The 283,294-nt window shown below is 60.7% G+C and overlaps 2 protein-coding genes across 2 annotated transcripts in view; both read right to left on the bottom strand.

The window, feature by feature from the left end:
• Positions 1-62,806: 62,806 nt before the first annotated feature.
• On the bottom strand, positions 62,807-185,995 carry NFATC1 (nuclear factor of activated T cells 1). Its single transcript, XM_062201825.1, is given in 16 exon segments — positions 62,807-64,545; positions 102,739-103,392; positions 114,518-114,650; positions 118,073-118,128; positions 131,052-131,192; positions 132,275-132,447; positions 134,252-134,454; positions 154,041-154,200; positions 170,941-171,263; positions 171,265-171,306; positions 171,308-171,648; positions 171,651-171,684; positions 171,686-171,924; positions 171,927-171,972; positions 171,974-172,041; positions 185,869-185,995. Coding segments are annotated over 16 exon segments (2,790 nt in total). The 3' UTR covers positions 62,807-64,495.
• A 16,602-nt stretch (positions 185,996-202,597) lies between these two features.
• ATP9B (ATPase phospholipid transporting 9B (putative)) overlaps positions 202,598-283,294 on the bottom strand; it is a 259,712-nt gene continuing 179,015 nt past the window's right edge. Inside the window, 18 exon segments of the mRNA XM_062201824.1 lie at positions 202,598-202,993; positions 205,544-205,591; positions 205,594-205,746; positions 206,593-206,650; positions 217,748-217,856; positions 223,684-223,748; positions 223,933-224,088; positions 225,465-225,529; positions 226,033-226,177; positions 227,153-227,242; positions 229,494-229,592; positions 230,894-231,064; positions 231,207-231,290; positions 236,283-236,375; positions 237,549-237,710; positions 254,016-254,264; positions 257,762-257,874; positions 277,993-278,135. Coding sequence (XP_062057808.1) covers positions 202,857-202,993; positions 205,544-205,591; positions 205,594-205,746; positions 206,593-206,650; positions 217,748-217,856; positions 223,684-223,748; positions 223,933-224,088; positions 225,465-225,529; positions 226,033-226,177; positions 227,153-227,242; positions 229,494-229,592; positions 230,894-231,064; positions 231,207-231,290; positions 236,283-236,375; positions 237,549-237,710; positions 254,016-254,264; positions 257,762-257,874; positions 277,993-278,135 — 2,140 coding nt within the window. The 3' untranslated portion in view covers positions 202,598-202,856.

Raw genomic sequence — 283,294 nt, 5'->3', positions numbered from 1 at the left:
CGGCATCCCATATGGGTGCCGGTTCGAGTCCCGCCTGCTCCTCTTCCCATCCAGCTCTCTGCAGTGGCCTGGGAAAGCAGTGCAAGATGGCCCAAGTCCTTGGGCCCCTGCATCCACGTGGGAGACCTGGAAGAAGCTCCTGGCTCCTGGCTTTGGATCAGCCCAGTTCCGGCCGTTGTAGCCATTTGGGGAGTCAACCAGTGGATGGAAGACCCCCCCCCCCCCCGGTAACTCTGTCTCTGAAATAAATAAATAAAATATTTTTTAAAAATCCAAGTTCTCAAACTTTGTTCTTTTCTTTTCTTTCTTTCTTTCTTTTTTTACAGGCAGACTGAACAGTGAGAGAGAGAGACAGAAAGAAAGCTCTTCCTTTGCCATTGGTTCACCCTCCAATGGCCGCTGTGGCCGGCGGGCTGTGGCCAGTGCACCACGCTGATCCAAAGGCAGGAGCCAGGTGCTTCTCCTGCTCTCCCATGGGGTGCAGGGCCCAAGCACTTGGGCCATCCTCCACTGCCTTCCCGGGCCATAGCAGAGAGCTGGCCTGGAAGAGGAGCAACCGGGACAGAATCCGGCGCCCCGACCGGGACTAGAACCCGGTGTGCCGGCGCCGCTAGGCGGAGGATTAGCCTGTTGAACCACGGCGCCGGCAAACTTTGTTCTTTTCAAAATTATTTTGGCTGTATGTTTCCCACGTGCATGTAAGTAATGCAACAGAGGTTTTGTGAATCTGTAGCAGTCTGTAAACAACATTGCGTGTTTCCATGGAAGCAGATGGTCTCCGTCTGTTGAGACCTTCCACGGTTCTCAGTGGTGAGAATCCTGTGCTGTGGCTTTTAGTGAGCAAAGGTGTCTGCTCGGTACAGAGCGCTGAGGGTTCTTGGTGCAGCTGGACATCAGGGCACGCTTTCCTAGCTCAGTCCAGGGTGTAAAGTGCGGCTGTTCTGCGCCATCTCGTGCCCTGCAGTCTGGATAACTCATTTACCCGTCTTCAGGTTTTTTTTTTGTAGGTTTCTTAGGCTTTCCTATGTAGGGATCAGGTCACCTGAATACTTTGTACTTTTTTTTTTTTTTTTGAACGGGTAGAGAAGATGTAGACAGTGAGAGAGAGAGAGAGAAAGGTCTTCCTTCCGTTGGTTCACTCCCTAATTGGCCGCCACGGCCGGCGCTGCACTGATCTGAAGCCAGGAGCCAGGTGCTTCTCCTGGTCTCCCATGCAGGTGCAGGGCCCAAGCACTTGGGCCATCCTCCACTGCACTCCCGGGCCACAGCAGAGCTGGATTGGAAGAGGAGCAGCTGGGACAGAACCCGGCGCCCGTATGGGATGCCAGTGCTGCAGGCGGAGGATTAACCTAGTGAGCCACGGTGCCGGCCAACTTTGTACTTTCTTAATTCTGTGCACCTCCCCCTGTCCCCCCCTCCCTCCTTGTGGAGAGAGGGAGCCCCATCCCCCCACACTGCTGCCCTAGCAGGGGGCGTGGCCGACCTTTCTCCAGCGGGGCTGGCGGCTCAGGGCTGTGTGCGGCCGTGAGGGAGTGCAGGTCACTTGGTACCACCAACAGCTGTGCATTTGTCTAGTTTTTTTTTTTAAGATTTATTTATTTGAAAGGCAGAGTGACAGAGAGAGGAGGGCGAGAGACCTTCCATCCTCTGGTTCACTCCCCAGATGGCTACAACAGCCAGAGCTGGGCCAGGCTAGGGCTGGGAGCCCGGAGCTCTGTCCGGGTCACCCACGGGGTGATGGGACACAAGCACCTGGGCAGCCCTCCGCTGCTCTCCCAGGCCATCAGCAGGGAGCTGGATCTGCAGTGGAGCAGCCAGGACTCGAATGGGTGCCTGGGTACCAGATGCCGGCACTGCAGGCGGCGCTTAACCCCCTGCCCCACAGCGCGGGCCCCTTTCCTTGACTGCTCTCTGCGTCTGTGACTGTTTTCAGACGCCAAACCCTAGCTGGCCCTGCTTCGTAACCTTGTTATTTGCTGTTGGATTTGGTTCCCTGTGTTTCCTGAGGGTGTTTGTGGGAGGTTATCTGTGGTCTTGTCCACCTGCACACCAGGGGGATGGGGCTCAAGGACTGAGTGGCGTCTTCTGGCGTAGCTGTGTATGGCTGCCATCCTGCTGCTTCTTCTTTTCCATCTGGTAGAACTCACCCTGCGGCCATGTGGGATTGGCTGTCTCTTTGCGGAAAGATTTGTAAGTCTCTGTTCAGACACCGTTTCTCCCGGCGTGGGTCTTGGTCATTGTCGTCTCGGGCCTCGCCGGTTCCCGGGTCCGGCTGGCTGCAGGCTCAGCTCCTCTCGCTCTCTGCCCTGCACTCCTGCCATTTGCGCTGGGTTCGTTTTGGTCCCGGGCCGGCCGGTACGTTCAGCTGTGCCTATGTGCTGGGTGAATTTCCAGGAGGGAGGTGTCTCGGGGACAGAGGTGAGAGGGAAGAGGGCCTCCTGCCCGGGGCCCAGCTCCAGGGCGGCCTTCTTCCTCGGAGGGGCTCCGCCCTCGGCCACTTACCCCGCCTGGGCGCACCAGGTCGCTCCTCTGCCTGCAGCCTCCAGGCCGGCTGGATGTGTGTAGGGCTGGGGAACAGCTGTGGTCTCAGGAGCCCACCTCAGCCTCAGGACCCTCGGAGCCACAGTTGTGTGCCCTCGCAGGCAGAGGGCCTGTGGTTGTGTTCCGCTCTGTCCACACCTGTAGCCGCGTCTACACAGCCTGTGGTTGTGTTCCGCTCTGTCCACACCTGTAGCCATGTCTACACAGCCTGGGGCTGCTTCTCAGCTGGAAAAGTTACCACTTAGATCCTAAATGATCATGATTATGGCTTCTGGTTATTTTGAATCCACTGGCAAAGACCTTTCAAGATAATTGCACTGATCAGCCCCACAGGAGCCACGCAGCCATGCAGGGCTGGGCCGTGAGAACAGGGGGTTCCTGCCAGCCCCTCCCCACCCCAGCTCTCACAGGCCCCTCCTGCCGCACCCTGCAGACAGATTACAGCGCCTTCCAGGGAGATGTGGCCTTCACGAGAAGCCAGTGGGATGGGCCGTCAGCCACGGAGACGCTGGCTAAGGCGCCCGTGTCCCACACCGGGGGCCGGGTTGGTGCCGGCTTTAGGCTCCTGACTCCAGCTTCCTGCTAATGCACCAAGGAGCTGGGCTCCTGCCAGCGCGTGGGGACGGGGTGGGGCTCCTGGCTCCAGTCCAGCCCAGCCCCCCATCTGGGGAGCGAAATGCAGGACTCCTTCTCTGTCTTGCTCTGTGTTGGCCTCTTTAATGAACAAATAAAAATTGAAAAGAAAAAACAACCTATTAGGGCATCACATAGAGGAGTCCTGGAAGAAGTCTTTAATAGGGACAATTCACAGACACAGAATGGAACACCTGGGGTCTAGTTTTAAAGACTTTATTTATTTATATTTGAAAGGGAGAGTGAGGGGGGAGGGAGAGGGACCGGAAGAGGGAGGGGGGAGGGAGAAGGAGAGGGAGGGAACAGGGAGAGGGAGAGACAGAGGCCTGTCTGCTGGTTCACTCCCCAAGTGTTTGCAACAACCAGGGCCAGGCTAGGCTAGGCCAGGCCAAAGCCAGGATCCTGGAGCTCCATCTGGGTCTCCTGGTGTGACCCAGCCATGTGAGCCATCACTGTTGCCTCCCGGTGTGCGCATCAGCAGAAACTGAAGCCTGGAGCTCCATCCAGGTCTCCCCTGTGGGGCAGCAGGTGCACGGGGAGGCTGAGCTCCATCCAGGTCTCCCCTGTGGACAGCAGGTGCACGGGGAGGCTGGAGCTCCATCCAGGTCTCCCCTGTGGGCAGCAGGTGCACGGGGAGGCTGAGCTCCATCCAGGTCTCCCCTGTGGGCAGCAGGTGCACGGGGAGGCTGGAGCTCCATCCAGGTCTCCCCTGTGGGCAGCAGGTGCACGGGGAGGCTGAGCTCCATCCAGGTCTCCCCTGTGGGGTAGCAGGTGCACGGGGAGGCTGGAGCTCCATCCAGGTCTCCCCTGTGGGGTAGCAGGTGCACGGGGAGGCTGAGCTCCATCCAGGTCTCCCCTGTGGGCAGCAGGTGCACGGGGAGGCTGGAGCTCCATCCAGGTCTCCCCTGTGGACTGCAGGTGCACGGGGAGGCTGGAGCTCCATCCAGGTCTCCCCTGTGGACAGCAGGTGCACGGGGAGGCTGGAGCTCCATCCAGGTCTCCCCTGTGGGCAGCAGGTGCACGGGGAGGCTGGAGCTCCATGCAGGTCTCCCCTGTGGGGTAGCAGGTACATGGGGAGGCTGGAGCTCCATGCAGGTCTCCCCTGTGGACAGCAGGTGCACGGGGAGGCTGGAGCTCCATCCAGGTCTCCCCTGTGGGGTAGCAGGTGCACGGGGAGGCTGGAGCTCCATCCAGGTCTCCCCTGTGGGCAGCAGGTGCACGGGGAGGCTGGAGCTCCATCCAGGTCTCCCCTGTGGGGCAGCAGGTGCACGGGGAGGCTGGAGCTCCATCCAGGTCTCCCCTGCAGGGCAGCAGGTGCACAGGGACGGGAGCCATCGCTGCTGCCTCCCAGGTGTGCACTAGCAGGAGGCTGGAGCTGGAGCTGGAGCCAGGCCGGAAGCCCAGGCAGTGCGGTGGTTGCAGGGCCTTCACCGCGAGGCTGCACACCTGTGCAGCTCTCCGCTTGTCAGGTCTTTGGTGCCTGGATGCTTTGAACTTCGAAGTCAAGGACCAACCCCCTTGTGGAACTTCAGATAACTTGACTTTGCCACAGGAAGGCAGGGGCGGGCTTTGCCGTGTCTGGTCACACTGAAGCCTTTGCCACGTCTCTTTTAGGACACGGGGACACACCTGTGTCCTCCAGCCCTTTCGGATTCCAGTTCCATGTTCCAGCACATTCCCTGCCCGTGACACCGCCCACTCTCTCATTCTCAGAAAACCAGCGACCTGCTTCTGGGTGCGATGGCGGCAGGCGGCCACTAGGTGGGGACGCGGCTCCAGGGCCATGCCGGCGGGCCCTCCGTGGGGACTCCCTTCTCTGAGACTGGACAGCAGGAGCAGGAGAGGCGCTCCAGGAATCCAGTGTGGGCGTCTCCATGTTCCTAATAACTGGCTTTCGTGTTGTATGATTGTTGGATGTTGCAAGCGCTAAGTCCGCGTTGCCACCGTTTTACTTACGCGGAGGCTAAGCCGCAAAGTAGCTGAGGCTCCCGGCTGAGGTTTTGGGGGCAGGACTGGCTGCACGACCCGGAGGGTCAGTGGAGACCCGTTCCCGCGGGGAGCACACTGTCGGGGCGCCCTGCTGGCCCGGGAGAGTCCGGCAGGAGAAGAGTCATTTGGAACTTTGCAGATGACGTAACCAGGAAGCTGTTTCCTTGTGGACTTCTGTAAAGAGTGGGCGCTCCCGTGAGCACAGAGGACAGGGGCCCGGGCCAGGGCAGGAGCTTGGGCACACACGGCGCTCAGTGGGGCTGGTGGGGTGAACCAGGAGATCGGGTTTGGGAGGAAACGTGTCACCCGGGAGCCAGAGCCCATTTCCCCAATCTCTTTCTGCAGCCAACTCCTCCCCCGCGTCTTCCCTGAGGGGTCCCCGTTCTCCTGCAAGGCCCGTGTGTGTACACGCATGCACGTGTGTGTAGTGTGTGCGCGTATGGGCGTCATGCACACGTGTGTGTGGTGTGTGTGCATGTGGGCATCGTGCACACGTGTGTGGTGTGTGTGCGTGTGGGCGTCATGCACATGTGTGAGGTGTGTGTGCATGCGGGCGTCATGCACACGTGTGTAGTGTGTGCATGTGGGCGTCATGCTCACATGTGTGAGGTGTGTGTGCATGCGGGCGTCATGCACACGTGTGTAGTGTGTGCATGTGGGCGTCATGCACGTGTGTGTAGTGTGTGTGCATGTGGGCGTCATGCACACGTGTGTGGTGTGTGTGCGTGTGGGCGTCATGCACACGTGTGTAGTGTGTGTGCATGTGGGCATCATGCACACATGTGTGTAGTGTGTGTGCGTGTGAGCATCATGCACACGTGTGTGTGTATGTGGGCATCATGCACACGTGTGTGTGGTGTGTGTGCATGTGGCCGTGTGCGGAGTGCGGGGGCTCACCTGTGTGTGTGCAGTCGGCGCTGTGCAGCCTCAGTGGCTTCCCGGGCTCACACGTGGCTCGTGTTTATGGCCACGCCGTGAGGTCAGATGTCTTCTTGCCCTGCTTCCCGGTGGAAACTGGACCTGGGAGATCGGAGCTTCTCCCAGTGCAGTCTCAGAGCTGACACGCCACCCTCCCACGCGCTGACTGCCAGCTCCACTGTGGGGAGCGGCAGCAGGAGGACGGCAGAGACCGACACACGGCCTCTCCACGGCAGCAGTGCAGTCCCAGGGCTGCGGCCACACTGCCCGTGGGGACGGATTGGCTGCGCACGGCGCCCTGTGAAGCACCTGCTGGAAGTGCTCGGGTTCCAGAAACCCTAGTGGAGGGAGTAAATGAACCGCGGCTTAGGCAAGCACAGCTCCTGGTCTTCAAGAATTGTGGTGCTGGTGAGTCCTCCGCCAGGCACGGTGAGAGCCAAACCCGTGCAGAGAAGCCAGTGGGCACCGGGCAGTCAGTGTGGGAGCCCTGGCAGGACACCACCCGGCACCCCCGGTGTCACCATGCCTGGCACTGGTGTCACCACTCCCAGCACTGCTGGTGTCACTGCACCCGGCACCCCAGTGTCACTGTGCCCGGCACCCCCAGTGTCACTTCGCCCAGCATCCCCAGTGTCACTGCGCCCAGCACCCCCAGTGTCACCACACCTGGCACCCCCAGTGTCACTGCGCCCAGCATCCCCAGTGTCACTGCGCCCGACACCCCCAGTGTCACTGCACCCGGCACCCCCAGTGTCACTGCGCCCGACACCCCCAGTGTCACTGCACCCGGCACCCCCAGTGTCACTTCGCCCAGCATCCCCAGTGTCACTGTACCCAGCACCCCCAGTGTCACCACACCTGGCACCCCAGTGTCACTGCGCCCAGCATCCCCAGTGTCACTGTACCCAGCACCCCCAGTGTCACCACACCTGGCACCCCAGTGTCACTGCGCCCAGCATCCCCAGTGTCACTGTACCCAGCACCCCCAGTGTCACCACACCTGGCACCCCAGTGTCACTGCGCCCAGCATCCCCAGTGTCACTGTACCCAGCACCCCCAGTGTCACCACACCTGGCACCCCCAGTGTCACTGCGCCCAGCATCCCCAGTGTCACTGTACCCAGCACCCCCAGTGTCACTGCACCCGGCACCCCCAGTGTCACTGCGCCCAGCATCCCCAGTGTCACTGCGCCCGACACCCCCAGTGTCACCACACCCGGCACCCCCAGTGTCACTGCACCCAGCACCCCCAGTGTCACCACATCTGGCACCCCCAGTGTCACTGCGCCCAGCATCCCCAGTGTCATTGCGCCCGACACCCCCAGTGTCACTGCACCTGGCACCCCAGTGTCACTGCGCCCAGCATCCCCAGTGTCACTGTACCCAGCACCCCCAGTGTCACCACACCTGGCACCCCAGTGTCACTGCGCCCAGCATCCCCAGTGTCACTGTACCCAGCACCCCCAGTGTCACCACACCTGGCACCCCAGTGTCACTGCGCCCAGCATCCCCAGTGTCACTGTACCCAGCACCCCCAGTGTCACTGCACCCGGCACCCCCAGTGTCACTGCGCCCAGCATCCCCAGTGTCACTGCGCCCGACACCCCCAGTGTCACCACACCCGGCACCCCCAGTGTCACTGCGCCCAGCATCCCCCAGTGTCACTGTACCCAGCACCCCCAGTGTCACCACATCTGGCACCCCCAGTGTCACTGCGCCCAGCATCCCCAGTGTCACTGCGCCCGACACCCCCAGTGTCACTGCACCCGGCACCCCCAGTGTCACTGCGCCCAGCATCCCCAGTGTCACTGCGCCCGGCACCCCCAGTGTCACCACACCCGGCACCCCCAGTGTCACTGTGCTGATTGTCAGGGTGTCGTGGTCTCTCTGCTCCATGGAAAGCTGGGGCTCACCTGTGGAGACAGAAAAGATAGGAAACAGAGCAGACGGTTTGAGGAGGAGCGGAATTCGTGGAGGGCTGGGGGAGGCCCTCAGGCAGCAACGCCAGGCCTGCTGTCCCCAGAGGTGGCCTCGCTGTGGCCCCACTTGCAGGAGGTGGCAGGAGGAGACCGGAAGCGCAGGCGCAGGCCCAGGCTGAGGCCCACAGCTCTGCCCCTGGACCGGACCTCATCCCCCGACCTCCGAGCAGACACTGCAGGTGCAGCTCCGCCGCTCACAGCACAGCCCCGCCCCCCAGAAGTATTTTTAGTGGAAAAGCTGCCGGGAGAGGGCGTTGGCTGTCAATGTAAACACAGTGATTGCAGGCGTCAGTCGACCGAGTGGAATTCTACAAACGTGGGTGACGCATGGCTTCCAGAATGAAGGCACGCGCAGAAAGGGACGCTGGCTACAGACCCGGAAGAATCGCAGTCTGCACCCTGTTCACGGTGCCGGTGGTTCCACGTGGCCACGGGCAGGCGGCCTGGTCCCTGCGTTGGGAGGGGGTGGAGTCCGACCCAGCTGGAGGGTGGGCTGGTGAGGAGGGCTTCACCTGCGGGAAATCCGGTTTCAAAGTCGGGGCAGGTGGGGAGCGCGGGCCATGCTCGCCCTGCACAGCCTTTGCTGGGAGCTCCAGCTGCTTTCCAGTGGGGGGCCCGTGGGCGGGCACAGGCTATGTGGGGCCCCACAATCACACAGTCACACACATATGCTCACACAACCACAGTCACACACATGCACAGTCATAGTCACGCACGATCCCACACAAAGTCACACATACACTCAGTCACAGTCTCACACACAGTTACACACTCACAACCACACACACATAGTCACAAACACACAGCCACACACAGTTGCACATATACTCAGTCACAGTCACACAGTTATATACCCACAATCATAGTCACATACACACAGCCACACACACATTCACAGCCACAGCCGCAGCCACACACAGTCACACTCACAGTCACAGAGACACACAGTCACACTGACACACACAGCCACACACAGCCACACTCACAGTCACAGAGACACACACAGTCACACTGACACACACAGCTGCAGCCACACACAGTCACAACTCACAGCCACACAGAGATACACAGTCACAGCCACACACCGTCACACTCACAGAGACACACAATCACATTTACACATACATGCTCACACTCACACAGCCATACACTCACAGCCACACAGTCACACGTAGCCACATGCATAGTCATGCACAATCCCACACAAAGTCACACATACACTCACAGTCACAGTCTCACACACAGTTATACACTCACAGTCATACAGAGACACACAGTCACAGCCACACACAGTCACACTCACAGTCACGCAAAGACACATAATCACATTCACACTCACACAGCCATACACTCACAGCCACACAGTCACACATAGCGACATGCTCACACACATGCACACACACTGACATGCACAGTCACACACAATCACACACAAAGTCACACATATATTCACAGTCACAGTCATACACACAGACACACACATGCTCACACAGTCACACATACAGCCACGGTCTCGCTCACACACTCGCACGCACAGTCACAGTCAGCCACACTTACAGCTGGAAGCAGCACGCATAAATCCTGACCTGTGACAGCTCGGGGCAGCACTGCTGTGGGTGACCCTGGTGTCTCCTGTCCCCCTGCTCCCCGGGTCTCCAGAGCGAGCGGGTGCCCCTCCCCCAGGAAAGCACAGCACTCAGATGTGAGTGGGTCAGCACTGGAGCTGGGACCAGAGAGCGGCCTTACTGCCCAGCACCCACCCTGTCCAGCCTGTGGCTTCCAGACCTGTGGCCACAGCCTGGCCATAGGGCAGTAGGGAGCCGGTGCCGTGGGGTTGGAGCTGACTTGTGTCCGGCCTGTGGCAAGGCCCTGGCTCTTCCGTCTCGAGCCTGTGTCCGCTTGTGGGCTCGGACACTCGGAGAAGCTCTTTTCCTAAAACGACTCTCGAGCATTCCCAGCTGGGGGAGGCCGAGGGCGTCCTCGCAGGGAGAGCTGGGCACTGGCTTGGCCACCACTCCAACAGCAGGTGCAAGCAAAGACACATGCCTCCCGTGCACACACATACACACATGCACGCACACATGCATGCTCCTCGCTCACGTAGGAGACACGTACTCAGTCACACGTGTGCACACACCTGCTCACGAAATGCTCACATGCTCACACATGTGCACTCACACAAGTGCACTTGTGCTTATACAGTCATGTGTGCACACATTTGCTCACAACACTCACACACTAACATGCACACCACACAAGTGTGTGCAGTGCTCATATGGTCACACAGGTGCACACATGTACAAGGTGTACATGCACCATGCATGCCCACAACATAGTCACACTCACACAGTGCACATGTGTGCTCAGTCATATGTGTGCACACAGAGCTCACGGGATGCTCATACATTAACACATGTGCACACTTACATAATGCACACAGTCACACAAAGCTTGCCCACAAAATGTTCAGACTCACACATGTGCACACATATACAATGTCCCAAACACATGCTCATACAGTCACAGATGTGCGCTCATGTACACAGGTGCACATACACACGTGCACACACACATGCTCACCCTCACAGATGTGCCCACACTGCCACACACATGTACACAGGTGCACATACACATGTGTGCACACACGCTCACCCTCACAGATGTGCCCACACTGCCACACACATGTACACAGGTGCACATACACATGTGTGCACACACGCTCACCCTCACAGATGTGCCCACACTGCAACACACACGTACACAGGTGCACACATACACACGTGTGCACACACGCTCACCCTCACAGATGTGCCCACACTGCAACACACACGTACACAGGTGCACATACACACGTGTGCACACACGCTCACCCTCACAGATGTGCCCACACTGCAACACACATGTACACAGGTGCACACATACACACGTGCGCACACACGCTCACCCTCACAGATGTGCCCACACTGCAACACACACGTACACAGGTGCACACATACACACGTGTGCACACACGCTCACCCTCACTGATGTGCCCACACTGCAACACACACGTACACAGGTGCACACATACACACATGTGCACACACATGCTCACCCTCACTGATGTGCCTACACCACAACACTGTCACCATCCTTGTCCCCAGTGAGCTTTGCGGATACAAATCTTTGAAAACCCAGACAAGAAATACAGCCACCTGTGTGTGGAGGCCCAGGCTGCAGGGCCAAGGGTGAGTGCAGCAAAGGGCGGGCTCAGGGCCTTGTGGGGACCCATCCCCTCCTTCCCCCCCGCACAGCCCCCTGTTCTCTGCCGGTGCCCGGCCGGGTGGGGTTCTCCATCCTTGGCACACTGGGACGGACGCCTCAGGAGGCGGTGGCACGGACCCTGGCGGTCTGGCTGCCTCCTGCTGCCGACGCCTCCCGCAGCGCCCTCTCCCTGCTCCCTGGTGCTCCCCACGCCTGACGGCTCCCCGAGAGGTGCCTCCCACGACACGCCAGGGTCCCGGGAGGTGTCTTCCACGACATGTGGGGGTCCCAGGAGGTGCCTCCCCCAACACGCAGGGTCCTGGGAGGCGCCTCCCCCAACACGCCGGGGTCCTGTCCGGCCGGTCTTGCTGCACGGACCCAGGGGAACCCCTCAGGCTCAGGCCTGTCAGAGAAGCCACCTGGAAGAGCTCCGGTGGCACCGAGGCCATCCAAGAGCAGCCCACGTGCACCCGGTTCAGGAGGAAGGAGCCTCGGCCTGGGACCCCCGTGCCGGGCCCAGGTGGGACCCTTTTGGCCAGGCGTCCACGTGGCCCGAGAGGGGAGCTCCTGGCAGGAGAGGCCGGGGCTCTGCAGGGTGAGGGCTCTACCAATGCCCCAGCCTTCAGATCTGCCCTGCAACAACAAACAGGGTCCCAGGGAGGCAGAGGTGGGGGGCTCCAGGGAGGTGGGAGTAGGGGGTCTCCAGGGAAGCGGGGCACAGAGAGACGGGGTCCCGGGGAGGCGGGGTCCCAGGGAGGGGAGGGTCTTGCTCCAGAGCCTGGCCAGACTCAGACTTTCCTCCCCCACGGCAGAGGTGGGGGCTGCGCAGGCCTCCCCCAGTGTTCCCGGCCGCAGCTTGCCGGGGTGTGGGGGGGAAGTGCGTGGAGGGCTCTCATGTCAGCATGGACGTCCTGTGGGAGGCCGGGTGCTCCCCTTGCTGTGGTCACCCCAGCTTCTCCCGACAAGCTGCTGGCCACTCTGCGTCCCTGGCCGGTGTCCCTGTGGCAACCTCACAGCCCCGGTGGCTCCCGTCAAGCAGAAGGGAGAAGGCGGAGGCGCTGATGTGGGGGTTCCCGCGGCATGACTGACACCTGCTTGTTTGGATGTGACGGAGCAGGGTCTGCGCTGGGCCGGACCCTGCAGTTCCTGGACATAGCCAGCTGGGCATCGGCCAGGCCAGTGGCAGGCCAGGCGGGCTTCCGGGGTAGCGGCAGGTTCCAGGTGCTGCGTGGACGCCCGGAGCCCATCTGCCTAATACGGCCCTTTAAACACGGTGCTTCTCCCAACTCAGGTTCCGGAAGTGGGCGGAAAACCCAGAGTGCCTGGCGGCCGTGGCCATGGCGGATCCATGGCTATTCTTAGCCGTGAGATGGCAGCTCCCGCCCGAGGGGAGGGCAGCGTGGACAGTGACGAGGCAGCTGTGACCGGGCCTGGACTGGCTTCCCCTGATCCGTGGTGGACTCTGCATGACGGCAGCTGCACACGCCCCCAGCCCCCAGATAGTGTCCTCCGTGACATGGGGGGGGGCAGGAGCCAGAGGCCGTTGGTCTGTCTGTTCACCTGTGGTCCAACCCCGGGTAGATGGGGGACAGAGCGCGGCGGCCATGGCCAGGGACACAGCGTGCCCCGTGTACAGCCAGGGGACAGGTGTGGGGGACTCTGCCCCACTGCTCAGAGGCTGAGCTCACACAGGGCACTGTCCCCCCACTCCTGCCCACAAGGCTTTCCCTGGGATCACAGGGCAGGCGGGGTGGGGAGCAGGACCCTGGGGGGGGGTCACAGGGCAGCCGGGGTGGGGAGCAGGACCCTGGGGTCACAGGGCAGGCAGGGGGGAGCGGGACCCTGGGGGAGGTCACAGGGCAGGAGGGGTGGGGAGCAGGACCCTGGGGGGTCATGGGGAAGGCAGTGGGGGGAAGCAGGACCCTGGGGTGGAGGTGTCACAGGGCAGGCAGGGTGGGGAGTAGGACCTGGGGGGGTGTCACAGGGCAGGTACAGTGGGGAGCAGGACCCTGGAGGGGTCATAGGGCAGGCGGGGTGGGGAACAGGACCCTGGGGGGTCACAGGGAAGGCGGGGGGGAAGCAGGACCCTGGGGTGGGGGTCACAGGGCAGGCAGGGGGGGAGCAGGACCCTGGGGTGGGGGTGTCACAGGGCAGGCGGGGTGGGGAGCAGGACCCTGGGGGGTCACAGGGAAGGTGGGGGGGAAGCAGGACCCTGGGGTGGGGGGGTCACAGGGCAGGCAGGGGGGAGCAGGACCCTGGGCAGGTGGGGTGGGGAAGAGGACACTGGGGGGTTCACAGGGCAGGCAGTGGGGGAGCAGGACCCTGGGGTGGGGAGCAGGACCCTGGGGGGTCACGGGGAAGGCGGGGGGGAAGCAGGACCCTGGGGTGGGGGGGTCACAGGGCAGGCGGTGGGGGAGCAGGACCCTGGGCAGGTGGGGTGGGGAAGAGGACTCTGGGGGGTCACAGGGCAGGCAGTGGGGGAGCAGGACCCTGGGGTGGGGAGCAGGACCCTGGGGGGTTACGGGGAAGGCGGTGGGGGAGCAGGACCCTGGGGTGGGGGGGTCACAGGGCAGGCGGTGGGGGAGCAGGACCCTGGGCAGGTGGGGTGGGGAAGAGGACACTGGGGGGGTCACAGGGCAGGCGGGGGGAGCAGGACCCTGGGGTGGGGGGGTCACAGGACAGGTAGGGTGGGGAAGAGGACACTGTGGGGGTCACAGGGCAGACGGGGGGGAGCAGGACCCTGGGGTGGGGGGTCACAGGGCAGGTGGGGGGAGCAGGACCCTGGGGTGGGGGGTCACAGGGCACATGGCAGGAGCAGGACCCTGGGGTGGGGAGTCACAGGGCACATGGCAGGAGCAGGACCCTGGGGTGGGGGGTCACAGGGCACATGGCAGGAGCAGGACCCTGGGGTGGGGGGTCACAGGGCAGGCGGGGGGGGAAGCAGGACCCTGGGGTGGGGGGTCACAGGGCAGACAGGGGGGAGCAGGACCCTGGGGTGGGGGGTCACAGGGCACATGGCAGGAGCAGGACCCTGGGGTGGGGGGTCACAGGGCAGGCGGGGGGAGCAGGACCCTGGGATGGGGGGTCACAGGGCAGGCGGGGGGAGCAGGACCCTGGGGTGGGGGGTCACAGGGCACATGGCAGGAGCAGGACCCTGGGGTTGGGGGTCACAGGGCAGGCGGGGGGAGCAGGACCCTGGGGTGGGGGGTCACAGGGCACATGGCAGGAGCAGGACCCTGGGGTTGGGGGTCACAGGGCAGGCGGGGGGAGCAGGACCCTGGGGTGGGGGGGTCACAGGGCACATGGCAGGAGCAGGACCCTGGGGTTGGGGGTCACAGGGCAGGCGGGGGGAGCAGGACCCTGGGGTGGGGGGTCACAGGGCACATGGCAGGAGCAGGACCCTGGGGTTGGGGGTCACAGGGCAGGCGGGGGGAGCAGGACCCTGGGATGGGGGGTCACAGGGCAGGCGGGGGGAGCAGGACCCTGGGGTGGGGGGTCACAGGGCACATGGCAGGAGCAGGACCCTGGGGTTGGGGGTCACAGGGCAGGCGGGGGGAGCAGGACCCTGGGGTGGGGGGTCACAGGGCACATGGCAGGAGCAGGACCCTGGGGTTGGGGGTCACAGGGCAGGCGGGGGAGCAGGACCCTGGGGTGGGGGGGTCACAGGGCACATGGCAGGAGCAGGACCCTGGGATGGGGGGTCACAGGGCAGGCGGGGGGAGCAGGACCCTGGGGTGGGGGGTCACAGGGCAGGCGGGGGGGGGAAGCAGGACCCTGGGGTGGGGGGTCACAGGGCACATGGCGGGAGCAGGACCCTGGGGTGGGGGGTCACAGGACAGGTGGGGTGGGGAAGAGGACACTGGGGAGGTCACAGGGCAGATGGGGGGGAGCAGGACCCTGGGGTGGGGGGTCACAGGGCACATGGCGGGAGCAGGACCCTGGGGTGGGGGGTCACAGGGCACACGGCAGGAGCAGGCGGCCCCTCCTGAGCTGGGCCTGCACCGTGGCTTCGGTGGCTGTGGTGTGTACCTGGCTGGACGCACAAACCCTTTCTCCTAAATGGATTTTCCTGTTTGGAGCTTTGTTTCATTTTTCTTCTTATTTATCCAAGGGAAAATTACAAGTAAGCTTTGAGGTTCGGGGCACAGGGGCCGACTGGTGACTCCCCGCTCCCCGGGGTCACACGGCGCCCTTGGCCCCGCAGGAACAGGACTGGGGATGACTCAGCCGCCAGCCGGCGGTCAGCGACCTCGTGTCGGCACCTGCGAGGGTCTCCGCAGGAAAACGGAAGGGGCCACTTCTGGTTTTTCTCCGAAAGGGGAAGCTGGGATGGTCACGGGTGCTCTCAGCGCGGCTGCTTCGCCGTGCACCGCGGGTGAGACACCGTCCGCTCCCCTGGGGGTTCCCTCTGAGCCGGATTCTGGGCCGCGGCTGCTCCGTGGGTTCAGGCCGCGTGTGTGCAGGGCCGGCGGTTTGCTCCCGAGGCTGCCTGTTGTGGTCTCCCAGGTGCCCTCTCTCCCAGGCCAGCGTCCTGCGCGGCACGGGGATGAGGTCATGGCACCGGCAGATCCCGGATGGACTCCTGGGGACACCTGTCAGGCGTCCCTCAGCCTGGCAGGACTGGCAGGGCTATGGGACATTAAGCCGCGACTCAGGTACACAAGCTCTCGGATCGAGGTGTCCTGAGGGCCAGATTTGATCCAGGGCTTGGGGATGCCACCCCCAGGTGACCTGGTGTTTAGTCTTCTGCCCGTGTCACCCTGAGATTGTCACAGACCTGCAGGGGTGGGAGAGATGCTCTCCCCGCCTGGTGCCAGTAGCCGCTCCGAGTGGACTGGCTGGAGGCCCGATGTCCAGCCCCAGGTGATCACTGAGGGTCTGGGGGGAGGCTGGGGTCTGCTCCCCCAAAATGCAAAGGCCACGGGGAGGGGTCCGAGCAGCAGGGCAGACCGGATGTTTGTTGGGAGCAGTGCAGGGGACATCCGGGGACACGGCTCCTCGCGTCTTCACAGAATGGATAGACATGCTCCAAGCCTCCAGAGAAGCTGAGCAGTCCCGCCCTGGTAATGAGCCCAGCTCTCTCGCTGCCTGGGTTCTGTAATTAGCATTTCTGCTCTGTCCGCCCATCGCCCGTCACTCAGCTGTCCGCCGCCTTATTTGCAGCAGTGGGACTGACAAGGCAGGGGCCGTGTGCCTCTAAGGTGCTTCTCACAGAAAATGTATTCACAGGAAACGCGGTTACCTTTACAACGTATTTATTTATTTATGAGAGAGAGTGCGCGCGCTCTTCCATCCGCTGGTTCATTCCCGAAGTGGCTGCGACAGCTGGGCCTGGGCCAGGATGAAGCCAGGAGCCAGCAGCTCCGTCAGTCTCCCTCGTGGGTGGCAGGGACCCAGAACCTTGGCCATGACCTCTGCCTCAGCAGGAGGCTGCGCTGGGCGTGGAGCTGGGACGGAGCACAGGCTCTGACGTGGGAGGGGCGTCCCGTGCGGTGTCTTCGCAGCCACCCACAGTCTGAGCAGCAGCACCGTCCACTGCTGTGTGTGCTGCAGCCGGGTCCAGCGCCACGGTCAGGTTTCTCATGGTGGAGACGCCTCAGGTGCCTGAGGCAGGGATTCCCCAGCCAGGAGCCCTGGGGACCGCCCAGGAGGCCCCGGGGTCAGCCCTTCCTGCCTCTCTGGCTCCAGGTCCGCCCTGACCTCCTTCCCCTGCCGCTGGGGCCTGCACGCAGCCTGGCCCTGGCCCTGGAGTGCCTCACTGCCGGAACCCCTGAGTCACAGCTGCTCACGACCTCCTGCAGGCCAGGCACCCCGCCAACGGGTGTGGGGCCTGGGGCACCCTCTGTGGTCCTGCCTGCACCCCTGGACACGCCCTCACCTCCCTGACCACACACAGCGGTGCTGCGAAGCCGCTGAGATGCCCACAGGGACGTGGGAACCCCACAGGGACATGGGAACCCCACAGGGGCGCGGGAACCTCAGAGGGGCGTGGGAACCCCACAGGGGTGCAAGAACCTCCAGGGGTACAGGGACTTTACAGGGGCGCAGGACTTCATAGGGATGTGGGAACCCTGCTGCACACAGCCACCACCTTTGCATGAAGTCCTCACTCCCTGGGTGCTGGTTCTGTCCTTGTCACCTGCACACATCAGGAAACTGAGGCGTGAGAGCAGAGCGCTCAGCCCAAGGTGCCATGCAGACCGGGGGACACGCCTGGATGGACCCAGGCCACCCCTGGTGGCCCCAGTGCCTGGCCCTGGGCTCAGGGGGCATTGCTGTTTGGTGACAGCCGATTCCACGACACCCACGGCTCTCAAGAGATGCAGCCCTCACCCCTACACACCCAGGACCAGGACAGACCCCCCATACCCCGAGAGGGGCCCCCGGGTCTGAAGTCCGTGTCGTGGGAACAGACCAGCGTGGCTCTGTTAGCAGAAAGCCCCCGGGGAGCTCTGGAAGCGTCAACTCTCCTGCTCTTGAGAGCTCACAGCTTTGGGATGTTCCGTATCGACACCGAGAGCTGAGACATTCTCAAAATATTTATTGATCACTCACTCCAAGATAACGATAAACCTGGGGCCGGCGCTGTGGCGTAGTAGGCTAAGCCTCCTCCTGGGGCCTTGGCATCCCATATGGGCGCTGGTTCCAGTCCTGGCTGCTCCTCTTCCTATCCAGCTCCCTGCTAATGGCCCCGGAAAGCAGCAGAAGATGGTCCAAGTGCTTGGGCCCCTGCACCCACGTGGGAAACCAGGATGGAGCTCCTGGCTCCTGGCTTTGGCCTGGCCCAGCCCTGGCTGTTAGAGGCATTTGGGGAGTGAACCAGCGGATGGACCATCTCTCTCTGTCTGTTTCTGTCCTCTTATCGCTGTAATTCTCCCTTTCAAATAAATTTTTAAAAATCTTTTAAAAAAAGATAACAATCAGCTTATTAAGTGTTGACATAAATGACATTTGTGTGAGGCATAGCAAACCTCTTAGCGAGAGGAGTGGCCTTGTGACCTGGCCGAGTCCGGCCTGAGTGGCCGCTGGGCTCTGCCCGCAGCCGGGGGTCTGGCTGGGAGGCGCCTTCGCATGTGCATCCTGCAAAGCTGCCCGTGGAGTCTGAAGCTGGGGGCCTGCAGGCCTCCAGCACACCTGGGCGTCCCCCCCCGTCCGTGGCTTTGTCACGGTCATTTGGAACATGAGTCACGGAGGTCCTCCACGTGTCGACACATTTCCTCATAGAAATCAGAAAGTCACGCTTGTCAATGTCACACCAACTTCCCTGGAAAAGCCCGCGCCCTCGGAGGCAGCCGTGGGGACGCAAGTTTTCCAGAATTCTGAGCTGTGCCTGACAGCTGGCCAGCAATGCTGTCAGTCAGCCTCGGCACACAGAGCCTGGAGTTTCAGGGACTTGCCTGGGGCTCAGGTCTGGACCAGCCCTGCCTGCCCGCTGCCCCTTTGGGAGGGGTGCTGGCCACGCGGCCCGACACCAGCCTGGGCAGCGACATGAGGTGCCCCCTGCACCCCCACTTGCCCAGCCGGGTGTTAGCAAGGTCCATGTTCAAGGGCTGAAACCTCAAGATTAATCTCACAGAGGGCAGCTTTCAAAGATTTATTTCATTTATTTGAATGATAGAGTGACACAGGCAGAGCGAGATCTTCCATCCGCTGGTTCGCTCAGGTGGGGCTGGGCCAGGCCAGCGCTGGGAGCCAGGAATCCCGTCCAGGTCTCCCATGCGGGTGCAGGTGCCCAAGCACTCGGGCCGTCCTCCGCCGCTGTTCCAGGTGCATTAGCAGGGAGCTGATCGGACATGGAGCGGCCGGGACTCAGCGCTCCCAGATGGACGCTGGCCCAGCAGGTGGTTGGCGCCTCCATGCCGCCAAGGACCCTGAGTGGAATGCACTGTGTCTGTCACTCAGGGTCTCGTGGGAGACTGACCACTGCTGTCACCACAGGAGCCCCAGCACCCAAGAGAGACAAATAAATGACACCTGGTGCTGCCGCAGACAGCCCCGCCTCCTCTGCACGGCTGGCGGCTCCCCACCTGTGAAGCTGGGCCTACAGGGGACAGGGGGCGTGTTCAGGCCCCAGGGGCGTGGGTGCTGGCAGAGCAGCGGGCGGCTGCTCGTGTGGGAGCAGAGCAGATGGGTGGGGTGGGGGCACTGCCACCCTCGGGGCTCCTCTCTGAACTGGGCTGGCGTGGCTCGTGGCCAGGGCTCGCTGGACACTAAATTGTCAGTGGGGAGGCTGGGCAGGGGCCGGCTCTTGCTCAGCAGGACCATGCTACTCTCATGCTACCATCACACCATGGTCACGCCAGCAGCACACTACAGGCATGCCAACATCATGTTAACGTCATGCCACCATCATGGCACACACAGCTGTTGTGGTCATACTACCACCACACTAACATCATGCTATGGTCATGGGACTGTCATACCCAGGCACATGGGCTCTCCTTCCCAGGAAGAAATAGCTGTGTTTTACCAAAGGCTAGGTTACTCCGTACCCTCCTCCGGGGCCCAGGACCTGCCGGCTGCTCCCACCCCAGGCCGAGAGGCCCCCAGGAAGGGGGGACGAGCGCCAGGGAAGTGAGCTCCAGCCTGCAGCCCTCGACACCGAGTGACTTCCGTGGGGTTCAGTGCTTGCCTTGCCTGTTTCCAGGCTCAGTGGCTCTGCTCTAGGGCCAATAGCTGTGTACTGCTCTGCCTGAGACCTGCGTGGTCCCCTGTGACCCCGTGTGGCCCTATATGAACCCCATGTGGCACTGTGTCTTGTGTGATGCTGTTGTCCCATGCAGCCCCATGTGGCCCTGTGAGACCCTGAGTGACCCTGTGTTGTCCCATGTGGTCCTGTGTTGTCATGTGTGGCTCCGTGTGGCCCCGTGTGACCCTGTGTGGTCCTATGTGACCCTGTGTGACCCCGTGTGGCCCCATGTTGCCCTGTGTGGTCCTGTGTGACCCCGTGTGGCCCCGTGTTGCCCTGTGTGACCCTGTGTGACCCTGTGTGGCCCCATGTTGCCCTGTGTGGTCCTCTGTGACCCTGTGTGACCCCGTGTGACCCTGTGTGACCCCGTGTGGCCCCATCTTGCCCTGTGTGGTCCTGTGTGACCCCATGTTGCCCTGTGTGACCCTGTGTGACCCTGTGTGGCCCCATGTTGCCCTGTGTGATCCTGTGTGACCCCGTGTGACCCCACGTTGCCCCATGTGGTCCTGTGTGGCCCCGTGTGGTCCTGTGTGGCCCCGTGTGGCCCCATGTTGCCCTGTGTGGCCCTGTGTTGCCCCGTGTGGCCCTGTGTGGCCCCGGGTGACCTCATGTGGCCCTGTGTGGTCCTGTGTTGCCCTGTGTGGTCCTGTGTGGCTCCGTGTGGCCCCATGTTGCCCTGTGTGGCCCTGTGTGACCCTGTGTGGCCCTGTGTGACCTCATGTGGCCCTGTGTGGCCCCGTGTGGCCCCATGTGGTCCTGTGTGGCCCCGTGTGACCTCATGTGGCCCTGTGTGGCCCTGTGTGACCCTGTGTGGCCCTGTGTGGCCCCGTGTGACCTCATGTGGCCCTGTGTGGCCCTGTGTGACCCTGTGTGGCCCTGTGTGGCCCCGTGTGGCCCTGTGTGGCCCCGTGTGACCTCATGTGGCCCTGTGTGGCCCTGTGTGGCCCTGTGTGGCCCTGTGTGACCCTGTGTGGCCCTGTGTGGCCCCGTGTGGCCCTGTGTGGCCCCGTGTGACCTCATGTGGCCCTGTGTGGCCCTGTGTGACCCTGTGTGGCCCTGTGTGGCCCCGTGTGGCCCTGTGTGGCCCCGTGTGACCTCATGTGGCCCTGTGTGGAACGGGCACAGCTGCAATCATGCCTGGGAGGACAGTGGGAGTGGCAGGCGAGCAGGAAACCTGCTGTCTAACTCCTCCTCTGAGATTTCACTCAGGTTACAGTTTTTTCATTTGTAAACTTTCTGTTATTTTTTTAAATACGCCTGCTCATTTATAATCTCTTTTTGCACGCTCATTTAAAAAATGTATGTTCTTGTTTAAGAGTTGAGATCTGACTTTTACAGTTCCGTGTCCTTTGCTTCGCTCAGGTAGAGAGGGGCGTGGCTGCCTGGCCGGCGGTCACCCGGTGAGTTCTTGGCCACTTTGAGTGGTCCACATCTCTGGACCCCTCAGCCACGTCCAGTGTCCTGCAGATGTGGCCTTGTCCTTGGCCACCTGTTGGCCGCTCTTCTGGGGAGAGTGGCTGTCTCAGGGCCATGGCTGCTGGCATCCCACAACTAAGCGCCACCGTCTCCCGGCGTGGGGTGGGGGCCGCACAGGGCTCCTCCCCACAGCTGGGTCTCTGGCCTCGGGTCCTGGCGTGAAGGTGGCCGGAGCCTCGACTGCTGCGCCTGTCAGTGCACAGCGAGGACTGACAGCGAGGACTGACAGGTAGAGGCTGTCGGCAACGGACCAGTGGTCCCCGCTCTCCCTGCCGCTGAGGGTCCTGGCGAGATCAGGGGCAGCTCCGGCCCCTCCTGGTGTGCAGCTGCCGCCCTTGACAGAGGCAGGGAGCCACAGCCACCAGTGCCAGCCCCAGGTACCCGCCACACTGCCGTAGTGTGCACACCTGCTCCTGGGCGCTGTTCTGTTCTCTGCAGGGACAAATGCCCAGTCGTCCACACAACTAGCAAGCCTCTCCTCTCAGGGCAGACGGCCGCTCTGGGGACGGCCTGCCATGAGTGCAAGGGGTGTCCGTGGGCCACTCTGTGGGGCTCTGCCCTGAGTGGTAGGGGTGTCCATGGGCCATTCTGGGGGGGCACCCTACCCTGAGTGTGAGGGGTGTCCATGGGCCATTCTGGGGGGGCAGCCTACCCTGAGTGTGAGGGGTGTCCATGGGCCATTCTGGGGGGGCAGCCTACCCTGAGTGTGAGGGGTGTCCATGGGCCATTCTGGGGGGGCACCCTACCCTGAGTGTGAGGGGTGTCCATGGGCCATTCTGGGGGGGCAGCCTACCCTGAGTGTGAGGGGTGTCCATGGGCCATTCTGGGGGGGCACCCTACCCTGAGTGTGAGGGGTGTCCATGGGCCATTCTGGGGGGGCAGCCTACCCTGAGTGTGAGGGGTGTCCATGGGCCATTCTGGGGGGGCACCCTACCCTGAGTGTGAGGGGTGTCCATGGGCCATTCTGGGGGGGGCACCCTACCCTGAGTGTGAGGGGTGTCCATGGGCCATTCTGGGGGGGGTGCCATGCCTTGAGTGTGAGGGGGGTCCGTGGGCCAGTCCGAGGAGACCCACGGGTGGCTCTGGGGCGTGGCTGGCACCCCGAGGGCACGATGGGTGCTTGGACTTCCTGGGCCCTCACTGGCCAGGCCGGGCTGCGCTGGCCACCCCTGGCCTGGGCCTCCTCCACCCTGCGGCTCCCGAGAGCCCCTTGGAGGAGTGGGTCAGGGTGAGGGCCAGATGGAAGGGACACGGCTGGCCGCTGCTTCCACACAGGGAAGGACCTCGGGGCACGCGGGCCCAGGCTGAACCCAGCCTCCAGCGGAGCTGCCCAGCATCCCGGGCACCTGCCCCTGGCCCAGACCCCCTCAGGGTGCTTGCGTGCCCCATCAGACAGCCTGGGGTTCAGAGCTCCTGACCCCAATTGCCAGCCAGTGGGCACCCTGGGAGGCAGCGGTACCCTGCCACTCACGTGGGAGACCTGCACTGAGCACCAGCTCCCTGGGTCCCCTGGCCGCCGGGGCATCTGGTGAGTGGTCAAGGGGAGAGCGCTCTGTCGGACACAGGCTTAGAAGCGTCCGGAAGCACGCACACTCAGAGTGCGCCAGGCAGGCTGACAGCCCCTCCCCCGCCAGCACTCCCCACACTGCAGGGGGACGGCCCTGGGGCTCAGCGGGCTGTCTGCAGGACAGGGGTGCCTGTGAGCCAGGTTGTGTGGGAGCCCTGTACCCCGTGACCCGATGTACCCCCATGACCCCAGGTCATGTGGACAGCCGCCCTGTTATGTGGGCCTCTCCTTTTGGGGGCTCTGGGGGCCACGACCAGGACTTTTCCTGAGTGAGTGAGCCCCACGGGCAGTGCTCTGTGCCCTTCACTGAAGGAGAATCCGAGCCGCGCTCGCTCAAACACCGGGAACCCCCGTGGGGCCTGGCCTGGCCTGCGCGGTGCTGGGTGCCGGGTGCCAGGGCTGGCCGCTCGCCTCCCCCAGGCCGCCGCGGTGCCCCTGGCTTTCCCTCCGTGCCCGTCTCCCTCTTGGGCTCTTTGCCTGCCTGTTCCTGCTTGGGCTCCTGAGCCAGCACCATGGCCGCTGTCCTCTGCGGGCCTCCCTGCCCCGTGGGCATCTGCACATCCCGTGTCTCAGGGTGGACAGAGTGGGGCCTCCGACACACAGCGTGGCCCCGTGCCCGAGGGGCAGCTCCCGGCATGGAAGCACAGCAGAAGGAAGTTCCCAGACCACGCTCAGAGGTTTCTGAAGGAGTCTGCAGGGGGCCCCAACACCCCGCGCCTCTGAACCTGGTGCTGGCCCAGGAGCCCGCTGTGGCCAGGCTGGGGGCCAGGTGGGCGGGCTCGAGGCCCCGCACGTCGCAGGCATGGTTGTCAGCGCCCGTGCCGTCTCTGAAAAGCCTCCTGGTTCTTCGGAACAGGAGCAGGTGTAGCAGGTGCTGAGTGGCCTGCGTGTTACTGTAGCAGGTACTGCGGGCGGTCCGCGTGTTACTGTAGCAGGTGCTGAGTGGAGCCTCCTGTGGTGCTGGAGGGGCAGGAGGGGCATCCCTGTTTCCCGTCTCTGACCTCAGAGGCTGTGAGACCGTGCGGGCAGCAGGATGTGCCCCTGAGGCCCGGAACGTCCTCCACGCTTAATGAGTGCTGGCTCGCGGGAAGCAAATGCGAGCCTGGCGCTGGCTTCGCGGCTGGGGTAAGTAAATTAGCACAACTCTCGCTGTCTCGCTCTCCTCGGCTCAAGGCTAATTTGGAAAGATGTGCGCATCTCCGAGAGGTGCGTGGTGGAGAGGACTTGGAGGCTGAGCGTGATTAAGGGAGAGTAGCTCTTAGCGTGCGATCGGCGGACTCAGGGAAGGGAAATGTCATTAGATCCCAGCCTTCGCTCCCTCCCGCCCTGGCCGCGCCTGCACCCACGGCCCCTGGAATGCAAGCAGACGGTGGCCTGACCCCCATGAACTCCGCCCGGCCCCCTGGGGGGCCCGAGTCCTGTGATAAGCCTGACTGGGCACTGAGGGGGTCCGGCCCCAGGGGCCCCTGGATGGTTGGTGGAATCACCTGGGGGGCGTTTTCCCAGAGGGAGGGGTCTTAGGAAATGGCACTTGAGCCCCTTTCAGGGAGGGGTGCTTGGCTGCTGGATGCACAGCCCGGGGCGTGCTGCCCACAAGCTAGGGGTCCGAGGGCATGCTGACCAGGCACCTCTGGCGTGGAAAGCACGCCCCTCCCCATCGCATTTCCCCCAGAACCAGGGGCCAGAGAGCCAGGGAGAGCCAAGGGAGGGTCGCTGGCTCTGACCGGGAGCATGGGTGGGCGTCTCCTGCCCTGGAGCTGACCTGACGGGGGCGGGAGGGGGCACCTCTGTGTGATGCCTCTCGGTGAGCGCCTGCGCCTGTGGCTCCAGACAGGCAGAGCCAGGACCTCGCCTGGCTTCTCTGTTTGCTGTCTACTGCCTGCTGGGTCACCCCACCACACGGTCAGCTCCCCTGAAGGCACTGGGACGGCCCAGGGGTCTGACAAGAGGGCTTCCTGGGATGTGGGACGCTCAGGGCTGAGAGCAGTATGTCCAGGGGAAGTGGGCAGACAGGCCACGCCCTGGCCACTGGTCTCTGCTTCAACAAGAGAGAGCCCTGGGGTGGGGCCTGGGTCTGAGGCTCATGGCCTCCTCCTGGGTGCACACTGCCTTGGGGGCCTGGAGTGAGTGTGTGGGAGGGGTCAGGCCCATCAACAGTCGAGGCTGCCCCTCAGGAGGCAAGCCCTGGGCCTGCCAGAGCCTCCTTGGGGAGGGCATCCTGGGGGGCGTCCTGGGGGGGCGTCCTGGGGGGGCATCCTGGGGGGGCATCCTGGGGGGGCTGGGGCCTGAGCAGCAGAGCTCGGCCCAGGGGCTGCCGGGGGTCCCTTCCTGAGCCGTCTGGGGCCTGAGTCCCCCTGCCGAGGGCTGCCGGGCCTCGGCTCAGGGCAGGGGCAGGGCCTTTGAGGAAGCCTGGCGTTTCTGTGGGCGGCGGAGTGAATCTCGTGTCCCCAGAAGTCGTGGTTCTGTGTCACACTGCAGATGCTACGAAGGTGTGAAGATCCAGCGTCCGCGGAGCCGCTGCTGCGGCCGAGGGCACGGCGGGAGCGGACACGCGGCGGCCTCCCGGTTACAATGTTTGAGTGTCTTCGTGCCCGCGCACGCCTCTGCGCTCTGTTTTATGCCACTTCTCTGAGGCCGTGTGGGAGGGCACGGGTGGGGGGCCCAGCTGGCTGGGTCACTTCTGCTCATCGGCTCCAAAAGGGATTTCGGGTTCACGCTTGTGCGGAAGAAGGGTCGGTGGAGAGCCAGTGCCACAGCTCTGAGGCCGCTTGGCCACCGAGCGCCGAGCTCCCTAGCAGGCCACATGGCCTCTGGCTGTGGGAGGCGCTGGCTTCTCACCTCAGGTCTGACCCGACGCCCCTGCCTGTGGCTTGGCCGGGTCCCCCCCACCCCCCATGCCTGCCCCACTCTCCACGGCCGGGTCCCCCTCACCCACACACCTGCCCCGCTCTCCACGGCCGGGTCCTCCCCACCCCCCACGCCTGCCCCGCTCTCCACGGCCGGGTCCTCCCCACCCCCCACGCCTGCCCCGCTCTCCACGGCCGGGTCCCCCCCACCCCCCACGCCTGCCCCGCTCTCCACGGCCGGGTCCCCCCCACCCCCCACGCCTGCCCCGCTCTCCACGGCCGGGTCCCCCCCACCCCCCACGCCTGCCCCGCTCTCCACGGCCGGGTCCCCCCCACCCCCCACGCCTGCCCCGCTCTCCACGGCCGGGTCCCCCCCACCCCCCACGCCTGCCCCGCTCTCCACGGCCGGGTCCCCCCCACCCCCCACGCCTGCCCCGCTCCCCACGGCCTGGTCCTCCCCACCCCCCATGCCTGCCCCGCTCCCCACGGCTGGGTCCTCCCCACCCCCCACCCCCCCATGCCTGCCCCGCTCTCCACGGCCGGGTCCTCCTCACCCCCCACGCCTGCCTGCCCCGCTCTCCACGGCCAGGTCCTCCCCACCCCCACGCCTGCCCCGCTCTCCACGCCGGGTCCAAGGGTCAGGGTCTCTCCCTTGGAGAAGTCCTCTAGGGGGGCCCAGGACTGAGGCCAGCACAGGACACCTGCACCCCTCAGCCTTGGCTCCGCCCCAGCCGGCTGTGCAACCTTTGCTTTGAGAAAATCCACTCTGAGTGGGCAAACCTCACAGTAACTGTGCCGGGCATTCTGGCCAGGGCTTGCCAGGTCCCGAGAACACGCGTGGAAGACGGGGATGTCCGAGCAAGCACGCACAGCCTCCCCCGGGTTGGCAGGCAGCCGTACGGGGGCCGTGCTGTGTGGAGCCGTGTGGGGCTGTGTGGGCCATGTGGGGGCCGTGCTGTGTGGAGCCGTGTGGGGCCATGTGGGACCGTGTGGAGGCTGTGTGGGCCATGTGGGGGCCGTGCTGTGTGGAGCCGTGTGGGGCTGTGTGGGGCCATGTGGGAGCTGTGTGGGGCCATATGGGGACCATGTCAGAGCCATGTGGAGCTGTGCAGGGCCTGCTGCCATTTGTGGCCTGTGGTCGGGTGGCAGGCGGACGGGCCCTTGGACAGACCAGCTGCCCGGGATGGACGGACCGCCGTGGATGGACAGGTGTCTCGGACAGCGCGGGCCGAGCTCTGTTTGAGGCCAGGGTCCTGAGGGTTAATCACGCCTTTCCCTCACTGGGCTCTTCTGTCCACACTCCTGCCCAGGCCTGCCTGAGGCGCGTGCATGGTGCTGTGGGTGAGAAACCGCGGGGCGGGGAGCCTTCCGGCTGCTCTCGGCCCGGGATGGAGCGCCTCCCGGAGGTCAGCTCGCCCATGAGGGCGAACGGCACCGATCGGAGTCTGAGAGTCCAGAGGGCCGACTTTCCCGGCCAGTTACAGACCCTCCGGCTGGAAACCTGCGGGTTTACCTCGCTGTGGGAATCCTTCCAGTTTGACCTCTGAACTCTCCAAAGGCTTAAAAAGAGCCACAGGGAGGTGGGAGGGGGCGCCTGGTAGGGAGGGGCCGAGCAGCCCCAGGGAGGCTGGCAGTGTGTGCTTGGCCACGGTACAAGGTGGCCTTGCACCCCGGGGGAGAGCCCCTCCTCCTGGCCTGCTCTCCCCACCTGTACAGAGGGTGCCGCTGGCCGCCGCCCAAGGTGCTCTGGGTGTCGCCGCCCATTGCCCTCTGCCCTCCCTTCCTCTCCTAAGGGAGTCTCCCTCTGTAAAGACTGGTGAAATGCGGACCCCGCTCTGCGGTGCCTCGGCCCCGGGCCAGATCTGCAGACACGGGACGCGTCCTCTGCACCAGGGCCCTGGCTCTCAGCCGACAGATGCACGGGGGTGTCACGGGGGAAGTGGTCAGCGGCGGTGGGAGGCTGCCGCGGGCCAGCAGGGAAGTGGTCAGCAGTGCCCTGGGTCTGACAGCCCTGGGCCGCCAGGGTCCTGCACAGGGCGCTGCGCCTGGGCCGGGAAGCGCAGGAGTCAGTTCTCAGTCTTGTGTGTCACACGGGGAGACCTGGGCTGCCTCCCTGCCCAAAGCCTGGGGCCTGGGCCTGCTGGACGCTGCGTTAACCTCGGCTAATCTGAGCCCGGGGAGGGGTGGGGGAGACCCCTGCCCACCCTTCACGGTCAACCCTCACTGTTGTGGGCATTTGGGGAGGGAATCGGAGGGTGGGGGGTGTCTCTCCCTTTCTCTCTACCCCAACTCTCTTCTCAAATAAATGAGTAAAAAACGCCTGCACCTGCTGAGCTCCAGGTCGGATCCCCTGCCCCAGCGCCTGGCTCCTCTGCCCCCGGGGTCCCTCAGGCTGCACGGTTGTCAGCTGCCAGGTGTGACTGCTCCAGGAGGGGACACAGCCCCGGCAGGTGCCCAGGGCAGGCTTCCAATTTTAGAACCTGGATTTCCTACACAGACAATGCTGTCAGCAGACACAGAGCTGTAGTCCTTCCTTCCGACTCCGGGTGCTGTTTCTTTCCTTCCTGGGGCTTGCTGCGAGGGTTGACGCGGGAAAGACCGACAAGAGCCTGTACCCTTGGCTCGTCCTGAGCTTTGGGGGGGGTGCGTCAAGGTGCTCTGGGTAAAGCGTGAGGTCGGCTGTTTGCCGGTGTTCTCCGTCAGGCTGAGGAGCTGCTGTAGCCCTCGTTCACTGAGTGTTTTCATTAACCACGAACGGGCGATGGATTTTGTCGAGCAGTTTTTGTGCACCCATTGATTTAGTAATGTCATTTTCCTTCCTTAGTTTGTTGGTGTGATGGATTGCGCTCATTAGCTTTTGAATATTGAGCCAGCCTTGCATGCCTGGGGTAGATCTCAGCTAATTGTAGTGCGAAATGATCTTTATGCACGTGGGGGCTGGTCTGCTCATGTTTTGTTGAGGCTTTTTTGCCGCAGGCGATGAAGATCCGGCTCTGCAGTTTCCTGGTGATGTCACTGGCATGAAGGTGACGCTGGACTCACCGGAGGAGGAGTCGGGAAGCAGTCCTTCTCTTTCCAGCTTTTGAAAGAAAGGATGCAGAATTGATAGAATTCCTCCCTCACTGTTGGGCAGAATTTACCGCAGTCACCGTGGGCCTGGTGTTTTCTGATTTGGAAAGTTCTTAGTTTTCATTTGTCGGCTTCCTTTGGCAGATACTGACTGACGGGCTCGTCCTCTCCAGTGAGGTTTGCAGGTTGCGTCTTCCAGGGAACTGGTCCATTGCGTCCAGGAACACAGTGGGCATGGGATTGTCACAGGAACCCTGTTATCCCCTGATGTCCACACAGTCTGCAGGGACGCCCCTTCCGTGTCTGACTGCAGGGACACCCCCTCTGTGTCCGCTTTTTTTTTTTTTTTTTGGACAGGCAGAGTGGACAGTGAGAGAGAGAGACAGAGATAAAGGTCTTCCTTTGCCGTTGGTTCACCCTCCAATGGCTGCTGCGGCGTTGCGGCCGGTGCACCGCGCTGATCCAATGGCAGGAGCCAGGTGCTTCTCCTGGTCTCCCATGGGGTGCAGGACCCAAGGACTTGGGCCATCCTCCACTGCCCTCCCGGGCCACAGCAGAGAGCTGGACTGGAAGAGGGGCAACCAGGACAGAATCTGGCGCCCCAACTGGGACTAGAACCTGGTGTGCCGGCGCCGCAAGGCGGAGGATCAGCCTAGTGAGCCGCGGCGCGGGCCTTGTGTCTGCTTTTTTGATTAGTTGCCTGGCTACTTCAGTAATTTTATTTATCTTTTCCAAGAACCAGCTGTGGGGCCGGTGCTGTGGCATTGTGGGTAAAGCTGCTACCTGTAGCGCCGGCATCCCATATGGGTGCTGGTTTGAGTCCCGGCTGCTCCACTGCTGATCCAACTCTCTGCTGTGGCCTGGGAAAGCAGCAGAAGATGGCTCAAGTGCTTGGGCCCCTGAACCCACGTGGGAGACCCGGAAGAAACTCCTGGCTCCTGGCTTCAGACCGGCTCGGCTCCGGCTGTTGGAGCCATTCGGGGAGTGAACCAGCGGACGGAGGCCCTCTCTGTCTGCCTCTGCCTCTCTGACTCTGCCTTTCAAATAAATAATTATTTTTTAAAAAAGAAACAGCCTTTAGTTTCACGAATTTTCTCTGTTGATTTATTTATTGCTCTACATTTCACTGATATGCGCTCTAATTTTTATTCTTTGTTTTATTTCGGTTGATTTGGATTTAATTTATTCTGACTCTCGTCTCCTGAGGTGGAAGCTGTGGTTGGTGATTTTAGACCGTTCTTCTCTAAGATGCACGAATTTCCTTCTCGGCACTGCCTCGTTGTAGCCTCTAAATTTTGATAAGTTGTGTTTTCAGTTCAAAATATTTAAAAATTTATCTTGCTATTTCTTCTTTGGCCAATGTAATATTAGAAGGTTTTCTTGACCTCCATGTACTTGGTGATTTCTTGGAGCTCTGTCTGCCGTAGGTTTCCAGCTAACTCCACCGTGGTCTGAGAGCAGACACTGATCTCTGCTCCGTCGTATGTGTGGCTGTGCGGCACCTGCGCTGTGAACCAGAGAACGTGTTCTGCTGTCGTTGGACCACGTGACGCCAGCTGCCAGTCACACCCAGCTGAGTGACGGTGCTGAGTCCCGCCCTGCCCTTCTGAGAGGGTGTCCCTCTCTCTCTCTCTCTCCCTGTCTACCCCGGCTGAGGCCTGGCGTCCCTGGCTCCTCCAGGAGGGGCCAGCTGTCCCCTCTGTGCCTCCCATCCTGGGAGCTGTGGATTCGTGTCATCGTCGATACCGAGATGGCGCGAGAGGCTGCCCACGGCGGCCTCCCAGCCAGGACTTTAGACACAGCCGCGGGCCCTCTGTTCGGACACCCGCGCTCCACGGGGCTTCCGCCGAGGCCTCGGCCGGGAGCTCAAACAGGCAGTTCAACAGTTCCTCCCAGAGGAACACCTGGGGCTGCGGCTCGGGGCGGGGCCCGGACGGGGCAAGCTGGGGAGGGGCTGGGTGGGGGACCCTGTCCTGGCCCCGCAAAGACTCATGCGGGCCCTGTCCCTCCCGTGCCCTGTGCGCCTGTTTAGTTTCGGGTGTTTCTCTTCGCCTTTCTGGGCAGGAGTGAAACGCTTCTCAACAGCAAACAGGAGCAGCTGTGGTCCAGAGGCCGCAACCATTGTCTGCTGCCCAACGCGTGGTTGGGCGAACCCTGGAAACAGTGAGGGGAGGCTCCGGAGGGTGGCAGGCACGTGCCGGCCAGGTCCAGCACTTCCGGGGATGCAGGCTGGGGCCTGGCCTGTCCCCCCACCAGGCTTGTCCCCTGTGATGGAGCTGGGCCCAGTGGCACCAGGGGTGGGTCAGAAGCTGGACCAGCAGAAGTGGCTGGGAGGCACCCTCCTGCCTACAGTCCTGAGACCCCCACACCCACCAACTGATACCATGAGGCCCGGCCACCAGCCCAGCCCCTGGACGTCGTCTCTGTCCCTTGGGCCAGCTGTCCTGATCCCCAGAGCTCCACATAGTACAAGTCTGGCTAGGAAGCTGTGCGAGCTGGCATCCACGGGGACACCCCTGGGGTAGGGGTTCTCCCTGAATCTGGGTGCGAGAGCCAGCGCCCACGGGGACACCCCTGGGGTAGGGGGTTCTCTCCTGAATCTGGGTGTGAGAGCCAGCGCCCATGAGGACACCCCTGGGGAGTTCTCCCTGAATCTGGGTGTGAGAGCCAGCACCTACAGGGACACCCCTGGGGGTGGGGGTTCTCTCCTGAATCTGGGGAGCGAGAGCCAGCACCCACGGGGACACCCTTGGGGAGTTCTCCCTGAATCTGGGTGTGAGAGCCAGCACCTACAGGGACACCCCTGGGGTGGGGGGTTCTCTCCTGAATCTGGGTGCAAGAGCCAGCGCCCACGGGGACACCCTTGGGGAGTTCTTCCTGAATCTGGGGTGCGAGAGCCAGCGCCCACGGGGACACCCCTGGGGAGTTCTCCCCTGAATCTGGGGTGCGAGAGCCAGCGCCCACGGGGACACCCCTGGGGAGTTCTCCCTGAATCTGGGTGTGAGAGCCAGCACCTACAGGGACACCCCTGGGGGTGGGGGTTCTCTCCTGAATCTGGGTGCGAGAGCCAGCGCCCACGGGGACACCCTTGGGGAGTTCTTCCTGAATCTGGGGTGCGAGAGCCAGCACCCACGGGGACACCCCTGGGGAGTTCTCCCTGAATCTGGGTGTGAGAGCCAGCACCTACAGGGACACCCCTGGGGAGTTCTCCCTGAATCTGGGGTGCGAGAGCCAGCGCCTGGGAGGTTCTCCCTGAATCTGGGGTGCGAGAGCCAGTGCCCATGAGGACACCCCTGGGGTGGGGGTTCTCCCTGAATCTGGGTGCGAGAGCCAGCGCCCACGGGGACACCCCTGGGGTGGGGGTTCTCCCTGAATCTGGGGCCAGAGGAGGGGCACAGCACTGTCAGCACCCAGCGAGACGCCTGTGGGCCAGGTCTGTGTTTAGAGAGGAAACATAGCATGGTTTGCTTGTTTCTCGCAGACAGGAAGTGGGCAGCTCGGAGGTCAGGCGGCGCCAAGACACAGGTGTGGGCGCCCTCCCCCCGCCTCCCTGTGGGGGCTGGGGACACACACAGCAGTGCCCTCCTGGGAAAGTCCGGGCCCAGCAGCAGGAACTGGACACAGCCGGACAGCACTGAGTGGCGCTGTGTGCGGCCCTGGGTCTCCCCGGGGTTCCTTGCTCTGGGCGCCCTGACCATGGGTGCTTCCCCTCTGGTTCTCCTGGGTCCCGGCTGCTGCCTGTAGCCTCGGTGCCCACTCCTGACTGCGACCTTTGACCTCTGCAGACCTTCCTGCAGGTGGAGCCGGGCCGCCCTGGAACTACAGGGCGTGTGTGTGCTCAGGGCGGCTGCTGGCTCCGGCAGGCCTGGGGTCCTCCTCCGGCACAGGGCGGCCTGCTGGGCTGCTCCGGTGGGGCCTCCTCCCGGCCCCGTAACTGGTGCCAGGGGTTCCTGAGTCGCGTGCCTGATCTCGGCTTTCCCACAAGGAGTGTGGCCCACTCTGGAGTCTTGTGCACGTGCCCCGCCCCTGCCCCCACCCTGGAGTCTTGTGCACATGCCCCGCCCCTGCCCCCACCCTGGAGTCTTGTGCACGTGCCCTGCCCCTGCCCCCACCCTGGAGTCTTGTGCACGTGCCCCCCCCCGCCCCCCCCCCCCGGAGTCTTGTGCACGTGCCCCGCCCCTGCCCCCAGGAGGCCCCTCCGCCTGCTGCCCCACTGGGCGCCATGAGCCTTCTGCTCGTGGGCCCTCTGTGGCCCGTGCCCCTCGTGGCTCAGAAGTGCTGTGTTTGGCCCCATCCCTGCGGTTTCCGCACGACATCAGGACAGAGGATTTGCTGGACACCCGTGCGAGTCACGCATTTTCCTGACACCCGTGACAGGTGGCCCTGACAGAAGGTGTGAGTGACGCCCTCAGAGAGCGTGGCCACCGCCGGCGCGGTCTCGTGTGGGCTGTGTGGGTGCCGTGGCCTGGTCCGGCCCGGAGCGGCTGCCGGGGCTGTGTCCAGCCGATGCTGCCGTGGGTCTGAGCCAGCCCCGTGCTGGGGTGCAGACTCGGGGGGCCCTGGCGTTCGGGCTGGGGGGCGTGGATCGGGTCCTGGCTGGCGGGGTGGGGGTGCAACAGGGCGGCGGCCGTCTAGACAGACTCCTGCCGTCTGGCCTGCAGGCCGCGCTGCGCCAGCAGTGACTCAGCGGGCGCCGTCCCAGCCCCGAGGAGGCCCCGGCCGCAGCGATAAATTCCGGCCTGGCTGCTCGGCGACGTGGCTCCCGTGTGGTTTCCGAGCTGTGATGTGCGTCTGGACCGCTGTGAGCTAATTTTGAGTCTGTGCAGTCCAAGCGCCACCGGCTGAAACAGAACTCGCTTTCAGAGCGTGGCCCCGGGTTCACAGCAGCCGGGGGAGGGAGGCTGCGCCGGGACGGCTGCCCAGGGCTCCCTGTGCGAGGGGCCAGGGCCGGGGCTTGGCGGCCCTGCTGACGGGAGCCTGGGCAGCCACAGCAGGGCCGGGAGCCCCAGGCCGGCGGCTGCCAGCGCCTTCGGGAGCAGCCCTGTGGGAGTCGGGGCCTCCAGGCCGCCCTCTGCCCTGTCAGCTCGGCGGGCAAGCGCCTGGCCTGGGGCCTCACTCCGCCGGGCGCAGCTTCGAGTTCCCGGAGCTCGGGCTGCCGGGTTGCAGGTTAGGGGCGGCCGAGGTGACTGGAGGGCGGGGGCCGTGTGCTGACCACACTGCGGGGCCAGCAGTTTGCTTTTGAGAGCAGTGCGACCTGGGAGGACTGTGGGGTTCCCAGAAGGGACCAGAGGACATGGGAGGTGGGCACCCCTGGGGCCGCCTGGTGCGCCTGACTGCCCGGGAAGCCAGCACCCTGTCTTTTCCACAGGTGTGTGGACTCACAGACACTGGAGATGCTCCCACGGTGACAAGCCTCACATGTCCCAGGTGAGACGGCCGGGGCCGGGCGGAGGAGCTCCGTTAAGGGGGGTGTGCATGCTGGGGGGAGCTCCACCTGCTCTTGGCCCACGGCGTGAGGGGCCAGCCCTGGGCTCAGGCTCCGTGCCGAGGAGGGTCCTGGAGGGCTGGGGCAGACCCACCTGTGTCAGGGCCGGACCTGGTGCCTGGTGTTGCGTCTGTTTCCTCAACTACAACTTGGGAAGAAGACTCCCTCTCCCATGGGCTGGGGCAGCCGGGCAGTCAGTGCTGGCTACCTCCTGAGGACCTGTGGCTGGAGAAGCCCCTGTAGCGACTGCGCCTGCAGCCAGGGGCCAGCACGAGGGACTGTCCACCTTGGCTCGTGAGCCACCTGGAAAGGCTCTGCTGCCCCCGAGGCACCTCAGCGGGGCCGCGGTACGTCTGCCTTAGCTCGGCGCTTCGTGTGTGCGTTTCTGGTGTCGGGACAACGTGGACGCGCCAGGCCGCAGGCGGCAGAGTGACAGAACCAGAGCGATCTTCCACCTGCGGCCTCACTCCCCAGATGCCCATAACGGTCAGGGCTGGGCTGGGCAAAGCTAGGGCCCAGGAGCTCCACCTGGGCCTCCCGCATGGCTGGCAGGGGCCCAGGTCCCTGTGCCTGCACCTGCTGCCACACCGGGTGCACTGATGGAGTCGGATAGGAAGTGGAGCAGCCAGGACTCCAGCCGGCACTCCAGCGTAACATGCCGGCATTGTAGGTCGGGACTTGAACTGCTGCCCAGCACGGTCCCTGTGGTCCTCACCACCCAAATGCACAGCTGCTTTGGGAGCTTTGAGAATCTCGACTGGAAGGTTCATCTTCCGAGTCTGCCCCTTCCCTGACCCCTCCAAGGTCCTGGACCACAGACCTGGGAGGAGGGTGTAGGGCTGGGTCCAGGAGCATCTGCTGCTCTATAACTAGGAGCCTGCTCTGTACTTGTCCAGGAGCCCTCAGTGCACTTGGCCAGGAGCCCTCAGTATACTTGATCCAGGAGCCCTCAGTGCATGTGGCCAGGAGCCCTCAGTGCACTTGTCCAGGAGCCCTCAGTGTACTTGGCCAGGAGCCCTCAGTATACTTGTCCAGGAGCCCTCAGCATACTTGTCCAGGAGCCCTCAGTATACTTGTCCAGGAGCCCTCAGTATACTTGATCCAGGAGCCCTCACTGCATTTGGCCAGGAGAGCTGAAGCTGTGCTGGGGACGCTGGAATCCATCCAGACTGCCCGGATCAGAGAGGGGCTAGGGGACTTGTGCGTGTGAGGATGCCTGCACTGGGCTCCACCTGCTCTTGCCACAGCCTCTGAACTGGGCAGGTTCCTGGGAGTCTCTGCCCTCCGTGACCTCATTGTGAGAACTCTGTGCTCGCCCGACTGGTCTGTCCTTGATTCACAAGTTTTATCCGGGTCTTCACGGAGTGCTCCGGGGATCTGCACCGGCTGTGTGTGTGGTGGGGGGAGGGGCTCCATGGGGCAAAGTCACAAGCCCTAGGAGCTTCCCTAAGTGTCCTGGCCACCTGCCGTGCTGGGCTCTTAGGATCCTGAGGACTGGGAGTTAGCCCTGGGAGCCGAGCTCCTCTTCCCAGGAAGGGTGTGGGCCCACTCTGGGGGCGTCCTAGACCTGGCCAGCAGCAGTCTCCACTCACGGGGGCCGGGCTGTTCCTCTCGTACAGCGCTGCCTGCTCAGGCCCAGGGCCGTCTGCGTTGGGCTGCCTGGAGTCTGCGTGGGGTGGGGGTGTCCGTCAGTGGACAGAGAGGCCTGTCTCCGCCTGGCTCCCAGCCCTGCTGCTGGACGTGGGTGCTGAGCGTCTCCTGAGCTCCATGCACAGAAAACCCCTTGTCATTCCTGGTGGCAGGTGGCTGCCCCTGAGGCAGCGCCGGCTCAGGCTCCCTGCCTGCCTCCTCCCACCCCCCGGGGCACATGTGGACCACAAGCACGGAGGGGCCAGTGGCACTGAGCGGGCGCCAGGTGAGTGGCCGGGCCCTGCTCTCGGGAACAGTGGCTCTGACTGCCAGCCCACTCAGTGTCCACCCCCTGCCTGTGAAACAGGGAGACAGCAAGTTGTGTTCAGTCGTTTTGTGAAACGTTGTCACCAGCCCTGGGAACTGAAACACTGGGCTGTGATTCCAGGGTTAGCCAGGCTTGTCCTCAGGGCCCCCCCAGGTCCCCAACACACCCTGGGCAGGGCCCGTGGCCCTCTGTGTCCCCAGCTCCTAGCAGGGCCTGGCTTGTGGCCCCATCTGGTCCCTTCTCCAGGCGGCTGCTTCGGCTCCAGGTCCTTGAGAGGTGGCGAAGGGCCACAGACCGTGCTCGATGCAGGGCAGCACCGAGCCACGCCAGGCAGCTCCTGCACCCAGTGGGCGGAGCGGGAGACTTGGGTCGCCCTCGCCCAGCAGTGCTGGGGCCACCCTCCCGGCAGATTGGCAGCTACAGCTGCCGTCGGCTGCTCCCGGTCACGGTTCTTTTAAGGAAGGGCATTTGCTGAGGGAGAGGCCCGGGGCTGAGATAGGGTCCACCTGAGCACTGCCCGCTGTGCTCCCTGGGGCCCAGACACTGCAGGCCGGAGCCAGGAGGAGCCTGTGTGTGTCAGTGCACACGTGTGAGCAGTGTCCTGGGTATGTGTGTGCATGTGTGTGTATGACGTGCACGTGTGTGAGCAGTGTCCTGTGTATGTGTGTGTATGATGTGCATGTGTGTGAGTAGTGTCCTGTGTATGTGTGTGTGCATGCATGTGTATGATGTGCACGTGTGTGAGCAGTGTCCTGTGTATGTGTGTGTGCATGTGTGTGTATGATGTGCATGTGTGTGAGCAGTGTCCTGTGTATGTGTGTGTGCATGTGTGTGTATGATGGGCATGTGTGTGAGCAGTGTCCTGGGTATGTGTGTGCATGTGTGTGTATGATGTGCATGTGTGTGAGCAGTGTCCTGGGTATGTGTGTGCATGTGTGTGTATGATGTGCACGTGTGTGAGCAGTGTCCTGTGTATGTGTGTGTGCATGTGTGTGTATGACGTGCACATGTGTGAGCAGTGTCCTGTGTATGTGTGTGTATGATGTGCATGTGTGTGAGTAGTGTCCTGTGTATGTGTGCATGTGTGTGTATGACATGCACATGTGTGAGCAGTGTCCTGTGTATGTGTGTGTGCATGTGTGTGTATGACGTGCACATGTGTGAGCAGTGTCCTGTGTATGTGTGTGTATGATGTGCATGTGTGTGAGTAGTGTCCTGTGTATGTGTGTATGTGTGCGTATGATGTGCATGTGTGTGAGTAGTGTCCTGTGTATGTGCATGTGTGTGTATGACGTGCACGTGTGTGAGCAGTGTCCTGTGTATGTGTGTGTGCATGTATGCATGACGCGCACGTGTGTGAGCAGTGTCCTGTGTATGTGTGTGTATGTGTGCGTATGATGTACATGTGTGTGAGTAGTGTCCTGTGTATGTGCATGTGTGTGTATGACGTGCACATGTGTGAGCAGTGTCCTGTGTATGTGTGTGTGCATGTATGTATGACATGCACATGTGTGAGCAGTGTCCTGTGTATGTGTGTGTGTGTATGATGTGCATGTGTGTGAGTAGTGTCCTGTGTATGTGCATGTGTGTGTATGACGTGCACGTGTGTGAGCAGTGCCCTGTGTATGTGTGTGTGCATGTGTGTATGACATGCACATGTGTGAGTGTGCGTGTGCATGTGTGTATGATGTGCACATGTGAGCAGTCTCTTGTGTGTGTGTACACGTATGAGCAGTGTCTGTGCACATGTGAGCAGTGTCTTGTGTGTGTACAAGTATGAGCAGTGTCTGTCCGTGCACATATGAGCAGTGTCTTGTCTGTGTGTGCACGTGTGTGAGCAGTGTTGTGTGTGCATGTATATGTGTGGTTGTGCACTGTGTGAAGTGTCTTGTGCATGCACGTTTGTGTGGGCAGTGTCTTCTGTGCGTGTGTGTGTGTGACAAGTACACTGAGAAAACGTACGTGTGTACGCACGTGATATGTGCACTGTGTGAGCAGTGTCTTGTCTGCATGTGTATGTGTGTGGTGTGCGCACATGTGAGCAGCATCCTGTCTGTGTGTGTGTTCAATGTGAGAAGTGTCCTGTGTGCACGTGTGTGCACATACATGAGCAGTGTCTTAACTTCACTGGGTTTTCCCCACTGACCCGCCCCTCCAGCTGAGGGGGACTCTGTCGATTCTTCTGCCTTCAGGGGGCCGCTGGGGTCAGGGTCCCTGCACACGTGACCCGGGCGACCTCGGGGCCTGACACAGCTGTGGGCCCCACAGAGCTCAGCTCGGGCTGCTGCCCTCGCCCACTGCAGGGGACAGGGCTGCCGTGGGGAAGGCTCCTGGTCCAGGCACATCCCGGAGGTGCAGGGGGAGAAGTTTCTGGAAGGTTCCAGATGCCCGTGCATCAGGGAAGGCCACCCCCCAGCACCTTGAGGGTCAGTGGAGATCTCTGTGGCCACTCCATGTTGTGGACAGGTGGCCCCATGGAGAATCCGTGTCCTGCTCTGCTCATCCCCACGGGGCCAGGTGGCCGTGCTGCCCAGGGCAGGACTGTGATGTGCTCACTGCAGTCATGCCCAGCCCCTGGGGCCCCCCACGGTCCTCCTGGAAGTCGGGCTGGACAGGGCCAGGGCAGGCTGGACACGGCTGGGGTGACATAGGCTGAGAGTCCACTGCCACTCGCACCCCACACCCCCACGTGGAGGGGCTTGACCTGGGCTCCCGCCCTCGACGGCCACTGTGCCCACTCTCTGGGCACCTTGGGGGCCATTTTGGGTGGGTGGGAAGGGGTGAGGGTGCCACTCCTGCCCCACCCTGCTGGGCTCCTCCCCCACCCCAGCCCCCCCAGTCTGCTAAGCTTGTGGCCAGCTGGAGGTGTCTCTGGGGCCCACGTGCCCCTGGCCAGCTTCCATAAGACCTGGGCCCTCAGTGACCCCGTTTCCTGGTCCACTGTCGAGGCCTGGGGGCGTCCCGTGCTCAGAGAGCTGCAGACCACGGCAGGGGGCGGGGGCGGTTGCACACGGGGGTTGCACACAGGCACACGGCCCGCGCAGAGAGCTCTGTGCACACGCAGGCAGCACAGGAAGGCTCAGCCGCACGCAAGGCCTGCGAAGCTCTCGCTCGAACCCTGGCCGTTCCCTGTCTCCACAGGAGCCGCCCCAAGGGCAGGGGAGCCCTGCATCCCCGAAACGCTCCCGGGGAGAGCCTGGCTGTGCCCCAGCCCCTGGGGCCAGGCTCGGCCGGCGGGAGAGGCCGTTTGGATGAGGGCCATGGCGAGCTGCCGTTCACCGGGATTTTACTCTTGGACAAAAAGGATTTTCTTTCGTTTGAAGCTTTTCTGTGCGTGCCACGATCTCCCTGCCTCACGGCGACGCATGGAATACATTAAGGAAAAGTTTTTCCAAACGGAAAACCTGGGAGGGAAGCCCCGAAGCCAGCGCCGGACTTCGGTCTGCAGTTTTCACCTGTCTGCCTCCAGTCAGCACAGGGCTACCCAACCAGGAGGGCTCAGCAGCCACGCGGGGTCCGGGCCACGGGACCCTCCCCTCCTCCGGCAGCCTGGGGGTGCTGCCGCGGCTCCGTGGGCGGCCGGGAGCGGCCGGGGCCCCAGGGGCTCATCTGTGGTGTGAACAGCTGTCTTGGCGACTGTGAGTAAGGGCGTGAACAAAGTCGCAGTTCGTGGAGACGTCACTCGGGTCGCTCACCTGTCCATCATGTTTTTGGTACTTCCCCTCTCCGCAGCACGCCTGGCCGGTGGCCTTCCCTGATGCACAGGCATCTGGAACCTTCCAGAAACTTCTCCCCCTGCACCTCCGGGATGTGCCTGGACCAGGAGCCTTCCCCATGGCAGCCCTGTCCCCTGCAGTGGGCGAGGGCAGCAGCCCGTGCTGAGCTCTGTGGGGCCCATGGCCGTGTCAGGCCCCGAGGTCGCCCGGATCACGTGTGCAGGGACCCTGACCCCAGCGGCCCCCAGCATCTGGCCCCTGCGTTAACCGTAGGGGCTCCAAGACCCTGCCCCTGGGGCTGACGGTAGAACAAGGGTGAGGACCGCTGCTCCATTTCAGATGCGTCTTGACCTTGGCCGTCACCCGGCCTGCTCTCGGCCACGTTGCTGCCTGGGCCTCCGTGCCCAGCCCAGCTCACGTCGGCCTTCAGAGCTCTCAAGCCTGCAGTCTGATCATCGCCAGATTTCTTCCACATCCCAGCCATGTAGGGGTTAAGCCTGCCGTGCGTGCATCCACTGGAACAGCGCCCAGACTCCAGGGCGCGCCTGCCGCCCGCCGCCCACCTCGCGAGTCCGGCTGAGCCCACGCTGGGACTCGGGGCCCTTCCAGCCCTGCAGCTGACGAGTGTACAACTGCCCGCGGGCAGCAAGGCCCCGCTCTGGGCTCTGAGGCTGTGGTGCCAGGACGTGGGCTGGGCCAGCGCGTCCTTGCCGGGGGTTCCCAGCCCTCCTCGGCGCACCCTTGTCCGGCTCCTCCGCCTCTTTGTCTAATCTTACTTTGTTAAAGTAACAGGGTTTATTATTATTGTTATTATTGGAGACATACAAATATTGGGAACTCCATCCAAGTCTCCCACCTGGGTGGCAGGGGCCCCGGAACCTGAGCCGTCACCGCTGCCTCCCAGGTGCGCAGGGGGCTGGCGTAAGAGCGGAGCCGGCACTGAACCAGGCGCCCAACAGCGTCTCCACTGCGGGGCCACAGCCCCGCCCGGGGCGACAGCTTTGAGGGTGCATTCTGACGGCCTCGATGGCCACAGCGCTGGGGATGGCCTGGGTGGGCCCTCCACGCCTGGAGGCTCCCGCTGTCACGCGTGGAGGATGGGCTGGGGTGTTGGAGGTGTCGGCCCCCACTTCCCCACAGCCCTCGAGTCACAGAGCTACATTCAGCGGGGAGTGAGCAGCGGGCGGACAACCTCTCTGTCATCGTCTCTACTTCTAGAACGAAGCCTTCCAGTGGTAGACAGGAAGAAGCAGAAAGTAGAGAGTGTGCAGTAGGGACTGAAACGGGAGTGAGGAGGGCACAGGCAGAGCTGCGGACACGTCCTCGACACCAACCACAGTGAGCATACAGCCCGAGGGTGTACACCCACAGAGACCAGGTCACCCCAGGGTCCACACCCACAGAGACCAGGTCATACCCAGGGTGCACACTCACACAGGCCATGTCACCCCCAGGGTGCACACCCACACATACCAGGTCATACCCAGAGTGCACACCCACAGAGACCAGGTCATACCCAGGGTGCACACTCACACAGACCAGGTCACACCCAGGGTCCACACCCACACAGACCAGGTCACCCCCAGGGTGCACACCCACACAGGCCAGGTCACCCCCAGGGTCCACACCCACACAGACCAGGTCACCCCCAGGGTGCACACCCACAGAGACCAGGTCATACCCAGGGTGCAGACTCACACAGACCAGGTCACCCCCAGGGTGCACACCCACACAGACCAGGTCACCCCAGGAACAACACCCACACAGACCAGGTCACCCCCAGGGTGCACACTCACACAGACCAGGTCATACCCAGGGTGCACACCCACACAGACCAGGTCACCCCCAGGGTGCACACTCACACAGACCAGGTCACCCCCAGGGTGCACACCCACACAGACCAGGTCACCCCCAGGGTGCACACTCACACAGACCAGGTCACCCCCAGGGTGCACACCCACAGAGACGAGGTCATACCCAGGGTGCACACCCACACAGACCAGGTCACCCCAGGGTGCACACTCACACAGACCAGGTCACCCCAGGGTGCACACTCACACAGACCAGGTCACCCCCAGGGTCCACACTCACACAGACCAGGTCAGCCCCCAGGGTGCACACCCACACAGACCAGGTCAGCCCCAGGATCCACACCCACACAGACCAGGTCACCCCCAGGGTCCACACTCACACAGACCAGGTCACCCCCAGGGTGCACACCCACACAGACCAGGTCACCCCAGGGTCCACACCCACATAGACCAGGTCACCCCAAGGGTGCACACCCACACAGACCAGGTCAGCCCCCCAGGGTCCACACTCACACAGACCAGGTCACCCCAGGGTGCACACTCACAGAGACCAGGTCACCCCCAGGGTGCACACTCACACAGACCAGGTCACCCCCAGGGTGCACACTCACACAGACCAGGTCACCCCCAGGGTGCACACTCACACAGACCAGGTCACACCCAGGGTCCACACTCACACAGACCAGGTCACCCCCAGGGTGCACACTCACACAGACCAGGTCACCCCCAGGGTCCACACCCACACAGACCAGGTCAGCCCCCCAGGGTCCACACTCACACAGACCAGGTCACCCCAGGGTGCACACTCACACAGACCAGGTCAGCCCCCAGGGTGCACACCCACACACACCAGGTCAGCCCCCAGGTCCACACCCACACAGACCAGGTCACCCCCAGGGTCCACACTCATGCAGACCAGGTCAGCCCCCAGGGTACACACCCACACAGACCAGGTCACCCCCAGGGTCCACACCCACACACACCAGGTCAGCCCCCAGGGTGCACACCCACACACACCAGGTCAGCCCCCAGGTCCACACCCACACAGACCAGGTCACCCCCAGGGTCCACACTCATATAGACCAGGTCAGCCCCCGGGGTACACACCCACACAGACCAGGTCACCCCCAGGGTCCACACCCACACACACCAGGTCAGCCCCCAGGGTGCACACCCACACACACCAGGTCAGCCCCCAGGTCCACACCCACACAGACCAGGTCACCCCCAGGGTCCACACTCATGCAGACCAGGTCAGCCCCCAGGGTACACACCCACACAGACCAGGTCACCCCAGGGTCCACACCCACACAGACCAGGTCAGCCTCCAGGGTGCACACCCACACACACCAGGTCAGCCCCCAGGTCCACACCCACACAGACCAGGTCACCCCCAGGGTGCACACTCACACAGACCAGGTCACCCCCAGGGTCCACACTCATGCAGACCAGGTCAGCCCCCAGGGTACACACCCACACAGACCAGGTCACCCCCAGGGTCCACACTCACACAGACCAGGTCAGCCCCAGGATCCACACTCACACAGACCAGGTCACCCCAGGGTCCACACTCACACAGACCAGGTCAGCACCCAGGGTGCACACCCACACAGACCCAGTCAGCCCCCAGGGTCCACACTCACACAGACCAGGTCCCAGGTGAGGGCGGCAGTCACCCCCGCCTCCTCCACCCCCAGGAGCTGCTGGCCATACCCAGCCACGTGACCAGCTCTGCCCCGGGGTGCAGCTGCCTCAGCCTGGCTCCTGAGTGGGGTGCAGCGCTCACAGAGCTGTGAGGGTCCCCGCACAGGGAGTGGCTCTGTACCCCCAGCCTTGGGAGGAGCGGGGGCACTGCCAGTCCCTCTGGGGCAGTAGTGTCTGTAAATAGATGTCAATTTCACGGACGGTTAGGAGCTCAGCGGCCGCCTGTGCCAAGGCCTCCTGGGCATGAGCACACAGGTGCCCGGCCCAGCAGGGCGCAGGGGCTCTGTGGGGAGGGACCCGGCCCCTGCTCGCCTCAGCCCATCCGCACTGAGGCTGCAGGCTGCGGGCGCTGCGCACAGGCCTTGAGCCATGGCCAGCCCTGCCTGGGGTCCCTCCCTGGGAGGTCAGAGTCCGGCAGGGGCAGCACCATGAGACTGGGGTCGAGGAACGGGGCCCAGACCCTAGGACAAGGCCATCTCAAACTGTGGACACTGCCCTGTGGGGAGGAGGGTGCCCAAGATGGAACAAGAGAGACTGGGGGGACCAGTCCAGTGTCCCTGTCCCCATTGTCCTCTGTCCCAGTGTCCCGTCTCAGCATCCTGTCCCGAGTGTCCTCTGTCCCAGCACCCTTTGTCCCAGCGTCCCCTGTCCCAGTGTCCTCTGTCTTAGCATCCCCTGTCCCAGCATCCTCTGTCCCAGTGTCCCCTGTCCCCAGTGTCCTCTGTCTTAGCATCCCCTGTCCCAGCATCCTCTGTCCCAGTGTCCCCTGTCCCCAGTGTCCTGTCTTAGCATCCCCTGTCCCAGCGTCCTCTGTCCCAATGTCCTCTGTCCCCAGTGTCCTGTCTCCAGCATCCCCTGTCCCCAGCGTCCTCTGTCCCAGTGTCCCCTGTGTCCTCTGTCTTAGCATCCCCTGTCCCAGTGTCCTCTGTCCCAATGTCCTCTGTCCCCAGCGTCCTCTGTCCCAGTGTCCTCTGTCCCCAGGGTCCCTGTCCCTGCTTCTCCTGTCCCCAGTGTCCTCTGTCCCCAGCTTCCCTGTCCCCAGCGTCCTCTGTCCCCAGTGTCCTCTGTCCCCAGCTTCCCCTGTCCCAGTGTCCTCTGTCCCCAGCGTCCTCTGTTCCAGCATCCTCTGTCCCCAGTGTCCTCTGTCCCGAGCGTCCTCTGTCCCAGTGTCCTGTCCCCAGTGTCCTCTGTCCCAGCGTCCTCTGTCCCCAGTGTCCTCTGTCCCCAGCGTCCTCTGTCCCAGTGTCCTGTCCCCAGCGTCCTCTGTCCCCAGCGTCCCCTGTCCCAGCGTCCTCTGTCTCAGCGTCCTCTGTCCCCAGTGTCCTCTGTCCCAGCATCCTCTGTCCCCAGCGTCCTCTGTTCCAGCGTCCTCTGTCCCCAGTGTCCTCTGTCCCGAGTGTCCTCTGTCCCAGCGTCCTCTGTCCCCAGTGCCCTGGGTTGATGCTGAGGGATGCAGGGTGGGGGCTTGGAGGTGGCTGAGTAGAGGCCTCGGGTGGCCAGGGCTGCCCTGCCCAGGGTCAGCCGTCTGTAGAGGGTGGGGTTGGTCAGCCCAGCGCGCACCCTGCCGCCTCCCTGCCTAGGGCCGTTCTCTTCCCCGCGTCAGCCACCAGACCACGCCCGACCGTGGGCCGTGAGCTCCAAACCCTGAGCCGGGGCGCGCTGTCCTCCCCCAGGTGACTTGCGGTGTTTCAGCTAACGTGGACTTGGACACGGGGACTCTGGGACACCCCGACCTCACCTGCGGCGCCCACAGCCTCTGGGGAGGGCCCACCTCAGGCCGCCCACACTGGTGCCCTCCTGGGAGCTTCCTCCAGGGGAGGCTCCGCCAGCGGCCAGCAGTGGGCAGTCTGGACTCCAGCCCCACTTGAGCAAGCCAGGAGGGAGGCGCGGTGCTATGTCTGCCGATGTCACAGCTAAGACGTGTCTGCCATTCTGAACTGAGCCATTGGCGGAACCTGTGTCCCAGCAACCACACGGACCAGGGAGACATCACAGACTCTCCTCCCTTCCCTGTCCCGCCTCCTCCAGAAACTTGCACCTGTCAGTGTCCACCTGCCCTCTGCACGCTGTGTCCCCAGTGTCCTCTGTCCTGCAGACGCACCTGAGTCCACCTGTCCTGTGTGTCCACCTGTCCTGTGTGTCCTCTGTCCTCAGTGTCCACCTATCCTGTGTCCACCTGTCCTGTGTGTCCACCTGTCCTGTGTGTCCACCTGTCCTCTGTGTACACCTGTCCTGTGTGCCCACCTGTCCACCTGTCCTCTGTGTCCATCTGTCCTGTGTCCACCTGTCCTCAGTGTCCACCTGTCCTCAGTATCCACCTGTCCTCTGTGCCCACCTGTCCTGTGTGCCCACCTGTCCACCTGTCCTCAGTGTCCACCTGTCCTCTGTGTCCACCTGTCCTGTGTCCACCTGTCCTCAGTGTCCACCTGTCCTCTGTGTCCACCTGTCCTCTGTGTCCACCTGTCCTCTGTCCACCTGTCCTCAGTGTCCACCTGTCCTGTGTGTCCACCTGTCCTCTGTCCACCTTTCCTGTCCTCTGTGTCCACCTGTGCTGTGTGTCCACCTGTCCTGTGTCCACCTGTCCTCTGTCCACCTTTCCTGTGTCAACCTGTCCTCTGTGTCCACCTGTGCTGTGTGTCCACCTGTCCTCTGTGTCCACCTGTCCTCAGTATCCACCTGTCCTGTGTCCACCTGTCCTCTGTGTCCACCTGTCCTGAGTCCACCTGTCCTCTGTGTCCTCTGTCCTCAGTATCTACCTGTCCTGTGTCCACCTGTCCTCTGTGTCCACCTGTCCTGAGTCCACCTGTCCTCTGTGTCCACCTGCCCTCTGCACGCTGTGTCCCCAGTGTGCTCTGTCCTCTGTGTCCACCTGTCCTGTGTCCACCTGTCCTGAGTCCACCTGTCCTCTGTGTCCACCTGTCCTGTGTCCACCTGTCCTGAGTCCACCTGTCCTCTGTGTCCACCTGTCCTCTGTGTCCACCTGCCCTCTGCACGCTGTGTCCCCAGTGTGCTCTGTCCTCTGTGTCCACCTGTCCTGTGTCCACCTGTCCTGAGTCCACCTGTCCTCTGTGTCCACCTGTCCTGTGTCCACCTGTCCTCAGTGTCCACCTGTCCTCAGTGTCCACCTGTCCTGTGTGTCCACCTGTCCTCTGTCCACCTTTCCTGTGTCAACCTGTCCTCTGTGTCCACCTGTGCTGTGTGTCCACCTGTCCTCTGTGTCCACCTGTGCTGTGTGTCCACCTGTCCTCTGTGTCCACCTGTCCTGAGTCCACCTGTCCTCTGTGTCCTCTGTCCTCAGTATCTACCTGTCCTGTGTCCACCTGTCCTCTGTGTCCACCTGTCCTGAGTCCACCTGTCCTCTGTGTCCACCTGCCCTCTGCACGCTGTGTCCCCAGTGTGCTCTGTCCTCAGTATCCACCTGTCCTGTGTCCACCTGTCCTGTGTCCACCTGTCCTGTGTGTCCACCTGTCCTGTGCCCACCTGTCCTCTGTGTCCACCTGTCCTCTGTGTCCACCTGTCCTGTGTCCACCTGTCCTGTGTCCACCTGTCCTGTGTGTCCTCTGTCCTCAGTATCCACCTGTCCTGTGTCCACCTGTCCTCAGTGTCCACCTGTCCTGTGTGTCCACCTGTCCTGTGTGTCCACCTGTCCTCAGTATCCACCTGTCCTGTGTCCACCTGTCCTCTGTGTCCACCTGTCCTGAGTGTCCACCTGTCCTGAGTGTCCACCTGTCCTCTGTGTCCACCTGTCTGTGCCCCTCTGTCACCCGTGCTCACCTCCCAGCTCAGCACCTGCTCCAGGCTCCGGCCACGCGCTGGCCCTGTGGGTGACAGCACAGACGTCCGGGAGTCGGGGTGGGGGGCCCTTCGTTTCTGTTTTGTGCGCTCACCAGCGAGGGCAGCAGCCACGTGGGAGACGCCATTCAATGCTGGCCCAGGCTCCGTGTCTGCCGGTCGTTGCTGGCTGCACTTCTGCAGGCCCGGGATGGGCGCCGTCCACTTCCGAGGCGCCTGGGTGCTTTCCCGTGATGCTCTTGGCCTCTGTGCATGGGGAGAGCTGGACTGTCCAAGCACAGCGGCCCGGGCAGGAACCTGCGCGACCGTGGGTGTGGGAGGAGCGCCGGGGCCCGAGGTCCTTCCGGGCACAGGGACTTGGTCAGGCTCCCCACGGTCCCCAGGCTGGAGTCCTGGGCCGGGTTCCGGAAGGCACGTGGCTCCACGCCCGGCGCTCACACCTGCCTGTCCCTTTTCAGCGGGTTTGGGCAGCACACTGGGGGACAGCCCACCTCCCACCCCACGCCTGCCTCCAGGCCATCCTCTCCAGCCACAGCCATGAGCCCAGCACTGCTCCTCGGAGAGGCTGGGGCTCTGTCAGCCTGGCTGCCGGCACCTCTGGCCCCCTCTCCATCTGGGCTCGACTCCCGAGGTGGCCTTAAGTGCGCGGGCAGGCCCCTGCCGGCGGGACCAGAAGCACGGAACACCGAGCGTCTCCCAAAGTTCACACCCTGCTCTGCAGGCAGGCGGCCTCACGGCAGGTGCAGGGCTGTGCTGGGGCGGCTGGCCTACGCGCCCTCGGTTCTGCCTGCACAGACCCCTGCGGCAGCTCTCCAGTAAGGAGATGGCACCCCCGAGGGGCGGGCCACACTCCACCAAGTGGGCTGGGGTCTTTGTGGCCTTTGGTCTGCTCCAGCCCCTCCCTGGGCCACGAGGCCTCTCCCAAATTGTGGACCAAACAGAGACAATGAGGAGGAGGAGGGAGGGGTGAGGCGGAGCCACAGCCTCCGGGTGGCAGGGCTCCTCCGGGTGTGACCCCCCCCCCCCCCCCCGAAGCAGTCCTGTCCCAGCATCTGAGCAGGAGCTGCTGGTTCAAGAGCTGGGGCTGTCCGCGGCTCGGCCACGTGCTGCGCACACCGTCACTTGGCACTGGGACGCTGAAGCAGGTGCGGAGTGAGGAGCGTCTGAACCTCCCCCCCCAGGTCTCTCCAGGAATCGGTACGGCGCTGGACACCTGCAGCCAGTTCCGTTACAGGCGGGTGTGGGCTGACCTGCTCAGGCCAGCCCAATCACCTTCAAGGTAGAGTCCCGAGGGCTCCCGCCCACCTGGCCGGCCGGCGATTCCAAAGTTAAACTGCATCTGGGCGGGCGCCTCCATTTTCCAAGCCAAACAGCTCAGACAGGAAACTCGCAGCCGCTGGCAGCCAGGGCCTCCCTGGGCTCCAGCTCCTCCCACGCCCTGAGGCCCCTGCGAGAGCAGATCCAGCTCCTCCGTTAACCCAGGAGTGCTTCCCCGTGTGGCCGACTGGACATCAGGCCCCAGTCACCCACTGGAGTCCGCCGGCGGTGTCGGCATCCCCAGGGCCCACCTAGCACAGTGCGAGCTCAGAGCAAGGCGCCATGGCTCCCAGCGCCGCTTCTCGCCAGCCGAGCTGTGAAATGCATCACCCACGTCTCCAAACCCCAGCTCGAGGCAGAGCAGAGGGGTCTCACGTCGTCACAGCCCACTGGGTGAGGTGTGCGACACAACCGCCAGTCGTGAGGCCCTCAGCGTGGGCCTGGAACTGGGGTGGCACTCGAATACACGTGGTCTCCAGAGTGAGCCACCCGCCCAAGTCGTCGGCCACGGTGCGTAGTGTGCCGTGGGAGGGTTCTGCGGTTAGTGGAAGAGATCGCGAGGCCACGGCCACCTGGGGTGACTGGCCAGGTGCCCATGTGGAGTGCTGAGCCCAGTCCCAGTTCTGGCTCGCGACGTCGGCTGCCATGGCTCAGGTACTTGGGTCCGACACTCGTGTGGGAGACCTGGATGAAGTTCCACGTGCTGGCTTGGACCAGCCTAGGCCCGGTCACGCAGGCATTTGGCCAGTGAACTCTGTCCGCCTCTGTGTCCCTAACTCTGGCTCTCCTCCTGTCTGCCTGTCTCTGCCTGCCCCTCTGTTGGTCTGCCTGTCCCTCTCTCTCTGGTCTGTGTGTCTGTCCTGCTGCCTGCCTGCCTGTCCCGCTGTCTGTCCTGCTGTCTGCCTGTCTCTGCCTGCCCCTCTGTTGGTCTGCCTGTCCCTCTCTCTCTGGTCTGTGTGTCTGTCCCGCTGTCTGTCCTGCTGTCTGCCTGTCTCTGCCTGCCCCTCTGTTGGTCTGCCTGTCCCTCTGTCTGTCCCGCTGTCTGCCTGTCTCTGCCTGCCCCTCTGTTGGTCTGCCTGTCGCTCTCTCTGGTCTGTGTGTCTGTCCCGCTGCCTGCCTGTCTGTCCCGCTGTCTGTCCTGCTGTCTGCCTGTCTCTGCCTGCCCCTCTGTTGGTCTGCCTGTCGCTCTCTCTCTGGTCTGTGTGTCTGTCCCTCTGTCTGTCCTGCTGTCTGCCTGTCTCTGTCTGCCCCTCTGTTGGTCTGCCTGTCGCTCTCTCTCTGGTCTGTGTGTCTGTCCCGCTGCCTGCCTGCCTGTCCCGCTGTCTGTCCTGCTGTCTGCCTGTCTCTGCCTGCCCCTCTGTTGGTCTGCCTGTCGCTCTCTCTCTGGTCTGTGTGTCTGTCCCTCTGTCTGTCCTGCTGTCTGCCTGTCTCTGCCTGCCCCTCTGTTGGTCTGCCTGTCGCTCTCTCTCTGGTCTGTGTGTCTGTCCCGCTGCCTGTCCCGCTGCCTGCCTGCCCCTCTGTCCACTGCCTCTGTCCTCTGTCTGCCACTTTTCCTCTGCCTTCACGCTGCTGCATGAAGGACAGGGTGGGTGTGGGATGCGAGTCCTGGCGTCGTGTCCTTCAGGCTGGACCTGTGGGACCTTCCAGGACAACCTCAGGGAACGGAGCCTTGGGAGCCCCGGGCCTGCTGGCCGCCGCTGCTCCCCCACGCTGCCCGAGGCCGGCCTCTGCCCACCTCCTTGTTGCCAGCTGGGTTCTTACCGTCACTGCCACCTTGCCGGTGCCTGGTGACCCCTGGTGCTTAATTAGACATCGGCCTCATCGTGAAGAGTCAGTGCAGTCCCGGGGAGCCCCACGCCCGGGCAGGTGCAGACTGGTGACTCCGTGGGCGGAGCCCTCCTGACTCCTGGGGTGCGTTCCCCAGGAGGCCCTGCTTGCAGCTGGGCCGGGGGCGCCCCAGGGGTGGCTGTGCACGCTGGGAACCGACACCGCCGGCAGACTTGGCTCAGTTCGCCTCATTTCAGTCCATAAGGCAGACCCTGAACGGTTCTGGCAGACTACGGAGAACCTCCTGTGTCTCGCCCCATCCGCTGTTCTGTTCCCGCTACAACAGCAACTCCACTCACCCGAGCTTCGGAAACGGGCCCGAGGGCCCACGGCCGGCCCACGCCTGACCCGCGACCCCTTCCCGCGCCCACTTCCCACAGGAGAGCAGAGGGGGTGGTGACCCCGGTGGGCCCTGAGGCACAGGAGTCTAACGCCCAACACGGATGACGACCGAGACTCGAGGACCGCGCTCCCAAGGCTGCCGCGGCCGCCTCTCGCGGAACCGACCAGGAACCACCGCAGCAACACGGAGACTCCGGCCGACGGGCCGCCCCGGAAAGGGCGGGCTTTTGCTCGGTGGGGACTTCTGATTGGACGCGGCCCCGCACTGGGGGCGGGACCCACGCACTGCGGCCCGGCCCAGCCCAGGTGCTCGCGTCACCCGGGACGCCGCGGACGCTGTCCATCCATTTGAGTGACAGCACAGCGGAGCTCCGCGCCTGCAGTTTCCAGAAGCTTCCGGAAGCACGCCTCAGTCAAGCTCGCTGGGTTTGGAGTCAGGGCGCCACCTCGGGGGCCGGTGTCCGCTCGGGGCCCAATCGGCCAGTTCCCGTGCGCGGCGCCGAGGAGCAGGCGGCCGCAGCGCCACGGCTCGGTCCGCGCCCACGGGCTCGGCGCGGGGACCCCAGGGGCAGCGGACATCGGCCGGCTCAGCCTGCCGGGGCCTCGGGCGGGGGACGCCCGTCGCGGGTGTCACCGCGGCTGGACCCGGGCAGCTCCTGGAAGCTTCCACTCGGGGTTCCCAGTTTCCGCGCTGGTGCGGCGTCAGGAGGCGCGAGCAGGGTTTGCGTCGCAAACCGCACTTACAGAGAGCCGGCTCACCCACCGAGAAGAAGGGCGGACACAAGGCGCCCTTGTCTCGGGCACAAGGCTCGGCGAGGCGAGCTGTCGGGGCAGGCAGCGCCGGGAGCGGGGCGCCGTCTGGGCTGCGCCCAGGGCCCCCAGCCACGTGCGGGGGCGGGGCCTCGCGCAGCCGGGGTGGGCAGCACCCCCAGGGACAGCCCACCGTGCCGGAGCCGAAGAGCCAGTGGGTTTGGCAGCCTCTTCTGGGCCTTGTCGCGGAGCAGGCGGGGCGGGGGCGAGTCGGGGTTCCTGGGCACGGGCTCTGTGCCCCCCCTTTGCTAGGAGGTCGCGGGGGGCGCCGCCGCCTGCCTCAGACGCGCGTGTCTGCAGGGGGTGGTTGAGGAGCACACAGGTGAGAGGCCGATGTGGGGAGGGGGACACCGGGAGAGCAGGCGGGCCCACGGGCGTGGCCCGGAGCCCTGGACAATGGCGGAGGCAGCAGAGGGGCCGCGAAGTCTGCGGCAATGTAGGCAGCGTGGTGTCCAGTGAGAATACAGGGCGGCCATCTGCTCGGGCTCACAGGGGACCCTGGGCAGGCGGCAGGGGCTGCGGCGGTCACCGGGTGTGGGGCTGAAGTGCTGTGGAAAGCCGGCCATGTGGAGGCTGAGGTCTCCCAGGGCCTGGAGGAGGAGGCGGGCGCTGTCCACGAATGCAGCTCCCTCTCGGGGCCCAGGCCTCCCCCATACCCACCAACAGTGGCAGGGAGCTCTGCCTGCCCCAAGCCCAGCCCAGGGGCCCCTGGTCACTGGAGCTGCATTCTCTGTGGTGGACAAAGCTGCTGCCTGCAGCGCCGGCATCCCACATGGGCGCTGGTTCAAGTCCCGGCTACTCCTCTTCTGATCCAGCTCCCTGCTATGGCCTGGGAAGGCCGTGGAAGATGGCCAGGTCCTTGGGCCCCTGCACCCACGTGGGAGACTGGAAGAAGCTCCTGGCTCCTGGCTTCAGCCTGGCCTAGATCCGGCTGTTGCGGCCATTTGGAGAGTGAACCCGCTGACGGAAGACCCCCCTCTCTCTGTCTCTAACCCTATCTTTCAAATAAATAAAAGGATGAAGGATCTCGAGCAAGAATAAGTCGTGCTCACAGGGCTGGGGCAGACCCGGCAGGGCCCCTGGGCGACCAGGGCGCTCGGGGCTCAGCCCTCTGGCCACACCTCAGGGAGCACGAAGGGCCGGTGGCTGCGCAGTGGCCTTGGGCGGCGGGAGCTCCTGTTGCTCTGCAGGGTGCAGAGCTGCACGAGGCTCTGGGTTCAAACTGAGGCTGAGCTGACAAGAAGTGGACCCAGCACCAACAGCTCAACCACTGGAACTGCACAGAGCTTGCTGGGCCAGACGCCACACAGCCCTGGCGCCTGACTCCGTGACCTGGCGGGCGGCCCCCAGAACCGGGGACCCGGAAGCTGAGCCGAGTCAGGGAACAGCAGTGCAGGTTGGGGGCACGGCAGAGGAAGTCTAAATCCCCGCTAGAAATGTTTGGAAAGGCCGGCTCGCAGGCAAGGGCAGCCATGACACCGGCTGTCTCGCATGCACGTGACCGAGGGAGGTCAGCGGCCTCCTGCTGGGGAAGCCTCCCTGTGCCGCTGGACCCAGGAGCCTGTGGCGGCTCCCAGCGTCCCCTGCACTCGTGGCCACCACGTCCAGCACCTCCGGCTGGAGCGAGAGCACTGGAGAAGCAGTCCCACGCACACCAAGACCAGAGCCTGTCCTGGAGCCCAGGGCACAGGGGAGGTCCCCGTGCAGACTGGGCACCCGGTTGCCCTCTGAACTGTGCCCCAGACCATGGCCGCTGCTCGGGGTCCCAAACCCGCTTTCCCAGCTCGCAGACGGCAGCTCCCTGGGCCAGCCCAGCAGCCCCTCCTGTGAGTGGCTGCTCCGTCAGGACAGGCCCCATCTCATCATTTCGCCCCTAATTAGCGCCTGTTCCGCTCTTTGTCTTCCCACTGCTGGGGCGGGTGGTGGTGCAGATCCCCCCAGAGGAGGCTCCCTCCCCCGCTCCTCATTAGAAGCGACACCACCTGGGATTTCATCACTCAGGAATCTCTGGTTAATGGGATGATTGGGATGTCGATGACCTGGGGGATGGGGCGAGAGTTCTCAGGTGGGCTGGAGACCACCACCTCCAGCTCTGCCGCCCCTGGACACACTGAGACCTTGGGGAGGGCTCCACGGCTCACCGACAACACTGCAGCCATCTTTACTCACACAGCCGCCCGGGACTGCAGGTGCTGAGTGAGCGGAGGGACCCAGCCCTCCTGGTTCCCCCAGCCCTCCCTGCATGCCCCCAGGACCGCCGTTGACACCCAGCAGGGTAGGGAGAGCAGCCAGGCGGTGGGCATTGTTCATGCACAGCGGGGGCTCCCCTTGGAGAGGATTTCACAGCCTGACCTGGGGCCTGGGAGAGAAGGGGGTGCCGTGTGAGCACCAAAGGGCACAGGCTTTGGGGCGACAATGAGCAGCCAAAGGGAGAGGCAGAGCCTGGCCACACGGGAGTGCCCCACGCCCCACCCTGCCTGAGGAGGGGTCTCCCAGAACCCAGTGGGTGCGGGTGCTGGGGTGCCCCTCTCAAGTGTCCAGCACCCAACCCCAGCCCTGGGGAAATGGGCAGCTTTGACGTGGGGAGGTCAGTAGGGGGCCTGAGGGTGTGAAGCACTGGGGTACAGAGCTCCAGAGGCCATTCGGGGGCCCCGTCCCCACCACTGGCCGCATGACCGCAGGCCTGAGGCCCATGCACAGGATACCAAACACAGGGCACAGGCGAGGCGGCGCCAGGCAGCAGCCCGGGACCTTGGTCCACGTATTCGCCCCCCAGCCCAGTCCCTGGGTCCCACACGTGGTGCACAGGCCTGCTCCTGGTGCCTCTCCCAACCTGGGCACCGTGGCCCTGGCCTGACCCGAGAAGCCCCCGGCACGGCAGGCTCATCAGTGGGACGGGGCTCTGCACTGGCTCCAGAGAAACAGGACGTGAGTTCCTGAGGGCGCTCCCAGCCCACCCACCACACAGGCAGGATGCGAGGCGCAGGGCCCCGGGGGCCTCCTCAGAGGCCTATGGCCCAAGGACGGGGTGCAGAAATGACCTGGACTCGGTCCCTAAGAGAATCTGCCCCCACACCCTGGGCTGAGCCGCCCCAGCGGGATTCACGTCGGCCAGGAGACAGAGTCTGCAGGACAGGAGGGGCGGCAGGGACCCCCAGGATGTCTGCAGCAAGGGCAGCCCGCAGGGCGGGGGGGGGGGGCGCGGCCTGCAGAGCCACCCCTGGACTTCACCCCAGCCCTCCCCAGGCTTTCCCCTTCCATGGTTCCAGCTGGCACTGCTCACGAAGCCAGACGTTCGTCACTGCTCAGTGTCCTGGACGCGCCTCGCGCAGAAGCTGGGCTAACCAAACTGGCAAAGGTGTCGGAGCCTGCGCCAGGCAGGCTGCTCTCTGCACCCTGCTCTCGCTGGGCCTCAGTGAACTCTTCTGAAAAGTGGGCTGCTCTCACAAGATGTGGGTGACAAAAGTGTCATGTCAGCCTGTGGGAGTGGCTGGCTGGCGAGGTGGATAACGGTGGGTAGTGGATGGGTGCAGGCGCGGTGAACGGATGCAGCATCATGGGTGGCTGGAGAATGGCTGGTGGATGGATGGGTGGATGGACGGACAGGTGGATGGGTGGATGGATGGATGGAGAATTGGTAGGTAGAAGGGTGGATGGATGGAGAATTGGTAGGTAGAAGGGTGGATGGGTGGATAATGGATGGCTGGGAACGGACAGATGGTGGACAGATGGGTGGAGTAGGCAGGTATGTAGGTTGCTAATGGACAGATGCATGGTGGACAGATGGGTGGGTGGATGGATGGGTAGGCAGGGAGGTGGGTGGGTAACTGGCCAACGGGCAGTGGACAGAGGGAAGAAGGACTAACGGATGGATGGGTAATACTTAGACGGGTGTCAGGAAGCGCCTCTCCCCCCACAGCGTCAGCACTTTAGAAGATTCGCCTGCCAGCCCCCTCACGGGGCAGCTTGGAGGGCCACGTGAGGTGCAGCACATCTGAAAAACCCCTTGGAAGCCATGGCTGAGCGACTCGGGCATGGTTACAAGCCAGGCTAAGTACAGTCCAGATGAGGGACGGGTCTGAATTACAGGGCCTTTGAAAAGCTGCTTCGTTTCTTCCAAGTGTGTGTCATTAAGGTACTAATTGCTAATAGCATATTTTCAAGTCAAGGTCCGGCTGGGCCTGCTCCAAAGAATAGGAAAATAAATCTCATAATTAGCAGCCTCATTTGCATGCAAACAATGAGTGTTCCCAAAGTCTTTAAAACAGTTCCCACAAGGGTTGTGCTTGCACTCTTGTTTTAAGTGATTAAATCGCTTGGCAAACCTCTGTCTCACCAGAAAGTTGAAAGGTAAACTTACACCCAGCCAAATCATCATTAATCTCCAATTATTCCAAATTCCAGATTAAGGTCGTCCCTGTGAACAGGCTTCCAGGTGCAGTGTGTGGAAACAGAATCGAGGAGCAGCCCAGGGGCCGCCTGCTGCGCTCTCTGGGTGAAACACACACACAGATGAGCCGCGGGTGATGGCCTGGCGCCGCGCCAGCCGGGGTGCGCGCTGGGAGGAGCCCCGCAGACGTCCGGCCCCGGCCGCGGCCCCCACGCCCGGGGGACGCAGACACGGCTTGGCCTCTCTGTTGCTTTTGTGAAAGCTGTGAAACCTCTTGGCTCTGCCCCAGGATTTTTGGTTCTTCCTCCAGGTAGAAAGCACATTTGGCAGCGAGAGCTGTTTTTCAGCCTCTGTTTGATGCTTCCCTTCCGATTAAAATTATACGAGGCCCCAAGGCAGAGCTGGTGATCAGGAGCCGCGCTCCTGGCCAGACACGCAGTTTCCATTTGAATAGCATTATTGTTACAGGACATAAAATGCAGGGAGAGGGAGGTGGACTACTGCTCCGACTGAAATTGGCCTTCCCAGGAAGCTCTGAAATACCGGGATCAGAGCCTAACAGGGACCAGATTTGCTCTCTCACCAAAATAGCTTTTAACAGCGGACGAAATATATGAAACATGTGTTAGACGGTCGACATCAGGCTGTGGCAGGCAGCCGGCCCCGGGGGACAGGCGAGCAGGGCGAGGCCTGGGCTGCCGGCCTGGCGAAGCTTCCAGGCCCCCGTGCAGGGAGAGGCCCCGGCAGGGCCCTGCAGGGCTCCGGAGGTGAGGAGTCTGCGAGTCTCAGGGTGAATTCCCAGACAGGAGGGAGCTGCCCAGAGGGAGGGCACGGCAGCTCCGCAAGGGTCTCCGACCACCGTGTGTCTGCCGGGAAGCCCCTCGGTGCTGGGGAAGAACCCAGGCCGGGCGGGGGGCAGCGGGGGGACCTGACCCAGCGTGGACAGACTCACAGCACCGAACACTGTGCTCACGAGGGACTGGCTTCAAAAGGGAAAATGGGCCAAGCCTGACACCGCTTGGTCCTACTCACCGAGGCTTGAGAGCCGGAGAGCGGGAGGGCGGGAGGGCGGGAGGGCGGGCTGCCTCCTGGAAGGAAGTCCAGCATGCTCACAAGGACACAGGCACGTGCGGGAGGTCAGAGTCACAGCACCTGACACCCGCCGAAAAGCAGCAGGCGCTGGAAGCAGCAGGAGGCTCTGCCCCACGACGAGAAGGAAGTTCAAGCGATCAAGCAGGCCAACATGAATCAGACGGCAGAGTCGTCGAGCGAAGATACCACCACCGTTACAACGACTTCCGCGTCGGGGGAAGATTGAACACGCAGGCTATAAAGACAGACCCAAACCAAAATCCTAGAGTCGAAAACGACAGTGTTGGAGTAGAGTTTGGCGGACGGGATTGGACGTGCAGAAACGGCGTCAGAAACCAAGTCTGCGGAACACAGAACAGGGAGACACGGAGGGCGCTCCCGAGGGTCCCGGCGTCAGCGCCCAGCACGAGGCGCACGGCTCTCAGAGCGGCGCAGAAGGGAAGCTCCCTGGGGCCCGGGCTGGCGTAGCCCGCGACACACGGGCACCACTGACTGAGTTCTGTTGTCCCCGGGTCCCGCGGGGGCTGGCAGACTCCTGGGAGAAAACGTCTGTCAGCCGCAGACGTGCTGTGTGGAGCGCACGGGGGCCTCGGCTCTGAGCGAGAACCCCACAGACAGACCACGGAAATGTGCTCTCAAGCCACATCAGGCCACCACATGCCCCTCGGGGCCGGGAACAAGACGCCACAGGCGACAGGCGTGCTGCTGGGGGCGTGTGCGCGTTGTGCCGGTCTGGGCGGTGCCCGGTGGCACCGAGAGCCCACAGGTGCTCGCTTCAGCCCAGGGGGCAAGCCCCAAACCCTCCTGTCCTCAAGGAGGGCAGGGCCAGACCAAGGGTCCACGTGGAGTGCTCGGTAGGAGGGGGCAGCCCACCGGGCAGGGGAGGCACAGAGGCCAGCGGGGGCCCTGCGAGGGACGCCTTGATCTTGGTGCTGGCTTCATCAACCCAGGCGTGAGGGAATCCAAGAATCGCACACGTGTGCGTGTGAATCTGGTGGGCTCGTACCCGCGCCGTCCCACGTTGGGGGAGTGTGGGGGAGGGGCCGGTGCTGCCCGCACCCATTCTTCTCTGCAGCTTCTTGTGCTTCCACAGCTCTCCGGAAGCGCCCGGCACCCAGGAGCAAGGCTGCCCCACGGCTCGGACGCTGGAGGCAGACACGGGAATCTCTGAAGTGACAACGTTCTGGGTGCGGTGTGGGGAGGCCAGTGGGCAGGCACCGTCTGCGGCTCCTGGGCCTGTGAGGCGGGGCATGGGCAAGGGTGTTCCCCGCCTGCCCAGGGTGCCCCGACACAGCCGAGGGCTGCAGCCGCAGGCACCCCAAAGCCCTGCTTATCCAATAAGAAAAAGAGAAAAGGGGAGACATAGGCCAAATAACAAACAGTGCATGAGGGGCTGGCGTTGTGGCGTAGCGGGTAAAGCTGCCACCTGCAGTGCTGGCATCCCACATGGGCGCCAGTTCGAGTCCTGGCTGCTGCTCTTCCTATCCAGCTCTCTGCTGTGGCCTGGGAAAGCAGTGGAAGATGGCCCAGGTCCTCAGGCCCCTACACCCACATGGGAGATTTGGAAGAAGCTCCTGGTTCCAGCCTCCTGGCTCCTGGCTTCGGATGGGCCCAGCTCTGGCTGTTGCAGCCATTTTGGGAGTGAACCAGCAGGTCCCAGCTCACCCTGGGGCCAGTGTCACTCTGGTCCTAAGACCAGGCCAGAGCCTGAAGAGCAAAGTGATGGCCTCGTACAGCCCGGCAAAGCACAGTCGGCTCTGGGAGGGCAGGGGTGGGTTTTGTGTCCACACCTGACTGCCCGCCTGGCCCTGCTCATTGTCCTGAGCTTCTTGCCGGCCTGATCCCTAAGGGAGCGGAGGAAGAGAAGGGGGGAGGGGTGATCAGGCTCTCCAGTGGGGAAGAAGTCTCTGGCAGCAGGTCCCGGCAGGCGCCAGGCTCGCTCAGACACCTGCGATGCCGGGGCACTCCCCTGCCCACAGCGTGGCCCGGGCTCCCAGAAGGAACCACGGAGGCATCACTCGGGCAGCCCACCAGTGAGAGCGCCTCCATTCCAGACTTGAGCACCCTCCCCCTGACATTCAGAACTCAGTCCTCCCTCGGCTTAGAACGGAGCACGGCGTTCTAGCTCGCTCACTCCAGCACGCCTTCCTTCCTGTCTCTGTTACTGCGTGTCTCTCTCTCTCCCTCTCCCTCTCCATCTCCCCCATCACTCCTTCCTTCCTGTCTCTGTTACTGCGTGTCTCTCTCTCTCTCCTTCTCCCTCTCCCCTATCACTCCTTCCTTCCTGTCTCTCTCAGTCTCTGTCTTGCTCACATGTCTGGTGCTTGCCGTCACCTGGGGCCTCCGTGGCCTCCCCACGTGGCCAGCTCCAGTGGGGAGGAGAAGCAGTAAGGAGCTGCTCTTCATCTCTTACCCATCCCTGGGGCCACGGAGTTACCGAAGCAACCGAGTCCCCCGGGGCCGGGAGTGGCGGGGTTTGCAGGGCAAGGTGGCCCAGGGTTTGCCTGGGAGGTAAGCCTGCCCACCCTGCTGCCTCCCAGCCCTGCCAGGGCCTCCTCGGACCCCAGGGTCCTGGTGACTGCTGTGTGGAGGACCCGAGATGGCTCCAGTCTTTCTATACGAGGAAGCGGAGGCTCGGCGCTCCCCCAGGGTCACAGCTCCCGGGCGTGGGGCAGGTGAGCAGGGAGCCCAGCCGGGAGTTCTTGGAAGGGTAGGGGATGTGGCTGTGCACACCCCAGCTATCCGCGCCCTGGACACGCTGGGGGCCGCATGAGCCTGGGTCTCAGCCGGCGTCTCGAGCATCCACCCTGCGAACCAGCACCCGGGAAATGCAGGAGCCCTTCCGGCAGGGGCCGACAGCTGCGGGGCACTGAGGGGCCTCGAGTGTCCTCCCTCCAGCCGAGGGAGCCGCTCTGAAGTTGAGACCTGGGGCCGGCCTCCTGGAGAGGGGGTGCATCTGGGGAGCCATGGTGTGTGTAAAGCCACCCTGCACTGTGGCTCCACATCTCCAGGGCCCCGAGCCGGCCGAAGAGCAGCGCAGGTGGAGAGGGCAGGGGGAGTGAGGCACGGGCCCCAGGGCCAAGCCGGGCCAGGCGGCGGCCACTGGGGAGACGGACAGTGTGGGCTTGAGTCACTCAAACTCCTTCCCTTCCAGAGGTGAGTCAAACCGCCCCAAAATAGCCTCATCGGTGCTCTTCCTCCTTTTCTTTGAAATTAAACTTGGAAATGGCTGGGAGGGGGCTTTGAGGAATGTGGGAACCCAGGCCCGCACACGTGAAATGCTGTGGGCTGCAGACCCACGCGGCAGGACAGGCGAGCGGGGCCGAGCTGGGTGCTGGGCCCTGAGCCAGAAGTTACCACCTAAGGGTCGACTGCTTCAGGAAGCCTCAGCCGGTGCAGACCCCTCCCGGCGACCAGCAACTGCTCTCGTGTGCGTGGAGTGAAGCAGTGCCCACGGCCGGCCCCAGGGAGCGGCTCACGCACGCGGGGTCCCAGGGCCCCGTCTCCTGCAGTTCTGTACACTCAGTCATCGCCCGCCTAACTCGATTCTCCTGGCATAAAGAATTATAAATATGATGTGCTTCACATATGTGGTTCCAAATTAGGTTAGTGAGCCAACGCCTGTCCTAGGGATGGGTGATTTAAACACGGAGCAGGGGAAAATCATTCTTCGAAACGCTACACAGTTACCGTATTACCCAGGAATGCCACTCCTAGGTGCGTGCCCCCGAGGCCTGAACAGACTTGCGTGAAAAGCTGCACCCATGCACACGGCAGCCCGGAGGGGCGACAACCCAGTGCCCGCCAGCTGGAACCAGACGAACCGGGGAGACCGACTGTGCAGTGGGACAGGGACGAAGCCTGGACACGGGGGGTGGTGCGGACAGACCCCCGAAGCACGATGCTGTGTGGCTCCCCTGCTACAGAACCGCCAGAGTCGGAAAGGGGAGCTGAGGTGGCCAGGAACGCGCAGAGGGCAGGGTCGGGTGGCAAAGCCACCGTGGCAGCGACAGAGGCAGTGCTGCAAAACGCCCCTGTGTGCCCGGCAAGGGTGAAGTGCACCTCGTGGGAACTTCACCCCCACTCAGAGCAAACAATGGCTCTTAACCAAGGGTCCACTCCCTCAGCTCAGCCCCTCTCGTCCTCCCAAACAACGCAGGCGAGGGTCTTGCTCTCCACACAGAATGTGCTCAGTGTTCGATAGGCACGGAGGAGACAGCCAGCTCGTGGCCCCATGGCCGGCACGCATCAGCGCCAGCGTCAGTGTCAGCGTCAGCGTCAGCAGGGGGAGCTGTTCCCGTGGAGCTGTGGTGGGGAGGGGACAGCTCGTGAGACAAGGGAGGGCCCCGAGAATTCTCATCTCACACAGCCTCAGACACAGGGTCCCAGCAGACAGGGTCTGGCACTGAGCGTGACTGCCCCGGCCGTCTCCAAGTGCAGCACCCACGGCACGAGCCACGAGAGGCAGTGAGCCCTGGGAAGGCGCCTGCCCCGGCAGCAACGCCTCTCTCGGCTTCCCAGGACGGTGCAGCCCTGGCTCTGGACGCCGCACACTATGGCCACACAGCACACGGCGCCCAGCAGCTCTCCGGCCGGCCGAGCCCCGCGGCTCACTCAGCGCGCTGCTGTGACTGAGTCGTCACCAAGGCCACAGCGCTCACACAGAGACCACCTGTCTAGTTATGGGTTACATTTTGATTTCTGGAATATAAGGATTGTATGGGGGGGGTGCGGAGAAAGGGTTAAAAAGTGGACTTTGAAACCAACAGCTTCTGGCGTCTCCTTCGTGGTACAAACCACAGCCCAGGACACCCAGGCCAGGCAGCTCTCAGCAGGGCTGGGCAGGGGGTGCAGGACCCTCCTCTCATTCCACGTGGGGTCGACGTCCCCGACGGGGTGCGGCCCGGCCCAGACCTGGGGCTGCACCAGTCTTCATTACACTCCAGCAGCACAGACATTCTGAAAACATGGATGCCCCTGCCCCAAACCTCCACGCGCAATCCCTTCCCAGCCCCTTGCCAGGCCCTGGCCGAGCCGCGCGGGCAGAGCTGCGCTGTTCTCTGCTGCTCTCGCCCCGCCAGCCTCTCAGCCAAGGAAACAGGGCCCGGTGCACGCTATGGCCGGAGAGCAAAATGCGTCTCCGAGAGTCGACACCACCAGGTCTTGTACTTGACGCACTGGCTAGCAGCGTTTTCCCAGGAGACAGGGGTGTGGGCAGAAGGGCGGCGCAGGGAAGCGAGGGGGTCGCGGGGGCCGGGGCGGGCCACGCCACGCCAGCGTCTCCCACTGAAGCGATGAGCAAAGGGCAAGTGAGTATGTGTGTGGCCCAAGCCCCACCCCGGACATTTCTCGGAGTGAAAATATTTGGCAGGAGCCGAAGTTCACCCCCAGCTCGCCTGAAGCTCTGCTTAGAGCGCCCGAGAATCGGGCCACGGCTCCAGCGAGGCTGCAGGGGTTCCCCCAGCTGAGCAGGGAGAAGGAGCTCGGCCAGAACCACTTCCACGTCCACGGGTCGTGGGCAGCGCGGCTTTGCAGCCCTCACACACGCGGCAGAAACATCGATGACAACGTGGAACCTCCCACACCCAGAACGAACCACTCGCAGGCTGTCCAGCAAGAATACTGTTTTATTGGGTCTGTTCTAACTACAAAGACAGCTGAAACGCAAACCACACGTCTCCTTCCCATGTGACAGTCTACTGAGAAACGCTCATGCAAGTCTTAGGACACCAGGAACGGGGCAGGGCGGGTGGCCGCGGCGCACACGCGTGGCCCACGTCAGCTCTCCAGGATCCTGCGTGAACGCTACACTACAGCTTCAGCTTTCGTTTCTTTCTGTGAGCCAGAAACTGTAAGACAGAGCCGCCCGAAAGACGTTTCGGAGGTCACTGGTCCTGGGGAGAGCTCTCGGCCCGCCCACCTGCAGGGACAGGGACTCCACCGCGGGTGCAGTTCAGGCATGTTCCATAAGGGGGCATTAATTCCTAAGGCACAAGTATTAGTTAAACATGTTTTAATGAAACCATGCTTTTTGGTTATATGAAACAACAGGTCACTGCTAGTATTAGCGCGTAGTAAGCAGTTAATTGTACAAAACACAGTAGTAAAACCTACACTAACCTACTCATGACAGTAGCTAGTCTGAACTCACCATGCATCGCTACAGACTGGAACTCGTTTTTGGTTACTGTTTTCTTAGGGGAAGCAGAGGGCTCTAAGGCTCCGGTGAAACAACAATGTCACACTTGAACAAATATATTACACCCCTTGTGTCGTGCTATTTACAGTCACTTTCCAATTTTGCCATTTGGTAACCTAGGGGCACTGGCTGTCTGAAGGGCTCCTGAACGTGCAGGAGCCCAGGACATGCGCCGTCAGAGGGGTGGCAGTGGGGACAGACCCCCACTTTGGGTCTTAGCTCGTTTTCCAAGACGAATGCTGGTTATTGCTAACGCGGGAGCCCCAGCTGGGCAAAGGTGGGCTCCCCACCTCGGCTACTTATTACTCATACATAAATACAAGCCTATCTATGTACACACATGCAAATGCAAGGTCACCCTGGAGCAGAGGGATTCCTTGTTTTGTCCAGTAACCTATCTGTGCTATTCAACTTCCTTGTGCTATGTTCGAAGCCAGATTAGAACAGAAGTCCTAGCATGCTGCTTGTAACCCCCTGTGGCTTTGGGGACACGGGGGAGGGAAGTACCTGTGACAGAGCAGAGGGGACAGCTTGGACGATCTCTACAGCACACGGGGTAAGGCAACCAGTTCATGTTACAGCCCAGGAGACACTGAGTCACGGGAGGGAGCTCCTGTCAGGGCTCGCTCACAACCTCGAGCCCACCAGTGTTCTCTGAACTGAAGCAGAGATCGAGCCTCACAACGCCATGTTTGATAACCGTTGCTCCTACAAACACTCTCACGGTAGAATTCAGCGCTCAGTTCTGCGGCTGGAACGCGGCGGTCGGGTAAATAAGGCACTTCCAGTGCTGAATCCAGGGGCGCGGTGGGGCCAGGCGCCGCGGCCCCCTCAGGGCGCCTGCACAGTCCTCCCTGGCTTGCCCCGCCTGGCCCCATGAGATGACTTCCGCTGCAGGAGAGGCAGCAGCCACCGCCCGCCCGCCACGGCCAGCAAGCGACTTCATCGTCCATACAGCAACCGCTTCAGCTCCTAGCATTCGTAGGTTGGAAGTTCTGAGTGACACCAGCTGTGTTCAGTTCACTCAGGCAAAGACGTGGGAGCTGGCGCCCAGCTGTCCCCACGAACCGGCACACAGCTGCTGCGTGACCTCCAACGTGCGAGCTACGAGTGGCTGTTGGCGCTGGACAGGTCGTTCCGTATGATTTCATTTACTGCGAGAACAGAAACAGAGAAAGTGTCAGGGCAGCCGTCCCCACGCGGAGCTACGAGCAGACAAAAGGCACAAGGAGACGCTGGCGGCCAAGCTCGCCATCGGCTGTGCTCGGCTCGGCACGGGCCGGCGTTCGCTTCTTGACCCCACCACCGCCGTGAGTGACCGGAGCTGGCCCAGGAGCCAGCAGCCTCAGAGCTCCTGCTCTGGCGGGGAGCAGGGTAGGACCGGCTCTGCCGGGACGGGGGCCCCCGCCCAGGACAGGCGCCAGGTGTGGATCTCGGTGCTCTGGTGCTGGGTGAGGGTGTCCCTGCCCGATGTGTTCACGGACTTGCAAAACAGGTGAGTCACCACGGGGGCCTCTGGGGCCTGCTCGGGGCTGGGAGCAGGGTCCCCAGTTGTGTCAGAGCCGGGGACAAACACAGGGGCCCAGGCTTCCTTTTTCACTTCCCTCTAGGGGGTCAATCGCAGAGTCCCCGCACGCCCGCCACGCCCACTGCCGGCGTGTGATTTTGGCAGATGGAGAGGAAATGACAGAAGTTGGCAAGAGCCTTAGTGAGCGAGCGCACAACGTCCCCTCTGTCCACCGCGGCCACCTGATGGGCGCTGAGATAGGAAGTGTCACAGGCAGGCTGTCACCGGTCCCCTGTTCCCAGCAGCTCACGGGGCGGGGGGGGGGGGGGTTGCTGGCGTCACGGAACTGCCCGGGCTTCCCTTGGCTGGGGCCCGGAGGCTGCGCCCAGATAAACCCCGTGTGCCTCTCGAGGGCCCAGGGCGGCTTCCTGGAGCCACCGGCAGGCGTGTGTTTCATCACCTCCCCTCCCCCAGCAGGCTTCTAACAATCACAACACTGATGCGCCCTTGGGGGAGCCAGGAGTCCTGTCAGGGCTGACGGCACAGCTTGCTGCTGGCACCCTGGGGCGGAGCCCTGGCTGCAAACACCCGGAGGGGAGTGTGTCCGCCCAGAGGGGCCCCCGCTGCAGCCCGGGCCTGCTGTCCCTGGGAGCGAGGGGCCTCTTGGACCCTGCCTGCCAACCACACCAGCCCGAAGACGTACACCGGGCCCTGGACCACTGCACGCAAAGCCAAGAGGGGCTCGGCCGTCAGCCGGCAAACACGGACTCCTTCCATCCTGCGACTCCTCGGAGCTGCTAATGAGAAACCAGGCCCAGGTGTGCCCGGGTGTTCCCAGGAGCCAGCTTCAGGATGCAACTTGTCCCCGAGTGCGCGGGCAGCTCCTGGCTCCAGGCGCTTTCCATGACACAGAGTGCGCGGGGCCCACGGAGGCCCTGGCGAGCGTGCAGCGGGCACAGGGGCAGGAGGCAGGCTCTTTCCTGCGCACACCCTGGCCTGGCCACTTCCTGTGTTTGTCCCTCTCGCCCTCCTCGCTGGAGCCCTGACACCAGGGCTGGGGGCTCATGATTCTCCCCCAGAGCTGGCTGGGCCTTTATGGAAGAGGCGCACATCTGATCTAACGTGGCCACAGCACAGCCCCATCAAAGAACATGTCAACAAAGAAAACTCACAAGTCTCAAGTTTGTTAGGGCACTTCCTTAGGAAAAACGCCCGACAGGCAGCAGGGCTTCTCTGACAACCGCAGGAGGGCACAGAGCCCGGCGGGGTGGGAGGCACCACACCCACACCCGTTGTGTGGCGTGGCACCCTGCTCTTGGTGGACGGCCGACAAGCTGATGCCCCAGGAAATGTCCCATTATCCAACCAGGCGCAAAGACAGGGGTCCTGAGGCCCCCTCCCAGGGCTAGCTTGCCGTGGCAGGGTAGACAAGACAAGAAGCCCACGTTGAGTCCCGACCAGTGATCTTACACGGGCAGCAGGCAGGGAACCAGAAAATAAACGCCTGCAGCGAAGAGCAATTGCTATGTGGGGCGAAGTCCATCCCAAGGGCTACAATTAGCTCTGAACTAGATCTCAATGAAAGGGGAGAGGCGGTCCAACGTTACCCTGACAGTCACCAAGATTTCTCAAACCCAAGAACAATGGAGCGCCAGGCCCAAACCACTCTAGTGTAAACAGTGAGGAGTGGGCGCGGAGACTCAGAAACAACGATATGATGTGAGGAAGGTCAGAGCATCAACACCTACGGGACGCAGGAAGGCCTGAGCGTGAAAATGAGGGAGGGAGGGAGGACCGAGGGAGCCATGAGGGAGGCAGGGCTGAGGGAGGGAGGGGGGAGGGAGGGAGGAGGGAGGGGGAGGGAGGGAGCCATGAAGGAGGGAGGATTGAGGGAGCCACGAGGGAGGGAGGAGTGAGGGAGCCATGAGGGAGGGGGGAGGGAGGGAGGAGGGAGGGGGAGGGAGGGAGCCATGAAGGAGGGAGGACCGAGGGAGCCATGAGGGAGGGAGGAGGGAGGGGGGGAGTCATGAGGGAGGGAGGACTGGGGGAGCCATGAGGGAGGGAGGAGTGGGGGTACCACAAGGGAGGGAGGACTGAGGGAGCCACGAGGGAGGGAGGGAGGAGGGAGGGAGTCATGAGGGAGGGAGGAGGGAGGGAGGGAGGAGGGAGGGGGAGAGTCATGAGGGAGGGAGGACTGGGGGAGCCATGAGGGAGGGAGGACTGAGGTCATGAGGGAGGGAGGGAGGGAGGACTGGGGGAGCCACGAGGGAGGGAGGGAGGACTGAGGGAGTCATGAGGGAGGGAGGAGGGAGGGAAGAGGGAGGGAGGACCGAGGGAGCCATGAGGGAGGGGGGAGGGAGGGAGCCATGAAGGAGGGAGGACTGGGGGAGCCATGAGGGAGGGAGGACTGAGGTCATGAGGGAGGGAGGGAGGGAGGACTGAGGGAGTCATGAGGGAGGGAGGAGGGAGGGAAGAGGGAGGGAGGACCGAGGGAGCCATGAGGAAGGGAGGAGGGAGGGAGGAGGGAGGGAGGGAGCCATGCGGGAGGGAGGACTGGGGGAGCCATGAGGGAGGGAGGACTGGGGGAGCCACGAGGGAGGGAGGACTGAGGGTAGTACTGAGGTAGTGAGGGAGGACTGAGGGTAGCACCGATCGAGCTGAGAAGACATGAGGGTCGTCAGTGTGCAGGTAGGGAGCCCTGAGGGCTGGTAATGGCATCGTTTGGGGGCTTTTGAGGTGCAGTTCTGAGGAGATTGGAGGCAGTCTGGACTGGGTGTGGCTTAGAGTGTGGTATGAGGGAGACTGGGCGGGAAGGCTGATAGGGACAGAAGCTCTGAGGGTGACAGCTACAGGCATGTGGGCAGTCTGACAGATGGAAATGATGGGAAAATGGGTGCATGTGTGTGTGTGTGTGTGTGTGAGAGAGAGAGAGAGAGAGAGAGAGAGATCTCAGGCATCCCTCTAATGAGTTGACATGTGTCTGAAGGGTAATGTGTTGGGTGCAGGATGGGGCTAGGGTACTGGTGGCACAGGAGGGTCTCTGGGTGACAGTGGTGGCACAGGAGGAGGGTCTCAGGGTGACAGTGGTGACACAGGAGGGTCTCAGGGTGACAGTGGTGACACAGGAGAGTCTCAGGGAGACAGTGGTGGCACAGGAGGAGGATCTCAGGGTGTCAGTGGTGGCACAGGAGGGTCTCAGGGAGACAGTGGTGGCACAGGAGGAGGGTCTCAGGGTGACAGTGGTGGCACAGGAGGGTCTCAGGATGTCAGTGGTGACACAGGAGGAGGGTCTCAGGGTGACAGTGGTGGCACAGGAGGGTCTCAGGGTGACAGTGGTGACACAGGAGGGTCTCAGGGTGACAGTGTTGGAACAGGAGGAGGGTCTCAGGGTGACAGTGTTGGAACAGGAGGAAGGTCTCAGGGTGTCAGTGGTGGCACAGGAGGGTCTCAGGGTGACAGTGGTGACACAGGAGGAGGGTCTCAGGGTGACAGTGTTGGAACAGGAGGAGGGTCTCAGGGTGTCAGTGGTGACACAGGAGGGTCTCAGGGTGACAGTGGTGGCACAGGAGGAGGGTCTCAGGGTGACAGTGGTGGCACAGGAGGGTCTCAGGATGTCAGTGGTGACACAGGAGGAGGGTCTCAGGGTGTCAGTGGTGGCACAGGAGGAGGGTCTCAGGGTGACGGTGGTGGCACAGGAGGAGGCTCTCAGGGTGACAGTGGTGGCATAGGAGGGTCTCAGGGTGACAGTGGTGGCACAGGAGGAGGGTCTCAGGATGTCAGTGGTGACACAGGAGGAGGGTCTCAGGGTGTCAGTGGTGGCACAGGAGGGTCTCAGGGTGACAGTGGTGACACAGGAGGGTCTCAGGGTGACAGTGCTGGAACAGGAGGAGGATCTCAGGGTGACAGTGGTGGCACAGGAGGGTCTCAGGGTGTCAGTGGTGGCACAGGAGGGTCTCAGGGTGACAGTGGTGGCACAGGAGGAGGGTCTCAGGGTGACAGTGTTGGAACAGGAGGAAGGTCTCAGGGTGACAGTGGTGGCACAGGAGGAAGATCTCAGGGTGACAGTGGTGGCACAGGAGGGTCTCAGGGTGTCAGTGGTGACACAGGAGGGTCTCAGGGTGACAGTGGTGGCACAGGAGGGTCTCAGGGTGACAGTGGTGGCATGGGAGGAGGGTCTCAGGGTGACAGTGGTGGCACAGGAGGGTCTCAGGGTGACAGTGGTGACACAGGAGGAGGGTCTCAGGGTGACAGTGGTGACACAGGAGGAGGGTCTCAGGGTGACAGTGCTGGCACAGGAGGAGGGTCTCAGGGTGACGGTGGTGGCACAGGAGGGTCTCAGGGTGACAGTGCTGGCACAGGAGGAGGGTCTCAGGGTGACAGTGGTGGCACAGGAGGAGGGTCTCAGGGTGACAGTGCTGGCACAGGAGGAGGGTCTCAGGGTGACGGTGGTGGCACAGGAGGGTCTCAGGGTGACGGTGGCACAGGAGGAGGGTCTCAGGGTGACAGTGGTGGAACAGGAGGAGGGTCTCTGGGTGACAGTGGTGGCACAGGAGGGTCTCAGGGTGATGGTGACACAGGAGGAGGGTCTCTGGGTGACAGTGGTGGCACAGGAGGAGGGTCTCAGGGTGACAGTGGTGGCACAGGAGGAGGGTCTCAGGGTGACAGTGGTGGCACAGGAGGAGGCTCTCAGGGTGACAGTGGTGGCACAGGAGGAGGGTCTCAGGGTGACAGTGGTGGCACAGGAGGGTCTCAGGGTGATGGTGGCACAGGAGGGTCTCTGGGTGACAGTGGTGGCACAGGAGGGTCTCAGGGTGACAGTGGTGGCACAGGAGGAGGGTCTCAGGGTGACGGTGGTGGCACAGGAGGAGGCTCTCAGGGTGACAGTGGTGGCATAGGAGGGTCTCAGGGTGACAGTGGTGGCACAGGAGGAGGGTCTCAGGGTGACAGTGGTGACACAGGAGGAGGGTCTCAGGGTGACAGTGGTGGCACAGGAGGAGGGTCTCAGGGTGACAGTGGTGGCACAGGAGGAGGGTCTCAGGGTGACAGTGGTGGCACAGGAGGAGGGTCTCAGGGTGACAGTGGTGGCACAGGAGGAGGCTCTCAGGGTGTCAGTAGTGGCACAGGAGGGGCTCGGGGTGTCAGTGGTGACACAGGAGGAGGGTCTCAGGGTGACAGTGGTGGCACAGGAGGAGGCTCTCAGGGTGACAGTGGTGGCACAGGAGGAGGGTCTCAGGGTGACAGTGGTGACACAGGAGGGTCTCAGGGTGACAGTGGTGGAACAGGAGGAGGGTCTCAGGGTGACAGTGGTGGCACAGGAGGAGGCTCTCAGGGTGACAGTGGTGGCACAGGAGGGTCTCAGGGTGACGGTGGCACAGGAGGAGGGTCTCAGGGTGACAGTGGTGGAACAGGAGGAGGGTCTCTGGGTGACAGTGGTGGCACAGGAGGGTCTCAGGGTGATGGTGGCACAGGAGGGTCTCTGGGTACAGTGGTGACACAGGAGGGTCTCAGGGTGACAGTGGTGGCACAGGAGGAGGGTCTCAGGGTGACAGTGGTGGCACAGGAGGAGGCTCTCAGGGTGACAGTGGTGGCACAGGAGGAGGGTCTCAGGGTGACAGTGGTGGCACAGGAGGGTCTCAGGGTGATGGTGGCACAGGAGGGTCTCTGGGTGACAGTGGTGGCACAGGAGGGTCTCAGGGTGACAGTGGTGGCACAGGAGGAGGGTCTCAGGGTGACAGTGGTGGCACAGGAGGAGGGTCTCAGGGTGACAGTGGTGGCACAGGAGGAGGGTCTCAGGGTGTCAGTAGTGGCACAGGAGGGGCTCGGGGCATCAGCAATTTCAGCTTGGTGTCCTGATTGGTGACTTCCATGGAGCAGGAGGGAAGCACCAAGCAACGTAGCTCAGCAGCTGAGAATCTTCTAGCTCCTCAAGGTCATGCAGACCACAGGAAAAATAACATCTGCTTGCAAAGGTAAAAGAGGAAGAGACCTGAGCAGTGGGCTTCCCCGTCTGCCCACTGGTGCACCTGATCGCCGAGGGAGAGCCTGGGGGGCGGGGTGGATGGGAAATCACTCAACGTGGCCCCCAGCTGTCCTGTCGCTGACAGGGGCCGTGAGCACTCTCACTCACTCTGCTTTCTCTGTCTGTGTGGGGTGAACCTGCCAAGCGAGCACCTGTGTTCAGGTGGTTTCAGAAGAGCCAGCAGCCCCACGCAGCCCCCACCACGCTGCAGGCTGCACACGAGGTGCCAGGAAGGAGGTGGATGGGGGATGGCACTCTTGCCCGGGCTCAGGGTCAGGCTGGGCTCACGACGCTTCAGCATCAGCTGCCCCCCAGGACGGAAGCTGTGGGCCCCACAACCGTGGACAGCACGACTCAGCCCGACTGAGCGCAACCCTGTGAGAAAAAGAGGGACCAAGACCCTCACTGAGCAGCAGGTGGACTTGGGGCCGGCCCCCCCTTGTCTCCCATGAGGTCATGGGTCAAAGTCCCCTGCGGGCTATTTCGGGGAGGCTTCTCCCTCTGCTGCGGTTGTGTCAGTGACGCCCACGGGTTCCCACAGTGTCTTCTCCCCGCTGCTAATTTCCACCTCCTTATTCAGCTTTTCCACTGGTGCGCAGGGTTTTTTTCTTTATGGAAGGACTCTGAACTGCAGGTAACATGTGACCCACACAACCTGTCAGAAACCTGAAAGAGGAAGTACCGCGGGGCTGTAGCTTGGGCCCTGCAACAGGATGTGGGGAGCTGTTACACCACAGCCGAATTTAATGGAGGGGCTTTCCCTTGCAGTCGACTTTTCTCTGAAACGCTCCCAGGGTGGAAACTGTTAATTTTTCTAAAACTGGTGTGTGACCATTTGGAGCCCTGCTGCTTGGGGACACAAGAAGGACAAGGGCATGCCTGCCCTGTCCCTGCGCCCCTCACCCACACCGCCTGCACATGCATCTTGAGGTATTTCAAATGCCTGGCAGAAAAATAGAGTGGAAGGATGAGTTTATTTTGGTACAAAAATCTTTGAAGCCCATGCATTTTTTTAAAAATACACATTTTTCATGAACTTCCTTAAGACCCCTTTTGTACATGGATCTCAGATAATTTTGGAACCAAAATAAACCTATCTTTAAATTCCATTTTCCATGGACTATGTGAAGTATCTGGAATTGAATGGAACACTAAGCTAGTATTTAAAAAAAATGTTTCCATTTTCTGTGAGAGACAGAGACAGAGATAGACAGCGAGACCTTCCATCTGCTAGTTCGCTTCCCAAATGTCCACACAGTTGGGGCTGGGTCAGCCAAAGACAGGAGCCAGGAGCTCAATTCAGGCCCCCTCCAGAAGAGGCAGGGCAGGGGCCCGGCTACTTGAGCCATCACCGGCTGCTTCCCAGGGCTCGCGTCAGCAGGTAGCAGGACTGGAGCCGGGACAGGCGCCCAGGCACGACGACAGGGCCTGTGGGTGTCCCCACTGCTGCTCCAGACACCCACCGCGTTCAGTATTTGTAAGAATACGAAAACTAAACCTACAGGCACAGCTCTCACCCACGCTGCGCCTGGCTACCTGTCAGTATTGGATGTGTTCCTCCTCATGACACAAGAACCCCTCGCTGCTCGCACGAGAGCTGCGCAAAGCCACCAGCAAGGGCAGCTCCAAGGGAAACGCTCGGACGTTCGTGCCGTCAGCCTCTCAGAAACAGGCTCACCGGGCTGGCACTGAGGCACAGCAGCCAAGCTACTGCCTGTGCTGCCAGCATCCCACAGGGGCACCAGCTTCCTGCTATGGCCTGGGAAAGAAGAGGAAGATGGCCCAGGTCCTTGGGCCCCTGCCCCCATGTGGGAGACCTGGAGGAAGCTCTTGGCTTCTGCCTGGCCCAGCCCTGGCCGTTGCTGCCATCTGGGGAGTGAACCAGCAGATGGAAGACCTCTCTCTCTCTGTCTCCCCCTCTTTCTCAGTAACTCTGACTCAAATCTTAAAATAAAAGCTCACACTGCAGTGGAGCGTCCACAGTTCCCCTCTGGCTTCATCCGGGCTTTTGTGTGACTCCAGGACAGCGCAAGCTCAGTGGGACGGCAGGGGATGCTGCCCCCGAATCTGCCTGTCTCCATGCCTCGCTTTTCCACCCTTCAGAGTTCCTGGGTTCTGGAAGCAACCGAGTTGCATCTTCAGGGACAAGTGGCAGTATCCATGCGCCCTTCGCCCTGCCGCCTGACAGCACTGCCACACATGTCACTTCCCATCCTGCAACAGTCCTGAGAGGACATACAGGTGGACGCCGTCACTACCGCTTTGTCAACGGAGACCACCAAGAGCTCGGGACGTGGGAACGGCAGCCCATGGCCCTGGAGCCGAGACCCTGGGTAGTGACTGAGCCAGGGCAGCCCTCCCTGCCTTCACACACCACCAGCCTCTGTCCTTGCAGGCTGTTGCCTCGTAGGTCAATGTCCAACCCACAGGCTTTGATGCAAATTTTTATAAAACACTGACAAGGAAAGTTGTGGAAGCATGGGGAGACTGGGAGCCCTGGTGGGTGTCTGGGACCCGGAGGGCAGCTGGCACTCACAGGCACCTGGGAGTCCTGGTGGGTGCCTGGGAGATGACCATGGACACAGGTATGGAGGACCCCAGTGGCTGGGGTAGGCCCCTCCTCCAAATCTGCCTGCACTCTAGGCCTCCGTGCTCACAAGCCAGTGTCTCCGGACATGACGCGGGCTTGCGTCCCGCACTTCTCTTCTGTGGCAGCAGACACGTGCATCCCCACTGCCACTGCGCACGCACATCTGGGCTAAAAAGCCAGGTCTCTCAGTCTGTCTCCCCTAGCTGGGGGGGGGGGGCAGTACCACGGGAGCCCCACTGCTCACCCACCACATCTGGGCTAAAAAGCCAGGTCTCTCAGTCTGTCTCCCCTAGCTGGGGGGGGGGGGCAGTACCACGGGAGCCCCACTGCTCACCCACATCTGGGCTAAAAAGCCAGGTCTCTCAGTCTGTCTCCCACCCTAGCTGGGGGGGGGGGGCAGTACCACGGGAGCCCCACTGCTCACCTACATCTGGGCTAAAAAGCCAGGTCTCTCAGTCTGTCTCCCCTAGCTGGGGGGGGGGGGCAGTACCACGGGAGCCCCACACAGCCTGAACTGCTGTGGGGTTCGTGGGCTGAGCACAGAGGCCTTTGCTGAGTGCACTGGGGAGGTTGGCGCCCCACCGTCTGCCCTGGGACTCGGCCTCGCTCTGGTCTGAGGAGAGCTGGGGGGCGGGGCAGGGAGGCAGCGTGGCTCGGCACCCCCACTGCGCCAGCCTGACTCGGCTTTCCCATGTGGCCTCACAGCACCACCTCCCCAGCATCACCCTCCTCCCTCTCGGTTGGAGACCACACTCCATCCTCTCTCTGAGAGGCCCCAGTGCCACTTATCGGCACGAAGGCATCATCACCGACCATCCAGCTTCTACTGGACACCCCGAAGTGACGGCGTGGCTCCTGCAGGACTCTGGGTAACGGGCTCCAAACCCAGGGGTGCATCCCGTTAAACGGCACCAGCAGTGACCACGCGTGGGAAACCAGGCCCCTCGGAGAGCACGCCCGAGGCCCGAGCACATCTAGAATCATAACACAAGGAGGCCGAGAGGAAAAGCAGCTCCTAGAACACAGCACACTCATGCACGCTCACACACAGCTCCACACACGCCCACACACAGCTCCACACACGCCCACACAGCTCCACACACGCCCACACACAGCTCCACACACGCCCACACACAGCTCCACACATGCCCACACAGCTCCACACACGCCCACACACAGCTCCACACACAGCTCCACACCCGCTCACACACAGCTCCACACAGCTCCACACACAGCTCCACACACGCTCACACACAGCTCCACACACAGCTCCACACACAGCTCCACACACGCTCACACACAGCTCCACACACAGCTCCACACACGCCCACACACGCCCACACACGCTCACACACAGCTCCACACACAGCTCCACACACGCTCATACATGACCCACACAGCTCCACACACGCCCACACACAGCTCCACACACGCTCACACACAGCTCCACACACGCCCACACAGCTCCACACACGCACACACACGCCCACACACAGCTCCACACAGCTCCACACACAGCTCCACACACGCTCACACACAGCTCCACACACGCCCACACACAGCTCCACACCCGCTCACACACAGCTCCACACAGCTCCACACACAGCTCCACACACGCCCACACACAGCTCCACACACGCCCACACAGCTCCACACACGCCCACACACAGCTCCACACACAGCTCCACACCCGCTCACACACAGCTCCACACAGCTCCACACACAGCTCCACACACGCCCACACACAGCTCCACACACGCCCACACACGCCCACACACAGCTCCACACACGCCCACACACGCCCACACACAGCTCCACACACGCTCACACACAGCTCCACACACAGCTCCACACACGCTCACACACAGCTCCACACACGCCCACACAGCTCCACACCTGCTCACACACAACCCAACACACGCTCACACACAGCTCCACACACGCTCACACACAACCCAACACACGCTCACACACAGCTCCACACACAGCTCCACACACGCTCACACACAGCTCCACACCCGCCCACACACAGCTCCACACACGCCCACACACAGCTCCACACCCGCTCACACACAGCTCCACACCCGCTCACACACAACCCAACACACGCTCACACACAGCTCCACACACGCTCACACACAACCCAACACACGCTCACACACAGCTCCACACACAGCTCCACACACGCTCACACACAGCTCCACACCCGCCCACACACAGCTCCACACACGCCCACACACAGCTCCACACCCGCTCACACACAACCCAACACACGCTCACACACAGCTCCACACACGCTCACACACAGCTCCACACAGCTACACACACAGCTCCACACCCGCCCACACACAGCTCCACACACGCCCACACACAGCTCCACACACGCTCACACACATGCCCACACAGCTCCACACACGCCCACACACAGCTCCACACCTGCTCACACACAACCCAACACACGCTCACACACAGCTCCACACACACGCCCACACGCTCACACAGCTCCACACACGCCCACACACAGCTCCACACACGCTCACACACAGCTCCACACACACGCCCACACACGCTCACACAGCTCCACACACGCCCACACACAGCTCCACACACGCTCACACAGCTCCACACACGCCCACACACAGCTCCACACCCGCTCACACACAGCTCCACACACAGCTCCACACACAGCTCCACACACGCTCATACATGACCCACACAGCTCCACACCCGCTCACACACAGCTCCACACACGCCCACACAGCTCCACACACGCCCACACACAGCTCCACACACGCCCACACAGCTCCACACACGCTCACACACAGCTCCACACACGCCCACACAGCTCCACACACGCTCATACACAGCTCCACACACGCTCACACACATGCCCACACAGCTGCACACACGCTCACACAGCTCCACACACGCCCACACACAGCTCCACACACGCTCACACACATGCCCACACAGCTGCACACACGCTCATACGCAACCCAACACACGCTCACACACAACCCAACACACGCCCACACACTGCTCCACACACTCACACACATGCCCACACAGCTCCACACACGCCCACACACAGCTCCACACCCGCTCACACACAACCCAACACACGCTCACACACAGCCCCACACACGCTCACACAGCTCCACACACGCTCACACACAACCCAACATACGCTCACAGCTCCACACACGCTCATACACAACCAACACACGCCCACACACAGCTCCACACACGCCCACACAGCTCCACACACACCCACACACAGCTCCACACACGCTCACACACAGCTCCACACACGCCCACACACAGCTCCACACGCTCACACACAGCTCCACACACGCCCACACAGCTCCACACACGCCCACACACAGCTCCACATGCTCACACACAGCTCCACACACGCCCACACACAGCTCCACACGCTCACACACAGCTCCACACACGCCCACACAGCTCCACACACGCCCCAACACGCACTCACATGACCCAACACGGCTCACACTGCCCGTGTGCTCACATGGGACTATACGCACTCACATGACCCAACACGGCTCACACTGCCCGTGTGCTCACATGGGACTACACGCACGCACTCACATGACCCAACACGGCTCACACAGCCCGTGTGCTCACATGGGACTACACGCACTCACATGACCCAACAAGGCTCACACTGCCCGTGTGCTCACATGGGACTACACGCACTCACATGACCCAACAAGGCTCACACTGCCCGTGTGCTCACATGGGACTACACGCACGCACTCACATGACCCAACACGGCTCACACAGCCCGTGTGCTCACATGGGACTACACGCACTCACATGACCCAACAAGGCTCACACTGCCCGTGTGCTCACATGGGACTACTCGCACTCACACGACCCAACACGGCTCACACTGCCCGTGTGCTCACATGGGACTACTCGCACTCACATGACCCAACACGGCTCACACTGCCCGTGTGCTCACATGGGACTACTCGCACTCACACGACCCAACACGGCTCACACTGCCCGTGTGCTCACATGGGACTACACGCACTCACATGACCCAACAAGGCTCACACAGCCCGTGTGCTCACATGGGACTACACGCACTCACACGACCCAACACGGCTCACACTGCCCGTGTGCTCACATGGGACTACACGCACTCACATGACCCAACAAGGCTCACACAGCCCGTGTGCTCACATGGGACTACACGCACGCACTCACATGACCCAACACGGCTCACACAGCCCGTGTGCTCACATGGGACTACACGCACTCACATGACCCAACAAGGCTCACACTGCCCGTGTGCTCACATGGGACTACTCGCACTCACACGACCCAACACGGCTCACACTGCCCGTGTGCTCACATGGGACTACTCGCACTCACACGACCCAACACGGCTCACACTGCCCGTGTGCTCACATGGGACTACTCGCACTCACACGACCCAACACGGCTCACACTGCCCGTGTGCTCACATGGGACTACACGCACTCACATGACCCAACACGGCTCACACTGCCCGTGTGCTCACATGGGACTACACGCACTCACACGACCCAACACGGCTCACACTGCCCGTGTGCTCACATGGGACTACCACAAGCTCCTCCGTGGTACCACAGTCCACACGGCACTAAGTGGCGACCCAGGCAGGGCCGCTCCAGCGCTTTCCGCTGCCTGCCTTGCTGTGGCTCCCCGCAGCGTGCGTGCACCTTTGTCTCGCAGCAAACACCTGCCAACACCGGCTTGGTCTCTGTCTCCCGGGACGTGGCCCGGCGTCACCAACAGAAACGACCGGCCGGCGGGCGGGCGGGCGGCCCCGGGGCCTGCGGGGGCTGTGGGCCGTGGAATGGGAAGCGGGCTGGGCCCGCCTTCGTGGTTCCACAGGAGCCGAGTTTGGGCCCACAGGGCGAGACATCGGCTGCGCAGCGCTCGTCCGGCCTCGGCCCACGCAGCGCGGGGCCCGGTGATGAGGGCCGCGCTTCCTGCCCGCGTCTGTGCACACGAGCGCCCGCTTGTCACACGAGGCGCCGGGAAGCACCTTCCTCGTGGCCCATCGATTTCCAAGCCTGACGACGCAGACCGCGGCCGCCCCTTTCCGGGGCTGGAACCCGCGGCCGCTCCCGACCGCCCCGGCCCCAGGGCTGCCGTCGTCCCGCCAGCGCAGGCAACATGGACCGAGGGCCGGGCCGGGCTGCCGGCCGGCGGGGAGCGGCTGCCCGCTGACGGACACGGGCCTGCGGCTGCAGTGGTAACGCGGGCGCCCGGGCCCGCACCCCGCGCCCCTGCGGCGGCGGCCGACGCGGGAGACCTCGGCCCCCGTGGGAGCCGGACGCCGGGCCTCACGCACTCGGAGGCCTGGCTGGTTCCCGTCGGCGGTGCTGGGGTGGGGATGAGCTCGTGCGTGACAACGCCGCGGGTGACGTCACAGACCCGGCGCGCCGGCCCCGCAGACGGCGTGGGAGTGGGCGCGGGGCGAGCCTCCTTCCCCCCACTCCATGGTTGGACCCCCAGGCAGCCCCACGCGGTCACAGGCGCGGGAGTGGGCGCGGGGAGAGCCTCCTTCCCCCACTCCACGGCTCCACGGTCGGACCCCCAGGCAGCCCCACGCGGTCACAGGCGCGGGAGTGGGCACGGGGCGAGCCTCTTCCCCCACTCCACGGCTCCACGGTCGGACCCCCAGGCAGCCCCACGCGGTCACAGGCGCGGGAGTGGGCGCGGGGCGAGCCTCCTTCCCCCACTCCATGGCTCCACGGCCGGACCCCCAGGCAGCCCCACGCGGTCACAGGCGCGGGAGTGGGCGCGGGGCGAGCCTCTTCCCCCACTCCACGGCTCCACGGCCGGACCCCCAGGCAGCCCCACGCGGTCACAGGCGCGGGAGTGGGTGCGGGGCGAGCCTCCTTCCCCCACTCCACGGCTCCACGGTCGGACCCCCAGGCAGCCCAGCGCGGTCACAGGCGCGGGAGTGGGCGTGGGGCGAGCCTCCTTCCCCCACTCCACGGCTCCACGGCCGGACCCCCAGGCAGCCCCACGCGGTCACAGGCGCGGGAGTGGGCGCGGGGCGAGCCTCTTCCCCCACTCCACGGCTCCACGGTCGGACCCCCAGGCAGCCCCACGCGGTCACAGGCGCGGGAGTGGGCGCGGGGCGAGCCTCTTCCCCCACTCCACGGCTCCACGGTCGGACCCCCAGGCAGCCCCACGCGGTCACAGGCGCGGGAGTGGGCGCGGGGCGAGCCTCTTCCCCCACTCCACGGTTCCACGGTCGGACCCCCAGGCAGCCCCACGTGGTCGCGGGAGTGGGCGCGGGGCGAGCCTCTTCCCCCACTCCACGGCTCCACGGCCGGACCCCCAGGCAGCCCCGCGCGGTCGCAGCGCGGTCGCGGGAGTGGGCATGGCCGGGGCGTGCGGACCCTGCCCACGTGGGAGCAGGGTCTGCCCAGTGCGGCCGGATCGTGGCCTGCCTCAGCCCGCCTATTTGTGTCCCTCTCATCGGAATAAGCCAGCGCCACGGGGCCTGCTATTTTTAGAAGCAGAGAATGGGCCAGTGGAGGGGCCGAGTGACAACAGTCACAGTTTAATAAAACATGACCCTGCTGTCACGCGGGGCCGTCAGCCACTAAAACAGAATAATTTCCCTGCCGTAGCGCCTGCTTCCTTATTTAGCCCGAATGCTCCGAATGATGCCAGCGCGCTGTGGGGACTCCCGCGGCCACAGTGGCCTGGGCTGGCCGGCCGCGAGTCCAGCAGGTTTGTCCCTCCGGCCGCCAGCCACACGTGCCTGGCAGGCGTGAGCTTTCAGGGCTACTGGGTCCAGTTCAGCAGTCAGCATGGCATCATTACAACCCTGGCTCGCACAGGAAGATGCCCCCCGAGTCATAAAATTGCCATTCCAAGAGTCACCCACTGAGAAACCGAAAACAGAGGAAGTGGACCCGAGTGTGGGTCCTGTGGCTGGGAGCAGAGAGGCCGAGCTCTTCCCGTGGCTGCCTGCGTGGGAGCCCGGCGTCCCTGACAGAGGACAGCCGGCGGCCAGTGCTGCTGTCAGGGCTGAGACAATGGGGTCACTGACGCCCCACAGGACACGGAGGCCCAGCTCCGACCAGGCTGCAGCCCAGGTCCCACTGCTGGGTGCCTGTTCCATTCACAGGTGTGGACGGCACTGGACACTGGGTTTCAGGCAAGATGCTGGCCATCAAGGAGGCCACAGCACTGTGTGCTGTGTGCACGGGACATGAAGCTGCTTTTGCTTAGGGGTTCCTGTGGCTGGGACCTAGGGGCTCCTGTGGCTGGGACCGAGGGCTCCTGTGGCTGGGACTGACCAGCACTGCCTCAGGTGTGTCCACCCTGAAGTGTGAGAGTGAGAAAATGCCGGGGTGAGAGGGCGTGGGGTCACACAGCTCAGCAGCAGCCACGCAGGGAGAGACCAGTGAGGCTGGGAAGGCAGAGTGCCCGGGCCCCTGCACCCATGTGGGCCAGAGGAAGCTCCTGGCTTTAGTCTGGCCAGCCCCAGCCACTGCAGACATTTGGGGAGTGAACCAGTGAGTTGTTGATACTCTTCCTCTCTGCTTTTCAAATGTAAATAAATCGTTAATAAACACCTGCAGAGGTATTTATTGTCAGCAAGTGACAGGTTTTCTTTTTTTGGACAGGCAGAGTTAGCGAGAGAGTGAGAGAGACAGAGTTATAGACAGTGAGAGAGAGACAGAGAGAAAGGTCTTCCTTCCATTGGTTCACCCCACAAATGGCCACTATGGCTGGTGCCACGCCGATCTGAAGCCAGGAGCCAGGTGCTTCCTCCCGGTCTCCTGTGCAGGTGCAGGGCCCAAGCACTCAGGCCATCCTCCACTGCCTTCCCGGGCCATAGCAGAGAAGTGGACTGGAAGAGGAGCAACTGGGACAGAATCCGGCGCCCCAACTGGGACTAGAACCCGGGAGTGACACAGTTTTTTAAGTACTCCTTCAAAAACAGTACAAAGAGCTCCAAAAAATTAGTGTAAAATGGAATTGGGCGCAGTGCCGGCTTCCCATATGGGTGCAGGTTCTTGCCCTGGCTGCTCCACTTCCAATCCAGCTCTGTGCTATGGCCTGAGAAAGCAGAAGATGGCCCTGCAGCTGCATGGGAGACGCTCCCCAACACTCTCAGGAGGCCCCGTCCCCCTCCTTGTCCCTGTGCTGCTCCCCTCAAGCCCCTCCCCTGCCCCCGGCCTGAGCCTGCTCGCTCGGCGAGGCCGCCTCTGCCGGCTCTTGTGCCGCTGGCACCTGGCGCAGTCTCACTTCTCACTGCAGCTCAAGTGATCCTGTCTGTGCCCCAGCCCTGGGCTGAGGCCACCCCGGGGGTGCTCACACTGACGGGCAGCCTGTCTGTGCCCCCAGCCCTGGGCTGAGGCCACCCCGGGGGTGCTCACACTGACGGGCAGCCGGTCTGTGCCCCCAGCCCTGGGCTGAGGCCACCCCGGGGGTGCACACACTGACGGGCAGCCTGTCTGTGCCCCAGCCCTGGGCTGAGGCCACCCCGGGGGTGCACACACTGACGGGCAGCCTGTCTGTGCCCCAGCCCTGGGCTGAGGCCACCCCGGGGGTGCACACACTGACGGGCAGCCTGTCTGTGCCCCCAGCCCTGGGCTGAGGCCACCCCGGGGGTGCTCACACTGACGGGCAGCATCGCCTGCTGCTTTACCCTGCAGCATCTGAACACAAGTCTCAGGAGACCTGAAGCAAGTACATGCCACAGCCTCTAAGTTACTGTCAGAAATTCCTGACTCGGGAAACAAAAGGACGGAGAGCGAGGCAGGGCTGGAGAAACGCAGGCCCCTGAGACAGGGCCATATTGACCCTGGAGTGGAAAACAAACCCAGATTGAATTTTTTTATTGATTATCCAATTATTAATCTATACGGAGGCTATTCCGACACTGCACATAATGAGCAATTCATCACAGTGTATTAGGGTGCCATGGAGGGTGCACTCGGTGTAAATGGCCATTAAGTTCCTTGTAATTGCACATTACTGGAGCTTTCCTTAGTTCTAAATCAAATCACGAGGCCCAGCATGTGTGCGTGCTAACTGGCTTCACGTAATAACGACGGCCCCTGGTGACTGCCGAGCGAGGCCCGCGGAGCGACCCGGACACACTGGTGCTGCCCCCAGCTGGCCACAGCGTCCCGGGCAGGGGGCACCACACGTGAAGGGGCTTCCAGTCTCACAAGCTCCTCCTGGGGAACATTCTCCCACCCACGGCTGCTCCCAAGCTGCAGATAGGGAGGCCCAGGCAGGGGCACACATAGGTTGCCATGTAGAAACAGACGAGGAGGGAGTGGCCCGGAAGTTGTGTCGGGGACAAGCCGGGCACCCTCGGGAGGACCCCTTCGCCCGGGCGACTGCTCAGTCCTCACCATTCACACTGAGGGGCTGGGGATCGGCTGTGTCTTGGGTTGCACAGGCCCCTTGCCTAGGACAAAGGAATCGTGAGTGTTAGCAGGCTTCTTGAGCCAGCACTAATAAAGACGCATATTTGGGGGGCACAGGATCGGGGTAATCAGGGAGCCATCTTCCCTCCACCTCTCCCATGAGTTTCAACAGGACCTGGAGGCTGGGTACTGTCTGGGGCTCTCGGGACGCCCTCCTGGGGGGCCCTGCGCTCTCCATTTGGAAAACAGGTCGCTAGTTCCTTCTCTGAAGAAGGCGTCAGGAAAGGCCCAGGTGCAGGGAACGCGGTGCTTGGTGACCGGTGTCCAGGGGAGAAGGCGGTGCTTAGTGACCGGTGTCCAGGGGAGAAGGCGGTGCTTAGTGACCGGTGTCCAGGGGAGAAGGCGGTGCTTAGTGACCGGTGTCCAGGGGAGAACACAGAGCTTAGTGACCGGTGTCCAGGGGAGAACACAGAGCTTAGTGACCGGTGTCCAGGGGAGAAGGCGGTGCTTAGTGACCGGTGTCCAGCGCAGGGGCCACTACAGATTGAGGGCCGAGGCTGACCTCGGAGGGAAGCAGCGCAGGTCAGTGTCGTGGGGAGTGCAACGGGCTTCCTTCCCCCGCCCAGCACACACGGAAGAAAAGCGCTCTGGGCCGGTGTTCTGGTGCCGTGGGCTAAGCCACCACCTGCAGCACCCAGCAGCCCATCTGGACACTGGATGGGTCCCGGCTGCTCTACTTCCCATCGGCTCCCTGCTGATGGCTGGGAAAGCAGTGGAAGATGGCACAAGTGCTTGGGCCCCCGCACCCGTGTGGGAGACCCGGATGAAGCTCAGGCTCTTGGCTTTGGCCTGGCCCAGCCCCAGCCATTGCACCATGGGGAGTGAAGCAGCAGGTGGAAGACCTCTCTCTCTCTCTCTCTGTCTGTCTCTGCCATTCAAATAAATAAATATTTTATAAAATCAAGGGAAAGTGCTTGCATGTGTGATGAAGACTGGACGTTGACGAGATTGTTCTGCGAACGCAGCGCTGGGCCTCCGGCACTGAGACCCCAGGATCTGCTGAGGGCGGTGTCTGGGCCACAGAGGGAGCCAGAAGCCCCTGTCCCTGCACCCTGGCAGGGAGGAGCCAGGTGCACCATGGGTCTCTGTGAACCGCGTCACCTCCGAGGGTGTGCGGGCAGCAACGCCCAGTCCCAAAGGTCGCAGAGAGAACGTGGGAGCTGGGGTCAAGTTACGATGCGTGGTGGACACTGGCATATTCAGGAGCGGAAGGCCATGACCCCGCTGCCAGCCTGGCCTGGTGGAGAACGAGGAAACAGGAAGTGGCCTGTCCAGGCATCGAGCCCCGCCCACCCGTGGAATCAGTGAACCACGGTTTCCACGCACGCCCCTGCTGTCCTCGGATCCTGCTGCTCACGACAGGAAGCTGCGCCAGGACGGAGCTGGCCGAACACAGGGGACACGCCCCGTGCATCCCAGTGAGAAGCCTCGGAGCTAACACGCTGATGGCAGACAGTAAGGAGAGGGGAGAGAAACAGCGAGACAGAGCGAGCAGCTCAGTGCCACACCGGCGTCTGCACGCTGCCCAGGATGGGCAGGGTTGTGCTGTTAGCCTGGACCGGCTGGCCGGCATTTTGGAGCCCCCACACCCCCCACTGGCCACCCTGTTCTTCCAGCGGGGCCTGTAGACGGCGGAACCCCAGGGACCCTGCTGCTTCCTCGCCGGCCGTGCCCGGGTCTGCCTCTCGCTCCCTCCTACCACCAGCACCTCCTCTGCCAGGACGGAGTGACTGCCCGCCGGGCGTCTGGGAATCCCCGGAGACAACCCGAAACCCACCAGAACCACGGACGCTCGCACGGAGCCGCTTACGACAGTGTCCACAGAGTGCCATCTTGTACAGCTGAGCTTCTGAACCCGAGCGGCACACGGCCGCTTACGTGCTGGCAGTGGCTGCCGTGGACACAGAACCGCGGGGCTGAGCCTGCCGCCGAGAAAGTGAGGAGGCAGCCAAGAGCAGCAGACACGCACAGCCGCCTCGCCAGCTCAGCCGGGCCGGTACGGTACCGCGGGCCTGCGCCAGAGTGTGTCTTCCCGCCCTGACGCTCACCAGCTGGCTAGGCTGTGGGGAAGGAGAGTGCCCCGAGACGTCCTGTCCCTTGTCACTGGGGGAGCAGGCACCCCTCAGTGGGGCGGCGGCTGCAGAGCCAAGCGGCTTCCCCGCCAGCACCTGGCACAGGATGCCTGCAGGCCCTAGGCTGCCACGAGCCTCCAACATGGCCGCGCTGGGGCAGCTCCCAGCCCTGTGAGCCTCGCCTGACGTCACCCAGGCTAAGCTGAAACCAATCCTCTTAACCGGTGGGCATGGGGAGCAAGAGCCTCCGGCACACACCGGCCGTGCCTGTGGGACGTCCGCCCGGCCCCTCCAGGGCTGTGAGCCTTGCTGTTCTCCAGGCCCTGCGAATCTGGGAGGGCTGATAGGCCCGGCTGGGCGTGGGGATGGGCAGGGTCCCTGGGCACAGCCACCAGTGACGCATCCTGCTCTGCGGCCCCGGTTCCGGCAGATAACCCCGGGAGGGGACCTGGCAGCCCGGCCCATTGTCCTGCAAATCGGGCTGTGATTAGTTAGGGCCCCCAGGGCCTGATAAGGCTGAGTTCAAGGGAGCAATACAGCCCTTGGTCCCTCAATTCCTGTGAACCTCGAGGCTTTGATCTGGACGGAAGAGCCCTGCTGCAGAATCAGAGCCGCAGAGGGAAGGGGGCGGCGCTGCTCCCAGGGACCGCGTCGGCGCGTCCCAGCTAAACAGGAACAGCCAGGGGTGTACAGATGTTACTCCCTTGGTTCTGCGCACAAATGCAATCAGAATTTTCTCCCGATGCCCACGAAGCAGCTGGCCCAAGGTGGGTGGACCATGCCCTGGCCTTGGAAGCCGCCTCTCTGCTGACGTCCGTCCCCAGAGTGCCGCTGTGCAACCGCCAGCCGCCCTGCACAGAGGCAAGATGGACGGTCACGGAGTGGTTCCTTCCGGCTGGGTGGGACCAGACCAGCGCCGTGTCCCTGGGGACCAGGGAGAGGTCTGCGCAGGGGACCTCGTGGACTCAGGTCTCTGCCGAGGGTCATGGCCGGTGTGGCTTCAAGCCTGGCTATGCTTACAGAAAGGGCCCAAAGCGTCCCACTGCTGACACAGGTGCCCCAAAGCCGCCACTCCTCCTGTAACTCAGCCCCCTGGGGGCGCGGCCCACGACACAGGACCCACCTCGCCCAGGCACAATCCAGGGACTCGCTGGTAAGTTCCCCACCTGTGCAGCCACCACATTCTGGCACCTGGAAGAGCCCTGGTGCCCACTCGCAGCCGACCTCTCCCTCCACCCCTGCGTTCCACGGAAATGAGACACAGCGTCTGCGGCCCGTCTGCCCACACCGTGGGGGCCCCAGTGCCCAGCCGTCGTGAGGCACGCACTCGCTGCTCCTGGGGCGGTGGCTGGGAGGGGAACTGACCGCTCGGACAGCAAATCGGCGCGAGCTCTTGAGAGGCTGCGGAGGTGGTGGTGCCGGTGCCCGGCCCTGCCGGCCGCGGCCAGGGTCTCCAGGGCCTCGGGGGTCTCCAGGGCCTCTCAGCGGCTGCCCCATGGACGCACCGTGATTTCTTCTGTGCAGTGCTGAGCGCCTCTTCACCGACTTTACTCCCATTCAGGTTTTCTTTGGAGAGTTTTCTATTCAATCTTTTGCCCGATTTTTACACAGAAGTCAGGTTTTGAGTATGCTTCTTTATCTACTACTGAATTGCAAATGTTCTTTTTAAGAGCACATTCTGGGGGCCAGCGCTGTGGCGTAGCGGGTAAAGCCGCTGCTAGGGCACCAGTTCGAGTCCCGGCCGCTCCACTTCCCATCCAGCTCTCTGCTGTGGCCTGGGAAAGCAGTGGAAGATGGCCCAAGTCCTTGGGCCCCTGCACCCACGTGGGAGATCCGGAAGAAGCTCCTGGCTCCTGGCTTTGGATAGGTGCAGCTCTGGCCGTTGTAGCCATTTGAAGAGTGAACCAGAGGATGGAAGAAGTTTCTCTCTCTGCCTCTCTATAACTCTGCCTTTCAAATAAATAAATAAATCTTAAAAAAACATTATTTTCCGGATACGAGCCTGTCATCAGATAGCTGTTCTACAAATATATCCCTCCAGTGTACTGTTTGCTGTTTCATTTTCTTAAAGGTATCTTGTGAAGCACAAAAAACTGAATTTTGATGATATTCAGTTTATCAAATTTTTATTTCATGGACTGTTTTCTTGGTGTCATATCTAAGAAATCTTTGTCTAGCCCAAGGTTTGATGATTTTCTCATTTACTGTAAAAAGTTTTATTAACTTTTAAATTTAAGCCCGTGCTCAGTTTTGTGTGTCTGTACTGTGTTTCTGCTCGTGGACACACCCGTCGTCTGAGCATCAGCTGTTAAATGGGCTATTCTGTACTTTGCTCAGGGGTTTTTTACCTTTGTCAAAAATCAATTCACCGGGGCAGGCGCTGTGGCGTAGCGGGTAAAGCCGCCACCTGCAGTGCTGGCATCCAATATGGGCGATGGTTCGAGACCCGGCTGCTCCAGTTCCAATCCAGCTTCCTGCTGTGGCCTGGGAAAGCAGTGGAAGATGGCCCAAGTCCTTGCTCCCTGCACCCGTGTGGGAGACCAGGAAGAAGCTCCTGGCTCCTGGCTTTGGATCAGCGCAGCTCCGGCTGTTGCAGCCATTTGGGGAATGAACCAGCAGATGGAAGACCTCTCTCTCTCTGCCTCTCCCTCTCTCTGTAGCTCTCTCAAACAAATAAATATTTTTAAAAAATCAATTCACCATAAGCCTGGGGGTTTTCCTGGACTCTCCAGTGAGCTGCGTGTGCTATGCTAACTCCATACGGTGCTCCACGTAGCTTTCCCGTGGGGAAGTGCGAGTCCTCCAACTCTGTTCTCTGGTGGTAGGAACGCTGTGGCTACTCTGGTCTTTGAATCTCCACGACAAAGCCTGCTGGGATTGCACGGGGGCCGCAGTGACGGTAGACGAGGTTGGTGAAAATGAGCCACGTGGCCCGGCTGACGCCTCTGCTCCAATTCTGCCACTCCCACGGTGCTGAGTCCCGTACTTCTCAGTGACGTCCATTCATAAGTATTTTACTCCTTTTAATGCTATGGAAATAGGATTTTTTTCTTGACTTCATTTTGGGATTATCTGTTGTACACAGAAAGACAGTTGGCTTCTATACTGAGCTCCGATCTCACAGCCTTGCTATACTCGTTGGTCTGTTTTAATAGTTTTTTTTTTTTTAAACGTTTCCTGGGAGGGACAGATTTTTAGGATTTTTGAGACAAGCTCATGCCGTCTGCAAACGAAGACAACGTTGCTCCTTCCTTTCCAATCTGGACACCTCTTTCTTGTGCCTGGCTGCACTGGCCAGGGTGGAAGTGGACACCCCGCCCCGTGTCTGACCTGGGGAGGCCACAGTGCGATGCTCACGCAGTTCTGGCCACTGAGACAGACGGCCTCCTCTCCGACAGAGCCCCTTCTCTCCCGGGTCTGCTGGGCGAGTTCACCACACGGGCTGTTGTCCGACGCCTGCCGAGATGCCCGCCAGAGGTGAGCCCGGCCCTGCAGGGCTGGGCTAAACCCAACGGCTCTACATCGGCTCGGCGCTGCCGTTCCTTACTGGGCTTCACCTGCAGTTTCCTGTTTTGCACGTTTCCTGACTTTGCTGCCAGGGTCATGTGACCTCATGGGATTAGGCAGGAGGGCTCCTCTTCCTCGACGCCCTCGGAGGGTTTGCGCAGTGTTCGGCATGGCTTTCCTCCTCGCACTGGGTCACAGAACCCAGAAGAGCAGCTCTGGACCTGGGCTTTTCTCTTTGGGGAGACTTTGAATTACCAATCCACGGCATTGGCCTTGTGGCACAGCTGTAGCGCCAGCACCCCATATGGGTGCTGGTTCGAGTCCTGGCTGCTCCACTCCCCATCCGGCTTCCTGCTAATGCTCCAGGAAGGCAGTAGAAGATGGTCCAAGTGCTTGGGCCCTGCCACCCATATGAGAGACCCGGAAGAAGCTCCTGGCTCCGGGCTCCTGGCTGCGCCTGGCCCAGCCCTAGCTGCTATGGCCATTTGGGGAGTGAAGCAGATGGAAGATCTCTCTCTCTCTGTCTCTCCCTGTCTCTAACTCTGCCTTTCAAATAAATAAACGAATCTTTTAAAAAATTATAAATTCGTTCTCTCTGCTTGCTATGGGCTAGCGATCCTTGTCATTCTCAGGTCAGTTTCAGTAACTGGTTCCTTCTAAGAACTTCCCCCTCTACTCTGCGTTGTCAGATCTGCCGGCAGCAGCTTTCCAACGTTCTTTTCTTTTTTTATTTATTTTTTATTATTTTTGATAGGCAGAGTGGACAGTGAGAGAGACAGAGAGAAAGGTCTTCCTTTGCTGTTGGTTCACCCTCTAATGGCCGCCGCGCTGATCCGAAGCCAGGAGCCAGGTGCTTCTCCTGGTCTCCCATGGGGTGCAGGACCCAAGCACTTGGGCCATCCTCCACTGCACTCCCGGGCCATAGCAGAGAGCTGGCCTGGAAGAGGGGCAACCGGGACAGAATCCAGAGCCCCGACCGGGACTAGAACCCGGTGTGCCAGCGCCACTAGGCGGAGGATTAGCCTGTTGAGCCACGGTGCTGGCCCCAATGTTCCTTTCTAATCTCTTATGTTTTCTAGGAGTCCCTGTAATTCTTTTTCATTCCTTCTGTTGGTGAAACTAATGAGAATTTTTAAAAGATTATTTGAAAGGCAGAACAGAAGAAAAAGGAGACAGAGAGAGACAGAGGTCTCCTAGCTGCTGGTTCACTCCCCAGATGGCTGCCACGGTCCAACCTGAGCCTCAGGAAGCCAGGAGCTCCATGCTGGTCTCCCAGGTGGGTGCAGGGGCCCAAAGATTCCGGCTGTCTCCTGCCGCTCTCCCAGGTGCATTGGCAGGGAGCTGGGTTGGAAGTGGAGCAGCTGGGACTGTACCAGGCACCAGAGGTTGGCGGAACCTGCCGCACCACACCACAGCCGGCGTCAGCTCTGCTGTTCCTTTCCAATAACGCATTTTCTGTTCACTGATTTCTTGTTGTTCAACTGCGTTGACTTCTGCTCTCGCCTCCTGCTGGCCGTGGGTCTAGTTTCCTCCTCTTTTTCTTCGTTTTTGGGGAAAACGTTGAGACGACTGATTCGAGTTCGTGCTCGTTTCCCGACAGAGAACTACAAATGCCCTGACGCACCGTCCTGCCCGCGGCCGGGCGCTGACCGGCTGCCGGCCTCACGTGCACTGGGCTGAAATCTCTCACCTCCCTCGCACGTTAAGCCCTGGGTTATGTAAGAACTCCAATGACTTATTTAACTTCCCAATGTTTGTGAAGTACCCCAGCTTCTGTTGTTGACTCCAGTGTGATTCCATGGAACCAGAGTTAAAGTTTGCAAGGATGAAGGCCAGCTCTAGGGCAAAGCCGGAAGCGGGCCCCGCCCGTGCTGCCCCTGTCTGCGCCCTGCTCTGCGGGTCCCCTCCAGCCTCCACCCGCACGGCCCCGCCCGCGCCTGCCCTGCGCCCCACGGGATCCTCGGGGGGAGTGAGTGCCCCTCGCCCTTGTGGACTCCGCAGCTGCGTCTCCTCCAGTTCTGCCCGCGCCGCGTGGTGCCCCGGGCATCCGTTGTCTGCCGATCATTGGCCTTGGCGTCCCTGTCTCGCCTGAGCCTGCCGCCGGGGGCCAGCACACTCTCCTCCGCACCCCCGGCCCCGCCGGGCTCGTCCTCTGCCAGCGACAGCCCCTGCCTTTTGCTGCGGTCTTTGGTCCGCTTACACTTGGTGGATGACTGTGGCTGACCCGGGCTCCCGCCGGGCACTTGGCTGTCTCCCATGTCCTGAGATTTTGTGCTGTTGTCACGTTCCTTCCTGCTGCACTCCTTGGGTTTCACATGCATATTTTCCTTGTAGTGTCTATACACAGTTCAACTACACAGTATAAGTGCATACACGTGTGTATATTCATTTGAAAGAGAAAGAAAAATCGTGCATCTCCTGACTCACTGCCCAGATGCCCCAGTACCAGGGTTAGGTCTGGGTTGAAGCGTGGAGCCAGGAACTCCATCCAGGTTTCCCGCGTGGGTGACAGGAAGCCGAGCCGTAGCCTGCTGTTCCCCGGTCTGCATTGGCAGGAAGTGGGGTGAGGAGCGAGAGCTGGGCTCAGCCCAGGCACTCTGCTATGAACACAGGCAGCCCGAGGAGCACTGTGGCGGTCATGCCAGACGCCTGCTCCGCACACGCACACGCACACGCACACAGATATGCTGTTTACGTTCACACATGCATCTTCCTCCAAACGATCTGTCTCGTGTTGACCTTTCCCCTAATGGTCCATGGGAGCGCTGCCCTCTTCATGGGCAGTGAAGCCGGCAGCAGAGTTCTGTGGTCCTGTGCAGGTCTGGACCGCCCAGGAGGACGGCACCAGAGACGGCCTCCCTGCTGCGCTGCCTGGCCCCGCGGGGCTCCCGGGGCCTCTGGCGGCCGGCCCAGCAGCCCGCTGTGCACCTGCCCGTCACACACGGGCTTTGTTTCTCCATCTCTGAAGGCCACCTCTGTTGGAGCCAGAACTCCGGTGGGCAGTCACCTCCTGCCGCCCCCAGCCCCTGGCATCAGCTTCCGACAAGAACTCGGCCACTGCGCTTATCCAGCCGTCGGGGGCCGGGGGAGGGGGGGGGCTGCTTCTGCTGCTGCTTCAACACGTGTCTGTCTGCGACTTCAGACAGTTTGGGTTTGACAGACATCTCTTCAAACTCATGCTACCTGGAACTGGCTGACCTTTGTGGATGCACAGAATAATGTTTTCCATCAAATCGGTGAAGTTTTCCGACCACTATTTCTTCAAATATTATCCTCCCTTTCTCCCCTCTTTCTAGGACTCTCCTTAAGTAATATTTTTTAAAAAGATTTATTTACTTGAAAGGCAGAGTTGGGGGGGGGGGACAGGCAGAGAGGAGGGGGGAGAGAGAGAGAGGGAATCTTCCATCTGCTGGTTCACTCCCCAGATGCCTGCAATGGCAGGGGCTGAGCCCCAGGCCAAAGCCAGGAGCTTGGAGCTTCCTCCGGGTCTCCCACGCGCGTGCAGGGGCCCAAGCACTTGAGCCATCCTCTTCTTTTCCCAGGAGCCTCAGCAGGGAGCTGGACTGGAAGAGGGGCAGCTGGGGTCCCATCTGGCGCCCACATGGATGCCGGCTCTGCAGGCGGCGCCAGCCTCCCTAAGCACTCACTCTTGTGCTAATGATGGTGTCCCTGCTGTCCCACGGACTGTGTGACCCACTGAACGTCCACTCCCCGCTCTCCCTGTCCCCCGGACCGCGTGACCCACTGAACATCCACTCCCCGTTCTCCCTGTCCCCTGGACTGGATGACCCACTGAATGTCCACTCCCTGCTCTCCCTGTCCCCCAGACCGCGTGACCCACTGAATGTCCACTCCCCGCTCTCCCTGTCCCCCGGACCGCGTGACCCACTGAACGTCCACTCCCCGTTCTCCCTGTCCCCTGGACTGGATGACCCACTGAACGTCCACTCCCTGCTCTCCCTGTCCCCCGGACCGCGTGACCCACTGAACATCCACTCCCCGTTCTCCCTGTCCCCTGGACTGGATGACCCACTGAACGTCCACTCCCTGCTCTCCCTGTCCCCCAGACCGCGTGACCCACTGAATGTCCACTCCCCGCTCTCCCTGTCCCCCGGACCGCGTGACCCACTGAACGTCCACTCCCCGTTCTCCCTGTCCCCTGGACTGGATGACCCACTGAAGGTCCACTCTCCGTCCTCCCTGTCCCCCGGACCGCGTGACCCACTGAATGTCCACTCCCCGCTCTCCCTGTCCCCCGGACCACGTGACCCGCTGAACGTCCACTCCCCGTCCTCCCTGTCCCCTGGACTGGATGACCCACTGAACGTCCACTCCCCGCTCTCCCTGTCCCCCAGACCGCGTGACCCACTGAAGGTCCACTCCCCGTCCTCCCTGTCCCCCGGACCGCGTGACCCACTGAACGTCCACTCCCCGCTCTCTCTGTCCCCCGGACCGCATGACCCACTGAACGTCCACTCCCCGCTCTCCCTGTCCCCCGGACCGCGTGACCCACTGAATGTCCACTGCCCGTCCTCCCTGTCCCCCGGACCGCGTGACCCGCTGAACGTCCACTCCCCGCTCTCCCTGTCCCCCGGACCGCATGACCCGCTGAACGTCCACTCCCCGTCCTCCCTGTCCCCCGGACCGCGTGACCCACTGAACGTCCACTCCCCGCTCTCCCTGTCCCCCGGACCGCGTGACCCACTGAACGTCCACTCCCCGTCCTCCCTGTCCCCCGGACCGCGTGACCCACTGAACGTCCACTCCCCGCTCTCCCTGTCCCCCGGACCGCGTGACCCACTGAACGTCCACTCCCCGCTCTCCCTGTCCCCCGGACCGCGTGACCCACTGAACGTCCACTCCCCGCTCTCCCTGTCCCCCGGACCGCGTGACCCACTGAACGTCCACTGCCCGTCCTCCCTGTCCCCCGGACCGCGTGACCCGCTGAACGTCCACTCCCCGCTCTCCCTGTCCCCCGGACCGCATGACCCGCTGAACGTCCACTCCCCGTCCTCCCTGTCCCCCGGACCGCGTGACCCACTGAACGTCCACTCCCCGCTCTCCCTGTCCCCCGGACCGCGTGACCCACTGAAGGTCCACTCCCCGTCCTCCCTGTCCCCTGGACCGCGTGACCCACTGAAGGTCCACTCCCCGTCCTCCCTGTCCCCCGGACCGCGTGACCCACTGAACGTCCACTCCCCGCTCTCCCTGTCCCCCGGACCGCGTGACCCCCTGAGCGTCCTCCAAGGCGTCTGGTTGTCCTTTGCCAACTCTATTGCTCAGCACACTTTCTGATTGCAGAACTTCTACCTGGCTCTTCAAAAACACAGATTTCTGCTTCTTTTTGCCGTTCTCCCTGGTGAGGGGCACGAGCTCTTTGGACGTGTCATGGCCGCTCTCAGGGACGCCTGTGTGGGGGCCTCCTCACAGCTGGTTTAGAACGGGACAGCACACGCGGCGTCTGCACTGGGACCGACCCCTCCTCGCCAGATAGCCGCCGCTGCTGCTGGTCTCCCGGCTCCCCACAGGGTGTGACCACCATGCTCCTCTTCCCCGGGGCTCACCTTGGCTGGTCGGGGCTTAATGGCCCCTAATTACCAGCCAGGAGGCTGCCTTACCTGCTGGAGCTAGTAGGGGAGCCTCCACAATCCTTCAGGGAAACTCCTGTGTCCCGGCCTGCCTTCCCTCGGCTTGTGTCCTAGGGTCTCAAGGTCAGCCAGGGGTGACTGACAGGGCCTCCTGTCCCGTCCTCAGCGGGAGCACTGCGCGTGGCCCAATCCCAGCTGCACTGAGGGTGGGGTCTTGGCCGAGCAGCTGCGTGGCGGGCGGGGGGCTGGGTCCACTGTGCGTACAGAGCAGCTCCCCGCCACCTGAGGTCTGTCTGGTCACTCTCCACATTCCAACTGGGCTGGTTCAGTGATTTCCCTGTGTTTCTGCTGCTTTCTGGGGTGGTCCTCCCCTACAGTGGCCCCGGACTGCCCCCGGGGATGCTGGGGGAGGACTGTTCACCAGCGGAGCCGCGACGCAGCAGCCACAGCACTGTGGAATGGAGCCGCAGGCCCAGGCGGGGGTCCTGGCTGACCTTGGCATCAGTGTCCTTCTGTGGAAGCCGATGCTGTGCAGGCAGATCGGCCTGGCTGCGGGATTTTCCAGGGGTTGAATGTGGAAACGAGACATCGCACGTCAAAGCCACTTTGGGAAGCGGCCGCGTCAGCTGCTAACTGCTGCTCCACTGGGTTCTTGGCTGGCGGCACGGATGTGTCAGGCTGCACTGGGCACGGCTTTCCCAGCACTTCCAGCTGCCCCTGTCCTCGCTTGGGTACCACGCGTATCCACGAGTCCGGCACTCTGCTCCTCGGGACCCAGTGTCCCTGGAAGGGTCCATGCTTGGCGCCGGGGCCGGCCGGCCGAGTGCTGGGTGGTGCCCCAGGCCCTGGCTGCCCTCGCCATGTGGCCCCTCTCGCTGCAGGCGCCAGACATGGATGGCGGCCAGCAGTGGACCTGGTTCCCACTTTCTGTGCAGGACACAGCTCAGGGAGGCGCTCCCATGAGCGCGCATTCTCCAAGAGCGGAAGTGGAGGCAGAGGGCACAGAGCAGGCCTGCTCGCCGAGCTCCGGGAGGGAGCGACGCCAGCCTCCATGCAGCAGGGCGAGCGGTGCTCACGGCACCAGGAGACGCCGGGCGCCGCGTGCCGCCACTTTCCACGCCTGCTCACAAGCAGCGGCAGACATGCCGCAGACCTCAACAGCAGCGCCTCTGCTCCGACAGTGAAATGGAAGCAACTCTGCCAGGCCACGGCGCCCCACGAGGGAGGGGACAGCTGAGGGTGGCAGGCAGGTCAGCAGGAGCTGAAGGCGACGCCACTGAATCCCCTTCTATTTTTTTTAAAGATTTATTTATGTATTTATTTGAAAGACAGTTACAGAGAGGCAGAGGCAGAGAGAGAGAGAGAGAGAGAGAGAGGTCTTCCATCTGTGGTTCACTTCCCACATGGCCACATTGGCTGGAGCTGCGCTAATCCACAGCCAGGAGCCAGGAGCCTCCACCGGGTCTCACACATGAGTGCAGGGGCCCAAGAACCCGGGCCATCCTCCACAGCTTTCCCAGGCCACAGCAGAGAGCTGGATCGGAAGTGGAGCAGCCGGGACTCAAACTGGCGCCCACATGGGCTACTGGTGCTGGAATGCTCCTTCCGAATGCACAAGGTCCTTGCACTCAGGGTGAGATCTGGATTAGAAATACGAGGGCAGTTCAAGTTCATGGGGACACAGCACTAAACAGGTGAATCCAGGGCCAGCACTGTAGCCGCTGACTCAGCTGCCATCCTGTGGTCGCTGGTCCACGTTCCAGCTGCTCCACGTCCCATCCCAGCCCCTGCTAACGCGCCTGGGAAAGCAGCAGCAGAAGGCCTGAGTGCCTGGGCCCAGCACCCACACTGGGATGGATCCCAGGATCCTAGTCTTGGCCTGGCCCAGCCTTGGCCGCTGCAGCCATCTGGGGAGTGAACCAGCAGATGGAAAATCTGTGTCTCTCTCAATCTGTCTTTCCCTCTTTCTCTGTAATTCTTTCAAATAAAAATAAATAAGTCTTTTTTAAAAAAGCAAGATAAGTTCATGTTGGTGCCCCTAAAAAAAACAAATTCTGTGCAGTTTCTTTCCTGACAGTTTCCCTTCCTCTTTGGAGGCCGCTCGTGTGCATGGGCGTGGAAACCTTCTGCCCCAAAGCCATCTTCTTCTCTCCTTTCCCACGAGCTCTGTCAAGTGCCCAAAGCTGGTGCAGCTCCAATCACTGCTGCCGGTACTGTGACGAAGACCACCTGCGTGGCAGGGGCTCCGCGCAGGAGGGTGCTCCTGGCACGGTGGCAGCCCGCACACGCCGGCTTAGATAGCCTTGCTCAGTGCTGGCTCCCACCCCGCCCCGTCCACGATGCTCCTCTCGGGGGCAGCCCCGTGACTGCCGCTGCCCCGGAGCCAGAGCCCCGCACGTGCCCTGCGTGAGACCCTCCTGGGACCGCGTGTGGCTTTCCCACCAACACCCTCCCTGCATGGGGCCCACACGACAGACAGCTACACAGGAGCTGGGCTGTGCCGGCCGGCGTGTGCCCGAGTGTCCCAGGGACGGGTCCAGTGCCGGGCGGCGTGCACGGGGGCTCACCCGGGAGGATGACTGGCGGTTCTGCTCCAGGCCGGCCCTGGTGCCCTGTCAGAGCCTCCAGGAGGCGGCCTGCAGCCTGCTGGTCTCCCTCGCCCACAGCCCTCCGTGTCCGGGCGGCACGTGTGGGATCCCAGGCTGATTCCCGCCCAGCCGTGGGAGCGCCGACGCTGAGGAACCACGGCGCGGCTGAGCCGGCTGAGCCGTCTGCTCCCCGTCACTCGCAGCCTGTGTCGGCGGGGAGGCCCCGGCGTGGCGCCCTGCCAGCTCCCTGACTTTCCATGAGGAAACCCTTTTGTTCTCTCCCTGCGCGGCCGGGGCTCAGGAAAGAAGGGGCGGGCGGGAGAGCCGCGCACAGCCCAGACTGGAGCAGACGCTGCCCCCACCGTCTACCTGCTTGTTGTTTTAATGACATCAAAGACTGAGGGGTGCGGGGTGCTGCAGGGCTCTGAAAGGCCCGATTGTTGCAGAGGCTGCGGGCGAGGAGGCGCCGGGCCACGTCAGCAGCTGTGGCCACTCCCAGCACATGCACACGGACGGGAGCCAAGCGCGCACGTGTGTGCGGGCTGCCAGGCCCACTACACCCAAGTCAAGGAGCACAGTGGGCGCCCGGTCTGGTGCCCTCAGTGTGCAGTGCCTGGAAGCACCACGGTTTTGGAAAAGGAGTTCCCGCACAGCTTTAGGGCCCATCTTCTACAAAATCTACATTTCAAACACTGTGAGGTCCATTACACCAATGTGCTAAGAAGGTGCCTTTGTGGCTACGACAGGCTTGACAATTCTACATTCTACTTAGAAAGCAAAGTAGAGAGTTTCATGGTTACATGTATTTATAGACCAAATACTTTGACACAGAGGGGGAGAGAGAGAGGGAGGGAGAGGGAGAGAGGGATGGAGGGAGAGAGGGAAGGAGAGAGAGACAGAGAGAGAGAGAGAGAGGGAGAGAGGGAGAGAGAGGGAGGGAGGGAGGGAGAAGGGAGAGCGAGATGCTAGAGATCCATCCACTGGCTGCCTCTCCAAATGCCCACAACAGCCAGAGCTGGGCCGGGCTGGTACCGGGAGCCGGGGGCTCCGCCCAGGTGACCGACAGGGGCCCAGGCACTGGAGCCCCCTGCGCCTCCCGGGTCTGTGTCCGCAGGAGACTGGAGTCAGGAGGCAGAGAGGAGGATGGCGCCGGGCGCTGGTGCGGGGTGTGGGCACCTTCACCTGGGCAGAGCGCCAGCCTCCAGACCCAGTGCTTCTGACACAAAACCCGAGAGCCTGCATAACTGAGGAAACAGGCCATCTGAGAGCGGCCGGGTTTGGTTTTGAGATAACGGGAGTGTGGCCCAGCGCCCAGCAGCCGGAGGAGCCTGTGGTCAGCCTGAGAGCGCACCCCCCCCCCCCCCGGAGGCGCCCAAGGCCGGCTGGGCGGAGCAGGACTAACCCCTTCATCCTGACTCCCAAAGCAGCACCCATACGAGGGCCCTTCAAACGCTCCTGGAACACGCGTGTGAGCAGACGGCACGGAGCAGCCGAAACCGAACTTTCCATGAGATTTTCTGAAGAACTTTTCAAAGTTCTCCCATGCAAACAAGTTCTTTCTCACTCCTGCTGGGCCTGGCTTTGCCCCCAAGCACACCGCGCCGCCTGGGGTCACAGGGCCCGGCCTGGCTGTCCACCTCAGAAGGCACGGCTGAGGGGCCGGGTAAGCTGCGAGCCGCCACCCTGTGTGCACCAGTCTAGCCCGTTTCCCATCCAGCTCCCTGCTAATGCGCCCGGAACAGCAGTGGAACACGGCCAAGTGCCTGGGCGCCCGCACCCACGTGGGAGACCTGATGGAGCTCCAGGCTCCTGGCTTCAGCCTGGCCCAGCCCCGGGCACTTGGAGAGAGAACCAGCAGATGGTAACTCTTTCAAATAAATAAAGAAAAGCACAGCTGGGAGCCACAGGGAGAGGCCAGCGAGAGCTGTGCCTTCCTCGGCCATCTACAGGGGCCGCCGAGCCACTTCTGGTCCCCGTGCACCCCCGTCTGTGGCTCTGCAAAGCCCCGGGCCCTGGCCAGCACCGCAGTGGAAGCGTGCAGGAGACAGCAGCTCGGCGGCGGGAGCAAGGCCCACGTTGGATCCGAGGCACAGGGCCCGGGCCTGCATGGTCAGCGGTGAACAGAGTCTGCGTCCCCTCCCAACGGGCACCGCGGTCCCCGCAGTGAAAGCCGGTGAGGGCACTGACTCGCCCTGTCCGAGTCCACCTGAAATGAACAGACGCCAGCTTTCCGGCTCAGTCTGCTGCTCCCGTTCTCTCGGGGCTCCCTCCCTGGGAGGCTCTAAACTGGGTTCCCAGAGCTCAGACCTGCCCACCCCACCTCCCCACTGAGCTGCACCTCAGGCTACATCAATAAACACCCAGGGAGCCTGTGCGGTGGGTGGGGGTGCAGGAGGCCCCCACAGCCTCCACCTGCGGCCTGAGCCCTGGCTCACCGGGACCCAGGCTGCCGAGTCACGCGCCACGGGCTTCTCGGCCACTTGTGCTCTGAGGGCGCAGGGGCACGTCCTTACTTATTTGTGAGATGGGGGGGGTGGCTATGGAGAGACAGAGATGGAGACGGAGACGGAGAGCGCTCACTGGCTCACTCCCCAAACTCCTGTCGCAGCTGGGGCCCAGTGCCGGGTCTCCAGTGCCCTGGTGCCACACGGAGTGCCCAGCAGCAGGGGCCAGTCTGGAGCCGGGGACTCTGCTGTGGGCTGCAGGCTTCCACGGGGTCTCACCTGGAGCTCTGTCCGGTGAATCTAAATGAACGGCGGCCACGCACAGTGCTGAAATTGGGCGCCGGCAAAGGACCAGCCACCCTTGGGCTCCTTGCCCGCCCCTCCCCCGTCAGACCTGGGTCCCCTGCCCGCAGCGCAGGTCTGTGTTCCATGCTGCGCCCTCATGGATGGACCTGGGACCCACCTGCCCAGATGTGAGGAGGGGCTCTGAGACCAAGGACCTGGGGGAGTCCAAGGTGGTCTGCAGGTGGAGGCTGCCCCCCACAAGTGCCCCCTGCAGCTCCTGCCCCTGCTCCACCCCACCCAGCCCTGGAGAAGCAGCGGCAAGGTTCACAACCAGGGTCTCCTGCCACACGGCCCGGGTGGAGCGAGAGCCGGCGGGGCTGCTGCTCGGGGGCCGGGAGCCCAGGGCCCCTCCTGGGGGCCTGGGAAGTGACCTCACCCCTGTGGCCCGGACCCCTGCGCTCCCTCAGCCTCAGGTGTGTGCCCAGGAAGAGGTAGCTGCACACGGGGTTCAGCAGGTACCCTTTGTCCCCAGCCCAGCAGCCCCGAGGGAACCGTCTGCTCCCCCCGGCAGGCCCGCGGAGCCCCACATCCAGCTGCCAGCTGCTGCCAAGGGCCTCCACCACGACCCCAACCCTCCGCTCTGAGCGGGTGGCCCAGCATCGCGAAGGAGAGCAGACGGCAGAGGACGGCACAGACTGGCCCTCGGACTGCCTGAGGGTCCCCAGGACCAAGCTGTGGCCTGAGGGGTCAGCAGGGCACGTGGGGCTGAGCCGAGGCTGGCCTCTGACCAGGGGCGCGGTGGAGCCCAGGCAGCGAGGGGTGCCGCCGGCTCAGGAGCGGAAAGGCTACCCAGGAGGGGCCGCCCGGTCAGTAGGGGCTCGGGTGGGGCCAGAGTGGGGTCCTGAAGGCCCCTAGACTTGGGGGAGGAGCTTGCTCGTGGCAGGTGGCTCCAGTCTGGCTGCCCTTGCGGGGTGGGGGCTCCGCTGCAGGGCCCGGGCCTCAGCGTTCCCGTGCACATGGACACTCCCCCACGCACACCCCAGGGCACACATCTGTGCTCTCAGCCCCCGGGGACTGGCAGGCCTCAAGGCCAGCTCTCTCGCCCAGCTCTGACCTGTGGAACAAGGCCAGGGTCCTTCCCCTCCAGCCACGTCCCCACGACACTCCTGCTAGGACCGCGCCAGCGCCGCATTTACCACGTGGAACAGGCCTGCACACACCGCACTGTGACAACGCGGCATCTGGCCTCCGTTGCCCAGGGTGGGAGTCCAGGGCCAGCTGCACGGGGCCTCCGCGAAGCTGTCCTGCCTCAGCACTGCCAAGGCCTGGGCAGGGTGGACAGAGAGGACGTATCCTGTCCTCTGTAGCCCCAGCTGCGGCACGACGACACCAGCACGTCTGGGGACAGCAGAGCCGCGGCCCTGGAGGCACACGCACCAGTATCCTCCCCAAACTGAGAGCGCGCCTGGGCAGAGCGTCCGGCTGGGCAGACACAGGGTCTGTGTGTGCTAAGAAAGCTGCGCGGCGTGACTGACAGGGCGGCTGTGGCCCAGTCACCAGCTGGGTGGACTTGTCCCATGAGAAGGGCACTCGGCACAGCCTGCACACACAGGTTATGCCGCTGGCACTGCCCCGCGGGCACAGTGAGCCTGCCGAATGCTGCCAAGGGCGGCCATCGAGGGAGGCGCAGGCCTGGGAAGGCTGGGGTGGACAGAGGTGTGCTCACTCCAAGGCCGGCGCTGGGCTCAGGGCAGAGAGATTTCTGACACAAGCAATGGCAGGAGCCCTGCTAGAAGCTGACAGCCTCATGTCGGGGTGCAGGCGCGGAGTGAGCGGCGCTGGAGCAGACAGGAGACCGCGGTGCACGGGAGCCCCTGCCCACCCTGGCTCCAGGGCGCGTGCTGCCCCCCTCGCCGTGCAGGCTGGAGACGCTCGCCTGCTCCCGGGGAGGCGCCTGTCAGGGAGGAGGCGGTGCTGAGCTCCCGTGGGGCCAGGGGCTCCTGCACACTCTTCCCTCCACGAGCCCTTGGAACACATTCAGGGCCTGGGGGCACTGGACCTGGGCCCACAGCTCCCACAGACCAGCTGCAGGGAGGGGGCTGGGGCCCCACCTCAGAAGCTGGCAGGCCACGTGTGTGGGCGTCCCTGACACTGTCCCAGGCCCCCCTGCTCCAGGCGTGCACCCTGGTCTGGGGAACAGCTCGGATCTGGGAAAACCGCCGGCGCCCCTGTAGACACCCCCAACGCTCGCACACGCATTCTGAGCAGGCCCCGGAAAACATGGCACTGACTCCTAGGAACAGATGGCCCTGGCTGTGGGTCAGCTGCCAATCACCATGGCACACGGGCCACGTGCACGTCATGGTGCCTGCATCCCTGGACTACAGTGTGCCAGCACACGAGGGGAGTGACTCTAAAGTATATACACACACACACATGCCTACACACATGTACACAGACACACACACATATACACAGGCACACACAGGTACACACAAACATACATACACACAGGCACACACATACACACAGGCACACACATGGAGACACACACGCACACACAGATATAAACACATACACGCACACATATACACAGGCACACACATGGAGACACATAGACACAGACATACACACAGGCACACACACATACACACACAGGCACACACACACAGGCACACATACACACAGGCACACGCATGGAGACACACGCACACATACACATAGATACACACATACACGCAGCACACATACACACACATACACACACATACAGGCACACATACACACACGCATACACAGACACACAGGCACACACACAGACACACACACGCACACACACAACGCAAGGAGCAGGATGAGGCCGTGCTCATCAGCACTGCAGGACGCGGCGCTCACAGATCTCACTCACAGCCTGGCCTGGCTGTGGCAGGGGCTCCAGGCACCGCCCTTCCCAGCAATGTCCCCTGTGCGGTCAGCAGAGCTCTGTCGCTGTCCCACCCACTGAGCTCCAGGCCCCTCGCAGTGAGGCCATCACGTAACGACGGATCACCAGGCTTGGGCGCCCTCATGATGCCAGGACCCGGGGCACCTGGCGGGAGCCACGTCCGGCAGGGGCCCCTCCCTCCAGCTTGAATGTCCTGGGCCAGCACCCATGGCCTCTGCTCTGCCCACCCCACCGCCGGTTCACCAGACGGAGCTGACGCGGCACAGCACCGAGCGCACGCGCTGGGGCCCACGCCTGTGTGGCCACGGCACTTACCATCGTCCAGGTACAACTGGTCCAACTCCTCAGGTTCACGCTTGACCGTTACAGGAATAGGGGCCAAATTACTACTGTCCTCACGCACCTCTGGCAGTGGCCGTGGCCCAGCGGCTGCAAACTCACGTCCTTGAACCTTCGGCAGGTGGTGCTGCGGGTGGCCGGTCGCCGGAGGGAGGGCCTGGCCGTGGGGCTCTTGGGTGGCGGGCGGAGGTTGACAAGAGGGGCTGTTGGGACAGAGTGAGTGTTGGTGACCAAGGGAGCGGCTACTGCTCGGAGGAGGACTCACCTGCGGCTGCAGGACGGGGGCCGGCGGCTCGGGCGGCCCAGGGTGCACGGCCAGCGCTCCCGGCACCTCCTGGACGGGGGGCACCTCTCCGGCCGGCTGCTGCAGTCCCAGCTGGCCGAGGCCCTTAGTGTAGGCCACGGAGGACAGGTCATGGAGCTTTGGGCTGGCGAGGGGCGGCGCTGGCATCAGGGGGCCCCGCGGAGGGCAGGCAGGGAAGCCGGCCAGCAGGCAGGAGCCGGGGTCGGGCGGCGCGGGGAGCTGCTGGCTGTAGCAGGGCCTCGGGAGCGGGCTCAGGCCCTGGCTCGTTGGTCCACAGGTCAGCGCCGGCTCGTAGTCATCGGTGGGCTCCGTCTTTATAATGGGAACTGCTAGGACGAGAAAAAGTCCACTCAGCGCAGGCTGCAGACAGCTCACAGGACAAAGCGAACCCGAAGGTGCCTCCACCCCCAACAGCTCTGAGTCGTGGGCTGTGGAGCCCGCATGGGAGCCGCCCCGCGCCGACTGTGGCCGAAGCCCGCACGGCACACGGCAGCGGACGTGGGGACCCGGAGGCGCTGCTACTGCTGCTGCTGCTGGCAGAGCCCAGTGACCCTGCACACGGCACGGACGGCTGCCGGCCACCAGTGAGGCCCACGGAGCCGTCTGTCATCACTAAGCAGGCCCCTCCCGTGGCGGGAGCACCTCCTAGCCCTGTCTGTGCTCGTGGCAGCTCTGCCCCACAGCACCTGCCCCAGGGCCCTAATGAGCTCCTCCAGGCCGGGGGCTGGCACAGCGGCCCCAGGCTCCTGGCTCAGGGCCGGGGCCCCTGCATCTGGGGGGTGTGACCACACATGGCCCAGGTGCCCCACGTCCAGAGAAGAGAAACCTCCCACGGAGCGCTCCGGCCAGCACGCCCACACATCTGTTCCCCATCAGGCTGGGTGCCTGTGCGTCACCCACAGCTGTGAACAATACACACGGAGTCTTCCAGAAGCTCGGCTGCAGTGGGAGGGCTGGTGCTAACCAGAGAACCCCTCACTGGGAAGTGCCGATGGGTCCCGGCGACAGACGCTGCCAGGCACACCCAGGCAGTAACGGCTGGGGCCCCGCCGTGCTGTCCCCCGCACCCGCCTCCCGGTCCCTGCTCACCGCCCCTGCACTTGGACAGCGGGCAGCAGTGAGGCAGCCAGTGCTGGCCCCGGGCTGGGGAGCTTCCCGTGCCCCCGGGGACACGCGGAGCCACAGCTGGGGTGTGAGGATTGCCCATCAGCCACGTTCACTGCTCAGACGCTGTGGCGCTGTGGCCCACAGCCAGGCTGCCCTGTGCGCCAAGGCCCTGAAGACAGGCAGTGGTGCTGCATCCAACCGGAGAGCCACTGGCCGCTCCCAGCGGGACCCTCAACTGCTGCCGTTCAGTCAGGGGAGCGGGCCGGCCCCCAGAGGCTGAACCTGGTGGATGGGGATGCCCGTGTGTTGGCTCTGACACAGGTGGGAGGGTTTATCCTCAGTGGCCTGCACCTCTGGACGCCTGCAGAGCCAGCTTTGGCTGGCAGAGGAGGGGTGGGGCGGGCTGGCCACACAGGGCAGGCAGGGGCTGCTCATGGCTGGGCCAGGCCGCCGCCCGTCGCGGAGACCCCCGTGGAGCCCTCCGTGGAGGCCTGATCAGCGGGGCCTCCACGGCTTCCCTCAGCCCAGCCTGGCCACGGGGCGGCGGGTGCCCCTCCTGGGCTGGGTCTCTTGCCAGGCAGACGGGGAGGGGCCGGCTCCCCGCGAGGCTCGCCAGACCGCTGTGCGAGGGGAGGGGTGGGGACGGCTGCCAAGAGTGAGATGGACGTCCTCACACTTAACAGGAAACAGCGTCGTAACCCAATTCATCTCCCAGCATGGGCAGGCGGCCGTCGCCCAGCCCTGGCTGGGGCCGCCCCTTCCCCAAGCAGGGCCTGTGAGCACTGGAAGGCCCTCTGTCTGGAACTCAGGGCTGCGTCAGCGGCGAGCCCGCCCCCAGCTCTGCGGCTCTGCAGGGGGCGTCCCAGGAGCCGCCCTGCGTCCAGGATGGTGAGGCCTGCACGTGGTCAGCTAGCTGCTCACTGTGGGCACAGCTGTCGCTGAAAACGGCCCCCGGGATGTGAATACGGCAAAGGCCAGGCTCTAAGTACGGGATCGCCCTCCCGCCGGATTCCCAGCCGGGCCCAGCCTCCGACGCCAGACCACCCCCCATCACAGGCAGTGAGGCCGGGCCAGGCCACCAACGCCAGAAGCCACAGAGGCTGGGCACCGAGCGGACCAGGCGCGTCCGCCTCGGCAGTGAAAGCGGTCGCTCTGCGGCCTGTTCAAGGCCACCTGGTGCCCACGGCACTGGGGACGCAGAGGGTCCAGGGTGCCGGGGCACCAGCGACTCTTTCCACAGGAACAGTGCATCCTGCAGTGCTGCTGGGACCTGGCTTCCTACCTACTGGTGCAGAGCAACCCAGGACCGGCACGCTGGGCTGGGCGCCGCGGTGGGCACAGGCCCTGCGGCACAAGCAGTGCCCCTCCCCGCCCGTGTCCCCTGGGCCTGTGCTGCCGGCCCTGGGGGGCACCGTGTGACAGGAAGCTCCTAGAGCTGAGGCGGGGCAGCAGTGAGCGCCCCAGCCGCACCCCTGCCCTGTCCTCTGGGACAGGCATCAGGTGTGTGGTTACGTACGGAACACGCCCTGAGCCCTGAACGGCCAGTCCAGGGCTGGGCCCCGAGACAGTGCTGGCCCCCTGGGAGACACCTGGGGGCAGCACCCTGGGCTCCCGGGCCAGGTGCACACAGCATGACCCAGAGCCTGCAGCCAGAGAGCTTCCTGAGCACCCGATACCCCAAGCCTGGTCCTGTCCCCCACAGGGCAAGGGTGGGCGTGGTGAGGCGGGCCAGCTGCCTCTCCCAGCCGTCGCCCCAGGCAATGCGCCTCTCCCCGGGGCCTTTGTGGTGCACAGACGCAGGTCATGGCAAGTGCCCCACACGGGTGTCAGCCCCCGCTGTCCACGCCACGCCGGGGCCCTTCTGAAACCTCCTGTGTGGCTGCAGGCAGCTGGGGTTTCACAAGCCGCTGCTGAGGCTGTCAGAGAGCAGGGCCAGCCCCCAGAGCTCCAGGGCCACACCGCTGAGGCTGTCAGAGAGGGCGGGGGGGGGGGGGGCAGCCCCCAGCGCCCCAGGGCCATACCCCCCAGCGCCCCAGGGCCACACCGCTGAGGCTGTCAGAGAGCAGGGCCAGCCCCCAGCGCCCCAGGGCCACACCGCTGGGCTGTCAGAGAGCAGGGCCAGCCCCCAGCGCCCCAGGGCCACACCGCTGAGGCTGTCAGAGAGCGGGCCCAGCCCCCAGCGCCCCACGGCTGCAAGCGGAGCCTTCAGCTTCCAGGCTCGCCCAGCAGATGTCACAGACGGGCCCCTAGCGGAGACCAGGCGCCCGCCCTGTGCGAAAGGACGGCTGTCCCCGCGTCTCCCTCAACCTCCCTGGGCCAGGTGGTGCAGAGGCGGCCAGCGCCTGGGCCCCTCTCGCCTGCCCCCTCCCCAGCCCCAGGCCCTTGTGCCAAGGACCTGCCTCGGCCACAGACCCTGTGGTCTGTGATGGGACGAGGCAATCCTGCATCCGTCTGCGGTGGCCACGCGTGTGCCAGGCTCTGTCCACGGAGGGCGGCACCCTGCTTAGAAAGCAGGAAGGCTGCAGGTCAGCTCCCCCAGCAAACCCTCGCTGGCCTGTGTCCCCGTCTGGGTCTGGCAGAGCCCCCAGGGCCGCCCCCAAAGGACTCAAAGGGACAGAAAAGCCCCAGGCCCCAGGCACACCACAGCAGACGCCTCTCAGGGCAGGGCAGCCACAGGGCGCTGTCTGCCAGGCCATCTCCCTGGACATGAGACAGGCAGCAGGCTCTACCCACCACGGACATAGCAGTGAGGCGTGTGGCACCCAACAGCTCCCTGCTCCCAACCTGCGTGGTGTGGGCGGGGTCAGGCGAGCAGCAGGGGGCTGGGCGCAGGGTTTCGACGTTTGCAGACCCTCCCACAGGCACAGCACCGTGTCCTTCCGGAAGTCGACCCACAGCCTGGAGGCGCGGGGGCCCAGGTCTCAGGGTGCCAAGCGGCGTGGCAGGAGGCTGGGCCGGGTCTGCGACCCCCCCTGCTCACTGCACCACTGAGCGACCCCAAACGCCTGAGCTTGAATTACTTCACCAGGTGCGTCCTGCGCGGGAACAAAAGCCGTCTGTTCCAGGCGGGGCCTGGGAAACAAAGGCGGGATTGTCCCAGCTCCCTGCCCACGCTGCGTCAGCGTCCACAGCCAGAGGCGCGACTGCAGCCGGGGCTGTCCGAGGGCGGAGGGGCTGCAGCCGCAGGCCGGTGGGCAGGGGCACCCCGGCCCAGGGTGGTTAGGCCAGAGGCGGGGCTGTGCACTCCATCCGTCCTCGCGGGCACCTGCTCCAGGGCTCCAGGGCTCAGAGACTCAGGGCGGACTTCCCTAAGGCCCACACGGCCCACCCCGCCCCTCCTAGGAGCCCAACACTGGGCGGGAGCCAGGCCGGTCTTGCTGTCTGTGGGGCACCGGCCCATGGCTCTTCTCCAGGGGACAGCTTCGGAGACTCCGCCGCCGCCCCGGGCAGCTGGTGCAGAGCTGGTCAGCACAGGCCACACGGCCAGAACCACACGACGGGGTCGCTCCCAGCAGCTGCTAGGCCGCCCTGTGCTTCTCTCTGCAGCGTCCTTGCGAGCAGCTGCGTGCCCAGGGCTCACGCCTCTGGTAGCCCCCAAGGTGGGACACAGGGGTCGCCTCTCCCCGGGGTCTTCTGACCGCAGCTGCTTCAGAACTGGGCGGCCCCCGGCCCGCAGGTTCCCAGGCAGAGCTCCCCAGCCCGCGTCCCGCTCGGCTGCAGCGTGCCGCGGCCACTTTCCCGCCCTGGCTGACCACACTTCCACTGTGGCTCCCGGACCCCCTGCAGGACAACACGCCCAGCTCAGGGTCTGTCCTCGGGCCACACGGCGCACACACCAGTGCTTGTCCCCTCGCTGTGCCTGCCCTCATCTCCGAAGTCTGGGGCCATTTCCCCCTCACATCCTGTCCTGTGTCTGCACACGCAGGGCCCAAGGAAGCTCATGGCGAGTGTGCACACGTGTGTCCACATGCATGTGTGTGCATGTGTGCTAGTGTACATGTACACACATGTATGTGCCTTGTGTAGTGTATGCATGTCCATGAGTCCACATGTAAACACGTGTGTGCACGTGTGTCCACGTGCGTTTCCTGTGAGGTGGCTAAGATGCCTGCATTATCACTTAGCATTAGGGGTCCATGCCTCTCTGGTCATCTTAATCTGAGTCCTCCTACCACGGGGAGACCTGCTGGGAGCCGGGCTGCAGGCAGGGACCTGCGGCCTCTACAGTGGGACCCTCACAGGTGAGCGCTGGTTCTCAGCGCCTCTACAGCGTGAGGTTTAATATGTGGGAGTAGAACATGAAACACAGCCCAGCGGGCTGAGCCACTACTCGATACACTGGCACCCCCAGCAGAGCACTGGTTCGAGCCCCAGCTGCTCCACTTCCAATCCAATTCCTGCCAATGCACCTGGGAAAGCAGCCAGTGACGGCTCAAGTGCTTAGGCCCCTGCACCCATGTGGGAGACCCACATGGAGTTCCTGGCTCCTGGCTTCAGTCCGGCCCAGCCCCAGCCGCTGTGGGTATTTGGGGAGTGAATCAGCGGACGGAAGATCTCTCTTCCGTCACTCTGCCTTTCAAATAAATACGTAAAACTAAAAGAAAAGAGACAATGGGATCCTCACTTTTTGGCTGGAACGGCGTGCATCCGGGGACCTGGGAGACCACAGCAGGAGCCTCGCCAGCCCAGCCAGGCCTGCAGGGGACATGGGGCGCCAGGTCCTCTGCACACAGCAACGCGGCTATCCTGTGGTCAGGCTGGCTTGGAAGAACGTCCACACGTCCACAGGGCCAGCCACACTGCTGAGCGCAGGAGACGCCAGCAGCTGGAGTGGCCGGCTCACCTCTGAGCTGACCCGAGGCCACCATGGGCCCACTGCCCATTCTGTTTTCCCACCATCACCACGAGACTCAGCTTCTCATCAGAAGAGACCCTGGGCTGGGAGCAGTGCCAGTTCCCTGCGGCGCCCTGGGCACTGACGGCGGGGCTGGGGGGTGGGGGCTGGAGGTCCCCACAGAAGTGAGGGCTTCTGTCTCCGAGAAGAGGTTAGGGAGGGCGGGACGTGGAGGTGGAGCGCGGCCCCAGCCCCTTGGCCACAGGCCGGCTCCACCACGGACGGGGCTGGTTCACTCTCACTCCAAGCACACACCGTCCCCTGGGAAGGTGGCGGCCGAGGGGCTGTGCCCTGCACACACAGAGATGTGCAAACCAGAAAAAGGGCGCAAGTTCTGGGCTGAGCCAGCAGAAGCTGAGTGTGAGGTCAGTGCTAGGCATCCAGAGGACTGCGGCTGGCCGGGCAGTGCACACACAGGCTGCTGGCCGCAGCGCGTCCACAGGACACTGCTGTTGAGGCCTTGGGCACACACGCCAGCCAGGCCTCCTGAGATCAGAGCCTCAATCGACAAGCTGCTCGTCGGGGCCTCAAGCCTGGGCCTCTGGCCAGGCCGCAGGCCCGCTGTGTCACCAACGCGCCCCTAGCAGCCCTGCGCTCCATCGAGCCCGGGCCCAGCTCCCCTTCTGTGGGCCTCCCCTCTGGCACTATGATTTCTGGACCCAACAGCACAAACAACACTGAAACCCAGGCCCCTGCCTGCCCCTCCAGGTGGAGGTGGATTCCAGGCGCGGGGCTCACCGGCAGCCGCCGGGGGTGGAGTTGGCTCCTCTCCATGAAGTGCAACTCCTGCCTCCCTGCTATTCAACCGAAGGGGACCGCAGGCCAGCACTGGCCTCTCTCCTGGCCCCTCGGGCACAAGTGGGTCTCATCACAGCAGGGCAGTGTGTCCTGTGGACGGTCTGGCCATGCAGGGGACCTCCTAACACTGGCCACGCTCGCTCACACAGGGGCCCAGGAGATACAGCGGCAGCACCAGAGCCCACAGGAGGACGCGGCCCTTGCAGGCGGGCGACTGGCACCGGTCAGACAACAGAGCTGAGCCTGGCGGACCCAAGAGCATGTGGCTCCCACTGCTCCGTCCTGGGGCCCGAGAGCCTGTGGCTCCCACTGCTCCGTCCTGGGGCCCGAGAGCCTGTGGCTCCCACTGCTCCGTCCTGGGGCCCGAGAGCCTGTGGCTCCCACTGCTCCGTCCTGGGGCCCGAGAGCCTGTGGCTCCCACTGCTCCGTCCTGGGGCCCGAGAGCCTGTGGCTCCCACTGCTCCGTCCTGGGGCCCGAGAGCCTGTGGCTCCCACTGCTCCGTCCTGGGGCCCGAGAGCCTGTGGCTCCCACTGCTCCGTCCTGGGAAGCACTGGCTGCACGCCAAGCTCTGATCACAGCTGGGCTTCTTCTGTAAAGAGGCCCCCAGGCCCTGCCCCACTCGAGCCAGGGAGCACGCAGCCTCCAGGGGCCCCAGGCCACGTGGATGCCATCACCCAACCCAATGAGACTGGCGCACCAGAATCCTCACTTCAAGACGGGGCTCCTGGCCCCACACCACGGCCACACAGCTCCTTCTTCCGCCCAAAGACAATGCAGGCACAGGTAGAGGCATCCACCACGAGAAACCTAGACAGCTCTGGGGGGAGGAAGACACCCCTCCACGGCTGTGACCCGGGGCTCTGGGGGGGGGGGAGAGACTCCCCCATGGCTGTGACCCGGGGCTCTGGGGGGGGGAGAGACTCCCCCACGGCTGTGACCGGGGGCTCTGGGAGGGGGGAGGAGGACACCCCCACGGCTGTGACCTGGGGCTCTGGGTGGGGGAAGAGACTCCCCCACGGCTGTGACCTGGGGCTCTGGGAGGGGGGAGGAGGACACCCCCACGGCTGTGACCCGGGGCTCTGGGTGGGGGAAGAGACTCCCCCATGGCTGTGACCTGGGGCTCTGGGAGGGGGGAGGAGGACACCCCCACGGCTGTGACCTGGGGCTCTGGGAGGGGGGAGGAGAACACCCCCACGGCTGTGACCTGGGGCTCTGGGGGGTGAAAGACTCCCCCACGGCTGTGACCTGGGGCTCTGGGGGGTGAAAGACTCCCCCACAGCTGTGACCTGGGGCTCTGGGGGGAGAGAGACTCCCCCATGGCTGTGACCTGGGGCTCCGGGGAGGAAGACACCCCTCCACGGCTGTGACCTGGGGCTCTGGGGGGGGGAGAGACTCCCCCACAGCTGTGCACTGGGGCTTGGGGGGAGAGAGACTCCCCTCCACAGCTGTGCACCTGCGGCTCGGGGGGAGAGACTCCCCCACAGCTGTGCACTAGGGCTCTGGGGAGGGTGGAGAGAGAGAGACCCCCCCACAGCTGTGCACTGGGGCTCGGGAGAGACCCCCCACAGCTGTGCACCTGCGGCTTGGGGGGGGAGAGACCCCACAGCTGTGCACTGGGGCTCGGGGGGGAGAGACCCCCCACAGCTGTGCACCTGCGGCTCGGGGGGGGAGACCCCACAGCTGTGCACTGGGGCTCGGGGGGGAGAGACCCCCCCACAGCTGTGCACTGGGGCTCGGGGTGGGGGGAGACCCCCCACAGCTGTGCACTGGGGCTCGGGGTGGGGGGAGACTCCCACAGTTGTGCACCTGCGGCTCGGGGGGGAGACTCCCCACAGCTGTGCACTGGGGCTCGGGGTGGGGGGAGACTCCCCACAGCTGTGCACCTGAGGCTCGGGGGGGGGAGACTCCCCACAGCTGTGCATGGGGCTCGGGGGGGGGGAGACTCCCCACAGCTGTGCACTGGGGCTCAGGGGGGGAGAGACCCCCCACAGTTGTGCACCTGCGGCTCGGAGGGGGAGACTCCCCACAGCTGTGCATGGGGCTCAGGGGGGAGAGACCCCCCCACAGCTGTGCACCTGCGGCTCGGGGGGGGGACTCCCCACAGCTGTGCACTGGGGCTGGGGGGGGAGACTCCCCACAGCTGTGAACCTGCGGCTCGGAGGGGGGAGATCCCCCACAGCTGTGCACTGGGGCTCTGGGGGGAGAGAGACTCCCCCACAGCTGTGCACTGGGGCTTGGGAAGGGGGAGAGACTCCCCACAGCTGTGCACTGGGGCTCGGGGGGGAGAGACCCCCCACAGCTGTGCACTGGGGCTCGGGGTGGGGAGACTCCCACAGTTGTGCATGGGGCTTGGCGTGGGGGAGACTCCCCACAGCTGTGCACCTGCAGCTCGGAGGGGGGAGATCCCCCACAGCTGTGCACTGGGGCTCGGTGGGGGGAGACTCCCACAGCTGTGCACTGCGGCTCGAGGTGGGGGAGACTCCCCACAGCTGTGCACCTGCAGCTCGGAGGGGGGAGATCCCCCACAGCTGTACATGGGGCTCACCTGCGCAGGGTGCAGGGGCCACACACAAGCGTTTCCCTGGCCGCGCATGCTCCCTGCAGGGGTCCCAGCAGCAGGGGTAGCTGCTCCGCACTGAGCACCGGGGCCCTGGGACAGGCTGAATGGAAGCCCACTGACCTTCCAGGCCCGTCACAGACCCCAGGCCACACAGCCTGCCCTGGGGAGTGTGCTGCCTTCAGAAGAAGGGGCCAGGGAGGGGCCGGGCAGGGGCCCCTGTCCCGGGTGGGCTCCCTGCAGCCTCCGGCCTGGCCTTCAGTGACGCCGATGCCAGAAGCTGCAGGCCCGCGCTGTCCCTGCCCCACGAGCAACCCAAGGCCCGCCTGGTTTATGTGAGATGGGCAGGGAAGCATCCTCACCCGGTTCCAAAGGAAAGCCTGGAGACTTGATTGTGCCCGATGCCGAACCCCACGGGGTTTGAGCGGGTTTGCTCCCCTCCCCTCACTGCTGCCCTGGGCCGCCCGAGCCGTGGGAAGGGGCACAGGGGTGGCGCCTGCAGTGAGCAGACCCTGCAGCTGCCACAGGCTGGCCCCTTACAGAAGAGGGGTGCAGGTGCGTGCAGGAAAACTGCGCTGCCCCACGCCAAGGTTTACAGAGAGAAGAACCACGCAGAACACAGCCAACGCTCTCCCAGCAAGCACTGTCGGCTGTCCCGGCACAGCAGTCAGCTCTCCCAAGGGCAGAGCCAAGGGCCACCTCACAGGGGCTGTGCCAAGCCCAGGCACACAGGCAGGCTGTGGGCGCACAGGTCCACCTTGCCGGCCATCCCTGTATCAACATCACACTCGGACAGCCTGCAGGCAGCACTGGGACGCAGTCCCACGAGGCCTGGGGTCTCTGCCGGAGGAGCCCTCGTGAGGCAGGAAGGGGATCCCGGCTCCCGGGACCAAGCTGAGGCGGGGGACGTGCGCTGTGTGGAGCAGGCTGGGGCCATGGGCAGCCATGTGCTGGGGTACACGGGGCCTCGGGCTCTGGACGTGCAACAGAGGGAGGGCGTGCTGGGGCAGACACAGGGGAGATGAGCTGGCTCTCTGATCTGGGGCACCCCGGCCTCCTGCCTGCAGAGGGCAAGCACGGGACATGCACAGGCCATGCCCGCCTCTGACGCTAAGGCTCAGTGCTGCACAAACCTGCGGCAGGGCCACGGTGTGCGAGCAAACACGGACAACCATCGTCCACGCTGTTCTTGGGGCTGCTTCGGAAAATGGTTTGTCTTTAGAAAGTCTACGTTTTCCTTAAAATATTCAATTCTTGGTCAACCACACTCAAAGTTTAGTTAGGACACAACTATTCTATCTCCAAAGCCTTGTTAGCTATTCTGTTCCTCATTCCAAGAACATCGGGGGTCCTGAGACCACACACTGACCCACCCACCCCAGCAGCAGGTCCTGCCCCGGGCACTCTTGCAACTCTGCAGCAAAACCCAGCACGCGCCAGTTAAACAGCGAGTCCTGAGTCTCAGGCCAGCGTGGATACTCCAGACGTTCGTATTAACTAGTCTACAGCAAATGAAAACTGAAACCTTCAAAATACAATCTTGATTTTATTGAGATAACAATGTAGCTGATTTGGCAGTTAGCTTTGGTATAAAATTTCCCTCTTGACATGACACACGGTTGGGTTCCTAGGACAGAGGCACGAGAACGGAGGAAGCACAGGACAACTAAGGATGGCGACGACGTCTGTGCTCCGCACCTCCCCGGAAGCCAGGACCCGAGGGCCCCCCTTCTGTCTGAGCGAAAAGGACCTGCCCCGAGAGACGTGTGACGGACAGGGTAGGGAGGAGGGTGCTCAGCCCAACAGCACAGGGTCACGCTGACGGCGCCTGCAGAGGCCACGGCTGCCTGCTGTCCCACCTTAACCCCTACAGACTCTACACCTGCACCAGGTCTTGGCCTCTGACAGTGCAACGGACAGGGCCGCACACGGCCCAGCAGGGGAGCGAAGGCCAGGGCAGGCCTCACAAGCTGCCCTCTTCCGAGGGGGGGGTCTTCCTCTCGGGACAACGTGCACCACACCCGTGCTGCCCGCAGCCACACCACCCCGCAGAGCAAGCCCGCGCCTGGCTCACAGCCAGAAAGACGGAGTTACCCGAGGCGGGCAGGTAGGTGAAGTGCTGGAACTGGCTTCGCTTCCGCTTGCCATTGCACACGTAGAAGCTGACCTGCACCGGGCTGGTGATTCTCTGGTTGCGGAAGGGCGGGATCTCCACCACCAAGGAGTGCTGGGGAGACACGGCAGACAGGACGCAGTGAGCCCCCACCGTCCCGGCCACAGCTGAGGCGGCCCCTGAAGGCACTCAGAGCAGCCACCAGGCCACCGAGAAGCGCTGGGCCCCGCTGTCCTGAGCCCCGGAGACTCTGGGACTGAAGGCCAGGCTGCCTGGCGCCCCGGGGCCCAGGGTGGGTTTTCATAGCAGACAGCGGCTGCCCTGGCACGAGGCTGGCTGCGCCGTCTACCGCGGCTCGGTGGCCAGCAGGAAACGGATGGAAAGCACGGCCGTGTGCTGGAGCACCTGTGAGGCCCCAGGGCAGCTGGGTACTGACACTGGCTCTAGCATGGGGGCTGTGACCCTGGCCCAACAGCTGGCTCAGACCCCAGGCCCACCGCAGCACTGGCACCACACTCAGGCTGAGAACACGGGACCGCGGGCGGCGGCTGCTGTGGCCTTATCACATTTTAAAAGTGAAATCCAGCAGTGTTTTTACAGAAACCTTGCTCTTTCAAGTACGGATACTGTGCCGGGGTGGCACAGCACGTGAAGATCACGGCTGGGGGCAGGGGCGGGGGCGCCCAGGCCCCAGCTGCCTGACTGCACGTGGATGCTGGGCTTGCACTAGGCACGAGGGGCAGGGGGCAGGTGTCCTGACACACCTGTTAACCCCATGATTTCAGTCTAACAAGTAGGGAAAACATGTGAAAAAAAATCCCTTGTCTGACTTCTTTTGTTAACGTAATTAGCTGTAGCTTATTTCCCAGTTTCATATTGAAATTGATTGAATGTGTTAATGAAATTTCAGAACATCAGACACAGAGAACTGGAGAGAGCTTTGGGTCCAAGCCGGTTCAGGAGGGGGAGGCCCAGCTGGGCACCCACAGACCCCTGGACCCAGCACAAGCTCCACCCCCAGGGCCGCACCTGCTCCTGGCAAACTATTCTGTCATTACCCTCACTTCCTCTGGTGCCCTCCTGGGCGTCTCTGGAAGATTCAGAGCCAACGCACACGTGGATGTTGGAGGCCACAGTGCAGGATAGCCGGCCCCACGAAGGGGGGGGGGGGTCACTGGAGCTGTGTGTGTCTGACCCAGGGCACTGGCACCCTCTGAGCCACAGTTACACGGAAGGAGACACTGCAGGCGGCGCCGGCCCCTGGCCGCCACTGTGGAGTTGGTCTTTACAGAGGAAATGAAGAGAGCAAGGACCTTGCTCAGGCTGACCGTAAATATGAGTTAGGAAGGACAGCGGTGTGCGGCCGGGACCCTGGGGCCAGGGCCACGCCCCGTGTGGGCACAGGCTGGGGCACATCAGCTTTCTCAGCACCCAATGACACAAGTACTGTCTCCACTGGAGCCTGCTTCCCAGACACGCAGGGCAGGGAGCTCCCGGGGCACTGGCACAGCCCTGCAGCACACCTCAGTGACACTGGGAGAACATCCACTGTCTTCGTTAAGCTCACAGACTTCATTACAGACTGCCTGCACACACAATCCATCCTGTTTAAACAACGGCTCCGGGGGGAGCACTGTGGGCAGCAGGCCGAGCCACTGTTGTGACACCGGCATCCCTCATCAGAGCACTGGTTCGAATCCGACCCAGCTCCCTTCTACTGCTCCTGGGAAGGCATGAAGGTGGCCCACACGGGCCCCTGCACCCCCACGGGAGTCTCACATGGCTTTCCTGGCTCCTGGTTTCAGCCTGGCCCAGCCCTGGCCATTTAGGGAGTGAACCAGTAGATGAAGATCTCTCCCTTCCTTCCCCATCGCTCTTTCAAGTAAATAAGTAAATCCTATTTAAAAAGAAAAAAATGACACCTGCAACATGGTGCATTTGTACCCACATGTCTATCCTGCCCTAGGGCCACTCAGGTGGGGGCAAGAAAGTCAGCTGAGTGGAAGCTGCGGGCTGCAAGGGACCCTGGGGGCAGGCAGGGGCTTGTGCACCTGCTGCTGTGGGGGTGTGCATCGCACAGCAGAGGACTCTCTCAGACAGAGCTGCCGCGAGAACAGGGAGGGTGGGCAGGCCCGAGACCAGCGGGCAGCCGGGGAGGGGGGGCAGGCCCGAGACCAGCAGGCAGCCGGGCAGGGTGGGCAGGCCCGAGACCAGCAGGCAGCTGCTGGAATGCCCGGAGAGCCTCCCCCACCAGGACACACAGACTGAGACGGCTCGGCAAGGCCAGCTCCCTGCCCTGTCCTGATGCCCTCCCGCTGCAGAAGGGTAAGGTAAGAGCCCAGCCCTCTGTCCCTAGGATGTCTCGGAACAACAGCACCTCCACTTACGCTGTGTGGCGGCACGTGCAGACGACATGACAGGCCACCCAGACACCTCCGTGGTGGGCAGAGTGAGTGTGGAGCTTGGGGAATTCTGAATTTCTTAAAACACCACTTGCTAGCCCTGATGTTATATTAACCTAAAGTTCCTACCGCTTTTCTGAGACTAAGCAAAACACTCAAAAAATTAAACAGTGGATGGAAATCCGACTGCGAAGAGCCTTTACCCATCCGTGCTCTGAGCACACCAAACACAGACGGAGACCCAGCTGTCTGCTGACTCCTGGAGACACAGACAGACTCTGAGGATGGACCTCTGCAACGCCAGCTAGGGCGGCGGGGGAGGCGACACGGACTTCAGACAAGCAGTCTGCAGGGGCAGGCCTTCGGCTCGGCGGTTAAGCCACCCGCATCTCATGAGAGTGCCTGGTCAAGCCCCAGCTCTGGCTCCAGACTCCAGCCCTGGGAGGAAACAGGTGATGACCAGGGTGCTTGGGCCTCAGCACCCACATGGGAGACCCAGGCGGAGTTCCTGGCTCCTGGCTTTGGCCTGGCTCAGCCCTCGTTGTGGCGGGCAACTGGGGAATGGACCAGTGGATGAAGAGCTCTGCCTGTATTGCTGTCTCTCCACCTTTCAAATAAAGATCTAAAAATAGTCTGTAAAATTAGCCAATAATAGAAACAATCCTCATTGTCAGGCACTGGGATGCTGTGTGACGTGGCGGATGGAGCACACCTTTGACACACGCCACGTGGCCACACACACGGAGCCGCAGCACTCGGCCTCTGGCATCAGCAGCTTCAGGAGCTCCATGGCCTCCCTGCCCCTCGGCCCCGTGCTCCTGGAGGGGTGATGCTCACTCACTGCCGGCCTCTCCCAGCTGAAGTCTGCTTGTGGGCGGCGTGGCACATCCCGGCCAGGGCTGGGCACCCATGTGGGAGGCTGGGAACACGTGGCCTCTGTGGGCAGCCACCATGTGGGGTCTGCTCTGTGTGGGCTGCGTGGGACCAGGATGGGAGCACAGCCGGCACACGTGCTCCCTGGGAGCAGAGGCTGAGGCTCTGCCCAGCATCCTCTCTGCCCTGAGTGCACAGTGCTCGGCTTCCCTGGCCTCTGACTGGGGCCCGTGCGCAACGGAGGGCAGGCAGGGTACTCACCGGCTGGCACAGGTCTCTGTCGGTTTTGGCTTCCATCTCCCAGACATGGTGGCCATCTGGAAGGCAGGGCAGGGCGAGGCTGTTACTTTGTGAGTGGAGGGCACCCCGACTCCTCCCCCATGACCCAGGCCCAGGGCCCCGGAGAGTGGGGTGGAGATGACCTCTCTCCAGAAAGGTGGCTGGCCCTCCAGGCTGGGACAGCATGCACGGGCCCAGTCTGCAATGCTGGGCACTGCGAACCTGGTAGGGCCCAAAGACCTGTGCCCGGGGCTCCTTCCACCCCAGCCCCACATCCAGCGGGAGGTGTGTGGCCTCGGAGTGCAGCCCTGCCTCTGGGTCCCGTCCCCAGGATATGACAGAAGCAGCCAGAGCGACCCTAATAGGCCTCACTCAAGGCCTGGCCCCATCCCCGCTCAGGAGAACGGCCTGGGGCACGAGGAAAGCCTTTCCTGACCACTCGCTGCCACATCAGGACCCAGAAGTGCGAAACTGGAGGGATTTTTTTTTTTTTTTGACAGGCAGAGTGGACAGTGAGAGAGAGAGAGACAGAGAGAAAGGTCTTCCTTTTTGCCGTTGGTTCACCCTCCAATGGCCGCTGCGGCCGGCGGGCTGCGGCCAGCGCACCGCGCTGATCCAAAGGCAGGAGCCAGGTACTTCTCCTGGTCTCCCATGGGGTGCAGGGCCCAAGCACTTGGGCCATCCTCCACTGCACTCCCTAGCCACAGCAGAGAGCTGGCCTGGAAGAGGGGCAACCAGGACAGAATCCGGTGCCCCAACTGGGACTAGAACCCGGTGTGCCGGCGCCGCAAGGCGGAGGATTAGCCTACTGAGCCGCGGCACCGGCTAAAACTGGAGGGATTTTTAACCCTAGCCCAGTGGGCTCCCAGGTGAAAGGTTGCCGTGGGCTCTGCGCCTTCGAGGCCCTGCCGGGCCAGCCGGCTCCTCGGGGCCTCATCTGGGGACAGCGACAGCCTCCTCTGGGGGCCTCTTCCCTCCCCCAGCGTGCAGGAAGTGCCCAGGCGCAGCTGCAGGCCGCGCACGTGGGTCTGCCATGCTCACACTCGGGCCCGGCTGCTGAGCCCGGCAGGACGCCCTCTTCCTCTCCCTGCGCTGGGCGGGCAGCAGCCGAGGGCGGGATGGGGGTCACGTGGGGGCTCCCAGCCTCAGCTGCACCAGACAAACCCACCTGGGGACAAAGCAGTCTCGACCAGAGGGATGGCCCCGTCCCTCTTCCACGGAAAACAGCCGCTCACTCACGTGGCAGCACGCCCTCGGGCTCTGGGGAGGGAGCACAGGGAGTCCCGGGGCTCCCTGGTGCCTGTGGCCCCACGATGCAATCCAGACAGGCCCACACCACTGCCGGGCCCCTCCCTGCCCGTGTGTACAGACGTCAAACTGCCCTTCACATGACCAAGTCTCTATTTTCTTTCAAAGCAACTTGTGAGTTTTCCTAGGACAAGGCCTGACTCTGCCCCACCCCTGTGCGACCGGCTGTGGTGTTGCCACCTGCCTGGCGGGGCCCCGCCTGGCTGCAGTCACACTGCAGTCTCACTGAGAAAGCGACCGAGAAGGGGGGCCTAGGCCAGCACCCGGAGGCAGCTCACTTGCGAGTCACACGCTCCAGGCAGGGGGCGCTGCTGTGTCCAGGTGCGGACTGGGGCTGGACAACAAGGCAGGGAGCAGAGCGCGGGGCCCGGGTGAGGAGCTGTGAGCGCCGCCAGTCCTGGAGAGCCCACCGCCGCTGCCTGGCATGGCAACCACAAAGCACACGGGGCCTCTCGTGCCTAAGAAGCACAGAGAAGCAACAGAGACAACGTGAGGTAGAGGCAACCACGCAGCTCCCTGGGCCCAGGGCACCTGCCAGCTGGGCGACGGGCGCCCTCAGACACCAGCCCTGTTTCCGTGCACAGCCCAGGACACAGGCCTCTCGCTCGTCCATTTCTGCTCAAGACCACGAACCAGCTGCTGTCCTTTACGTCAGAAACACCTGGGGCAGGCACTGTGGCGTAGCGTGCGAAGCCTCTGCCTGCTGTGTCAGCATCCCGCGCGGGTGCCGGCTTGAGTCCCAGGTGCTCCACCTCCGACCCAGCTCCCTGCCAACACGCCTAGGAAGGCAGCAGATGAAGGCCCGAGTCCTTGGGCTCCTGCACCTGTGAGGGAGACCTGGAAGAAGCTCCTGGCTCCTGGCTTCAGTCTGGCCCAGCCCCGGCCATTGTGGCCATTTGGGGAGTGAGCCAGCGGATGGAAGACCTCGCTGTCTCTCTGTCTCTGTAGATAATAAGAGACGTAAGGCAGGCAGGCAGGCACGCACAGCGGCTGCTCTGAGGGAGCCGGAGCTGCCGAGCGATCGTTGTTTCAGGTCCCCTGCCCACGGGCGACCCTGAGGAGCAGCAACGCGCAGGCCGAGGCCTCTCTCCCCGGCAGAGCCCACGCGCGGGCCGAGGCCTCTCTCCCCGGCAGAGCCCACGCGCGGGCCGAGGCCTCTCTCCCCGGCAGAGCCCACGCGCAGGCCGGCGGCCTCCAGCAGGAGGGAGCGGTCAGCGCTGAAAGGGCCTTTGTGCTTCAGCCTTATCAGCAGCTCCCAGGTTCTCAGTCCAGAGTAAAAATGTTCCAAACCATTGGGGGATTCCCTGTGGCTGAGTCATCGGAAAGGCTTCCCCGCCACGCCCGCTGCCTGGCCCGCAGGCCCCGCAGGCCCCGCTGGGCTGACACATTGTTTCCGAGCAGGAAGCAAGCGCCACCTCGGAGCCGCCAGCTTTCCTGAGACTGCTTCTCATCCTGCTGGGGCCGCAGCCAGGGCTCAGCCCTCCTGGGTGCCTGAGTCCCTGCCGGGCTCTCCCACCGGGGGCGGGACAGCCCAGGCCCGCGAGGTCACTGGGTTAAGGAGCGGGAGCTCAGGGGCGGCACAGTCACACAGAGGGCACAGGGGACTGGGGGCCTGGCCCAGGCCCGAGGCATGGCAGCCTTTGGGGCACGTTGTCCACTGTGACCAGGAGGGCAGCCGCGTAGGCACTGAGGAGGAGCTGCCTGTCTGCGGTGCAGTGACCAGGGAGACCCTCCAGGGCGTCAGCGAGGGAGGCTCCGCAGTGGGTGAGCAGGAGGCGGCAGCCCCTCGTTCGGGACAGCGAGCAGCCCTGTCCTCTCCGACTCCCGCACGGTGCTGCACTGGAAGAGAACCGGCCACTCTGGGATTAGCCCGGCTGGCACTTGGACAGTGACACTGTGCCACCCCCTCCTGAACATGGCCACAAGAGATGGATCGAAGTGGCCGGCGCTGTGGCGGAGCGGGTAACACTGCTGCCTGCAGTGCCCGCATCCCACATGCGGCTGCTCCACTTCCAGTCCAGCTCTCTGCTATGGCCTGGAAAAGCAGTAGAAGATGGCACAGGTGCTTGGACCCCTGTACCCACGTGGGAGAAAGAAGCTCCAGGCTCCCGGCTTCAGACTGGTGCAGATCCATCCACTGCAGCCATTTAGGGAGCAAAACAGCAGATGGGAGACCTCCCCTCACCCCCACCTGTAGGTAACTCTGCCTTTCAAATAAATAAATAAATCTTAAAAAAAAAAAAAAAAAAAAGAGAGAGAGAGAGATAGAATGGCCACCACATTGTTAAGGCAGCTAGGAGGATACGAGACAAAGCGCTCCACCCAGCACTATCCCAAATAAGGGTGTGAGGACAGGAGCGACAGAGGGACATGCGCAAGAGACACCACGACCACCCCGTGGGGCAGCAGCTCCCCTCTCGGCATGTGCCCGCCAGAGGTGGACACTAATCCACCCAGAAACTCATCAGGAGTGCCACGGCAGCTGCACACACGACAACACCAAGGGGGAACCGCCCACGACCAGCAGTTGTCCAGTGGACAAAGGAAATGTGGCCGGCACACAGGGGACATTGCTCAGCTGTGGGAAGGACAGACAACTGCTCCACAGAGGAACCCTGAGAAGGCTGTGTGAGGGAGAGCACGGGACACAGGGGACCAGTGCCCAGACCACAGCACGGTGGCGGGCTGGCGAGGGGCTGCTGGGGGTGCAGGCTTCTGTCCGGAGGGAGCCCATGGTGCAGACACAGGATGGTGGGCCACGTGCCTGCCTGGACTGTGGGTCACCACTCAGTGCAGCTGCTGTGGGGGCAGGGGCGCACGCCCAGCTCCTCCTCTGCGCAGGAAGCCGCTGCTGCTCCACCTTGAAAGGAGGCTGGGTGTGCGCGATGCCTTCAGCATGCCCACTCCTCAGCCCCAGGGCTGAGCCGGGAGGAGCAGGATGAGACCAGCGCAGAGCAGGTCACAGGTGACACCTCTCTGGCCCTGGCCCCCGCTACACGTTGGGCCACTCCCCCTACGCAGGGGAAAGGCAAAGGCAACCCGGCAGGCCTTGCCTTGCTCCCACCCCACAGGTCCCCACGTCAGCGGAGAAGAGCTTCCAAGGGTCACGGGGTCAATGTGCCCCCACCCCCACGCCTGACCAGCAGCTACAAGCTGCGCTCTCTGCTGTGGGCTCTGAGTCCAGAGGTCAGTCCTCAGCCAGTCAGCACTGAGTTCCCCAGCACCTAGCTGTGGCCACGGCCCCCATGGCCCTGGGCACCGGGAGGTGTCAGGGTGGCACCTGCTGGCTCCGAGCCCTGTGCTGGCTGGGCAGCGCCAGGGAAGGTCCCATGGGATGGGCTCCATCACAGCTACAACTCCAAGTTCCTCTCCCCCTGAGACACGTGCAGATTAGAGTTTCAGCTGGGAACTGCGCACCAGTCCTTCACCCGGGGCCATTAAGAACACAGCCCCCTTGCCCATGGCTGTCCCCACCCCAGAGTGAGCGGAGCTCTGTCCAGCCCCACAGCCACGCGCTGCTGGCCCGGCCTGAGCCCCGCCTGACCAGATCAGCACCGTGGTATTTTTATTCCGTGACGAATGCTGCCGTGTGTGAGCGAGGCTCATGGCACTGCAGCCCTGCTGGGCGCCAGGGAAACGGAAGGAGGGAGCTTTCCGACGCACTAAGCCGTAGTTTCAGGCTGAGTGGCCCCACGTCCGCGGCACTGACACCTGGTGAGCGCTCACAGAAGCGTCCAGCAACCCTCGAGGGAGCAGGTGACCCCGTGCTGACAGGACCCCCTAGGCCCACCACGTGAGCGGCAGTCCCCCAAGCAGAGCAGGTGAAACACGGCCCACTCTGGCTGCCTGTCCCCTGCTGGGACCACCATGATCTCAGGGGACGCGAGAGCTCTGGTCACTGCTGGCACAGCACGGAGGGGCAGCAGGTGCCCTCTGCAAGGTCTCCAGAGGGTGCAAGCACACACACGCCTGGGACACGTGTGCAAGCACACAGAAGCACTCGCACCCCCACACTCACATTCCCATGTGTGAACATGTCCGTGCACAGCACACCGACCTCCCCTCCCGGCTGATGCTCTCTGGAGCCTGGGGACAGAGCTGCTCCCCAGGGGCTCTGGAGATCTCCTGTCTGCACAGGGACCCCCACTTGGCGCCTGTCGGGTGCGGGGAGAGGCCCAGCAAGGCGGCATCCTCATCCCTGACAGCTGACACTGGGCACTCTAGCAGCAGTGAGAGCCACTCTGTTGGCCACTGGGAGCCCTGCCCGTGGGCACCCCGTTCTGTCAGACTGAAATGGGGTGAGCGCCTGGTGCCTTGGCTGAAATCCCTTCCAGCTCCTCTGCTTCCGATCCTGCGTCCTGCTAGCGTGCCCCCTGGGAGGCAGCAGGTGCTGGCTCAGGGACTCGGGTCCCTGCCGCCACATGGAGACTCAGACCGTGTGCTCCTGGTCCTGGCTTCTGCCTGGCCCAGTCCTGGCTCCCAAAGGCATTTGGAGACTGAAGCAGCAGATAGAAGATTTGTCTGTCTTTCAGATAAATCAAACTTCAAACTTAACGATTGATTTTCAAAACACAGGCTGAGCTCACAGTGAGCCCTCAGCCTGTCCTCAGGCCACGTGCAGAATTCTCTTCAGTGCGGAAGGCTCTAGAAGCTCCAGGGAAAGCCCTCGGTCAGCCCACGCTTCAAGGAGCACCTGGATCAGTGCCCTTTCCTGCCCAGCCTGGCCCTTCTTCTCTCCAACAGCTTTGTCTCAGCTGTGCCCGTCGTGGCAGGGGCAGAGTGCGGCCTGTGTGCAGGGCTGGGGGCCGCGGTCTGTTGTCTTGGGGTCTTGGGTCGGGCTCTGATCTGGTTTTGCCACTGGCTGTTGGACCCTCACCTGCACACCCAGCCTGCATGGCCTGACCCTGGGCTGGGGCTGGGCCCCTGCTCTGGTGGAGGGAACACTTGCTGAGCCTGCACCTCCTGCTCTGGCTGCCCTGGTGGACATCACAAAGCCTCGAGGAGCTCTTGTGGACAAGGGGACCCCTGAGAGGCAGAAGCCATCCTGGCCCTGTCACACCGATGACCTCGCAGGACCGTCAGGAACCACTGAGTCCCCCAGCCTCTGGCTCGGCAGTGAGTACGGCAGCTGCACCTTGGCGTTTCCTGCCCGGCAGAACCCACAACAGGCCTCCTTCACCTGTCCTGGACACCCCCACAGCCTGGCTCCTCCCTTCGGCCTCGGCTTGGCCTAGTCTCCAAGACAAGAGGGAGTTCACGTCTCACGCGGCACGTTCACGTCTCACGCGGCACGTTCACGTCTCACACAGCACGTTCACACCTCACGCGGCGTCCCCTCCCTGTCCGCACTCACACTGGGCAGCCAAAAGGACACACACACCCCCTCCAGACTCACAGATCCGGGGCGACTCAGCAACCACGTGGAGGGAAGGGAAGGGGGTGCTGCTTGTTGCTTCCTGCAGCTGAACACCCCCCGGCCCCAAGCGGGGGCCCCAGGAGGCCACAGAGTTCACCCGGCCTGGGCCCTCAGGCCTGACTGTCCCCAGGTCTCACACTTCCCTGGGAACCCTCAGAAGCTGCGTCTGACATGGAGATCCCTGGGCCGAGGCTGGCAGAGAAGGGCTTAGCTCAACTGAGTCCTCTGGCATGACACAGCGAGAGAAGCAGGGGACCCAAGAAGAGCCATGGGCTGCCGTGTGCGCTCCATCGTGGTGTGGCCAGAGCCCTGTGCTGCCTGCTGGAGGCTTCCCAGAGGACTGGCCACATGCAGGTGGGGCCAGCATCCAGGGCCCTGAGAGCGATGGGCCCAACTTGCCCAGTGCTGGGACCAAGGGCCAAGCACTCTCCCCAGCAAGGCCAGCATCACCCTGCCCCCGACGCCCACCTGAGTCACTTCAGGGAGAAGATGCCCCGCCAAGGGCACAGCACCCACTCCTGCCAGCCCGCCGGGGCAGAGGAGCTGCTCTGTCAGCAGCTTAAGCCCTGGAGGCCAAGCGCTGGGACCAGGGGCAACTGAGAGAGCCCAGAGCACCCAGCACAGCAGGGCTCACAGCAGGTACAGAGCCAGGAGCCACAGCACAGTCCCTCCGGCCCAGCTCACGGCTGCCTCACCCAGTGCCTCGGCTCCGTCTGCAGGCAGCAGTTTAGAGAACCAGAACTTACAGTGCACCAGGCAGCTGTGTTTTTAATTTAAACCGAAGTTTGGTTTCTCTACACACACACATACACACACGCACACGCACACGAACGGCTAGGAAGGGCTCACCAAGACAAGACGAGGGTGTCCAGGCTACCACATGGAGGGTCACAGCTGACGGCTTTGCCTAAGAAGCCAGATGAGAAGGGAGAAACCACGCAGACACTGGTGCTGCTCTGAAAGCGTGTGCTCTGCATGGACACCCGGGTGTCGACGCCCAAGTTTCACTAAATACAGAAGCACAATGACCAGTGCTGGGCACCGCGCTGTGTGCCCGCCCCAGTGCACTGTCTACACAGCTCTACCCGTGTGCTTGCCCGCCCCCAATGCACTGTCTACACAGCTCTACCCGTGTGCCTGCCCGCCCCCAGTGCACTGTCTACACAGCATCTACTCCTGTGCCTGCCCGCCCAGTGCACTGTCTACACAGCTCTACCCGTGTGCCTGCCCCCAGTGCACTGTCTACACAGCATCTACCCGTGTGCCTGCCCGCCCCCAGTGCACTGTCTATACAGCTCTACCCGTGTGCCTGCCCGCCCAGTGCACTGTCTATACAGCTCTACCCGTGTGCCTGCCCGCCCAGTGAACTGTCTACACAGCATCTACCCGTGTGCCTGCCCGCCCCCAGTGCACTGTCTACACAGCATCTACCCGTGTGCCTGCCCCCAGTGCACTGTCTACACAGCTCTACCCGTGTGCCTGCCCCCAGTGCACTGTCTACACAGCTCTACCCCTGTGCCTGCCCGCCCCAGTGCACTGTCTACACAGCTCTACCCGTGTGCCTGCCCGCCCCAGTGCACTGTCTACACAGCTCTACCCGAGTGCCTGCCCCCAGTGCACTGTCTACACAGCATCTATCCGTGTGCCTGCCCGCCCCAGTGCACTGTCTACACAGCTCTACCCGTGTGCCTGCCCGCCCCAGTGCACTGTCTACACAGCTCTACCCGTGTGCCTGCCCGCCCCAGTGCACTGTCTACACAGCATCTACCCGTGTGCCTGCCCGCCCCAGTGCACTGTCTACACAGCATCTACCCATGTGCCTGCCCGCCCCCAGTGCACTGTCTACACAGCTCTACCCGTGTGCCTGCCCGCCCCCAGTGCACTGTCTACACAGCTCTACCCGAGTGCCTGCCCCCAGTGCACTGTCTACACAGCATCTACCCGTGTGCCTGCCCGCCCCAGTGCACTGTCTACACAGCATCTACTCCTGTGCCTGCCCACCCCAGTGCACTGTCTACACAGCTCTACCCGTGTGCCTGCCCGCCCAGTGCACTGTCTACACAGCTCTACCCGTGTGCCTGCCCGCCCCAGTGCACTGTCTACACAGCATCTACCCGTGTGCCTGCCCCCAGTGCACTGTCTACACAGCTCTACCCGTGTGCCTGCCCGCCCCAGTGCACTGTCTACACAGCTCTACCCGTGTGCCTGCCCGCCCCCAGTGCACTGTCTACACAGCTCTACCCGTGTGCCTGCCCGCCCCAGTGCACTGTCTACACAGCATCTACTCCTGTGCCTGCCCGCCCCAGTGCACTGTCTACACAGCTCTACCCGTGTGCCTGCCCGCCCCAGTGCACTGTCTACACAGCTCTACCCGTGTGCCTGCCCGCCCCCAGTGCACTGTCTACACAGCTCTACCCGTGTGCTTGCCCGCCCCCAATGCACTGTCTACACAGCATCTACTCCTGTGCCTGCCCGCCCCAGTGCACTGTCTACACAGCTCTACCCGTGTGCCTGCCCCCAGTGCACTGTCTACACAGCTCTACCCGTGTGCCCGCCCCCAGTGCACTGTCTACACAGCTCTACCCGTGTGCCTGCCCGCCCCCAATGCACTGTCTACACAGCTCTACCCGTGTGCCTGCCCCCAGTGCACTGTCTACACAGCTCTACCCGTGTGCCTGCCCGCCCAGTGCACTGTCTACACAGCATCTACCCGTGTGCCTGCCCGCCCCCAGTGCACTGTCTACACAGCTCTACCCGTGTGCCTGCCTGCCCAGTGCACTGTCTACACAGCTCTACCCGTGTGCTTGCCCGCCCCCAATGCACTGTCTACACAGCTCTACCCGTGTGCCTGCCCGCCCCAGTGCACTGTCTACACAGCTCTACCCGTGTGCCTGCCCACCCAGTGCACCGTCTACACAGCTCTACCCGTGTGCCTGCCCCCAGTGCACTGTCTACACAGCTCTACCCGTGTGCCCGCCCCCAGTGCACTGTCTACACAGCTCTACCCGTGTGCCTGCCCGCCCCCAATGCACTGTCTACACAGCTCTACCCGTGTGCCTGCCCCCAGTGCACTGTCTACACAGCTCTACCCGTGTGCCTGCCCGCCCAGTGCACTGTCTACACAGCATCTACCCGTGTGCCTGCCCGCCCCCAGTGCACTGTCTACACAGCTCTACCCGTGTGCCTGCCTGCCCAGTGCACTGTCTACACAGCTCTACCCGTGTGCTTGCCCGCCCCCAATGCACTGTCTACACAGCTCTACCCGTGTGCCTGCCCGCCCCAGTGCACTGTCTACACAGCTCTACCCGTGTGCCTGCCCACCCAGTGCACCGTCTACACAGCTCTACCCGTGTGCCTGCCCGCCCTCAGTGCACTGTCTACACAGCATCTACCCGTGTGCCTGCCCGCCCCAGTGCACTGTCTACACAGCTCTACCCGTGTGCCTGCCCGCCCCCAATGCACTGTCTACACAGCTCTACCCGTGTGCCTGCCCCCAGTGCACTGTCTACACAGCTCTACCCGTGTGCCTGCCCGCCCAGTGCACTGTCTACACAGCATCTACCCGTGTGCCTGCCCGCCCCCAGTGCACTGTCTACACAGCTCTACCCGTGTGCCTGCCTGCCCAGTGCACTGTCTACACAGCTCTACCCGTGTGCTTGCCCGCCCCCAATGCACTGTCTACACAGCTCTACCCGTGTGCCTGCCCGCCCCAGTGCACTGTCTACACAGCTCTACCCGTGTGCCTGCCCACCCAGTGCACCGTCTACACAGCTCTACCCGTGTGCCTGCCCGCCCTCAGTGCACTGTCTACACAGCATCTACCCGTGTGCCTGCCCGCCCCCAGTGCACTGTCTACACAGCTCTACCCGTGTGCCTGCCCGCCCCAGTGCACTGTCTACACAGCATCTACCCGTGTGCCTGCCCGCCCCCAGTGCACTGTCTACACAGCATCTACCCGTGTGCCTGCCCCCAATGCACTGTCTACACAGCTCTACCCGTGTGCCTGCCCCCAGTGCACTGTCTACACAGCATCTACCCGTGTGCCTGCCCGCCCCCAGTGCACTGTCTATACAGCTCTACCCGTGTGCCTGCCCGCCCCCAGTGCACTGTCTACACAGCTCTACCCGTGTGCCTGCCCGCCCCAGTGCACTGTCTACACAGCATCTACTCCTGTGCCTGGCCACACCAGTGCACTGTCTACACAGCTCTACCCGTGTGCCTGCCCGCCCCCAGTGCACTGTCTACACAGCTCTACCCGTGTGCCTGCCCGCCCCAGTGCACTGTCTACACAGCATCTACCTGTGTGCCTGCCCGCTCCCAGTGCACTGTCTATACAGCTCTACCCGTGTGCCTGCCCCCAGTGCACTGTCTACACAGCTCTACCCGTGTGCCTGCCCGCCCAGTGCACTGTCTACACAGCTCTACCCGTGTGCCTGCTCGCCCCCAGTGCACTGTCTACACAGCATCTACTCCTGTGCCTGCCCGCCCAGTGCACTGTCTACACAGCTCTACCCGTGTGCCTGCCCCCAGTGCACTGTCTACACAGCTCTACCCGTGTGCCTGCCCGCCCAGTGCACTGTCTACACAGCTCTACCCCTGTGCCTGCCCGCCCCCAGTGCACTGTCTACACAGCATCTACCCGTGTGCCTGCCCCCAGTGCACTGTCTACACAGCTCTACCCGTGTGCCTGCTCGCCCCCAGTGCACTGTCTACACAGCTCTACCCGTGTGCCTGCTCGCCCCCAGTGCACTGTCTACACAGCTCTACCCGTGTGCCTGCCCGCCCCCAGTGCACTGTCTACACAGCATCTACCCGTGTGCCTGCCCCCAGTGCACTGTCTACACAGCATCTACTCAGCACTTGCCCTTGGGGCAGTTACAGCCCTGACCTTAGGGCAGGCGGGAAGAGGCTCGTGGCCTGTGGGGGTGTGTGGCTCTGGCGGGTCTGATCACAGAGACCAGCTGGGAGCAGAGCACGTGCACACGGGGAACGCGCCTCCCGTCGGGGAGCAGTGGGGCTGTCTCTGCCCACAAGGCCGGACACGCGTCCCAGTTCCGCACATGATTACACAGGCAGGCCCAGCTCTACGTGAGCCTGAGCCACTCTGATTGAAGCACTTGAGTTTCCTGCAAGCCGCACAGAACCAAGTCCCGTCGTGAAGGCAGCGGCTTCTGCGGCCTCGCTGATTAGAGGGGGCACGACACCGGCTGCCCAACTGGGAAATGTGCAAAGGGAAAATTCCACCCAGTCCAGCCCTGGGTGGGAGGGGACGCAGCGCCCCCACAGTGAGGAGCGAGCGGAGCCTGCAGGGGTAGGGCGAGGCAGGAGCGAGGAGGGAGGGAACCCTTCTCGCCCACTCAAGACAGCCGTGCTCACCACCTGCATCTGGAGCCGTGAGTCCGTGGCCAGTCTCACTCTCTCCAGCCTGCAGGCTGAGTCCTGCTCCTGTCTGCCCAGGCCCTCTCCCTGGAGTCCACAGGGTCCCCACGTCCCTGGGGCTACTGTCTGCATGGGGCCACTGTCCCTGGGGTGCACAGCTCATCCAGGCCTCCAGGCGCTGTGCTCCGTGCATAGGGCCCAGAGCCAAAGACACGACGGCACCAGGAACTAATGGTTTAGGACACCCCCACCCCCAAACTCACAGCACCAGAGCCTTCCCAGCTGGCCCTACATGAGCACAAGACCTTGGGGCCCCTGGGGGAGCCAAGCCTATGGGCAGGAAGGTCCTTCCTCCTGTCTCAGAACAGCCTGGCCTTAAAGGCCACCAACGACACAGAGAACAGCAGCAAACCTGGCCTGTGGCATCCATGCCGTGGGCACCAAGGACAGACTAAAAACCACAGGCAGGGGGTACAAAAGCTGCCAGGTGGGGGTGCACATGCCCACTCACCTCCTGAAGGAGGGGTGTGGAGGGACCCCTCCGCACGCAGGGGCTCAGCAGAGCCGGCACAGGACCCCCAGTGGGAAAAACAAACGTCTCTCAGATCTTCCCTAAACACGGAGGGGTAAGAGGCGTGAGGACAGCCCTGGTGACTGCACAGGGGAGCTCCGGCTTCATCCTCCCAGCAGCACGTGGTCCACCCGCACGAGATGCAAACAGATGCACAGAGCCGCCCCTGAGACCAGCACGCCGAGGCCAGAATGGGCAACGACAGCCCCGATGCTCTGCAGCCGGGAGCCAGCTCCACTGGCACCCCAACCAGCGGCCCCTCGGGCGCTCTGTTTTGAAGAACACACCTGGAGCTTTCTCCACGAAGATGACCTTGGAGTCCTGCAGGAAGTTGTGGCCGGACAGAACCATCTTCTTCCCGCCGCTGACCGGGTAGCTGTCCATGCTCTGCTTCTCCACAAGGGGCAGTTCCTGTGCTGACCGCTGGGCTGCGTCAGATGGGAGAGGACGGTGACTATGACCTCCTGGGCCTGCCTGCCCCACCCTACACCTCTGAGGGACTCACACGCACCAGGAGATCCTGGCCAGCACGTCCATCCCTAATGAGCAAGCCAGTGAGATGAGGGCTTGTGTGTGCCCGTGCAGCGAGCGCATGGCTGTGCCGCTCGAGTGAGGACAGGAAGTGCGGCCACACTCTGTCCTGACGGCCCCCAGCACCACGCGAAGACAGCACGGCCTTCCACTGGACATGACTACCCAGGCCACAGTGCTCATGCAAACATGCGGGACCTGCCCGTGTTGGAGTCTAGTTCTCCATGGCACAGGCATGAGTCTTAGAGCAAACAGACTTGGAGAAGACTCAGCCCACTGCCAAGTGGGTGGGCACAGAGTGTGGGGCCCTGTTGGGATGACAGCAGGAGGCCACCCTTGGGGTCGGGTCAGGGGTGGGGGAGGCAGGAGACCAAGAAGGATGACCGTCCGAGGGGAGGAGGAGGGGCCTGGCAGAGCTATGTGCGTTCCTTCCTGGGGGTCAGCTGGTGCCTTGGCTGTGCCCGACTCGGTGGCTATGAGGCGCCAAGTGCAGGGCTCGGACAGGGACCCAGAGGCATTGCACAGCGCCTGACATGCCAGCAGGGGATCCGTGACCTTGCACTGCTCCAGGAAGGTGTCGGCAAAGCCGTGGTGGCAGCACAGGGCCAGGCAGCCTCCACCGTGCTTGGTGGCCCACACGTAATGAGAGAAACAGAACCGAGGCCACCGGGGAGGCTTTGGGAGTCCGGGCTTGTTCTGCGCAGCACCCTGCAGCTGCACACACCCTCCTCCCAGCTCCCCGATCCACACAAACAGCCCCGGCATCAGCTCTTCCCGGGGGCTCCTGCAGGTGCTGAGCTGGGAGTGCCGGCGCTGGGGCAGGCCGGTCACCCACGCAGCGTTAACTGAAACCCGTGCACAGCCGCTCTCGTCCTGACAAGCACACATCTCCCAGGCCTGACGCCAGTCCCACGTACACCCAGGCGAGGTGTGGCTGGGCGGCCCCTGCTGCCCAGGAGGGCGAGCTGTGTCTACTTACAGCACTCGATGGGGTTCGAGGCAACCTGGAGGGACAGCGTCCGGCCACTGGGCTGTGGGACGTGCACGCGGAACACCAGCCGCACCCTGGTGTTCTTTCTGCCGATGTCTGTCTCCCCCTTCCGCAGCTCGATGTCGGAGTTTCTGAGCTTCAAAATCCCGGCACAGTCAATGCTGCCAAAACAAAAGCCATAGCTCGTATTGCGCTGCCGATGGGAGAACGTGGAGCAGGCCCCGCCTCCCACACACCCTGGGCTCAGCTCCCGGACAAACCGCGCACAGCGAGAGCCGGCAGGCCCTGGGCTCCCCACACCACAGCTGCCCTGAGCTGACGCAGCTCGGGGACGCCTGTGTCCTCCACCCTCAGCCTCAACAGCCCAGACACTGGCCCTGTGACCCGGCGCTGGCCTGGGGGGCGTCCCAGAGCAGCTCGGGCAGCAGGGGCGGCCAGGGCTTGCACCTCCTCTGTCCCACCGCAGCTCCAGGAAAGCCCGATTTATGGAAAGATCCGTCACTATCTGCATTACTCAGGTCAAGGTCGCTCACTTTCTCAGGAAGCCCTCTTCTTCTGCAGTTCACGTAATTTCACCTAACTTAACAACTTCAGCTTCATTCAGAACCAGACTCCAGGAAAACGAGCCACGGATCGGTTCTCCATGCAACAAACACCAGCTTTTTCCTTTCTCTCAAGCTCAGTGGGAGCAGAGGACGCAGGGTGACTGTAGCAGCCACGGGTGTCCCCAGCCTCTGCTCACAGCCTGCTCCCGAAGACAGCCAGGGTCTGAATGGCACCAGGGGAGCATGAAGTCCACCAAGCTCACAAACGCCATTGCTTTCCCTTTGTTTTCGACTTAGAAGGATTAAAAGTTGTAAACGACTTTTAAAACCCCGCGCAATTCCCACACACTGTGGCTCCCACCTGCCTCATCTCCTGTACGCTCGCCCTCAAACACTGGCAGCTCTGCTGGCCTCCTGACCGGCCGACAAAGCCCCAGGGCCTCTGCACCTGCAGCCAGAGGGCTGGCCCCTCCTGCACATCCTCTCTGCTGAACGTCTCCTTCCCAGAGACAGCTTCCTTGACGTCCAGCAGGGCAGCCCACACACTCCCAGCCCACCCTGACCACACATTTTCATGGCTGCATCTCGGGGCTCACACATCTGTGTGCCAGACCTGCCCCTGCCACACACACAGGGACAAAGAGCTCTCTCTTCTGCCGCATTCACAGTTTGGGGTGGATGGGCACATCACATAATAGCTGCTCGAGGGGGCCAGCGTTGTGGCACAGTGTTGGCATCCCATATGGGTACCGATTCAAGTCCTGGATGCTCCACTTCCAACCCAGCTCCCTGCTAATGTGCCTGGGAAAGCTGTAGAAGATGGTCCAAGTCCTTGGGCCCCTGCTACCCGCATGGAAGACCAGGAAGAAGCTCCTGGCTTCAGCCTGGCCCTGGCCCTGTTGTTGCGGCTACTTGGGGATCTCCCTCTCTCTCCCTCTCCCTCTCTCTCCCCATCTCTCTGCAACTCCGCCTTTTGTTCAGGATTAAATGGACGATGCCCTGTGTTGTTCCCAGCCTGTTGATAAAGCCACTTTTTAAGCTGACTGCAGTGTCAGAGTGGACTCTTGGGCTGACGGCAGTGCCAGCTGTCAGGGCGGACTCTGCAAGCCAGAACTGGCCACGTGGGTAACACTGAGGATGACCATTCTAGCCAGACACACGACCCGCTTAATTTGCTCAACGTTCGCACTGTAACCGTTCTCCTAATCGGCACTGCTGAATTCAGACACAAACAGGTGTCATGTTTAGGAGCCAGGCACCACAGCTGTGTGGCTGAGACCCTGGAAAGAAACAAACCCGTCACGGTCGCTGTATCTGCTAAGTTTATTCAGGTGTTGGGCCTGGGGGGCCCCAGGAAGTCAGAACACAGAGAGCAAAGCCAGGAGCCCCCCTGCCTGCCCGGGGCCCTGTCCAGGCTTACACGGCTCGCATGTTGTTCTCGGGCAGCAGCGGGATCTCCAGGACCTTGGTGTTGGAGAGAATGGCCTCGTGGCTGGTGGTGGAGACGGTCTTCCCCGTGATCCGGTGGACCTGGTAGAAGGCGTGGGGCCGCAGCAGGCGGTCGTCCGCCGTCCCGATGAACAGTTGTAGCGTGAGAGGCTCATTTTCTAAGTAGCCATGTAGCTGGCAAGAGAACAACAAACGCCCACTAAGCACCTTGCGCACAGACTGCTGGGAATCAGTTAAACTTTTACGAGAGGCCGATTCAACAGGAAACACGCACAGCCTGTGTGAAGTCCCCGCTCCCTGCCCCTGCACTGCTCTGTAACAGAACGCTGGTGCTTGCTTTAAAAGCACACGTAGAGAAGGTCCCGAAAACGGGTGAGGCTTCCAACGCGCCTGCAGCCCACACGGGACCCCCACCTACAGGTGCGTACACACACAGGCAGACGCGTGTACTACATGCCCCTCCCTCAGGACCCGCGCATGCACTGTGCACCACGCACACACACGCGTGCACTCCACGCCTGGACGAGGAGCTGGTGAGAAAGAAAACACACTCCTGTCCCCGGGCATGGGAATGGGCACTGCGTGGCCTCCTCTCCACGTGGCACAGGACACAGCTGTGCACTCGCAGGGCTGACTTCCCTGAGACCCAGAGGGGCCCTGCCACACTGACCCCATGCTCCCATTCCAGGTAAACCCAAGCCAAGCACAGCAAAGCCCAATCCCAACTGGTCATACTACACACACTGCCCAGTAAATGCCAACTAGCACCTCCTCCTGCCATCCCTGCAGCCGCGTCCCCCAGGCCAGTTTTAAAACCTTGACACAGACAGCAACGCCTGCCCGAGAGCAATGGGTGTCGCAAACACTGCGGCTTTCAAGGCCAACGGCCCCAGTGCCAGCTGCTCCAAGCCTGCACGGCCCACGCCAAACCCAGGAGCCCTGTCCTCGACTCAGAGGGGCTGGGCACCCCCCACTCCTCCCCAGGGAGGATTTGCAAAAATGCATCCAGGGAGCAAGACCTGCTGAGGCAGGGAGGGTCAGCCCTGCAGGTGTGGCCCAGGCACCAATGCTGGTTCCCAGCAAGCCTCACCGTTCAGCCCCCAGGCTCCCACAAGTCACACCCAGCCATGCCCCCAGGGCCCGGCTCCACGGCTCAGCCTCTGCCTCCTCATGGTCACCATAGCCACAGAGGACAGATGGCCAAGAGGCAAGCGATGGCTAGTGTCGTCCTGAGGCCATCGGAACTGCTGAGACGGTGGGAGGTGACCTTGGGGCCCAAAGGCCGTTGGTGTCAGAAACACTGAACAGGAGGCAGAAGGAGGGGGGGCACCCCAAGTCTTGGCGGAGAGAAGGGAACACCCAGCCCTGAAAGCGTGCTTCAGGGGAGGGAGCTGGGCAAGGAGAGAGGAGCTGGGGTGCACTGGGAGCCCAGAACAGCAGCTCCCGCGCGCGTTCCTCAGGTTGGCGGCGCTCCTTTTAACACGCCAATTTGGAAAACGACAGTGAAACGTTAACAAGGGAAGCAGAAAATCACACACTCCATTAGCGGCCACTGGGTTTTGATGTGGGCGGTGGACACTGCTTTTACAAGGCTGCTGGCCCCCCACGTCCCTCGCGGGAAGATCGGCGGCCGGGACTCTGGTTTGATGCAGGCCTGGCCGCGGCACCGTGACGCTCATTAACTCCGCAGAGCCGCTGGCACCTGGCAGGCGGCCAGCAACGACCCGCAAGATGAAAGGCCGCAGGCTGTGAGCCCACTTCAAACAAGCACTGCCCCACGGTCACGGCGGTGGGCAACGTGTGGAAGGGCAACCCCAGCCACGCAGGAAGCAGTGCACGTGGGCGTGAGCGCGCGGCTTTCCTCCCCCAAGCAGGCGCGGGAGGCCCGGCGTCACCGTTCAGTCGCACCGGGACTCACGAGCGGGCTCACTGCAGCAGGGAACATCAAATCCCAGCAGCTCTCTTAGTCCTGCCTGCCCGTGTCCACAAGAAACCAGGGACAGACACTAGAACCTGCAGCCGAGAGGCCAATACAGTGCCCGGCCGGCCTCTGGTCACGGTGTGAACTGACGGGGCACGCAGGGCCCACACAAACGCACCACACAGCCTATGCTTGCGAACTCTCTGCCAGGCTCACGGCAGGGGACACCAGTGTCACCTTCTGCTGGTGACGTGGTCCCAGACACCTGCAGACTCGACCACCTTGAAACTGATTGGCCGATTCCCGCAACCAGAGCAGAGCATCCTCCCTGACACACAGGAGTCTGACAGCAGACGGGAGGGTGCGCAGCGGCCACGGCAGCAATCCCCACGGACGCTGACATGTCTGCCTGCAGCGAGGCCCCGCCCCCGAGGACGGCTGCTGAGATTACTCCGCTCCAGGAAGGCGCCGTTCTCCTGTGAGCTGAGAGCAGGCGTCCCCCACGGAGGGTGTCCCCCCACGGAAACACCACACAAGCAAGGGCATCTGCAACAGAGCCCCGGGGACCCCAGCCTTGGGGCCCTTTGGACTCCCTCGGAAACCCTTGCTCCAGCTGGGACTCAGGGTCCACTTGGAGAAACTGAGCGCAGGGACAGGTCAACGAGCCTCGGGCCAAGCCTCCCCAGGAAACAGGAGGCAGCCTGTGGGAGCCGGCAGGGCCTGGCCAGGGCGGATGACTGTAAAAGGACAACTAAGTCCCCCGAGGCCTCCCCTTGCCACCCCTGCCCCCCGCACCAGCTCTGATGTGTGTGAAGACTGAATAGGAGGCAGAACTTCAGCCTTTAAAAAACATGCTGTTTCAGTGAAAATGGGATATTTACGGTCTAACCTGGGAGGTAAACATCTATTATTTAAAACACGAAGCTCATTTCAAGAAAAGAAATGTAAGATACCTCACATGAGCAGCACACGGATTTTCTGCCTCCGGCGCACACAGTGCCTGTCACGGTGGCATTTACACAGTCACCTGTCACAGCAACAACTTCTCTGCTCCCCCTAAGCTAAACAAAACGCATCGCTCCTTTGCAGGGCCCTGCGGCCGAGCCTCCTCACATTAGAATGTTTGTTTTTAGCTCCTGTGCTGACCTCAGCACGTACACGGAGGATGACAGGCCGGGGACTGATTGGTCTGGAACCCAGGCAGGGGCCACACGGTGGAAGGAAGTGCAGGGTTTAAAGAGCCCGCTAATCGTCCGCCTTTCAATGAACACACACGAGAGCCTTCCCAAAACTCAGAGCAGAGCCGCAAGCCCCGAGAGAAACCACCTGGTGCGGGCCCAGAAAGAGCGGGGTGTTCTCAATACTGCAAGAGGGGACTTGGGGAGGGAGGAGCCCAGCCGATAAACCGGCTTCTCTCTGCTGTAACCGGCTCCACGCACGCCAGGCCCACTGTAGGGATGTGCACGCTGCTCCCAGGGCCTCCGTCACGTCTGTGCCTAGGTCCCCTCGTAACCAACCACAGCGAGGGGTGCCCAGGGTGGCCCTGGGTTGCTGCCCCGTCATGGTCTCCCTCCCACTTCAAAGGCACCATCCTAGAGTGGACCCCTACAGAGCAAGAGTGGGACCCTGGAGTCCCATGTGCCAGCTCTGTCCCACGTTCTGGACTCCTGCACCATACACGCACCAAGGGGTCCCTTTAAGCCTGGGCCAAGTGAATGCAACCTAAACACTAAGGCAGGAAGAACCGACAGGCTGTCCTATGCATATCCTAAGTAAAAAGAGCGCAAAGACTAAAAACACAAGCCAAACAGAGAAATCAGGGGAACAGGCGAAAACACAAATGACCCTCAGGCCCCCAGGACTGAGCACAGCACCCACCTGACCCCTAGGACTGACAGCACAGCACCTACCAAATCCCCAGGACTGAGCACAGCACCCACCTGACCCCCAGGACTGGCAGCACAGCACCCACCTGACCCCAGGAACCATAGCACAGCACCTACCAAATCCCCAGGACTGAGCACAGCACCCACCTGACCCCTAGGACTGACAGCACAGCACCTACCAAATCCCCAGGACTGAGCACAGCACCCACCTGACCCCCAGGACTGGCAGCACAGCACCCACCTGACCCCAGGAACCATAGCACAGCACCTACCAAATCCCCAGGACTGAGCACAGCACCCACCTGACCCCCAGGACTGGCAGCACAGCACCCACCTGACCCCAGGAACCATAGCACAGCACCTACCTAATCCCCAGGACTGAGCACAGCACCCACCTGACCCCAGGAACCACAGCACAGCACCTACCTAATCCCCAGGACTGAGCATAGCACCCACCTGACCCCAGGAACCACAGCACAGCACCTACCTAATCCCCAGGACTGAGCATAGCACCCACCTGACCCCAGGAACCACAGCACAGCACCTACCTAATCCCCAGGACTGAGCACAGCACCCACCAGACTCCCAGGAACCACAGCACAGCACCTACCTGATCCCCAGGACTGAGCACAGCACCCACCTGACCCCCAGGACTGGCAGCACAGCACCTACCTAATCCCCAGGACTGAGCACAGCACCCACCTGACCCCCAGGACTGGCAGCACAGCACCCACCTGACCCCAGGAACCATAGCACAGCACCTACCTAATCCCCAGGACTGAGCATAGCACCCACCTGACCCCCAGGACTGGCAGCACAGCACCCACCTGACCCCAGGAACCACAGCACAGCACCTACCTAATCCCCAGGACTGAGCACAGCACCCACCTGACCCCCAGGACTGGCAGCACAGCACCCACATGACCCCAGGAACCACAGCACAGCACCTACCTAATCCCCAGGACTGAGTATAGCACCCACCAGACTCCCAGGAACCACAGCATAGCACCTACCTAATCCCCAGGACTGAGCACAGCACCCACCTGACCCCCAGGACTGGCAGCACAGCACTCTCACCCGTGTCTCACTTCCCCCTCAGCCAGACCCTCTGGCACCTGCTGTTTAGGGGGTGCCTTCCCTGGGGGGTATGGAGGAGCCCCTGGCTGTCCTGGCACTGGGAGCCTCAGGACAGGGTGCACCTGAGCCACTGTGGTCTCACCTCCGTGCAACGTCTAAGGACAAGGGAGACCTGGGGTGGTGTCTGGAACTGGCACTTGGCCCAACACGGTCCCAGAGCAGAGAGAAAAGGCCTGGGCTTCCCACTCTCCCAGCCACGGGCAGAGCCGGGCAAGCAGCTGTGACAGTGTCCCCGGCCCACTTTCCACAGACAACTGGAGGCCAGGAGTCTGTCTGATAGTTGTCTGTGAGAGTAAGCTTTCTTCCAGGTGGCTGTTAGTCCCCATATCACAAATCATTTCTGTGACATTCGTGTACCTGTCCCATGCTCACCGCGGGGTGAGAGGAAACGTGGCAGCCACGACCCCCAGCCTCCAAGGCGCACCTCTGGCCTGCTCACCCTGCCACACCCACCTGGGGCCAAACCCCAAAGTGGCCTGCTCAAGGGTGACCTGAGGGCTGGGTCCCTTCGCTGAAGTCCCAGCCCGGTGGCCCGAGCAGCCCCACCACATGGGGACTGACAACAGCTGCCACCCGGCCTCCTTGGGGGCGGTGAGACCACTGGACGCTGAAAACCCCTCAGCTGGTGGGACCCTCAGACAGCCCACAGCTGGGCAGACAGGACCCAAATTATGGGCAGAGTGGCCTGGCCTCACACCCCGAATGCAAAACCAAAGCAGGCGGCCGGCGTCGCGGCTCACTTGGCTAATCCTCCGCCTGCGGAGCCGGCACACCGGGTTCTAGTCCCAGTTGGGGCGCCGGCTTCTGTCCCAGTTGCCCCTCTTCCAGGCCAGCTCTCTGCTGTGGCCCGGGAAGGCAGTGGAGGATGGCCCAAGTGCTTGGGCCCTGCACCCCATGGGAGACCAGGAGAAGCACCTGGCTCCTGGCTTCGGATCAGCGCGGTGTGCCGGCGGCAGCCATTTGGGGGGTGAACCAACGGAAGGAAGACCTTTCTCTCTGTCTCTCTAACTCTGCCTGTCAAAACAAACAAACAAAAAAACCAAAGCAGGCAACACAACTCTCACCAGAAAGTGAGGCAGGACTGTGGTGGAGTCGGGGTGCACGGCGGCCACCCCGGCCCAGGAGAGAAGACCTCAGCCTGGAGGGCCAGGGCAGAGAGGGCAGGCCGGCTCTGCCCGCCCGCTGTGCCCTTGTCCTGCTCCTGGCCTCTGCTGGGCTCCTGGGCCAGAGCCCGCTGCCGGCCCTCCCCGTGGGGGAGTCTGTGTGCTTTCCTCCCTCGCTCCGGAGGAGACAGCCCGGGGAAGGGGAAGTGCGGACTACAGAGCGCACCTGGGGGCTCCTGGGGCCCAGGGGAGAGCACGCTGCAGTGCAGCCACACCCCCACTCCAGGACACTCTGAAGAACAGGCACAGGCCCAGCCAGCGGCCCTCCACCTGGGAGCCCCTGCGTGGTACCCTCAGGGCGGCGCAGGCAGGAGTCACACAGGTCCCTGGAGGAGGAGCTTCCCGCAACCCTGGAGGGCATTGCTCCTGACATGTGCTGGGCACGAGCTCTGGACTCGTGTGCAGTGTCCGTGGCCACACACACGCGCCTCCATGAGAAGCCTGACTCACGGGCCCCAGCTACTGCTCTCTGCAGGACCAGAGGACACATTTTTATTTTTGTTTGTTTGTTTGTTTTTTGACAGGTAGAGTTATAGACAGAGAGAGAAGGACAGAGAGAAAGGTCTTCCTTTTTCCATTGGCTCACCCCCCTAAATGGCCTCTACGGCCAGTGTGCTGCGCTGATCCAAAGCCAGGAGCCAGGTGCTTCTCCTGGTCTCCCATGCGGGTGCAGGGCCCAAGCACTTGGGCCATCCTCCACTGCCTTCCCGGGCCACAGCAGAGAGCTGGACTGGAAGAGGAGCAACTAGGACTAGAACCGGCGCCCCTGTGGGATGCCGGCGCCACAGGCGGAGGATTAACCAAGCAAGCCATGGCTCCGGGCCCACATTTCTGTTTTAGTTCAAGTTTTATTTCCACCTTTTCCAGCAGTGGCAACACACTGGCCTCCTATAGACACAAGAGACCGAAGTAGTCCCCAAGCCCTCGGGGTAGGGCCTGGCCTGACCCACCTTCCTGACCCTATTAGCTGCTGGAGCCCCCGTGGGTAGGTGGAGGCCAAGTGTGCCAGGCAGGACAGTTCCAGATGGGGGACGCTCACACCACAAAGCTTTTACCGAGGACCCTGAACTTCACAGAGTGGACGCTTCTCAGCGAGGCCAGCAGGCCAGATCTGCCAGACTGGGGCTGGGACCAGCGTCTGCAGCTGGTCTCTGCCTTGGACACCACGGGGTGTCTGTGGAGGGAAGAGAGCCAGGCAGGGGACAGCACCTTCCACAGGCGCCTCGCCGGAGGACAGAAGGAGCAGCACCATGAGGCAGGCAGACATCGGCTCCTGCTGTGTCTCGCTCTGCCCCGTGGGTCAGGCTCTGTGCCCACCAAGCAAATCCTGCCAGCCCAGGCAGACCCCAGGTCCTGTAAGCAGTCTCTAGGTGGCAGGAGGCTCCAGGCACTCGGCTAAGGCACAGGAGTGAGGACAGGGCTCCCTGTGCAGGGGGCCTCCTGCCACAGCAAGGCAGGGCTCACGGCACCCGGCAGAGCCACCCGACGCAGAAGACACCTGCAGGTCTTCCCTCATCTGTGTGTGTGAGGACACATCTGTGCGTGTGCATGTGTGTGTGAGGACACACGTCTGTGCATGTGTGTGTATGTAAGGACATACGTCTGTGTGTGTGCATGTGTGGGAGTGTGTGTGAGGACACATCTGCGTGTGCATGTGTGGGAGTGTGTGTGAGGACACACATCTGCGCATGTGTGGGAGTGTGTGTGTGTGTGAGGACACATCTGTGCATGTGTGGGCCTGTGTGTGTGTGTATGAGGACACATCTGCACATGTGTGGGCCTGTGTGTGTGTGTGTGAGGACACATCTGTGCATGTGTGGGCCTGTGTGTGTGTGTGTGAGGACACATCTGTGCATGTGTGGGAGTGTGTGTGTGTGAGGACACATCTGTGCATGTGTGGGAGTGTGTGTGTGAGGACACATCTGCACATGTGTGGGCCTGTGTGTGTATGAGGACACATCTGCACATGTGTGGGAGTGTGTGTGTGTATGAGGACACATCTGTGCGTGTGCATGTGTGGGAGTGTGTGTGTGTGTGAGGACACATCTGCACATGTGTGGGAGTGTGTGTGTGTGTGAGGACACATCTGCACATGTGTGGGCCTGTGTGTGTGTGCGAGGACACATCTGTGCATGTGTGGGCCTGTGTGTGTGTGTGAGGACACATCTGCACATGTGTGGGCCTGTGTGTGAGGACACATCTGTGCATGTGTGGGCCTGTGTGTGTGTGTATGAGGACACATCTGCACATGTGTGGGCCTGTGTGTGTGTGAGGCCACATCTGTGCATGTGTGGGCCTGTGTGTGTGTGTGTGAGGCCACATCTGTGCATGTGTGGGCCTGTGTGTGTGTGTGTGTGTGAGGACACACATCTGTGCATGTGTGGGCCTGTGTGAGGACACATCTGCACATGTGTGGGCCTGTGTGTGTGTGAGGACACACATCTGCACATGTGTGGGCCTGTGTGTGTATGAGGACACATCTGCACATGTGTGGGCCTGTGTGTGTGTATGAGGACACATCTGTGCGTGTGCATGTGTGGGAGTGTGTGTGTGTGTGAGGACACATCTGCACATGTGTGGGAGTGTGTGTGTGTGAGGACACATCTGCACATGTGTGGGCCTGTGTGTGTGTGTGAGGACACATCTGTGCATGTGTGGGCCTGTGTGTGTGTGTGAGGACACATCTGTGCATGTGTGGGCCTGTGTGTGTGTGAGGACACATCTGCACATGTGTGGGCCTGTGTGTGTGTGAGGACACATCTGTGCATGTGTGGGCCTGTGTGTGTGTGTGAGGACACATCTGCGCATGTGTGGGCCTGTGTGTGTGTGTGAGGACACATCTGTGCATGTGTGGGCCTGTGTGTGTGTGTGAGGACACATCTGCGCATGTGTGGGCCTGTGTGTGTGTATGAGGACACATCTGCACATGTGTGGGAGTGTGTGTGTGTGAGGACACATCTGCGCATGTGTAGAAGTGTGTGTGTGTATGAGGACACATCTGTGCATGTGTGGGCCTGTGTGTGTGTATGAGGACACATCTGCACATGTGTGGGAGTGTGTGTGTGTGTGAGGACACATCTGCACATGTGTGGGAGTGTGTGTGTGTGAGGACACATCTGCACATGTGTGGGCCTGTGTGTTGTGAGGACACACATCTGTGCATGTGTGGGCCTGTGTGTGTGTGTGAGGACACATCTGTGCATGTGTGGGCCTGTGTGTGTGTGTATGAGGACACATCTGTGCATGTGTGGGCCTGTGTGTGTGAGGACACATCTGTGCATGTGTGGGCCTGTGTGTGTGTGTGAGGACACATCTGCACATGTGTGGGAGAGTATGTGTGTGAGGACACATCTGCGCATGTGTAGGAGTGTGTGTGTATGAGGACACATCTGCGCATGTGTGGGCCTGTGTGTGTGAGGACACATCTGCACACGTGTGGGCCTGTGTGTGTGAGGACACATCTGCGCATGTGTAGGAGTGTGTGTGTATGAGGACACATCTGCGCATGTGTGGGCCTGTGTGTGTGAGGACACATCTGTGCATGTGTGGGCCTGTGTGTGTGTATGAGGACACATCTGCACATGTGTGGGAGTGTGTGTGTGTGTGAGGACACATCTGCACATGTGTGGGCCTGTGTGTGTGAGGACACATCTGCACATGTGTGGGCCTGTGTGTTGTGAGGACACATCTGTGCATGTGTGGGCCTGTGTGTGTGTGTGAGGACACATCTGCACATGTGTGGGCCTGTGTGTGTGTGTGAGGACACATCTGCGCATGTGTGGGCCTGTGTGTGTGAGGACACATCTGTGCATGTGTGGGCCTGTGTGTGTGTCTGCACCTGGACACTGACGCTGAGCCTACAACTCCGAGTGTCACCTCATTCTGCGGACTCTCCCTCTGCCTAGGACTTTCCCGGTGATTTACGCCGTGTTTATTCTCGCAGAGAACAGCAGGCTCATGGGGAGGCCGGTTCTCGAGTGGTGTCTCGGTGGTGATTTAAAGCTGCCCTCGGCTGCAGGCCTTCCGGGAGGGGTGTGCTCTCACGGCCCCGTGTGGGCGAGGCTTTTCCACCTCTCTGAGGAAGCAGGACATAAGAACGTGAGGACCGAAACGAGCGCGCCTGTGCGGGGCGGGGGCGGGGGGGGGGGGCGCTCCAAAAGTCTGTGCAAAATGCCTGTGAAAAAAAACTGTGTGTGGATTTCAAAAACTTTCTGCACTAAAAAACTGATCTTTCCATTCCCTTTGCAAGGGTTTTCTGCAGTCTGCTAGCCTAAGTATTACGAATGCACTGAGTGCCCAGGTGTGGAGCCACACGCGGATCCCGCTCCTGGGGTGTGACTGCGTGGCCACTTCCTCCTGGGCCATTGTGCCACTGTGCTTACTATGGCTGTGAGGCCTCCCAAGGCCTCTAACCATCAGCAGCTCCTCCACGGCAGGGGCAAAGGCGCCAGACGTGTTCTGCGTGAGGAGGGGCCGTGAGCAGTCCACCACCCCGCCCCGTCCCCGCCCGGCCTCTGCGGCCACCTTCAGGACCAGGCCAGCGAGCTGCGGAGCTGGAAGCATCCTGTGTCTCAGGGGCGCACCAGGCCCGGGCTGGCCGGCGTCTGCCCGCGGTGGGACGGGACCGCAGTCGGGTTTGTGGGAGGCGGCAGGCCGTGCAGCTTCCAGAAGGGACAGGGCAGGCTTCACGGCCCCGTGTGACGGCAGGCTTCACGGCCCCGTGTGACGGCAGGCTTCAGCTCTGCACCTTCACGGCGCTCCTGCAGACGCTGCGTGACCAGGGGTTCGAGAGTCCGGGCTGGCCTGCTCACGGTGCCCCAACGTAGGTTACCTTCGCTCCTGGTGCCCTGCGGTGTGGGCACTGAGATAAGAGGTGGCTGAGGTGTGGGGAGGAGGTGGGCAGGCAGGAGCTGGGGAAAACCCAGACCTCCCGAGCCTGCCACGGAGGCCAGCAGGGGACGGCGCCACGGCCAGCAGCAGCAGGACTGACAGGAACGGCAGGCTCAGGAAGGAACGCAGGCCAGGCGGGAGCTGCCCTTGCGCACCGCGCCCAGCGGCAGCCTGCCAGCTCCTCACCTCCACGCTCTCTCCCCTCAGAGAGCCCCAGAACAAGGAGCCCCGGAACGGCCAGGGGTGGTGTGGATGGCGGCCCCTCCAGGACGAGGGGATGGGGCGCACCCTGAACCCTGCCGCCAGCCCCACCTCACTACCCACGCGCAGCCCGAGTGACAGAGCAGTCACATCTGCCTGGAGAGCCCATGGGGGCTGCAGACACCCCACGGGCACGGGGCCCCGCTCGCCTCCGAAGCGCCGTGTTTGGCATTTCTAATTAAAACATGCTGAGAAGCCCGACCGCGCTCAGGGAGAACACAGCTAGGAACGCGGCCCCAGAGCCCCACGGTCCTCACGACCCGTCGGGGCACATTAACCGCACGTGACAGACATGGCTCAGGGGAGCTGGGCCTGGAGCCTGCTAAAACCCGCGCCCCTGCCCCAGAAGACACCGCAACCTTCCGGAAGCAGCGTGTGTCTAAGAGCCTCGCTGTCCGACACCAGGTGCTGGGAGGGGTCAGGGCCGTGGAGGGCAGCGGCCCCACCAGCACACCCGGCCCATGGAACCTGAGGAGCAAGGCTACTGTCGGGGTGCAGCGCTGCCCACCTGTGCCCAACCGGGAAGCCCACCAGGCTGAGTGACGCAGCGGGGCAGGGGCCGGCTAGGCTCACACGGGGAGCCGCCCGAGGAGCGCCTGGCCCACGCAGCACTCTTCCCCACAACTCAGTCCCCTCAGCAAGACAGGCCTGCACCCTGCCGAGCAGGCGCCTTGCCCCGGGCACGCCCCTCTCAGAGCTCTCGGGGGGGCATCTGGCCAATTTAACTGCGCTGTGCTGAGCGCCTTATGGGGTGGACCAAGGAGAACCTTCTGGAAGTCACGTCCTGGCACTGGATCATTAGCAACCCCAAGCATGGCTGAGGCAAGGCCAGAACAAGGTATGGTGGCTGTGAGATCTGTGACTCAGAGAGGCCCCTCCCAGCAACCCCACCCCACACACCAGGCGTCCACACCACGGACACACCCGCGTCCAGGTTGCCCCCTCCAGCCCCCAGCGCTCCAAGGCATGTCCACTTGGGCAGGGCGCTCTGACCACACACAGGAGCCGGGGAGCACGCTGTGCGTGTTAGGCGGTTCTCGTCAAAGGCACGTGTCTCAGCTGACAGGTAAACTGTCCCCGTGCCCTTCCTGCATCAATGGGTTTTGAGGTGAGGGAGCCACAGCAGGTGTCCCTGCGTGCGCAGAGGCCCGGGGCGTGCTCCGCTTCTGGGGGCACTGGGAGCCTCCTGAGGCAGCGAGGAGACGTGGTGTGAGTGACCCTGACCACAGGCTGCTCCTGCTGAGAGGGTGCCCGGCACCCACGGACTGCTCTGGGTGGACAGATGAGCCACGAGGAAGCGGCCTCCGTACTGCGCCCACGGCACAGAAAGACCTCAGCCAAACTCCCCCGCTTTCCCAGCTGGGAGCAGCTCCTGGTGGCCAGCCCCCATCCTGGCAGGAAACCGACCCAGGGCACCTGTTCCCCGGCACCTTCCTGCAACCCGTGCATCGCCCTGCACCGCCCGAGGGAGGACACTGCACGGCAGACCCTCGTCTGCATGAAACTGACATTGACACGCATCCCAGGGACCGGCCCCTGCTGGCCACCCGCTGGTCACTCTGTGACTCTGTCCGGGTGTGTCCAGGCAGGCCTGGCTTGTGTGTGCCGAGGGCAGAGGGCCCAGCACCTGTGCCTGTAGCTGGGGAAAGCGTGCTGATTTGCCTGGACGTGGTGCTGAAAGGGGACAGGCCGTCTGTCGTGCCGCGAGGCAGAGCCATAAAAAATGAATCTACAGCTTGTGCAGGGCAGCCAGCACCTGGCGGCAGGGCCGGCGGGGCATCTGGCTGGGGGCAGGCCGCATTTCAGTTCCCACCTCGTGGGGCTTCGGTTCCATCTCCCGGCGCTGCACCGGCTCCTGGCTTCTCATGGGCCCACGCCGTTTCTCCCAAGCACTGACTTATTCCAGGAGCACCTCTGGCCTGCTCCGGCGTGGCACACACGGCAGACGGAGTGCCCTGGGAAGAACACGCAGCCTGCCCTTGCCAGCCTGGACTGCGAAGGGGCTGCAGCCCTTGGGACGGCGTTCAGAGAGCTGGTCCGCAGCGGTCACTCTGCTCATGTGACGTAAACAGTGCTGGCTGTGCCTGTGGGCAAGGCCAACCTACAAGCCAGGTGGTCTAAGGAGAGCCCCACAGTGGCCGCGAGGCCCCTCACACCCTCGCCTGGGCCCCAGCCTCCGCCCCAGCGCCCTGCTGATCCAGGCGGCAGCCTCACAGAGCACACCACAAACCTAAAACGCTGCTGGGGTTGGGCAAGGCTCCTTGGGCTCACGTTTCTGTGGCCGTTAATTATTCACATGGACCCCGCCGAGAGATGGGCCAGATGCTATCAGGCGCGTTGTTTTGGTGACTCGGTAAAGGGAGCTGAATTCTCTGACCCCTGGGTCAGGGGTCAGGCTACACCCTCAGGAGCTCCTGTGCTCCTGGATGTCCCAGAGGCCACAGGGAAGGTTGTCGACGCCCTGAGGTCGGCTCCTCACACACCTGCGGGCCCTGAGGACTAGGCGCTGGGACACAGGGCTGCACAGCTGCGACGACTGAAGCGGGCCTGGGCCCCGGGAGCCGCAGGCACCCCACAGGCGTGCGGGGGCTGGAGCTCCAGCTCTCCTCCAGGCACAACATCCTGGATGGAGTAAGGAAGACACCAGGATGGGAGAGCCTTCCCGCACCCAGAAAAGGCAAGGGGTCCACCAGGAGAACCCTGCAGCTGACGCTTCTGGGCTGCCCCTCTGCCCCCAAGACCATTCTGCTAGGAACCGACCAAAGCTGGCTGTGGCCTCACTGATGAGGTCTGTGGGGCACAGGGGCAGACCTGTGAGTGAGCGGGGAGCGAGACGGGAAAGGAGGCAGCAGTGCCCAGAACCCAAGAACCCTGGGAACCCCAGTCCTGCCCCACGCCGGGAGCAGAACCCATCCACAGACTCACCAGGGACAGAGAATAACTGGGAGGGTGGCCATGCCACCTGCCAGGGATGTCCCTTCTGAAGAGACCTGGGTGGACTGGGAGCGCCGGGACCAACGCCGTCCCCCCAGGTCCTTGTGTGTAACCCAGCAAGACTGCTGCCAATGGCCCGACCCAGAACAGGCTCTGCGTCTCCTACCTCCTCGGCCCCTCTGCCCATCGCAGGCCCACACACAGAGCTGTGGTCTGGCTGGGCCAGGCAGTAGCTCTGCCCTTGAGTGGACTCGGAGGCATCTGTGCCACTGAGAAGGTCAAGTCCAGGTGGCCCACAATCCTTGTCTTTGCTTCAACTACACAAAGGAAGCGAGGCCAGCCCCCCACCCTACAGACGGACACCAGAGCCCTGTTTCTCACTATGTCACAGAGTGGGTGCTTGTGGAGGGCACCCCTCGGTGGGCTGGGGCCCACACAGCCCACATGCACCTGGAGTGCGGCCAGGGCTATGCGGGGTCACCTGCCAGATCTCACGGCGGAGCGCCTCCCGTGGCCGCGCCGCACTGGCGCTTCCTCTGCCACCCGCACCTGCAGGACACGGCCTCTGGACCAGCAGGCATGGTTGTTCCCCAGTGTGAGAAGGGTCAGGTCCCCGGGGCAGAGTCAGGTCCTGGAGGGAGGGAGGGACCCCAGGCCTGCACCCACCATGGCAGGTGAGCAATGCTCAGAGGCTGGGCCAGGGTGAGACTCAAGTACTGTCCTGAGTTCGAGTCCCACTGCTCCACTTCCCATCCAGCTCCCCGTTCCTATGTCTGGGAAGGCAGCGGAGAATGGCCCAAGTGCTTCTGGGCCTGCACCCTTGATGGAGTTGCAGGCTCCTGGCTCCAGCCTGGTCCAGCCCGGCTACTGAGGCCATCTGGGGAGTGAACCAGTGAATGGACCATATCTGCCTTTCCCTCCCTGTCACTCTACCTTCCAAATAAAATAACAAAATAATCAATCTCTAAAGAAAGCAAGCTGTGTGTACTGGAGAGAGGGTGGCGGCTCTGGTTCTAGGGTCTCGGGGCCCAGGCTGCACTGTGCTGCACTGCAGGCCACCCGCGGCAGAGCCTTCCCTCTGGGGCACTGCTGCGGCTTTGCCACCCTGCGCAAGGTCCTGGCTCTGGTCTTGTGGAGAGACCTGTGTAAATGTGCAGGAAAGTGGGCCCAGCTGCAGAGAGCAGCACGGTCTGCACACGGGGGAAACCACATGCCCATAGACAGAGCTTTGAAGCCAAGGCCCAGCGGCAGATCCACTGCGAGATGGCTCCCGCACAGGTAGACTCCGGGGCCTGCCTCACGCCCCCAAGGCCAAGGTTTCACAGCGCCATAAGAGGGAGCCCAGGCTCAGGTGCCGGGGCTGCGGCAGCCACGGCGGGCACAGACGTGGGTGTGGTGGCACTACACTGACGGTGGCCATGGGAGGCCTCCTGTTTCCCTTTGTTCTGCAAGAGCGAGCGTATCCGACTTGTGCCAGTCTGCCCTCCGTCAGCTGACAGCCAGAGGGACCCCCACCGCCCTCCTGGAAACTGCTCACGTCACACCTGCACCGCCACACAGCCGAGTAACAGATCAGCAAAAGACAGTGCAAACGGCTAATTCCCCACACACGAGAACGCCACGGCTTCTGGAGGGACCAACCCCCCCAGCACCCACCAGTTAGTACAGTTCTCCACGGCACCTTACAGATGTCTGAGCTGTAAAATTCCTCCCGAAGGCCTCTGCTCTCTCTGTGTGGACAGACCAGCACAGCTGGGCCCACAGTGTGAGGACTCTCAGTGTAGACAGACCAGCACTGCGGGGCCCACGGTGTGGGGACTCTCAGTGTAGAGAGACCAGCACTGCTGGGCCCACGGTGTGAGGACTCTCAGTATAGACAGACCAGCACTGCTGTGTCCATGGTGTCAGGACTCAGTGTAGACAGACCAGCACTGCGGGCCCACGGTGTGAGGACGCTCAGTGTAGACAGACCAGCACGGCTGGGCCCACAGTGTGAGGACTCTCAGTGTAGACAGACCAGCACTGCGGGGCCCACGGTGTGGGGACGCTCAGTGTAGACAGACCAGCACTGCGGGGCCCACGGTGTGAGGACTCTCAGTGTAGACAGACCAGCACTGCTGTGCCCACGGTGTGGGGACTCAGTGTAGACAGACCAGCACTGCGGGGCCCACGGTGTGGGGACTCTTAGTGTAGACAGACCAGCACTGCTGTGTCCATGGTGTCAGGACTCAGTGTAGACAGACCAGCACTGCTGTGCCCACGGTGTGAGGACTCTCAGTATAGACAGACCAGCACTGCGGGGCCCACGGTGTGAGGACTCTCAGTGTAGACAGACCAGCACTGCTGTGCCCACGGTGTGAGGACTCTCAGTGTAGACAGACCAGCACTGCTGTGCCCACAGTGTGAGGACTCAGTGTAGACAGACCAGCACTGCTGTGCCCACGGTGTGAGGACTCTCAGTGTAGACAGACCAGCACTGCGGGGCCCACAGTGTGAGGACTCAGTGTAGACAGACCAGCACTGCTGTGTCCATGGTGTGAGGACTCTCAGTGTAGACAGACCAGCACTGCTGTGCCCACGGTGTGAGGACTCAGTGTAGACAGACCAGCACTGCGGGGCCCACGGTGTGAGGACGCTCAGTGTAGACAGACCAGCACTGCTGTGCCCACGGTGTGAGGACTCTCAGTGTAGACAGACCAGCACTGCTGTGCCCACGGTGTGAGGACTCTCAGTGTAGACAGACCAGCACGGCTGGGCCCACAGTGTGAGGACTCTCAGTGTAGACAGACCAGCACTGCGGGGCCCACGGTGTGAGGACTCTCAGTGTAGACAGACCAGCACTGCGGGGCCCACGGTGTGAGGACGCTCAGTGTAGACAGACCAGCACTGCGGGGCCCATGGTGTGAGGACTCTCAGTGTAGACAGACCAGCACTGCTGTGCCCACGGTGTGAGGACTCTCAGTGTAGACAGACCAGCACTGCGGGGCCCACGGTGTGAGGACTCTCAGTGTAGACAGACCAGCACTGCTGTGTCCACGGTGTGAGGACTCAGTGTAGACAGACCAGCACTGCTGTGTCCATGGTGTCAGGACTCAGTGTAGACAGACCAGCACTGCTGTGCCCACAGTGTGAGGACTCTCAGTGTGGACAGACCAGCACTGCTGTGCCCACGGTGTGAGGACTCTCAGTGTGGACAGACCAGCACTGCGGGGCCCACGGTGTGAGGACTCTCAGTGTAGACAGACCAGCACTGCGGGGCCCACAGTGTGAGGACTCTCAGTGTAGACAGACCAGCACTGCGGGGCCCACGGTGTGAGGACTCTCAGTGTAGACAGACCAGCACTGCTGTACCCACGGTGTGAGGACTCTCAGTGTAGACAGACCAGCACTGCGGGGCCCACGGTGTGAGGACTCTCAGTGTAGACAGACCAGCACTGCTGTGTCCACGGTGTGAGGACTCAGTGTAGACAGACCAGCACTGCTGTGTCCATGGTGTCAGGACTCAGTGTAGACAGACCAGCACTGCTGTGCCCACAGTGTGAGGACTCTCAGTGTGGACAGACCAGCACTGCTGTGCCCACGGTGTGAGGACTCTCAGTGTGGACAGACCAGCACTGCTGTGTCCATGGTGTGAGGACTCAGTGTAGACAGACCAGCACTGCTGTGCCCACGGTGTGAGGACTCTCAGTGTAGACAGACCAGCACTGCTGTGCCCACAGTGTGAGGACTCTCAGTGTGGACAGACCAGCACTGCTGTGCCCACGGTGTGAGGACTCTCAGTGTAGACAGACCAGCACTGCGGGGCCCACAGTGTGAGGACTCTCAGTGTAGACAGACCAGCACTGCTGTGCCCACAGTGTGAGGACGCTCAGTGTGGACAGACCAGCACTGCTGTGCCCACGGTGTGAGGACTCTCAGTGTAGACAGACCAGCACTGCTGTGTCCATGGTGTCAGGACTCAGTGTAGACAGACCAGCACTGCTGTGCCCACGGTGTGAGGACTCTCAGTGTAGACAGACCAGCACTGCTGTGCCCACGGTGTGAGGACTCTCAGTGTAGACAGACCAGCACTGCTGTGCCCACGGTGTGAGGACTCTCAGTGTAGACAGACCAGCACTGCGGGGCCCACGGTGTGAGGACTCTCAGTGTAGACAGACCAGCACTGCGGGGCCCACGGTGTGAGGACTCTCAGTGTAGACAGACCAGCACTGCTGGGCCCACGGTGTGAGGACTCTCAGTGTAGACAGACCAGCACTGCTGTGCCCACGGTGTGAGGACTCTCAGTGTAGACAGACCAGCACTGCTGTGCCCACGGTGTGAGGACTCTCAGTGTAGACAGACCAGCACTGCTGGGCCCACGGTGTGAGGACTCTCAGTGTAGCAGACCAGCACTGCTGTGCCCACGGTGTGAGGACTCTCAGTGTAGACAGACCAGCACTGCTGTGCCCACGGTGTGAGGACTCTCAGTGTAGACAGACCAGCACTGCGGGGCCCACGGTGTGAGGACTCTCAGTGTAGACAGACCAGCACTGCGGGGCCCACACGTGCAGACAGACACAGAGACGACCAGAGGAGCTGCGGCAGCCTCGTGCAGCTGCTGCGTGGCTGTGGCTGTGACACTCTGCTGTAATTTTCACCCCGCCCCTCCATCAGCACCATGAAGATTCAGACCCAGCCCAGCCCGCGGCCCAGCCCTAGCTCTGTTGTGGACGTGGCGGGAGGGGCTGCAGCCCTCACTGCCCGCTGCTCCCGTCTGGCTGCTCCGTGCTGGCCTGCCTTCTCATGGCAATAATGCGCTGCCACTCGAGAACCCCAGCAGAAGGGAGGTAATGACCGTGGTTACCGAGGGCCAGGGAACGCGGGCTCGGCCTGACCTTTTCCAGCCGAGCAGGCAGGGACTTGACACGTCCAGCTGCCCTTTCCACCTGGCAGGGCTCTCGACCCAGGTCACAGCGAGCGTCAGGCACAGCGCCACAAGCACCCCCTTAACATTCCCCACAATTGCTGCTGAAGTGCGTCGCCGGCTGAGTGCCATCCGCGTCCAGGCCCTGCCCACACAGCCCTTCACGTCCCTGAACAAACACAAATCCAGGCCCCTGCTGTGTGCCCCTTCCAGCCGGCACCATTCTCTAAACAACACGGCTGTGGGCCCGGGTCGCCACGCTGGGGTACACGGAGGAGAGTCCCCCACACCCTGATGGCATGGCCCGCTCACCTCCCAGACGCAGACTGCGCAGGCCGGCAATGGGCCTGGAGATCCGCCTTTCTGATGACCTCGGAGGGGGTGGTGAGGGACCACACGTGGGAAGCAGCGCCACAAACGTGCAAGGCCTTGAGCGAAGAATGAAATCTGACAGGAAGCGCTCACGGCACCCCAGCCGCCCCTGCACACGGCCTCTATGACAGACACCACACGCGCCTGCCTGCTCGATCGAGCACAGAACCAGGACCCGTCTAGCTAAACCGGCAGAGGGAGGCGGCGTGGGAGCAGAAGACGAGCCCCTGGGCCGCCCAAGGACTGAGAGCGCCAGCTCCTGCTGGAGACAGCAAGTGGTGGCAGTGCGATACCTGCACGATGGGGTGTCCTCCGGCTGACGCCTTCACGGCCCCCCGGCTGCCCTCCGTCTCGTAGTGAGCTCTGTGGTGGGACTTGGGCTGTACCTCGATGCGAAGTTCATACGGGCCCGAGTGGGACGGCAGCTGCCAGTCGAGGGCTGGCAGAGACGGGCTGGAATGGAACAGACGGGCATTAGAGACGCACAAGGACCCCAGCACAGCACAGCCCTGGTCCTCTCGCTGGCCCTCACCAACTTAGATCATGTCCTTACTGAAGTGGCTTAAAAAAATCTCAGCACGTGGGGCCGGTGCTGTGGTGAGCTGGGCTAAGCCTCCACCTGCAGCGCCGGCATCCCATGTGGGCGCCAGTTCACGACCCGGCTGCTCCTCTTCTGATCCAGCTCTCTGCTATGTCCTGGGAAAGCAGTGGAAAATGGCCCAGGTGCTTGGGCCCCTGCACCCGCATGGGAGACCGGGAAGAAGCTCCTGGCTTTGGATCAGCACAGCTCCAGCCGTTGTAGCATTTGGGGAGTGAACCAGTGGGTGGAAGATCTTTCTCTCTGTCAAACAAATAAGTAAATCCTTAAAAAAAAAAAAAGTCTGGGCACAGCCAATGGCTGTCTTGTCACTGTGTGGTCATGGGCCCGTGGGTACTTCCGGAGCAGCGTGGAGGCATTCTCCAGTGTGGTCCCAGTGGTCCCATGCCACCGTCACTGGCAGATGGAGTTCTGTAAGCCACGTGCTCTCCCCAGAGAGCCAGGCCCCAGGACTAACTGGCAAGCTCTTTCCCATCAAACAGCCACGATCCTGGGTAAAGTGCTGGGAGCCTAGTTCTCGGCCCCCTCCCCATTCTAGATTCCATGACTCCTGCAGCACACACCCAAGGGCACTGAGAAGAAACAGGGGCACATATCAAGGAAACATGGGAACACCACGCTGACCCTGGCTTGTCCCTGGACACTAAGGGACTGCATGACCAGCTCCTGGCAGCCAAGGCTCCCAGACTCCAGGGTTCTGCCCCACGCCGAGGTGCTTTGTCCTTCACACCAGCACAGCCTCAAGGGAAAACGCGGCGTGAGACCCTGCTCAGCCCGGGCTCCCTTCCGTGGAGGGCTGGGCCTGGTTCTCTGCAGCATTTCAGGCACCCTGAGCTCTCTGTGCGCTCCCCTGACCTGGGGAGATGGCTGCGCTCAGTGTGGGGTGCTGGTCCCTGCAGCCTGGAAGTCTCGGCCACCTGCTGTGCAGTGACCAGTGCACACAGCACCAGCCTTCCTGCCAGGAGGCCCACACATCTCTGCGGCCAGAGGTCCCTTCAGTCTGCGCCCCACAGCTCTGCACAGCAACTCGGCAGGCAGTGGACAATGTGCGAGGCTCAGCTGGGGCCCTGCTGGTCAGATGCAGCTAACAGCCCCAGGTGTGTGGAGCCTGTCAGACCCCCAGGCCCACCGACAAGCTCAGAGCACAGCAGCTACCGAGGACATATTAGCAGGTACCCAAGCTCAAGATATCCACAGGGCCAGGGTCTCTCCTTCCTTGTGGCCCTGTGCATCTCTCCATTTGCACTCGGTACTGCCCCATGGAGGCCCTGACGTCCGGCACCTGGCTGCTTCCCACCCACTCCCACTCCAGGTTCAGTCTCAGGTCCACTCAGCAGCAGCGGGGGGTTGGGGTGGGGCGGTGACCTTTTTGTGAGGGGCACCAAGGATCCACAGGCTCACGGCATCACCAACGCCGAGGGATCCCATCCCTGCTTCTCCAGGCCTGCCTTAGCCCCAAGACACATTATGACCCAAGGCAATTTGAAAACCAAGATGGGTCAGAATAAAGGTGTGTTTAAAAAGACCGAGCCCGGGGCCAGCGTCATGGCACCAGCACCAACATCAGAGCAGCCGTGTGAGTCTCGGCTACTCTGCTCCCCATCCATTTTCCTGCTGTGTGCCTGGGAAGGCAGCGGCGATATTCCAAGCGTTTGACCCCTGCAACCCCTGTGGAAGGCCCAGATGGAGTTCCTGGCTCTTGGCTTTGGCCTGGCCCAGCCCTGGCTGTTGCAGCCTTTTGGAGAGTGAACCAGCAGATGGAAGAGTCTCTTTGTTTTTCTCTCTCTGTGGCCCTGCCTTTCAAATAAATCAATCTTAAGAAAAAAAATAGAAATCAGCCCATGGATCAACCTGAATTGGAACCAAATGTGATTTCTAACAATGCACAACATCTGAGATGCCCTTTGAAAGGACAAGCTACTCCACGACGCTCACACACATGGATGCAAAGGCTGCCTGTGGGTATGGACCCTTCAAGAGGGGCCAGGGGCTCTGGCCTGTGGCAGGGGACCCAAGACAGGCAGGCAGGCGCTGAGGGGGTGGGAGCAACTGTCCACTGGACAGCCGTGTGGCCCCTGGCTCAGGTCAGAGCACCTCCCGGCCCCAGGGCCATGGAGTATGAAGGTCGCCCCCAGGACGTCCCTGTGAGACACCTGCCAGGCAAGGCCCTGTTTGCATGGCCACAGCCTCGGGACACAGCTTCCTGAGTGCCCCTCATGCCTGGGGTGGGGGGTCCTGAGGCTCGCCACACGGAGCGGATTTCTCCATCAGGTGGGGGAGCGGCGGGCACTTCTCTCAAGCCCCCGCCCTGTTGGCCTTGGATGGGCCGCATCTCTGCGAATCTGCCTGGCCAGAACAAAGAGCCACGTGGATGCCCCATAGCCCGCAGAGGTCAGCGGGGTGGGGGAGCCCCCGTGGCTTCGGGGCCACATGAAATAGCAATCAGGTGACAGTTTTCCTGAGAGGAAGCGCGCCATGCGGCTAGCAGTTCCAGAGCTGCTTCCTATGTGAGGTTATCAGCACCGCTGGCCCGGCTTCCGGCAGCAAGCCGAGCACAGAAAACAACCGTGCAGGGGCCGGGAGAGGCCCCGTGCGGGGCTCGGTGCAGACGGTGGCTCTGGGACGAGCTGGCAAAGTCCGCGGAGCACCCACGGCCCCACGCCCAGCCCCAAGCAGGCTCGGCCCCCCTCTACCCTGTGATTTCACACAGGGCTGAGCCATGAGGAAGACCGCCAGATACACACAAAGTGCACAACAAAAGGTGGGCTCATTCACCTCCCAGAACACCGAGAAAGAAAGAGAAAGTGATCTGGGAGAGACGGACAGAGAGCTCCACGCTGCAGGAGCGGCAGAGGCACACACGCCTCCCGAAGGCAGAGGCGCCGCCCGCGGTGAGGCCTTGCACGCGCTCTGGAGCCGCTCAGACAACGTACAGGAAGAACGGTCACGAAGTAGACGTGGTCACACAGACACGGGATGACCGTCTGGGTTGCAAGTTTTCAGTGGGAATTTGGCAGCTCCGTAAGAAGCACAGCAGGAGGGCAGTGGGATGGCGCAGCGCTGCCGCCGTGACCACAGCCCTCCCTGGCCGACTCCTCTGGGAAGCCCGGATCTACCTGCTGACATCCTGCGCTCAGAGCTGACAACAGCTGTACTGCTCAAACTCACCTTCAGCTTCCTCCTACCTAAAAAAAAAGGTGCAAAGAGACGCAGGAAGTCGGACACACACAGAAGCCATCCAGAGGCAGGGCCTCAACACCCGGGGTCGGGCAGAGGATGCAGCTCAGACACTGCCCGTGACCTGCTGCCCATCCTTGCCTCGAGGGAAAGGCCACGCTGCGTGCGTCTCAGCGTCTGGCTCGCAAGTGGCTCATGCACTGCCTTTCCCGCCCTCTGCTGTGGACGGAGGAGCGGGTTCCAGCCCCGTGCTGGGATGAGTGCCGCGCTGAGAGACTGGCCGCTCCTCACACGAGCCGTCCTGAGCCCTGGTGTGCGGCTAGCGTCTGCCGGCACCACGCCCCCACGCGTTTCCTGTGCTGCCTGCTTCTTCACACGGCACTGAAACAGCGAGGCTGGAAACCACACGCCGCGTGAAGAACAAACAGCTAGAGTCACTGGAGCCACCGCGGCACCTCGGCCTCCGCCCGAGCTCTGACTCCTTTGCTGTCTCTCGCTGGACGCACCCTGGGAGCCGGCCGCCTCCAGGAGAGGCCACCGTGATGCCCACTCCGTGACACCGTGCGGCACGGGGGCATCAGCCCCATTCTCTGTACCTGCCCAGGACGGCCACTCACAGAGCACAGGCCTCGAGCCAAGCACGGCCCCATTACCTGTGCCAGCTACAGACACTCCAGTACGGAGAAGGGGGACACCTGTCCTCCCACAGGCAGCCTCTGTGCTGAGCTCGGCCCGGGCTGCCCCCTGAGCTTGGGTGGCTTCAAAATTCCTGTGCAGCGGGGCCTGCCCAGTGCGGAGCTGCCTGGGGTCATGGAGGTGCAGGGGAAGCGGGCACGGGCAGGGAGGAGTCTTATCTCTGCAGGGACGCCCGCAGAGGCAGAGGCTCCGCAGTCCACGTCTGGCTGCAGTGAACCGCGGTGGGGACAGGGAGCTCTCGGAGGCCTTCTGTGACTGTCACTGTTGCAAAGTAAACAATAAAGCTTCTGAGATGCCCATTCCGGTGCTGGAACACAGACGCCAAATCCTGTGACCGGCACAGCCCCGGCACCTGCTGGCGGCTTCATCGGGGTGAACTCTCGGGGAGGAGGTTCAGGGGGGCACCTGGATGTCTACTGGGACCATGATGGGATACAGGCCACAGAGCAGGGGGCTTCAGGAACCTGAGTACATCTGCAGCGCGTGGCCAACGCCATCCTCCCCATGGGGTGGGGGAGGGGCACCGCGTCCTCCTGCCAGAGGGCGGTGCGTGGGCACTGTGCAGGAAGAGGCCTCCCTGTTTGAATCACCATGTTCTCAGCCGCCACTGGCTGTTCCCGTGAGAAAAACCCCACTCCCTGTCAAACCTGTGTCCCCTCACACGGAGGGTGTGAGGGGTTTTCAGAGTGTTGCTCCCTGCAGGGAGACCACCCACACACTGGATCCAAAGCCAGGGGACTGCAGCTGCACTGCCCTCCTGTCCACCCACGTGCGGGCACAGCTGCTGCCTGGGTGAGCACAGCAGACCCTGCCGACCAGCAGCACGCACCTCACAGAGGCGCACTGCACAAGCCATGGAGAAGCCAGAGCGGCAAGGGCTGGAGGTACAGCCCAGCCTCCACCTAGGTCCCAGCAGGGCCAAAGCCTCCCCCGTCAGAAGCAGCGCCCATCTGGGTTCCACTCAGACGCTGGACAGTGCGGTGGGAGAGGACATGTGGCCTTCAGCCTGCTCCCTGAGCTCTGCTCCAGGAGGCCCAGGACACACCCACGTCATCCAGATGAGAGCCAGCCTTAAAGAGGCGTGGCCGGTGCCTTAGCAGAGGCTCCGAGAAGGGACGGAGCCGTCACGGCACCCTGAGGACCCCACGAACCCCTCGGCACTCGTTGCTCAAGACACAGCTCGGTAGAACCCAAGCTCATTACAGGCCTGCTTTGTCAGTGACCACCCATGCCGAGAGGGACAGCGACATCCGCTGCCCACAGGCCCATGGGAGCCAGTGTCCCCGTGAGGCCCCAGGGGCCGTGCCAATGCAAGGAAGAAGCAAGGGCTGCCAGAGAGAAAGGCAGCAAATGACACTGCGAGGAAGGGGCATTCCCACACCACTGCCACACGGGAGGAAGAGGGAGGCACAGCGGAGAGACGGCCGTGACCGTCGGCACACGGGAACCTGAGTCTAAGAAAATGATGGGTCAGGGGAACTCCAAACACTGCCCTCATGATATTAAGGGATTATTTTAGATTATTTATTTGATGAGCTAACTGTATCATAATTGATTTCTGAAAACGAGCTCCTGCCTTTGCAAAAAACACATGGAAACATTTAGAGAAAATTATCTGAAGCCAGGGATTCGGCAGAGTGACAGGGGTCACCCAGTGGACGAGCGGGGACCACGGGCTATGAGTCCCTGGACTAGAGCCGCACAGGACTCGGCACTCACCTCTCTCAGTCTGTTGGCTTAAAACTGTCTGCAGAGAAGGACGGTGTGTGATAGAGCTGCCGCCTGCAGTGCCGGCACCCATATGGGTGCCGGCTTGACTCTTGGCTGCTCCACTTCTGATCCAGCTCTCTGCTGTGGCCTGGGAGAGCAGTGGAAGATGACCCAAGTGCCTGGGCCCTGCACCCACGTGGGAGACCCGGAGGAAGCTCCTGCTCCACACCAGCCCAGCTACAGCTGTTGTGGCCATTTGAGGTGTGAACCAGCTGACGGAAGCTCACCCTCCTTCTGTTAACTCTGCCCTTCAGATAAATAAATAAATCTTTAAAAAAAAAAAAAACTTCTGCAGTAAAAGTGAAAGATAAAACATTTTCCTGATCAATTTTAGAAAGTACTGAAACCATCACTGTGATATTCTAAGTCAGAGTATCAGAACAGTATAAGAACACCGCACAGCAGGTACAGATGCTGTGGCTCGGTAGGTTAAGCCAAGTTTACAACAGCAGTATCCCATATGCGAATGCCAGTTTGAGTCCCAGCTGCTCTGCTTCCCATCCAGCTTCCTGCTAATGTGCCTGGGAAAGCAGTGGAAGATGACCCAAGTCCAAGGGTCCCTGTACCCACGTGGGAGACCCGGATGGAGCTCGCTCCTGGGTCCTGGCCTCAGCCTGGCTCAGCCCTGACTATTGTGGGCATTTGGGGGATGAACCAGACGATGGAAGGTTGTCTGTTTCTTTTTTCTTTCTCTTTCTCTCTCTATCCCTCTCCTCATCTCTCCCTCTCTGTCACTCTGCCCATTCTGCCTTTTAAGTAAATACATAGAATCTTTTTTAAAATTCACAGTAAAGATACTATTTTTATAACCAAAAAAATTAACCAAACTTCCTTTTAAGTTTCAAGTTTAATTTCTGCCATTTCCCTGTGGGGGGTGTCGCACCTCCCCCACCCTGGGGGCTTCTACCCACCACGAGCCCCTCCGAGCCGCTGATGGCAAGTCTCGGGCCATCCTCAGCACCGGTGCTCCTGGCAGAGACACAAGCCCTTCCATGCTGAACTTCCCAGGAGTCAGACTTTGTGTGCCTGTCCCTTGAGTGAAGGATGTGAAGTCTATGTAGGATTTCTGACTCTGAGTAAGATGAAGAAACAAGTCAGCTTGCAGGAGTGACGTCTGCCCAAAGGGGAGACAGTGACAGCACGCTTCAGCCAGCGACTTCCAACGCTATGGCACATTTTCTCAAGGTCAGCCATCAGAGGCGTCCTAACTGTTGTCTGTGGGCCCCTCCCCCAACTTAAAAAAGGATGGGGGGGGGTGAGGCAGAAAGGGGGGAAGGGAGGAAGTGGGGGTGGGGAAGGGGGTGTGTCAGCCCAGGCAGCCTCCAGTCCAGGCTGAGCCCAGGACCACACAGCAGGTCCCACACAGGCCCCAAGGAGTCAGGCAGCCTCTGAGAGGCAGAGCTCTGGCCCCCGTCAGCTCCTCCCACCCAGAGAGGTCAGCCTTCCTGGGGATGGCCCAGCACTGGGTCAAAGCCTCATTCCTGGCAGAGCCTGATGGGTGTAGGGTATGGACGACGCCCTGCCCACTCTGCCCATCTCTGTGGTCAGCCTGGGGACATGACCCCCAACAGTGCCCTGACCCCACCAAGCCTTGCCTCTCACCTTCCACAGAGACCCCAGGCAGACTCACTGACGGCCTAGCTGTGATCCATGACCCGAGAACAGACCGTTCACAAAACCCTTAAGTGTGCCTCTCATTGCCACCACAAGCAGGGTAGTGCCGAGTCAGGGAGAGGTCTCGGCGCCCTGGGAACCTACAGACCTCTGCACCTGCGCCGGGAGAAGCTGCCTGGCACCTGCCTGTCACAGTCTACTCTCAGAGCCTGGAAGCCTCCAGGCTGAGCCTCGTCCTCCACAGACCCAGGGCGGGAGAAGGGTGCTCCACCCACGGGGGGGATGGGTGCTGTGACTGACACACAGGGACACCAGCCAGCCAGGAGCTGGACAGTGGAAGACCAGGTGTCTGCGGAGGGACTGAGGACAGAGGAGCTGCCCCCCACCCCGGCTGTCCCTGCCTCTAGTCCTGGGCGGCACTCCCGGCCCCCAGCAGGAACTCTGCCTCTGTCCCCAGCATATGCTGTTTCCTGTGCTGGGGAGAGCCCAGATGACCTTCACAGGAGAGCGGCCAGGAAACCTGACCCAGGCGGGCAGCCTCCATGCCCAGCCCCAGCGGGGAGTTTTATGCAGGTCAGGCGCACCTGGCTCAGGAATTCAAGCCAGCCGCAAATCTGCACCCTGTAACACAGGCCGTGCGGCACCTGCAGGGGGCGTCTGCTCTCAGTGGTGCAGTGAGGACTTTGTGCAGAGCTTCCGAGGACACAAACTTCCTCCCGGGTCACTCCTGCTCTACACACCCCAGCTCTACCCCCAGGAAACACCAGAGCCCCAAGCCTCCACGAGCTGTGCGCAGCATGGCCCTCCCCCTCCGGCTGCAGGTCCTGGACCAGGGGAGCCTCAGAGCCGCAGATCTGCCACTCCTCCCAGCCCAGAGCTGACAGCTCCCTGGGGCATCTCCTCCACTCAGGTCAGCCCAGTCTCCTGCCTCCCAGGAGAAGACAGAACCAGCCTCTGAATGTTACAACTCACTGTGGGGAGCGGGGGGGGGGGGCCTTCAGGGCTGCACCCCCTGAGCAGAGACCACAGCACAGGGTCACCTGTGCCTCCCAACCCCAGTGACAGGGAAGCGAGGGCAGAGGGGGACTTTCTCCCACTGCGGAATAGTGAGGGATACAGAAAGAGGAAGGACCAACTGAATGGAGGTGGATGGACGGACAGTCGGACAGACAGGAACGTCTCTTGGGGGGACTTCCCATGGAAGACTGCCATTCCGAGTCTTGGGAGTCACTGCACAGGGAGGCTCTGTCCAGGCCCCCTGCACCTTCCTGGCCGTGTCCACAGCCACAGCTCACCTGTCGTGACACAGGTTACACTTTAGTAATGAGAACACTTCAGACTGCACCTGCCGCGGGTGCCTGTAGTAACTAAAAAACCAAACGGAAGTGCGGCGGCACACGGGTCCTCGCTGAAGTCGGAGCAGACTGTTTGTACTGACAGCGAAGCAGCCCAGGCCAGCTTCGCGCTCTCGGCTCACGGAATGGGCCAGCTTTGGATGCGACCGACAGAAAACCTGGAGGTTTGCTACAGAGCAGCCATTGCTGCTAAAGATGAGTTTACAGCAAACTCTCCCAGATGTGCTGCCAGGCTCTGCGCTGTGGTGAGGACAACTGCTTCTGGAACCATCCACAGGGCTGTATAAAAGAAGCAGTTACTCCTCCAGCACTAGAGAAATCAGAGAGCTAAGAAGTGCTGGGGGGTGCCCCCGTCTGGCCTCGTCACCCCCAGGAACCCCAGGATCTAGAAACACTGGCCCCACTCACCTGAGGGAAACTACTCCAAGTGACCCACTCGTGCAGGCACTGCCCTACGGGCTGGGGCAGCCCACCCCACTCCAGAAACAGCAGCCCATGCAGCCAGGAGCAGGATGGCCCTGCCCAGCCCGTGAGTCTCTGAAGCACAGCAGGGCGGTGGGGACCAGGATCCCAGCTGCTGCTACCCTGGACACGTGGACTATGTTCTCCGTGTGCCTCGTGGCTTCTGGAGTGTGGCCTGCACGTCCCTCCTGCGAGACTGGACGCTATGCCTGGGTGGAGCCACGTGTGCAGGCAGGCAGGGCTGCCCACAGCTCTGATGCAGGAGCCCAGGCAGAGCACAACCTTGGCTGACGACGCTGGGGGCCTGGCGCTCCCGCCTCCTCTCTGCAGCGGCCTCGCCCGGGAGACGGGTCAACAGCAGGGCTCAGGGACAGGCAGCAACTGTGCTGTGTGGAAGCTCAGGGGGAGGGCGCCACACGACTGCGTGATGCCCGTCACTCAGGGCAAGCCCTCGGCACGTGGGACGCTTCTGCTCAAGGACCCAGGAAACACTGGCAGCTAAACTCCCTGGTGGCACTGAGCGTCCGGAGCAACCGTCACCTGTGGAGTAAACCCTAACCCAGGGCACGCAGGCCGCTGCTCCCAGCCCAAGGGCCGGCCAGTCCCACCTCGCAGCCACGGCAGCCCCATTCCACCCGCACAAGGGCCCAATGTGTGCAGGGCCAGGCGGGAGCCCACTGCCCTCCCCAGGGCGCCAGCCAGCATTTCAGCCCCGGGGCATGACTTTAGAATGTGACGTAAAGCTGCCAGACTCCGCCATCCACGCCAAGAACACGGAAGCACTCAAGCTCCCCTTTCTCCCTTCCTGGCTAATAATCAACGTTCACAGAAAAACATAAGGGGAGCCAGCAGGAACCAGAGCCACGTTCTTCCACGCACACCTCGGGACGTGGGACACTGCCATCTGTGGCCCCAGCACCTCTCAGCCATCGGGCCCAGCTCTCAGGGCGGGAACCGGGACTGCCAGGCGCATCCTCCAAGTGCCGGCTGTGAACTCTATGTAAACACAGACAACCAGGCAACACAGCTCGGAAAGCCGTGAGCTGCCCGGACACTCCCAGCTCAGAGGGTGGCCGGCAAGGAGGCACCGTCCTTTCCACGTCCCTGGCACACGGGCGGCTCCTCTGGGTCCCGGTCTTCAGCTCTGAGCTCCTCCCCCGGGGGAGCCTGGAGAAGCTGGGAGGGCAGCCCCTCTCCACAGGAGCTGTGGCCACTGGCAGGTCTCCCTCTCCTGTCCCACCCAGAGGGACGCTCCAGCGCTGGTGACAGGAAACAAAGCTCCTGCCAGGGCTGCAGCCGCCACTACCTGCTGCGACCTGCCCGGGGCTCGGGATGACGGTGCTGAGCCTGCCAGGGCTCCTGCAGGCAGGGGTGAGGAAGGGGCTGGGTACCAGCTGCGGATCTGCTTGTCACAGCCTGAATCCCAGCACCACTCGATTCTGCCCCAGGTCTGACAGCGTCCCTGTCCACAGAGCATCAGTCGACAAGGCACGGACAGGAGGATGTGAGGACTGTTCCCTGTTGGCCAGGGCCACAGGGGCTGGTTGCAAAACCAGGAGGCGGTACTGGGCTGGGGGCTCCGAGGAGCACAGTGAGAAACGCACATGCGCAGAGCCCAGCTTCACGGCCCACCTCCCCCGGCTGGTCAGGACTCTCCACTGCACCTTCCTCTGGGGTCCCAGCGAACAAAACGACACAGCCACCGTCACGGCCGTGAACACACAGGAAGACCCCTGGGCGTGAGCACTCTGACAGGAGCTGAGGGAGAGCGATGAGGACCCAGCCTCCACGCCCAGAGCCAGGCGGTGTGACCGGCAGGGCCTGTCCTAGGCCTCGCCCTGGGAACAGCGGCCGGCAGCGGAGACCAGGGCTAGGCAGCGGCAGTCTGAGGCTGAGCCTGGGACTGGCTCCCCCTCGGGTGGGAGGGCTCACAGGGACCGTGAGCAAAGCAAGCACAGCTTCTGGAGATGTCTCGGGCCCAGCCCGTGACAGCATCTGCAAACCACAGGGCAACCTTCCACCTTGACTTTCCCCGGATGAGATGCACATGCTCAGTGCACAGCAGGAAGTCCCTCGCCTGTGCTTACCTGGCCTGCTCTGCTGGGCTCGCCTACAGCACCAGGGAACCCCTAGGGCTGCAGCCCTCACAGGCTCACAGAGCCCCGAGGGCCGAGCTGAGTGGGAGAGAAACCTCACATTCCTTCAGGCTACCAGGGAGCGGGGGACTCAGGAACACCTCCTGGACCCTCAGCCTCTGTCCTGCACAGACACAAGGCAGCGCCCCAAATCCAGAAGAGGCACAACAGCCTCATTCCAACTGAGAGCCAGCTCTGACACATGCAGGAAACTGTAGACCGCGACAGAGGTCATCAGAGCTCCCGAAGCTACCACCGGCCGACACGAGCATCAAAGTCACCGTAAGTGCAATCCTCAACACAGCCAAACCCTGAAACAACGCACGCAACACACGGCTCCTGGTCCCCGAGCCCAGCAGACGCCGAGGCGAAGCTCCAGGAAAGCCCGTCTTACCCCAGACATGCTCCTTCTTGAGGCAGCCATTGCAGCACAGTGGATGCCGGTTCAAGTCCCAGCTGCTCCACTTCCAATGCAGCTCCTTGTAATGCGCTGGGGAAAGCAGAGGAAGACAGCCCGAGTGTCTGGGCCCCTGCAGCCACGTCAGGGAACCAGATAGAGTTCCTGGTTGCTGGCTTTGGCCTGGCCCGGCTGTGGCCATTCCAGCTATTTGGGGAGCAAACCAGCGATGGAGGATCTCTCTCTCTGCCTTTCAAATACACTAAATTAAAAAAAGAAATTCTACTTCTACAAACTCAATTCACAACAGCAATGTGTCAGTTCATCAACACAGCAGTCAAGGTTGCAAGCAGACACACGTCCAAGTCCTTCTGCCTCTCCAAAACTGCGTCTCTTCTTAAGCACAAATTCCTCATGTAACTTTCCCCCTTTAACGGCAAACTCGAGTGCTAGGTGCAGACATCAAAAGTGGGAACTTTCCATTAAAGAGGACCCCCACACACACACACAGACACACAGCTGCTGGACACTGGTGTGCTCTGTCCCTCACAGGACCTGAGGACATTGGTGTGCTCTGTCCCTCACAGGACCTGAGGACACTGGTGTGCTCTGTCCCTCACAGGTCTGGTGACACTGGTGTGCTCTGCCTAACAGGTCTGCTGGACACTGGTGTGCTCTGTCCTCACAGGTCTGGTGGACACTGGTGTGCTCTGTCCTCACAGGTCTGCTGGACACTGGTGTGCTCTGTCCTAACAGGTCTACTGGACACTGGTGTGCTCTGTCCTCACAGGTCTGCTGGACACTGATATGCTCTGTCCTCACAGGTCTGGTGGACACTGGTGTGCTCTGTCCCTCACAGGTCTGCTGGACACTGGTGTGCTCTGTCCTCACAGGATCTGAGGACACTGGTGTGCTCTGTCCTCACAGGTCTGGTGGACACTGGTGTGCTCTGTCCTCACAGGTCTGCTGGACACTGGTGTGCTCTGTCCCTCACAGGTCTGCTGGACACTGGTGTGCTCTGTCCTCACAGGATCTGAGGACACTGGTGTGCTCTGTCCTAACAGGCCTGGTGGACACTGGTGTGCTCTGTCCCTCACAGGTCTGGTGGACACTGGTGTGCTCTGTCCTCACAGGACCTGAGGACACTGGTGTGCTCTGTCCTCACAGGTCTGGTGGACACTGGTGTGCTCTGTCCCTCACAGGACCTGAGGACACTGGTGTGCTCTGTCCTCACAGGTCTGGTGGACACTGGTGTGCTCTGTCCTCACAGGTCTGGTGGACACTGGTGTGCTCTGTCCTCACAGGTCTGGTGGACACTGGTGTGCTCTGTCCTCACAGGTCTGCTGGACACTGGTGTGCTCTGTCCTCACAGGTCTGGTGGACACTGGTGTGCTCTGTCCTCACAGGTCTGGTGGACACTGGTGTGCTCTGTCCCTCACAGGTCTGGTGGACACTGGTGTGCTCTGTCCCTAACAGGCCTGGTGGACACTGATACGCTCTGTCCCTCACAGGATCCGAGTGAACTCTGGCTGGATGGGAGTGGGGGGCGCTCACTGAAGCTGGTGCCTGTCACTCACAGACAGATAAGCTGCCATATGGGCAAGACTCCCATCAAGCTGTACCTGAGGGCGCTCAGACACACTTCCCATGGACACGGGGCTAGCCCGGCACACACAGCCCTGACCACATTGAGAGCTCTTTGCAGGAAGAAGTGAGTCACTATAAAGAGGTCACATGGGGGCGGCGCTGTGGCATGGCAGGTTAAGCTGCCACCTTCAGTGCCGGCCTCCCATATGGCTGCTTGTCCAAGTCCCAGCTGCTCCACTTCCCATCCAGCTCCCTGCTAAGGCACCTGGGAGAGCAGTGGAAGATGGCCCCAGTGCCTGGGCTCTTGCCCCAACATGGGAGACCTGGAAGAAGCTCCGGCTCCGGGCTTTGGCCTGGTCCAGCCCTGGCTGTTGCAGCCATTTGGAGAATGAACCAGCAGATGGAAGCTCTTTTTCTATTTCTCTTTCTATGTAATTCTGCCTTTCAAATAAAATAAATCTTAAAATGAGAGAGAGCGCACACAGCCACAGTTTGGTACTAGAAGAGAGAACCAAAAAGTCTGATATTTGGAGCAGAATCCAGCAGGTCAGGAAGCCAAGCCTGAGGGACAGAAATAACCGAAACTGAAGTCCTGGCAGGTGCTCACCCATTTCCCAGACCATCACCTCCCCAAGTGCGGCAAGAGCGTGGTGTCATCCTCTGAGCCCCCACGGGCCTTCCAACACGCCGGGCGCGGACAGGGCACCACGGACACTGCGCGGCATGCCTTCACCACAAAGCCCCTTTCGGCACCAGGACATGAGCCAAAGGGCAGCAGCACCGCGCCCAGGAAAGGGGAAGGCGGGCGAGCTGGGATAAATCCTCCAGTCCAAACTTTGGAGATAATTGAAAATACAGCAGTTCATCGCGCTGTCCAAGATCCTGCTGACGTCAACCAGCGCCTGGCCGCAAGGCCTGCTGCTTACCCGCTGAGCGCGGCCGGGGAAGGAAGTGTGGTCACTCCATCTCACCGGCAGAGCGACCCGGGGCCCCGGGCTTGAGGTCACCTGGAAACACATCGCCAGCCGCCAGGAAACACCTTTTGATGTGGAATCAAAACAGTGGGAAAAGGTGACCCTGCGCCCTTTCACGTGTGTGTGTACATTAACACACAGGAACCTCACCGGCTCACATCTGACGAGGAGCCCTGTGGCTGTGAGATAAAGAGAACAGACCCCTGGCCTATGACTGCTGCCAACACCCCAAAGCCAAGGAAAAAACCAGCAGCCCAGGCCTGCCAGCCACCCGGCGACGAGGGCAGTCCTACGTGGGGGCTCCCAAGGACACCCCGCCCGCTGCTGAGCGCAGTGAAAGCCAGGGACCAGCTCATTCTTTTCTTTGTGTTTTTAAGATTTATTTATTTGAAAGACAGCTACAGAGAGAGATGGAGAGAGATGGAGAGATGGGGAGAGAGAGCTTCCAACTGCTGGCTTAACCCCCAAGATGGCTGCAATGGCCGGATCTGGGCCAAGCGGAAGCCAGGAGCTTCAACCAGGTCTCCGACATGGGTGACGGGGCCTAAGCACTTAGGCCACCTTCCACTGCTTTCCCAGGAGCATTAGCAAGGAGCTGGATAGGACACTAACCAGAGCCCATGGGATGCTGGCATTGCAGGCAGCGGCTTTACCTGCTACACAACACACATCGCCCCCAGCTCATTCCCCCACTACTGCTGGGATGGGCTATGGGGTACTCTGTCCCTACCCCATACTGTCGGGGAGGGCTCAATTACATGCCATTAAGATGGGGCCACAAGAGTGGGTCCCAGTCCTCTGGACGAGGGCCATCTGGACACTGCACACTCTGCCCCACAAAGGACAGGCTGCGCACACCCTCCTTCTCTCCCTCCCAAGCCTCAGGCCTCCAGAGTCCTGGGGAAGCCACTTGTCCCTGGTGCTTTGCAACAGAAGCCCAGGGGGACAGTAACCAGGGTGACGTGAATCCTCACCAGCTCTCGCAAGGCTCCTCAGGGCACAGTCACCACCACACACACCGACAGCTGGGCTCTACGTGACAAAGATGCTGAGGGCACAGGTGCCAGGTGTGTGACTGTGCTGGGAGCACTGGTGTTGGGCCGGTGTTGCTGCTCCTATGTAAGGATAAATTACAATAGCCATGCAACAGACACGAGGAGCTTTTCATTTTTAAATGCCTTCAAATGTGATTTTTAAGTTCCCATATTTATGCATGAAACACAGTCTCCAAGGTACACTTCCCGTGATGCCAACGCTAAGCACACCAGCCTTTTAAACCTCACGGTATGGAGGCAAGACCATGGCACAGCCTGCAATGCTGGCATATCATAGTGGAGTGTGGATTTGAGTCCCGGCTGCTCCACTTCTGATCCAGCTCCCTGTTAATGTACCTCAGAAAGCAGTAGAAGACGGCCCAAGCGCTTGGGTCCCTACATCTACATGGGAGACCAGGAGGGAGTCCCAGGCTCCCAGCTTCAGCTTGGGCTGTTGCAGGCATTTTGGAAGTGAATCAGCAGATGGAAAATTCTCTCTCTCTCTCTGCCTCTCCCCCTCTCTGTCACTCTGCCTTTCAAATACACTAAAAACAAATAAATAAATAAACCTCACAGCATTGAGAGGAAACTGGGAAGGGCAGCAGGAGCCTACCCCCATGATCTGAACTGACTCCAACCCTCGAAGCCAGGCCAGCCGGCGGGTGGAGTGAGCCTGCCACAGGATGGGAGTGGCACCGTCCCCTCCCCAGAGAGGACTCAGCCGGGCGCATTCCTGTCTGGAACCCACGGAGCCACAGGCAGCTCCAGCCGCAAATCCCCCAGGAGCGGAGATGGCTCCCGTGTGCAGCAGCCTTGCCACGTGCCTGCTTCAGCCGTCCCCGCCTGGAACGTGGCCGGCTGCGTGCACAGCTGGCTGCCTGTCTCAAGGGCTCCTGGGGACGAGGTCAGAGCCTGAGGACGTCTTTGCCTCCAACAAAACCCTGAAGCAGAAGGTGCTGCCAGTGTCATCGGAGGCCCACCTGCTGGGGAAGCCATTTAGTTAAAAACGAAAACACTGGGCAGGGCAAGGAGGCCCCAAGGAGCAACGCGCAGCCCTCGCCCCATTAACAAGAGAAACCAACAACCAGAGACCTGCGACTGGAGCAGACGGCCAGCGGGCGCCGTCTCCGGGGATGGAGGCCGTGTTGCTCTCCGAGTGCTGTGAGCCCAGCGGCAGCCCTGGAGACTTGTGGAGCCGGGGCCCCATCTGCACCAGGAGGCACACGAGGGGCTGGCTGGGCTTTGCTAAAACACGCTGTGCGCAGGCAGCCCCTCGCCTGCAAACGTGACCTCTAAGAGGCGAGCGGGCAGCCCCTCGGCCACAGGCCTCACTCCCAGACCCCCAGGGCCCATCCTCTGCCGTTGCTCCCTTGGGTAGGGCGTGGGCCACTCACCTCATGTAGGGCGTGGGCGACAGGGACTTGGGCCTGGCCCACTGGTAGGGGTGCTGCGGCACAGACAGGTACTGGTCGCAGAAGGCGCCCTTCCGCAGGTGCTGGAAGGGGAACTCGTCGGGCGGGAAGTCGGACGCGGGCGGGGTGCTCCCCAGGTCCTCCCCAGCCGGCTCCACCTTGAGCGCCAGCGAGGGGGAGTGCTCCAGGGCGGTCTTGCGGGCTTTGACGGGGATGCCCTCGGCCAGGTCCAGGCTGCTGTCCGTCGTCAGCGCGTTGATGGCCGCCACGATGGCCGAACTGGTGTACTGGGTGGTGTTCCCGAGCCCAGCTGTCGTCTGTCACGCTGACCCTCGGGGAGCCGTGCGGGGGACGGCGTGGGCGAGTGGTGGGGCGAGCAGGAGGGCTGGCGGCCGTTGAGGCTGTACTTGCGCTTGTTGCAGGGCGAGGTGGGCCTGGAGCCACGCGCCCCAAGCCAGCTCTCCTCGGTGACACTGGCACGGGGGGAGGTGCAGGGAGAGTGCCGGGGGGAGCCCAGGTTGCAGGCCCCCAGGCCCCGGGGAAAGCCTTCCTCGGGGTCCGTGGTCTTGGGGGACACGCAGGGAGACTGCCATGGCGACGTCTGAGGGGACGCATATGGGAACGAGTAGTTGGACTCGTAGGAGGAGGCCTCGGAGTTGCAGCTCCTCGAGGACAGGCTGCTGGCCGGCTCAGGCACGAGGGGTCTCGGTAGGCCTCCAGGTTGGGGCAGGTTCAGCGTGGCCGTGGAAGGGGGCCGTTTGGAGCTGGGGATGACGTCTTCCACCTCCACGTCATGGAAAAACTGGCTGCTGCTGTGGTGCAGGCCCAGGTACGAGGTGATCTCAATACGCGGGCTCTCGAGGGCCGGGGCCCCGTTGGGCCTGACAGTGCTGGAAGACAGAAAGTAGCCCGGGGGCCCACTGTCCACGGCTCCTCCGTACCCCGAGGGGTGACTCCCAGAGGGACGGCGGAGATGCCTGGGGTGGGGGTCTGGAGGTCATGGCAGGGGGCCGGGCACCGAGGCATGGGCCGCGGGCAGAGGCAAGCCGGAGCCGACGGTGGAGGACGCGTAGCCGTAGTGTTCTGGAAGGGAGACAAGAAAGAGCGGCATGAAGTCGGTCCCCAAGAGGCACACACCCGCCCGAGCCCGCAAGCCAGGCCGCCCAGCCACCAGCAGGCCAGGCCCGAGCCCCAGAGGCCCTGAGGTCAGCCTGCGGCAGCGGCCACACCTGACCCGGGCGCGAAGCCAGGGTCCGCTCTGGCCAAGGGCCCCGCCCCTCCTCTCTGCCGGGTGTCACTGCCCCCAGCCCCCTGCGTGGACCTCAGGCCACCGACCACACACTCGCACACGGTGTCTGGCTCACGTTCTCACGCGCATCACACGTGACGCCACTTTCTCAGCCTTCGCCTCCTCACCACCTCGACAGGGTGGTTTCCGTCCATGGCGGCCGGCGCTGCCTCCCTCAGCCGGGGCCCCTGGGTTCGTCCCACGGCTCCACTGCCGGCCGGCGGGGAAGGGGGCGGACAGCAGCGCGGGCTCTGCAGCCTGATCGCCCTCACGGCAGCCCGAGACGCCATGGAGCTCCAGTCGCGTCCCAGCGCCCTAATCCTCATCACGGCGCTAGTCACGCCGCTGAGTCCCTCGTTCTCGTCGTGGAGCCCGAGCCACGGCCCGGCGCGGTAATGACGTCACGGCGCCCTAGACCCAATCGTGTGGCGGCACCCGAGCCACGGCCCGGCGCTGGTAATGACGTCACGGCGCCCTAGACCCAATCGTGTGGCGGCACCCGAGCCACGGCCCGGCGCTGTAATGACGTCACGGCGCCCTAGACCCAATCACGTGGCGGCACCCGAGCCACGGCCCGGAGCGGTAATGACGTCACGGCACCCTAGACCCAATCGCGTGGCGGCACCCGAGCCACGGCCCGGCGCTGTAATGACGTCACGGCACCCTAGACCCAATCACGTGGCGGCACCCGAGTCACGGCCCGGCGCCCTAACCGCCGGCTGCGAACAGCGCGGGCGCCTCAGGTGTGGGATAAAACAGACTCCGAGTCCTCTTACGGGGGCTCGGGGGGGCCGGCTCCGGCCCAGGGACGCACCTTGTGTAAGGGCTGACCGAGCCAAAGGGCAGACTGAAGGAGGCAGGGAGCTGGGAGATGTCCCTACCGTCCACTCCCGGAGAGAGACGGCCCTCCACCGTCCACTCCCGGAGAGAGAGACGGCCCTCCCGCCGTCCACTCCCGGAGAGAGAGACGGCCCTCCACCGTCCACTCCCAGAGAGAGAGAGACAGCCCTCCCGCCGTCCACTTCCCCGAGAGGGAGACGGCCCCTCCCGCCGTCCACTCCCGGAGAGAGAGACGGCCCTCCCGCCGTCCACTCCCCGAGAGAGAGACGGCCCTCCCGCCGTCCACTCCCGGAGAGAGAGAGAGGGCCCTCCCGCCGTCCACTCCCGAGAGAGAGACGGCCCTCCCGCCGTCCACTTCCCGGAGAGAGAGACGGCCCTCCCGCCGTCCACGTCCCCGAGAGAGAGACGGCCCCTCCACCGTCCACTCCCCGGGAGAGAGAGACGGCCCTCCACCGTCCACTCCCGGAGAGAGAGACGGCCCTCCCGCCGTCCACTCCCCGAGAGAGATGGCCCTCCCGCCGTCCACTCCCGGAGAGAGAGAGGGCCCTCCCGCCGTCCACTCCCCCGAGAGAGAGACGGCCCTCCCGCCATCCACTCCCGGAGAGAGAGAGAGGGGCCCTCCCGCCGTCCACTCCGGAGAGACGGCCCTCCCGCCGTCCACTCCCCGAGAGAGAGACGGCCCTCCCGCCGTCCACTCCACGGAGAGAGAGAGACGGCCCTCCCGCCGTCCACTCCACGAGAGAGACGGCCCTCCCGCCGTCCACTCCCGGAGAGACGGCCCTCCCGCCGTCCACTCCCGGAGAGAGAGAGACGGCCCTCCCGCCGTCCACTCCCGGAGAGAGAGACGGCCCCTCCCGACCGTCCACTCCCGGAGCAGAGAGACGGCCTTCCCGCCGTCCACTCCCCGAGAGAGAGAGACGGCCCTCCCGCCGTCCACATCCCGAGAGAGAGACGGCCCTCCCCGCCGTCCACTCCCCGAGAGAGAGACGGCCCTCCCGCCGTCCACATCCCCGAGAGAGAGACGGCCCTCCCGCCGTCCACTCCCCGAGAGAGAGAGACGATCCTCCCGCCGTCCACTCCCGGAGAGAGGGCCCTCCACCGTCCACTCCCGGAGAGAGAGACGGCCCTCCCGCCGTCCACTCCCGGAGAGACGGCCCTCCCGCCGTCCACTCCACGAGAGAGAGAGACGGCCCTCCCGCCGTCCACTCCACGAGAGAGACGGCCCTCCCGCCGTCCACTCCCGGAGAGACGGCCCTCCCGCCGTCCACTCCCGGAGAGAGAGAGACGGCCCTCCCGCCGTCCACTTCCCGGAGAGAGAGACGACCCTCTCCGCCGTCCACTCCCGGAGAGAGAGACGGCCCTCCCGCCGTCCACTCCCCGAGAGAGAGAGACGGCCCTCCCGCCGTCCACTCCCCGAGAGAGAGACGGCCCTCCCGCCGTCCACTCCACGAGAGAGAGAGACGACCCTCCCGCCCGTCCACTCCCGGAGAGAGGGCCCTCCACCGTCCACTCCCGGAGAGAGAGACGGGCCCTCCCGCCGTCCACTCCCGGAGAGACGGCCCTCCCGCCGTCCACTCCCCGAGAGAGAGACGGCCCTCCCGCCGTCCACATCCACGAGAGAGACGGCCCTTCCGCCGTCCACTCCCGGAGAGACGGCCCTCCCGCCGTCCACTCCCGGAGAGAGAGAGACGGCCCTCCCGCCGTCCACTCCCGGAGAGAGAGACGACCCTCCCGCCGTCCACTCCCGGAGAGAGAGACGGCCCTCCCGCCGTCCACTCCCGGAGAGAGAGACGGCCTTCCCGCCGTCCACCTCCTGGAAAGAGAGAGACGGCCCTCCCGCCGTCCACTCCCCGAGAGAGAGACGGCCCTCCCGCCGTCCACTCCCCCGAGAGAGAGACGGCCCTCCCGCCGTCCACTTCCACGAGAGAGAGAGACGACCCTCCCGCCGTCCACTCCCGGAGAGAGGGCCCTCCACTGTCCCACTCCCGGAGAGAGAGACGGCCCTCCCGCCGTCCACTCCCGGAGAGACGGCCCTCCCGCCGTCCACTCCACGAGAGAGAGAGACGACCCTCCCGCCGTCCACTCCCGGAGAGAGGGCCCTCCACCGTCCACTCCCGGAGAGAGAGACGGCCCTCCCGCCGTCCACTCCCGGAGAGAGGGCCCTCCCGCCGTCCACTCCCGGAGAGAGAGACGGCCCTCCCGCCGTCCACTCCCGGAGAGAGAGACGGCCCTCCCGCCGTCCACTCCCGGAGAGAGAGACGGCCCTCCCGCCGTCCACTCCACGAGAGAGAGACGGCCCTCCCGCCGTCCACTCCCCGAGAGAGAGACGGCCCCTCCCGCCGTCCACTCCCGGAGAGAGAGACGACCCTCCCCGCCGTCCACTCCCGGAGAGAGAGACGGCCCTCCCGCCGTCCACTCCCGGAGAGAGAGACGGCCTTCCCGCCGTCCACTCCCCGAGAGAGAGAGACGGCCCTCCCGCCGTCCACTCCCCGAGAGAGAGACGGCCCTCCCGCCGTCCACTCCCCGAGAGAGAGACGGCCCTCCCGCCGTCCACTCACGAGAGAGAGAGACGACCCTCCCGCCGTCCACTCCGGAGAGAGGGCCCTCCACCGTCCACTCCCGGAGAGAGAGACGGCCCTCCCGCCGTCCACTCCCGGAGAGACGGCCCTCCCGCCGTCCACTCCCCGAGAGAGAGACGGCCCTCCCGCCGTCCACTCCACGAGAGAGACGGCCCTCCCGCCGTCCACTCCCGGAGAGACGGCCCTCCCGCCGTCCACTCCCGGAGAGAGAGAGACGGCCCTCCCCGCCGTCCACTCCCGGAGAGAGAGACGACCCTCCCGCCGTCCACTCCCGGAGAGAGAGACGGCCCTCCCGCCGTCCACTCCCCGAGAGAGAGACGGCCCTCCCGCCGTCCACTCCACGAGAGAGACGGCCCTCCCGCCGTCCACTCCCGGAGAGACGGCCCTCCCGCCGTCCACTCCCGGAGAGAGAGAGACGGCCCTCCCGCCGTCCACTCCCGGAGAGAGAGACGACCCTCCCGCCGTCCACTCCCGGAGAGAGAGATGGCCCTCCCGCCGTCCACTCCCGGAGAGAGAGACGGCCTTCCCGCCGTCCACTCCTGGAGAGAGAGAGACGGCCCTCCCGCCGTCCACTCCCCGAGAGAGAGACGGCCCTCCCGCCGTCCACTCCCCGAGAGAGAGACGGCCCTCCCGCCGTCCACTTCCACGAGAGAGAGAGACGGCCCTCCCGCCGTCCACGTCCCGGAGAGAGGGCCCTCCACTGTCCACTCCCGGAGAGAGAGAGACGGCCCTCCCGCCGTCCACTCCCGGAGAGACGGCCCTCCCGCCGTCCACTCCACGAGAGAGAGAGACGACCCTCCCGCCGTCCACTCCCGGAGAGAGGGCCCTCCACCGTCCACTCCCGGAGAGAGAGACGGCCCTCCCCGCCGTCCACTCCCGGAGAGAGGGCCCTCCCGCCGTCCACTCCCGGAGAGAGAGACGGCCCTCCCGCCGTCCACTCCCGGAGAGAGAGACGGCCCTCCCGCCGTCCACTCCCGGAGAGAGAGACGGCCCTCCCGCCGTCCACTCCCGGAGAGAGAGACGGCCCTCCCCCGCGTCCACTCCCCAAGAGAGAGACGGCCCTCCCGCCGTCCACTCCCCGAGAGAGAGACGGCCCTCCACTGTCCACTCCCGGAGAGAGAGACGGCCCTCCACCGTCCACTTCCGGAGAGAGAGACGGCCCTCCCGCCGTCCACTCCCGGAGAGAGAGACGGCCCTCCCGCCGTCCACTCCGGAGAGAGGGCCCTCCCGCCGTCCACTCCCCCGAGAGAGAGACGGCCCTCCCGCCGTCCACTCCCCGAGAGAGAGACGGCCCACCACTGTCCACTCCCGGAGAGAGAGACGGCCCTCCCGCCGTCCACTCCCGGAGAGAGAGACGGCCCTCCACCGTCCACTCCCGGAGAGAGAGACGGCCCTCCCGCCGTCCACTCCCGGAGAGAGGGCCCTCCCGCCGTCCACTCCCCGAGAGAGAGACGGCCCTCCCGCCGTCCTCTCCCCGAGAGAGAGACGGCCCTCCACTGTCCACTCCCGGAGAGACGGCCCTCCTGCCGTCCACTCCCCGGATGCCCTCAACAGGCAGGGCTGGAGCCCGGAGCCTGAGCAGGGGCCACCGCCCTCCCAGATGCAGTAGCAGGGAGCTAGATGGCCAGGGCTGGAACCCAGGCAATGGGGTACGCGGTGCGGGGGTCCCCAGTGCCCGCGGCTCCCCCAGGAGCGCATCTCCTGGATGCTAGGATTCTGTGCACGGCCGTGCCTCGGACTCCCCACAGGGCTGGCTGTGCCCGGGTGCCGCAGCTCCGAAGCCATGACTGCTGCCCACGGAATTCCACAGACGCCGTGCTGGGGGCGGAGGGTGACCTGGGGGCCTTTCTGTGACACTGCAGGAGACACACGCCCGGCTCCCTCAGCCACGGAAACTGCAGCACAGGGAGCCCGGGGTGGGGCCTGCACAGGGCTGATGCAGGGCACCTTCCACCCAGCCCTGGTTCAGAGCCAGCAACGCGCGCCCCCCCCCCAACCCCGCCCGCAGGCCTCCATGACTGCCCGCCCCAAACCTGGGCCCACTGTCCCGGTTTCCAGAAGGGGCACCCGGACAGCCTGTCGAAGCCAGTCTGTGACTCTTATCAGCTAAGAGCTCCCTGGCCAAAAGCACCCTTCACGGTCCCCCAGCGGCACGGCACCGTGCCCTCACCCCTCAGCCTCCCAGAAGTCCAGGCACACTGGGCAGGCAGAACCCCTGCAGGGGGGTGGAGCCACGCCCGCACAGGACACCTGCGCCACGCCGGCCCCGCCCGCCAGGCCTGGAGGCCTGGGATCAGCGCTGGCCATTCCTGGATGAGCCACAGCCACACCTGCTGGGGCCAGGGAGGTGGCCAGAGCCGGGCCTGCATCCAGCCTGCCTCCTGGTTGGGACCCGAAATCACACACTCACAGGGTACTGTTCACTGGAAACTGTGATCCAGTGTTAAACACAAATTGCACTCTTATTAAAAATTGCCTGGTGGCTGACTGCGTCTGGAGGCTCCGGCCAGGCTGGGGAGCCCCTTGAAGTCTGTACAAAGCACGTCTGGTCACCACTCGACATCAGCTCCAGCCCTCCCTGGGGGCTTCAGTGGGTCAAACCAGCCCTCTCCTCCATCAAACCCATGGCCCCTGGGTACCCCTGAACCCCGCCAACAGGGCGCCCAGGGCTTTGACCGTGGGTGCAAGATGGGGGGGGCACCACGATGGGACACGGGGAGGGAAGGTGCTGAGGGGCCTCTCCCTGCTCAGGCGGCCCCCACCCCGTGCACCGTGGCTGCAGCAGGGCCTTGGGGGCTGCCCCAGCACCGCATCACCTCCTTGGCACCACTCCTTGTTGACCAATGACACACTCAGGGGGCCGGCGCTGTGGCGTAGCAGGTAGTGGGGGGGGGGGGGGAGAACCCGCAGCCGCTGTGCCTGGCATTCCCAAGGTGGGCAGCCTTGGCCGGGGCGGGGGGAGGTGGAGAGAACCCGCAGGTGCTGCGCCCCGCACAGGCTCCCCGCCCCTGCCCCCGGGACGCAGGGACAGAGCCCGCGTGCAGGAGACGCTGGGGGCAATGGGGGCCCGGGAGGCGGGCCCTGCAGGTTTCAGGGTAGCAGTACTGATCGTCCCCAGGCGTGGCTGCAGGGAAGGGGCTGGGAGATGAGGGGCCCAGCCAAGAAGAACGGAAGTGCCTGGGGCCAGCCACAGGCCCCCAACATCCCAAGAGGGGCTTTTATTTAAACCAAAGTATTTCAGCGAGGAAAGGGGAAAAAGCATAAAGCCCCTATTTAAAAAGATTCACCTACGCCTGTGCTTTCCTTCATTAAGCAAATTGCAAAATGAAAGCTGAAATGCCCAGACCTCATTAGGAGCCAAGAGCCCTGGGAGGCAGGGGCTGCTCCGCCAGTCGGGGCCCAGCCCCCTGGGAGGCAGCCGGCAGGCCCCGCCCCCAGCGACTTGGGTTTTATTTTCCACCTAAACCGGATGCAAATCTGACTATTTGGCTGTTCAAAGGGACCTGCATGGAACAAAACTATTCCCAGCAACTTTCCTACAACCCTGGGGGCCGGGGCGGGCTCCTGTCACATCAGGTGACACCACGGGAGTGAGGCGGCGACGGCCAGGGCCGCCGTGCAGGTGAGCAGCAAGTGGAGCACACAGGGCACACGGGGCGATTTAACACAGACCAGGGAGGGTGCGGCCTGCGCTCCCAATACAGCTCTGCACGTGCTGGGCACCACGTGACGGTCTGGGGGCGCGGGAGTGGACGCCACCGCGCAGGGAGCCAGAGGTCTGCAGCCAGCCCCCACCGAGTCTGTCTACAACCTGGCCTCATTATTTCTTCAGGAGGGAAGACTGTCACACCTGCCACCCCTGGGCTCAGAGGACACTGCCCTCCACTCGCTCTGTCCAGGGACCGGCCGCCCACGCCTGCCTCGGGTGCCTCTGTAGTGCCCCCCACAGCCCCTGCCACCACCAGATCCCTCGCCTGTCCCACACGCCGAGCCAGGGCTCTCTCGCTCAGCTTTTACTTTTCACTTTAAGGAACACCCCCTTGAGCCTCCGCAGGGCTGAGCTGCCGGACACCAGGCTAGAAATAGAACAGGGGCCGCCGGCAGCCAGGGCCTTCCTCCAGCTGCCCACACCGCCTCTGGCCGCAGCAATGCAGGCCGTGACGCTCGGGCAGGTGTTGGAAACGCCGCAGGAGGGGCTCGCTCAGCTCCCAGGACGGCACCTGGCTCTCGGTGCCCAGGGCACCTGGTCAGGCCACGCCCCGCGTTGAGAGGCTCATAGAAGCAGAAGCACGCCCCGCCACAGCAAACCAGGTGCAGGGGAGCAGGCTGTCACCTGCCGAGGCCTCGGTCCAGCCTGGGCCCGCAGGCCTCGGGCGGCAGCTCCGGCCCTCTGTTGTCAGGAGCTGTGTGAGTGCAAGCTAGCCCTCACCTCCTGTGGTCCTGGGAAGCCCGGGGTCTCCGGGTCACACAGCCAAGCCGGCCCCTTACCCAACCTCAGTGCTCCCCCTCGGCCGGCCTGCCCCGCCTGCCCCACCTGAGTGCCTGCTGCCGCCGCTCAGCCGCCATGGGCTCCCCCAGCATTTGGTGCAAATAAAGCTCCCAGAGCTCCTCTCTGCAGACGCCCACCGCTGACCCCAGAGCCACCAGCCGCGCCTGGAGGGCGGTGCCACCGCTGTCCCTGCAGAGCCAGGGAGGTGCCTGGCCGCCCGGAGGCTCCAGCCCGAGGCCCAGAGGCCTTGGCCAGTTTCCTCCTGAGTTGCCACGGAGACAGTGCTGGCAGCTTTCAGGCCAAAATAACTTAGAAAACAGGAGCCCCGGGGCGGGCATCAGGACACACCCGCCTCCCAGCTGGCGGCCAAGCAGCCACACGCATTTCCTGAGCCGCGGAGGGAGCAGGGCCTCCTCCTCCCGCGGGAGCCCACGGCCCTGCCTTCTGCTCGCCTGTCCTGCCCGGGGCAGATTGTTTTTAAAGTTCTGCCCTGCTCCCAGCACAGGGGGACTGAGAATCCATCACCGGCGCGAGTACTGGAGACCCTTGTGCCCAGTGCAATGTGGAGGGTGGGGGTCCTAACCGCCCCACCCCCGCCGAGCCCACCACCTGCAAGGCAGCACGTGGCCAGCAGGCAGCCTTAGGCGCTCAGGAATGTGCTTAGTGCAAACCTCAAAGCTCGGGAGCATCCTGCTTTGCTGTCCATCTCAGAACCATTCCCCCACTCTCTGATTTATGTCCAGGCTCATTCTAGAAGCAGTTGCTATCACCCATTAGGGGCTGGAGACCTTCAGGTCTTAATTTAATATTAGAGCGTGATGTGACTATCCGGCGTAATTGAATCATTAATGACCAAAATGTAACTCGGGGATGATAACGCAGAGAAAACCACACGACGCACACTCACACCATCTGCGCAGCAGGGTCTCTAGCAACTTCCTCCGACACCACAAAGGGGAAGGGCTCCCCCAGCCCTGGCTGCCCCCGCCCCAGCCGCTCCACTCCGCTCAGGCACGCCAGCCCCACAGCGGGAACACTGGGCCCTGCCTGGTGCCGCAGCCCTGGAGTTCTCGCGTGCGTGGTGTGGCCCAGACACCGCCATTGCTGCCAGGGAACCTCCCAGCCCCGCAAAAGGACGCTTTGAACGGGCACCCGCGGCCATCCAGGTGGTCTGATTCCTGCTTCCACCAGGGCACCTGGCATGTGCCGGGAGGACTGTCCTGAGGCCCTGTGGCCCGGCTCGGGAGGCCACCCCACCCAGGGTGTCGGAGTGCCAACCCCTCAGAGTGGGCATAGTCTGGGGCAGCCCCCGGAGCTGTCACCCCGCTGACCCCCGGCGTTCCTGCCCTGAGAAGCCCACACGGCCCCTCCCTGAGCACCCCAAGGCCCAGCCCTGCTGGGGGACCCCCGCCCTCCTCGGGGAGGCCAAGCTAAGATCACAGCAGCTGGATGTGCCTCTGGGGCAGCCCTGAGCCCTCGCTGGGCTCCTGGTCCATACACAGGCCACGTACGGACGTCACCCAGACAGTGCAAGGCCCGACCACCGCGGACCACCACAGAAGCCCCAGGAGCTGTGCCCAGGGTGGCGGCCCACACGGCTTCATCCCTCAGGACACGCTCTGCCCACAGCCCCGCAGAAGGGCGGGGGTTCCCAGTGCGGGACCCTCTGCTGGGACCCACTTTCACAGCAGGAGAAGTCAGGCTGCCGCTGCGGGGATGGGAAGAGGCGGAAGTGGAGGCGGAACTGGCTCAGGAAACCAGCACCCTCCGCTGCCCAGGCCCCGGGGTCCACGCCAGCCCCACGTCTGCCCGCAGCGGCCGCCCAGTCCCACCACGGCTCCCGCCGGGCACCCGCAGCCGCGGAACAAGATGCCAGAGAGGCTGCCCGGAAGACACTCGGGGACCCGCAGGGAACAAACCACCCCCAGCCGGCTCGGAACAGTTCTCTAAAGCAACACGATGCTGGACGTTTGCAAGGAGGCCACTGGGTGACACGAGAGCGGACGCAGTGTCGCCGGCCACGGGGACCAAGGGAAACCTGAGGAAGGTGAGGAAAGCGCCCGGGGTGCGGGTGTGTGCGGGTGCGTGCGGGTGTGTGCCGGTGTGTGCGGGGCGGCCAGGGGGTGTTTGCTTAACTGGAGTCTTTAGTTTCCACAGGGAAGGGAGCAATGGAAGGAAGGGGCGGGTCCCGAGTGGGCGGCTGGGGAGAAGCAGGGCGCTGGCACCGGCGCCCCAGGCTCCGGACAGCGCAGGTGCGCGGGCCTTCCCGGGCCTGTGCGCCCACGGCCCGCAGGGCAGGGCCAGGCGCTCCGAAGGCGGCGTCCCGCTGCCCTCTGGCAGCGCCGCTGACCATCTGTCCCCGGCCCGCAACGTCCAAGTCCTGCGCCGCACGCAGGCCACCCGGGAAGGGGGCGCCCTCCGCCGCCGCGCGGCCCCGCGGCGGCCGGAGCCAGGAAGTCCGCGGAGGGGGGCCGGGCCGCCACCTGCGCGCTGGCGCAGCTCGCCCCGCGCGCGGCCTCCGCGCCCACCCCGCGCTCGCCACCGACGCCCGGGCCTGCGCCGGCGCTGCGGCGCCCGGGACCTCGCGCGGGAGGGGGTGCGCCAGCGGGGCCCCCAGGTCTCCGCCCCGGCTCCTTCCCGGCCCGACCCACCTGCGGCTGCGGCGCGCTCGGCGCTCTGGTCGAACTCGAACAGGAACTCGAAGTCGAACTCCGGCTCCTCCAGCCCCGTCATGTCGCCCCGCGGCTCCGCGCCCGCCCGGCCGCGCGTCCTGCGCGCGCCGTGACCCCCGCCGGGCCCTCCGCGTCCCCTCCCCGTCCCCTCCCCGGTCCCTCCCCGTCCCCTCCCCGGGCCTCCTGTCCCCGCCCCGCCGAGTTTCCGGGTTTACATAAACAAGCGGCTCACGGCCGCCGGCTCCGAGTTTTAAATAAACTCCCCGCGCGCGAGCGCACGCCTCGGCCTCGCGCCCGGCTGCGGGCGGGGACCCCCCAGGCCGCCCCTCGGGCCAGCCCTGGCGGCTGGGAGGGGGCTTGGGCGGGCCTCGCCTGCACCCGGCTCCCCGGGCCCCTTGGAGCGCCCGATGTGACGCCCCTCCCCCGGTGGGACCGCAGCACCGCGTGTTTCAAAAAGTTCCCAGAAAAGCCGCGGGGCCGCCGAACCCCTGTTCCGAGCGAGCCTGGCAGCCTCCGACGGTAACCTGGGGGCGGGGTCCCAGGACCCTCGCCCAGGTTTTCCCTGAAGGTGCCCTGGACACGACGGCGCTCCGAAGCGGCTCCCTGCGCCCCGATCTGGCTCCCAGTGCCCGCGGAGCAGCGGCCACCCGGCCATGCGACGGCCCGGCCGCGAGGGGCCTGCGGCACAAGCAGTCACAGGGGGCGGCGGGCAGTCAGGAGGCCCTGGGCCCCTTCTGCCGCTGCCGCCCTGGGCCTGCTCCTCCGGGGCTCCTCCTTCCGCCTCTGCCCGGCCCCCGCACCAGGAAAGCCAGCACCCAGAGGGGGTCCCCTTCCAGCACACGCTGGGCCCAGACCCCCTCCCGTGACCGGCGCTCCCCTGTCACAGGCCAAGGCGCTAGGTGCGGCCTAATTCGGTTTCTAATTCAGTCCTCACTCTGAGGCCGGCCGAAGGGCGGGTTGGGTCTGGAACGCTGTTTTTGCTGACCCTGGGCAAAGTCAAGTTCTGGCCGCAGCCGAGAAGCCCCAGCTCCGTTTTCCTTTCTCTGTCCTTTTTAATAACTCCAGCCACCTTGTCACTGCTGCACCCAGACACTTTGGCTACACTGCAAATCACACCCAGACAGCAGCCTGCCGTCCTGTCCAGATGACGACTTCCGGCTCACCTGCCCGGCCAGCACCGGCTCCCAGGTCCGGGGCGGGGGTGAGGGACCTGGCCCGGCGCCCTCCTTACCGGGGACAGCCACAGGATACTCGCCCCGCACCTCTGCCCCCACCGGTGCCTGGCTGCGGCTGCGGCTGCTTTACTGGTCTGGACTTCCTCCCAGCTCCCGGCTTCCCCCCGGGGCTGCTCCCCGGGGCTGCAGCGGGCTCGTGGACCTGGAAGAGCAGGCTGCAGGCTATCCCGGTCTTCCAATCCGGACTAGGGAACAATGCCTCGAAGCCGAGAGGCTGGGCCCAGGGCAGCTTCTTTCCACTCTGCAGGGCCATGGGCGTCTGGCCCAGGCTGGGTGGCGACCTGCGGGCCTGCCATGCTCTGTGTCCCTCTGGGAGGAGAGGCAGAGGTATGGGAAAGGGCGCCCAGCGAGCTTCGGGGACCCTCGAACATCTGGAGGGCAGTGTGGGGGTGCTGAGGCCCTCGGCGGGCAGAGCTGCTGGGCCTGCTCCCAACGGAGGTGTCTTCCTGCTTCCTCCCGCCCACCACCCCCTGCGCATCCTGCGTGGTCCAGCTCGGCACTCCTGTGAAGCTAGGGACGGACACTGAGCAGTCCCCGGCGTCGCCTGTTAGCAGCGGCGTTTTCAAACTCGCTTTTCTTCCGTAGCAACCATGAAAAAGGCCATCGCCTTCACCAGGGGCCTTCCTGCTGGTGCGAGAGCAGCCCTCTCGCTACAGGGCAGAGCGCAGCCGCCCCAGAGGCTGGGCTCCAGGAGACCCGCAACTTGCACGCGGTGGCGGATCTGCGGGCATTCCAAACCAGGCCCAGCAGTGCGGGCCGGCAGAGCCATTCCGAAAACCGACAGGAGACGGTCCGAAACCGAGGCCGCCCCTCCCGCCCTTGCTCCCAAGCGCACGGTGGGACGGCGCGGGGGACCGTGCGGGGTCTGAGTGAGCGGGGTCTGGGGGCCTCCAGACCCGGGAGCCGCCGCACGTGTGCCGGCGCCGGGCAGGAAACCACAGCGCCTGTCAGAGGCTGGCGGCCTGTCTCTAACTCCAGAGCGCTCGCCACGCGTTGGCACGCTTGCCATATTTAAAAAAGTTAACTTCAGTGAAACGCTCCGGGCCGAACAGGGGATTCAGAGCAGGGTCTCTCGCCTGGACCCTCCCCACACACCACCGGGAGCCACCCGCGGGCGCACGGGGCCGGGGCTGCAAGGCTGCTCCGCAGCGGGGCGCCGAGCGCAGGTCGCCACCGCCGAGTCTTCTCGCGCCAAGCCGGCAGCTCGGCACCGGCGGTCCGCTTTCAAACTTTCGGAAACGTTCCGACCTCGGCCGCACGCCCTGATCCGGCCCAGGCCCGGAGGCTGGAATCGGGGGTCGTGTTCGGACCCCGGGCGCCTGGCGGCTGCGCCCGGAGCTGCGCAAGAGCGCGGGGGCGCGGGGCGCCAGGACCCCGGCCGCGCGGCTGCTCGAAGCAGCGGGGCAGCCTTCCCATCCTAGGATGCCCCCCCCCCCCCCGCTCCACCCGCGGCTTCCCCGGCGGTGCTGACGGCGCTAACCTCGCCCCGTCCCCAAGTCGCTCGCGCTGCAGCTGGGTTTCCGCCGCCGGGATCCGCGGCGAGGCCGCCCCAGAGGAGGCCAAGTCCGCGCACTCAGAGCCAGCCAGAGGAGACAAGACGGCGCGCTCCGGGAAACACCAGGGGACCCGGCCTCCGGCCCGGGCAGCTCCACGGGAGCCCTACGCCGCCGGCCCGGCTGCCCCGGGTGCCGGGACCCGCGCAGTGGGCGGTCGGGGCGCGGGGGCCCGGGGAGCTGCGACGGGGGCGGGGGCCCGGCTCGCGGGGAGTCCCGGGGCGCGCAGGGGGCGGCGGCCGCGCGGGGCTTACCTTCCTCTGCCGACTTCATGGTGCCGCGGGCGGGCGGCGCGAGCCCCAAAGTTTCCCCGCTGCCGCAGACCGCAGCCGGAGGGCCGAGTGGAAACTTGGAAGGCACTGGGAAGCTGGTACTTGGCATCCACGCGGCGGCGGCGAGAGCGGCCGAGGGGAGCAGGGGCGGGCGCCCCGCGCCCCCCGGGCCGGCGCCGGGGAAGCGGGACCTGGGCCCCGGCGGACGCGCGCGAGGGCGCCCCGCACCGCGCGCCACGGAGAGACGTGGCGGTTTGCGCGCGGCAGGCCGGCCGCGGCCGGGGAACCCGAGCGCGGTGGCGGGGCTCGGAGGCGTGCGCCGCGCCCGGTGCGCGCTCGGCGGGTGCAGCGCCCGCGAGTCCGAGGCTGGGAGGCTCCTCTGACGCAGGGCCGCGCTCTGCCTCCTGCCTTTTTAAAGCTGGAAAACACCTCCCCCGCCTCCCCGCCGCTCCCGCGCCCCCTCCCTGCCGTGACATCACGCCCCTGCCCGCCCGAGCCGGCGCGGGGCCCGGGGGACGAGTCGCCAGCGCCGCCCTCCCCGCGCGGCGGCCGCAGCTAGCCGGCCCGCGACGGGGGCGCCCGGGAGAGGCCAGGGGCGCGCGACTGGGGGCTCCGGGGGGCGGCGGGCGGGCGCAGGACCGCGCGGTGGGGCGAGCGCGGGGGCAGGGGTGCCCCGGCGGCGGAGGGGAGCGAGGGGAACCCGGGCCGCGCCGCACGCTGGGGTCCTCTCCGGGGACCTGGGAGAGCCACGCTGGGCTCCCGGGAGGGGGCGGGGGCGGGCGGGAGCGAGCCCCGCATGCTGAAGTCATTATGTAAAATCGCAGGCTTCCCCCGCTGTGGAAATTTGGAAAAGCGCTTCCCCTGGCAGGCTCGGGAAGGAAATTCCCGTCCCGCTAAATTACTAACAGATTGCGCGGCGTCCCGGGACGTGGGGCGGTGTCGCCGCGTCCTGAGCGGCGGCCGCGTTTCGGGGGAGGTCGAGGCAGCGGCGCCCCCGGCCGCGGCCCCCAGGCTGCCCTCGCCTCCCCGGGGACCGGGGGGGGGGGTGTCTGGGCCGCGGCGGGCGGAGCCCGGAGACCTCCGCGCGCCTCCCGTTGCGCTCTGCGCTCTGCGCGCCGCTGCCTGGCGGCCAGGACGGGGCCGCGGTCCCTCGCCGGCCGGAGGAGGGCGGGCGGGGGGGTGGGTGAGAGTCGCGGCGGCTGCGACGTCGGGATCCCGGGTCATAAATCTGCCGCCCCACACCCGTGTGCGATAAAAATAACCCCCAAGCGGACCGAGTGTGCGCCGCGGGGCCCGGGAACTGCAGGACGCGCGCGGGGGTCGTGCGCCCGGGGACGCCCCCAGGCTCCGCTCCCCGGACCTCGGGAAATGCGAAAGGCGACCGGCGCGACGTTCAGCCCCAGCGGTGGCGGCGCTCGCCGACCGGGTGCGGACCCGAGTGACACCAGGGTACACGGAGCTGCGGGTCAGAGCTGCCGCCTGTCCGGCAGTGCGGGCCCCCGACGGAACCACGGCCGCTTCTTTTCCAAGCAGGTCGCAGCCCAGCTGCGGTCGGGAACCCGCCGCCCCGGGGACCGCCGTGCCTGGGCCGTGCCGGGCGCTCTCCGGGCGCCGTCACCTGCAGACCCTGCGCGTCCCCTGGAGAGGAGGGTGCGTGGGGAGGGGGAGGACCCCGGGGGTGCACAGGTGGGTGGTGGGGGCAGGACCCCCGAGGGTGCATGGGTGGGAGTGGAGGCACGGGACCGCAGAGGTGTGCGTGGGGGGACAGGACCCCCATGGGTACTGAGGTGCGGGAGGGGGTAGGACCCCCGAGGGTGCACGAGTAGAGGGTGGGCGGGCGGGATCCCCGAGGGTGCCCAGGTTTGCGGGGTGGGGGACGGGACCCCTGAGGGTGCCCAGGTTTGCGGGATGGGCGGGCCGGATCCCCGAGGGAGCCGAGGTTTGCGGGGTGGGGGGCGAGACCCCCGAGGGTGCCGAGGCCCGAGGAGGGGAGTTCCGTGTCCCCGAGGGGGCGGAGGCCGCGGGCTGCCGCCAGCCCGAGAGGCCGCCGCTAGGGGGGGCCAGGGCCGCGTCGGCCGCGCCCCTCGCTGCTCGCGGAGGACCCTCCTCCCGCACGGCGCCGGCTTCCCCGCCCAGGCTGCCCGGACGCCGCCCGCAGCTTCCGTCCGCCCCGCCCCGCAGACGGGGCCCGCGCGGCCCAGGGACGCGCGCGGGAGGGGGCTCCGGGCGAGCGTCTGGGGCACCGAGGAGGCGGAGTGGGGTCTGGGCGGGTCTCCGGGGACAGCTCCGCCCGGTGCCTGCGCCTTCTCGCGAGCCACGCCCGGCCCGGGACTACCGTGAGCGCGCGGGACGGCGTGGGCCGCGGTGCCCTTGGCCTGGGCGGGGCCGGAGTGGGGCGGGGGGGGGCAGCTGCTGCTCCTCCCCCTGCTGCCCCCTCCCCTCCCCTTCTCCCTCCTCCTCCGCCTTCTCTCCCTCCCCTTCCTCCTCCTCCCGCCCTCCCTCCACTCCACTCCCCCCATAAATAATTTTTCGCCCCGGCCAGAAAAGCTCTTTTCCTGCCGGTCTGCATGGCCTGCTGTCCCGCCGGGTGACGGAATCCCGGGTCTGTTTCCCTCTGTTTAATGCCGTTGCCGGGGCCACGGTGGCCGCTCGCCAGGGCGCAGGGCGCTCGGGAGGCGGCGGCGCGCGGGGCCCGAGCCGGCGGCGGCGCCCGGGCCGCACTCCCCGCGCTCGCCGCGCGCCGCGGTCCGCCGGCTCCTCCGGGGTTTGTTTATCGCCGCTACCAGGAGAGACGCTGCGCGGGTTTTATTTTAGGAGCCGGTGATGACTAACGAAGTTAAAAGGAGCGGAGGACAGAAAACAAGGCTATTTTTAGGCCCCCGTTGTTTCTGGGGACTGCTGGGGCGCGCACACCCCGACGCTGACCGCTTCGAAGGCTCTGTGGACGCGGAGCCTTCGCGCGGGGCGCACTGGGCTGCTCGTGCGCCCGTCCGAAACGCTCGGGAGACCCGAGCAGCTGCCGTGCGTGGGGCATCGGCCTGGCCACGCTGCCCCCCCAGCCGCGCCCCGCACTGGGGCCCGGGGTCGGAGTGGGCCGCGGGTGCGCAGGTGGCGGGGCTGGAGGACAGGGGCCCACCCGCGCTGCCTGTGCCCGGCGGGCATGCCTTCCTTGTCCGGCGGTGCCATGGCGGTGTCTGTCCCAGGAGAGCCAGTTCTGCCGGACAGGCGCCCTGCGTGGCAGGAGCGCGTCCACCCTGGGAGGCTTGGAGGTTGCTTGGGGCGCAGCGTGCAGCCAGAGCTGGAGAAGGAGCGGCCACAGAGGGGGACAGGGCTGTCCGCTTGTCCGCAAGTTTGAAGCTCCTGGGAGTGAGGCCCACAACGGGGGTCAGCGTCTGGGGACTCTTCTGTCGCTGTTCTTGGTGCTCCATGGAGACGGGATGGGGAGACCCCACATGGAGCCCGCCCTTGCCGAACGCCCCTGCAGTTTGCTTCCTGTCTGGCTCTGCCTGAACCCCGCCCAGCTGCTGGTCAGATCCCCACCCTGCAGCACACGGTCAGGGCGTCAGGGCCCATCAGGCTGCTCCCAAGGGCCCTGCTGTCCTGGGCTCTCCCCACCCCTTGCCAGGAAGGACCCCCAAGAGCCGCTCACCCCAGGCCTTCCCTCACACCTGCCTTGAGGCTTCCCTGTCCCAGCTCTCTGCTGTCCACCCGCTCTCGGTGAGCCTCGGCCTGCCTCCCTGTCTCTGCCCGCCGGCCGTGGTGGCCAACACCGGCCCGGTCCCTGAAGAAGACTGGGGGTGCAGAGCTGTAGCATCTGGCAGGGCTCTGGGGTTCACGGCGCAGCCGCCTGCTGGAGTCTGCGGTTTGCTGGCTGTGCGTCCACGCGTGCCCTGGGGTAGAACTCGGTGTTGCTTCGTGGGTGTTGGGGCTGTGCTGTGAGGTGCGCACGTGTTCATGATCGCTGTCTTCCTGGAGTGGCCCTCGGATGGCGACGGGGATGCCCCGTGTCCGGCAGCGGCTCCCTCCACTGCGTCGCCCTGCGCTAGGAGCGGTCCCTTCTGTCCGCGGCTCTGCGCACCTTCCACAGGCTCCGTGGAGCTGACCCAGTCTGACGGGCTCTGCCTTTTGATTCAAGGGTCCAGTCCGCCTGCCCTGGTGGGTGTGGCCACAGTGGGGACAGGGCTGTCCACTAGCAGCAAGTTCGTCTGACGCTCCTGTGCCAGCGCAATCCCAGGGCACGTGGGAGCATCTCCCGTGCCTCTGTTCCCTCCCCCACAGCCCAAGGATCGCCGCTCTGCCATCTGCAGTCGGTTCCCGTGGCTCACATGCTCTGCTCCCACCCGTTTCCTTTGTGTTCGCGCTGGCAAACATTACACACACACATGTCGCATGTCCACAATTCCCGGCCCAACGCTGCATCGTTTGCATGCTGCTTTGCATAATCACTTTTAACGAGGGTTATGAGAAGGACACATGCGTGTATACTCTTAGAAAATCACCTGACAGGAGCCCACGCCATCGGCGTGTCTGCCTCCACCACATCTTGCAGGGTGGGCCTGCCAGCAACCAGTACTGCTGAGAAAATACTTCCCCTCTAAAGAAGATTTTTGTTTATGTATTTGAAAGGCAGAGTTACAGAGAGGCAGAGGCAGAGAGAGAGAGAGAGAGAGAGAGAGAGAGAGATCTTCCATCCACTGGTTCACTCCCCAAATGGTTACAAAGGCTGGAGCTGGGTCAATCTGAAGCCAGGAACCTGGAGCTTCTTCCGGGTCTCCCACACGGGTGCAAGGACCTGGGCCATCTTCTACTGCTTTTCCAGGCCATGGCAGAGAGCTGGATCGGAAGTGGAGCAGCTAGGACTCGAACTGGCGCCCATATGGGATGCAGGCACTTCAGGCCAAGGCATTAACCCGCTGAGCCACAGCGCCAGTCCCTCTCCGCTCTTGGAAGGACGTGTCTTCTCTGAGCGCTTGGACGTCATCCCACTGCCTTCTGGCCGCTGTAGTTACGGCAGGAGTCAGGTGTGAGCCTTGGGGAGACGCCCGTGTGAGGGACACATCGCTTTGTTTTTCCTGCCTTGGAAACTGCCGCGACTTTCCACGCTTGTTCTGGGAGTCTCCCTCGCCGTCTCCTCACCAGGAGTTCGGCTTCCTGGGTGTGCGCATCACGGATTCCAGGGGATCCACACCATTTCCCGCCGCCTGCTTGGGCCGCATCTCTCCCTCTCTGTGCCGCACCTCCTCTCCCCTGGTGCTGTCCGGTGAGCTTGCTGGCGCCCTCCCAGCGCCCGCGTTCTCGGCAGTCTGCCCGCTCACTGTCCCAGGCCCCGGCACCCGGCACCCCTACTGCTGCGTCTTCAGGCTGGCTGGTTCTTGGGCTGCCAATCAACCAAGCCAGTTGTCTGCTTGTGCCTTTCCAACGCTGAGGGTCTCCTCGGCTCCCTTCGCAGGCGCTGGCTCTGCTGATGGTCTCGCCTTGATGTGAACGGTCTCCACCCATTCTGTCCAGCTTTGCTTTGCTTCTCTGGGTTGGAAGAGGCGCTTTGAGGTCCAACCTGCGTCACGCTCACAGGCAGGCCCTGATGTGCACATGTGTCCGTGAATGGGGTACACCCTCTGTTCTCCACGTGCCCTGGGCTGTTCTGGACACTGGCCCTTTCAGTGAGCAGGTGTATGGTGGCCACTCTGGGTTCCTGTTCCCCCGGGTGGGGCCGGCCACTGCCACCTGCTTCCCTGTTTGTTTAGTGAGCTTCTCGGCAGAGCTCAGGCCCTGGGCAGGCGCAGGGAGGGCCGGGCTGCTCCTCTACCCTGGCCACACCCAGCTGTCCAGCTGCACTGGTGGTTTCGGCAGTGTCCCGGGCCTTGGGTTTCTCTACAAACCGGCTGTGTGGTGACTCCGTCTCCGTAGTTTCGGGGTCCCCCAGCTCCGAGTCCCGGGCTGCCTCCCGCAAGCTCTCCTGCCTGCGGCCGGGGCTGCGTCAGCTGCACAGATGGCCCCGTTCCCTGCGCTGCCCGAGTGTGGCCTGGCGTCCGCTCTCCTGCCCTGCCGCAGCGGAGTCTGTCCCTTCGGAGAGCCTGCTCGCTCTCGCTCTCGCTCAGCTCGTTCTCGCTCACTTCTTGTCCCCCGCACCAGAGCACGGGCTCTGAGACAGTGGCAGCGTCACTCTGGCCCCTGCCCCGAGGGACTGCTGGGCAGCTCCTGGCCCCTCCTGGCCTGAATCACTGAGCACCCATCTTCTCCGTGTCCTGCCCAGGAGTGGGGGCTGGGCGGGAGGAGGGCCCCATGTCGGGGGCGCCCGGGGCGCCCTCAGTGCTGGCGTCGGCCCTTGCTGCGGGCCAGAGCCCTGGAAGGAGCTGTGGCGGCGGGGGCGGGGGGCGCTCTGACGGAGGACCCGCCCTGGCTGCCCGCCCTCACGGCCGTGGCCACAGGCTTTCATGGGGGGGTTAGCACAGTCGCCAGGAGCAGGTCCGCTGAGCACATCAGCTCTCGTGCTGCAAGCCGGTGCCCGACAGCCTAAGCGCAAAGTCCAGTGCCCCCCACCGCCCGCTGGGGCTGTCGTGGGGTCGGGGACGTGGGCCGACTCTCGCCCTCGCTCCGGACACCTGTGAGATGGCTGGGATGCAGCTGTGAGGTGGAGGCTGTGAGGGCCGCGGCCAGTGTGACCGAGAGAACGGGCCTCTGCCGCCAGCCCGGGAGCGGGGAGAGGCAGGAAGGACCTTCGGGGTCTCAAGGGAGCGCGGCTCTGCTGACCTCTTGATTTGGGTGTAGGATGCGATTCTGCGGTTGTGTCTCCCCCAGCGGCGGGGGGGCCTGGCCTGGGGTGCCTGCGCCCTTCCTCCAGGGCCCCCGCGCCTCTCCTGCCACACCAGCAGCAGCCGCGGCCGGTGGAGGCCCAGTGTCGTGCGCCGATGTCCCCTCCAGGACCACACCCCCGCCCTTCCTCCCCTGGCAGCCCTCGCCCAGGGTGGGAGGCACCACGGAGCTGCCTGTGCCCCCCACCGCCCCTGGGAACTCAGCGCCCAGCGTTGGAGACGGAATAAACGTGAGTGACCCTGGGCCCTCTCTGGAGGCAGCAGCCGGGCTAAGCCAGCGGGCCCAGGGCTGTGGCCTCTGCGCCCAGTGGGCTGCCCTGGGGGCCCCGCGAGCTGCCCGCCCTGTGCCCACTGTGCCTCACAAGGGGCCCAGAACTCGTTCGTCTTGAGTCAGCCCTGCCCAGGACAGGAGGTGGCCATGCGCGTGCAGCCCACTCCCCACCCCCACCCCCGCCTCCAGGCCCCCAAAGCCCCCACCCCTGAAAGACCCAGCTCCCCACACGCTGCCGCGCCTCACACGCCTCCTCGCTCGAACTCTCGCACCTTCCCAGCCACCCATGTGCTCAGACCCGCAGCCGTGCAGGTCGGGAAGGGCCAGGCGCCAGGGCCGGCCCCGGGCGCGGCCAGCGGCGAGTATGCCTGTCTCACAGCAGTCAGGGCCACGGTGGCCTCTCGTGGGCTCTGGGCACCTGCAGCAGCCGGCCGCAGGGCCGCAGGGCGTCATCCCGCGGTGCAGGCCCAGCTGCGCCTGGGGTCTCTGCTTCCCCGGCTCTTTTTCAACTGTTCTGCTTCAATAACGCACTGGACAGGCTTGCCAGGCCTTTTTCCATTAATTTTACACTGGAGTGAACTTCGAGGGGATTTAATCCATGTGTTTCAGACTCGTTTCCATTCAACTGCAGGAGACACCCTTTGATGTCCCAGAAGATGGGCGGCTCTGCAGGGGCCTGGCTCTCAGAGTTGGGGTCAGGGTCCTCCCAGAGTGGGACGGCTCCACGTCCCAGACCAACCCCGGCTGCCCCCGCACCTGTGGGCGCCTGAGGGGGTGACTGGCTCTGGGCGGGGGTGCCCAGTGCGCCCGCACCTGTGGTTGCACCTGCTCCACACTCAGTTCTGTGGGGGTTTCCTTTCTCTCTCTCTCACTCTCTTTTTAAAGGTTTTTTATTTATTTGAAAGACAGAGTGAGAGATGGAGGCAGAGAGAGAGGTCTTCCATCCCCTGGTTCACTCCCCCAAATGGCCACAATGACCAGAGCTGAGCTGGTCTGAAGCCAGGAGCCAGGAGCGTCTTCTGAACCTCCCGCAGGGGTGCAGGGGCCCAAGCACTTGGACCATCTTCCACTGCTCTCCCAGGCCATAGCAGAGAGCCAGATTGGAAGTGGAGCAGCCAGGACTCGAACCGGTGCCCATATGGGATGCCGGCACTGCAGGCCAGGGCTTTAACCCACTGCGCCATAGCGCCGGCCCCAAGGGGTTTTCTTTTCTTGAAGCTGTGGTCAGACATCTTAGCCCTGTCCCGTGCACAGCCCAGGGCCACTAGGCACAGGTACAGTGTCCCACAGCCGTCACCACCATCTGCCTCCAGCTGAAACTTGGTCTCCATTCCGCAGTGCCCGGGCGTTTGTCTCGGTGAGGGCTGTTCCCTCGTGGCAAGGCCTCCCCGGGCTCCTGCTCGTGGCAGCAGGGGCAGTGCCTCCCTCCTGTGCCGCTGGGGTGTTCTGCAGCACGCACAGGCGCAGCCACGCCGGTGCAGCTCTCGCCTGCCCCTGGGCATGCAGCGCCTGCGGGGGCTCCTGCCCTCCCCGCGCCACCCCGGTGTCTGCCTGGCTCCTGCTTGGACTCCAGGCTCCAGGGACAGCGCTGCACAGGGGCCTGGGGCTGAGCCCTGCCACCGAGATGCCCCAGTGCCGCTCCCCTCCCAGCGCCATCAAGTGTCTGCTCACTTCCTGTGCTCTCACCGCAGGTGTGGGCTACCTGCCAGGCCAGGATGCGGGATGACCGGGGTGCTCGGGTGGCCGCTGGGCCTGGGGCTGTGGTTCCTGACCGAGGGCCTGCTCCCGGGCGCCTCCTGAGGACCCACGCGATTCCGTGAGCTGCAACCTTGGGAGTGGGGTGTAGGTGACAGCCGGCCACGGTTCTGGGCTGAGGGGGCCAGGGCCGGCCTGAAGCCCACGGGCAGCAGAGGGTGGACGCGCACACGGCTGGGCGGCACCCCATGGGACAGGGTTCTAAGGCAGGGCTTCCGATGCTGGCCGTGTCAGTCCCCTGCTCGCCGTGGCCCCATCCCCTCCTACTCGGTGTCCCCTCAAGTGTGCTTGTCGGGGTTCTAAGGCCCCTCCCGTTTCCTAGCCGAGGACTCTGGTCAGCCGCCTCCTCCCACCGTGGCCTGTGATGCGGCTCTGTGCCCAGGCTGGGGAGAACAGCGGAGGGGGCCATGTTCTCTCGCCACCCCCCCCCCCCCGCTTCCTCTCTGTTTCTGGCCACGCCCCTGTTCTCGTCCTGTGGGCTATGCTTCTGTGTCACAGACCCCTCACTCCCACCTGGACGGCCCCACCCAGAGCGTCTCTGCTGGCTCGGGACGCAGGCCAGCTGGGGCAGGTGGGGCGCTGGCCCTCGGATTGGTCACCTCCTGGCCCAGGTCCTCGCCCTGAGCTGACCCGGCTGCCTGCTCTTCCCGCCAGGCCTGTCGGGGGGCGAGGGCCACAGCACTGAGCCCTGCAGACCTCCACTGGCCTGCAGAGCTGGGCGCGGGGACGGGGGTGGCCCCGGTCTCAGCAGCTGTCCTGGCTGAGCCCCGTGCTACAGTGCAGTCAGGAGCCGGGGGCGGCCTCGGCGGAGGGGACCTGGCCACAGATGGACATTTCAGAGCCAGCGAGGCCGTCGGAGCACAGCTGCAGGACGGAGGGTGACGGCCACGCCCGCCGCCAGCCCCAGGCTACTCTCTGCTCATGTCACGGACGCCTGGGCAGGCCGCCGGGCGCTCTGGAAGGCTGTCCCTGGGGTCTGCGGGGTGAGGCTGGGGCCCTGCCCAGGAGAGCCTGGCCCAGCTGCGGTAAGAGTCAGGGTGTTCTTCCCGGGGACGAGCCCACAGCTGGCCCTGAGGACAGCCGCCACAGGTGCTGAGCTGTCTGCTCAGGGAAACCGAGTCAGGGCGAGGCTGTGCCACGAGGGGTGGCACGGACAGGTGGCTGCGCCAGGCTCTGTCAGGGGTGCAGGCGCTGTGACGGGCGGGAGGCCGACGGGCCCTGGGCTGCCCTGGACCCCCAGCGGCAGAATTCCCCCAGCCAGGGGCCCGGGCTACACGTGCCCGGCTTCCCTTCCAGGCCTAAAAGCACCCTCCGGTGCGTTCTGGAAGACTCCGTCCACAGGGAGGGCTTGTGTCGCCCCCGCCAAGAACGGGGATCCCCGAGGCCTTTGTGAGGGGTGGCCTCTGCAACGACGGATGCTGAGGCACACAGGTGCGTCCAGGGGTGGCTGTTTCCAGGGACCCCTGTGTCCCTGGGGCGGCCAGGTGGCTTCGAGGGTGCTGTTTCTGGGCCTGCAGCGCCGCCTTCTGGAAACTTCTGAGACTGCAGCTGTTCTGCTGCCAGCGTGGCGAGAACACCACTGCCAGGAATGAGCTGTGCACGGGTGGGCGCGGGCATGCGCCGACTCCCACGCTGCAGACTCCCGGGGGAAGCAGCGTCAGGCCCCGCCCACGGCACTCAGCAGCATCCTTGTGTGGGGCCCGGAGTTCCCACTTTGGCCGGGGCTGGGGTGACGGTGGGCACAGGGGGTGGGCCTTGTGCCTCACGCACCCCTGGGCTGTTGTCCCAGGGCAGCACAGCCCGCTGGTGACCACATGGAGATGGGCAGGGGACGGGGACACCGGGGAGCAGTGCCTCCCTCAGGTGCTCCCTGGGGTGCCGGGTGCAGCAGGGACAGTGACTGTCAGGGGAGCTTCCCCAGGACCTCGTCTCCTGTCCCCCCTCCGGCTGGCCCTTTGTCCTCACTGTCGCTGTGCGGGGAGCGTCTCCCGAGAGCCGTGGGGGCCCAGGGAGCACAGAGCTGTGTGGCTGTGGTGCTGCTACGGGCCCCTGGGCTGGCTGTGTGGGCACCGCCAACAGCCAGGCCCTGCCCGTGCCTCTCCCAGCCAGAGTGAGAGTCTTGGCAGCCATTGGCCCCTTGCCAATGGCCCCTGGGAGGACCCAGAGCCAGAGGGGTCCCTCAGGTCACTGGGAGCACAACACAGGGCAGGCGCCCCTCCTGCTCCAGGCGGGAGTGACAGGGACAGGCAGCCCAAGGCAGAGCTGGGGCACAAGCGTCCTCCGGGCCTAGGCCTGCCCAGCAGGTTCATGAAGCACCTGGACCCTGGGTGTGTGCCAGATCACCAGCTAACGCCAGGACATGTGACCCAGCCAGCAGCGCCCCGAATCCCTGCAGGCGGCTCTCCCTGAGATCCTCAAGGCTCAGGGGAGCCCCCCAGGGGCTTGGGACTGTGCACAGCCCACGTGCCCCCACGGCCGAGGGCCCAGAAGGGAAGCCAGCCCAGGTGCCCGCTCTGCCGCCGGGTGGTCCACCCCTGTCTTGGTGTGCGTGGCCCCTGCTGGCCCTGCCCGGGTCTGCACGGTCTCCACGTAGCAGTGACTGGCCCAGGGCTGTGCCTCTCCCCCCGGCTCACCTGGCCATGTCCCTTCTCCTGCCCTGGGCTTGCAGTCTGCCATGTCCACAGGGAGTTGTGTGGGGTCCTCAGACCCGGGTCTCCCTCCCCACTGGTGTCCCCCAGTCGCGGCCGGGAGCAGGACCTGTGGATGGCCCTGCACACAGCGGTGCAAGGGACACCAGGCTGCCAGCACCCAGGCTGGCCCCGGGGCGGCCCCCGTCTCCGCATGGCCCCGGGGCCGCGGCGCGTTGCACAGTGTGGCACAGCCTGCCTTTGGCTGCACTGCTCACTGTGGGGTTTCTGCAGGGTGGACCTGGACCTCAGCGCGCCGATCCTCAGGCGGCAGCCACTCGACGGCCCCAGGCCTTCGCCCCAGCACCGCCTTCACTGGCCCCCGGGTGGCCCACCCTGCGGACGCCGCACTGCACCGTGCCCTGGCTTCGCCTCCTCCGGCTTCTGCGTAGCTGCTGCCAGCCACAGCGGACGCGCGTTGGGACACCCGCGGTGACGGGGCCGGCCGCGGGGCTGCAGGGGCCGTAGCCGGTCTGTCTCCCCAACGCCTCATTCCACCACCGTTACCACCCACGCTCTTCTGGGCTCCCCCAGGCCCCGGCAGCCCCCGGCAGAGCAGCTGAGGTCCCGGCTGGGCTGCTTCCAACCCAGCTCCCTGCTCACGCACCTGGGAAGGCAGAAGACGACCCAAGTGCTTGGGCCCCCTGCACCCAGGTGGGAGACCAGGATGGAGCTCCTGGCTCCTGGCTTCAGCCTCGCTCAGCCCCTGGCTGTTGGGGCATGGGGATGTGACCAGCACATGTTGGTCACTCTGCCTTTCAAATGTCTTCTATTAAGGCATCAGAAAAGTCCTCTCTCCACCCACCGGGTGCCCACTCACTGACCTTCCACGCACCTGTGCATCCATCCATCCGCCCTTCCAGCCACCCACCCGCACCTCTGCCCGTTCATCCAATTTTCACCCACCCACCCACTGCCCCCCGCCTCCCCAGTGGCCTTGCCTGTACCTCCACCCTCACTGCCCCCTCGGGTCACTGAGGCCCCACCTCAGGGCCACCCCAGCACTGCTGGTCACGAAGCCCCCCCCCCAGTGCTCCTGGTCACGGAGCCCCCAGTGTTCCTGGCCATGGAGCCCTCCCCCAGTGTTCCTGGTCACGGAGCCCCCCCCCCGTACTCCTGGTCATGGAGCCCCCCCCGCAGTGCTCCTGGTCATGGACCCCCCCCCGTACTCCTGGCCATGGAGCCCTCCCCCAATGTTCCTGGCCATAGAGCCCTCCCGCAGTGCTCCTGGTCATGGACCCCCCCCCGTACTCCTGGTCATGGAGCCCCCCCGCAGTGCTCCTGGTCACGGACCCCCCCCCGTACTCCTGGTCACGGAGCCCCCCAGTGTTCCTGGCCATGGAGCCCCCCCCCGCAGTGCTCCTGGTCATGGGACCCCCCCCCCGTACTCCTGGTCACGGAGCCCCCAGTGTTCCTGGCCATGGAGCCCTCCCCCAGTGTTCCTGGCCATGGAGCCCCCCCCCCCGCAGTGCTCCCTGGTCATGGACCCCCCCCCGTACTCCTGGTCATGGAGCCCCCCCGCAGTGCTCCTGGTCACGGACCCCCCCCCCCGTACTCCTGGTCACGGAGCCCCCCCCCCCGCAGTGCTCCTGGTCACGGACCCCCCCCCCCGTACTCCTGGTCACGGAGCCCCCAGTGTTCCTGGCCATGGAGCCCTCCCCCAGTGTTCCTGGTCATGGAGCCCCCCCCGCAGTGCTCCTGGTCATGGACCCCCCCCCCTCGTACTCCTGGTCACGGAGCCCCCCAGTGCTCCTGGTCACAGAGCCCCCAGTGTTCCTGGCCATGGAGCCCCCCCGCAGTGCTCCTGGTCACGGAGCCCCCCAGTGCTCCTGGTCACAGAGCCCCCAGTGTTCCTGGCCATGGAGCCCTCCCCCAGTGTTCCTGGTCATGGAGCCCCCCCGCAGTGCTCCTGGTCACGAAGCCCCCCCCCCGCAGTGCTCCTGGTCACGGACCCCCCCCCCCCCGTACTCCTGGTCACGGAGCCCCCCAGTGTTCCTGGCCATGGAGCCCCCCCCCCGCAGTGCTCCTGGTCATGGACCCCCCCCCCCCGTACTCCTGGTCATGGAGCCCCCCCCGCAGTGCTCCTGGTCACGGACCCCCCCCCCCCCGTACTCCTGGTCACGGAGCCCCCCCCCCCCGTACTCCTGGTCATGGAGCCCCCCCGCAGTGCTCCTGGTCACGGACCCCTCCCCCGTACTCCTGGTCACGGACCGCCCCCCCCCCCCCCCCCCGTACTCCTGGTCATGGAGCTCCCCCCAGTGGCCGCCCGCTGGCTCCAGCTTTGCTCGGCTTCCTCACCCCTCTGAGGAGTGTCCCCGGGTCGCTCGGCCCAGGGTTCTAACTCCTCAGAGCACCCATCTCCGGGTCGCTTAGCTTCTCTCCAAGGGGTGCTGCTCACGTGGCGCACGCCCGCGAACCACGCGCCCAGTGGAACAGTAGCTCCCGGTCCTGCAGTTCCCCGCAGACGGGAGACCCAGCCCGGCCGATCCGGTCCTTCCCTGCACACGGGCAGCGAGGCCGCCCTGCCGAAGCCCGGCCCTGGCTGCACGGCCTCCCCGGGCAGGCAGCCGGGACAGACGTCCGAGCCCACACCGCGTGCCGTGGCGGCCCTGCTCCCCACCCGACTTCAGGGAGCCCCAGGCCCGGCCTGCAGCCAGTGTCACAGCCCCTCCCTCCGCAGCCGTCTCCGGTCACCGCCAGCGTCCCCCGGCGCCCACATGGGCGCTGAGCCCACGCCCGTCCTGCCTGGGGCCGCCTCGCTCCCACACAGGGACGCGGGGCCCGGACCGCGCTCCTGGGACCTGCACGGCCACCTCTGCCGGCTCGTGCCTCTCGGGCCGCGGTGTCCTGCGTGGCTCACGACGTCCGCTGCCTGGCTCATCCACCCCGTGCTGCGGCCGAGCCTGCCAACAGCACAGCCCGCTCGTTCCTGGACAGAGCGAAGGGCAGGGAACCGGGCCTACACCCGAGGCCTGGCTGCAGAGGGCCTCAGGGCTCTAGAACCCAGGGCCCTAATCCGAGTGATGCTGCAGAAAGAGAAAAAAGAGAGAGGAGGGAGAGTGTGAAGCCGGCGGCTTTGGGGCTCCAGAGGGACTACCGAGCACGCAGCGACCCCTGGTGGTGAACGCGAGGAGCGGCGTCCTCTCAGACCGCGTCTCACCGCGCTAGGGGCCAGGTTCCGGCACAGCTGCAGCGGGCGGCCAGGGCCGGGTGGGGGCAGCTCCACTCGCAGCTGGGCCCTCCCCAGCGACGTCGGGGTGGTGGGGGCCCGCAGTCACGGGGAAATCACGTGGAAGACCCCCAACACACCGGAACACTGGGCACGCAGATGCCCACGACGCCCGGCTCCAGAAAACCCCAGCAGGCTGGGGCGGGACCAGCCGGCTCGCTCCTGAAACAGCTGCACATAGGCACAGGGTCAGGGGGCACACACAGACAGACACAGACAGAAACAGACACACAGACACACACAGACACAGGCACACACACAGACACACACAGGCACACAGGCCGGCTCGCTCCTGAAACAGCTGCACACAGGCACAGGGTCAGGGGGCACACACACAGACACACACAGACACACACACACATACACACAGACACACACAGACACACACACAGACACAGGCACACACAGAGACACATACACACACACAGGCACACAGGCCGGCTCGCTCCTGAAACAGCTGCACACAGGCACAGGGTCAGGGGGCACACACAGACAGACACAGACAGAAACAGACAGACACACAAACACAGGCACACACACACAGACACACACAGGCACACAGGCCGGCTCGCTCCTGAAACAGCTGCACACAGGCACAGGGTCAGGGGGCACACACACAGACACACACAGACACACACAGACACAGGCACACACACACATACACATACACACAGGCACACAGGCCGGCTCGCTCCTGAAACAGCTGCACATAGGTACAGGGTCAGGGGGCACACACACAGACAGACACAGACAGAAACAGACACACAGACACACATTCACAGGCACACAGACACACACAGACACATACACACAGACACACACAGGCACACAGGCCGGCTCGCTCCTGAAACAGCTGCACACAGGCACAGGGTCAGGGGACACACACACAGGCAGACACAGACACAGACACACAGATACAGACACACACACACACAGACACAGACACACAGATACAGACACAGATACACACAGACAAACACACACAGACACAGGCACACAGGTCGGCTCGCTCCTGAAACAGCTGCACACAGGCACAGGGTCAGGGGGCACACACAGACAGACACAGACACACAGATACACACAGACACAGAGACAGACACACACAGACACAGGCACAGGCACACAGGCTGGCTCGCTCCTGAAACAGCCGCACACAGGCACAGGGTCAGGGGGCACACACACAGACACACACAGATACATACACACACATACACAGACACACACAGAGACACAGGCACAGACACGCACACACACACAGACACAGGCACACAGGCCGGCTCGCTTCTGAAACAGCCGCAGCTGACACAGGCACAGGGTCGGGGGCACACACACAGACACAGACACACAGACACACAGACACACACACAGAGACACAGGCACACAGGCCGGCTCGCTCCTGAAACAGCTGCAGCTGACACAGGCACAGGGTCGGGGGCACACACACAGACACAGACACAGACACACAGATACACAGACACAGGCACACACACATACGCAGACACATACACACACACATACACACAGAGACACAGGCCGGCTTGCTCCTGAAACAGCCGCAGCTGACACAGGCACAGGGTCGGGGGCACACACACAGACACAGACACAGACACACAGATACACAGACACAGGCACACACACATACACACAGAGACACAGGCCGGCTTGCTCCTGAAACAGCCGCAGCTGACACAGGCACAGGGTCGGGGGCACACACACATAGACACACAGACACACAGACAGATACACACAGGCACAGGCACTCACAGGTGCACACAGATACAGACACACAGGTACACACAAAGGCACAGACACAGGCACACAGGTACAGGGTCGGGGGCAGAGACAGACACACACACAGGCACACAGACACAGGGTCTGCAGTGTGCACCGGGGGCGCACCGGCTGGCAGAGCTCGGACGCCGCCCCCCGACATCTGATGAGCGGTCGGCACCGACGCTGGCCTCCACAGGTCTGGGTTTTATTTCTCTCAGGCAGGAGTGACTCTGTATTATAACATCGAAGAAAGAATTAGTTAGGAAGCCGTGGAGATTCGACTTTGGTTCGCCCGGGGAGAAGTCCTCTGTGAGGCGCGCAGCAGTGGGGCTCCCTGTGCACCGAGCAGCTCCCGTGGAGTTCAATGTCGACCACGCGAGGAAGGCAGAGCTGCCGCGTGGCTGCAGGGGCCCTGCCGCTCCCGGCGAGGGGCTCCCGTGCCCTCAGGAGGTGAGCTTGGAGTAGCGCGGTGGCGACAGCTTGCGCCTCAGGTACTTGAGGACGTAGAGTGGGAGGCAGCTGACCACGGTGACGGCCGACACTTTCCACAGGAAGGTGGCGCTGGTGATGAAGGCCACATCTGTGGGGAGAGGCAGGCGGGTGTGAGAGCCCCGGCCCCGGGACACCGCCCCGCCCCGGGCAGCCCCGGGCCTCCCAGGCTTCCCTCTGGGGCTCCACGCACACCGCACGCGTTGCCAGGGGCACCCACACGGCCTGAGTATTTTCCCTGGGCTGGCGCCAGCCTCTCCTTGTGCTAGGAGGGACGAGGGCGGCGTAGGAGACACACTGCACGCCAGCAGCACTGGCAAATGCCTTGTCCCAGACACAGGGCTGCCGGGTGACTGCCGATTCTGCCTCTAGACCAGCCGCTCTCTTCTTTATGAACAGCAGAGATTTTCAGGGCTTGGAGGGCAGCTGGCAGCACCTTTCCTGGACTCGGGTGCACACACTGCCCATCCCGTAGTGCACACACTGCCTGCCCCGGGTGCACACGCTGCCTGCCCAGGGTACACACACTGCCAGTCCCGGGGTACACATGCTGCCCGGTCCCCGGGGTACACACACTGCCCGTCCCCGGGTGCACACACTGCCCCCCCAGGTGCACACGCTGCCTGCCCCAGGTGCACACGCTGCCCGCCCAGGGTACACACACTGCCAGTCCCGGGGTACACATGCTGCCCGGTCCCCGGGGTACACACACTGCCCGTCCCCGGGTGCACACACTGCCCGCCCCAGGTGCACACGCTGACTGCCCTCAGATGCTCAGCAGCCACCCTGGCTCCACCCTGGCTCCCGGGACAAAAACTGGCAGAAAGCGCTACGTGACTGTTCACAAGAAAGGCCTCTGAAACGCTGCTACAGGTGCAGCTCAGCTGGGCAGAGAGGCAGAGGCCCTCAGACCGAAGTCGGGGCTGGGGGACAAGATGTGGGTGCCAGGGTTACCCTCTGTGTCCCTGCACAGAGCACCCAGCCTTTGAGAGTCCCAGAGGTTGCCCACCAAACCCTCAAAGGCACCGTGGCCCAGGGCGGGCTAACAGTCGGGATGCACTCCTAAGCACGGTGTGGAAGGTTCCAGAAGTGAGAGGCAAGCCAGTGGCCGCCTCAGCCTGTGCCCACGCAGGGCAGCACGTGCCTCCGGCGTCAGCGTTCGCGAGAGGCAGCACCGAGCGAGGTTTTCTCTTCATCAGTGAAGAACCTGCATCAGCTCAGCTTCGCTAAGTCTCTCATCCTGGAGACAAGTGGCGACTTCACCTACGAAAGCTCCGAAATTCGGGTACTGCGAAATCTGCCTACAGCTGGCCCAAGGCAAAACTGGAATGAAGCCAAGGACACAGCAGAGACGCCGGACTTCACCAGCTGCCTCGCAGATCCGCTGCAAACGAGAAGGCAAACAGAGCCCCCGCATAAAAGCGACTGCGGCACACCCATCGCCGCGGTTTCAACGCCGCTGCCACGCAGCTCTTCAGACACCTGCGACGGGGCGAATGCCTCACGGAACCACTCGGCAGCGGCCCAGGCCGTCTCGGCACGCACACACACACCTCGGCGCCCTGCCAGCCTGGTTCTCAGAGAGGCCCCGAGACCACAGAACCTGGGTGTCCTGGTCGTGGTGACGACTCCTGACACAGAGTGGCACGTGCACTGGCTTTTCCAACGTCAGTGTCTTGCTTTGTGTTCTGCACCTGTGTTCCGCCAGGTTAGGAGACCTGGTACCCAAAGCAGTGGGCGATCCACGGGAAACGTGTCGAGGGCTCCTTCCCGGACACACAAGGCCCGCAGGGCGACTGAGCAGCCGTAGCTGGTGGGCCACGCGCACTGCCTGGCAGCATCTGGACCCGTCTGACGCGGCTCAGTCCCTGAGGTCGGAGATGCAGACTCCAGTGCCCGGGAGCCCTGCCTGGCGGGGCCTCCACACACGGTCCCATGCTTCCCTGCGACCAGCGCATGGGGCCCGGAGCTGCTGCTGCACGTGGCAGGTGCTGGCAGGGTGTGCTGGGGTCTCCTCTGTGAACACCAGACCAGCAGGGGCACCGACGCGGTCCTGGGCAGCTCAGGACGACATTCCTGAAGTGTGAGGCGACACAGGGACCCCCCCCTGCCCCCACGACCCTGGCGCGGACGCCTGAGGGCCCTGAAGGCCACCTTCCCCCAGGCCCGCCCAAACATCCCTCTCCTCTCAGCGCAGACTGTAAAACCCAAAGGTAGGTGTGAAGACGGGGCTGTTGGGGCCACCCTGGGTAGGGGTGTGGGCAACGCACCCAGGGCTGAGGCCGCAGGCCCCGGAGGGTGCGTGAGGGCCGCTCCAGTGCCACCCTGATGTTCTGCCAACCCTCGAGCTGGGGAGGTAGGGAGGGGCGTGGCCTCCCACAGCACAAGCTCCACCCAGCAGAAGGGACAAGCGGTGGCCTCCTGGAAGCAGACACAACGCCTGCACCACTTAAAAGCCAACACTGTGAAAACCCTAACCACAAATTATTGCAAGGAACTTTATCTTTCCACAGAAATAAGCTTTTGGGTTGTGAAACTTTTTGACACAGGTTTTATTGGGACCTGCAATTTAAGACAATATATCAAGAAGTAACAATAAAAAGATGCCACATCGCTAACAACGATTCAGGAAGGGACTTACCGAAATACTCGTTGAGAAAGGCCAGGGAGGCCACGTAGCAGCCCAGCTGAGGAGCTCGGCCACGACCATGAGCCAGTGCCACGTCCTGATGGTCAGCGCCACCATCAGCAGCTCGGTCAGGATCAGCGCCGTGAAGGAGATGGCCACCACGTGGACGAACTCGGACTCGAAGAGGACCAGCGCCCCATACATGAGGATGGCACCTGGGTCAGAGCAAGGCAGGGCACGAGGCCGTATCAAGACAACCCACGCGTGCCCTGGAGCGGCCACCCACTGATGGCCACAGGGTCAAACGTCTGTGCTGCCCACACCCCATGTCGGAGTGGTGTGAGTCCCAGCTCCGCTCCTGACCCAGCCTCCCGCCAATGCACACGCTGGGAGGCAGCAGTGGGTCCGGCCAGCCACGTGGGAGACCTGGCCCGGAGCTCCTGGCTCCCAGCTCTCTTGGGTTCAGCCAGATGCTCTGTCTCTGCCTCTCCAACAGAAAGCCGAGGACGGGGTCTGCACACCTCACCTCCATGCTGAGGGGCAGTTTAAGCTCTGGGTGTGGACAGAGTAAGATGAGGCTCTGGTCAGACCACCCACGGTCACAGAGAGGCCTCTGCAGCCTAGCACTGCACGGCGCGGCCATTGGCCAGCAGGACCCTCAGCCTCTCTCCCTGCTCCGGGGCGCTGGGCACCCACAGGCTGCTGACTTCTCAGGACAGAACTCCGACTTCTTTAAGTCTTGGAAGAGAACCATGGTGCAGGGAGTTCTACTGGGATAAATGCTCGTTAAAGCTATTCTGAATTAACTAGTAAAACGTAGGTTAGTTTTTAGGTGACACACAGCACGGTTCCTGTGCAATGACATCCCCGTTTCTGAGGGTGACGAGGGAGGGGGCAGAGACTGAGGGACAGGGGTCCTTGGTCTCTCGTCTGACCACACTCCCAGGCACTGGGGTCAGCCACATTGCTGGAACGCGGATTACAGACAAAGAGGAAGCAACGTCTGCAGCTGCTGGACACTGCCCTGGGCGTGGAGCACCGGGCTCCCGGGGCCGGCTCACCTTGGTAGATGCTGATGAGAACCCAGACGAGGAAGGTCTTGAAAGACAGGGCTCTTCCCTAGGAGACACAGAGGAGCTGGGTCAGCGCAGAGAGCAACAGGCCCAGCACACGCGCGCTCGAGCTGTTGCAGGCCCCAGGCGCCCAGGCCCAGCCCCTCTGAGCTGCCTGCCCGGCCGGTGGGAACAAGCGAGGGCATGGTGGGCTCACCCCTCTGGTCCCTGGTTTCTTAGTGACTGAGAGCTGACGTCAGACACCCATAGGGACCGGGGGACGGACGACTTTCCCTAATTCGTTTATCCCATGGGAACAAATATTCCTATATGTATTTTAGTTTCTTCAGTTGAAAAAAAACAGAAAAGGAAAAAGCTCTCCCGTAAGAAAAAGCCCCCAATACAAATGTACATCCTCTACATCCCTGCTGGGAACGATGCTTGGTAAGCAACCCCCCCCCCCCCCGGCACGGTTTCCTGTGCAATGACATCCCCGTTTCTGAGGGTGACGAGGGAGGGGCAGAGACCGAGGGACAGGGGTCCTTGGTCTCTCCTCTGACCACACTCCCAGGCACTGGGGTCAGCCACGGGCCCCCTCAGGGCAGTGCACACGGGAAGTCCCACTCGTGGGGGCGTAGGGCGCACCCAGGTACTGCACAGGCTTCAGGTTTCTCAGCACCTGCCCGTCTGTTCTCAGCCGCGCAGCCCCCGTGTAGGCCTGGTGATGCCGCAGGCTCCCGCCACAGGATGGGCATCCAGAGCTCCTGTAGGGACCGTGGGCCAGCACTCAGCCTCAGGGCAGGGGGACGGCGCCCAGCAGTCTGGATGGGCCTCGGCTGAGGAGGACCTGCCAAGACCGCACCGTCTTAACAGCAGACGCGGTGTGACGGGAGCCGCGCTGGAGCCCTGGTAGACACGGCGCCGCAGAAGCCGCCGGGTGCTCTCCTCGCTGCCAGTGCCACCTGCGCCCACTGCACGAGCGTGGGCAGGAAGACTCAGCACCCCGAGGCTTATGGAGATGCAGGTTCTAAGTTTTTGGTACCTATCTCCCGAGTCCGTTTCTCTGGCCTCCCCGGAGGTGAGCTCCTGACTACTTTTTTATTGGAGGACTGGAAACACAGGACACGTTTTGAGCTTTGGGTGCACTGCTCACCAGCCTGCAGGAGGAGAGTGGGGCGCTGGCGCCCCGCTCTTGCCTGGTCATGTGAGCAAGCTCCTGCTCCTCAACCTGGACTCACAGGCACCGCGTTCCCGGAAGCAGCTGACGTCCCAGCCTGTGTGCGCTAACTCGCTCTGCCAGGGCCCACGCACCTTTCCCTTGGTTTTCCGTGGAGGCAGGTATCACTGACTGACAGACCCGGTCACTCATTCTTTGTTGCACCAACAGCGACCTCTGCCCAGGCATGGCGTGTGCACAGCAGGGCTGCCTGGGGTCGCGCCAGCCGCCACACCCCTCCTTCGCGTCTCCACACTCCTTATTGAACCCGGCTGCCTCAGGTCCCTCTGAGAACCAGAATGGTGAATGGTGCGCTCTTTGCACAGATTTCGCTACTTGGAAATGTGTACTTGCTACACGTCTGAACAGGATCCAGTCTGGGGACTGAGGGTGGGGCGGCGAGCAATGTGAGTCCTGCTGAAGTGGGCGTGACAGGTGGACCCCGGGGAGACCACTGATGCTGTCCAAGGCCCAAGGGGACGGTGCCCCAAGGACACCAGCACTCCCCAAGTGCACACCTTGTGTGGAGGAGGGATGGGTTGTGGTGGAATGAGAAGGCCATGCCAAGACGGCTGGAGTGGTGGGGCAGTGCGTTCAGCCGCTGTTTGTGATGCCGGCATCCCAAGCGTGCTGGTTCTAGTCACGGCCGCTCCCTTCCAATCCAGTTCCCTGCTAACGTGCCTGGGGAGGCAGCAGATGGACCAAATACTTGGGCCACTGCCACTCATGTGGGAGATCTGGAAGGAGTTCCTGGCTCTGGCTTTGGCCTGGCCAGCGCTGGCTGTCATGACCATCTGAGGAGTAAGTCTGGGAGATCTCTCCTTTCAGACAATAAACCTTTAGAAGTAAGACTAGTGAGAGGATGTGGAAGATCAAACCCCATCAGTTCTGGGGGACAAATCAAGCTTGTGTGTGCTAACCAGGGGGGCGGATGCCAGCAGCAGAGACGACAGCCGACCCCACAGGCAGCTCAGCACACACAGTTCTGAGGGCACGAAAACCAAAGCGGAGCAAACTCTGCTCTGTGGGTGCGTTCACACTGTCACAGCTTCAGGGAGGGCACAGTTGTCCGCGGTGCGCAGGGAAGTGTCTCCTGGGAGAAGAGGAACAAGAGACGGAGCAGGGTTTCCCCAGTACCGCCCCAAAGACCAGGCACCATCCACGCAACAGCCATGCAGAGGGGGCGTGGTCCAGGCACAGCTGGGACACTGGCAGGCTGTGGGGGCCAAAGACCACAACATGTGAATATCAGAACATTTCCAGAAAGTCAGCCAGCCGCACCGGACACACACCCCAGGAAGCGCCCACAGGGCCCCACCCCCCAGAACGCTGCCCCTCGTCAGCTGCCCGATGGGGGCAGTGTGGCTGGGGAACACTAAGCACCCACGCTACAGTGCTGAATGTCTCCTCCTTTTTGTCTCCTAACCTTGGGGAATCTTAAAAGGGCACCCATTTGTCTTTAATTAACAGAACACAGACACCATGGACAAGGCTACATTCCAGGACCCCCAGGGCCGTAGAGAAGGGCCACATGGTGGTGTCATGATTTCTAAAAGGGTCTTAACTTGATGGAGCTCCTGTTGACAAAAAATGTTAATACTTTGTTTCAATTTCATTTTTCATAAACTTATTTGAAAGGCGAAGTGACAGAGGGAGGGAGAGACGGATATGTCATGCATCTGCTGGATCATTCCCCAAATGCTTGCCACAGCCAGGGCTGGCCTGCGCTGGAGCCAGGAGCCAGGAAGCCCATCCAGGTCCACCCTAGAGGTGCAGGGGCCCGAGCCCTTGGGCCGTCCTCTGCTGCTGCCCCAGGTGTGTGAGCAGGGAGCTGTGGCTCGAGCTCGTACTCCCATACAGCATGTGGGCATCCTATGTGGCAGCTCAACCTGCTGCCCCCTGAGCTTTCCCAGGTCTCCCCCGAGCCACACATGAGCTGCGCAGGCAAGGCTGTGAGGCCCCCATCCACGCCTCGCCCCCTTAGCAGAGAGCATGGAGGTGTGAGCAGTGGGCTCCGGGCCGTCCGCTCCCTGTGGCCCACTCCACTGGCACTTACATCTCTCCACTAATGGTGACTTCCTAAAGGTCTCATTCCTCGTTCCTCAGTGGGTTCACACAGTTAAATGCAGCTCTCAGAGCACACAGGGTCTGGAAATATTTAGCACAAACTGAAGGAGAGCTGGGGCCTGGACAAACTGAGGTCTGCCACAGGAGCTTCCTGCCCGGAGTTAATCTGCACCCAGGCCGGCCGGGGAGACACCTGCTGCATATGAAGGCACGACAGCAGTTCTGCAGGTGGATTCTAGTCATCTCTTCAGGGCAGACTGCAACGGCCTCCTTGCCTCTGACTGTTCGTGGATCCTATTGTTCGGGGCCACTGCAGACCCGCGGGATCGGGAGCAGAATGGGCTGTCCACACAGGCCCATCACCGGCCTCGCCTCGGCTGGGCAAAGCCCGCAATGCTGAGCAGCCAACATGGCCACAACGCGACTCAGCTACCTGGATGCCACCACTCCCCACAATGCCCTTTTCTGTCCTGGGACCCCACCAGGCCCATCCAGTCAGTTCCTGGCTCTTGCCTGCTCTTTTATGATTAGTGGCTTCGTACAAGGACCCTCAGTTGTGGTCTGTCTGATGTCTCCTGATGTCTAGACAGCCAGGAAGGCCACCACTGAGGGGATGCCTGCCCACAAGGAACCCACAAGGGGTTCCACACCAACAGGCCACGTGTTCACTTTTCACAATCGCGTGGTCAAGGTGGCGCCTGATGGGTGTGTGTTACGCTGTACTCAGTTCAGCCATCACTTGGGACGCCTGCATTGCGTATCGGAGCGCCTGGTTCTAGTCTCGGCTACTCCACCTCTGATCTAGCTTCTTGCTGATACACATCTCGGGAGGCACAGATGATGGCCCTAGTATGTTCAGGGACCCTACCACCCATGTGGGAGCCCCAGATGGAGCTCCAGGCTCCTGGCTTCTGCCTGGTCCAGCCCCAGCTGTGGGGGGCATTTGCAGAGAACCAGTAGACGGAAGACCTCCGTTTCTCTTAAAAAAAAAAAAAAAAAAAAAAAAGATGGTACCTACTGGGTATCTGCACTTTCACTTGTTTGTATGTAACCGATTTCTTGAAGAAGATACTTTTTTTAATATTGAGAGAGAGAGAGAGAGAGAGAGAGAATGAATATCTTCCACCCACTGGTTCACTCGGCCACAATGGCCAGAGCTGTGCCATCTGAAGCCAGGAGCCAGGAGCTTCTTCAGGGGCCCAAGTACTTGGACCATCCTCCACTGCTTTCCTGGGCCATAGCAGAGAGCTGGACTGGAAGTGGAGCAGCCGGGACTTGAACTGGCGCCCACACGGGATGCCGGCACTGCAGGTGGTGGCTTTACCTGCTAGGCCGCAGCGCTGGCCCCCAGAAGCCACTTGCAGACAGCACGAACGTCCTCTTCTTCAACACTCTGCCCACCAAGTGCAGACTCGCCAACGGCACTCCAGGGGCGGAGCTGGGCTGGCGCCTTCCTGCCCTCTGGGTCCTTCACGTCCATCGCTGGGAGTCTCCCGCAAGGGGCTTTCCCTCTGTGTGTCAGTGCAGACTGGGTGGACAGTTTCTTTATTCTTTAGTTATAACGTGACATGATTGTTAGGTGCTTTTTTTGCTCAATTTCTTTCAATTCTGGCCACTGGGAGCTCGCTCAGGATGATTCCGGGCTCATCTTCTGTAGCAGCCCCTGACTTCCTCGCCTCGCCAGGGTTCCAGACACAACCAGGGAGGGAGGAGGGAGGAGATGGCCACTGACCTGTTCCCCGCCCTGTGGGTTCATGGCTCCCAGCTCTCAGGGAAGCAGAATCAAGGAGCCCCTGAGCTGGCCTCTGCTACTCCCCCGAGCTCCCTGGGGCTCGTGTGCTGGAAGCCAACCCAGTCCCCGCATAAGGGCACTGGCTGATCCGGTTTGGGGCAGTTATGACAAGGATGCCATAAACATCTGTGGGCAGGCATCTGGTTAGCTTTGTGAGAGCTTGCTGAGCTCTGTATGACGTCCCCACCGGGTTTCAGCATGGCCATGTTCTGGACGTGGGCCACCGAACAGGCATGTCGGGAGTGTCACCGTAGCTGCTGCTGCAGTCCCCTAAGGGACAGCGTGTCTTCACATGCTTCCGTGACAGCTGCTCGCCTCTGGTGCCGTGTCAGTTCAGAAGCTGGGTTGTTTTCCTGTTGGATTTGCAGGGTTCCTCAGGCATCATGGAAACCAGCCCACAGCTGAGGTGTGACTTGCAAATTTCTTCTCCCAGTGGCTGGCCTTCCAATTTCTTTGCAGCATTTTTTACAGAGCAAACCCTTTAGAGAATGTTAACTCCCAATGGCTGCTTCCTGTCCTCACGGATCATGCCTTTGACCCCTGGTCCACCCAACCCAAGGTCACGCGTGCTCTCAAGTGTCCTGCTCCACAAGGCCACGCGTGCTCCCTCCCGCGTCCTGCTCTACAAGGCCACGCGTGCTCTCTCCCTCGTCCTGCTCTACAAGGCCACGCGTGCTCTCTCCCGCGTCCTGCTCTACAAGGTCACGCGTGCTCTCTCCCGTATCCTGCTATACAAGGTCATGCGTGCTCTCTCCCGCATCCTGCTCTACAAGGCCACGCGTGCTCTCTCCCGCATCCTGCTCTACAAGGTCACGCGTGCTCTCTCCCGCGTCCTGCTCTACAAGGCCACGCGTGCTCTCTCCCGCATCCTGCTCTATAAGGCCACGTGTGCTCTCTCCCGCATCCTGCTCTACAAGGTCACGCGTGTTCTCTCCCGCGTCCTGCTCTACAAGGCCACGCCTGCTCTACAAGGCCACGTGTGCTCTCTCCCGCGTCCTGCTCTACAAGGCCACGCCTGTTCTACAAGGCCACGGGTGCTCTCTCCCGCATCCTGCTCTATAAGGCCACGTGTGCTCTCTCCCGCATCCTGCTCTACAAGGTCACGCGTGTTCTCTCCCGCGTCCTGCTCTACAAGGCCACGCCTGCTCTACAAGGCCACGTGTGCTCTCTCCCGCGTCCTGCTCTACAAGGCCACGCCTGTTCTACAAGGCCACTTGTGCTCTCTCCCGCGTCCTGCTCTACAAGGCCACGCGTGCTCTCTCCCACGTCCTGCTCTACAAGGCCACGTGTGCTCTCTCCCGCGTCCTGCTCTATAAGGCCACGCGTGCTCTCTCCCGCGTCCTGCTCTACAAGGCCACGCCTGCTCTACAAGGCCACGCCTGCTCTACAAGGCCACGTGTGCTCTCTCCCGCGTCCTGCTCTACAAGGCCACGCGTGCTCTCTCCCACGTCCTGCTCTACAAGGCCACGGGTGCTCTCTCCCGCATCCTGCTCTATAAGGCCACATGTGCTCTCTCCCGCGTCCTGCTCTACAAGGCCACGGGTGCTCTCTCCCGCGTCCTGCTCTACAAGGCCACGGGTGCTCTCTCCCGCATCCTGCTCTATAAGGCCACGTGTGCTCTCTCCCGCATCCTGCTCTACAAGGTCACGCGTGTTCTCTCCCGCGTCCTGCTCTACAAGGCCACGGGTGCTCTCTCCCGCATCCTGCTCTACAAGGCCACGCGTGCTCTCTCCCGCATCCTGCTATACAAGGTCACGCGTGCTCTCTCCCGTATCCTGCTATACAAGGTCACGTGTGCTCTCTCCCGCATCCTGCTCTACAAGGCCACGCGTGCTCTCTCCTGCATCCTGCTCTATAAGGCCACGTGTGCTCTCTCCCGCATCCTGCTCTACAAGGTCACGCGTGTTCTCTCCCGCGTCCTGCTCTACAAGGCCACGCCTGCTCTACAAGGCCACGCGTGCTCTCTCCCGCGTCCTGCTCTACAAGGTCACGCATGCTCTCTCCCGCGTCCTGCTCTACAAGGTCACGCGTGCTCTCTCCCACGTCCTGCTCTACAAGGTCACGCGTGCTCTCTCCCGCGTCCTGCTCTATAAGGTCACGCGTGCTCTCTCCGCGTCCTGCTCTACAAGGCCACGCGTGCTCTCTCCCGCATCCTGCTCTACAAGGCCACGCGTGCTCTCTCCCGCGTCCTGCTCTACAAGGCCACGCCTGCTCTCTCCCGCGTCCTGCTCTACAAGGCCACGCGTGCTTCCTCCCGCGTCCTGCTCTACAAGGCCACACCTGCTCTACAAGGCCATGTGTGCTCTCTCCCGCGTCCTGCTCTACAAGGTCACGTGTGCTCTACAAGGCCACGCGTGCTCTCTCCCGCGTCCTGCTCTACAAGGCCACGCGTGCTCTCTCCCGCGTCCTGCTCTACAAGGCCACGCCTGCTCTCTCCCATGTCCTGCTCTACAAGGTCACGCGTGCTCTCTCCCATGTCCTGCTCTACAAGGTCACGCGTGCTCTCTCCCATGTCCTGCTCTACAAGGCCACACCTGCTCTCTCCCATGTCCTGCTCTACAAGGCCACGTGTGCTCTTTCTCGCGTCCTGCTCTACAAGGCCACACATGCTCTCTCCCGTGTCCTGCTCTACAAGGCCATGTGTCACTCCTGTGTCCTGCTCTACAAGGCCACACATGCTCTCTCCCGTGTCCTGCTCTACACCGCCGCGTGTGCTCTCTCCCGCATCCTGCTCTACAAGGCCACGCCTGCTCTACAAGGCCACGTGTGCTCTCTCCCGCGTCCTGCTCTACAAGGTCATGCGTGTTCTCTCCCGTGTCCTGCTCTACACCGCCGCGTGTGCTCTCTCCTGTGTTTAACTTGCTTTACAAGCTGACAGTTCTCCATGTAGGTCGATGACTGGTTTTTACAAGCAGTGAGGCAGGGGCTGAGCTGCTGCTGATGCTGGGTGCCCAGTTGTCAGGACCTCCCTGGCAAAGGCGGGGGCCCTGTGGCTCTGGTTCTGGGCTCTGTTTCCGCCTTTGACAATGACACACATCACAGTTATTGCTTTACTCTAAGTCTTGAAATTGATAATGTGCTTTTCAACTTTGGTTTTTCAAAACTGCTCTGTCAGTTCTAGTTCCCTTGCCTTCTTACGTAAGCTTTAGGATCAGCTTCTCACTGTTCAGCACCACCACGTCTCTCCGTCTGTTACCCGTTTGTGTCTTCAAGTTTCTCCATCAGTGCCCCCACTTCCCAGCACACAGACTCGCGTCCATCTTTCCTCAGAGGCATACTCCAGTATTTCACTCTTCTTGCTTACTGTAAGTGGTGTTTCAAATTTTTTCGTATCCAATTATTCAGTGCTGGTATATTGGATTAGAAGTGACTTGGACCTTTCCCCCTTTTAATAACTTTAATAAAACCTTATTAAACTTACCAGAGGAGGGTTTTGTTTTGTTTTGGTGGACTCCTTGTGGATTTTCTGTATATACAATTATGTCACCTGCCGAGATGTTTCTATCTCCTCCTAATTTCCAAGGCTTTAATTTCCATTTCTTGCCTTAATAACTGTTATTTTTAAAGTTGTACAGATACACATTTCAAAAGATAACATAATTTTGAGAATATTCTAGAGAAACAGAAGATGCCGCAGTAGTCCTGGAGTTCAGTGCCCACCGTCCCGAGGCTGTGTGAATGGCTCTGATCTCCCGAAGACCTGCTCTCTTCAAGTAGCACAGCCACAGCCAACTGCCTCTGTAACAACGTCACAATCAAGCCTATGGACCGGAAACCAATTCCTGCCACAGTCTACGACACGCCAGGACCGTGCGTGCTGCTGGCCAGGCCAGCCCTGAGCGCAGACACACACAGTCCTGTAAGGCCAGGGAGACACCTGCAGCCAGCAGAGGTGAGTGTGTTGGCTCCGCCCCACGTGACTGAGCCCATCATGGGCCGGGGACAGTGACTCAGAGCAGAACCTGAGCTCCTGACGAGGAACGTCAACACAGCTGCAGACGCACAGCTTTCTGTGAGGAAGAAGGAAATGCTGCTTCGGAAATGGATCATTCCCTCCTCGTCCTTCAATCCAACACTGACCCAATACAGGCTGTGTGCAGATGCGCTGTGTTAGACAGAGTAATGACCAGTGGTGTGGGCTCGGGATGGCTGATCCCGGGCATGTCATCCACAAGGACCCGTGGCCAGACGCACGCTGAAGACGGGACACTCCATTCCACGTGCTCCCCGCCATTCAGAGCCTCCAGCACACAGCATCAGTGCAGTTCTGACCACGTCCGTGCCATGTGCTCTACCACAGCTAGTCACCACTAAGGCCACGGTTTCTTCTCCTGCCCAGAATGCAGACCTGCTGAGAGCAGGGGCTAAGCTTCTGCCTTTACTCGCCTGGGCAGAACCTTCCAGAGGCAGATCAGGGTCTCGGCACCCGAGCCTGGGCTGACCCTAGGCAGGATGCACAGTGCTGGGTCCCCAGGGCCTCGGCCAAGTGCTCAGCGGGAACGCAGAGCTTCACTCAGTAAAGACAACTCCACTTGAGCAGCTTTAGAGTCTGAGCACTTTACAGCTCCTTTGTTTTCAAAGGGTCTGAAGCATGCTGGACTTTTTATAAAAGTGCTACTAAAAAGGTACAAAGCATAGGGTTTGGGGTATTGAAGAAGAGGAACTTAGAGAAAATGAGCTGAGTTCTTGTCAAAAAAATGAGGAACGGTGTCCTGACTTCAGGCGGCTCAGTCTCCACCGCCACCCCTTCAACGGGGACAGCAATTCGGGGGTTCCGACGAGGGGCCGGGCCCGCCTGCCTTGCTGCCTCTGTGGCCACAAGCATCTGCTCATTGCTACAGCAACTCAGGCGAGAAGATGTGTACAACCCAACCCTTAACCCGCACACCCACCGTCTGTGTCTGCCGGGCTGCTGCCGCGTCAGCCCTAACACCTGCGTGTGCAGCCGTCCCCTGGGCCAGGACAGCTTGTCTGGTCTCACGTTCCTGTAGGAGAACGTATCCCCCGCAGCGGCGATGCGGCCTTCCAGAGGGGGAGTGTGTGAACCGTCACGACGGTGCCTCGCTCTGGGTGTCTGGTGCACTCTGCTTCACTCTGTCACAGTAGTTAGCACTGAAGGCTACTAAACGGAAAAGCCTGTTTCCTCTTGTAATACTTGTAATGTAGGATGACTTCTCTCTCCTGAGAGTCACAGGATATTAGCACCATGACGATGTTTATGTCTTATTTTGTACTATAAGGTAAAACAGGTTAAAAAGGCAGTATGGCTTTCTGCATTTTCTACAGGAACTCTGACATCTGTATCCCACCAGGCCCCGAAGTCATCGAGCAGTGACTGTCAGGGGACTTCAGTGCCTGAGCTCTCTTCCCTGTGCCACACCGGGTGGCTCTGGGCATGGAACTGACACCCTCAGAGCAGCAGGCGTGACCCTAAATGCAGCGGAGGCTGGTGGGGTTTGTGCTCAGAGTGGGCTCGGGAACGCTGGCCTGTGCGAAGCCCCACAGTTTGCCTCTGGATACACGACCTTTCGTCCACCTGTGGTCTCGTATTTCCGATCTTAAAATAGGCTTTCATAGAAACCGTGATAAACCAAGGCCTCCTTCAGGAACATTTCAATTTCCAGAGTTTCATGCGGACTGAACGAATCTTCTGCAGGTTTGGGTTCATGGGGCTCCCTGGGGCAGGTTTTCTCAGGGCTCTCGGGAACAGAAATGCACTGTCCACAGAGAGAAGACCCGGGCAGTGGATCCTCAGGACTCGCTGTGGGGCCTGCTCCGGCATGCAGCCCAGGTACCAGGGGTCCCTCTACATACTTCACTAAAGCCCACCGATGCCTGGAGCCCACTTTATTCTGATCTGAGCACAGCACCAGAGCATCACTGTTGGCGCTAGAGAGATGTTTTTCTCCCAGGGGGAAGGCCCCTTTGAAATTTAACGCGAAAGGAAATTGCCAAAAGTAATGAGGATAAACAGAAAACATCTGGATGCAGACAGTAATTGCCCAAAAAAACCCACCAAAGCCCAACACGCGCAGGGGTGCTCCCCCGCCGGCGGCTGTGGCGGAACACGGCGCCTGCTGGGTGCATACCTTGGTGAGGTCCTTGTACAGCTCCGGGTACAGCATGGCCATTTCCGGCTTCACGTCCTGGTCCAGCACCAAGGAGAACACGGGGAACATGGTGTACACAGTGGCGTACCTTACAGACCAGGCAGGAAGCACACGAGTCAGCAGCGTACAGAGAGCGTGATGCCCCTCCAGAATTGCAGGTCAGTATCAGACAGAACCAGAGCAGAATGGAACCGCTGCCAACAGAGCACGGCCTCCCTCGAAGCCAGCACGCAGGGGCCTCCATGGGATGGACCCTGCACCGTACCCACGCGCCCCTCTACTGCCTGCTTCACGGATGTGTCCCACGGTCCAGCAACAGAGAAGCACCAACACTCCCAGGTGAGAACATTTTTGAAGACTCACACGGAACGAGGCCCTGTGCCCCTCCCCCCAGTCCTGAGGGACGTACCCTGCAGCCTCTCAGGGCACCCGAGCCCCTGTCCCACCAGCTCCCTCCCACCGCACTCTGTCTCTGCCTCCTTGAGTTAGCCACCCGCACCTTTCGGGGCAGGCTGCTTCCACCCTGTTCTGCTGGCCTCCTGCTGGGGCCGCTCTGTGGGGCTGGGAAACCGCGGCCTGCCGGGCAGTGTGTTCACACTGACGGACATCTGGGCTGCCCTCGGGTTTCAGTTATTTCAAATAAAACTGCTGTAGAGCATGCACTGCCCATATTTTTGGGTGAACACAGTTTCCATTTCCTTTGGACAGTAGTGCCAACCGGGACGATACCCAGGGGTATGACTGCTGGCTGACACGGGAGAGACGTGTCAGCACTGGTGACGGTGGAGCCCCTGCTCGGCACCTGGCAGACTGCTCCCGTGCCACACCTTAGCTCTGTCCTCGGGTCCCACCGCCTGCCACCCCAGCACCAGGGGACAGTGAAGGCAGGACATGGGCGGATGTCCATGGGTCTCAGGGGAGTCCTCCCTAGGCGGTGGAGATGGCTGTGGAGGAGTGACCATGGAGACGCTGGCTGTCTTGTCCTCTGCTTCGCTGAGTCCCTCCAGGGTCACCTCCCATCCACTGCACTGTTTCCAGCACTCCTGCCGGCTCTGCTCCAGTCCGAGTGCGTCCCGCCCGTGTCCTGTGCATCCTACGTGGCTGCCTGAGGACTTCCATCAGAGGACGCCATCCCCTGCCCTAGGGCAGCCTCGGAGGCCTGTCTTTTCCTTCCACATGGAGAGCTCCCCGGCCTTGGCTCGCTGGGAGCTCTGGGTTGAACCTGGTGCATTCCGAGCACTGCGTCCACACCTCTGGCTCCACTGCTGCTGCAGCGGGAGAGTGGGCTCATGCTGCCGGGGGCTCCTTGTTGGTGCTGCCTGCTCGCCATCGGCCACCCCAGGGTGCCAGGGCCTCTCCTGTCTCATCAGGTGGGAGTCTGGGCTCCTGAGGAGGTGAGGAGGTCGGCTGTAGCAGAGCACTCGCTGTTCAAATGCTGTTGGCTGAGGCCTGGGATTGCGCTGGGATCACGCCTGCTGGTATTCCCGGGTCGCTGGCTCCGGGAGCTGAGTGTGCCAGAGCCCAGCAGGCTCCTAGTGGCCCCGGCGATGCTGCTTCCCCACCGCCCTCTGCAGCTCACTCTGTGTGCGCTGCGCCCCCTAGAGGACCAGGGAGAAGCACACCCATGCCTTCTTCCTAGAAGTGCAACGGGGCTTTAAAAATCACACGTTCACGCACCCAGCGCAGAGAACCAGGACAGATCAACCGTGACGTTGGGTTGTCCTCCAGCCCTGGGACACCTGGATACCAAAGGCCACACTGCAGTGGAGAAGTCCACGGTCACAATGTAGACACTCTCTACTTCGTGTCAGTTTAACTCCTGCAGGGTTACTACTGGCCAGAAATCTTAAACAAAACATCTGTTTGCTTCTGAGTGCTTTATAAATTCAGCCTTTATCTTCTTCATTAGGTTAAACTTATATAAAACTTTCAAAGTTTCCTCCAAATCTTTAGTTGCTTTTTTTCTCCCTGAGAATTTAGGAACTTAACAAGGCCAAGCAATTCGAGAAGTACCCAGCTACTGGGCAGTCAGCAAGGTCATCCCCTTGTGACCCTGCTGGAGCCTCGCGCCCCACGTGAGGGCACCCACTCATCCGGCTGGTCACTCATGAGGTCACCAGGAGGGACCACGTGGCACCACTATTCTGCAGAATGCATTGATGAGAGAACTCTATCTGTGCAAGAAATCTCCCCAGCTTTTCAGGCTCCGAGAAACACGGCTGCACGAAGACACAGCCTGCTGAGCTCTGCCAAGTGCTCTGCGACCTCCTGCAGCACCAGGACACAGAGTGCTGCCGTCGCCCAGAAGGCCCCGTGGGGCTTCGCGGTCTCTCCTACTGCACTGGGACCATATAAATGGGATCCCAGAGCATGAACTCCGGATGCCCAGCTCTCTCGGGGCGTGGGGTTTCCAAGTGGCATTTTGCAGTAGATGGAAGCAGCTTGCTCTTTGTCCACTCACTGGTGGACATTTGGGTTTTCCTAGTTTTTGGTTATCAGAAACACAGCTACGACACTGATGTACAGCTCTGTACAGACGTCAGTGTCTTCACATCTGGGTAAACACTGGATCCAGGCTGGTTTCCGGAGCATTCCAGCACTCGGCACTCCTGCAGCAGCACAGAGCCAGGCTCCACACTGTTGCTGTGGATTTGTTCTGAGAGGAGGAGCGTGGCGGGGGTAAGAGGCGCAGAGTGACCACACAGACCCCCGGAGTCGGGGGAAAGCAGGCCAGAGGCGAGCAGCCTGCAGACTCGTTTATTTCAGTTGGTACAGCAGCTTATATAGTCAAGGCAGCCAATCCATTCAAGGGGTGGTTTATGCCGTAACCAATCACTGCTTGTTACCAGGCAGGCTCCGTTGCCAGGTGGGTTCCGAAGCCATTCCTGAGTAACTGACGCTTGCTTGCCAGCGGCCACCTTGGTACGGCCTTCTCATTCCACCACATATCCCCCTTTTTGTTTGTTTTTGGGCAAAGGGAGGAATGATCCTTGGCCATACCTGCCTGGCAACACACACCCCACTGACACCTGCACACTGGCAGTGTGGCTTCTGCAGTGGCCTCCACCTGCGTTATGCTGATATTTCCTGATGACTAATGACATTGTATGTTATTTCCATGTACTCACTAGCTATCCGCTTATCTTCTTGTGTGATGAGTGTTCAGACTTTTAACCTTTTAAAAGAAATTGAGGCCGGTGCCATGGCTCAATAGGCTAATCCTCCGCCTTGCGGTGCCGGCACACCGGGTTCTAGTCCCGGTCGGGGTGCTGGATTCTGTCCCGGTTGCCCCTCTTACAGGCCAGCCCTTTGCTATGGCCTGGGAGTGCAGTGGAGGATGGCCCAAGTGCTTGGGCACCTGTACCCACGTGGGAGACCAGGAAAAGCACCTGGCTCCTGGCTTTGGATCAGCGCGATGCGCCAGCCACGGCGGCCATTGGAGGGTGAACCAACGGCAAAAGGAAGACCTTTCTCTCTGTCTCTCTCTCTCACTGTCCACTCTCTGCCTGTCAAAAAACAAAAAAACAAAAAAAACAAACAAAAAAAAGAAATTGAGTTGTCTGTCTTATCACTGACTTGAAGGTCATTAAAATTTCCAGATAGACACCTTTTGTCAGATATTTGCACTGTGAATATTACCTATCTATATGCTTTTAAAACCATATACTGGGGCTGGTGCTGTGGTGTAGCAGATAAAGCTTCTGTCTGCAGTAGCGGTATCCCATGTGGACGCCGGTTCAAGACCTGGCTGCTCCACTTCCAATCCATCTCTCTCTATGGCCTGGGAAAGCAGTGGAGGATGGCCCAAGTCCTTGGGCTCCTGCACTCATGTAGGAGACCAGGAAGAAGCTCCTGACTCCTGGTTTTGGACAGGCACAGCTTTTGGAATTGCAGCCAATTGGGGAGTGAACCAGTGGATGGAGGACCTCCCTCTCTCTCTGCCTCTGCCTCTCTGTAACTCTGCCTTTCAAGTCAATCAATCAATCCATCTTTAAAAAATCGTATCTGTTTATTTGGGAGGCAGAGAGACACAGGAAGAGAGAACTTCCATCCACTGGTTCACTGGTAAGGGTTGGCCAGGGTGGGCACCAGGAGTCAGGAACTCAATCCAGGTCTCCCACATGGTTGGCAGGGACCTGCTACCACAGCCATCACCGGTTGCCTGGGACTTGAACCCAGGCACCCTGAACGTGGGCATCCTACATGGCAGCCTGGCCACTGTGCCAATTGCCGGTCGCTGGTCTTTAGGACAAAATCTTTAATTCTGATGAGGTTCATGTTGCCAACTTTTCTTTCATCTTTCATGCTTTCGGTGCCTAAGAAACCTTGTCTCCCCAGGGCTCCCGGATCTCTGCCGTTTCTGCCAGCAGTTCTGGAGTCGCTTCTCTTCTCTGAGGCATCGCAGCCCTTGCTGCCGCGGCTGCTCGTTCCCACACTGGATCACATTCTCCAGCTGAGTGGGCTGGAGTCTACAGCCATCCCCTCTGCTCCACACACACTGGGAGCAGGAGCCCCCACAGCTCTGTTCAGCTGTGGAGCTCAGGCCTCCCGTAGGCCACAAGGCGGCTGTCGCTCTGAAGCCACTCATTTCCATGGGCTCCAGGAAGAAACCATCTAGCAATGCTAACTCACACAGTCACGGGCTACTTGTGTCACTAGCAAGGATATATGGCCTGCACACACCAGGGCGGCTGTTGCGTGTCCATGACTCGTGTCTCCCAGCGACATCACCTGCACAGCCTCCAACTTCCCGAGATAGGTGATTCCCAAGCACACTGGACAGGGTGTGAGCTACGGCAAGTGGAGCCCGAGTGTGTTATGTAGTGTGACCACGGCGTGTGGTGCCTGAGGTGTGAGCCGTGGCGTGTGGCCCCTGAGGTGTGACCACAGCATGTGGTCCCTGACTGAGGCGTGAGCCAGGGCGTGTGGCCCCTGACTGAAGTGTGAGCCATGGCATGTGGCCCCTGACTGAAGTGTGACCACAGCGTGTGGTCCCTGACTGAGGTATGAGCCATGGCGTGTGGCCCGACTGAGGTGTGAGCCACGGCGTGTGGTCCCTGAGGTGTGACCACGGCGTGTGGCCCCTGACTGAGGTGTGACCACGGCGTGTGGCCCCTGACTGAGGTGTGAGCCACGGCGTGTGGTCCCTGACTGAGGTGTGACCATGGTGTGTGGCCCCTGAGGTGTGACCATGGCGTGTGGTCCCTGACTGAAGTGTGACCACAGCGTGTGATCCCTGACTGAGGCGTGAGCCACGGTGTATGGCCCCTGAGGTATGACCACGGTGTGTGGTCCCTGACTGAGGTGTGAGCCACGGCATGTGGTCCCTGACTGAGGTGTGACCACAGTGTGTGGCCCCTGACTGAGGCGTGAGCCACGGCGTGTGGTCCCAGACTGAGGCATGAGCCATGGCGTGTGGCCCCTGACTGAGGTATGACCATGGTGTGTGGCCCCTGACTGAGGCGTGAGCCACAGCGTGTGGTCCCTGAGGTGTGAGCCACGGCGTGTGGTCCCTGACTGAGGTGTGACCATGGCGTGTGGCCCCTGACTGAGGTGTGACCAGGGCGTGTGGTCCCTGACTGAGGCGTGAGCCACAGCAGGCAGTCCTTGAACATGTCACATGGGACGAGAGCTGTGGCAGGAAGTCCCTGAGCTTTCATAAACCACAGCTCTGACACAGTTCCTGAAAACAAAACCTTGTGAGAAACCTAATAGCACGGTCACCAAGGGAGCAAGTGTCCGGAGTTGTCCTGAAAGCCCAAGCAGAACAGCAGTTCTCACACCCGTGCCACCCACCCCCAACGTGGACCGTGGGAGGACTGCCCAGAAAACTCGGTACTGTATGCATGACTTTCAATATGAAAGCTCTTTCCTGAATGATTCCACAGGTACAGTAAATACTTAACGTAACTCACCCAACCATGAGGAACCCCTGGTACAACGGCACTGACGCGAAGTAGAAGACAGAAGAAAACACAGCCTTAAAGAGAGAACACCGGGAATCAGCACGGCAGCCGTCAGGGCCACGGGTCCCCGGTCAGCCAAGCTAACACCGGGAATCAGCACGGCAGCCGTCAGGGCCACGGGTCCCTGATCAGCCTTGCTGTGAGTGTCCCCCCCAAGCATAAGCCCCGCAGTCCCACGGAACCCAGGAGCGGACGCACCTGCATGGTGGAGATAATGAGGCCCCGGTGCATGACGAACTGGCCGAGCGCGGCGGACCTCTTGTAGCTGTTCCTCCCGTGCACCACGAGCAGCCTGCCGATGTGCCTGAACTGAGTGATGGAGAAGTCTGCTGCCAGCGAGGCCTGCCTGCCTTCCTGCAGAGAGAGCGGAGAGCACGTGGGCAACAGAGCACACACCCCGCCCACTGCAGGCCAGGTGAGCTCTCTGCACAGCTGTGACGGCACAGGTCCCACAGGCCAGGTGAGCTCTCTGCACAGCTGTGACGGCACAGGTCCCACGGCCCTAGGGTGGATGCACCGAGGAGGTGCTTCACACGAATTTGGTATCAGGAATCTCTTGGTAGCACAGAAATCAGGCAGAGGCAGGGCGTGGCACCAGGGACAGGCACAGCCCCCCTGGTCCTGGGCCTCCTCAGCCAGCTGCCCAAACCTCAGTTATCTCATATTTTAAAAAACGATCTCTCCTCCCGGCTGACCAGGACGTGTCCACCGCACGCCTCCTCCTAGCTGACCGGAACGTGTCCACCGCAAGCCTCCTCCCTGCCGATCGGGACGCACCCACCAGACGCCTCCTCCCTGCCGACCGGCATACGCCCACTGCACGCCTCCTCCCTGCTGACTGGGATGCGCCCACCGCACGCCTCCTCCTTGCTGACCAGGACGTGCCCACTGCATGCCTCCTCCCTGCCGACTGGGACACGCCCACCGCACGCCTCCTCCTTGCTGACCAGGACGTGCCCACCGCACACCTCCTCCCTGCCGACCAGGATGTGCCCACTGCACGCCTCCTCCCTGCCGACCAGGACGTGCCCACCGCACGCCTCCTCCCTGCTGACCAGGACGTGCCCACCGCACGCCTCCTCCCTGCCGACCAGGATGTGCCCACTGCACGCCTCCTCCCTGCTGACCAGGACGTGCCCACTGCACGCCTCCTCCCTGCTGACCAGGACGTGCCCACCGCACGCCTCCTCCCTGCTGACCAGGACGTGCCCACCACACGCCTCCTCCCTGCCGACCAGGACGTGCCCACTGCACGCCTCCTCCCTGCCGACCAGGACGTGCCCACTGCACGCCTCCTCCCTGCTGACCAGGACGTGCCCACTGCACGCCTCCTCCCTGCCGACTGGGACACGCCCACCGCACGCCTCCTCCCTGCCGACTGGGACACGCCCACCGCACGCCTCCTCCCTGCCGACCAGGACGTGCCCACCGCACACCTCCTCCCTGCTGACTGGGACATGCCCACTGCACGCCTCCTCCCTGCTGACCAGGATGTGCCCACCACACGCCTCCTCCCTGCTGACTGGGATGCGCCCACTGCACGCCTCCTCCCTGCCGACTGGGACACGCCCACCACACGCCTCCTCCTTGCCGACCAGGACGTGCCCACTGCACGCCTCCTGCCTGCTGACTGGGACGCGCTACCACTCAGATGTGGCTGACCACATGTTGACCATGTGCTCCGTCCCGACCGCGAGCTGTGAGTCTGTGCCGGGAAAGAGCAGACTCACCTTTCCTTCTATCCCGATCCCGCAGTCCGCCGCCTGGATCATGCTCACGTCGTTCCCACCATCACCTGAGGAGCACAGAAGCGCCTGTCCATCATCACATCTTCCTCGTGTGACTCACTGTTGGGAAGGCAAAGTGCCAGACAGACGGACAGAGACCTTCCACCTGCTGATTCACTTCCCAAATGCTTCAGTAGCTGGGGCTGGGCCAGGCCGAAGCCAGGAGCCATGAACCCCATCCGGGTCTCCCACAGGGCTGGCAGGGGCCCAAGTACTGGCCCTCCTCTGCTACTTTCCCAGCTGTACTAGCAGGAAGCTGGATTGCCAGGACTTGCACTGGTCTCCAGTACTGAGTGTGGGCGTCCCATCCTGCAGCTTAACCTCTTAACTTGCTGCACCACAACACCGGACCCCACGTCTTTTAAATGTTGCCAGGAACGCAGATGACATCAATCTGGTTTCAGAGCTGGCACACAATTTTGCCCGTAAACGCTAGGGCATCAGCCTTTGCGTGTCACTCACGCAGGCCCTTGTGCGCTGTGTGCCGACCCCCGGGGCTGAGCCTGCTCACCGACCGCGCACGTGCGCCTCCCTGTGTGCTGCTGCAGCAGCTTGACGACGTGGGCCTTCTGGGTGGGCGAGCAGCGGCAGCAGACCACGGCGGGGCACTGGCAGGCCAGCTCCACGAGCTCATGCTGGTAGTACTTCAGGCACACCTGCAACACCGACTGTGTCACCTCTCCCTGCGTGTGACTGCTGACCACCCCACTGCTGGGCATGGCCTGGCCCAGCCATTCACACCGCGTGCCGGTGACTGACACGCACACACACACGCACAGGAGCACACTAACCACGGCTGCACATGCAGATGGCACAGTGCCCTTCACCCAGGACATGGGCTGACAGGGAGACGGCAGGGCCACCCGACCTGGCCCCACGCAGAGGCCGGGGGCTGCTGCAGAGGGAGCAGGCGTCCCCACTGCCCTCCGTGGAAGGTGAGGACGGCGAGCACCTCTCCAAGCCCTGGTGCAGGCGCCGCTGTCCGCCTTCCTACTGTGAGGACCTGCCAGTTCACAGGGTGTAATTTACTGGACATGGACAGGCGGGAAAACAGAACCATCTCGGGACAGAATTCAGTGTGACGTGGAACCATCCTGCTCCAGCAGACTGCGCCATGGCCCGAGCCGGGCTGCGAGCCCCAGGACCACAGGGGTTAAGGAGCACTGACAACTCTGCTACTTCACCTCCCTTGACTCCCACCAGGCCTTGGGGACCTGCGGGACAGCCCCGGGCACAGGCACTGCAGCTGCTGGGCAGGAAAGGCCTGGGGTGACCAGCCGCCTCCACCCAGGCCAAACCCACGAAGGAAACAGGGAGCACAGGGTGGACATGGCCATCTGCTGTGGAGTCTCCTGGGGGCCCCTCAGGACCTTCTCCCACTTGAAGTGCCTGCCCCCCTGTGCCCCACGGGCACACATGCACGTGCTGGCTTCACAGACAGAGGCCATGAACCTGGGCCCCACAGACAAGATGGCGAGGTGGGCGGGGCAGGGAGCAAGGAGCACGAGGCCCCCACCTGACAGGCTCTGCAATCAGCCTGCACCAACCCCCCTCGAACCCCGGGGAGCCCGGTGCTACCTGCACTCCGCTGCGGCCCGGAGCGGGAGGGCGGGCCAGCGGGCCAGTCTCACCTCCAGCGAGTCCCCAGAGATGACCAGCGCACAGTCATGCTTCCTCCTGAGTGCGTTCAGCTCCAGATGGGCCTCTCCCCGACTGGCGACCTTTCCAGGGGAAGCAGTGCCCGGTTAACGTGCTACCTGGATTAGCATTGACAAATACAAGGGCACTCGAAAAGTCTCAGAATGGGATGAAATGGTGAGCTGACCTGGGCGGGGTCTTCATAAAGCTCATGAAAAACCTGCATTATGAAGAACTGTGTATAGATTTCAGAATGTTTTTACGTCATGCAACTTTTCTTTTGGAGAGGCAGAGACACAGCTGCATCTACTGACAGAGATGGCCCACCTGCCGGCTCCCTCTGCAAACGGCTGCAATGACCAGGACAGGGCCAGGGCTGAAGCCAGGAGCTGGGCACTGAGTCCAGGTGACGGGCCGGGGTGGGGGTGGGGATGAGCTGACTTTCCCAAGTCTGAAGGATGCGTTTCAACAAGTCAGGGCCCAGCAAGGCGGGCTCCTCATCACCAGATGTCAGGTCAGAGACAGGATTATCTAAATCGAGCTTTTACTAAAAGACGTCTCTCTTCGTAACCTGTTGAGGATGCTAGATATGTTTAAAAACTGCTTCTGTTATCTCTGCTGTGAGTTTCAAGTTATTCCACTAATTCTTGGTTGCTGTCTGATGGATTAAATAATCTGAAAGAGTAAATTGGGGCTGGCGTTGTCCTACAGAGCCATGGCTGCAACACTGGCACCCTGTATCGGAGTGCCGGTTTCAGTCTCAGCTGCTGCACGTCTGATCCAGCTCCCTGACATTGCACCTGGGAAGGCAGCGGGTGATGGCCCAGTACTTGGGCCCTTGCGCCCAGATGGGAACCCTGAATGGAGTCCCGGCTCCTGGCTTTGACCTGGTCCAGCCCCAGCTATTGCAGCCATTTGGGAAGTGAACCAGTGGATGGAAGATCTCTCTCTCTCTGTCTCTCACTCTGTCTTTCAAACAAATAAATAAATTTTAAAGAAAGAGTAAGTCATACTCCTGAGCCATCACTACATTTGGAACGTAGGTGTTTCAGAACCACAGGTGCGGCCTGGACGTCCTCTCCAGGGGGGACACGGCGTGCTCCAGGTGGGGAACAAACACAAATCCCAGGTGGCCCGCATTTATTCCAGACCCATCTCTGACCAGGTAGCTTATACTGTGAAAAAATAACTTCAAATGTGTATTTTTAAAGATTTATTATTTATTTGAATTGCAGAGTCACAGAGAGAGGGAGAGACAAGAGTGAGAGCTCTTCCATCCACTGGTTCACTCCTAGATGGCCACGGCAAAGAGCCAGGAGCGTCAACTGCATCTCCCACGTGGGTGCAGGAGCCTAAATACTTGGGCCATCTTCACTGCTTTCCCAAGCGCGTCAGCAGGGAGCTGGATCAGAAGTGGAGCAGCTGCGACTCCAACTGGTGTTCACCTGGAAGGCCGGCCCTGCAGGGGGCAGCTTAGCCCACTGCTCCACGACGCCGGCCCTGGGACTGTGAGAGGTTTACCGTGTGGTGCTGCCACACTGAAAAGTCAACCAAAACGGATCTGAAGCTTTACCAGAAGCATTCGCAGTTCAGCCGTCAGCTGCAGCACGAACCACGCTCACAGGCGAATGGCAGGCAAAGCTTTCCGTAGCCGCAGGGGCTTCCTACAGACTGCGCACGGACTCGCCGTCGGTCAGCACCCGTGCGTTTTTGTCTGAATTAAGTTTAGTCCTATGAATACCTGCAGCTGAGCTGAGGGAGATGTGTGACGGCACTGGCAGCTGCCGGGCTAGGGGTCCTGGACACCCCGCCAACACCCACGGTGTCCTGCACACCTGTGTCCACAAGTCAGAGCAGCACTGAGTGTGCACAGTGATAAGCACACAACAGCACTCGTCAGTCCAGAGCTCTCTTGGCCTGTGGATCAAACTGACTGTCCCTCACTAGAAGAAATCCATCTATACCACGTCTTTAGAAGCTGAGTAGGGGAGCTGGTGCTGTGGCATAGTGGGCTAAGCCTCCACCTGAGGCGCTGGCATCCCTTATGGGTGCTGGGTCGTGTCCTGCCTGCTCCACTTCCGATCCAGCTCTCTGCTGTGGCCTGGGAAAGCAGTGGAGGATGGCCCGGGTGCTTGGGCCCTGCACTCACGTGGGAGAACAGGAGAAGCTCCTGGCTCCTGGCTCTGGAAAGGTGCAGTTCCGGCCGTTGCGGCCATTTGGGGAGTGAACCAGCAGACAGAAGACCTCTGTCTCTCTGCCTCTCTGTAATTCTGCCTTTCAAATAAATAAATAGATCTTAAAAACAAAAACAAAGTGGTTTAGATACAAACTTACTGGTCTGAAAACATGAATGTCTTGTGTTCTAGACACCAAATGTGAACTTTTGGCAATACAGGTCGCGGTCTCGAGTTTATCGCCGGTAAGCATCCATATCTGTAGTGACACAATTCACACGGGTGAACTTCAATAGCACAGCCCCACGTGCAGCCCTCCACATGAGGTCACAGCATCACTCACACCAGCCCAGACGTGGACGCAACACAAGTGCCCACGCGTGAACAGACAAAATGAACCCCTTATGTTCTCTGTCAATCACACTTCTTGGCCGGTTTATCCGGCTGCGGGCCCCAGGGTGGGAGGGTCCTGGAGCTTCCCTTGGGCCAGCCGGAGCTGTGCGACACGTTTCCTGCTGCTCCGACGGCTCAGCCGTGTCCGCCCAGCACAGCGCCCTCACGCCCGGCACTGGGCCCGGCTCCCTTCAGCTCTCTCTACCCGAGTGACAGAGGTTTTCCTTTTAAAGCCAGCTGACACTTGCATCCTCACAAGCAGAGCCCCAAGTCCCGGAGGCTGAACGGAAGCTTGTTCTCATCTCAGATGACCCAGCCGTCGGTGGTGTGACACTTACACCACAGAGTGCCATCCCGCCTCCTCCCCCGTCCACTGAGCATCACCGCGAGAAAGGCAATGGCACAGCTGGTGGCCGGCACACAAGCATGGGCCCACCACGCCCAGGAAAAACTGCCAGCTGCAAGAGCAACGTCGGTGGCAGCATCACTGACAACGTGCTCTAGTCGCCCAAAACACCCGAGCCGGGTGCGGGCGGGGAGCAGGCGCGGCAGCCCCGGGTTTGTAAGCAGCCCGGGGTAGGGGGCAGGGCCAGTGCTCCCCACGCTTGTGCTCCGACGGTCAGGCTGCTGACTGCGGGGGGTGCAGGGTGGGCAGCGGAGGGTGTGTGTGCCGCTCGTGCTCCTCAGAAGCACTCAACAGGCAGGCCTGTGACAACCCCACGCCCCAACACCCAGCTTCTGTCAATGCAAGGTGCCGAGCAGCACGAGAACCCACAGCCAGCCCAGGACCTGGATGCCCACACTGACACCCAACGAGCATGGCCTGCTCCGAGCTTCACCCTGGCTGTGTGCAGACACTGAATGGAGGGGGAGGGGGGGAGCACGTGGCTCCTGCAGGAAGCACACGGACGCTCCGCCTAGGATGACACAGCAAGGGGTGGGTGAGGAGCCCCAGGGGAAGCTGGCAGCACGCGTGGCTCAGCTGGGGGCAGCTGACACCTGTGTTGCTGGGAAATGACACAGGAGAAGGGGAGGGATTCCAGCAGTGAGCTGGCAGCCACGTCCCAGGCACAAGGGGCCGGGGTGTGGCCCATGCACCAAACACTCCCACCCCCGCTGCTCTGCAAGGCTTGCCTGAGCTCCGACAGCCAGAGGTGCGTGCCATACCTTGATGCCCGCGTTCCGCAGCATCTCCAATGTGGGCCGCACGTCGGCCTGCAGCTGGTCCTCCACGCCGGTCAGGCACAGCAGCTCCATCTCCCGCTCCAGGCTCTCCACTACCGCGGCTACCTTCAGCGTCCTGTCATGGACGCTCAGCTTGGCCTGGCTGTATCTGCTCTGTGGACACAGATGCACACATACTCTGAACGCCTCGCAGAGCCGTGGACATGGGGAGACACACGCGTGCACAGTTGATGGGGACGTGATGAACCCAGCTTCAGAGACAGCCACGGGCCATGGAGGCCGGTGACGGGCTCACCTCAAAGTCCTGGTACTGCTCCTCCGTCAGCGCCCTCCTCGCCACCACCAGGGTGCGCAGCCCTTCACGCGCCATGTTCCCGCACTGCAGAGAGACCACAGTCACTGGCAGGCCTCTCGGCCCCTCTGGCAAAGCTGGGTCCTGCCCTGCTTTCCCTGACAGTCCACCTGTGGCTCGCCCCGGGGTGGGAGGGGGTGGAGGGCCCGGAAGTCACAGCTGCACCTTTGACCTGTCCTCCAGGAAGAGACAGGCCACGCTTGCACAAAGGAGGCACAGCTCTCTTTTCTGTCTTAAGATTGACTTATCTCTTTGAAAGACAGTGACATGGTGCGTGAGCAGGAAGCTGGATCAGAACCACAGCATCTGGGACTGGAACCGACACTCTGATATGAGATGCCTGTGGCGCAGTGATTAACCCACCGTGCCATGATGCTGGCTCCAGAAGAGTGCTCATTTACCTAAGTGACCATTTCTGCTCCCCACCTACGTGACACCCACGCTCCGGCTGCTCCCGGGAGGTGGCAGGTCAAGAGATGGACACCGCAGGGCACCCTGGGCTCAGCAGAATCCCTCCGTCACAGCATGGGTTTTCTGCGTCCTGGACATTGGCACCAGGCTGTCTGCAGCCAGCAGTGGGACGCGGACACACCTGGTGGGGAGGCCTCACGTGGCGCAGCAGCTAAGCCCACGACTGAGACCTGGGGTCTGGGTCTGGAAGCTGTTTCTGGCCTGTGCTATGATGCCCTACGCCGAGCTCTCCCTGCGGCTCTGCTGTAACGCCTCCTCACTGGCCTTGCTGGCCACACCCAACTGCAAACACAGGCACACACAGTGCACCAGCTGAGCCTGGTGGGATAAGGGCCAGAATCCAGAGCTACAGGGCCTCCCTTCCTTCTGTGCAGAGGGGAACATGGGACCTGATGCATGTCATGGACAAGAAGCCTCTAGAAGCACAGAGCATCAGACAAAAAACCCAGCACTTCCCCTCTTAGATGCACAAGTTCAAGACACAGGCTGGAGGTGAGCATGCCGACAAAATCAACTGCACGTTCAGGGAGAGAAACCCACTGCTAGCATATCACACACGCTCCCTGCATGCCCTACATGCCACACATGCTCCCTGCGCACCACCCACACTCTGAACACGTCACACATGCTCCCTGCATGCCACCCACATGCCCTGCACGCCACCCACACTCCCAACACATCACACACACTTCCTGCACGCCACCCACATGCCCTACATGCTCCCTGCACACCACCCACACTCCGAACATGTCACACACTCTGAACACGTAACACATGCTCCCTGCACGCCACCCACATGCCCTGCACGCCACCCACACTCCCAACACGTCACACACACTTTCTGCACGCCACCCACACTCCCAACATGTCACACACACTTCCTGCACGCCACCCACATGCCCTACATGCTCCCTGCACACCACCCACACTCCGAACATGTCACACACTCCGAACACGTAACACATGCTCCCTGCACGCCACCCACATGCCCTGCATGCCACACACTCCTGTCACACACACTTTCTGCACGCCACCCACTCTCAAAATGTCACACACACTTCCTGCACGCCACCCACATGCCCTGGACACCGCCCATACTCCCAACATGTCACACATACTCCCTGCACATCACCCACCTCTTGACATGCTACCTACACCCCCAACCTAACCCACCTTCCCTGCATGTCCCTCACACCCCCCACTCCCCACATGTGACCTGCGCTCCCCGCATCTGACCCATGCTCCTGGCACATTGCCTGCACTTCCAAGTGTGCACCTGGCTGATGGCTGTGTGGACAGGGGCGGGTCTCAAATCTCCAGGTAGCATATACGCCAGGAACACCATGTTCCTAACTCCTGTGGGTCCAGCCCCACCTCCTGGCCAGGGAAACACCAGCAGACCTGCTCAGAGAGGTGCTGGCACACACCAGGGCTGCCTCAGTCAACGTGACCCACCGTCCCCCTGGGCACGAGGCAGTGCTGGCCAAGATGTCATGCCTGGGGGTGGGGCCTGGCCTGGGACGGAGGTCAGAGCCCGGGGAGCAGGACCACTGCACCCCTTCAGGGACAGGGGACCCTCTTCCGCCAGGAAGACACCAGCGAGCGCTCATGACTGAAGGCCACCTGAGCTATGTAGACCTAAGCTTTAAACCTCAAAGCTAGCATTTCATGGAGGGAAGTTTGCTTTACAAAACTAAATTTACCAGCACCGCAGCTCATTAGGCTAATCCTCCGCCTGCGGCACCGGTACCCCAAGGTTCTAGTCCCGGTTGGGGCGCTGGATTCTGTCCCGGATGCTCTTCTTCCAGTCCAGCTCTATTCTCTGGCCCAGGAAGGCAGTGGAGGATGGCCCAAGTGCTTGGGCCCTGCACCCGCATGGGAGACCAGGAGGAAGCACCTGGCTCCTGGCTTCGGATCAGTGCAGTGCCAGCTGTAGTGGCCATTTGTGGGGTGAACCAATGGAAGGAAGACCTTTCTCTCTGTCTCTCTCACTGTCTAACTCTGCCTGTCAAAAAAATAAAAAAAGTCATTTATTAAAACAAAACAAAACAAAACAAAACTAAATTTAAAGAAGAAGGGCAGCGTCAGGTGCTGTGGCATAGTGGGTTCAGCGTGACCCAGCCCTGGCCACTGCGGCCATCTGCGGAGTGACCTGGCAGGTGGAAGATCTCTCTCTGTCTGCCTCTCCCTTTCCCTCTGTAACTCTGCCTTTCAAATAAATGAGTAAACCTTTACAAGACAGAAACAGGCAGTGCAATGAACTCCAAGCTCTCGGAGCGCCTGGACTGCTGATGCTGTGGCTGGCCGAGTCTCCCCAGCCAGAGTGAGCGCCCAGGCACTGGGGTGGAGACAGCACCCGCACTCCACGCACCTTCTCATCCCTTGTGCTGGGCACCCTCTCAGATCTCAGCTTTGAGGACGCATTTCAAGTTATGACGATGCTTTCAAAGCCCTACCCCAAGCACACGTAGCGTGCTTTGGGCATGTGTTGGTAACGTAGAGAAAAGCAGGTTCTCCACAGCACATGAAGCGACCACTTTTTGAGATGGAGCAACTTTTGCAGCCCAGTCTGATGGATGCAGCTCAGGCCCTTGGCCGTGTGATGGATGGGGACTGGCAGAGGCGGGACCAGGAGGCAATGCACTACCGGGGGCAATCCCAGCCAACCCGAGGAGCTAAGAGGAGCCGAGTGACAACATCCACATGAAAATGAAAGTGAACAATGTGAGCATGCACGTCGACAAACACGTCCCCAAGAAGTGAATCCACGACACCGTTCTGAAGGAGAAGGAAAGCAAACCCCAGCAGCCGGGCCACGAGACTGCATGGCGGGAGGACTGAAGGCACAGCCTGATGAAGCTCACGGCAACCCGTGACCTCGTCACACACGTGTGCGGGGGCCCAGCGGCCGGGTCTGGGGCAGCAACGGGAAGTGACAGTGAAGGGTGGGAACGGCCTCTGACCTTTGTGTGCTCGGAACTGGGGACGGAAGCACTGCTCCAGGAGGGCGGTGGCAAGCACGCACGCCGGGCCCCTGGCCACAGCGGTCACTCGTCACCTCCAACACGCGTGTTCCCAAGGCCACTTTCAGTGGTCAAATGTCAGTCGGGTAAACAGAAGCCTGGAGCTACTCGGGGTGTCTGGCGATTCCTTCTGAAGTCGGCCAGCTCTGAGGGTCTGCTGAGCACCGTGAGATTGGGCCCAGCAGCCCCTCCGGGGCCACGCACTCTGCTCATGGGTGGCCGAGGCCCTGGGCAGACGGCCCGGCGGCCGGGCGGGGCCATGCTGTCTCCATCCAGGGCTGCCTCCCGTCAGGGCTGGGGGAAGGAGGCCCATCACAGCAACCCCTCAGCCGACCCAGGGCAACCTTGTGGCAAGCCTGCTGCAGGCTTTCAAAGCCGGCCCGGCTGAGACGCAGAGCACAGGGTGCGGGGGCAGAGAGCCCCTGTGCGGGGCAGGCTCTGAGGGCTGCTCAGCTTTGTCTTCCCACAAAGCCACGGCCTGCGAGACCCCAATGCTTTTATGACAGATACTGATGAAGGTCATGAGATCTTTGGAAGGAAAATGCAAGTTGAAAAAAATGAACGTACAGAGTGTTTTTAATAAAGTTATCTTTGTGAAAATCAATCTGACATTATCTGTCTGTTGCAAGACATTTATTGATTTGACCTCATAAAGCTAAATAAATTAAACAAGTATTTTACAATTAATTGCACGTCATTATGACCAAAAGTAATTTTTATGGCATTTTACTAGGTCTTCAGGGAGTTTAATTTATTCACGTCCCTGATTAAATCAAAGCGCCCTGAAGGAGGTATTGATTCGTGCTGCCAATACCACTGCGAACATTGGGGCGTGGCAGGTGTATCGACAGGTCATCTGTGAGGGCTGACAGTGGGACACAGCTACGTGAGCACCTGCACAGCTGCGTGCATGGCACAAAGGGTTCTGTTGACAACAGCGATGGCTCTCGTCCTCTCTGGTTCATACATGCCCTTAACAGCAAGGGATACAACCTCATGAGGCCGCCTGTAAGTCACAGCTGTTTAGGCAAATCTAATGCCCTGTGGGATTGTATTTGACTCTAATTTTCTATTTTTAGGTAAATCCTATATACAAGTTAGCACTAGATCAAAATCCAATTAAAGTCTTCTTGCAAATATTTAGGTTACAAAATAAATGTATAAAATATAACCTTGGTTATATACACAACGTTACGAGTATTCAGAACTCTGCAGTGAGCGTCTGTTTCTGCTATCGTACATAAAATATGCTTCCGGGAGGATGTCCTTGAACACACCACGGGTGCTTACATAGAAGGAAGCACTGCTTATTTATGTGGACACAAACACAAACTTCACAGGTGCGTACGGCTTCTGCCCTCCATGCGTTCTGCAACTGAGAAGAACTCTAAGTGTTTAAAATAATTCAGCGGAAACGTGATACTATCTTGGGCAACCTGTTGTGTGTGGTTTGAGAGTTCAGTGCCTGACTTATTACAGTGGTACCAGTGCCTGCCCTGCTCACTGACCGTGCTGAAACACTCACCTCCTCTTCCAGCCAGTCGTTGTACTGGACGATGGCCGCCATGGCCGTGTCCGCGCCTTTCATGTAGAACGTGATCTCCGCTGTCGACTCATCCTGCAACACAGTGAACACAGGCACGCCTGGGTGGCGCCGGTTCTTGCAGGTAATGCTGGTCTCACAGAAAATGCACCGGAAAAATAATCCTTGGTGAACGTATTCCCTTGTGGGGAGCTATCCATGTATTTTTCCACGCAGAGCACAATGACCAGGGAACGTAACCTTGCACTCTGTGAGGCAGCGTTCGAAGCTTTTGAATTGTAATTTGTTAACAGATAAACTAGGGTTGCAATGCAAGCATTAATTCTCTAAAAATTTTGATTTGACTGAATGCTTCACAGATTAGCCAAATTCCAAAATAAGTTTCTGGTATTTGTTAAAAAAAAACCAGCTGAGTAGCAGGACATTGTTGCAATTTCACGGTCATAAATCACTCAGTGAAACTTTCTGGCCTGCTACTTCTGTTGAAAATGAAACAAAACATTTTCAGTTGATCTCAGAAGTTAGTAAGAACACAGTTCACTTACTCTTCCTTCGGAAGTCTTAGGAGAGTTACTTTCTATCACTACGTATCTACCTTAGCTTCTCAGTTATAAGTTACTAGATTTTCCTTTAAAACAAAATATAAGCATATTGCATTTATGCAGATATTTAACTGTTATTTTGGGAAAATTTTGGATCTTAAAATACTGAAAAATGGCTCACGTACTGCCACCCACGTAGGAGACCCAGATGGAGTTCCTGGCTCCAGGCTTTGGCCAGGTCTAGCCCCAGATGTTGCAGCCATGTTGGGAGTGAACCAGCAGATGGAAGCTCTCTCTCTGTTTCTCTCTGTCACTCAGCCTTTCAAACAAACTGGGGCTGGCATTGTGGTATAGAGGGAAAGCTGCTGCCTGCAATGCTGGCAGCATGCGGGTGCTGGTTCAAGTCTCTGCTGCTCCTCTTCCTATCCAGCTCCCTGCTAATGGTCTGGGGAAGCAGTGGAAGATGACCCACGTGGGAGACCTGGAAGGAAGTGCAGGTTCCTGGCTTCAGCCTGACAGCTGTGGCTATCTAAGGAGTCAATCAGCAGATAGAAGATCTCTGTCTCTCCCTCTCTCTGTAATTTTCAAATAAAATAAATAAATCTTTATTTTAAACAATAAACAAATGTTCAAAAGGAGTGGCTGAGAGAATGGATGCGGCACGCTCCAGCCATCCCCGTGAGTGGCGTCAGCAAGCCACGCCTACCCTGACGATGACTCCCATGCGCTTGCTCTCCGAAGTGAAAGGGAACATCTGCAGGACACAGAAGGTCAGGATCTGGCCGCCCGGCGTCCTCAGCTGCATGGAGGTGAGATCCCTGCTGACCAGAGTGAGCCCCACGCTCTCCGTCCACTGCACCAGCGCAACCTGTGGGAACAGCAAGACAGCAGGCCACTGAGTGCCGTGGAAGCCACACCAGTGAGCAGGAGCCCCTCGTGAGACACGGCAAAGTCAGGTCTGGTTCTGCAGCCACCTCAGGCTGTACCTTGGATAGTGTTTCATAGGCGAGCAGCAGGACACCAGGTCCCTTGGTCTTACTTCGCACGAGGCCTCCAAGGTCACAAAGATGCACTTGTCGTGCCGGTCTTGCAGCTCTGGAGAGCCAGACGGTTTCAAAATCTGGAGGGGGCTCCAGCCACTTAGTCCTGGAGTGTGAGCTGTTCAGGCCCCTGCCCCTGGTTCCCAGGGGACTCCAGGAAAAGGCATTCCCTCACGTGCTTGGCAGTGCCCTGACACTTGCCAACAACCCTCGCTCACATCCTGGGGCCCAGGCTGGGTCTCTTCTGACGCTGGTCGCCACCTAAGCAGGAGGAGCTCGTTCTGGCCTTGGGTTTTAACCACCACCGACGCTTTCAGGATGGTATCTTAGGCTTTGAACACTCAAATCCCATCAAGAACATTTTAAATCCTGTCCTGTGTCAGTGTATTTCTGACCCCATGTCTGTCCTTTGGGCTCTCACACTCTGATTCTGCAGGAAAACGATCGACTGCTCTGGTCTGGGGCGGCTGTGTAGGCCAGGATTCAGGACTCTGCGCAGAGCACAGCACTCTCTCGACCCCAGTTTCCTCATCAATAACGTGGCTGCGACGGAGGCTGCCCACAAGGTCCCCGAGGGCTGGTTCTGTGTACTCATGTCATCAATAAAACGTGAGGATTTTGCACTCAACTCTTGCTCACAGAAGCCATCTACACGCAGGCAGATGGGGAATCACTTCTGAACTACAAGCCTCTGTGCAGAACAACCTAGGAAGGTCTTCCCGCATTGGAGGGCTCACGGCTGGCTCTACCGCTGTTAGTGCTAAGAGTCCACCACGGCGCAGAGAGGGGGCGTCTGGGCCGGAGCAGCAGAGGCATGTGGGACTCAACACGTCCCTGCCTGCAGAGCTGCAGCAGGGCTGTGTGGGCAGCACGGTGGGCTGCTCCCCGCCCCTCAGGCAGGCAGCCGGGGCTGGAGGATGACAGACACAGACACACCAGTGCAGTTAAGCAATTTTGGGAGACTTTAAGTGGAACAGGACAGTCCCAGGAAAGCAGGCCAGTGAAGTACTAAGGGAGGTCTGGCACTCTCGTTCTCACAGTTACTGATCTTCCCTGTATTTTACTAAAAAGGTCTTAAAATGAACACAAAATTGTGCATATTTATGGGATACTATGAGGTCCCATTACAGGTATACACTGTGGAACATCCAATCAAGGCAAATATATCTTAGCTGTCCAAGCATGTAACACTTGTGTATAGGGGAAACATCCCCAATCCTAGCTTCTGTTTTTTTAAATGGAGATATATGTGGTACACTGACATTACGGGTACCCCCCACTGTGCCACAGAACCTGAAAACTTCCTGCTCCTCTCTAGCTGTAGCCCCAAAGCCACGAATCAACCTTTGCATCAGAAACACATTCTATCAAAAAGGCACACGGGAGCGGAAGCAAACCTCCCTCCCTCATCCGCACCCCAGAAGGCAGCTGGAGGTGCCCTTTTCTCCTCCAGCACAGTCCACACCAGTGCCCGCCACGCCCACAGAGGGCAATGCACTGCACCCCACGCTGCACACTGCAACCGACCGCCCCGCAAGCCTCAGGACTCCTCCCTGGCCCTGCCCAGAGGGTAGCTCTCACACCCTGGGCTCCAGCCTCTCGTCTGGCTGTTCCCATGGCTCACTCCACAGCTCCAGCTGCTGGACACAACGCCACAATCTGCTTTCTGCAGTAGGAATTGCTACACACATGTCTGAATTTCTCCTCCTCCACACTTATCATTTAGAAATACACATTTCATTTAAATTAATAGAATCATACAGTCAGCTCGACATCCAGGGACAGCCAAATGTTAGATATTAGCTTGCCAAGGAGAGACTTAACTGCAGAATTACTGCTATTATCAGGCTATGACAACACTATGCAGTTAACGAGTTTTCCCATGGACGAGAAACACAGCATCCAGTCTCCAGGGCAACCAGCCAGGGTCCTACCCAGCCCCGCACAGATGCACCAGGCCCAGTGTACAGTGGGCCTGTACAGTGTACAGGCGTCACCTGGCCCCTGCCCACAGCCCTGGCTGGGAGGGACATGCAAGAAACAAGCCTGGCCTGGCCCGTTCTGCTTGATGGTGGCTGTGAATGGCTGTGGCCGTGCCTACGCGGCATCAAAGAGAAACACACCGCAGCAGGAGCACCCGCTTTCTGGAGGCAAACCCGAAACACGAACTGGCTGACACCCTGAGTCTCAGGTGGCATCTGGGGGACAGCGTCTGTTCCAGCAGACGCCTGGATGTCACCCTGACAAGCCCGAGGCTCCCTGCTGCCGATACGAAGCTGGTCTGTTCCCTTAGAGGAGCGTGACACTAGCGGATTTTGACTCTGGTCTAGTATGATCCCTGTGTTGGCCTCCTAGAAGATAATTACACAAAGAGCAACACGCTGGATGTTTAATGCTCGTCAGATGCCACAGAAATGCTGCCGAGTCTTTCTCGTCTCCGTGTGTCTCCTTAGAAAGGTGGCGACTCCCGCCCCCGGCTGATTCCGCCAGGCTGCAGGCCTCTCTCCTGACGCCCTGGAAGGGTTCACCAGGAGATGCCAAAATGGCTTCTGCTCCCCAGGTTTCGGGAGGGCTGTCACCCAGCAGCAGCTGCAGCAGCACGGGCCATGTCACTGGGCGAGAGCGGGGGCCAGCCCGCCCCTGCCTCCCAGGCGCAGCTGCGCTGAGCCGCCGGCTCCCGACCTCCCCGCGCGTTACCAGGACACCGGGGCCGGGGCGCAGGGCTGTAATTTACAGCATGGCAGTGTGCCCTGACTCACAGTGCTGAAAAAAGGCACGTGGGCGGGCGACGACAGGAACCACAGCACCTCCAGAGCGGCGGGGCCGCCATCCTGCAGCACCACTGCAAACGTAAAATCAACGTGGTACTGCACGTTTTTCCCCAACGAAATTCTTCTATAAGCTGCAAACGACCCAATACTCTCAAGGTTAATTTTCAGTTTACATGGCAAAAGGTGACGACTCCCGTGACCCGCAAGCTGCACCCTTCCGAGAGCACCGGCGCACCTCACAGTGTCCCACTGCGTTTGGTGACTCACCTCTGTTCACTGTGTCTGCTCGGCTTCACAACCCACCGGAGGCAGCAGCTTGGAACAGAAATCACGCAGCTGCTTCTACCCAGCCCGCATTCCATCGGTCAGTCAGCACTCAGCCTGCGGTCAACTCTAATACCAACCCAGGAAAAACGGACGCTGGACTTCTTCCTAAGATGTCGGTTCTTTAATCACTGCCCCTGGTGCAGGGCAGAGTTCTTTGGATAACACAAAATTAGACACTTGTGGATTAGGCCTGCAGGCACATACCAGTGAAGGAAAACACTCTGGATGAGGGTACGCAGTACCTCCAGCTCATCTGCTGCACAGCTCACACCCATGTGCTCAGCCCCCACAGACGCCCAGGCTGCACGTCAGAGCCATGGCTCACCGCCGTGGACACCAGCAGACCCTTCAGCTGACGGGGGCTGTGGCCCGGAAACGGGGACCACCCTCACGTGTTCTTCCCACACGGGCGGGGTGCTTAGACATAAACCTAAAACCTGGTGACCCGGAATGCAGACACGAAAGGAAACCAGACACACAGCACGTACTTGCCTGAAAGAAGCCGAGTCAGTGATTCCACGGCGTGCCAGGCCCGGTGCGTCCTGAAACTCTGTTTGCCTCTGCATTTTATCTCCACTTAACAGACCACCACACCAGTGCACCACATCCATAACCAACTTAATATCCAAATAACTCACACCTAACTCTGGCAACACAGCAAACTGAAGGGCTGTCCCCAGTCTAGGCACGCTCGCTCCCATCTCTTGGCGTGGCCCAGGTGTCAGAACAGAGGGCAAGGGTCAGGTCGGGGTGTGGGGGGGTCGGTTTGTCTTTTACTTCTGCAAGGGAGGGAGCTGCAGCAAGACACAGCGTCCTGCAGCGTGGAAGTGGCCACTACCGGCAACGTGGGCTTCAGTACTAAGAGAGAAGAGAAACCACGCTTTTTCTGAAGAGGCAAAGACAACGTGTTGGGTGGAACTCAACAGCAGTGGAAGGTGCACCTGGCTGCTGCCCCTCGGCGCTGTGTGCCCCCACAGAGACGAGACCCCGCCTCCAGGCCATCAGCGCCTTGGGTCTGCGGTAACTAAGAGCAGCAGCCATGTCTGACCCCTCCTCTTCCACCTTCTAGTCTCCGACACTAATCTTCGTCTTTCCTGGAAGCAAACCAGAGAGATTCTCCCTGGCCCTCTGCAGAGCAGCCATGGGACCTGGGGGACAGGCTGGGCAGGGGCAGCTGGTTCTGCTGACAGCTGTGCCCTGAGAGGTGCTGTTCTCTCCCCTAACACCATCTCAGTCTCATAAGACCAGTTACAGGGAGAAGCTGTCAGCGGGAACCCGCCCCTCACACATCAGAGACCCACAGTGAGGTCAGAAGCCACACGCCCATCAGCAGCCTCCCTGGTGTCTTCCACAGAAGCCAATCACAAGAAAACTCTAAATTAAATGCCAAAGATAAAGAGGAATCATGAAAAAGGCCAAAGAACTTTTTAATAAGTGTGAAATCTGGTGGTTTTCTCTAAGGTGCACATGGGGGAGGGGGCTCCTGTAGCATTCGCAAGCCAACAGTGATGTGCCAGCACCCAGGCCACACCTCCTGAGTGTGCACCCACCCCAGCTCAGAAGGCCACGGGCCACACCTCCTGAGTGTGCACCCTCCCTGACTAGGACACCGTCACACACCTCCTGAGCCTGCACCCACTCCAGCTCAGAAGGCCACACCTCCTCAGCACACACCCACCCTGACTCGGAAGGTCATGGGCCACACCTCCTGAACGTGTCTATATCACCCACACGTGCACCGGCCCAGCTGTATCTATATCGCCCACACGTGCACTGCCTAGCCGTGTCTGTATCGCCCACGCGTGCACCAGCTCAGCTGTGTGCCTGTACCAGTGTGGACTGCTGCACCTCACATCACACTCTGGACTGTAGTCCACTTCTGCTCTATTCACCTACTGCTGGAGCAGTGCGGGCTCCGGTGCCCCTCTGCCGTGTCTCCATCAGTGTGCTGGGGTCCTAACTTCCTGCCGTCACAAGATGCTGGCGGTTGTGTCCGACACCTCACAACCTATCAGAAATAGGCCCTTTGTCTGCTGCCCCAGGCCCCAGGGCACGCAACTCCACTTACCATGATCGTGTCTGGATCCCTGCATGTGGTTGCCTCGGATCTCACACTTTTATATAAACCCCATCAGTTGTTTTTACAGCACGGTCAAGGTTCACATCTCTTTTTGGTGAAATAATTCTTCAAACCTTTTGCCAAGGTGTAAATTGGGCTGTTCTTTTCTTGAGGTGTGTGTGTGAGATGCCGGGGGCTTGCTGCAGGCTAAGGGCCCTGCCCGGGGGCCTCACCACACGTGAAAAGTGACTCCAACCAGTCTGCACCCAGGTGGGAAGCCCAAAGTTAGACCATTTCTATCAAAAAACCACAAGAGAAATCTTGGTAGCCTTGAGTTAGGGAATGTTTTCTTGACACACAATAAGCACAAATAAAAAAAATTGATGACGAGCAAAAATACTGTGTTCTTGAAAAGACATCAATAAGAACATGACAGCAGGCCACAGACTTGTGGGAAATTCATGCAAAATGTACATCTGATAAATGATGGACTGAGTGCGCGGCGTGTGTGGGTGGTATAGTCGTTACTGCTCCAGGACTGCACGGTGTTGGTGACGACAGACACCCTTGTCTTACTCTGTGCCCACTCGATGATGGCGGCGGCTTCACCTGGTGTGAGGGTGAGGCCGGCATCCTGGGTCACGCAAGGTGCCTTGTACTCTGCATGTGTCTTATCAGGTATTTTGCAGTAGCTTGTTTTGGTCAGGAATGTGTTGTGAATTTTAACTCAAATGCCTTTTTTTCCAAAGTCTACCAGAGTAAAAAATCTCATCAGTATGTATTTTATATTGAATTATTTACATTATTAATGCATTTATATTTTATTGTATTTTTTGGTATTGAATCATCTTTGTATCCTAGCATAAAGGCTACTTGGGCATGGCATATTATTCTTTTAGGAGACTGTGAAGTTTGACAACACTATTTTTTAGGATTTCTGTATCTCCATTCATAAAACCTGTCTGAAAATCCCTTTCTTCTTGCATAAGCAGTTACGGTATCTTTTGTCAGAGTTGGGATTCAGATAAAACTGCCTTCGGAGGATGAAGCAGAGGGTTTGAAAGTTTTTCCTTGCTCTAGAAAAGTTTTCATAGTGTGGGACTTATTTGTGGCTGTCACTGAACTATAAAAGTGTTCTTGGTGATTATTTTTAAAGATTTATTTACTTAATTGAAAGGAAGAAATGGGGGGGGAGAGGGGGAGGGGGAGAAGGAGGCGGGGGGAGAGTCTTTAATCCACTGGTTCACTCCCCAGGTGGCTGTAACGGCCAGCGCTGGGCCAATCTGAAGCCAGGAGTCAGGAGCTTTTTCTGGTTCTCCCACATGGGTGCAGGGGCCCAAGGACTTGGGTCATCTTCTACTGTTTTCTCAAGTGCAGCAACATGGAGCTGGATCAGGAGTGGAGCAGCTGGGACTTAAAATGGTGCCCGAGTGGGATGCCAGCACTGCAGGCAGAGGCTTGACCTTCTATGCCACAGCGCCAGCCTCTGTTTTTTTTTTTTTTTTTTTAATTATTTTCCGGCCAATTCAAGTTTCATTATACTTAATTTTGCTTATTTACATTTTTTGCAGGACACAGTTATTTTACTGAGATCTTCCAAAAATATCAGCCTTGAGGCTATGTTTAACATTGTCTTAAACATTTAAGTCTATCTATTTATTACATTTTTTATTTTATTTTTTATTTTTTGACAGGCAGAGTAGACAGTGAGAGAGAGAGACAGAGAGAAAGGTCTTCCTTTTTGCCGTTGGTTCACCCTCCAATGGCCGCCGCGGTAGCGCGCTGCGGCCAGCGCACCGCGCTGATCCGATGGCAGGAGCCAGGTGCTTCTCCTGGTCTCCCATGGGGTGCAGGGCCCAAGCACTTGGGCCATCCTCCACTGCACTCCCTGGCCACAGCAGAGAGCTGGCCTGGAAGAGGGGCAACCGGGACAGGATCGGTGCCCCGACCGGGACTAGAACCCGGTATGCCGGTGCCGTAAGGCGGAGGATTAGCCTATTGAGCTGCGGTGCCGGCCATATTACATATTTTTTCATATGCATAATTTCACATGTACTCACTATTTTGCACACTTACTATTTCTTACCAGTAACTTAACCACTCAATAGAATCTCAAAGAATGGGCTCTGAATGTACTGCTTTTGCGATATTATGTTTATGTTTTCACCTTTCTTCCCATTTCTCTCAGGACGTTTTTAGTCTAATGCCACACTCCCGGCTTCACTCTTTGTTCTGACACACAGGCCTGCGCGCAGTGCACCGTGGCGCACCTGCCCCAAGCTCGCTGGGGGCGGGGCCTGTGAAGCAGCTGCTGTGCCTCCTCCCAGTGTCTCTCAGGTGTCCACAGCACACCCAAGGGCCCTCCAAAAGTTCAAGAAAAAAAAGGGGATTAAAAGGTATGTTTATTCTGATGCCAAAAAATGGAAACATACGCAGTTTTTTCAATTTGCACCTTTACAACACACATTTCCTAAGCACCCTTTGGAGATGCCCAGCAGGACACGAATGCAGAGAAAGCTGAGGGTGCAGCGCCCCGTTCCTGAGGGTGAGGGCGAGCAGGTGCGAATGCCCTTCTCTGTCCCTCTGGATGCTCTCAAGGACAGCCAGGCAGCCAAACGTGGTGCTGGCCGCACTGTCGGGTCGCTCACAGCTCTCCAACAGGACCGGGCTCTTTCCTGGGTCTCCAAGAAAAAACAGATTGGGAGAGCGTGTGCTTCTGTTAATATGGCGTTAACTGCTGCCTGCCATCACTACAGGAAATGGTCCGGGAGAAGTTTCCACAACCTGTGGAAAGACAGCCCGGAACTCAACACCTGAGTGCATGTCACATGACTGCTTCCGATCACTGAGCTCTCAGGATTTCAAATACGCAATGTGATTATCAGTAAAAGATACAGACATAAAAAATAATTAAAACGTGCAATGCAGAAAGCGTGCTCAAGTGGGAGCCTGAGCCGAATCTCCTCCACAGGCCACTCGGCAGCTCACCTAAGCCATCTCCGTCGTAGACATCTCGGCAGCTCACCTGAGCCGCCTCCGTCGTGGACATCTCGGCAGCTCACCTGAGCCGCCTCCGTCGTGGACATCTCGGCAGCTCACCTGAGCCGCCTCCGTCGTGGACATCTCGGCAGCTCACCTGAGCCGCCTCCGTCGTGGACATCTCGGCAGCTCACCTGAGCCGCCTCCGTCGTGGACATCTCGGCAGCTCACCTGAGCCGCCTCCGTCGTGGACATCTCGGCAGCTCACCTGAGCCGCCTCCGTCGTGGACATCTCGGCAGCTCACCTGAGCCGCCTCCGTCGTGGACATCTCGGCAGCTCACCTGAGCCGCCTCCGTCGTGGACATCTCGGCAGCTCACCTGAGCCGCCTCCGTCGTGGACATCTCGGCAGCTCACCTGAGCCGCCTCCGTCGTGGACATCTCGGCAGCTCACCTGAGCCGCCTCCGTCGTGGACATCTCGGCAGCTCACCTGAGCCGCCTCCGTCGTGGACATCTCGGCAGCTCACCTGAGCCGCCTCCGTCGTGGACATCTCGGCAGCTCACCTGAGCCGCCTCCGTCGTGGACATCTCGGCAGCTCACCTGAGCCGCCTCCGTCGTGGACATCTCGGCAGCTCACCTGAGCCGCCTCCGTCGTGGACATCTCGGCAGCTCACCTGAGCCGCCTCCGTCGTAGACATCTCGGCAGCTCACCTAAGCCACTTCTGTCGTGGACAATCTGCTTACCCAGCTACGCCTCTCCAGGCCGAGTGCCTGGACGGCAGGGTGCACCTAGCCCCACCGCAGGAGGAGACGTGGTGCGGTGCAAGGTACTACGGCTGCTTTTTCTCTTCAGTTCTGTTATCCAGAAATTTCTGTGCTATTATTCTTGGAAAGCTTGGGAGAAATTTCCTTCTTTCGTATTAGCAAGAACATGCACGTAGCCGCCAGCTATATGCCAAGCATACATTTTTTTACTAGGTACTTTATAAATTATAATTAAATTATTGACATTTTGCCATTTTTGATCATGGTTATTACAGTGATTGCTATAATTTAATAGAATTATTAATGTAAAATGCAGTTTGATCATTTGGAAAAACTGCTGATCAATAGTCACCGACAGGCTACGCAGTATTTACTCTCCATTGGTCTTGAAGGTCACCGAGTGAAGGCTTCGTGTCACTGACAATGATTTGCCCTCGCACATGTATTGACAAACACCACAATTAGTCTTGCTTCAATAGACACACACAATAAAATGAATTTAAAAACAGAGCACACCACATACATCAGCGCTTACCTCTGTAAGTCCATGAGCAATGCTATTAAGGATGCACTGCCCCTCTGCTTTTGAATAACCCACTTGTGGCTTGCGATTCATTCTTGCTGATTTTTGCACAAAAAGCTAGGAGTGAGGTCATGGCAGCTGCACCTTGAAATGACATTTGACTATGGAACTTAGGACGTGAGAGAAGGTAGCCACAGGGAGAAGAGAACGCTACTAATAGGCAGCTCATTCACAGGAGAAGGCAGTCTCTAGAAATCACAGCCAATCAACCATTCAGGACCAGGAGAACACAGGTCTTCATAGAACCTGTCCCCCACGTCCTGATCCCCGTGCTGCTGACCGCTGAGGCCCAGGGCCTGCTCCTGAGCTCACCACGCCTGCCCAGGACTTCCGGCCACTGCAGCAGAGCAGGCGAGAACAGCCGAGGAGGGGGCGGCAGAGCTGTGAAGGAACCCCAGGGAGCACCGAGTCTGCCCGTGCAGTGTGCTACCTGGGCCTGCAGAGACAAAGGAGGCAGCAGGTCTGTGCTCTCTGGGAGAAAATGCGATATTGATCCCCAGCATAAGCAAACAACCAGGACACAGGCAGGCTCCCCACGATGAACACAAGATCAGCTACGCACGCTTGGACTCCGCCGACACTGTCCAGACCTCCTGAGCCTGATCCCACTCAGGAAGCCATATGCCACAAGCATTTGGCACCTCTGCAGCAGGGGACCCTTACAGAGGGAGTTCCCCCGGGGCTCCATCACTCGTGTCATACAAACGCAGCTGTGCACCTGTGTGGGGCAGACAAAGGCCCTTTCTGACTCCATCAATGAAAATGAAGACAGCGTCTCTTGTGAGGAACCGCGCGTGTGGTCTGTCAGACTTGAAGACCAGGGCCAGGTGAATACATGGCATGGTTCCTGAGACTCATGGCAGAGCAGAGCCCCCGCACGCGGGGCCCAGGGCGTGTGCCTCCGCGAGGCCTCGGAAGAGGCAAGGCTGCTCGCTAACCGCGTAGGTTGTGGCAGGTCAGAGCCGAGGTTCAACAGAAAGCACCCACCGACCCAGCCCCTAGACAGAGCTCCAGGCTGCGGGATTCTGAGCACTCCTCAATAAACAACGCGTCCAGAACAGCGCTGTGGTGGCGGCTGGGAGGCGTGGCTACCATCCGTCAGCCTGACCACAGTGGAGCTCAGGAAGCTGAATGATGGCCCGTTTAGACGATTTCCTGGTCCTTCAGGGACCACACACTGCATCGATGAAGCTCTTTAAAAATCAGGACGGGGGCCCCTGTTTCCATTTTCAGATTCAAAATATGTGTGAGGCATTTTCCAGGTTATTTAAGGCTCTGCTACTTTTAATCACTGTCCAGTTTTCAAAGTGCAAAGAAATTTTAAACAAGTAACAAATTTAAATGTAAAATGAGCAGTTTTGTATATCTCTAAATTCTTAGTAATCTTGGAATTAATGAATTGCTCTATACTGTGAATTCTGAATTTAAGATTTTAAAAATGTTATGACACATAAAAACTCAAAAAGATAAAAGAATCTCATGAGGCCGGCACTGTGGTATAGCAGGTAAAGCTGCCGCCTGCAGTGGTGGCATCCCATGTGGGCGCCAATTCAAGACCTGGCTGCTCCACTTCCGGTCCAGTTCTCGGCTCTGGCCTGGGAATGAAGTAGAGGATGGCCCAAGGCCTTGGGCCCCTGCACCTGTGTGGGAGACCCGGAAAAATCTCCTGGCTCCTGGCTTTGGATCAGCGTAGCTCCGGCCATTGTAGCCAAATGGGGAATGAACCAGCAGATGAAAGGCCTCTCTCTCTCTGCCTCTCCTCTCTGTATAACTTTGACTTTCAAATAAATAATTATTTTGTTTTAAAAAGAATCTCATGCTTTTTTTTTTTTTTTAGCAGAATCTGTATTTTGTGGTAAGTAAATAAGGTAAACCCATAATACAGTTTTAAAAAAAGATTTATTTTATTTACTTGAAAGACAGAGTTACAGAGAGAGGTAGAGACAGAGAGAGAGAGAGGTCTTCTATCCACTGGTTCACTCCCTAGATGGCCGCAATGGCTGAAGCCGTGCCGATCCAAAGCCAGAGCCAGGGGCTTCTTCTGGGTCTCCCACGAGGGTGCAGGGGCCCAAGGACTTGGGCCATCTTCTGCTTTCCCAGGCCACAGCAGAGAGCTGGATCTGAAGAGGAGCAGCTGGGACTAAAACCAGCACCCATATGGGATGCTTATGCTTCAGGCCAGGGCTTTAACCTGCTGTACCTCAGTGCCGGCCTCAATACAGTACTCTTTAAACCTTTAATGAGATATTCCCTGCAAAAAACAACTGTGTTTGCCATGCTACTGGCTTGGAATAATTTCTTTAAAATTTAATCATATCAAATTCCTGAGAATTCCTCTAGAATGCTATAATAAAGCCGTGTGCTCGGCCCTGCTTGGTGAGAAGGGTGGCTCGCTGCCTTCAGAGCAGTGACCACAGCCTGCCCTGGGGTGCCAGAGGATGACATTCATGAATCTGAAACGTGCCTAGACCTGCCCATATGTATTTCCTTAGTTTCCTATGGTCCAGTGTAAACGTGGAGACACACAGACTCCAGATGTCAGGCGGAGGATGGTGACAAGAGAACTGTGCGTGCGTGCTGGCTGACAGACGTGAAGACAGAACCTGGGGGAGGACCCAGCCAAAGCTGAAAGGACTCAGGACGCAGAGTACTGGTGAACGCTGTGGGACAGTGTGGGGCTCTTGTCTCCCCGCATGCCGTGATTCTCAGAAACTTCCAACATCCAACTCTTCCCCATCCACAGACTACGCCACCTCTGAAGGAGAGAGCCAGCAATGGGCCTCCCGAGAGGGAGCCCAAGTTCTTACCATTTCATTCCACCCCCGAAGGCAAACGCCTCCGCAGCTCTGGGCCACAGCACGCCGCTACAGGCACTTCGGCTAACTTGGTCTGAAGGCTCACTGTGCACTAAACAAGGCTGTTCCCAGAGCCACTGCCCTCATGTCCCTCTGCCAGGGTCACTCGGTCAGCTAATGCTTGTGGACTCTCGCCAGGGAGATGAGCATGACACAACACGGCACGAGAGTGTGGGCCTCTTCTCAAAGGACCTGTGACATGAATGGAGAGAGAAGCCCTACACAGAGCACAACTGGACAGCCACGTGCCCCAAGGATAGCTGAGGACAGAGCAGAGACATGCCCAAGAATCCCGGGACAGAACAGCCACCATCAAGGACCACAGCACCACACCCACCAGCTGCACCCATCCTCTTCTGCTGAACAATACAACTCCGGGGGTTTGGATGGTTGGCCTAGCAGTTAGGAAGCTGCTTAATATGCCTGTGCCCCGCTGCAGCATGGGGGTTCAATATCCAGCTCCAGCTCCTGCAGACCCGGGGAGGCAGCACCGGTGCTGCCATCCTCACAGGAGGCCTGAATTCAGTGCCGGGTTCCCAGCTTTGGCCTTGCAAGCACTAGGGGAGTCAGTCAGCAGGTGCAAGATCTCTCTCTGTCTCTCTGTCTCTCGCTGTCTCTTCCTCTTTCTCTGTAACTCTGCCTTTCAAATGAATGAACACATTTTGTTTTTGTAAAAGACAGTGCTTAAAAAAATCCCCACTTCATCTTTTTGACTGTTTTCCCACCTCCATATAAAAACCTCTTAGCTGGCTGATGACACTGCCATCCTTTCTAAATTGTTTGTATTAGCTACAGAGCTACAGAGGAAGATAATACCTTGGCTAAACAACAAAACAGGAAACGTCCAGGTAGCTAAAGCTTTAAAAATAAACATTTTTTTTTTAATGATCCTGCCTTGCACTTGGCTACGTTCAGGACTCCTTTCCCTGCTCCTCTCTCACCGCAACTCTCGACGTGCCCTGGGTCACCGCTTCCGAGAGTGCAGATGCGAGGGGCTTGGGGGTCCTCAGCGCAGTGTTGTTTTGGCCCACCCCAGACCTGCGACCCTGGGCTTTGAGGAGACACGGGCAGCGCCTCCCAGTGGCGCACCTCCAGAACCACGCCCAGTTCCCCGGCTTTAGCTCTCTAACTGCAGGGACAGCCACAGACCGCGCAGGCTTCCGCTTCCCAACATTCTCAACTCACAGCTCTCCTTTCTGACTTCCCAGGGGCTTTTACCCAGGGGACAGACGGTGCTGCGTGCCGTCACAGCACCCACAGGTGAGGACGGCTTGCCTGCACGTCCACACCTGGACGGCCAGGGTGCTGTTCTCCACTGCAAAGTCTGTGACCAGCACGCAGGTCAGCTCTGTGTTAGACAACAGGATGCCTGGGCAAGTGGCCCACCAGAGAAAGAGAGGTGCTGGGGCTGAGGGTGCAAATGAGGGCACCGCGGCGGGTGCTGGGGCCGAGGGTGCACACGGGGGGTGCCGCGGCAGGTGCTGGGGCCGAGGGTGCACATGGGGGGCGCCGCGGCAGGTGCTGGGGCTGAGGGTGCACACGGGGGGCGCCGCGGCGGGTGTTGGGGCTGAGGGTGCACACGGGGGGCGCCGCGGCGGGTGCTGGGGCTGAGGGTGCACACGGGGGGCGCCGCGGCGGGTGCTGGGGCTGAGGGTACAAATGAGGGCACCGCGGCGGGTGCTGGGGCTGAGGGTGCACACGGGGGTGCGCCGTGGGTGCTGGGGCTGAGGGTGCACATAGGGGGTGCCGCCGTGGGTGCTGGGGCCGAGGGTGCACACGGGGGGCGCCGCGGCGGGTGCTGGGGCCGAGGGTGCACACGGGGGGTGCCGCGGCAGGTGCTGGGGCAGGTGCAGAGGAAGGCTCACACCCTGGCAGGAAGCAGAGTGGGTGGGTCCAAGATAACCCGTCCGGGAGAATTCCCCATGAGGGACTCCCCAGATTGGCTTGAGCAGCTCCCACTAGGCCCCACCTCCCAAGAGTGCCACCTGGAGGCCTCTGGGGGACAGCGAGCACGCACAGCGGGGCACAGCGGGGCACAGGGACGAGGGCTCCCCGCCCCTCTGCCTCTGTTGCTCTCAGCCCGCGTGCCCTGTCTGCTCTTCAGGAGTCCAGGGCGTTTGTGCCTGGACTCCCACTGCGGGAGGCGTCAGGAGTTGGCAGCTGAGCAACACAGCTAGCACGGTCAGCTTTTCGATCTGAGAATTTGTTTAATCTTTGTCATGCATCTTCACATTCCTACTCTTCCTACGTTCAAACAATCTAAAGTCACTTTACACCTTCTTCTCTTAAAATGGTCTTAATATACCTTTCATGTAGCATAACATGAGCACTTGTAAAGCGTACAACATGGTGGATTTCAGTATACCCACAGCATGTGTAACCAACACACCACCAACTGAAACACTTTCACCTCCCCAGACAGAAACCCCTGGCAACCGCAGTGCACTTCCTGTCCCAGGGATGCGTGTGCCCTGGGTACCTGATACGCAGGCGTGTGACAGCCTGTGTGGGAAACACGCCATGGCTGGCATCCTGCTTCCACCCACACCGTCCTGTGTGATACTGTTTCATTCCTTTTCATGACTGGGAGGGATGAGTCTTGTCTATCCATGTATCGAGTGCCTGCTGGCTGTCCTGCTATGAATGGTAGTGTGCACAGATGTTCTCCCGTCTCTGGGTACACACCTGGGAGCTGCTGGGTCACCTGCTGTCTCTACGTTTGTTTGAGGACCTTCCAAACAGTTGTCCAAAGTGGCTGGGCGTGTGGGTTCCAGTTCTTCAGCCTCTCCTCACCTGCTCCTGCCTGGCACTGCTTACTGCCACGCTGGTGGGCGTGGGCTGCACCAGGTTCTCACCTGCACTGCCGCCTTGGGAAAGCGGTCTATCCTGCAACAAACCTGCTCGGCAGAGCGCCAGACTCTTCCCTCTGAAACACTAGGCGCCTTTGCTTAAATTGACTGAAATGACGCAGTTTCACAAAGTGTACGAGAAGCCAGATTGCACTGCTTCCGAGGCTGGTCTGGCTCCTTCGCAGAGGGGACAGAGCGAGCGTGAAACTGCGTGAAGGATTCTGCACACACGTAAACTGCAGCAGCCGGACAGGCCGAGCAGTGGCCATTTCACCGAGCAGTTAAGATGCCTGGGTGCCCTGTCAGAGTGCCTGGTCGATTGCTGGTTCCGGTCTTGATTTTATCTTCCTGCTAATGCAGACCCTGGGAGGCAACAGTGAGGACCCAAGTACGGGGCTACTGCCACCCATGTGGGAGACCTGCATTGAGTCCCTGGTTCCTGGCTTCAGCCCTGGCCAACCCCAACTGTTGCAGGCATTCTCTTAAAAAAAATAAATAAAAGACTAATTTACCATAGCTAAGACTTTACACATTTCTATACATTTCTGAAATCATTTACAACCTATTTCTCTTTTGGAATAGGCTTGCTGCATGCAAACTCTGGCAAAATACCTGGAAATCTAAGATGCTTCATTTGGAGTGGAGACGTAGCCTGAGTAACAGCAGCTGTATCAGGACCGGCCTTGTCACAAGCACCTGGGAAGCTCCCTGACTTTCCTCGGCTTATTTCCTGTAACTCAGCTGTAGGTGCTCGGAGAGGTGTTTGTGCGGGCCGCGTCGAGGTGGCCCACAGACTGCTGGCGGTCTCAGCGCCATGGCCACAGCATGCCCCTGGCTGCTCCCCACTCCAAACCAGACCAGTTCCCGTGCCTCTGCAGTGGCCGTGAGAAGGCTCGGGGCAGGGGTACTCTGTGGGCAGGGTTCCCCGAGACATGCAGACTGACCTCGTCAGGGCTGGAGGCCTGGTAGGTGCGGTTCTCGTCGCTGAAGTCTTGGTCCGCCTCGGCAAACTCGGTCTCCCCAGTGACGCCGGCCCGAGACTCGTACACAGGGGTCACGTTGTGACACAGGGCGAGGGCTTTCACCGCCTCGTGGATCCGGCTGCTGACGCTTTTCCTGATCTTGGGGGCGGCAGACGGCGCTCTCCTCAGCGGAGCTGCCCCGGGCGTGTTCCCAGCAGCCTGAGAATGCACCTGTAAGACACGGGCGCCCACCAGAGCCGCTGCGTGACCCTCCTGCACTATTTCTGCACGCGGAGGGCTGATTTCATTCTGAGCCTCTCCTACACCGTGTCCATTCATGAGTCATCTCCTCACCTTAGCACTGCCGAGCACTTTGACAATTCCAAGTTGTCAGGTGCGCCGAAGTATCTGCTACGATACTGCAGCTCGCGTCATTTCCCTTTTTTATTCACTTTCACCACACTCATTTACAATTACTTCTAAACACAGAGCTAGTTAAAGAACGAGCTGCAGTGGACACTCATACATTTTCAGTTTCCTGTAAAAAATGCTGTTCAAGGGGCCAGTGTTGTGGCATAGTAGATAGAGCCACTGCCTGCCATGCCGGGATCTCATACGGGCACTGGTTATGTCCCAGCTGCTCTACTTCCAATCCAGTTCCCTGTTAAAGGTCTGGGAAAGCACGAGAAGATGGTCTAAGTGCTTGGGTCCTTGCTACCCACATGGGAGACTGGCATGAAGCTCCTGGCTCCTGGCTTTGGTCTGACTCAGCGCTGGCTGCTAGGGCCACGAGGGGAGTGAACCAGTGGATGGAAGATCCATTTCTGTCTCTCCCTATTTCAAAAACAAATAAATAATTTTTTAAAAAATGCTGTACAAAAATAGTATAAAGCTGAAGCAGGCAAAGCATCCAAGCGTGGCCCCTCACCACCATCTGTCGCCCTGTGAATCTGCATGGCCCACTCTGTAAGGGACAGTCCCACCCGAAGGGAAAGGGTCCCGGGTCTCCTCTTGGTGCTGGTGAGCAGGTGCCGCCTGCTCTGGCGAGGCATGACTGTCACCACCTCCTCCTTGGTGACGGTGTGGGAGGACACTCCCTGACCCAACAGTGAACTTCAGAGTGATGCTCAACATCCTCCTTAGACACCAGGGTGCTGGCGTCTGGCCTGGGTATGCAGAGCCACTGAACCGCGAGCTTCTGCTATCAAATTACAGAGCTGTCGAGTGAGGGGCTGGCTTGGCACCCGGCTGCATCACCTCACAGCACACCCCCCCCCCCCCCGCACCTGCTCCCTGCTCACGGCGCGACTCTGCAGCACAGGCCCAGCTCGCCACCTCCCTCTGAACTATGCCATGCCTACTGGTGCTGGTGTCATTGAGTTTCACAAATTCCATTAAATATTATGTCCTCTCTCACACCAAGTGCTTCCAGCAGGAGTAGATGACCAGGCTACAAAAGATTTGTGTTATATTACAGTGGACCTACTAGACTACTGCCATCTTTCTAAAAAAGCTTGTATTTATTGTTAATTTAAAGGAACAGAAAGAGAGTAAAACAGACACAGAGATTGAGACAGACAGACATCTTCCAGCCCCTGGTTTACTCCAAGACACCTACAACAGGCAGGGTTGGGCCAGTCCAGGTGGCAGGGGCTCAAGTACATGAGCCATCCACCTGCTGCCTTTCAGGGTGCTCATCACCGGAAACCTGGATTGGAAGTGGAGCCAGGGCTCCGACGTGGGATGAGGGTACCCTAAGCTGCCTCAGTGCTGTGCCAATGCCCACCCTTGTCATCTTCATAGCAAAACAGCACAGAAAAAAGAAACAGGATCAGTGCTACAGAAAAAGCACTGTGTAATTATCTAACAGACTGCTTTTATTAGTAACAATGATTTTTAAAAGTCCTCTTACAAATAAACAGCAAAAAAATTAGAAAGTAAATGCTGATTGCTTCTAACATCAATGTTGATTATAATGTTTCTTCTTCTTTCCTGCTTTTAATTTTTTTCCTAATAAAATACTTATTGAGAGCTATTAAAATAACATTCACAGGTAATATAATTTTTAAAAAACAGATGTTACATGGTACCATTTTAATCTAGACATAGATTCCTGGGAGAAGGTAAGTTTAAGTTTTATTCCTAGGCCGGCACCGCAGCTCAATAGGCTAATCCTCCGCCTTATGGCGCCGGCACACCGGGTTCTAGTCCCGGTCGGGGCACCGGATTCTGTCCTGGTTGCCCCTCTTCTAGGCCAGCTCTCTGCTGTGGCCAGGGAGTGCAGTGGAGGATGGCCCAAGTGCTTGGGTCCTGCACCCCATGGGAGACCAGGAGAAGCACCTGGCTCCTGCCTTCGGATCAGCGCGGTGGCCATTGGAGGGTGAACCAATGGCAAAGGAAGACCTTTCTCTCTCTCTCTCTCTCTCTCTCACTGTCTACTCTGCCTGTCAAAAAAAAGAAAAAAAAGAAAAGTTTTATTCCTTCTCCCCTTCAGATTCCTTTCTCCTAGTAATAAACATTCCAATTTGCAAAATACTCTGCATCTGAGTGAACTACAGCTAGACTACAAAGTGCGTGGCTGTGCGTGCACAGCGTCCCATGTAAGAGTGCTCCTCATCCGGCCACATCTCGGGGGTAAAGTGTGGCTAGACTGGCAGCAATCTCAGGGGAGAGAAGGCTTTCAAAAACCTGAACACAGGCCTCACGATTGAATTTCCACTCCTGAATTGTCAAAGGGACAAAACGTGCAAGGGGGAAAGTATCATTTAGCCCATGCTATGCAAAATTAAGCCTGACACAAATTACTGTTCATGTGATGATCTACAGATCCGGCAGCTTATGGCAGGCGTGGGGCCCTCAGTCGGGCAGCACCCGGCTGTGATGGCCCGGGAAGGCTCTCCACGCGTGTGACCAGGGAGGCCTGGGCACACTGTGTGGACCCCTATGTTCAAACCCAGCCACAGACAGGCCGACCAGAAGCCCGAGAGTGGTCGCTCCTGACACAGACCACATTTTAAGTAGGTTCCCTAGAATCATGACTTCCACTTATGACAGAACTCCAAATGAATGGACCACGAACACGATGTGGGGCCAGGCCTACACTCACCCTCAGTGATCTAAGTGTGACCGAGGCGCACACAAGGGCCACTCGGCCAGGGACGGGATAGGGACACTGTTTCCCAAACCTCTGGCAGGGGTGTGACTCCAGGCTGTAATTCCTGTTCTTGTAACCTCAGACAGCTCCTGCAAAGCCCCATGAAAAGATCAGATTTAGGTAATGTCTTAAAAAAAGAGTCCTTATCAGTTCTGATGCAGTAGTTGAGTGTCACCTTTTCAAAATGATTTGGTGAGTCAGACCCCACCCTGCACCGAGGGCAGAGGAGCTAAGACACGCATGCTCAGAGACTCGAGGTCGGCTTCACGACAGAGAGAAGCAGAGGAGTGGCCAGGAGACGAGCTGCCAGGGCAGTCTCCCGAACACTTGCAGAGCAGCACGTTTACTGAGCGACTCTGTCCAGAAGATTCATCAAGAAAACTTACTCTGGGTAAATGACTCCAGCCCAGCACGTCCTCTGCTTACACCAAGGGGGAGCCTTCACTTGTTAGGACTGACGAGGAAGGATCACAGTAATAAAAAATCCAACCATCACGAAGCTTCCTAATTTGCAGGCTAGCATGCCCCAGGCTCGGCCCAACAGCCGGGCACGTGGCACGCAGAAGTCACTCACCTGTGAGTAAGAGTTCAGGAGGTGGCTCTGGATCTCGTCCATCGTGTCCGTGCCGTAGGATACCGTGCCCAGATGCAGCCGCTTAAACACCATTTCATTCTGGGTGAGGGTTCCTGTGACAAAGGTGACCACAATGGACATTAACACAGGCAGGTCCCGGAGGAGGCCGGGACCACACCCACACTCTTCCCCCCACGAGATGGGACTTGGAGAGCGCTCTCTGTGGCCACTCTGATCCAAGCAGTGAGGGGAGAAGTTTCTTCCTAGTGTGTCCAACTTGGAATAACGGAAAGGGCCTATATGTGAAGCATCTGGTCATTGCCATTCAGTGAAGATCTATTTGGCACAAATGTAATTTTTGTCTCCCGAAAGCGACAGGCCTGAAACTAGAAAACGGAGTCACTGTCTTTCTAATTGCAACACAGAGCACTGCCTGCAAAGGACATCAAGTAGTCCCAAATTAAAGTGTCTGTCACTTTTAAAAAGACCTATTTTGAAAAAATCCAGTACTTTTAGTTGAAAGGAGTCAGACACTTGAGATGTGTTTAACCCTCACCATCCATTTCTTCTCTCGGGCTCCTGAGAGAAGGCTGGCCAGGCAGGAGGACGGCGGGAGAAGCAGACCACGTGTTCAGGGGGATACGTGACTGCATCTCTCACCTAACGGAAACACACACTGGGCAGGAAGACGCGTGGGCTTGACTCTGGGCTCCAGAGCCCAGCTCCAAAAGAACCAGTGATGGTACCAGGAACCCAGTTTCCATAACCCAGCTGGGAGACCTGCCTGGAACTCTTGGATCCCAGCTTTAGCCCCTCAGCTGTCGTGGACATTTGGGAAGGGAGCCTGTGGATGGAGCTTGCTCTCTCACCCTGTCTCTAAAATATCAGACATACATGTGAAAACACACATATAACATGGGCATGTGATGCGCACTATGAGCACGTGCAGGCTGTGCTGCGGGAACTATGCCTGAACTCTGGCTTCCTCCGCGCTTCCCGCACACTTCCCAGGACACAGAGGGATCAGCCAAGACTGGTGCCGCTGTGAGCAGGAAACGAATGACTGCATAACCCCTGGCCGCAAAAAGGTGGCGCTTACAAACACCTGGACAGTACAAACTATGTTTTGCTTTCTTTGGCACACAAGACATTGAAAATACTGGGGTGTCCAGCATGCTCCTGGAAACTCCATTATGAAAAACTAGGCTTGGGGGCTGGCGCTGTGGCTAGTGGGTAAAGCCGCTGCCTGCAGTGCCGGCATCCCATATGGCACTGGTTCGAGTCCCGGCTGCTCCACTTCTGATTCAGCTCTCTGCTATGGCCTGGGAAAGCCGGAGAGGATGGCCCAAGTCCTTGGGCCCCTGCTCCCACATGGGAGACCCAGAAGAAGCTTCTGGCTTCTGGCTTTGGATCAGTCCCACTTGGGCCATTGCAGCCAACTGGGGAGTGAACCAGCGGATGGAAGACCTCTCTTTCTCTCTGTCTCTTCCTCTCTGCCTCTCTGTAACTCTGCCTTTCAAATAAACAAATAAATCTTAAAAAAAAAAAAAACAAAAAACCTATGCATGGATTTAAAACATCTGTGCACCCCCCAAAAATCTTTACATTCCATTGTCCATGGCTTTTTGGAAGGCCAGTCACGTAATAACACAAAGTATTTTCCTATCTATCTACCACCCATACAAACTACAGAGTACCACTCAGAGTAAAACAGACCATCCAACTCAAAGCCCTCCACCAAGACAGAGTCTAGGTAAAAGAAAAGGAAATCTACACGTTACAATTGCTACTTGAGAGATGGTTTTGAGAAATGCTCGGAAAAGAATAGATGTAAAATACTAAAGCTTTAGAAATTCCAAAGAATAGCAACTACCAGGAACGCTTGCTATTTTTTAACTTTTGCCTTTTGCAGAGTTCTGTGCATCCCTTTAGAAGCCTGGGCTCTACACATCTTGAAGAAACAGCTGCTAAGCTTCAACACTGAAGAAGAAACAATCACAATACATGATCAGTTTATACTTTTTCTTTTAATTGTTATGCCAGCTTTGTTAAAGTAGAATTAACTTAAAGTCCTGTTTTACATCAACTGATGTGGATGCAACAGTTCAGCTGCCACATAAGAAAGTTCTATAAATGCTTAGTATCAAAGATCTGGGATGAAGAGTGGTAGTTCTATTACTATCTGCAGTCAAAAGACCAAATCTTAATTTAATCTTTACAAGGATAAAAATGAAGTTCACCTCCACTGTGTGTACCCAAATGAGCAGTTCTGAGAAACTGACAAATATTCATGGGACTTTAAGAAAGTTTGTGGAAATAGAATTAAAAGATAATACGTATTTTGGTGCAAGTAGTTAACAAATCTTTTCAAATATTTATTTATTTGAAAGGGAGAGTTGCAGAGAGACAGGTAGAAACAAAGAGGGAGAGAAATCATCCATCCACTGGATCACTCCCTAAATGGCCATAATAGCCAGGGACTGGGTCAGGCAGAAGCCAGGAGACAGGTGTTCCATCTGGGTTCTCCCATATGGGTGCAGGCGGGACTAGAACTGGCACTCATATGGGATGCCAGCATCACAGGCGACAGCCCTACTCACTATGCTACAATGCCAGCCCCAAGAAGTTTCTGAAATCCATGTCTATGAAGAGTCTTCAAAAAGTTCATAAAATGCACGCCGTGAAAAACTATGCATGGATTTCACACACACAAAAATGCCCTAACAAGTCTGACTTTTAATTTGATTTCCATAAACTTCTTAAAGTTCCTTATCTTAAATTAAATATATTTTACTTATTTGCGTAAGTGGTGTAATGGAGGACTTCCCTTTAGACTTTTCCCTGGCCATACTGATGTGAAGCATGATCATTTATGACGTGCCACTCCAATCTGGCACATATCCTGTTTTGAACATTGGATGAGTATCCCTACTTCTTTAACCTAACTTCAGAAATTATTTATTTGTTAGAAAGAGAGGGAGAGACACCCCCCCCCCCCCACCTGCTGGTTCAAGCCCCGAATGCCTGCAATGGCTGACACTGGGCCAGGCCAATCAAGAAGTGGGAACCCAATCCAGGTCTCCCATGTGGGTGGCTGGAACCCAATGACCTGAGCCACTACTGTGGCCTCCCAGGGTCTACACTGGCAGGAAGCTGGAGTTGGGAGCTGAAGCTGGGAACTGGATCCAGGCCTCTGGTTTGGGATGTGGACATCTTAACCACTAGGGTAAAGGCCTGCTTCATAACATTAACTTTTTTTATTTTTTTATTTTATTTTTTTATTTTTGATAGGCAGAGTGGACAGTGAGAGAGAGACAGAGAGAAAGGTCTTCCTTTGCCATTGGTTCACCCTCCAATGGCTGCTGCGGCCGGCGCACCACGCTGATCCGAAGGCAGGAGCCAGGTGCTTCTCCTGGTCTCCCATGCGGGTGCAGGGCCCAACCACTTGAGCCATCCTCCACTGCACTCCCGGGCCACAGCAGAGAGCTGGACTGGAAGAGGGGCAACTGGGACAGAATCCGGTGCCCTGACCGGGACTAGAACCTGGTGTGTAACTTTGTATGACAAATTATTTTACATCTACAGAAAAAAAAAAAAAAAAAGAATATTACAGTCCACACCTGTCTGGCTCAAACCAAGAGTGAACAATGCTATTTTAGGTTTTCAAACAGCCCTGCGCAAGTACCCACGAGCCCTGAGGAAAGACACAGACGCCTCACTGCCCTCTCAGCCATCCTCCATGCTGCCGTGTGAGCTCCCAGGGAGCGCACGCAGGCAGGTCTGCTTCAGGGTGCCGAGGGCCCCCACTGCTGGTCTCCTGGTGTCTGGAAAGGTGTTCTGCCCGCCAGACTCACACAGCTCACCGCAGCCCAAATGGAACACACACCCCCTCGTGCACTCCTCTGGCCAGCAGCATCCACTCCAGCTGGCCTCCAATGCCACTTGGGGTGCTCCTGGCTGTCCCTCATGCCCATGGGCACAGACATCAGCTCCTGCAATGTGCATAAGCTCTGAGTAAGGTAGGATCCATTTGGAAAACTCACTGAAAGGCATCACTACACACGGGCTTGTGGGTCCAAATCCTCCCTGTGGCACGCCAGAGTGCCTTTTAACTCTGCAGCCTGCTCTGGCTGTCTCCAGAAGACAGAAACCAGCTCTGGCCTTGCACAGATAGATGCTGACCATTCTGTAGCTTCCACACGCCAAACAGCCTCAGTCTCACGTCTGCCAACTAATGACCAAATTTATATGTGGTACTAATATTTGTGGAAGAAGCTGAAAGCTGGATTCAAGGATTATGTTCAGTGAGGGCTATAAGACATATTAGGAAAAGAGATTACAGTGACCTCAGAATCAGGCCTAAAGGCACTCTGGTCTGGCTAAAAAGCCCCAAGAGCATTTCAGGTGTGGAAAGCCAGGACACTTGTGCAAAAAGTGTCCCTACATGGAGAACCTCCCTGGGTGAGACCCCAGTGGAAAGTGCTAGGAAAATGGCGCAGTATTATCTATGGCGCGATCTATACCCTGACACCATCCTAGGCCCTAGCCCCCGCCGCCATTGCTGGAAGCCAGGTGGCCACTTGGCCCAACCACTGGTGTCAAGCTCCACCCCCATCCTAATGAGATTCACTGCTCCTGCTTCCCTGCCTGCCCTCTGGCAAAGTTTTAAAAGGACCTGTTCTGTGGCTCGCTCTGTCTCCTGATCTCTCTGTCTGTTTCTCTCTTCCTCTCCATCTCCTGATCTCTCTGTCTCTCTCTTATGCTCTCCTTTTCCCTCTCTTCCTTCTTTGCCCCTCCCCTTCGGTCTGTCAAGTTTCCCCCAATAAACTCTTTCCCTTACTCCGGTGTTTGGTGTGTTTTGTGGTGGCCTCACAGAAAGGAGTGGTCATCAAAGAAGGATGTACTTTTCTCCAGAGAGAAGAAAGAACTTCCACTTTGTTTATGGCCTTGTCTGAATACTGATGGAGTCTACGGATTCAAAAGGCTTCCACAGCCTAGGCAGCTCATGTCAAGAGCCTCGGGAGATCACTGACACCACACGCAAGAGTGTTAATTGTTAAATTAACAACAGGAGTCACTGTGTACTAACTTCCCACGCAGGACTCTGTTCTCAAACAGCTACAGTATTAGCATTAATGGTAAAACTTGATCCCAAAGACTTACCTTGTTCTAGCGTGTGATATTCTTATGCATCATAAGTTCTAGTTATGTCTAAGTTGCAAACTCCATTGCCTGTATTCTCAGGTGTTTGTCTGAAGTTAATTGTCTCGAACGTGAAATCTTGGATACACGTCTCTGTGAAATTCCTATCTCGTATGTTTTAACATAAGGTCAGAAATTTAGAAGGCAGCTGAGGAGATTTCTGGGAATGGCAAAATTCTGTGGAATTTGGATTCTAAGCTTTTGTATACAGCTTTACAATGCCCTGTTGCAGACTCTGTACTGAAAAGGGTAGCTATAAAAGTTGCTCCAGAGAACTAAGGAGTTTCTAACTAAAGCTCCAACACTGGGAATTGCTGATGACAGGATTCGATGGAATATGGATTCTAAGCCCTATATTGGCTTGAAAAGCCCCTGATGCAGACACATTGTGCTGAACAGGGGAGCTACAGAAGGTGTTCCAAGGAATTAAGGAGTTTTGACAAAAACTCCAACATTAGAAATTCCTGAGCAAATCATTCGTAAGAAGATCCTCTTCGGATCAGTTTCAGCTTAAATGAAGGGACCTTACCAGGTGCTACGGAGCACGACTACCTCCGTGAAATTGGGATTAAACATCTACCTCTTAGGTCTTCACAGGTGAATGTGAAAGGCAGCCCGACTGTTCTGTAAGCCAATGAGACCTCGTCAAAGCGAAAGGATAAGTAAAGCTTTTGCCTTTGTCTCCTTGAGGCAAACATGCTGCTCCTGCCTCTCTCGATTCTCTCTGGGAACTGCTACTGATGATAAAGCTACCTAATAGGTTCTTCTATTATAATTCTCTATGTTCAAACTAAATGGGTTTATAATCTACATAAGGGTAGCCTATCACCACCCACTATCTGGGAATCTGTAAGGTAAGTTCTTCCCATCTTTTGGGACATTCCACTTGCAATTGGTTTTGTTCCAGTTCTGCATTTGCTAATTCACAAACTTGTATGTTTCAGAACTCGGCTTCTGGGAGTAGCTGACCATGCAGGGTTCACAGACATTGACAGTGACCGAGACTGCTCCAGCTCACAAAGCAAATTTGTTAGATGAGACAGACAGAGACTTCCAGACCCTGGACAGGCAGGGCCTGCACTACGCCCCTCATATGCAGGAAGCAGCTACAGGAGAGATGATGATTCTACATCCCTCAACATCCCTTAGGATTAAGGGAATGGAGTCTCTGAGGGGAGAATGTTGTAGGCAGGCATACAGGGTAGAACTGATTAGGTTTGTGAGCTGGAAGACCACGCCCTCACCACGCCCCTGTGTGACCTCATGCCTGACCTGGCCACACCTGTGCACCCACTGGCCCCTTTGAAAGTGGATAAAAAGCCCAGGACACAGTGTGCCCGCCCCTTCCTTTCTTTGGCCTTTAGCCATTGTGGACCAGTGTGGCCCTGTGCCTCAGGGTACATGGCCTTTGGGCCACCCGCCCCATGCTTCCTGGCCTAGATGCTCCTCCATGTGGCTGGTTCTGGTACTTGGTATGAACCCAGATTTACCTCTCTCCTATAGACAGGGGTCTCACTCTCCCATGTATTTCTCTCAATGAATGAAAGCTTAAAAATATTAAAAAAGAAAAGAAATTAGCTATTTCTAGAAAGATCTTTTGGGCCATGTCTAATATATGTTATTTTATATTCCAGAAAGTTTTAAAATAATCACAGTATGGAAGCTGTTTGCATTAAAATAACTGTTAACAATATGGCATTGGTCATTCCATAGCTAAAACTTTGAAGAAACTTTACTTGTGAGACAGGGATGCAGTAAACCACCGACAGCCCAGCCAAGGCAGCACAGGCGAGGTCTGGGATGCACGGTGCTGCTGCACTCACTACACAGCTCACGTACCCCAGCCTGGGCAGGACCGCGTGTCTCACCTGCCCAATGTGGGTGGGTGCCTGAATGACCACACACTTCCAGCTATGGCATTCTACAATCTGTCATGCAGTCCTAAGAACTGGCACGCCGGCGTGCACATCTACTTTAGCCATTACAACACCGGATGAGACCACTGCATCCAGGCCTGGTTCTCAGCTCTGGTACCCGACTCTGGCTTCCTGCTATGCAGACCACGGGAAGCAAGGACAGTGACACAAAGAACGGAGTTCCTGCCAGCCATGTGTGAGACCCGTGCTGGGCTCCCAGGCTCAGCTGCAAGAAGTGGGCATTTGAGGCGAGAGCGACTGGGAGGGTTCTCTCAGGCAGATAAGAGAGTAAAGGTTAAAGTTAGCATGCTTACAATGAAGGCTGTTATCAGCTATTTTCACACAGATTATCTCCCTGCCTGGCTGGGTTCTGCACCTGGGGCCAGGACTCAGGCCCGTGAGGGCACCTGGCGTGAGGGCACCCGGCGTGCTGCTTGGACCTTGCTCTGCGGTAGCGGGCAGCTGGGAGGGGACGTACATGTGTTCTCAGAGGATATGACAGGCTGCAGAATCATGTAATTACAGTTCTCTGGTTTAAACAATAACTATCAGACATTGGTGAAACCATGGCCAAAAGTTAAATGTGGTTTTATGTGAGCCTTGTTCTAGTTAAGAGAAGATACTGCAATGAATAGAAATTTGAGTACTTTCCCTTTAACCAGAACTGCTACCCAAGTCCTTTTTCATATTTTTCAATTTGAGAGCAGTCTTCAGATTCACAGAAAGTAACCAAGTCAGCAAAGAGCCCTCTTAGCTACCCTCTCCCCAGCTTCTCCCAGAGGTCACTGTAACTGTAGCTAAGCTGATACTGGTATTTTATCACAGGTGTAGACTAGTGTCTCTACCTCTGCCATCAAAACACAGCCATTCCATCTCCACCAAGGTCTCCCTGGGTCGCCCTCTGTGGTCATATCCATGCCCTTCCCTGACCCAGAACCCAGCAATCACTCTCTGGTTCTCCATTTGAGCAATTTTAACACCCTGAGTGTTCTGGGACAGGCATTGTGGCATGGTGGGTTTAAGCTGCTACCTGGTAACATCCCATATTAGGGAACCGGTTCATATCTCAGCTCTCTTCTGATCCAGCTCTCTCCAAATGTGCCTGGGAAGGCAGTGGAAGATGGCCCAGGTGCTTGGGCCCCTGCCAGCCATGTGGGAGACCCGGATGGAATTCTGGGCTCCTGGCTTTGGCCTGGCCCAGCCCTGGCCATTGTGGCCATTTGTGGAATAAACCAGCAGATGGAAGATCTCTCTGTATCTCCCTCTCTATAACTCTGCCTTTCAGATAAACAAATAAATAAAAGAATCAGCCTGGTTGATTTTTAAAAAGTGTGTTCTATAACTGAAGTCACTCACAACACGACCGTTGGAGGTTGTTTTCTTTTTTCCCCACTGAGTTTCACACCTTTGACATCTACCCAAGTACTTGTTTCACTCATTCTTTCCTTTCCATTGCATAGCAGTATTCCACAGTACAGTCAAGTATAATTAGTTTAATCATCACTCATTAAGTAACACTGTAGTATCTAGTTTTTGGTTGTTGCAAATAATGCTACATAAATTATCTTGTATAGGTATTTGTCGACCTAAGGTTTTTTTTTTTTTTTTTTAATTTAAAGATTTATTTTATTTGAAAGTCAGAGTTACGGGGAGGGGGAGAGAGGGAGAGTGAGACAGAGGGGGAGGGAGGGGGAGGGAGAGGGGGAGAGAGAGGGGGAGAGAGAGAGAGAGGGAGGGAGAGAGAGAATCTTACATCCACTGGATCACTCCCCAAAAGGCTGCAATGGCTGGAACTGGGCAGGTTGAAGCCAAGGGCTTCCTCCAGGTCTCCCACCCGGGTGCAGGGGCCCAGTCACTTGGGTTCATCGTCTATTGCTTTCCCTGGTGTGTTAGCAGGGAGCTGGATCAGAAGTGGAGTAGCCAGGACATGAATCAGTGCCCCCATGGGATATGCTGGCTTGGACCCAAGCTTTTACATCCCTGGGGTAAGCTCCTGGAGTGCGACTATGGGGACATGCGACCACTTCAGGTCCCCACAAGAAAAGCACAAAACATCTTGAGTCGCCCCATTTCTACGTCAACAGTTGACACTGTCCTGTTTTCACTTACTTTATTTATAGTTAGAAAGGGAGGGAGAGAGACAGGTCTTCCATAGCCAGCTCCCCAATGGCTGCAATGGCCAGGGACTACCAGGTTGAAGCCAGGAGCCTGGCACACTGGGCGAGTCTCTCACATGGGTGGCAAAGGCCCAAGAACTTGGGCATCTTCCGCTGCTTTTCTAGGTGCCTTAGCAGGGAACTGGATTGGAAGTGGAGCAGCTGGGACTCACAGGATGCTGGCGTGGCAGGCAGTGGCATCACCTGCAGTGCCGCGCAACAACGCCCCCAGCCTTTCACTGTAACTGCTCCACTGGTGCACAGAGGCATCTGCTGGGTCTTCATGTGAGCCCCCCACTGGTGAGTGATGGGCAGGGTCTTCTCCCTGTCCAGTGTTCTCTCGAGCTGCACAGTCCAACAGCAGCCCCAGAGATCTGGTGGAGGCTGGCCACGAGGGGGGAGGGGCCTGTGCAGAGGAGGACCTGGCACGAGCCGGGCAGCAGAGGGAAACAGGGAGAAGCTCCTGCCCACCGTCTGCCTCGCCTGTTAACGCCACTGTGACTCCACGGCAAGGCTGCGCCACACCTGCTCACTGGATCTAACCCTCATCCCAGCTATCAGCCATGAGCATCAACCCATTAGGTGCTGGTGAGCCAAATCCTATTCAATCCACAATAGTAATCTCCTCTACTCATTTACATCGACTTTGAGCTCTTCCATGAATTCTCTAGTTTTCAACATGCAAGTCCTGTGTGTTTTCTATCAGACTAATGAGCATTTTTCTCAATAGTGTACTTTTGTTTCCCCATAGTCATTGCATGAAGGTGTAGAGAAAGAGTTACCTTTCTTGGGGTTGGCGCTGTGGTGCAGTAGGTTAATCCTCCACCATATGGGCATGGTTCTAGTCCCAGCTGCCCCTCTTCCAACCCAGCTCTTTGCTGTGGCCTGGGAAGCAGTGGTGGATGGCCCAGGTGCTTGGGCCCTGCACCCGCGTGGGGGACAAACACACAAAGAAAGCTGAGCAGTGTGGGCTCTAACTTTACCCAGCTGCTCCCAAACTTATCTCTATGCTCTCACACCAGATTCTATTTCTAAGAACTATACTTATTAGTGGTATCAGTATATTCCTTTTTCCACTTATTTAGAAAATAAAGGGCAAAGGAACTAAAATACATGGATGCTGTTACTAAGGCAAGTGAACAAATATGTTTGCCCAGCAGGTGATTCAAAGTAACACAAAGTAATAAAAGCAACAGCTAGCATGTCCCTCAGAGGATATGAACATCCTGAAGCTACACAACTCAGGCAAACAGCTGTGCAGAAATATACCCACGTTTTCACCACACCTACATATACAATTTACATAGCTTAAACATTAAAGACTGTGCTTAAAAGTAAATTATGGGGCCAGTGTTGTGGCACAGTGGGTTAAACCTTAGCCTGTGATGCTGGCATTCCATATGGGTCCTGGTTCAAGTCCCAGCTGCACCAATCCAGCTCCCTGCTAATGCACCTAGGAAAGCAGTGGAAGATGGCCCAAGTGATTGGACCCCTGCCACCCACGTGGGAGACCAGATGGAAATCCACACTCCTGGCTTTGGGCTGGGCCAATCCTGGCCACTGAGGCTATTTGGAGAGTGAACCGTGGATGGAAAATCTCTTCCCCTGTCTTTCTCCCTCTTTCTCTTTGTAACTCGGCCTTTCAAATAAACAAATCTTTTTAAAAAATTACGAGAAGACAATCAAAATCTCTTGAGGTACATAAACACCACGTGCAGCATACCTTGCAGTCCTAGTTTATTTTGAATGCCCAACACACATGACCAGAAATACATGGGGGGACTAAGTCAACAGGAGTGAGACTCGGAAGGCCGCACAAAGGAACCAGGCACAAGGCTGCCGTGGCTGTCCTCTGACGACGGGCCAGGGCCATGTGCACACTGATGACATCATCCTCAGGCCATGCAGAATGACCTCACAGACTTACTGGGTTTCAAGTCCCACCTGTGGCTGCCTAGGCAGGGCCAGACCAGAGATTTCATGGTCCTCGTCTGGCCCGTGCGTGGGCTGGACATCCGCCACCCCTGGCAGGTATCTTCCCTCTCACTAAACGTTTTAAAAAGCAGTGTTATGGGAGATGACTGACTCATTCAGGGGCAAAGTGCTGAGAAGCCATTTTACGCCAGTCCCATTCTGTCAAGGCCATCACAAGGTTAGGTTAAGATTAGACACAGTTACTACACGAGAGCTTGCAGAGTCTCTTAAGGTAATACATGAAACCCTACGTCAGGTTAGCCACACTTTGTCCTTCTTAAAAATAAATGTAATATAACATGCTTTAAAGTATCACAAACTGTTCTCTAAAGAGCAATTACAGAGGGCAGCACTGTGATGTAGCGGTATAGCCACTGCCTATGACGCTGGCATCCCATGGGTGCCAGTCTGTGTCTCAGCTGCTCCACTTCCAATCCAGCTCCCTGTTAATGACCTGGGAAAAGCACTGGGAGATGGCCCAAGTTCTTAGGCCCCTGCTACCCACGTAGGAGACCTGAATGAAGCTCCTGGCTCCTGACTTTGGCTTGAGTCATCCCCGGCTGTTGTAGCTAGCTGAGGAGAGAACAGTGGACGGAAGATCTGTCTCTGCCTCTCTCTGTAACCCTCTCAGGTATTAAACTCATAACACTTGCTCTCGGCCAAAAGGCCGAGAAGCGATTACTCTCTCAGATAAATAAATCTTTTTCAAAAAAAGAACAATTACAATGTTCTGAAAAATTAAAAGAAGAGAATTTCTGACCGGCAGAGCCAAATTCCTAGTTATAGATGATGAAACTGATGTTCAGTTAAGTAGCTAAGGTCCCAATAAAGGCACAGGAAGCTATGTGTAAGATTCCATATACTTTTTATCTCATTACAAAGTCTGTGCTTACAACACACCCACATGCACACATGTACACGCACACACATGCACAGGCTGCCAGTAGAGGTGCTGCAGGGCAGCAGAACCACACTCTGCTGGGCACTGTGGCATTCCCATCCTTGTCTCTGCACAGGGCCACCCCCGCCTGTGCCACCTGTCTGTTGGTCTCCCTGTGGGACCAAAACCTTCATGAAGCCGGTGTCTATTTTATCTCCAACTCTATCACCAGAAGCTGACTCACACACAGGAGTCATAAAGTAGCTGATTAAAAGAATAAAGCATGAAAAAATGTATAATTAAGGGGAAGAAAGGATGGCAGGAGGCACACATGCTGTTGCTGTAGACAGACAGCCACTGGGTCACAGCCTGATGAAGCCACTGTTACGCGACTCCATGGCTGGCAAGACCTTGCCAAAACAGCAGAAGGACTTCCTACAAAAACCATTTGCTACCATGAAAAGTCATTCAGATTTGTTACAAAATCTGTATTTTGTTACTGTGTAATGCTAACACAGACTTAGCAACATAAAATATTTTCAAAAGCAACACAGCATCCTCAGAGAAAACACACGGGTGTTTGTGCCAGGACGTCCTTTGGAGCTGTCCTCACAGGTAGGGCACAAGCAGCCAACACTGCTTCTGACGGCCCTGGAGGCCACGTGTGCTGAGGGCCCACTCCTGACGGAGTCCGCAGGGGCACAGAGGGCCACTGGCTCCCCCGTGCGCTGTGACAAGTGCACTGCCCCGTTCTTGAGGCCTCCACCCTATCAGGGGTCACCTCCCAGAGGGCTCACCTCTTCGCCAGCGCCATCGCTCTCGGTGAGGGGGGGACACTGAGACCCCAGTGCTCTGGAGTGAAGCACCTGCTCAGAAACACAGCGGACTCCGCGCACTGCCAGCGGAGCTGTGCTGAGGACATGCACATTGAAAAAGGGATGGGGAGGGGCAGGAGGGAAAGCTGCTCCCTGTTTTAGACCCCGCCCCTGGACGTGACATTCCCTTCATATTCCACTGGGCCTAAAAGGAGTAAGAAAAACTTCAGAAAACAAAAGGTTACATTTTTTTGGATGGGAAATTTTACAGATTTATTATACAACTATCTTGCAAGATAGTTATAAGCATACTTATGTGCCAATTCCACGCTGCAGGCCAACATATTCATGAGGCTTTAGTAAGAGAACATGTTGAAAGAGAAAAACGTGGATTTTGGGGTGTCCAATGGTCAAATTTCCCACTTTCCCAGTTAAAAACAACTGGAATACACACTGGAAATAGCCCATGGCATGCAGGTGTCAGTCTCATGTTTGTGTATGTCTACAGATGGAATAAAACAAACGAAACAGGAAATTGCATTTCAGTGTGTCAGTGTGAGAACTGCCAAAAAGCAAGAGCTGACAACAGGAGCAAATGTATGTTCACTCCACCTCTTCCATTTTTCAGAAAGGTTAACCGCCCAGACTGGGACAGAACATCATCCTGAAAGCCCCGAGGCCACCAGTGCCCTTGGGCAAGGACCGCGGGGTTGGGGGCTTCGTCCCTGAGCCTGGACCCTGCTGCCCTGCGATGTCTGCTTACCTACAAGCACGCCAGGATCATTACTACAGGACAGGCTCTTTAACGTAAAGAGAACCCCAATATTATCACAGCCAAACAACCAACAACTACCCCTCCAGATCAAACAGCAAGTCAGACTTCTAACTTCCAACAATCTCACACACGTCCTAAGTTTTTATACTGTTTGTGTGGCTTTGGGCCCAGGTAAGGTTTGTTGGCCTTGTTTCCCTACTCTACAACTCCCTCCTTGACCACTTTTTACCCTGTAACTGACTCAATACAAATCCTGGCCCAAAAGCAAAGCTGCACCATTGTAACTGCTGCATTCTATCTCTAGGTAGATGATATTGGGTTTTAAAGTGACCTCTATTTTATCCCATCATTTTGGTGAGCTGTCCTTTGTTCAGCTTGTGACACAGTTCCAAGCTCAGTGACACTGCAGTACTTTGCTCCTTAACCATGCTGTGCAGTCATTTGGAGAGTAATTCTACACAGGCACAAAGGTCCCTTGAAAACACAGGAGACCACAGAGTTACTATGGTTACATACAGATGCCAAAATATTGATAAATGGAACTGTTTTCTTAGTTCTATTTTTGGATATTTCATTGCTAGTACACTTTTACAGAAATAAAATTCATTTTTACATATTGATCTTGTATCCTACAACCTGACTAAGTTTTTTATTAACAGATTCTTGAGGATTTCTTACGACCCTGGACGCGAGCCCATGTCACACACAAACTGATGGCTCTGCACTCCCTTACAGCACCGATGCCTCTTCCTCTCGCCTGACTAATCGCCTTGGCAAAAAGAGGCAACAACCAAAATGCCCATCCGCTGATGAATGAACAACAAAGAGGAAGAGGCACTGACACAGCTGCAACATGCATGAACCTCGGAATCCTCACGCTCAGGGAAGACGCCAGCACGGGCACTGCATATTGTGTGACTTCATTTGCAGAAAATGCTCATGTCAGGCAAGTTCGCAGAGACAGAAAGTAGATTAGGGGTTTCCTGGGCTGCGGGGCAGGGGCTTGCGAATGGAGAGTGACTGCGAATGTGCGAGGGGCTGCCTTTTGGGGTGATAAGAATGTTTTAAACTCAAGAGTGGGACGAGAGTTTTATAGTGGTTATGCCAAGTACTGTCTAGCACAGCAATAGATCCTAAGGGCTTCTGATGAAGCAAACAAGTTTGTAACAATAACTCTGCATTTTCTAAAATTTCGAAGTTGCTAATAAATCATGTTGTAAGTAGCTTAAAACTGATATATCCAAACAAATCACTAGCACTTCTCACTGAATCAACAGTGAAGTTCTCAAACTTTTCCATTTGAATAAATACATCTACAACATGCTGGGTTAAAGGAGCGGGAATATGCGTGCAGAGATTCCCATAGGGGAGTGGTGCTCACTTCCATAATCTCCTCTCATATTAAGAGGAATCTTGGAAGTCCTTTACACTTTTCATAATTTCAACACCTTTGTCCTCTTAACACACAAGAAATTATGGGCCCCACACTGGGAAAGGCAGAATGGACTCAGCCGCCAGAAGCCGAGCCCACCAGCACGGCACAGGTGCACCAGGGGCTGTGCTGCGGCACATCTGTGCACAGAGGTTTGTGGGTGACTTCTGAAAGCCCTTTAACCAAGCTGAGTCGCGTTGTTCTGTGACTGGCAGCAGCCACAGGCACAGCTGGGAAGGAGACAGGGCTTGAGAGGCAGATCAGTGCTGCAGGCGGTGCTGTGGCCTCACGTCCAAACCCTGCCAGGTCACAACAAGAGACAGAGGGTGCCGGCCTGCAGTTCAGAGACACTGGCTACAAGAGCAACAGGACGCCTGTGAAGATCTGGGGAAGTCAAGGGATCAAAGCACAAACCTCCCAAGATCCTACCAGGAAGGAACGTGAGGAGAGCGATGCCTCAAACCTCAGTTAGTGCTCATTTCCACAATTGTTCGCCATGACTGTGATACACGCGGTGTGTCAGGGCTCCTGAGGACCCCCAGGACTGGACGCGTGTGTTGCACGGCTGCACGTGCTAAGTTGTCCAAGCAGCCCCAGCAGGCCCCACGCAGCACACACAGCACTGCACTGCTGCACTGAACACCACAGTGAGCATCGTCACACAGGGAGCCGGCAGCTGTCCTGACACACAGGAGGTTAAGAGACATTCCTAAACCTCCCTGCCGACTCTGGCAAGCACACAGGCCCTTACCAGCTGTGAAAGTGGAATCTCCCCTTCATGACGACACACCCCATGACACTGAAACGTGATTCCAGTCTGAGAAACACGGCATTCTGGGCAATGGATGCTGTTGTTTTAGTGGGTGTTTCTAGTAATGGCTTTATTCTACATGAAGATAAAAACTCCCTCACAAAGGAATTAATGTACTGCTTTAACAGGCTGCAGCCTGAGTTAAGTTTTAAAATTTATGAGTTGTCTGCAGCATTGTTCTTTAAACAATGGCATTGTCAAATACAAGCATGAGAAGATTAAAGTCCTCCCAGCAGATTAAGAACAAACTGCCCGTCCTCCCACTTCAGCATCATTTGTTCATTTACTGCCTTCCGCCTAGTGTTCCGGTCAGTGTCCACACACTGTGCAGCGTGTGGTTAACAGCTGTCTGCTCTCGTCCAATGAATTACTTTATGTTTCACGCACTGGTGGCCGCAGATGTGTCACTATAGCAACATCATTAATTTCAGATCTTACCGGAAACGTGCACTCCAATCAAACCTAATTATACCGCATTGCTTTCTTGTCCATAAGAAGGAAACTATAATGCAATTATTGGGATACTTCATTTTCTATTCTGTTGCAGCAGATGAGAGAGCCAGTGTGATAGACGCTTCCTGTCAAAAAGCTTATTGACAAAGCACAAACCCAGTTTACAATCACACGGAGGACCACCTTACAATTATGCTGGCAATGGGTGGCCCTTAGGAAAACAACTCGTGCCGAAGCCTCTCGGTTAAGCTCGGGCCACTCAGAAGGCGTCCACAGCCTGCCTCAGGTCCTCCACTCTGCCTCTGATGCCAAACTCCCCATTCCTCCTGCGACACTGCCAGAACCTCTGCAGTGAGCAGCAAGACCTGACTTACACCGAGCGCTGGGCACGAGGGGATGGGGACCAACGCCGAGTCCCGGGCACGAGGGGACGGTGACCAACACCAAGTCCCAGGCACGAGGGGAGAGCAGAGGACAGGAACTGCTTAGGAAACAAAAAGAAGGCCTAAGAGAAAGAACCTAATCATCCACGTTCCTGGAACCAAACAGCCGAGCAGTCCGTACAGACGGGTGCCGGTCTCACCAGACGCTGCAACCTTCATGTAGGCAAGGTGGGGCAGCCATTCTGGGTTCAACTCTGATATGCATTTCAGAGGCCCTGGCAACAATGAACCCTCCATACACTCCTGGAACCTGGGGAAGGGTGCTGGGGCCACTCGACAGGGACTGGCAAGAGTGACAGTGATGGGAGTGGCAGGCACAGCTGAGGTGTCAGGGTCACACCCAGGCCAGGCCATGGATCAGGACTCTCCAGAGATGCTGTAACTGCTAAGGTGGCTGGTACAGAGATAAAACTTGTAATTTACTGAGAAAGGTTAGAAAAAAATTCTAGACTGAATAGTTAAGCAGCTTGCAGCTTCAGTCCTTCACCGAATTCTGGTATGAAAAGGCCTTTTTAGAAAAGCAACAAAATGCCTGAGAGTCTCTCTGATTAATATAAAATCTAGTGAGCTAAGATGATTATCAGGCTACAGTCTGTGAAGCAGAGTACTGTCTTCAAAGTAGCATGGAGAGAACAAAGCGGGAGCAGAGGTCGGGCTCTGGGGTCTCGGCAAACCTGCTCCTCAGCACCAACACTGATCCTGACACGATTCCAACTCACACTGCAACAGGGGAGCCAAACCCAGCTCCCTGTCCCTGCCCCTGCTGCAAAGTGGCACCTCCAGCCCTCCACGCAGAACCCTGACTTCCAGCAGGCGTGGGGTCGCAGACTCAGGGAAGAGCCGGTGCTCCGCAGCTCGCGGCACGCTCTCAGGCTAAGCTGCTTGTGGGCAAACTAAGACAGAACGGAGGCTCGCACTGCTGACCTGAGGGACTCATGGGACCGCAGGCCCTGCCCTGCCAAGTCCAGACAGGCAGCACCAGCGACCAGGAAGTACTGCAAGAGGTGCCCACGGCGGGGCCCCGGGGGCTAGGAGGGCGCCTGAGGGACCCTAGGTCCCCACCTGGCAGGGGACGGCCCTGACCCTGTGCTCCTGAGGCCTGCAAGACAACAGCAGCCGACACAGACAGAGGGTGGGTCTGGCCTCTGTCGGAACTGTCAGGAGTCATCAGAAAGCTGCTCTACAATCAATCCCAGAAACTGTTGGCAACCAAGCAAAGGATACAAAAAAGAACCAGGTAGACAGATAGCCCTGAAAATACAAGAACAGACAGCCACCTCACCGCCCAAGCTCAGCCAAGGATCACACAGGACACGTGGGCACCTGCTCAGTTCTCAGCAGCAGAGGGAGGAGACAGGAACTGGGAGCAGGGAGAAGGTGGGGTCTGAGGCGGGGAAGATGGTGGAGCTCCAAGAAATAAAGCCTAAAAGCACTCAGAAGTGGTGAGACTCAACCGACAGACCCAGCAGTCTGTGCTTATCGCAAGCAGCACAAAGCCCAAGAGGTCCATGCCAAGGCACAGCACAGTCACATTCTGAAAATCAAACATTGAGAAAAACTCTTGAAGCCACCAGAAAGAAATGGGGCAGCAACCAGAAAGGCAACATGTTCTCAGTAGGATGAGCACACACAGGAGCCCGGGTGGGCACAGGAGTGCGGGCCAGGGGACGGTGGACAGCCCAGGCAGGCGTGGGGAGCGTGGGCCAGGAGACGGTGGTCAGCCCGGGTGGGCATGGGGAATGCGGACAGCCCGGGTGGGCACAGGGAGAGAGGGCCAGTGGACGGTGGACAGCCCAGGCGGGCATGGGGAGCATGGGCCAGGGTACGGTGGACAGCCTGGGCGGGCATGGGGAGTGTGAACAGCCTGGGTGGGCATAGGGAGAGTGGGCCAGGGGACAGTGGACAGCCTGGGCAGGCACGGGGAGCGTGGGCCAGGGGAGGGTGGACAGCCTGGGCAGGATACTCCAGAGTTTTCTGTGTGGGTCTTGCTAAACTGGCTTAACTAATTCTAACAATACTTATATGTCCACTTATGTGGGTTTTGTATAAATACGTCTGCTAACAGGTGTTCCCTCCCTTTCTAAACCTTCTACCATTTTCTTACTTTATGGCATGCACTGGTGAGCCAAATCCTCTACTATCCTAATTGCATTCAATACTCCAACTTCCCTAGAACCTGCACCCTGGAAGGCAGCAGGTAACAGCTCAAGTACTTGGGTTCCTGCCTCCTAAGTGGGAGACCCAGATTGGTTCTGGGTCCCTGGCTTTGGCCTGGCTTGGCCTGGCCTGGCCCTGGCTACTGTGGGCATCTGGGGAGTAAACCAATGGATGGAAGACTGATCTCTGTCTCTCTTTTCCTCTCCCTCTCTTTCACTACCTTTCAAAAAAAGAAAGAAAGAAAGAAGTTGAATTTTTAAAGACAACATTTTCTTCAGCATATTGTAAGTTTTACTTCTAATTCACTAAGAATTACTTGAAATTTAAATCATGAATCAAGGAGGAATTTTAACTCTCAGATAAAGCTTTTATTATAGTTCTAGATTCCATTTGCTTGCCTTTTATTTAGTATAGTATGGATTGACAAGAGTTTTTTGGGGCTGGCACTGTGGTGCAGCGGGTTAACACCCTGGCCTGAAGCCCATATGGGCGCCGGATTGAGACCCGGCTGTTCCACTTCCAATCCAGCTCTCTGCTATAGCCTGGGAAAGCAGGAGATGGCCCAAGTCCTTGGGCCCCTGCACCCACGTGGGAGACCCGGAAGAGGCTCCTGGCTTTGGATCGGTGCAGCTCCAGCCATTGTGGCCAATTGGGGAGTGAACCATTGGATGGAAGACTCTCTCTCTCTCTCTCTGCCTCTCCTCTCTCTGTGTAATTCTTTCAAATAAAATAAATAAATCTGAGTTCTTGGATGTAAAAAGGGAAAAACAACAAGATAAGGACAAACAGAGCGTGAGGCCTAGAGCTGTGAGGTGTACTTTTGGGTAAAGCTCTGCAGGAGAACTGTGTTGCCAAAATACCAAATTCACATATTTGACCATTATTTTCTTATTACAGCTCACACACATTAATTCTAGGATACAGAAATGTGTGGTGTTTGCTCTTAAGAAACCACTAAAAAGGTATCCCAAAGGCAGTTAAAGCCGGTAGGACTGTGGAAAGTTCTAGATGCACGAATGTGTCAGCTAAAACTCCAAAATTTTGACATTTTGGTAATTCTGATAACACTTTGTAAACTAGAAGATGAAACTATGACAGTCTTCAAAGGCACAGTGTGAGTGAGAACTCCGTATGCTATCACAAGGTGAGCGCACACGCGCACACACAGACTGCAGGGGTCTCGTCCATTCCAGGGTGAACCGTGAGCATGAGCGTACCTGTTTTGTCTGTCAGTAAATACACCAGGCGCCCCAGCTCCTCAGGGATGGTGCTGGTCCGAACGACTGTCCCGGGAATGTTCTCGTCCTTCATCATCATCCACCCGTAGGCTGCTTTGCCCATGTCCAAGTTCACACGCAAACTGCCAAGGAGAAGCGGTGGCAATTGTAAGAGGGACTCATGGCTGCACATCACACTTATGCATACGTGTCATCTCTGATCTTTGTGGGGACCCAGGTGACCTGAAACAACCCTGCTCCGTCCTTCCTCAGGGGCTCCCACAGACACAGCAGGAAGAGGGAGCCGATACAAAGGCCCCAGCAAGACTCTGACTGACACAGAGATTCCCACGCTGCCAGATGGCATCCGTGGCAATAAGTATGGGCCACATGTCTGAAGGCCTCTCCGCTCCTCCTGTGAACTTTAACCGAAGGACTCCTATGTTTCAGGCGCTAACCAAGAAATCAAGAACGGGTACGATGCAGTAAATGCAAAGAGACTGGTCACTCTGCTCTGGACTGTTTGTAACATTGTCATTTAAGGCTGTCTGGGGAGACTGCCGCCTAAGACGCCTGCTGCACTGTGTTGCCCTGTCTGGGACCACTCGGCTGTCACAGTCCTGCAGAGATGGCTGTCCAGGCCTGTGACTCCACCAAGTGACCACGGAAGAACGTCCACTAAGATTGCTCCACTGTGGGGCACGGCAGCTCTTTGCAGCACAGGTCTCCCTACATGTCACTCAGTAGCGAGGGTGCACTTATGCTGCGGGGTCAGAGACCGGGTATTCTACCCAGATGGCTCAACCAGCCAGCGCACCAACCCTTGGAAATCATCTTGAGTTGCAGTCCGTGTCACTGAAGAAAACCTAGGCCAATGAGTGCTAAATGATCGCCAAATCAGCGTAGCTGTGCCCATTGTGGGGCTGTTCATAACCCTGTTAGGATGGGGAACAGACTGCGGGAAGACCCCGCTCAGAACTGCTCTGCGGGACGACGCTCCAGGCAGCACACAGGCAGCCCGGAGAGGCTGGCGTGCAAGGTGGCGAACTAGGTCCCACGCACAGCTGGAATGCGTGAAACCTGCCCCTCGGCCGCGGTGAAGGGGGAACGAGGGGCTTCCCAGGTGGAGCCTGGAGGGCGCCCGATGTGGGGCAAGGCTTGAGGAGCACTAGGGACATCCTTGCCGGCCAGTACCTGAGAGCAAGACTGCTCAGCCTGGGTTCAGAGTGACCACAAGTTTCGAGGACAGGAAAGGAAAACCATTTCTACAGAAACTCTTGATTTGGTTTGAGAAGGATTCTCTATGAACGAGACCCACAAAGTGACAGGCACGGGACACCCGGCTAAAGTAAACACAGACAGAAGCTGGGAGGCAGCCAGGCTGCCAAGGTGCTCGGTGCGCGGCCGTGACCGGCACGGCGCAGGGTAAGGAGTTTGGCACGGAAAGGGCTGTGGGCCCCTCGACGAGCTTCCCACAGCTCAACTGCCCAGACCAGAGGTCTGCACTCTGGAAAAGCAAGACTTTCTGCTGTGTGTGGTGCTCTTTGGGTTCTGGTTAAGTGAACTTGGAAGGGCCGCCTGACTTAGCTGTTCTAACAAGTGGGTCAGTCTTTAGCTGGGCCACAGGTCTGAAGAGCTTTATCAGCCACTGGGCTAGAGCGGCAGAAGCCAAAGCAGCATCCTCAAGGCTCTTCTGGGACTTGTTTTCTTCAAGTCACGAATGACTGGCAGTTTAATAAAATAATTCCTGGGGCCAGTGCCATGGCTCACTTGGTTAATCCTCCGTGTGTGGCGCCGGCATCCCATAGGGGCGCAGGGTTCTAGTCCCGGGTGCTCCTCTTCCAGTCCAGCTCTCTGCTGTGGCCCGGAAATGCAGTGGAGGATGGCCCAAGTGCTTGGGCCCTGCACCAACGTGGGAGACCAGGAGGAAGCACCTGGCTCCTGGCTTCAGGTCGGTGCAGCGCCAGCCGTGGTGGCCATTTTGGGGGTGAACCAATAGATGGAAGACCTTTCTCTCTGTCTCTCTCACTGTCTAACTCTGCCTGTCAAATAAAATAAAATAAAATAATTCCTGTTGTTGCAGAGTTGTAAACATTTATTATTTCATGGATTATCATATGAGGGGGTTTGCAAACTTCATGGAAAATCTGTACTATTTTTAAATTCTGTTTTCTCAGAGAGTGTGAAGGCCTGCCATCTCACAGTCACCACTGGGACATTCAGGATGAGTACAGACACCTTTCAAGGCTGTGTGCAGCAGCAGTCACTAGTGAAGAAAAGGGCGGAGATCATCTTGGGGTGATAAAAGTAAGTATACTCTGCGTGACGCCTGGCCTATGCCTTAGATGTGCACTGAGACAACTGCACCCCATAAGAGAGTTCCTGGGTTTGAACCTTGGCTCTTGCCCCCGGCTCCAGCTTCCTGTGAATGCAGACCCCGGGAGGCAGGGTGCGGCTCAGTGGCCGGGCTCCTGCACAGAGATGGTACACCAGGGCGGAGTTCCTGGACTTGTGAGGAAGAACCAGCAGGGCTGCCCGTCTTCCCCCCACACCCTCCCCACCTTTCAAATAAACAAACATTTTAAAAACAACCACCAGCGCTGCGGCTCACTAGGCTAATCCTCCGCCTGTGGCGCCAGCACACGGGGTTCTAGTCCCGGTCGGGGGGCCGGATTCTATCCCGGTTACCCCTCTTCCAGGCCAGCTCTCTGCTGTGGCCCGGGAGTGCAGTGGAGGATGGCCCAAGTGGTTGGGCCCTGCACCCCATGGGAGACCAGGAGAAGCACCTGGCTCCTGGCTTCAGATCAGTGGCGGCCACTGGAGGGTGAATCAACAGCAAAAGGAAGACCTTTCTCTCTGTCTCTCTCTCTCTCTCTCACTATCCACTCTGCCTGTCAAAAAAAAAAAAAAAAAAAAAAGAAAAAAAAAAGTAAAACAACTGCAGAATGCAAGTTTGTGGTTTACTAGCAAAAACTACTAAGTAAAATTTATCTTTCTTCCATTAAGGCAGTAGCATTGTATAGGGGGCACTATGATTCTTGTATATTTTGATCAAATGCTAATTTGCTTTTTTTAGACAACTAGTCATTCATAATTTCTTTCAATGAAATACAATCAATGACAATGTAACATCTGATTTCCCGTGTGGTTAGAAAATAATAATTAAGTTCATTTAGACTTTTCACCATTTCCTCTCAACAGTCTACGCACAAGAATAAATTTATGCAGATTGCAATGCAAATAATTATACATTACATTTTTAATGTACTCTAAGTTACCACAGATCAGGAAAAACATATGGTATTTGTCCTTTTGGGAAAGTCAGATTAAAAAAGAGAAGAAATTAGAAAAATTAAAAACAGTGTTTGAGATTTATGGGATACTATCAAACAACCCAATACATGGGTCTTAGGAGTTCCTGAGGATGTGGAAAGAGAGAATGGAATAGAAGGCCTAGTTAGTGAAATAATTACAGAAAACTTCCCTAATTTGGAGAAAGAAATGGACGTCCAAGTACAGAAGGCACATAAAACTCCTAATAGATATGACCAGAAAAGAACTTCACCACGACACACTGTAGTCAAACTCTCCACAGTAAAACATACAGAAAAGATTCTAACTGCACAGGAGAAACGCCAGATTACCCTCAGAGAAGATCCAACTAGACTGACGGCTGACTTCCTACCAGAAACCCCACAGGCTAGGAGAGAATGAAGAGACATAGTCCAAGTCTTAAAAGAAAAAAAAAAAAAAAAAAAAAAAGGTCAACCCAGAACACTGAACCCTGCAAAGCTCTCACTTATGAACGAAGGTAAAATAAAAATCTTCCATAACAAACAGAAATGCAAAGAATTTGTCACCACTCACCCAGCCTTACAAATGATGCTTAAGGATGTGCTACCCCAGAAACACGGGCACCGTCAGGAAAGAAGGTGAAGCCAGAAAATCTAGTAAAAGTACAAAGGAAATACGACACGAGTATTTACAGAAAAACGGCAGGGCCAAGCAGGCTGTTACTTATCAAGGAACCCTGAATGCAAATGGCATAAACTCTCGAACAAAAAGATGCAGACTGGCTGAATGGATTAAAAATCAGGACCCATCTATTTGCTGCCTACAAGAGACACACTTCACCAACAAAGGTATGTGCAGACGCAAAGTGAAAGGATGGGAAAAGGTATTCCATGCTAACGGAAGATGTGACTATAATAAATGTATATGCACCCAATTACAGGGTGCAAGGTAATTTAAAAGAAATGTTAATGGATCTAAAGGGAGATACAGACTCCAGTACAATAGTACTGAGGGATTTCAACAACCCACTTTCATCAATGGACAGATCAATTAGAATATCAACACAGAAACAACAGAGCTAATCTATAGTATGGACCAAATGCTATCTACAGTGTAGATATCTAACTGATATCTACAGCACATTTCTCCCCACAGCTGAAGAATACACATTCTTTTCATCAGTGCATGGAACTTTCTCTAGGATAGACCCTATGGTAGGCCACAAAGCAAGACTCAGCAAATTCAGAAAAACTGAAATCATATCATGCATCATTTCTGACCACAATGGAATACAGCTGGAAATGAAGAACTCAAGAATCTCTAGAAAACAGGCAAACACATGGAGACTGAACAACCTGCTCCTGAATCAACAGTAACTCACAGAAGAAATCAAATGGGAAATAAAAAAATTCCTGGAAGCAAATGAAGATGGCAACATAACCTATCAAAACTTAGGAGGGCCGCGCTGCAGCACAGCAGGTTAACACCCTGGCCTGAAGCACTGGCATCCCATACGGGCGCTGGTTTGAGTCCCGGCTGCTCCTCTTCCGATCCAGCTCTCTGTTATGGCCTGGGAAAGCAGTGGAGGATGGCCCAAGTCCTCGGGCCCCTGCACCTGGTGGGAGACCCAGAAGTTCCTGGCTCCTGGCTTCGGATTGGCACAACTCTGGCCATTGCGACCAATTGGGGAGTGAACCATCGGATGGAAGACCTCTCCCTCCCTCCCTCCCTCTCTCTCTCTCTCTCTCTCTCTCTCTCTCTCTCTCTCTGCCTCTCCTCTCTCTGTATAACTCTAACTTTAAAATAAATAAATAAATCTTTAGAAAAAACTTACAGGATACAGCAAAAGCAGCGTTTAGAGGGAATTTTATAGTAATTGGTGCCTATATCAAGAAGTTGGAAAGGCATCAAATAAATGAGCTAGAAAAATAAAGGACCTAGAGAAATAACAACAAACTAAACCCAAAATTAGTAACAGTAAAGAAATAATTGCAGAATAAACAAAATT

The sequence above is a fragment of the Lepus europaeus genome, chromosome 9, assembly GCF_033115175.1.
Source record: "Lepus europaeus isolate LE1 chromosome 9, mLepTim1.pri, whole genome shotgun sequence".
NCBI classification, from domain to species: domain Eukaryota; kingdom Metazoa; phylum Chordata; class Mammalia; order Lagomorpha; family Leporidae; genus Lepus; species Lepus europaeus.
The sequence above is the reverse complement of the archived record's forward strand: the minus strand, read 5'-3'. Positions and strand labels throughout refer to the sequence as shown.